Source organism: Apodemus sylvaticus, chromosome 15 (assembly GCF_947179515.1).
Source record: "Apodemus sylvaticus chromosome 15, mApoSyl1.1, whole genome shotgun sequence".
Lineage (NCBI taxonomy): Eukaryota > Metazoa > Chordata > Mammalia > Rodentia > Muridae > Apodemus > Apodemus sylvaticus.
The window spans coordinates 60813801-61102158 of NC_067486.1; positions in this window are offsets into that span (position 1 = coordinate 60813801).

Below are 288358 nucleotides of genomic sequence, written 5' to 3' on the forward strand. Positions count from 1 at the left end.
TGTAGCAAGGGGAATGTTCTTCCATTGATGGTTCAACTGTGTACAGCCACTCTAGAAATCAATCTCATGATTGCTCAGAACATTGGAAATTCTACCTCAAGACCCAACTATACCACTCTTGGGCATATGTCCAAAAACTGCTCCACCATACTACAAGGATAGTTGCTCAACTATGTTCATAGCAGATTTATTCATAATAGCTAGAAACTAGAAATAACCCATAGGTCCCTCAATAGAAGAACGGGTAAATAAAATGTGGTTCATTTGCACAATGGAATACCACTTAGCTATTGAAAATAGCAATATCATGAAATTTTCACGTATATGTTTGAAACTAGAAATTATCATCCTGAGTGAGGTAATCCAAATCTTCTACTTATTCTTAATGAAGACAAATCTAGTAACTAACAAACCAAAATTAAATATCGTTCCCTACTTTTCATTACTGCTAATAGCTTCATCTGTTACTGTATTTTGATAACTTTTCATTCAAAGAATACCTATGCATAATAGAATCTGTTGAATTTATTTCACATAGACAGAAAGAACTTTTGGATAGCCATCACTGAAATTATACTCTGATCATACAGCTTTCCTTGGGTTTTAATGCTGGGTTTCTTTGTGTGGGCTGACTAGTATAAACTTATGTCATAGAATTTACTTTAATGTTGGTAGAGGCGTGAGAATTCATCAGCGCTATTTTGTTCTTCTTATGGCAATAATGGTCAATGCTGAACTTCTTGTTCTTTGCAGAGTCAGGACTTGTACCAATGAGGGCTGATCTAATGAAAAGTATTGGAATTGCCAGAGTCTAGAGATAAAGTGACTTAGCAAAGGTATGAATAGCAATCATGGGGGAACATTTGAACACATACACACACACACACACACCTAAATTCTACTTATGGAAAACAAATATGATATCCGGCAACTATACTTGTTCCTTAAAATCATGACTGTAGCCAGGCCGTGGTGGCTCACAGCTTTAATCCCAGTACTTGGGAGGCAGAGGCAGGTGGATTTATGAGTTTGAGGCCAGCCTGGTCTACAGAGTGAGTTCCAGGACAGTCAGGGCTATACAGAGAAACCCTATCTTGAAAAAACAAAAAATAAAGAGAAAAAAAGAAAGAAAGAAAGAAAGAAAGAAAGAAAGAAAAGAAAGAAAGAAAGAAAGAAAGAAAGAAAGAAAGAAAGAAAGAAAGAAAGAAAGAAAGAAAGAAAGAAAGAAAGAAAGAAAGAAAGAAAGAAAGAAAGAAAGGAGGGAGGGAGGGAGGGAGGGAGGGAGGGAGGGAGGGAGGGAGGGAGGGAGGAAGGAAGGAAGGAAGGAAGGAAGGAAGGAAGGAAGGAAGGAAGGAAGGAAGGAAGGAAAGAAAGAAAAAGAAGAAAGAAAGAAAGAAAGAAAGAAAGAAAGAAAGAAAGAAAGAAAGAAAGAAAGAAAGAAAGAAAGAAAGAAAGAAAGAAAGAAAGAAAGAAAGAAAGATGGCTGTAATAGATTTCTATTAATAAAGTATAGGAGACTTTGGTGTACATGTAATTATTTTATGCACAGTCACACATACATAAGATCACAGATTTGTATGATTACTAAAATAAACATAGATTAAAACTTCCAGGATTCTGAAAAATTTGGCAGGATTTTGATCCTTCTCAGGCAGTAACTTTTCTCCTTCAAAGACCACACTCACTACTGATGTTTCTTGTTGTCAAGTCTCCTATAGGCTCCACTGATCTGTATTGTATCTGAAGTCCTTTATTTAGTATTATGTTTTTGAAATCTGTAAATGTCTAGGAATCATAGCTTCTCTGTATTTATGTATAGTATTCTACTCTAAGAATATCTATTTCTTTTTATTGCTGCTGAACATTTAGTTTATGAATGTTTTCATCTCTGGGTGTAGCTGTTATGCATATTCTCATATTGCTAATGATACAGATCAATACCTATTGGATATTACTGCATCATTAGTGTGTCTTTCAATATTACTGAAAATATTTTTTCAAAGCAGTTTTAGCATTTCATCAACCAGCAAATGAAGAAATCCCAGCTTAGCTACAGTAATACTAGTCTTTGCTTAGTATTGACTTTAACTAATTATGCATATTGTGAGTAGAGTGGAATGTTTAGTGGCATGCGTACACTTTATAATGATTTAAACAAGATATGTTCATGCCTTACCTCTGGCTATTATGTTTCTGTCTCTTGTAAACATGCAAAAATGTTCTTTTCTTACAAATTTGAAGTACACAATTAATAGCTGTCACTCAACCACACAAAAGGCCTCTGAAATATTTTTCAGTTTTGATTCATGTTTACATGAGAGGTATTCATGTTATCCTGTATGCAGGAATATAAAATGGCTATACAAGTCAAACAATGATTACTAATAATTAATCAAAAAGAAATTCATTTCACAATTCTTTGGTATACTTATAATTTTACTGTTAGTTAAAAGATAAATACAAATTTTCACACTAATGAGCTGCATGTGCTTGTATATTTTCATATATAATTTAAATCAAAAATACTTTTTTCAATAATATTTGTATTCATTTTTCATCCCAACTATAGCCCATTTCTCTTTTTCTCCCAGTCCTGCCCTTACGAATCGCCCTCCAACTACCCACTCCATATCCTCACCAACATATGCTGTCACTTGAATTTTTTATCTTAAATATTCTGAGGGGTATAGGATGGAACCTCAGAGTTGTTTGGATTTGTATCTCCCTGATGACTAAATGTTGAATATTTCTGTCACTGCTTCTCAGCCATTTGAGATTCCTCTGTTGAGAATCCTCTGTTTAGCTTTGTATCCCAATTTTTTAAATGGGTTTATTTGGTTTGTTGGTGTCTAATTTCTTGAGTTCCTTATATGTTTTGGATATTAGCCCTGTCAGATGAAGGGTTGGTGAAGATATTTTCCCATTTTCTAGGCTGATGTTTTGTCCTGTTACTGCTGTCCTTTGCCTTACAGAGGTGTTTCAGTTTCATGAGGTCTCATTTAATAATTGTTGTTCTTAGTACCTGAGTGTTTGGTGTCCTGTTCAGGAATTGGTCTCCTATACCAATGTGTTCAAAGCAATCCCCACTTTCTCTTCTATTAGATTTAGTGTTTTCAGGTTTATGCTGAGTTTTCTGATCCAGTTGGACTTGAGATTTGTGTAAGTGGTAAATACGGATTTATTTTCATTCTTCAACATGTAGACATCCAGTTTAGATCAGCACCATTTGCTGAAGATGCTTTCAGTTTTCCATTGTTTGGCTATGGGGCAAGTGGACAGAAAAACTGGTAATGTTGAGTGAAACCAAACCCTTTGAGACTCAGAAATGAGAAAGGTAGGCATGGAACCAGCTCACTGACAAACTCTACCTGTTCTAATACATGTAACCCTGACACCCCACTGAGAAGTGGGGCATAAAAACCTGGAGTTATCCATTTTAATGGGGTATCTAAATAAGTCCCGACTATTCAGCGAATGAACTTCCCTTCCTGGGCATTCCTTCCCACAAAAGGCATTTGATCTCTCATTCACACTGAGAAATGTGTATGCATTTGTATTCATCAAATAAAGCAGTTTGGACAAGGACTGTCTCTTCATCAAGGATCACCTGTCTTAAAGAGGCTTGCCTGAATCTCCCTGAGAAGGCCCTCCCTCTCCGAGCCCTTCTGTACTATATAGGCACTCACTTGGAACAAAACTTGGTTCCATGCTCGCCTGCCCTGGACAACCTGAGGGGAAGCATGGACTAGGGAACCCTGTTGCCAACTCCAAGCAGCATCCGGGCACCGCCTGGATAAACAGGAGAGCAGGATACCAGCAACCATTGCAAACTCGGCTTCTGTTTTACACCAGGGCAAAGGCAGGCTGAGAACCCCTTTACTGACTGCATGCTGCCTCCCCTGAGCAACATGCTGTTTGTCACTCCAGGCACACCAGCAGTGAGACAGACATACCCACGCTACAACCCACTAACTTAAAGTAGCTAAATAACAAGAGGGGCGAGGAGGATGCTTGAATCTTGCTCAGAGTGGAAATAAAATAGTCACTGGAGGTGGGTGGCGGAAAAGAACTGGGTAGGCAAAGAGATAGGAGAACAGGGTGGGGGAGGGAGGATGGAGGGAATCAGGGGTAGAGAGAGCAAGGGAGAGAGGGCTGGGAGAGTGAATGGATATCAGCAGCAGGCAGGGAAGTGGGACAATCTCTAGGACTAGCTAGAGACCTGGGATGTTGGGGCTCCAGAGGAGGCAACTCCAGCTGCCTCCAACTCTTAGTAGTGGGGATATGGAGCCTGAAGGTGGCCACCTCCTGTAGCCAGGTAGGACTCGTAGAGGGATAAAGACACCAAGCCACCCACAAAAACCTTCGACCCATAATTTGTCCTGCTTACAAGAAGTGCAGGGACAAAGAGAGCAGAGACTGAGAGAATTGGCCAACCAGGGGAAGGCTCAACTTGAGACCCATCCGATGGGCAAGAATCAATCTCTGACACTATTAATGGTGCTCTGTTATGCTTGCAGACAGGAGCCTAGCATTATTGCCCTCAGAGAGGCTCCACCCAGCAACTGATGAATACAGATTAAAAGCCCTACAGGGGTATGTTAGACAGAGCTCAGGAGTCTTTCGGAAAAGTTGAGTAATCGATAGAGGGACTAGAAGGATTTAAGGATGCCTCAAGAAGACCAATAGAGTCAGCTCACCTGGACTCTTGGGGCCTCTTAGAGACTGAAAACAACCAAAGAGCTCGCATGAGCTGGTCCTGGGCTCCCGCACTTATGTAGCAGAAGTACAGCCTGGTCTTCATGTGGATTCCCCAACAACTGGAGCAGGGGCTTTCCTTGACTCTGTTGCCTGCCTATGAATCCTGTTCCCCTAACTAAACTGCCATGTCTGGCAACAGTGAGAGAAGATGTACCTAATCCTGCAGTGTCTTGATGTGCCAGGGTGGGTTAGTACTCAGAGGAATCACCCACTTCTCAGAGAAGGGGAGTGGGGGGACTGGGATATGTGAGGAGGGGACTGAGCATAGGGGGATGAGATTAGAATATAAAATAAATAAATATATTAGCAGGAAAGAATAAAAATAGAACAAACTAGATAGATGTCTCAGTGGTTCAGATCACCTCCTGCTCTCCCAAGAGACATGAATTCAGTTCCCAGAGTAAGTCACATGGTCCACAAGTGTCTATAACTCCAATTTGTTGGAATAAGATGATTTCCCTCTCTGTTCTGGTCCCCACTGTCACACACACACACACACACACACACACACACACACACACAGAGAGAGAGAGAGAGAGAGAGAGAGCATACACAAGATACAAATGCACATATAAATAACAAAATAGAAATAAGTACTTTAAATTATTTTTTAAAAATATTGAAACTTAACTTGCTTTTTGAAAATAGTAGAAAAGCATAGAACTGAAAAAGAATTTGTTTTTTGCTTATAGCTCAATTGCTAATTGTATTTTAATTAGTTAGCTCCCTTGTCTATTCTTGAGAAAATAATGGGATTAGAATAGATAATGTTTTCATGGTTGTGAGAGCTATGTATCCCATGAATCATTTTAGAGACTGATTTGGAATGGTCAATTATAATATGCATTTTTTGGTAGAAACTTGGTTTCTTGTAACCAAAGTAGATAGTCACAAAGATTGTAGGAAAGAAGCTGATATAAAAACAGAGGACAAGCTAGTTTGCTCCCCTGCGGTTTGTTGTGTTTTTGTTTGTCTCTCTTGTATTGGGGTAGAGGTCAAACTCTCTTGTATTGGGGTAGAGGTCAAGAATGATTGTTAAGTACTTAATACATTTGCATATACATATAGCACATATATAGCATATATGTATACATACAAACACATACACATATATATGCATACACATATACATGCACATACACACATACATACACATACACATACATATATGTTGCTCAAAGCCTCCTCATAGCCAGCTCCTACTAATTGCCCAGGAAGACGAGAACTATGTCTCTTCCATTCTTTATGACAAGTTACATGGGGTACATTATGAACCATTATAAAAATGTAGAGAGTAGTATCAGCTGACCAATTTCTATAAGTACTATGTCTAGTTGAATGAATTTTTCTTCTTCCCTGGTACCCATAAGCTGCACCACACACCCCTCCCTCTATAGAGCAGAGTGAAGGCAGTTACTTCTCATAGTCAAGAGAAGAGGCATGGTCCTGGGTACAAACTTTTATGAACTCAGGTGTGAGACAGGAGCTCAAGGAGGGAAGTCAAATAACTATGTGCATGTAGTATTAGAGTAGAGATGAAATGGAAGACAGAGTAATAGGAATCATAAATGCCCTTCACATGAGAAAGAAATGGACCCAGTCACATGCAAGCCATTTGCTTTAACACAAATGCTTCACAAACCTTGCCAATTCCCTCCTGAGGCTGCAACAATGGACAATATTCTATAAAAAGAAACACATTCCAAATTAAGGGATGAATGTATTTAGGTACCTTACTCCACGAAGACATGGGTGAGGTTTCGAGTTTGGAGAGCTAAAGGTGTTATGGAAAACATGGGAATGTGGTGTATCTTCTAGTCTCTCCAAGCTACTACTTCATTTCCCATGGTCTCTTCCAGAAGCAAATGCTACTAACCCAAGAATCAATGGGACTGTTAACACAATTTTATGATCCCAGGCTGCATAAGAAGTGAATAGCAGTCCACAATTTCAAGTAGGCCAGAAAATAGCCACATAGCCAACAAATGTTACCAGGTGTCACCTGTCTCAGTACAACTGGAGCTCGTGAAAACTAAGTGGGGACTCTCCCTACCCCTCTGATAGCCTAATGTATGCTGCCTCTTCTGTGTTCATTGTCTCAATAGTCTTCTCTCTCTCTCTCTCTCTCTCTCTCTCTCTCTCTCTCTCTCTCTCTCTCTCTCTCTCTCTCTCTCTCCCTGCTTTTTCTTTTTCAAGCTCTAGTTTCTTCCCACTTCCCTTAAAGAAATACTTAGCTTATATTTCTAATGAGCCTCAGGAAACTCACTAGGGCTGTGCCTGAACATTGCCTGTAATTTACGGTGAGTTATGTTTCAATTACCTCCGTATTATGGTATACTGGTAAGGGCAGGCATTATGTCATGTCAGGAATACAGGCAAGAGAAAATATGGAAGCCCCCATTACAGCCAGTGATGGAGCAGTTTTAATAATATTGGGGGAAAAATGGAACATAAATGCTTTTCATCTGCACCATTACCACACATTAGCAACACCCTGCACCAGAGTGCGCAGAAAAGGCAGAAGGACTGGAGAGGTTGCAGGGATGCTGGCTACTCGCTTTGGCTCTCAGCATTTGGAGACAGGGAGAGGGAACCCGGGAAATGTTTACTTCTTCTCTAAATAATAACCTTACCAAAGATATAAAGCACAAACTTTTAAGAGAAAAACAAAATCTAATTCTGCTCCTTTCCTGTGAGAAGGAAAAGTCTTGGTTGTTTTTTTTTCCTTCTGTTTTCTTCCCTCTCCCTCTCCCTCTTCCTCTCTCTTTCCCGCTCTCCCTCCCCTCCCTCTCCCTCTCCCTCATGTGCCCTGCCTCTTTATTTTCTTGACACAAATAGCAGTCATTGCTCAAAGAATGTGCGAATTAGGCTGCTTTGTAATTCAAACCTTTTATTCAGGTTACTTGCTATGTACTAAGGAGGAAAATACCATTGACTAAAGGGCTGTATTATGGATGCTTCCAACTGCATATAGGAGGGTGAGTTCTCCCCACACAAACCTCCCCAAGCCCTGATTCCATTTACCACTTAGGATAGAATTTGGCTAATGCTAATTCCCACCTCTTTCTTTCAAATACCAGGGGGAGAGCATATATAGATGTTTTCCTTGGGTATGATTGGTGCTTTTAAAGAGAGGAAGTGGCACACAGGAGCAGCCTCAGCCAGGCGGTGACCTGGATGATGTGTGCTTTGAGGATTGGAGGAGTGCAAGTGGTGTATAGCTCCTGCAGAACAGTAAGAAGGATGAGGACGCCCGGTCTTGAGGCATTCAACAGCTGCTTCGCTTTGTTCAGTTAGAACAAATACAGTCAGGGGTGCCTTGTATTATATGAAAGAGGTACAGGCTCAGCCACTGAAGGAATACATGGATGGTCTAACTTTTCTCTAATCGTAATGATAGTGTAAGCCTAAACTAAACGGAGACTACATGAAACACAGCAACATGCTCAGAAAACACTCTGAATTACAGAGAATCCGAAGCCAACTTTGAAGATGATATGGATGAAAGAAAGATGATTTGCTGTGGATTTATGATTTCTTTTGTTGCTTCTAGATATAATCAGGATGTACCAGGAAAGGTCAACATTTTTCACATAATGTAAAAGACGTCTCTATTATTAGTTATTTCATTAAACATCCTACTATGCAGTGATAACCAGAATCATTTTACTCCATATGAAATGAAGGTAGCTAGTGAACAAGTTGGAAGTGCTCAATACTCTCCTGAATAGTACATCTTTTGGGAGAAGCACACAGTATACAATGCGAGTGCCTTCATGTGGTGATGCATGCTGGGAAAAAAAATATGAGAGTGTTAGAAGATTAAGACCAGATTGGAAAGACTTGAGAGAAATCAGGATTAAGCTGAGTGAGTCAATACTTCTGCCTTGTTCACTTAATAGAGCAGTTTGAACAGTTTTGTTGTTGTCGATGTCGTTGTCGTTGTCATTTTTGTCAAATATTCTTGGGAAATAATTTTAATCATTGCCAGGTGTGTCTTTTAAATAAAACTAGATGTTTGTTTATGATTTCTATAACATGTTTCCGGCTCTTCATTTTGGGTTGTTGGAATTGTCTCTATTAATATTCACAAATAATATCTAGAAGCCTATTTGATGCAAAATGCATTTGCTGCCATTTCTGATTAAATTATTATTATATTATAAATAATTATATAGTTGTTTATTATTATATTATTATCTGGTCTATTACTAAAGTGTGTTCTAAGAAGTCAAATTACTAGTTTAAAAGGCATGTACCTTAGAAAGGAATTGTATAAAATTGTGCTTTATACAATTGAATAAATTTGCTTCCCCAAATGTTCCAATATAAAGGAGAAATAAGTTTCCCTTCATCTCTGAAAGTCAAAATTTGCTAATATAAATTAACAACTGAAAAGATAGATTTACTAATGTGCACAGACAGAAGTCTTGCTATATATGAAACTCAATGAAAGACCACATGATGAATTGTAAATAACCTAGTCATGGAGAAGGGAAAATGGGAGCTAGGCAACGTTAACAGGGTAGTGATTTTTAGGAAAAATTAATGTTAAGAACAGACAATATCTTGGAATTATCCAAAACCTTCTGAATTTGAGGAGTGATGGGGTCAAGTGGTGAGAAGATACAGTGTAGAAACACACTAGGAGCATAGACAGTCTTATGCTAATACATCCCTCAGACTGTAGTAATCAGAAAAATCAGATATTTTTAGGGAGAAAATACAATGAATGTATAAGAATTTTGTAAGAATTTTGATCAGAAGCCAGGGAAGAATCTTTAGACTGCCGCTCTCTATACTTGAGAAAGGGCAGACAGGTGCAGAAACAACAGATCACAGATGTGTGAACCACAGAGGTCTTCCATTTCCTTTTCATTGAAAATGCTCAGCGTTTGCATGGAGCAGAGGCGCAGAGATTACAAGCACTTGCTGCTCTTACAGACACTCCATTCAGTTCACGTGATCTACATGGCTTCTTTCGGTTATTCGGTGGTTATTCGGTTCCTCGTAACTCTAGTTTCAGGGGTTCAGATACCCTCTTGTGACCTTCTTAGGCACCAGGTATACATGAGGTATCCATACATATATGGAAAAAACCCTCATACACATAAAATAAACCAGACCCCCCCCCCAAAGCTCTCAGAGATTAAACCAAAAAACAAAGGATACAGCAGGAAGAACCCCTGGGTCCAGCTGCATACGTAGCAGAGGATAGCCTTACCTGGCGTCAATCGGAGAGAAGGCCATTGGATCTGTGAAGGCTGAATGACTCACCATAGGGGAATGCTAGGGTCACTGAGGGAGGAGTGGGTGGGTGGGGAGGAGCACAATCATAGAAGCAGAGGAGGGGAAGGGGATAGGGGTATGTGGAAAGGGAGAAACTGGGAAGGACGATAACATCTGAAATGTAACCAAATAAAATAACCAATAAAATGCTTAAAAATGAATAAATCTAAAAATTTTACAAAGTTCTCAACATGCCGGATCATTACACTTTGGGGTGTCACTTCTGAACCCCAGTACATGTTCCCATCTGAGTACAAAAGCCTCATTCTGCGGCTCATAGCCGACATTTGGTGAGTCTGACTGTGCTTCAGGATGCTCTCCATGTGCTTCCTTAGACTGTCCCCTATAGCGTATGAATAGAACCAGTCTTGTTAACTGATGATTCTGAGCCACAGTGAGGGTTCGCAGTTTGCATAAGTTTATGAAACTGGAGAAAAAAAGAACTATCAGGCTTGAATCCAGGTTTACAACTGCACAGCCCTGTCTGTAATGCTGCCGCCTGGGTCCACGTTCTCACCAGTCCTTCCCTTTACTGTCCTTCTCATCTCTACTTTGTGAAAGCTGGCGATGCCATACTTTGTCCAGATTTGTATGTGTGCTTAACCATAGAGTCCAATGCTTCCACTTCTCCATTTCTGCTGCCGCATGTGTCCCACCCCTCTTGATGCCCAGTTCCACTGAGTGCCAGTCTGTAGCTTACTTCTGAAAGGCGTTTTTCAAATTAAGAGTATAAAACTGCCTATTGAAATAACTTTTTTTCTCATCTTGATATTTGTCTCTTAATTACATTTTTGCATAAACAAAAGAATTCTTTTTATTTGCCTTTTGATCTGCTTATCAAAAACTATTGTTTTTTTCTTGTTGCATTTCTCTTTCATTACTTTTATCTGAGAAAATACTTTGTCTGAACATCCACGAAGTGTTCGCCAGTGTTTTCTACTCTTTTTGTTGTTTTTATTTTTTCTGCTTTTTATTTTTATAATTCATCTGAAATTCATTTCAATGTAAATGAGGGGAAAATAAATTAGTGTTCCTCATAAAATTAAAACAATTCCTGAATGTCCCATAGCTCCTCCATTGTTTTATTATATGCTATTTGTCAAATACCAAGTATCTAAATATACTAGAATTTATTTCAAGGTTACAAGTTCTATTGATCTGTCTGTAAATATTTATAACAAAGGATTCAAAATTGCTTTAGTGGTATAATCAATTTTAATATCCAGTAGGGGGAAAATCCTCCTCTCATCTTCCAATTTCTCTTTGCTTTATCCTACCAGACTGGAGATGAATTTTAGAATTATTTTGTCAAATCTCTACAAAAGAAAAATTAATAGACAGAGAAGATCCCAATTGCCTGACATTTCAAACTTGCAAATTTGGCCAAATTGATGCTAAATGTTCCTTATAAAATGTACTCAGAACTCCCCAATCCAATGTTTTCTTTCTTGGTCAGTATTAAACATAGGCAGAACAGTGAAAATGTAAATTTTCTGAGCCGAAGCCCAGAGATAGCCACCTGCTACAGGTCTTCTGATCTCAACTTTGCTACTCTAAGGTGCCCTATCTGTGGCTTATTCATGTCAAACCTTGTTACAAGTGTGTGGCTTCTACTTTCTTGTGTGCTCAAGGGGTCTTTAATGTTCTCTTGGTCATTATTGTCGAGATATGACCTGTGGGGGAAATGCGTGCACCAGATAAATTTGGTTTAAGCATGAATTGTGGTTCTACTAGCTGCATATTCAATGTTCACAGATTACACATATATACACATATTCATACACACATTCACATATTCCTGCACACATTCATACACATACATGCATATATACAAACACACACACACACAGGTAAAAATAACCTAAAATGACTAAAAGCCATTGGGAACTTCATTTATGTATCTTGTAGAGCAATGATTTGGTATTGACTACTAACTTTGTAAATCATAGCATCTGCAAATAATTAAAACTGGCCACATTTTATAAATATTTCTTTAAAGCTGTATCTTGGCTTGAGAAAGATACAGACCAACAAATAACCAAATGTTGCTCAGAAGTATCTTGTGTTTTTACTTATAAATAAATTTTATTATTCCCAGGCTCAGGCTTTATGTTATCACGGTGTCAGCAGCAGGAGCAGTAGCATCTCCATCATCTTGCAGCTAACGCTAGTGCCCACTGCCTATAGTTTATGTTTTATATTTCTGTGGTAAATACAATCTTTTACTTATGTCTTAGAATGATGTTGCTGGTTTTCAAAGGTTATCCTGAGTCTACTCTCTTTGCTCATTAATTTTCGTAAAATCTTATCTTTCCATCTTCTTCAGAATTTAGAGGAATCACTCTGGGACTGGCCTAGAAGCATCCTCCCTGGCTCTAGCACTCATGGAACCGAAAGATGTTAGGCAACCTGCCGAAGGAGGAAAGCTATCAGTAGTCCAACCCAAATCTAAGGTGTTTAAACCACAAAATGACCAAGGAAGACCATCCTCAAGTGCACACTAGTAGCATTTATATTTTGGGCTTTGCTGTTGTCACTTAATCCTGCTCAAATCGACCTGGTGGCAGGGTATTCCTCGCTACCTGCCCTGATGTTCCCAGTTCCCAAATGAAACACACACATACACACACACACACACATGCACATACACACACATATAACACACACACACAGACATGCACACAAGCACATGCACATGCACTCCACACATGATTCCTTATATTTTAATATGCTTCAAACAGCTCAATGACTGGACCACTCCTACCCGCCTCCACGTGGCTAATACCTCCCCTCTGATACTTGTAAGTTATTACTTACTAGAATCTATATTCTACTTTTGTTGCCCTAGACCCAATAAGGGGGAGGGGCGTGGTTCTGTGGCCGCTCTTCCCTGGTTCTTCATGATTGCCATGCTCTCTCTTCCACACCTCTCAGGCCTGGGCCTTTTCCCCTTCCAGACATGGTGGTTACTGTTCTTTTCCTTCCTCCCCTTGTCCACAAATCCTAAAGTCTCACCTCTGTCTCCCTGCCCAGACACGGGCCACTGACAACTTTAATTGCCAATCAAAAACAACTGGGTGTAGAGGCACTCAGCGTGTTACTGTAGAGTCTCAAAATTTTTGGGACCCCAATTAACATAATATAGACATTAGGCCAAATTCAATAGCCATGTAATGGGTTTTAAGGCCTGTTCAATAGATGGGAATCTGTGTCTGGTATTTCAGGTCTTGCACACAAGCCCAGAGAAGAAAGACCCCACCGCTGCCACTTTACTAAGTCGGTTTCTTTTCTAACTCTTTCTAGATGTTCATTCCTGTGCACATGGGTAAGTATAGCTCTTCCTGTTATCACAGGAGCTTCTTTTTATATTACATGGAAACCAGTACAAAAACCAAGAGCGGATTGAGGGCCACTGAGAGGGAGAACCAGTCTTCTCACAGGAAACTCCTGGTAAGTTAGTCAATACCAAGTGGTTAGCCCTGAACAAGGTAAACATCGGGCAAAAAACTAAGAGGACACACAACACTGTACGATATATACATATGTGTACATATATGGTCATATATATAACAATAGCACTTAAAGAACTCACGAATTTGAGAGGGAGTAAGGCACGTGGAGGTACCAGAGGGAAGAAAGGGAACAGTGAAAATGATATAAATATAGTACTCATATATGAAATTCTTTTAAAAAATATTTTCATGAATAACTTTAAATATTACTTACAATTTCTCTCCTAAGTTTTACTAATTTTTCCTAGGTTTTCATCTTCAACTACTGAAAAAAGAACTTTTAAAATAAACAACCTTACATTTTCTTGGATAAAGGGTTAATTTCTAAAGCTTTGTCATTAAATACAATGCAGGATTATGAGACTCTGCTTTAGAAATGTTCTCTAAGAACTGCGATGGAATGGGTATTGAATACAATCAAAACCTGCTTAATATTTCATGAGATAATTATTTTCACTTGCTTAATCCAATTAATAAATTTCTTGATATTAATTTACTATTATAGCCTAATATTAAATATTGCATTTTGATTATATTTTAGTTATATAGGAATTAAACTTGCTCATGGCTTATTCTTAAAATTGTTTTTCTATGTAAATGAGATTAGTTAGATAAAGCCAAACAGAAATAGCTACTCGGTTTTCACATATGAAATATGCATTTATATATTATTCTATTGCTCAGTCTTTCTTTCTGAAATTAATAATTTTAACACTTTTACATATTTTTAATTTCCTAAATCTTTGAAAACCATTCTACATAAAGAAGTTAAACCCATAATCTAAAATATGCACTTCTATAACAAAATTTCACTTTTTAATAAAAAATTTTAATCTTCCTAAGGTTTCTCATGAGAAATTTTGATAATTAGCATTTTTTGATTATTACTCATGAAAGTTATAATTTTTACCTTATTTGTACTGTATTAGACATAGTATTATTTTGCTAAATTTTCTCTATACTTTTACTGTTCTCATATTAATTTTACATTTCTTTTTTGTTTTTATTTATTAGACTTTCCAGGTGCTTTCTTCTTTTGCTTGTTGCTTATTTTGCTTATTTTCATGTGACCATATTTATTTGAGGCAAGAGATTTAAGAACTGTTTTGAGGGCGAAAACTGTTTTTGAGGAAAAAAAATAGTGAAAACTTAAGTGTCTTTGGGAAAACAAAAGTTCTTGAACGAACCAACCAACCTTATGAGACTAAAGATAGTATTCGGAGTGAAAGTTGGTAACTTGGCCTCTTTGAAAGAACAGAAGAGGGTTACAGGATAGCGCTCAGTGTTTTGCAAGGGGAACATGACTTGGCATTTGCCAGAATGATAACCCGGAATTGGTAGGAATAAAGCTAAATTAAAATACTCCAGGAAATGTTACAACTGAAATGCAACTTCAAAGATAAACAAAAAGGGGTGATTTAGAGATGTGACAGAGGGACTTTCCAGGAAGCAATTAAAATTTGCAGCAAAGACGTGCTCAAAACCCTGACAGCTCAAGATTTTATGGCTCTGATGAAGACACAGCTTAAGTGAAAAGGAGATCTTCCTGTTGACAAGGATGAGAGTATCTGTGAGGAGGTGCAGGTGAGATATTTGAAGATGCTCCTGTCTCAACAATCTAGAAAAAGTTTTCTTCTTTGCAGCCCTGATGTGTGAGAGCCCAGCATTAAACAGCATAATTCACTCAATAGAAAACATGTAGTCCTTGAAGGGAAACAAATAGAAAAATCTCCAGGGGAAATCTATGGGGAAATAGTGAAAGAGAAATCTTTAGGGGAAGATTGAAAATATGGGAGAAAATAAAAAACTTTACTGATTTATTGTTTCAAAATACACATGGAAAGATAGGAATGAGTCAGGCATAAGCTTGAGAAATTAGACTGGAAATTGGGTTGGTCAAAATTAAGTGCATGTGTAGGTGCTATTTAACAAAACAGGTAGGGAAGTTTAGTACTAAAGTAATTTGTTATCAACTTGTTACAGTCATCTGGAAAAAGTTTGGACAACCTTAAATAAATACATCAGAACCTAGTCTTCAATTTCGTTCATTTCCTAAAGTACTATGTGAAAGTCTCTTGATATGGAGACATGGTAGTTTCATGTTCCACTAAGAACCGAAGGAAACTTAGAATGCTTCTAGCACATGCTTTTCAAAGCCCATTTCAGCTTAAAAATCACATCTGTGTGTGTGTGTGTGTGTGTGTGTGTGTGTGTGTGTGTGTGTGTGTGTGTACGGAAGCACGCGCACATGCATGCCTGTGTACACTTCATGTCTGAACAGTATTTCCCTTTCCCCCATAGATATCTCACCCAAAACTCTGTATTCCTTGGGGCAGCCCTGTGGGGGACTTTGAAGCCTTTCTTTTTTTTTTATTCGATATAATTTATTTACATTTCAAATGATTTCCCCTTTTCTAGCCCCCCCAATCCCCGAAAGTCCCGTAAGCCCCCTTCTCTTCCCCTGTCCTCCCTCCCACCCCTTCCCAGTTCCCCGTTCTGGTTTTGCTGAATACTGTTTCACTGAGTCTTTCCAGAACCAGGGACCGCTCCTCCTTTCTTCTTGTATCTCATTTGATGTGTGGATTATGTTTTGGGTATTCCAGTTTTCTAGGTTAATAACCACTTATTAGTGAGTGCATACCATGATTCACCTTTTGAGTCTGGGTTACCTCACTTAGTATGATGTTCTCTAGCTCCATCCATTTGCCTAAGAATTTCATGAATTCATTGTTTCTAATGGCTGAATAGTACTCCATTGTGTAGATATACCACATTTTTTGCATCCACTCTTCTGTTGAGGATACCTGGGTTCTTTCCAGCATCTGGCAATTATAAATAGGGCTGCTATGAACATAGTAGAGCATGTATCCTTATTACATGGTGGGGAATCCTCTGGGTATATGCCCAGGAGTGGAATAGCAGGATCTTCTGGAAGCGAGGTGCCCAGTTTTCGGAGGAACCGCCAGACTGATTTCCAGAGTGGTTGTACCAATTTGCAACCCCACCAGCAGTGGAGGAGTGTTCCTCTTTCTCCACACCCTCTCCAGCACCTGCTGTCTCCTGAATTTTTAATCTTAGCCATTCTGACTGGTGTAAGATGAAATCTTAGTGTTGTTTTGATTTGCATTTCCCTAATGACTAATGAAGTTGAGCATTTTTTAAGATGCTTCTCCGCCATCCAAAGTTCTTCAGGTGAGAATTCTTTGTTTAACTCTGTACCCCATTTTTTAATAGGGTTGTTTGGTTTTCTGGAGTCTAACTTCTTGAGTTCTTTATATATATTGGATATTAGTCCTCTATCTGATGTAGGATTGGTGAAGATCTTTTCCCAATTTGTTGGTTGCCGATCTGTCCTCTCAATGGTGTCCTTTGCCTTACAGAAACTTCTGAACAGAACACCAATAGCGTATGCTCTAAGAGCAAGAATTGACAAATGGGACCTCATAAGGTTGAAGCCTTTCTTATTGCTTCCACAATTACCCCCTGAAAGGAATGGAGGCAGAGCTTTCTCCTCCATGTTCTACCCCTCACAGAGTGAAACCAAACTTCCTGTACAACACACTCCTCCCTGATCTGAGACAGTGAGTGACAAGGCAATAATCTATTTTCATCAAATTTCAAACACAACCATGCTCTAGAGAATTTATGCTTAATTTAATTTGTGGAAAGCCACTGCCCGGGGTAGATCATGGTTGTACTGTCTTTACTCAGAAGATGTGGCAGGCTCAGGACCTATCAGTGTGTGAGAAGATAGAGGTCCGTGAAGACAAAAAGAAATATCATGTTTTTTATTCTGCACACTTTTCCACTAGGACTTTTTCCTGTGGTTTACACTATGATTACAAGCTCCTCCTTATCTTTTCTAACCTACATAGAGATTCTTTCTAAAGTATGCATTTATGCGACTTGCAATCTCAAGAGAAAATGTGATCAATTCCCTTTCCAACCTAAACCTCTCTGGTATTTCTCTCACAAGTCCCAATGTAATTAGACAGGTAGTCAAGAACTTAGTGGTACGATGTATCCTCATTGTTGGAAGCACAGACTTATCTGTATCTGTAGCATCAATTCCCTATCTTAGCAGATGCTCCTTAAATACTGACCATGTACTAGGCAATAAGGATATGTCAGTCAGTAAGACAGATCATATTCCAGCCAGGAAATAAATAAAAGTAAAAACTTAATATATAGTATGATATTTAATAATGAGCTGTTTGTTAAAACATACAGCAAAAAATAAAGTCAAGAATGATTAAATAGAAAGGTCAATTTTAAATACTGTGGGAACGAATGTCTCATTGAGAAGGTATTATTTGTCGAAAGGTCTTGAGTGGGTGAGAGAATGAATCAGCAGCTATGAAGGAGGAGAGTGCGCCAGGTAAAGGAACTAACTTCTACAACGATTCTGAGGCAAGAAAATATCCAGTGTTCAAAAAATAAAGGGCTGCATATGGGTGGGTTGAACAGTCAGTGAGACATTCATCATGAGGTGTGTGACGTGGGACCAGGGCACAGACTCCTGCTTTTACTATGACTGAGCTGCAAACCATTGCATGTTTTGAGGACAGAAGGCACACAATTTGACATACGCCTGAAGAGTTAGTATAAAGGAAGGCTACCCTTTAAGGAAAATAATTAGATTTATTTATGCTGAAGAATATTTAGAATCTTCTTCGTGCAATAGAATGTGTGGGAGGCAAAACTCAGAAAGTTCTTGCTTTTCAAAGTACATTGCAGTCCCTGGAAGAAACAGGCTAAGCATTTGAAAGTCACAGAGCAGTGATTAAATATTACAATCCCAGATTCTTCGTAGAATTATGAAGGAGAGTATTGGGAATCTCAGAATGGTGTCAGAAGAAGAAAAGTGATATAAAGCAAAAGTTTAAAAACATGACAGACTGTGGGCAACAAGCAACACTCACAGCTTCTTTAACACCCATTTCCTCTTCATCTCTTGCCCCTTTAATGTGGAGTGAAATTAGGGAATCTCCTTGATGAATATGATTATGAGTAAACCAGTAAGAGATCAAATGTAAAACCGTGTTATTAAAAAAAAACAACTATAATCTCTCTGCACATCCTCCATCTCTAAACATGGCCATTACTTGATCCACCATTGAGACCCACGTGGGAAAAAAATGAAATTTGGTTCATAGCAGAAACTCCAGCCCTTCAGGAAACATTATCTTGCCAGATAGCCTTACAACAAGGAAAACTAAGAATCTCTTTTGAAGTTCTTGGACTCAAATATGAAACTGATTTTAAAATGGACTCAAAAGGAAGCTTTGGGCAATTGTATTGTGAGAAGGCAAGTTATAAATCTCTGTAGCTGCTGGGAAGTTGCACCTGGATGAGAAAGAAAAAAAGCCATGCTCTTTTGAACTAAGGGTCATGGAAGCCAGTGTGTTCAGCAATGGAGGTTGACAAGTAGCTGCATGGCAGAAGGTAGAAGAGGAATCAAGAGAAAGGCTACAGGGTCAGGAAAAGCATGCTTATATATCTGGCTAATGTCTGAAAAAGTCATAAAGATGTTATACTGTTTGAGTTAGAATTTAGAATCAGGCAGGTTACTACTGCTGTATCAAGCTCTATAAGCAACTGCATTAGAAAAGGGACTTCTAAGAAGTATAAATACATTACCTCATAAAAGGGGTAACTATTCCTCTCATTCCTTTAGCATATTCCCAGGTAAATCCACTTTCTAGAGGGATGAACTTTTCATCAGATAATTGACAGGCACAGCCGTATAAACTCTTTTTTTTTTTTTTTTTTATTATTCGATATAATTTATTTACATTTCAAATGATTTCCCCTTTTCTAGCCCCCCCACTCCCCGAAAGTCCCGCAAGCCCCCTTCTCTTCCCCTGTCCTCCCACCCACCCCTTCCCACTTCCCCGTTCTGGTTTTGCTGAATACTGTTTCACTGAGTCTTTCCAGAACCAGGGGCCACTCCTCCTTTCTTCTTGTACCTCATTTGATGTGTGGATTATGTTTTGGGTATTCCAGTTTTCTAGGTTAATATCCACTTATTAGTGAGTGCATACCATGATTCACCTTTTGAGTCTGGGTTACCTCACTTAGTATGATATTCTCTAGCTCCATCCATTTGCCTAAGAATTTCATGAATTCATTGTTTCTAATGGCTGAATAGTACTCCATTGTGTAGATATACCACATTTTTTGCATCCACTCTTCTGTTGAGGGATACCTGGGTTCTTTCCAGCATCTGGCAATTACAAATAGGGCTGCTCTGAACATAGTAGAACATGTATCCTTATTACATGGTGGGGAGTCTTCTGGGTATATGCCCAGGAGTGGTATAGCAGGATCTTCTGGAAGTAAGGTGCCCAGTTTTCGGAGGAACCGCCAGACTGATTTCCAGAGTGGTTGTACCAATTTGCAACCCCACCAGCAGTGGAGGAGTGTTCCTAAAAGCGTGAATATTTTAATCTTTGGAGTAATTAGTATATCCTGCCTCTACTCAGGGGCATAGATAGAAACTAAATTATATGGTTTTTACAAGAGTATCTTTCTCTTATTGGGCCTCAAGAAAGTATTGATAACACTTCCTTTTTCAAATGATATTTTAGGTCAAAAGGACAGGCAATTGTGGTGTTTACCTTTTTATTGCTATTTGAGGAAGATGAAGTAGTCGCCAAATAAAATCATGAGAAGGACATCCCCCAAATCTTCTTTCTATTCACGGTAATGCTGCTCCTCAAGAGGGAAGACTTAGTTGATGAACTGAAATTGGAGCAGAGAATGGCTCAGTATCTCCATCATCATTAACTTTGGGGCTTTAGAGCTCAATAAGGGGACTCAAATACATGTAGTTAGACTGTAGCCGGACTATCCGACTATCAAACAACAGTAAGTAAGATGGTAATTGAATGTAGCAGGTCCAAAGATCAGTATGGTCACTGATAAATTTTCATAGCTAAGATCCATTTCTACCATGAAAATCTGGAGATTTAATTCCAAAACTGTTCATCAAAAAATATTATGGTGCCTGGTTGAGAGTTAAAAATCATACCCTCATGCTGAGCCCAGGCAACTGTATAAAAGATGGCAAATCAGACTAGAAACTAGAGTCCCAGAACACTTCAAGAATTTCTGTCCTCCAGGCAGTGTATTCCCAAGGACATTTTCAGCTTCTGGGTAAGGATGAAAATAGAGTGGCTTATTTTTAAGTTTCTACCCTATAACTTCCCACATTTCTGTTTCCTATTTTCATTAGCCAGAATGCATGCTCAGAGAGATGTTGGAACATGGCTAAGAGGCTAAGCAATTCTCAGATTCATGACCCTGAGAAAACACATATAATCATAAAGCTTTCTTATATTAAGATGCTAAGTGTAAGTGTAATTTGTTACTCAGCAGTAGATATTATGCAAGATATATTAATGAATAGTCTAGAACTGTGAGAAAACAGGGAGAATATAACGGAAGAATTGACAAGATATATTTGCATATTTAAATGTGAGGTTTAAATTTAATTTAAACCTTAGCCTAGTCATTAGTTCAGCTCAATTACAAGGAACAAATATATTTGAGGTACACCAAGCATCCCATGCACTGCTGCCAATGAGTTACAAAGTCTGCCAGAGCTCTCAATAGGTGACTCTCTATCTCTGTGCAGTGAAGTATCTTACAAGCATCTACCATAAAAGCAGAGAGTGGTAAATTCTGGCTAGAGAGATAACGTTTGCACTATAGATTTTCCCTTCAGAGACAAACTAAGTCTCTCTTTTTGGAAATGTAAGGAATTGTATTTATTTTCCCACCACTTAAAGAATAACAGCTGAAGTGTCAAGGAATATAGATCAATGGTAAAATTCTCACCTAGCATGTGTGAAGCTGTGGATTCAATTCCCAAGACTGTAAAACACCACACACACACACACACACACACACACATACATACACACACACACTAACACATACACACACACTACCACCACCACCACCACCTCCACCACAACTACCACCACAACAACAATAAGAACAACAACAGTATCACAATCATTCATTAGACTGTATTAACCACCATTCATTGCAAAGAGACATTTTGTAAAGCAAGTCTGAGGTCAGAACTAGTCTATGGCTAAAACCATTAATACTTAGGAGTTAGTCTGACAATGTATCTAACTAAGGAAACACAAGTAGTAGGCTTACCTCTAGAGTGTCTGTGGTCCCTTAAGTCATGGAACTTTGACTAGGTCCATGGTACAAGGCAACAACTTCCTCCTACAATTTTGGCCTCAGATACAATCAAATCATTCAGTTAGTCCCATAACATTTAAGTCACTATTGCAAGAGTAAGCACCTCTTGACTGGTAAGTTGACATGCATGATCTAATCCTGGGCAGCCATTGCTGGCTGTTGTCCCTCAACTGCCTGCATAATACACACTTGCACTATGAAAGCTACCGAGGATGGAAGAGACTTCTACCTCAGGCCCAGCATAGGTCTTCTATGTATATTCCTCTATAATCAAATGTATGGTACCTTTAGCCACAGGGTCTTATATTGCCCTTCCGACAGGCAGTTAGGGTCAATGTAGGATCTGTGTGCTTTTTCATGGCGAACAACTCCTAGAATGCTATTCTACTTCTGACAGTAAAATAGTTATCTATAACTCATAAATTCTAGGATCTGCTTTATCTACCTTTACATGATACACCATTCCAAGTCTTTCTTAAGTTATGTTTTTAGTTACCTTATAAGGCAGTGGGATTCCATGTAACTTCTTTACACACTTAGTTTTGGTTAACCTTCCATGTGAACCACATCTCTCCCATATACTACCATCATCCTTATTTATACCTTGTCACTTTCACTGTTTTCCCCCTATATTTTTGTAGCCCATGTGTTCTACCATTTTTATGTCTCCTTCCTCCTGTGTTTCTTTCAGGTCACTACAATATTTTCAAGTTAAGCAAATATACCTAAAATGTTTTCTTGTGTTATCTCACTCAGCATAATATTTTCTAGTTGCATCAAATAGCTCTACAAATTTTACTTTTTATTTTTACAGTGTAATGAAGTTTCATTGTGTATATGCACATATTTTATGGTCCATTCATCACTTGATATACAGTTATGTTGATTTAGTTTCCCAGAAGTTCTGGATACAGAAACAATGAAGACAGATTAGTAAGCAGCCCTGTAATAGGACATTGGATAATGTGCATGGATGGTATAGATGGGCCATATGGTGTTTCTAACCTCTTGAAAACTCCACACTGATATTCAAGATGGCTGTGTTAATTTATACTTTCATCAGTATATCAAAATCCACTTCTGTCTATATCCACACTAGCATATGTTGTCATTTATATTTTTGATGATAACCATTCTGATTGAAGAATGGAGGAAGCTTATAGTAGTTTTAATCTGGAATACCATGACAGCTACTCATTTATATTTATTTTGAGAGCTCTTTGTTTATTTTTAAACTGGATAGTTTTCTTAATGTTTAGTATTTTTAAGATGTGTGTGTATGTTTGTGAGTTCTCATTTATATTTCTTTCGAGAGCTCTTTGTTCATTTTTAAACTGGATAGTTTTCTTAATATTTAGTATTTTAAAGATGTGTGTGTGTGTGTGTGTGTGTGTGTGTGTGTGTGTGTGTGGTGTGTGTTCTAAACACTAATCTTCTGTCAGTTGAATATCTGAGAAAGGCTTTTCTCCCACCCTGTGGTCTACATCTTCACTCTATTGACATAAGGATTTAGTTTCATGAGACACCATTTGTCAATAGCTGCTCTTATTTCTCAAGCTACTGAATTCTTATTCGGCAAGTCCTTACCTGTGTCTGTAATTTGAAGTTAACCTCACTATTTCCTATAGCAGTTTCAGATAACTGACTTATGTTCAGGTCAGTGATGCATTTGGAGTTAAGTTTTATACATGGTTGGTGGTAAGGATCTAATTGTAGTTCTTTTACATGTTAATATCTAGTTTAGTTTACCGGCACCATTTGTTGAAGAAGTGGTCTTTTTTCAATGTTTGTTTTTGAATTTGTTTTAAATAATGTAAATTTAGTTGGACTTTTGGGTCCAATATCACACTGTTTTTATTACCATAGTAATTGAGTATAGTGATACCCTTTCGATCTCCTGCAGTATATATTCTTTAAGATTTTGGTATTATTTAGTATGTGTGTGTGTATGTGTGTGTGTATGTGTGTGTGTGTGTGTGTTTACACGTACAGATAGGTGCAGTTTTTTACCCCTCCTCAAGGAAAATGCTTATTGCAAAGGTGGAGAATACTACAGAAAACTACAACCAATCTAATGCAGAGCTGTGGAGCTTAGTGCCACTGGATATGTCTACAAAACACAGTCACACCTAAGCTTCAGGAACATTGTAGAATAAGACACAGAAAGATTATTGGAGCCAGAAGAATTTTTCTATGAGATTGTGCCTCCTGGAGATATCAGAAATTATATTCATGAACAGGATGACACCAGTGAACATGACAAGCTCAACTGGGGAAAGCCATGAGGCCTCAACTCTGCACCAAGAACCACGGGCAACAGGAAACCTGGAAGCTGGGGAGATGGTCGTCACCAGGAAAGAGCATGGCAACTGCTGTGGCCAACTGAAGCACACTGGTCGTCCAGGGGCCAACAGCGCTGCAGCCATACAGACAAGTGGCATTAACGGGACTGAGCAGGTTATATTTAGAGGTATTTATGTATACAAATACACATATGTGATAACAGTACAAAGAGAGGCCAAGAATTTGAGGAAGAGAAGCGAGAAGTGCATGGGAGGGCTTGGAGGAAGAAAGGGAGAGAAAGATTTTTAGCTAATTATCTCAAAAGTAAAAATTAAGGAAATTATTTTTACTTACCATTTTGTGAGTGTGTGGCTTTCGTGTGTGTGTGTGTGTGTGTGTGTGTGTGTATGTGTGTGTTTGTGCATGTGCACGCATGTGCAATAGAATGCATGGGGAACTCAGAGGACAACTCTTTGGAGTCCTTTCTTTTTGGGTTAGGGTTAGGGTTAGGGTTAGGGTTAGGGTTAGGGTTAGGGTTAGGGTTAGGGTTAGGGTTAGGGTTAGGGTTAAGGCAAAGGACACTGTCAATAGGACAAAATGGCAACCAACAAATTAGGAAAAGATCTTTACCCAGAGGGCTAATCTCCAAGAAAGACAAAGAACCCAAGAAGTTAGACTCCAGAGAACCAAACAACCCTATGAAAAACTAGGGTACAGAGCTAAACAAAGAATTTTCACCTGAGGAATATTGAATGGCTAAGAAGCACCTAAAGAAATGTTCAACATCCTTAGTCATCAGGGAAATGCAAATCAAAACAACCCTGAGATTTTACCTCACACCAGTCAGAATGGCTAAGATGAAAACCTCAGGAGACAGCAGGTGCTGGAGAGGTTGTGGAGAAAGAGGAACACTCCTCCACTGCTGGTGGGATTGCAAGCTGGTATAGCCACTCTGGAAATCAGTTTAATGGTTCCTCAGAAAACTAGGCATGATACTACCGGAGGAGTCCTTCTTTCTTTCCACTTGCATCTGGGGCTCAAAATCAGGACACTCTTTCCTGCTGAGATATCTGGCAGCATCACTTTCTTCAGAATGCTTTTGTTCTTCCTTATCATTTTGAGCATCCATGTACATTTTAAGGCTAATACTTCTATGACTATGAAGAATGGCCCAAAAATTTTTACTGATATCGCACTGAACTTATAAATTGCTTTTATGTAGTATGGTTAATTTTATTCTGATCCATGAATAAGGGAGAGGTTTCTAACCTCCACCGCCTCCCTCAGTTTCTTTTCACAGTGCCTGTTTTCATTAAAAAGATCTTTCTTGTCTTGGTTAGGTTTATTACCAAGTATTTTTATCTTTTGTGGTTGTTGTCAACAGGAGTATTCTTTGATTCCTTTCTCTATATGTTATTCATTGTTATATAAGAAGGCTACTGATTTGGGGGTAATAATTTTGGCAACATGTCACTTTGCTGAAAGTGCTTAAACCTTTAAGAGATTTTGGTAGAGGTTTTAGGGTTTGTTGTGTATTAAATTATATTATATTGGTTTCATTTTCATGGGTCACATACATTTAAATTAGATTTTTCTATTTAGTAGAATACAAGTTTTGGGGGAATGTCCTTAGGATTTTCCGATTGCATTTGTATATGTTGTTAACTCTTTACATCCCAAATTTTATTAATGTGAGTCCCTTTTGGTTAAGTTGGCTAAAGTTTGATTCATCTTGTTTATCTTTTCAAAAACATAGCTTTTTGTTGTATTACTTTGGGTGTTTTGTGATCACTTTTTGTATTTGGTTAATTTTTCCATGTTCTCAATTATTTTGCCCTGTGTACTGCTATTGAATTTGCATGTTTGTTTTGTTTGTTTGTTTGTTTGTTTTGTCAGGTATATTATTCATGATCCAAATATGCATCATTAAGTTATTTGTTTGTGTTCTTCAATTTTTGAGGCAGGCATTTAGGGATATAAACTTCTGTAATAGAATGGCCATCATCATGATTATATAGACTGTGGCATGTTGTACTTTCACTTTTATTCCATTCTAGAAATATTTTTCAAATTCTTTCTGGATTTCTTCATTCAATGGTGTCACTTTCTCTACATCACTTTGCCTGGTGTGGTGATGTAGTTTCTCCTGCTGTTCATCTCTACCTTTGTTTCATTTTATTCAGATAGAAGAAAATGCTTTTTTTTTCTATTTTAATATATACCTTAAAACTTGCTTTGTCGTAATATATGGTCTATTTTGAAGAACGTTTTATTGGTTCTTGAGAATTTTTATTTTTAGTATTAAGGTAGAACAGCTTTTAAACATGTTAGATATGCATGATGTATGTTATTGCCTGTCTCCAGTGTTTCTCTGTTTGTTTGTTTGTTTGTTCATTTATTTATTTCTTTATTCATTCATTTATTTTCATCTGGAGAACCTGTAGAGTGGAGAAAGAGAATTTGAAGTCACCCACTATAATAGTATTCAGATTAATCTATATATTAATAATAATTTTTAATTTCTGCAATTAGATATAACTTTGTTTGCCAGAATGATGATACCTTCTTAATGGAGTTGCTCTTGAATTTTAATACAACCTTTGTTTTCATTAGCTTTAGCTTGAAGCCTATTTTGCTAGATACTTTTTTTTGAATTTTTTTTATTCGATATAATTTATTTACATTTCAAATGATTTCCCCTTTTCTAGCCCCCCCTCCCTGAAAGTCCAGTAAGCCCCCTTCTCTTCCCCTGTCCTCCCTCCCACCCCTTCCCAGTTCCCCGTTCTGGTTTTGCAAAATACTGTTTCACTGAGTCTTTCCAGAACCAGGGACCACTCCTGCTTTCTTCTCGTATCTCATTTGATGTGTGGATTATGTTCTAGGTATTCCAGTTTTCTAGGTTAATAACCACTTATTAGTGAGTGCATACCATGATTCACCTTTTGAGTCTGGGTTACCTCACTTAGTATGATGTTCTCTAGCTCCATCCATTTGCCTAAGAATTTCATGAATTCATTGTTTCTAATGGCTGAATAGTACTCCATTGTGTAGATATACCACATTTTTTGTATCCACTCTTCTGTTGAGGGATACCTGGGTTCTTTCCAGCATCTGGCAATGATAAATAGGGCTGCTATGAACATAGTAGAGCATGTATCCTTATTACATGGTGGGGAATCCTCTGGGTATATGCCCAGGAGTGGTATAGCAGGATCTTCTGGAAGTGAGGTGCCTAGTTTTCGGAGGAACCGCCAGACTGCTTTCCAGAGTGGTTGTACCAATTTGCAACCCCACCAGCAGTGGAGGAGTGTTCCTCTTTCTCCGCACCCTCTCCAACACCTGCTGTCTCCTGAATTTTTAATCTTAGCCATTCTGACTGGTGTAAGATGAAATCTTAGGGTTGTTTTGATTTGCATTTCCCTAATGACTAATGAAGTTGAGCATTTTTTAAGATGCTTCTCTGCCATCCGAAGTTCTTCAGGTGAGAATTCTTTGTTTAACTCTGTACCCCATTTTTTAATAGGGTTGTTCGGTTTTCTGGAGTCTAACTTCTTGAGTTCTTTATATATATTGGATATTAGCCCTCTATCTGATGTAGGATTGGTGAAGATCTTTTCCCAATTTGTTGGTTGCCGATCTGTCCTCTTGATGGTGTCCTTTGCCTTACAGAAACTCTGTAACCTTATGAGGTCCCATTTGTCAATTCTTGCTCTTAGAGCATACGCTATTGGTGTTCTGTTCAGAAACTTTCTCCCTGTACCGATGTCCTCAAGGGTCTTCCCCAGTTTTTTTTCTATTAGCTTCAGAGTGTCTGGCTTTATGTGGAGGTCCTTGATCCATTTGGATTTGAGCTTAGTACAAGGAGACAAGGATGGATCAATTCGCATTCTTCTGCATGCTGACCTCCAGTTGAACCAGCACCATTTGTTGAAAAGGCTATCTTTTTTCCATTGGATGTTTTCAGCCTCTTTGTCGAGGATCAAGTGGCCATAGGTGTGTGGGTTCATTTCTGGATCTTCAATCCTGTTCCATTGATCTTCCTGCCTGTCACTGTGCCAATACCATGCAGTTTTTAACACTATTGCTCTGTACTATTGCTTGAGGTCAGGGATACTGATTCCCCCAGATTTTCTTTTGTTGCTGAGAATAGTTTTAGCTATCCTGGGTTTTTTGTTGTTCCAGATGAATTTGATAATTGCTCTTGCTAACTCTGTGAAGAATTGAGTTGGGATTTTGATGGGTATTGCATTGAATCTGTATAGTGCTTTAGGCAAAATGGCCATTTTAACTATATTGATTCTACCGATCCATGAGCATGGGAGGTTTTCCCATTTTTTGAGGTCTTCTTCCATTTCCTTCTTCAGAGTCTTGAAGTTCTTGTCATACAGATCTTTCGCATGTTTGGTAAGAGTCACCCCAAGATACTTTATACTGTTTGTGGCTATTGTGAAGGGGGTCATTTCCCTAATTTCTTTCTCAGCCTGCTTATCCTTTGAGTATAGGAAGGCCACTGATTTGCTTGAGTTGATTTTATAACCTGCCACTTTGCTGAAGTTGTTTATCAGCTGTAGGAGCTCTCTAGTGGAGTTTTTTGGGTCACTTAGGTAGACTATCATGTCGTCTGCAAATAATGATAGTTTGACTTCCTCCTTTCCAATTTGTATCCCTTTGACCTCCTTATGTTGTCGAATTGCCCGAGCTAGTACCTCAAGTACAATATTGAAAAGATAAGGAGAAAGGGGGCAGCCTTGTCTGGTCCCTGATTTCAGTGGGATTGCTTCAAGTTTCTCTCCATTTAGTTTGATGCTGGCTACCGGTTTGCTGTATATTGCTTTTACTATGTTTAGGTATGGGCCTTGAATTCCTGTTCTCTCCAAGACTTTAAGCATGAAAGGATGCTGAATTTTGTCAAATGCTTTTTCAGCATCCAATGAAATGACCATGTGGTTTTGTTCTTTGAGTTTGTTTATGTAGTGGATTGTATTGATGGATTTCCGTATATTGAACCAACCCTGCATTCCCGGGATAAAGCCTACTTGATCATGGTGGATGATCGTTTTGATGTGTTCTTGGATTCGGTTGGCAAGAATTTTATTGAGTATTTTTGCATCGATGTTCATAAGGGAAATTGGTCTGAAGTTCTCTTTCTTTGTTGGATCTTTGTGTGGCTTTGGTATCAGCGTAATTGTGGCTTCGTAGAAGGAATTGGGTAGTGTTCCTTCTGTTTCTATTTTGTGGAATAGTTTGAAGAGTATTGGTGTTAACTCTTCTTTGAAGGTCTGGTAGAATTCTGCACTGAAACCATCTGGTCCTGTGCTTTTTTTGGTTGGAAGACTTTCTATGACTCCTTCTATTTCTTTAGGCTTTATGGGACTGTTCAGATGGTCTAGTTGGTCCTGATTTAATTTTGGTATTTGGTATCTGTCAAGGAAATTGTCCATTTCCTCCAGATTCTCCAGTTGTGTTGAGTACAGGCTCTTATAGTAGGATCTGATGATTTTTTGGATTTCCTCAGTTTCCTTTGTTATGTCTCCCTTTTCATTTCTAAGTTTGTTAATTTGGATACTTTCTCTGTGCCCTTTGGTCAGTCTGGCTAAGGGTTTATCTATCTTGTTGATTTTCTCAAAGAACCAGCTCCTGGTTTTGTTGATTTTTTGTATGGTTCTCTTTGTTTCTACTTGATTGATTTCGGCCCTGAGTTTGATGATTTCCTGCCTTCTACTCCTCCTGGGTGAAATAGCTTCTTTTTGTTCTAGGGCTTTCAGGTGTGTCATTAAGTTGGTAATGTATGCTCTCTCCATTTTCTTTTTGGAGGCACTCAGGGCTATGAGTTTTCCTCTTAGCACTGCTTTCATTGTGTCCCATAGATTTGGGTATGTTGTGTTTTCATTTTCATTGTGTTCTAAAAAGTCTTTAATTTCTTTCTTTATTTCTTCCTTGACCAAGGTATCATTGAGTAGAGTATTGTTCAATTTCCACGTGTATGTGGGTTTTCTGTTGTTTCTGTTGCTATTGAAGACCACTTTTATTCCATAGTGATCAGATAGGAGGCATGGGATTAGTTCTATCTTCTTATATTTTTTGAGGTCTGTCTTGTGACCAATTATATGGTCGATTTTGGAGAAGGTACCATGAGGTGCTGAAAAAAAGGTATATTCTTTTGTTTTAGGATAGAATGTTCTATATATATATCAGTTAAATCTAATTGGTCCAATGCTTCAATTAGTTTCATTGTGTCCTTGTTTAGTTTCTGTTTTCCTGATCGGTCCATTGAGGAAAGTGCAGTGTTGAAGTCACCCACAATTATTGTGTTAGGTGCAAAGTGTGCTTTGAGTTTTAATAAAGTTTCTTTTATGAAAGAGGGTGCCCTTGCATTTGGAGCATAGATGTTCAGGATTGAGAGTTCTTCTTGTTGTATTTTTCCTTTGACCAGCAAGAAGTGTCCCTCAGAGTCTCTTTTGATGACTTTGGGTTGAAAGTCAATTTTATCTGATATTAAAATGGCTACTCCAGCTTGTTTCCTGAGACCATTTGCTTGTAAAATTGTCTTCCAGCCTTTTACTCTAAGGTAGTGTTTGTCTTTGACCCTGAGGTGTGTTTCCTGTAAGCAGCAAAATGTAGGGTCCTGTTTACGTACCCAGTCAGTTAGTCTGTGTCTTTTTATTGGGGCATTGAGTCCATTGATGTTAAGAGATATTAAGGAATAGTGATTGTTACTTCCTATCATTTTTGACGTTATTTTTTAAATTTGATTGCTTAACTTCTTTTGGGTTTGATGAAAGGTTACTATCTTGCTTTTTTCAGGGTGAAGTTTCCCTCCTTGTATTGGTGTTGTCCTCCTATTATCCTTTTTAGGGCTGGGTTTGTGGATAGATATTGGGTGAACTTGGTTTTGTCGTGAAATATCTTAGTTTCTCCATCTATGGTGATTGAGAGTTTTGCTGGATATAGTAGTTTTGGTTGGCATTTGTGTTCTCTTAGAGTCTGCATGAGATCTGCCCAGGACCTTCTAGCCTTCATAGTCTCAGGTGAAAAGTCTGCTGTGATTCTGATAGGTCTTCCTTTATATGTTACTTGGCCTTTTTCTCTTACTGCCTTTAATATTCTTTCTTTGTTTAGAACATTTGGTGTTTTGATTATTATGTGACGGGAAGTATTTCTGTTCTGGTCCAGTCTGTTTGGAGTTCTGTAGGCTTCTTGTATATTCATGGGCATCTCTCTCTTTAGGTTAGGGAAGTTTTCTTCCATAATTTTATTGAAGATATTTGCTGGCCCTTTAAGTTGTAAATCTTCACTCTCATCTATGCCTATAATCCTTAGCTTTGGTCTTCTCATTGTGTCCTGGATTTCCTGCATATTTTGGGTTACAAGCTTTTTGCATTTTGCATTTTCTTTAACTGTTGAGTCCATGGTTTCTATGGAATCTTCAGCATCTGAGATTCTTTCTTCTATTTCTTGTATTCTGTTGTTGATATTTGCATCTCTGTCCCCTGATTTCTTCCCAAGGCTTTCTATCTCCAAAGTTGTCTCCTTTTGAGTTTTCTTAGTTGTTTCTACTTCTGATTTTAGATCCTGGATGGTTTTGCTTAGCTCCTTCACTTGCTTGTTTGTGCTTTCCTGTAATTCTTTAAGAGATTTTTGTGTTTTTTCTTTCATGACCTCAGCCTGTTGACCAAAGTTCTCCTGTATTTCTTTAAGAGATTTTTGTGTTTCGTCTTTCATGACCTCAGCCTGTTGACCAAAGTTCTCCTGTATTTCTTTAAGTGTTTTTTGCATTTCCTCCTTGTTGGCTTTTGTATTCTCCTGGATTTCTTTCAATGATTTTTGTGCTTCCCTTGCAAGGGCTTCTAACTTTTGATCCATTTTCTCCTGAATGTCCTTCATGTGTTCCTGTACCAGCATCATGACCAGTGATTTTAAATCCAAATCTTGTTTTACTGGTGTGATGGGGTATCCAGGACTTGCTGGTAGAGGAGAATTGGGTTCAGATGTTGCCATATTGCCTTGATTTCTGTTAGTGACGTTCCTGCGTTTGCCTTTTGCCATTTAGCTCTCACTGGTGTTACTTGGTCTTGTCAGTGCTGGACTCACCAGTGCAAGCTGCTCCTTCCCCGTTGGCCTCTGGTGCACAGCTTACACTCTGCACTGCCTGTAGACAGGGTGCTGTTGTCCAGGCTGTTCAGATCCCGAAGCAGGCACCTGAAGGCTCCCGCTGGGGCCTGCAGGATTTATTGGAGCACACCGACTTCTCCCAGCTGGCCGCCCGGAAGCCCCCACTAGCCTCTTGAGGGACCTGGAGATGTGGTGTGGCCACCCAGGCTGATCTGAAGCGGAGAGAGTTGACCTGAGGGCTTCTGCCTGAGGCCTTGCCCCAGATTGTGTCTGCGGGCCAGATGGAACCTGTGTGCACCCCCAGGGAGCTCCGAAGGTGTATGTTGCTGTGACCTCCCCTGTGTTCCGCTCACTCCGCTGGGCAGCCGATTTCCCCAACCGGGCTGGCGCACACTAGGTTAGCCTTGTCGCCCAGGCCCTGAGTCCAAACAAAAGCCTGGGAGGCCAAGGTCCGAGCAAAGTTCCCCTAGGGCTATGACTGTTATTTGGGTCCGCCAGGTGACCCGGATGGCGGGCGTGCGCGTCCGCGCTCCCCGAAAGCACCGGGAGAGTCTGTTGTGCTAATAACCTCCTGGGTGGGTTGACACACAGATGGCCCACCAAGCCACCCAGTTCTTGGGGTCAGTCCTGTGCCTTTTGGGGCCTAGACCCCCGTTTTGTTAGCCTCAGGCTACGCTTGTTAGCAGTCTCTGCCCTCCCGAGCACTCTGGGTCCTGTAGGCAAAATGGTGGCGTGTGCGCCGGCCAGGGCAAAAAAAAACTCCTGGCTGGGTTGGCGCCCCGATGGCCACTCGAACAGCCCAGGGCCTGGGTGCAGGCCAACGCCTGTCAGGCTCAGACCCCTGCGGTGTTGGGCCTAGGATTATGTTTGTGTACCTCAGTCTGACCGATCTCTGGAGCCCGGAATCAAGATGGAGGTGAGTCTCTCCTGACTGGCGGGAAGCTGAGTTCTGAAGTGGCTTCCGTGCAGCGAAAGGCTCCGCAGAACCGCAGCTGCTTGCCGCCCGGCTGGTCAGCGAAGGTCAGTGGTCGTGGGCGCAGGGCCTAACTGGACCCTGTGTCGCCTTGGTTCCACCGCTGATGGCCCTTCAGCTGGACCAGCTACTGCTACCGCCGCCGCAGCCGCCGCCGCCGCCGCCGCCCTTGCTAGATACTTGAATAGTTATGCCAGCTTCATTCCTGGTTGCAATTGCTTGGAATACATTCTTCCACCCCATCATTCTAAGATGGCATCATTGATGGTAAGTTGTGCTTCCTGAAGACAACAAAAACTTTGATTTCATCTTCTAATCCAATCTAGTTGTCTGTCTTGTTTTATTGGATAATTGAGATTATTACGATTTAGAGTTATTAATTCTGTCTTGATATTATTTTCGCCTTTGGCCTCTTAGTGTTTTTCCTTCTCTTCAGTGAAATACCCCTGCAGTATCCTCTCCAGTAGAACCTTAATGGGCATAAATTCATTTTATCCTGTGAATTCATATTTATCCTTCCATCAAGATGAACAGTACTGTTGTGTGTTGCGTTTGTGTTGGCAGTTGTGATGTTCAGAACTTGGAATGCAGCTTCCCAAGCCCTCTTTATTTAAAAGTTTCTACCAAAGGTTCATCTGCTATTGTGAGGTGACAGCTTTTGCACATGTGACTTTGCATCAACATTTCCCTGACTGAACCCTGATTCTGATGACATCATTTGTACTCGACCATTTCCAATTTGCACAAACATCTGCTGCCATATTCTATGAACTGGACAATTCAGGGGGCCCTGCGGTCACGTGACTCCTGCCCTAGGCTTTCACAAGCTGTAGCACATGTTGTAGTTCCCCATTCATTGAAGCAACCTACTCTGAGCCAGCTTCCTCCTGACCCTATTAGGTAGTATATGTGTGTATACACACACACACACACACACACACACACATATATATAGATATAGATATAGATATATAGAGATAGAGATAGAGATAGAGATAGAGATAGATAGAGATAGAGATAGAGATAGATAGATAGATATAGATATAGATAAATTTAAAAATTATTCATGTTATATTTCCACTGATCACTTTTAATATTAGGTGAGCATCATTTCAGACACAATCAAGAATGGAAATGGAAAATAGATGAAATAGAGATAGACGAAAAGAGAAGTACTGTTGCATAGAAATAATATCACACTACAACTTACTAGTTTTATTTTTTCATTAAGTAAGAAATATAAAAATTGAAATGCTGAAATTTACACAAACATATAGCTTTAGAATAAGCAAGATTTTTCCGAAAAGACAAAAATTAATTTCAGAAAGTATGAAGAATACTAAGAAATCAAAGTCATTATGGTTTTAACTAAATGTATCAAATATAGTCAATATTATTTGTTGCAAAAAAATGAGGACTTAGATTACTACTCCCACCCACCTCCATTTTTCATTTCCCATCAATATTTTTATTATGCAGTTTTAATAACGTCAAGTTCTGTGTCATCCACCTTCAATTCTAAAACATATTAGCAAATTTATCTTTTTATATATTATTATTGTCACACCAATATCTTTACTTAATTCTCCCATTTCTGTGTTGAATTTTTTTAAAGTTGTGCTGTTGAAAAGTTGAGTAAGTAGTAGCTATAGTGAAGATTTTTATTAAAGTAAACAGAATTGCAGTTCCTGAATTCTTATACTTTAGGCCCTAAAGTTTAAGAACTTGAGTCTATTCCTCTCACACCCAAACAACTTGAATGATTTTCAATGTATTGAAAGGTTTCCCCATCACAGTCCTTCAGAGACTCTCTCTCCCTCTTTTGCTTCCTTCCCCCTCCCCCTCTCCATCCCCCTCTCCCTCTTTTCTTCCCCTCCCCGACTCTCTCAGTCTCTCTGCACTCTTTATCTATGTGTCTGGAGTTTATAATTTACCTTTTCATAACCTAATTTCTAAAGAAATTTGTCTTCCTCATCAAAGACCCATATGAATTGATCTATACTGTATGAGACCAATATATAAACAGAGCTTTTGGTGTTAAACATGAACAAAATGGAGATAATTTACCAAGATGATAATTTAATATGACACAGTACTAAAGAAAGAACATTCAAAGCAAAATGTCTTTATCCACTTTAGAAACACAACTTATGAAACAAGTGAATGAATTGGCTGTGAGTAAAAATCAGTTTTATTCCCCATATCCTTCTGTTTTACATACTATTGCTACATTTCATTCACATGACCCTAAAACCAGTACACAGCTTTAAACATTAGTTTAATCTAACAACTTGACCCTATGTTTATATGTAGAACAAAGCAAAAATATGCATATAATAAGATGAATAGGTTGGGAAAATCTATATCTATCTATAACCTTCCTAGGGTCTTTTATCACAGATAAAATTCATTCTAATAGTAATCACCAACATATAAAGACATTTTAGCCCATTAAATATGTATACTAAGAAACCAGAATCCTTTCCAAGACTATGCAAGAAAATGGAAAGACCACTTCTGAGCTGAGAGAACCACCAATGGACCAGGAGCATCTATAAGCAACATTAATGCAACATGTTGGTAGATAAACTGTCCAAGACTCCACTCTGGCAAGCTGTCTGCTGAGGGAAGAACTTTTGGTCCAGGGATAACAGCCAGCTACTCTCAAAGGTACACCATCATTATTCATGTTCAGCATCTCCTATAACTTGCCAGAGACAAGTTATTGCCAAATTATTCCAATTACTAGTTACTAAGTACTTTGGATAGCTTCCTGTATTAATTTTCTATTGATGTGTAATAGATTGCAACAAATTTAACAGTTTGAAATAACACTGTTTATTAACATTACTTCAGGTAAAGAAGGACGCATGAGTTTATGTGAGTTCTATCTGCTCAAGAACTTACATGTAAATTACAGTATTAGCGTGATTTAGCTCTCACCAGCAGTGCAGGGTTCTCTGTTGACCTCATTAAGGTTTTTGCTTCCTTATGCTTTGGGACTACACTTCCTGGTTGTTTACTGACTTCCTGAAAGGAGTTGTTCCCAGCTTTTATAATGCGCATTCTGGTCATAGGCACATGACCCTCTTACAAGCTGATAGCTTACTTCTTCAATGTCAGCCAAGAACATTAGGGTAGGAGATGTATGTCCCTGAGCTCTCTCTATCTCTTGCCTTTTTCTGTCTCTCTCTCTCTCTATCTCTCTGTCTCTGCCTCTCTGTCTCTCTGTGTGTCTCTCTGTGTGTCTCTCTGTCTCTCTCTGTTTCTCTGGCTCTGTCCCTGTCTCTCTCTCCCCCTCTCTTCCTCTCACTCCACGAGGAGTGCTCTATAAAGCATCTCCAGACATTCTTACATAAGAAAACATAATCGGAGAAGCATTTGGCTATAATATTTGGAGGGTAGCCAGTACACATAGGAAAGCACGTATCAGAGGCGCATACAACAGTGAGAGAGAGTCTTGAAGAATGCCCTAGAATTCTCTTTCCTCCCTCCACTACAGGGTTTGCTTCGATTATTTGCCTGACCAGCTTTGAAGAATCTTCCAAACAATTCATGCCTAGCTGGATTCTGCTTCCCAACCGCTTTCTAACCAGCTCTGCTCTGCAGGCTGGCTAAACACAGGCATGTGTAACATTAACTTGGCATGTATTTTGAGGAAACTTTAATTGTGATTTCAAATGGTACAGAACATTCTGGGAAAAGACAAAAGAAGAAAATTGAAAGTCATTTCATACCCATTATCGTAGCTCTGATTGGGAAGGGGAGAAAGAGCAAATGTTAGTGAGGCTGAGCAAAAGTCGGAGTCCTCAGATACTGCGGGTGGGGGACTAAAAGTGTTTCTGGCATTGTGGAAAAGGAAGCAGTTTGGCAACTGCTTAAAAAGTGCAAGGTGGAATTATTATATTGTCCAGCAACACCTTGGATTAAGAAAACAGATACTGAAACAATCTCTATCTATCTTCACCACAGGACTGTGTATGGGAGCCAAACAGTGAGAGCAACTACAATGTTAAACAGTTGAAAGAATAAACAAATGGTTACACACACACACACACACACACACACACACACAGACTTTACAGTGACCTCTTTTTCAAACCTTGGTAAATGATCTAAAATCAGTTTAAGTGAATGAAGACCTTGGCATTTGACCATGTATTGCAAGACACCATTTAGAAGAACTATTTAGCAGAGAATGGCCTTGTCAGGCATAAATAGGAGGAGAGGTCCTTAGTCCTGTGAAGGCTCAATGGCCTAGTGTAGGGGAATGCCAGAGCAGGGAGGCAGGAGTGGGTGGTTGGGGGTTGGGGAAACCCTCATAGAAGCATGGGGAAAGGGGATGGGATAGGGAAATTCTGGGGAAGAACCAGGAAAGGGGATAACATTTGAAATGTAAATAAAGAAAATATCTAGTAGAAAAAAAGAAATATCTAATATAGTCAGATCCACAGAATCAGAAAGTGGAAATCAGCAATTTCCAGGAGCTGAAGAAAACAGGTGTGTGTGTGTGGGGGGGGAGGCTATGTAGGTTAGCTATTTTTGTCAACATGACACTGGCTAAGATCATCAAGGGACAGAGGTGCCTTCAAAAAATGCATCCATCAAACTGGCCTGTAGGCAAGTCTGTGGGACCATTTTTATGATGAATGTTTGATGTGGGATGTCTCAGCCCACTGTGGGTGGCGCCATCCCTAGGCAATGGTGCTGAGTAATAGAGGAAGGCAGGCTCTCTCTGAAAACCACAGGGAACAAGCCAGTAAGCAGTGTCCTTTCATAGTGCCTGCCTCTGTTCCTGCTTCCAAGTTCTTGTCTTGAGTTCCTGCCTTGGCTTTCCTTCATGACAGATGGTTAGCTATAAAATAAAGCAAACCCTTTCCCCTCCTAGTTGCTTTTGATCATGATATCTTTATCAAAGCAATAGAAAGAAAAATATGACAGTGAACATCGGCTTAATGGATTGAAGATTTCTCTCTGAGCTGTTGAAAATATTTTGAAACTGGGTACTCATGATTAACTCACAGAGTTGTAAGCATACTAAATGGCATTGAATTATTCGCTTGAAAATTATTTGATTTTAATTAGGTGACTTTCACCTCAACTGAAAAACAAAAGCCACAATAAAAACAAAAAAACAAAACAAAACAAAAACTCAAAAAAACCTTTGAAGGGAAAACAAGCCAGTGAAGAGCTTGTTACAATTTAGACTATTAATTTGAAAAGGATTCTAACACTGCTGTATAGATAGAAAAAGTAACAATGGTACTTTAGAAGAATGTACAGCCAGGATCATTTTTCTGATGCTCAGAAAAGCACAGCGGTCATGAGGGAGCAGCAGTGAGCGAGGGCACTGCTTTTCTTCTGGAGTGTCTAGTTCTACGTGAGCAGAACACAGAGCGGAGCCACGTAAGGGCCTGGCAGGTAGGTGAGGGCAGGGAGGAGGTGATATGTTAGCTAGTGCATTGCCTTTCTTCTCTGGGATGGACAGTAAGAGAAAATCTGGTAGGCACTTGAGCCTTTAGCGTTATAGTTGATACAAGCAGCAAAATTTTGTGGCTCTTCTTCCTAACGTAAACATGATTCGTTGCATGCGCAATCCAAGAAGAGTCAAGATTAAGTGATGAATAAAAGAGCCACGGTGCACCTAAAATCTACATTCAAAAGTCTAGTAAAGATGGAAATAAAGAGCAGTTGAAATCACAAGAGAGAGAGAGAGAGAGAGAGACCTGAGCCCACATGTGACATTTCTATTGCTCATATGACAGGTTCTACCTTCTCCAACAGTGATATGCAAATGCAGATGGTCTCTTCTAACTAAAATTTACATTTCTATTTGATAGTGAAAATGAGAGCATGCTGATAAGATGCACTGTGTGTTGACACCTTTATTCTGTTTTTATATACTAAATATGGGCTTTCCTGAATTAGTTTAAAAAAATGACTATTTCAAAGCCCTTTCTCTGCTGCCATTCCAATTTGGCAATGTAACATTTGTGGCTAACAATTAAGTGTGAAGACAAACTTGCTGACATATTCTAAAAATTGCATTCCTGCCCAACACAGGCCTGGGGCCCCTGTATAGCCACCTGAGAACATCGTGAGGTGAAGAACAGAGAAGGCATCTAGTGTCAGAGGTTAGGACCTTAGCCAAGCCCTCCCAACACTGCAGCAGCTCAATACCGCTTCTGTCATACACATTGTGTTTCCTTGTGTTAGACGAAGTAGACTTTAATTGTCATGCACTTTACAAGAACGAGAAGAAAGGGTTAAATCCAGCACAAGGAAAAATCTTTACTCTCATAAAGTTAATTATAATGATAAGACAAATATAGAAATCATGAGATTTAAAATCAATGACTCTTGAGTTTCAACTGGATACTCATTAACTTAATCAGCTGGGAATAAATGTAAAGATGGTATAAGCATGCATACTTACACATACATACATAAAATATAGAATTTTTATACGAAAATTATAACTAGGAGACAGATAAAATTACTGTCAGGTTCAGCATGGCTCTAGGGACTTGGGCCTGACTAGTGGTGGGAAGGGAATGACAAAAAGACAGACAGACAGACAGACAGACAGACAGAAAAATGGAATTGAGTGGACTGTGCTCTCTGATGAAGAAATAGCATTATCTGGGAAGCTAGGGATATTTATGGTATATACTTGAACCAAGAGGTGGGGTTATTACACACAACTAAAGAAGGAAGCAGAGTTTATGGTAAATCACTAGATCAAGGAGACAGGTTTAGCTAATCTCAGTAAAAGTACTCTCCCTAGAGAGCAGTCTTCTGGCCGTAAATATCTAGGGGAAGGTATCTATGGTAAATAGTTTCTTCATACACTGTTCACATCCACACATGAACCAGAAGGATAAACTTTGGAATTCCCTTTTGAGGCTTACCCCGGGGAGAAGGATTTGCCACTTTCCCATTGGTCTAAGGCTTGGATCCTTGATACAGTTCTGTCTATGTCAAAACAACATTCACTCAGGACCTCACACACATCTTTCTTTGCTCCCTAAAAATCACAAATTGTATAATATATTTTAGTTTTGAGAGCCAAATCAATCATCACTAATGCAAGTGTGTGATATCTAAGTTCAGCTCAGTTCAGCTCTAACCTGCTCTCAGTAATGGCTTAAAAACCAAAGGATTGGCTTTTTATTTCTCATCCATTAAAAGGGAGAGTATAATCACCTGATCCTGCCTCAGTTTACCAACTTACCACACTGACTCTGCAGACTTTCTGAGTTTGCAGACAGGTTAAAAAGATAAGCCTGGTCCTGAGGATGGTGCTGTGGTATACATGATATTGCAAACTCTGGTCCAGCATACCTGCTATATCATAGGCTGGTTCTGAACCTTAATGTTTATTTGTATATTTTCTCAACTGAGTATCCATGTCTTTCAAGGCAGGAACTGGAGCCTGTGCATCTTGGTCTCCTGGGCAGTGTGAGCAAGTGCCTGGCTCTCAGTGAGAGACTGGGAAAGAGCAGCAGACAGTGTGCTGATGTCAGTGATGTTGATCACAATGGCCATCACAATGGAAACCCCTAGGACTCTTCCTACCGAGTCCAGTCAGGACAAAGTGCTGAATATGTATGAATGCTCGACCTGACATCAGCAAGAAATCTCACAAACTTTAGCAGAAAAATAAATCTCTCGCAAAGAACAAGCATGTGATGTTACGAGGATTAAAAATGTTATCCCCTATAGTCCCAAAGCAGTCACAAAAACAGAATGGACCAAGTACTGAAAGGGCAGTCTGCTGCTGGGAGCAAAAGATTTAGAAGTAGAAAAGGGCTCTGGTCAGATTAGAATAATGGCAGGAGGATCCAAAATAAGTCAAGATAAAGAATCAATTGATTGGCCAGTGTGATGATTCTGTTAGCAGAGCAAGGAAAGGGGCAAGAGCTAAATCTGAGTCTAGTTACTTTTTAAAGCACATTCTGTTCATGGTTTCACGTTTTCAAAACAAAACAGATAAGTATGAATTTTGTTTTCAGGCATGCAGCTTTAAGTATATGGATTAAAGAATCCCTAGATACTGGAGAACAGGGTCTTCAAGAATAAGTGATTGGGTTCAGACATGAAGCCATTACACACCGCCTTGTGTCTGTTCACCCTTTACAAGGAAGAAATATGCTCATATGTATTTTTTAAGTTAGAAAATAAATCAGATTTAATTTCTAGTGGAGAAATGTAAGTCTAGAAAAGACAGTATATTAGGCAAAGTTTACAGCACATTCTTTGAGTCAGAACATAAAATGCCTAAATACCTAAAGTATGGTCTTTACGAATAGAAATCACACTAGCTGATTCTCCCAAGTGAATTATGATATACCCCTCACACTAATGCTGTGATGTAATAATATATCATTAAATGTAACATAATCTATATGTCATGGAATGACGTGTGTAACTGAAATGGGGCTAACTTGCCAGTCTTAAGATAATTAGAAGGGAAATCTGAATTTGGACTCAAGTCTTTCTTGTTTCAGAGCCCATGACCCTCAACCCTGTGCCACCCTGGAAGGTGGAGAGAAATACATTCACTGATTTCAGAACTCACATCTGCCTAGGATTTAGCACTAAAAAAAAAAATTGAAATGCTTTTCTTGATTTTATAACACTAAGGACCTGCTATATTAAGTTTGGTTTACTGATAATTTGAAATCTTCCAAAGCCCAGTCATTTGCTAGGTATTTACTGGCATTTATACCCTCAAAGTGTGAAACAACATTATTCCACACATCTTGTATTTCATATAAATATATATATGAATATATATCAGTATGTATAGTGTGTATATAATTCTAATATACATTAACTATATAATATATAATATATAATATATAATATATAATATATATATTATTATATTATTATATAATATTATATATATATATTCAAGGCTATATTAAGAACTTAACTGCTGAGGGTTTTTTGCCTTTCCAAAGCCTCTAGGAGTCTGGCCTTAAACCTACACCTTGATAATCTTGTGTATCTTGGGTTCTGCTTGCAGCAATACTGCCATGGGTACCCGATTTGGCCCCTCCCACCTCTGCAGCTCCTGCTTCCCTCCTTATCTCTTCCCAAGAGTCATTTTCATTCTTTTCCTTATAAGTCTTTTAAAAAATCACCTCCAGAAAGATTATGCCAGCCTCCACCCCCACATCCCGTACGTAGTGTGGACTGTCTCAGACTGTGTTTTTCCGTAGCTTTAGATAATGCTCTACTCTATAGCCCTGGCTGACGTGGAACCAGCTCTGTAGGCAGCCTCTCACTCACATCCCAGTGGAACAGGAAGTAGAGAGAGAGACAATATAAACCTTACGGACCACCCTCCCAGTGACACTTTCTTCAAGTAAGCCCTAACTCCTAAAGTTTCCATTATTTCTCCAAACAACTCCACCTGGTGGGTATCCAATGTGCAAAAGCAGGAGCTTGGGGAAGGCATATCATATAGCATCCTCCTGAGGGGGCGCAGTTTGAGCTAATGAGCCCACTCAGATCATGTAAATCATCACTGTCTGTACAGACATTTTGTCCAGGGGTTTAAAATTAATCCACAGAATCATGTCCAGAGGCAGCACCATTCAGCAGCCTAGCTCCCTATTAGTTTGGGTTCTCTAGAGTCACAGAACATATGGATAGTCTTTATATAGTTAGGCAATTTGCCAATGACTTACAGTCTATAGTCCAACTCCCCAACAATGGTCAGCAGCAGCTGTGGATGGAAGTCCAAAAATCTAGCAGTTTCTCAGTCCCATGAGGCAAGCAGGCAAGGAAGAGTGAAAGAGAGAATCTTCCTTCTTCCAATGTCCTTATATATCTCCAGCTGAGGGTGTAGCCCAGATTAAAGGTGTGTACATCCATGCCTTTAAATCCCAAATCTTGAACTCGGGGATCTCCTTGTCTTAGCCACTATGCGTCAAGGTCTCCATGCCAAGATCCAGGTCAGAAACTTATATCTCTGAGCCTCTAAATTAGGATCATAGGTGAGCCTTCCAATTCTAGACTGCAGTTCATTCCAGATATAGTCAACTTGACAACCAGGAATAGCTACTATACTCCCTGTCCGGCTTCTCCCACTTTCTAGCCCTGTACTATGAACAGATTATTCAGCATCTCTCAAACGCAGTTTCGTCATGAACTGCATGACATCCTATAAACAGTGTGTGATCCACAGTACGCTCTCAAAGCCTTGCAATGTTGTACATATGATTAAGAAGATTTCCAAATTGTCATTTTATGTTTGGAGAGATCTTGTTCTAAACAATCTAGAAACCTAAAAACAAAAACAAAAACAAAAAAACAAAAACTAGCTTTTTTGGCAACTCAGCAATGTAGTTCTGGAAAAGATAGCAAGGGAACATAGAAGAAAAAAATATGCCTTTGCACTATTGATTTGCCTGTCTCAGGGTAAAGGAAGCCTGTAGGCAAATTCTACAATCAGCACCCTGACTGCATGAGCACAATGAGAAATTGTGCTTTCAGGAATCGTGGGTCCGAGACAGCCAGCACATCAAGACCACTGCAAGACTCTGGTTACCATGAGAGGCAGGCAGATTTCTGAGTTCAAGGCCTGGTCTACACAGTCAGTTCCAGGACAGCTAGGGCTACACAGAGAAACCCTGTCTCAGAGAGAGAGAGAGAGAGAGAGAGAGAGAGAGAGAGAGAGAGAGAGAGAAAGTCTGGCTACCATGTCAGTGAAGCCTAGGCAGGCATTCTAGGCATTCTTCTGGATGTGGCAAATGCTTTTTCCTTCCATCCTCCCTGGAGCTCTCTGTCCCACATATCAACCCTGCTGTGTCTTTAGCAACCTTATTAACTCATTTACTTTCTGATCTGATTGTCTCCTGCTATGTGGTTGCAGCCCCTGAGCTCAAACAAACATGTTCGTTTATTGTCCTTTCCCTGAAGTTCTTTATCTTGTTGTTCCTTACAAGTATAAGAAGAAAGAGGGGGGATCATTTAAGATTATATTTTAGACAGGCTCTCATATGTTTTAGAATAGTTTTGAAGTTGCTAGGTAACAGAGGAGGACATTGAACTTCTAACATTCCTGCCTCTGCTCTTGAGTACTGGGATTATGGGCCTGCCTCTATCATGACCTAACATATAGAGCACAGGATTTTGTGTGTGCATAAGCTAGCACTATGCCAACAGAGGTAAACTGCTATTCTGCACAGGGAAGTGTATGCAAGGAAGGGCATGCTGTGTGTGTATTAGGGTGTACCTACATATGTGTTTGCATTTGTAGGCAGGCTAGAGGTCAACACTGGCCGTTTTTCAATCACTTTCCCTCATTTTAGATAAGGTCCTTCATTGAACCTGAAGATTCCCAATTTGGCTACACAGACTGACCAGTAAGCCAGGGGAATCCTCCCGTCTCTGCCTCCCTAAAGCTGGGATTACAGGCACATGCTACTCTAGCTGTAAATTTGTCAGTTGAAGGATATTGAGTGGATGCACTATGATGGTTGACAAAGAATACAAAAAGCTGCTGTACATGTTCTGGGGATCAGAACTCAGGTCTACCCTTTCACACTTTGCCTTCAGTAGCATCTTCCCATCGCCAGTAGCCTGTGTTCTAACGGTTCAGCTTTGCTATCCTCTTGTCTGTCTGTCTTCTCCCCTTCCCCTTGCCTGCCCTGTGTCTGTCTCCTTATCTGCTCATCTTTTCAGGAACTTCTCATCTCTTCTCCCACTTCTTTCCTTGAATTCTCCATTCTTTTTCTATAAAAGAGTCACCCCTTTCCCATTTGCTTCCAATTCTACTCTGCTGATCTCTCTCTCTCTCTCTCTCTCTCTCTCTCTCTCTCTCTCTTCTGATTTTCTGCTAAATGCCTCCATTCAAGACATTGATATTGACTAAATCTTTGATACCTAGTTCTAATTTGGAAAAAAAGACCAATGCAAAATAATAAGCCTGAAAAACAGAATATTTTAGGGCAAATTTGCCAGTTGAAGGATATTAAGTGGATGCAATATGATTGTTGACAGAGAATAAAGAAAGCTATTCACAGAACTACCAATAACAATTTACTGAGTTCTGCAGGCTGTAGTGATTCAGAGATGAACAAGGCTTGAGTCTTGCCCTCAAGGAAAATAAAATGTAGTTCAGGGAAAAAAAAACAGCTTGCTTTTCTGTGACCTTAACAAAGGCAGAGTGTGTGGGGCAACAATTCACCGGACAGACATTAATCCTCACACTGTGATTAGAGTTGTGGAAAACTCAGAAGTGACTCTGGCACAGAGTTCACCCTTAGGGCACATAGACTGTGAAGAGGACCAATTGAGATATAAATAATCAACATGAAAAGCAAAAGACAACAACAAACACAGAATCAAAACCCATAAGGTGAGGGTCAGTAACAGGTTCAGAGCGGACAGTGGTTAGCTCAAATATGAAGATGGGAGCAGAATATGGTGCTGATGCCATTGACCTTGGGACTTGGGGATAATTGGAATCGATAGCTGTTAAGGGGATATCATCCTGTAGGGATCCAAACAGTAAACAGAGCCCATCTAAAAGTCTACTTTAGTTCTTCGTGAAAGGGTCTAAAAGCTTCTGCTTGAGGATTTTTAAGTCCAGGAATGTTTGCTATGACTGATTTACAGCTTCTCCTTTATATTTAAGCAAAGGAAGTGAAGTCACATAGTCTCCACCTGTGACTTCCTCTATAAGGAGGAAATTGCTGTACAAGCAACAGTCAAATGGTAGGAAAGAAATTGGAATATAAAGATATTAAGTACCTGTGTGTCAGTGCATGTGTGTGATCAGACTTCAGAATCACTGTGGTCCTGGAAAAGCTTGATGCAGCAATGTAGGGGATGACCAGGACAGAGAAGTAAGAGGGAGTTGATTGGGAAAAGGGCAGAGGGAAGAGGGCTTATGGGACTTATGGGGAGGGGGAACCAGGAAAGGGAAAATCATTTGGAATGTAAACAAAGAATATAGAAAATAAATAAAAAATAAAATAAAATAAAAAGAATCACTGTGGCAACATACAGAACATAAAAATAGATAACAGAGGATTTAATTGCATATAAACTGTAAGGACCAGCCCAAGTGGCTTGCTTCCTCTAGATGGGACCTACCAAGTAAGATTTTTAGCAGTTCATGAAATGACTGCCATCTGGGAACCAAACACTAAACACACAAAGATGTAGGGGAACATTCTATATTGGTAGGAATTAATACACAGGAAGCCCTTGCACATGATGAGAGCTATTATTATAGAGGTTAGAAGGGATTTGATTCATTTATTTTATCTATGGCAGATTCTCCTGAAGAAGAGAAGAAGAAAAGAGAAATTAAATGGATTGTCCATCATAATGCTAAAATCAAGAAGGGAAGACATAAGGAAGACATTTTAGGAAAGAATCTAGTAGTCTTGATTTTTTTAGATATAGATGGGAGTTTGAGATTTATATAAAAGTAGATACAATGTTTGAGAGTCCTGGGGCTGAAGGGATAGCTCAAGAACTAAGCACACTTGCTACTCTTCCAGAAGACCTAAATAATTCAATTCTGAGAACTCACATGACAGCTCATACTCTTATTCACAAACCAAATTTAGGGAATCCAATGTCTTCTCTCTGTCTCTGCCCAGACATACATGCAGCCAAAAACCCATACACATAAATTTAAAAAAAAAAAACAATATTTGGGAGAAAGAATTGAAGACTACTAAAATATATTTTGGTGGGCAAAATTTATAAATTGATGTTAAAACTACATGTCTTCAGTGGAAGTTTGAGTAACAATGCCTTCTATAGGCTCATATATTTGGATGTTTATTAAATTTGAGGGACTAGGAAGTATGGTGTTGCTGGAAGTGCTTTGAGGTTCAAAGCCCATGCCAAACCCAGAGTGCCCCTACCTTTCTCAACCTGAAAATCAGGATGTACATTTCAGGTATTGCTCCAGCACAATGTGTGCTGCCTTGCTCACCACCATGATAAAAAAGAAATGGACTAAACCTGTGAAACCATAAATAAGCAATTAAATGATTCCTTTAGTACAAATTGCTGAGAGCAAAAGTATAGTTACTAAAACAGATTTTGGTAGCAGGAAATAGGTATTGATACCAGGGCATCGGTATTGTTGTGACAGCCTGACATTCTGCTTGTTGGTAGAATGTAAACTTTGGATCTTTGAAATAGGAATGCAGTTGAATTCTTTAAGTGGAGATTAATGGGTCATACTAGTAGGAGTATGTAAGGTAGTAGTGCTGAGAGTAGTAATTAAGATGGCCTAGTTTAAAAGGTTTAAGAGGGGAAACATATTAGTAAACAGTCAAGTGATCATTCTTGTGATATTTTGACAAAGAATATCCTTTTAATCCTTGTACTAAACTCTGCCTGAGGATAAGTTGGAGAGTTTTTGATTAATGGCTTTGGGAAAGGAGACTTCAAGACAGCCTAGTATTGACTCTCTCACATGGTTAATAGTGGTCAATCTTATTCATATCTAAAAACAAAAGGAGCAAGCCAATCAAAACTAAATACAAAATATACAGTTTGAGGAGAAAAAGAACATTAAGAAGTATAATGGAGCTAAGTCCAGTGCTCAAAGAGATAAAAAGTTTAAAGAAAATGCTAACACTAAATGGGATAAAGGAAATGGTGACTTAAGCTTATGACATCTGCAAAGTAATTAAGGAATATCTTCATCAGTGAAGGAAGTCATCAAAATCAGAGAGCTGAGGCATATGTAATTGAAAAAGGGAGCCAAATTCCAGTTTCAGCAAGCAGCAGAACTTGGTAGCTTTAGCCATGTAGGACTGGTTTTAGAGTCAGGGATACACTAAAGGAGTTGTAGAATCTCCCTCTGTAGCTATGGAAAACCACCAATGGACAGATATGTCAGAAATGTCCCTGCATGGAGGTACAGAGAAGCCTTTATGGGAAGCTGTGAAGGTGAAGCCTGGACTGTGTCAGAGACCAAGACTTTGAAGATACAGACATTTTGGAGACTTTTGAAGAAAAGCTACAGACTGGGTATGTAACCTGCCCCAAAGTGAAAATATGTTCCAGCCAACCAAGCTTTAAAGGAGTTAGAGAACTGAAAATCTCTTTGACATCAGACAGGAGAAGAATTTAGAATTTTCTCTGCTGGTTTTTAGTCTTGCTTTGGCCTAATATTTTATCACTATACTCTTTTTTCCCCTTTGGAATGTTAATGTATATTCAGGGTCAATATATGTTGGAAGCATATGGCCTGCTTTTTTTATTTTGATTTTGCAGGAGGTTACAGATAAGAGATTGCCTTGAGTCTCAGAAGAGAGTTTGATCTTTGGACTTTTATACAACATTGTGACTCTGATAGACCATGGGAACTTTTGAAGTTGAACTGAATGCATTTTTTACATTGTGAAATAGCTATAGCACTATGGGGGGCACAGAGTGGAATGTGGCATTTTTAAGTAAGAATGGCCTACTATGCCAGGTAATAAATTTGAATACTAAGTCATTAGGGAGTAACACTATTTGAAAGGATTAGAAGGATTAAGAGCTATGGCCTTGAGAGAGAGAGACAGAAAGAGACAGAGACAGACAGGGAGAGACAGAGAGAGAGACAGAGAGAGACAGAGAGACAGAGAGAGACAGAGAGACCGAGAGTCACTGAGGAGGGTGGACATTGAGATTTCAAAAGCTCATGCCAAGGTCAGAGTTTCTCTCCTGGCCTGAGGATCAGCATGTAACTCTCAGCTACTGCTCCATATGTGCCAACCATGCTCCCTGCCATGATGAAAAATGACTAAAGAACTGAAATTGCTACCCCATAAAAGGAACAACAATATGAACCAACCAGTTCCCACCCCCCACCCCCCAGAGCTCCCAGGGACTAAATCACCAGCCAAAGAGTATACGTGAAGAGACCCATGGCTCCAGCTGCAAATGTAGCAGAGGATGGCCTTGTTGGACATCAAAGGGAGGAGAGACCCTTGGTCCTGAAAAGGCTGGATGCCCCATTATAGTGAAATGCCAGGACAGGAAAGCTGGAGTAGGTAGGTTGGTAATCAGGGGGAGGGGGCATGGGATAGGGTGTTTTTGGAGGGAAAACCAGGAAAGGGGATAACATTTGAAATGTAAATAAAGAAGATATCTAATAAAAAAGAAAAAAAAGAACTGAAACTGTAAGCAAGCACCAATTAAATATTTTCATTTATAAGAGATACTTTGCCCATGGTTTCTCTTCATAGCAATAGAACACTAAGACACTTTCCCTTTCATTTAGCAGACATTTTATTGAACATCTACTGTATAAACATTGAATTGAAACTTAATCTTAGAAGATATTGATAACATTTCAGTAGGCAAAATGTCAAGAGCTATAAACTTGAATTGAATAGAAAAAGTTAACAAACCTCTACCATGGACAGATTGATTATATCAAAATTGAAACCACATCAATGTGTCCCAGAATCTGTGAGAGACAAACAAATGAGACTGTGAAGTTGGAAAGACTCCAGCAGACACAAAGGTTGTATAAAACCTAGCAATTCATTAACAAATAGATAAGAATCAGTTGTGCTTAGCAAATGTATTATTTAAATGCAAATGATGCTACTAATTGCCTTCACTCTTAAGTAGGCTAAAGAGGAGCCATTTTCTGCTGGAAAGAGCTTGGGACCAGGGGAATCTAGTTTTGTAATTACTCTGCCACTTAGTAGTGATAGTCCTTAGGCAAGTTACTTACTATTTCTAAGTCCCACTCTCTTCTATATATAAAATGAGGGAAATAATATTTACTGTGCTGTTTTGAAGATTAAATGAAACTAATATGCATAAACAGTCTGCAACAATGCAGCTATTTATTATTGTTATTATTATTATTGTTATTATTATTATATTAAAATATCTTTTAGTCTAACACTTTTCACTGAGCTTAATCAAGTTTTACTGCTAGATTTCTCAATGAGTGTACTATCTAAACACCCTAGCAAATTGTTGTTTTAGTTTTAGTTTTTGTTGTTTTAACAACAAAACTATGTTGGTTTGATAATAATGCATTTTCTATGCTATCCTCTAGGCAATCTTCCCTTGACATTATAAACTATTATGGCATTCTGCCATTTGCTAACTAGGGTTATCTTTCCATTGTCTACAAGATAGACTATACATTTTCAGTTGCATACTGTGGGTCTTAATATTTCCCATACAAATACTCAGCTAGTCCTCTGATCCAGTTCTCTGGATATATAATATCATTGACTAAATCAAAAGATTGAATTTATCATTTCCTTCATCTTTTAGGGGTATTTTTGTTAATTTTCTTGTTTCTATGAAAAACATGGCAAGATGCAAGTTAAAGAAGGAAAGGTATTTGGGCTCATGACTTATGAATGAATACAGTCTTATCATGATGGGGATGGCTAGCAACATTCTTCTTGCTTTGTTTTCTGAATGTGGATTGTCAGATGACTTTTTCCTTAATCTACTACCACATCCTATGTGTCGGTACTACCCATACTCATGGTGGATCTTCCCTCTTCAACCTCACCTCTCTGAAATCACCATCAGAAGTATTTTTCCATGGTAATTAAAAGGCTAATCAAATCAGTGGTAAAGTTTAATATCACAAGATCCCTTCCAATTCATTTGTCAGATTCCTATTCGTCTAAGTCTCAGATAAAAGTTAACTGTTGTTCTGAATCCTAGGATTGTGTTCTTACCTAGCGACTGGGTTTAAAAAAAAAAAAAAAAAAAAAAAAAAAAAAAAAAAAAAAAAAAAAAACAAGTTTGGTAAGGAAACCATTACCGTGTAAGTTAAAGCCAAGCCAAAGTTTATAGCTTGTCTTTGATCTCAAATCCAGAGTGAAGCCCTTGAGCTATAGTCCCTTGAACTCAATTATTTCTCTTGGACAGAGTGACTGACCTTTTTAGTGAGACTTCATTCCAGTCTCTAGATGCCTCTCTGATAGTTTGTGAGAAAAGGAAGGATTGAAATTGGGGTGAAAGGCCTCTTCTCAAGGAGGAATGTCATGGGTCCTGACAACCCCAAGACCTTCTAGAAAAAAAGAAACAGCTATTTACCCAACTGTAGGCTTAAGTTTGTGCTCCCACTAATGTTCCATCCTCAGCAAACCTGGTACAAAAGGAATCCTCTAACAGGGCACATCTATAGAAGCATGCCTTATAAGGAAGAGATAGACCAAAAGGATTTCTATAGTAAATTGCCCTAAGAGTTCTTTCATGATTCTCATCATCTGACCCCAAAGGAAGAAGTATTCCTTCATCCTTGTTCATTTACTAATTTGTTATCCATCTCTGACAGCTTTGGGCAGCACTCTGTATAATACTCATTTCCCACTTAACAGGCATTTTCAAGAAGGCGTGGATTGTGTTTATCCTGGCACCCCGTATATCTAGTACAGGAACATGACTAATGATTATCATATTTTAATGCAGCGTTCTACATATGCAATTGTTTGTACCTGGTAAGAGAATAGTCCTCTTGTGCAAGCCACAATTTAGACAATGTATACAGCAGTCCAATAGGACTCTATAAGATAAACTGTAAATATTTTTGACTAAGTAAATGAACCATGAAGGAATTTCTTTTAGGATCTGAAGAATATAGTGACATTGTAAAAAAAAATAAACTAGAGAAATGTGAAGTATAAAATTAATAGTTTTGTGCCCAGGATCATTAATGACTCATAAATTGTAAAAAGTTCATAAATGTGCAAAGCAATAACAAGGCCTTGAATTTCAAAGAATTTTATAACTAGAGATACAGCACTCACATGGTCCAGATTGTCTGGGATAATCCATATTTCATTTCTCTCATCTCTTGTCCCTTAAGTGTAATTGCACTTGTCAGAGCATATGTTCTAATTTGGGGCTCAGAAAATACGATCACTAACTAGAAGACGCATTTCATTTATTTTTGCTTGTCTTTCTCATTGTACAGATGAGGAAACTGAGCTCCACAGTGGTTTGCCAAGAAACCCAAATTAATGCAGCAATTTAATTGCAAGCCTCAGAATTATTAACAAGACTTAGGTCTCCTGACTATAAAACAGTGTTATTTTTTTAATTCCTTTATGTTGTAATTGAACATAGATTCCCCAAAAGCTTTTGGTTTGAAAGTGATTAGATACATTGTTCATAGCATTCCTTGGGCTAGGGCAATGTGTCCTCATGCCATGGCTCAGCAGTTTTGTTTTCATTCTCAAGCTGTGTAGAGTGTCTACTGTCCTATATTGCATGGTGCCTGAAAAAAAAAAGCCACCCCATATGTTTGGACTGGGGTTTTCAGGGCAAGAAGAAGGAAGACACAGTGAATGCCTTCCCTGAGGCTGATGGTGCAGAAAGGGACATAATCATGGGACGATGTTTCTTAATCACTAGATTCTGAACTCTAACATCAGCCAAGGTGACTTTCTGGGATAAGAAGGACTGTGAGAACATCTGGAAGGGGATGGCTCAATAATGAAGAAGTTCAGGGAATACCCATCAACCAATCAAAACCTGCCATTCATAAAGCACTCATCACAAAGGGAAAAGGCATATGGAGTTATTAAGGAAAGGCTGGAAAGAGTGAGTAAGTTGAGAATAATTAATATGAGCACATTATGGATTCCGCGGTGCAGTAACAATAATGAAGAGCTTTAAAACTTGGAGCGTGCCAACACTGAGGGCTGAAGGACTCACGCAGGTTAAAAACTTGAAAATGAAGGGAAGGGAGCTGTAAAAGGAAAGTGCATAGGCAGGGACTGTGGAGTTGCTTCAAGCACTGAGCAGAGGAGTGAGAACAGCAGCAAGCCCTTAACTACCTGATGTGTGACTCTGAGCAAGGCCTTTAGCTCACACATAAACACAAGAGCGGAGCTCTTCCACGTCTAAGCCCTCTTTCTAGCTTTAATTATTACGATCTCCACTGAGATGTTGCCACTCAGTTTACATGTAAACATTTTCACTTTTAATTAGTAATTAATAAGATAAAGGTTTGTGTTGATCAGTTCAGTAGAAAAATTCTAAGTAGTGTAGGGTCTGATCTGGAACAGAAGGGTTTGCTTTTTGATCTGTTTTCTGGCTTCTGATCGGTTTGGGGATTTATTTGACTTTTGAAAATGGTCCTGGAGTAATTTTCTAAGCATTGTGGGTCATGCCATATTGATTCTCTCATAATCATACCCTATGCCATGACAGTGTGGGGGGTCATAAAATAAGCCCAGAGAAGCCTCCGAGTTTCCACTCCCTTCAGAGAAGCCATTGGAAATGATGGCTGCTGAGGGAGAAAAGAATCTCTCCTTTAGCAACCTAAGTTTCTTATGCATTAGTAGATGGTCACACATGCATGGGCACATGGGCAGCACTAACTGTATTCAGAAGATTGTTAGTAGCAATTTTTAAAAAGACAACCTGGAGCTTGGAGGAGGGTGTGATGAGACCATTAGGGAAAACTGGAGGGAGGGAGGGATGAATGGTTGTGGTCAATGTATATTAAATAAATGTATGAGATCTTGAAAGAATAAAAACAATATTACAAAATCGTAAAGAAAGAAATAAAAGCTACTGTGATTTACAAATGAATGAAATAAACTATATTGATAAAGGAGAATTGGCTCTTCTATAACAATAATCAGACACTATTTCCATTTTTGTGGTTTCACTTCTAGAATCTAAGGAAACTTTCTGTTTCCTCCTCTGTTATTTGTCTGTAGTTGAGGATTTTAGTCAATGTCATTTTATAGCTTTTGATAGTATAGATAAGACCCCCATGCTAATTCTTCTGCAATTTTAAAACTATTGGACTTAAATTATCTTTATCTTCATGCAAAAAAAGAAGATGGAAAGAAAAAAGGAAGGGAAGTAATATATGATAGAAAGGAAGAAGGAATGAATGAAGGAAGGAAGGAAGGAAGCAAGGAAGGAAGGAAAGTAGGAAGGAAGGAAACAAGAAGTGTAGGCTTCAGAACAAAAGCTTACCCTCTGTATCTTCATTTTTATTCTCCACAATGTGGGTCACAAAGCAGAACTCCTCTCCTCCATGGAGGGTCAAGAAATAAAATCCTTTCTAGTAGGAAACCAACTCTCCAGAAATCTGCTTGTATCACTCTAATCTGTGACACCTTTCTCTGTGAGAGAACTGGCCATAAGAGGTTCTTGGTTTGGCTGCAGAGATGACTTGGTGGTTAAAAGCATTTGTTGTTCTTGTAGAAAAGCAAGGTTCGATTCTGAGTACCTACATGGAAACTCCAGACTCAGGGGATCAGATACCCTCCTCTGAACTCTGAGGACACCAGGCACACACATGCAGAACATAAATATACAACAGGTAAAAAACCTCATGAATAAAATAAAATTACCAAATCTTTTAAAAAATGTTAAAAGAAAGTTCTTGTTTAATCATAAACAATAAAGAGGCCCATTTTAGAAGGGTTCTAGTAACTACCCAGTAGTACACCACAGAGAAGGATATGGAAAGAGAAGAGTGTGTTTGTTTGTTTGTTTGTTTGTTTGTTTTTTGTTTTGCTAGATAGGGTTTCTCTGTATGGCTCTAGCTGTCCTGGAACTCACACTGTAGACCAGGCTGGCCTGAAACTCAGAAATCCACCTGCCTCTGCCTGCCAAGTGCTGGGATTAAAGGTGTGTGCCACCAGGTTTCCTCTTCAGTATATTACTGAAGGTCCAGCCATTTCTTACAATCAAATCTCTTTATGCTTGTACATAGTTCATCAGATATAAACATGAAAAATAGATGCATCCTCCCAAGTCTTCAGAAGCTTCAAACTGAAGGGCCACGCAGCGTAAGAGCGTGTCACCAAATGAATCCAGTGGTTTGTTTCTTTCCACAGGAATATTGGCCATGGCTCTTCTGATGGACAATGAAAGGATCACCCCATTTCCTAAACTTATAATGCATAAAAGTGGCCACAGAAAAGAGATAAATAAGTATGTACAGATGTATTTTATTAAAATTTCCTCCATGAAATCATGTATCAGATTTAGTCCAAGAACCTTAGTTTGCCAACTCTGGTATGGAAAATTTGTTGGAATGGAAATTTTGTTGTATGGAAATTTTTGGCATTTTAAGTAATGTTTTTATTTTTCTTTGTAAGACAAATCCCCATGTCTGTGTGTATATGTATATATGTACGAAAGTGTGTGTGTGTGTGTGTGTGTGTGTATCTGTTTGTTTGTACTATACAAGTCAAACATGTAATGATTTTTTTGGAAACAAACAAGCATGTACCCTTGATCATTGGCTCAGATTAGATGGCAACACTACAAGACTCCAGGGACCATTATTTGCAATTCCTTTGTCAAACACTGGAACTCCATGCAATCAAAGGTGAATGACAGAGATGTACAATTCATACAGCACTGGTGCTGATGTCATTACCTGATCAACAGGCTACAAAACAGAAATGCGATAATGGCCTAAAACAAAATGAAAAGAAACAACAGTCAGATGAGTACAATTCCTGTAACCTACCTACTTCATGAACTCGGAAGTTTGCCCTCAACCTCAGGCTTGGCCCTCCCTGATTTGTGGTTTTCCCTAGAGCAGTGGTTCTCCATCTTCTTGTGCTGAGACCCTTTAATGTGGTTCCTCACATTGTGGTGACCACCACTCCCCCCAACCGTGCCATTGTTTTCATTGCTACTTTATAACTGTGATTTTGTTACTGGTAAGAATCGTAATGTAAATGTCTGTATTTTCAGATGGCCTTTGGGAGTCCTGACCCCCAGGTTGAGAACCACTGCCCTGCAGCAATGAGAACCAACATCTATACTGTTCAATAGGACACTGACAACAGACCAAAGTATTCCATCCAAGTCTAGCTTGTTAAGCCAAAGAAATGTTGGGGTTGCCTCCAGGAGCAAGAGTCATTCAAGGCAGGTGCATCACTAAAACCTCACTCTGCTTGGGAGTAACAACTCCTTCATGAAGCTGTATCTCTGAAGCTGTCTAGCTTGCAGACAGCTCTACAGAGGAGGCTCCTCCTCCCTGGGATGCTTTACTGTTTAATGACGCTCAGGAAGGAATCTCAAGAATATTGTAATTTTCACGCTTTCTGGTCTTTATAAGTATCATTATCTTCCTGAGTCTTAAGAGCCTCCCTCATCCCTTCATAAGGAAATGTTTCTGTTGTGAGGATATAGCTTCATGATCCTCCCCAAGCAAAAGGTTCTGGTCTCAGGAAAAAGATGCTGGATCACTCAGTGATGTTTAAATGGAATTTAATGAGTCGCTCCTCTCAGATATGTCTTTATTAAAGATATTGCATTGTTGAGTGTAGTCTAAGAAACTCTGAGGAGATTGGAGGGTACAGCTGAACTCAAAACCTTATCTACATTCTTTTCTTATTGTGTTCTTATCATTGCAACAATCAGAAAGTCCTATGAAAAGCTCAGAGAAATGCATACCTATAGCCTCAGTATAGCTGACCCATTCAAAGACAGACATTTGACCCGGACACACCAATAATTATTTTTCTCTGGAATACTTCAAGACAGGGCTGAAGTGTGTTTATCTCTCTAGAGGGGAACCTGAGAAACAGGCCATTACTGGCCATGTTTGCTAGCATGCACATAAACAAGTACCAGAGAATAAAGCCGGAGTGTAGTGAATGTTGCAGGAAGAGATCCTTTGAGATGACATTCTTAACAAAATTATGCCTCAGGCTCCTACAACCCCATCTTTCTCTGTGTCTGAGGACGGTCCTTGGCATTTTTCTGTTAACATTCTCTAGATTAAGCAAAGATTTTACTACTTGGAACCAAATACATGAGAAAAGCACACCCCTGTGACTCGTTATTATTCCCCCTGTATCGAGCCACTGCTACTGTAGGACCCCCATTTTGGGGAGACCCCACTCGAGTCTCGGGTTAGTACACACCCAAAGAAACACGAGACACCGGCTTGATGCAAACACATAAGGCAGTTTATTATCGGAGCTCCGGGCCTACACGAATCTCACGCAGGAGATAGAGGCGTCGACCCCAAGGCTCAGAAACCAGGTGTTTTTATAGGAAAAGTCAGGGGGGTTGGCGCAGTTACACATGATTGGCTGATTCAAACATTGGCGGGAGGAATTTGTGCGCTTATATCAGCAAACAGTATGTGCAGATGGGGCATTGTAGAGTTAAATATTGGGCCAGTCATTAGATGAGCTAGTTCCTGGGACAAGGTGAGCTATCTCTCAAGGCCAAAGGTCTCAAGCTGAGGGCAGAAAGGCAAGTTACTCAGTGACTCAGTGCTAAGCTAATTGTTGGGGTCTAAAAATACTGAGTTGGGGGGTAATGGCATTAGAAGTTTACAGAAGCAAGACAAGCTTAGCTCATTTCCAGTTATCTTGTGGGGCCACGATCACATATTCTTTTTTTTTTTTTTTGGCTGGAATTATGCTGTATTAATTTTTGTCCATTCACTACTACATACTTAGCTCATTTTATTCACTCAGATTCCTACCAGTTGATAACAATTGTTTGCATTGTGTGCATGTTATGTATGCTATCCACACCAATGTCTGCATGCTAAGTAGCCTTCTGCCCCATGGCCATCTTTGTAGTTACAAAAGTCCTGCTCTCTATATATTGGTTATTGGGAAGAAATTCAATATGAATGTCTATCTTAATCCAACCGGAAATGCAACAAAGCATCACTGAAACAGGGAGCAAGCAAGAATATTTCCAAACTTTCAATTGCCAGATCCTATTTGATGCAACTGCACACATTCCAGAAAACTATGTATTAAGCAAGCCACGCAAACGACACTTTATACAAATTTATAATGGAAACACAAATCTCCTCTCTCCTTGTGTTTGACTACATGCCCAAGACAATCAAGAAAAAGAAAGTTTTTTGAGCTTCTGGATCCAAATATTCCAGTCCTTCATTGGCATGCCCCACTGCTTCTAGATCTGTGGCAGGACAATACAAGACGACAAGATTGTGTTATAGAACACAGACAGGAACAAAGCAAGTGATGGCAGAATTAAGAGACAACACACGTGCACACTCACACATGCACACACACACACACCACTCATATGGATGCCACACAAACAACCCCACCTCAGGTGCATATGCACTACTACATACTCACAGACACATAAATACGCAAGCACACACACACTCATGCACACACATAACACAAATACACACATACACACAGAGTCACACATATTTCTCTTCCTCTTTCACAACTTATATTTTAATGTTGGTGTGGTGTGTATAGTAGCTTTGACTGAAAACTCAGTTTGGTCCTTGTGGTTTCTGCTTTCCAGTTCCAAATTTGACAACTTTCTCCTGGTTAGTCTTTATTCTATGACACATTTTCATACATACACCCAGCTGATCAAAGATCACATGAGTGTATATAAATCCACATGCTAGAAGGTTTCTGTAAGTCCAGTGGGAACCTTCGTCTCTTTTCACAGAAAAGTGTCTCAAACCTCAACACTCATCACAGACACAGAACCAGAACCCACTAAGACACCAAGACCTGCTGCTTACACTGGAAGAAAGTCTAATTTTGGCCTTCCTTTCAAAGATTGGACACATCCTACTAAGATAGCAAGATCTACTACTTTGCAAGCAGAAGTGCTGTCTCCATCCTTTGAGTCCTGACAGGGGTAGAACACTTACTGCTCTCTCCTTCCCTGATGAGCAGACTATCTCTCTGCAAGGAACCACCCTAATCTGGAATTGTAATGCTTAGAGACTCTCAACAAGTCAGGCAAGCTGCTGTGGATGTCACCTTCCAGCTGGAACACTACCAAGCTCTTTTCAATGTTTTGGCCTAGTTCTACTTTCTTATTCAAATTTCTACTCTCAACTTAACTATCTCATGTAATAAAGAAAAGTTCCCCTCTACTTTCTGCCCATCCCATTATTAAAAAGAGGGAATGGCAAAGACTTGAATAGAGAAGCAAGGGGGAAGACTGGTTTGGCATCCGCCATTGGCATATCCCCAGTGACCTAAGAAGTTTTACTAACCTTCACCTATTAAAGGTCTTGAAAGTGAGTCTTTAAGATACAAGCCTTAGGGCCAAGCATCCTCTCTACCGATGACTTTTGCCAGTTTTTCAACTATGTTTCCAAGGATATTCTGTTCCTTTATAAAGATAAGTAAGCATGCATAGCTTCATGAATACCTTCATATTGCCTTTCATTTCATACACATTAGTATAACATTTACATTATTTATAAACCACCAGAGCCATTCTAACCATGTAGAATGAAGCACATGAACTCTGAAGAAATTAAACTCCTATTCACACCTCTCTGTGAGCAAGACACATGTGAACAGGAAAATCTAATTTTATAGTTCCTATTAGACATATCCCCTGTTTTCTCATAATACCATGTGAGTGGGGAGGTGTATCTAAAGTGTGCAGTAATGTAACACTGAACTTTAAAGATAAAATAACTATTTAGCTGATCACCAAATACTAGATGTGAACTTTGATTTGCTAAATCAAGACCACAGAAATTATATATCCTCATACTGATGATCTGTGGGCTTCAGGACATGCTGTGTTTAAACAGGCTTTGGCTGCTAGTTTCCAAGAACTTCTTTATTAAATAAGCAAAGAGAAAATTCAATGATGGGTTGTTATATAAATAGAATTGCATTCCAAACTCTTCTGACTGATGTCAGTGGAGAATATTCTCTCTTGGTCATAACCAAATCCCAGAGTAGGGGACCATTAATTTGTTCTTCTGTGGGTCATTTGCAGTTTCTGCAAAGGGATACAACTTTCAGCTCAAGAGACTTAGGAGACAGTCTGAATGACCAATTTTAAGTGGTTTTTATCCTTTCTTTGGAAAAGACAGTTTGAAATCTTTTTCTTCTGGTAGGCAAATCACCCATAAAGAAGGACGGCTGTGACATTTATCATCATTTAAATGGACTGGAGTTTCAAAGCATGCTCTGTCTTGGATCTAAACCCATCATAAATTTTGCATAAGTTTCTTTGTCTGCTCTGAGGAGATAATCTGACCCTGGCCAATGCACTACCTTGGCTTTCCTCTGAAATCCTCTCTCCTTATCCTCCTCTCCACCTCATTTTAATAGGCTGGCCTTTGTTCTGATTGGTCTGATATGAACTATAGTACTGTAAAAGTTATATCACAGCAATGGTGAGGGAAAATGTTTCTATTCCCCCTTTCCTGTGCTAATCCTATGGAACTTTGGATAAAGTTCGATCATAGCAAAAAATTAAACTGTTTGGCCTTCTTTTTAAATTTCCCTCCCAATTCTCAATTCTCCAAAACCGTGGTTTCCTTTTGCATTGGATGGATCAGTGTCCCTGCATGTATTTTCAGAGTCATCCCTGTGATTCATACTAGGCTCTCCATTTTCCTTGATACTAAAATGTATTTGTTATAGAATGAAGTCAACATACTCTACCTCAACCTGGCTCTATTGGCAATTTTGGATCAGAGAAATATCGAAGTCCTAGTGTGCAAATTATTCCCCTGCAGACAATATCCACAGGAATCTCAGCTTCTTTCCTCTCCAGCGGTGTTCAGCAGTATAATCAATCAGCTCAGCGGCATAAATTGTGTTTATTGCATTGAGTTAGAATCTCTGTGTTAACAGCATCGAGTCTGTCTTAGGCAGTCTTAGGGTTTGATTTTGACATTCTTTTGAAAGAGATCGGTTCTCCATTCCAAAACAGTTTGTTCCAAGAGAAAGGGTCCTAGTGTGGGACTGTTGGCTGCTTTGTGTTTCACTTAGAGACAGGCTTCTGTCTTTAACTCTTGCTGTGACTCGAATGCTACACGTTGATAATATTATTAAGAGGATTTTTGAGGTGATATGGAGTCATGAGGGTGTGGTGCAAGAGGTGACCTTAATGGTTTAGTGACTTAGTAAACAAAAGAAGAGAGACATGAGCCATCACTCATATCTGATCTCACCATGTTTGTCCCATGGGGACTCTGTAGAAAGTGCTATCTACAGGAAGTCTCTCACCAGATGGGGGGACTTCAGAGTTGTGCCTGAATAAACATTTATTATTTATGAGTGATTCAGCCTGGCAATTCAGTTCTAGTGAAATAAAACAGATGAAGGGGGCTCCCTGGTTAACGATAAAACCAAGGCTGTTTCACCTCTGTCTTCCTAACTATTTTCTCAACTCTAGAGCAAAAGCAGTCAAAGGATCCCAGATTCTTTCATTTATCCATAACGTCTCAGAATACATCCAAACGATATTTCCATCGATCTTTCACTGTCCCTGAGATTTAGCATCCTGTACAGCACTTCTAAGTTCAGTCTCTGGTCTTTGACCCTCTTTTACCCTCTCTAGGGTGAGCTTTCCTCTACTGGCTTTTGTACTGAACAATCCCTCCAGGAGACTAGCTAACAAGATTCTTCCATCTTAATTGCCCTGTCAGAGGTTCCTTGTTTTCCTGAGCTATCCCCAGGAGTTCTTTCTCTCCACTGTTCTTTTAACCCACCTAGCTACAGTAGCCCATCTGGGTACCACTTAGCTCACAACTGCCACAAACACAAACATGTTAAAGCCCAATTATACCTGGGTATTTGCCTATAGTGTTGTCTTTCCCTAAATACATTTACCATTTAAAATTCCACAGTTATCTCAACTGCTCCAATTGTGGCAGGGATGGAGAGGATCAGGTGATCCTAGAAACCTTAGATATTTGCTTCCCTCATTAAGTCATTACAAGGGATATTTGTATAGCCAGCATTAAAAATCTGATAAACTATGCCATGTTATATGTCAAGTTAATATCTGGGGGGTAAGTAGGAAGAACTCTACATTGAGACATAGTTAAGTTTAATACTCTCCTTATCTTCAGCTTCATCTGTAAAATGGGCGTAATTATTTCTAACTTCTTTGGAGTGGTAACAATAACATTGATAATTTATCTAGTCACTCTTTTACAGATACTATATCCCATTTCATCTCTCTGGGGTTATTTTGAAGGTCTTCAGGATATTCTCAGAGGGTTTCCTCTCCAAAGGCTTAACAAGGGTACAATTTGGGAACTCATTTTGAAAAAGTTCTTGCCAAGAGTTTCTGACTTGCTTCCATTCTGATCACAGCTGTCTAGACAATAAACTCAGTAGGGTTGCTTCTAAGCACCTGGCTGGCTATTCTTTCTTATCATTCACACTCTTCCTTACCATTTATAAACAAATGCATTCCAGTCTTCCCTTTGCTGAAATCAGCTTCTGATTGCCTAAAATCTGAAATAACTATCTCAAAACTTAGTGTGAATCTTTATGTGAACCCACTATTAACTCATGTGACAATAAAGCAGACTCCCCAGATGTTGACGAGGCTGGGGCACTGCTCCATGGATTCCTGCGGCAATCTTTGTATTCCTGTGGCCAGAACTCCATTTCTTCCTGAGATCGACTCTGTGCTCTTGACTGTTGAAGTGGGCACATAAGCTGAGCTGGGACAACAGCAACTCCAGGATGCAGGACCCTTGGAAGATGACAACGACAACGTAGTGAAAACAGGAAAGCACACATCATATTACCCATATCTCCCTTGAGGGCCCTCACATGATAACTGCTCGTCTTGAATCTAAAAGAATGTTCGCATGTCTGCAGACACAGAAGCACCCCTCCAAAAATACAAATAAACAAGATACCAAGAAAAACCTGAACAAATAAGCAGTTTTGTCTCTTGCAAGCTACTATCCACACAACATACAAATTGTGGCTTGAATGTGGAATGGGTTCCATGGGCTCACTTGCCTGAACACTCAGTGTGAACATCGAATGACTCTGTTTAGAAAAGTTAAAGAACCCCTAGAAGACGTATCACAGAAGGAAGAAAGGCAATGGAGAAAGGCCCAGCCACATTTTTCATTTATTCTACACTTCTTGACTGTATACTCAAAGTGACTCATTCTGCCTCCACCGAGTTAGAACACACCCCATCTAACTGTTTATCCTTGCTAAGTGTTTAGTCACAGCAATACAGCAAGCTACAAATAACAATGTTCTTTCTTACACTAAAACCCAATTTTCCATCTTTCTTTGAATCTTCATTTCTGAAGGTCCCATGATACATAAATGCCACATCAAATAATTGTTTTTCTTCTCCTCTTTTGATCCACCTTTTCTTGTGAGGACCTCAGATATGAACTTCACAATGGATAAGAACTCTTTCCTCTCTTACACCACCCAATACACTGGCCACTGGACACGGGCTCATGTCATCAGCTCATGGATGATTCTGCTCCATGACATTTTGGGATTAAAGGAGCAGAAATCATATTTTTCCTCCATGACATAGACCTTCAAGGAAACAAATTCAAGGCTTAATATATTCCTTGTCGTGTCTATATTAGAAAAATTGAGGTCAAAACTGAGAGAAACTGAAAACAATGCACAAGTACCAACTCATCCCTGACACACCACAGTCTATTCATTAGATCCATGCTCCTTGAATAGGAAATTCTCCTCCACTTTGGAAGAGAATTTTGTCACTGTCAAATACAAGTTCTGCTTTATTTCTGTAATTTTTATTTTTATTTATTTTAAAAATGTTGACTTACTATTATTTTGTATATGGGGGATGATGTGCATATGTGAGTATGAAGGTATCCAGCTATACACACATGTGTATGTACAGGTGCATGTGTGTGTGGAGGCCAGAGGTCAACCTTGAGTGTCATTCTTCAGTTGTAATTCACCTTGATTTTGATGTAGGGTCTCCCACTGGGACATGCAGCTTCCCAGTTCAGCTTGCTAGATCCTGGAAAATATATTTCATCTTAAATATATAAACTATATAGTTATACTCCATCACTGAGGGAAGTCAGGGAAGGAACTCAAAGCCCCAGGAATCCTGGGGCCAGTGTACCCCAGGGATCCAGCTGTCTGCATTTCACTAATATTTTGATTAAAAGTGAGTATCACAATACCCATAGCTTTACATAGGCTCTGAGAGCTCAACTCACATCCTCGTACTCGCATGACAAGAACTTTAGCAAGTGAACCATCTGATATCTCCTTGTGTCTTGTTTTAGGGGGTCTAGGCAATAGACCCACATTAGGTGGGCCAATAGGTCTAGGTTCACATTCTTTATATTTGTTCAAAGCATGACATGTAGCCAAAGCCAATGAGTCTGGGAAGGTTGCTCCTCCCACTAGAGATCTCCCAGGACAGTAGGTGAGAACTCTACACAATAGATCTGAATAAGTATAAGTAGCAACACTGCTCACCTGGTACCCCACAGGCACTGCTTTCAGCTCTTCTAGAGTTCTACAGACACTGTCATGTAGAATTCTTGCCTTTACATGGTTTTACCTGTAACATCTATAAAATTACACATCGGCTATTTACTTCTCTCGAAATTTCATTAAAAATATAAAATAATTTTTGAGAAAGACAATATACAAGAGGCAACTCAAGAATTTTTCTTCAGTTAAGCATTCTTCATAACATTGGGGCCCAGCAGACGATATCCCAAACTATGGAGCCTCAGCATACTAACTGAATTGAAAGAGAGCTGACAAACCTCTGAAGGAACATCTCTCTGGCACTCTCTTGCCTCCTCCTCAAAGGCTTCTCATTCCTTTATTCAAGCTCATGAAATGAGAATGTACCGAACACTATTGCAGATGGTCCTGGTAGTTCAGTGAATAAAATGTGCAATTTCCCCTCCTCAGTAACTATATACTCTAGTGATAGAATAGGTTAACAGACAAGCAATAAACAAATACAGTATCTATCAAGCCCTAAGAAGAACTTGAAGCAAATACTGAGCAGCAAATGACCATCATATTCCATCTCTGAGGTAAGTCAGGGCAGGAGCTCAAAGCATGAAGCTGCAAGCAGGAACTGATACAGAGACCACGAATGCATGCTGTTTACTGGGTTGCTGCTCATGGCTGGCTCAGCAGACTTTTTATAGCACCCAGGACCACCTGTCTGAGAGTGGTACCATCCCTTGCAGTATGGGCCCTCCCACATCAATCATTATTCAAGAGAATACTGCACAGGCATTGTTGTCTGCAGGCCAATCTTATGGAGGCATTTCCTCAACTGGGGTTCACTCTTCAGACAACTTTAGCTGTGCCACGCTGATGTAAACCAGCCAGTGCTGCATTTCTTGAGATAGTAGCACAAGGGAAAAGACTGGAGAGCTTAAGCATATTCTAGTGTCTAGAAGAGCATTCTGGGTAAAGGGAATACACGCCTGACAATGCACTTCTGACAAATTCTAGAAAGAGCTGGGAAGCTACAGTGCTGAGTCAGAGTAAGAGGGGAGATTAAGACCAGTGGGCAATGGAGGCAAACAAAGGACTTAACAAAGGTGCATTGTATGTTGACTTTTGTTTTTAAAAGTAAACTATGCTTTTGAGAAGTGTTTGAAACTAGTCAAGTGTGAAAGCCAGAGAAAACTTAAAGAGCTATTAAAATAATCAAGGATGTTGGAATTGCCTTGACTAGAGCAACAGTAGCTATATTTAAGACAAATTTGGAAAACAGAGTCAGGGAACGGGCTGATGGGTTGGATGTGGTATGGAAAAGAAGAATAGTCTAAGGCTGTCACAGAGTTTGGGCCTGAGCTACAGGCAGAATAGAATGGCCACTCTCTGAACTCCAGATTTAGAAAGAGGAGCAGATTCTGTGACAGATCCGGAGTTTGGCTTCAGAATGCTAGGCAGATACTCCATAACATATTGATGAATACAAGCTCCCTACTTAACAAAGTAGCCTACAGCCAGCCCTGCAGCCTAGCAGTGCGCACAAGAAACTCCAATGCTAATGGCCAGCAATCTCCCCTCCCATCTACAGAGGCCGGCTTTGGCCTCTGTTGATGGGTCAGCTAGAGCATTAATTCAAATTGCTTCTCTAGCCAAACAGACACAGAATGGTGACAAGGGTCCTTTGTCCAGGCTTCATCTGATGAAGGGCAAATCGAGGAAACGAAGGAGAGGTTGTCTGCCTATCAAACTGCATATTCATTAAACTCTTTATCAACTCTCAGCCCCAGAGAGAGAATGACAGATTTTTAACAAGATAATTTGAAGAACATTCTCTAAACATATTGAACTAAATTGTCCCTCTTGTATCTGGGCTTGTGCCAGCAGTCACTGACCACATCTTACATTCTCCCCCAGGCCTCTTCGCTGGGTCAGCTGAGAAGTCCTTTTGCACTTTTTCAAAGCCAGTGTACAAAGCTCACTCAGAGTGGGTGAGGGTTGCTTGCTCTGAGAAAGAATCTCAGATCCACAGCTGCCCTTCCTCCAGTCCATGTCTTATTCCCCAGAGAAGAAAGCAGCCTTATTTGGCCTACCCTAATAGTTAGATTAGCTATTCCCTCCCTGTCTCCAGAAAAAAGCAAAGCTCTTGCTAGCATGTATAAACAAAAGGATGTATAACCAATCTCATCTTTTTGTGCAATTTCCAACATTTTCATACATCTCTCCATTTTTGGCATTTTTCTTTCTGGAAGAGTAGTAGCAACAGTAGTCAAGAATGTTCCTAAATTCAGAATCCTTTCCTCTCCTAGACCTTAATGCTAGAGGAATAAAGGCTGCTTAGTTCTTCATGCAAGGCTCACTTCAGGCAAAAGATGGGATGTCTGAAATATTTGACAAGAAATGGAGTATTCATCAGGGAGGGAAAAATAATATTTCAGTGACACACAAGGAAGACATTGCCAGGGTCTGGCAGAGGTGTAATGGTGCTTATCCCAGCAGAGATCTAAGTTGACAGTTTTAACACTGGATACAGATAAAGAACAAGCAGAGGAAGAAACAAAAAGGCTCCATGAGTGCTAAAGAAACAAAGGTAGACTCACTTCTGGAGCCTAGAAACCCCTCAGAGCTCTGACACAAGATGTCTGCCAAATGCGAAGCTGATTCTATCTGATAGAACCAGCTCTGCTTCAAGGACTAGGATTCCTGATTGAACATGACAGTAATAAGAATTTGTTATCTCAACAAACAAGAATCTCAGGGTTGGGGAAATTCAAGAGATTCTTCACGGGATGAAAATGAACCTCCATTACAGCTGATCTTCTGATCTGCACACATCTCTGGGTTGGTAACTTCTCTCCCTCATCACAACAGCTAATGTGGCTCATCGTCATAAAGCTACCACTTTATGTCACAAAAGGTAGAAAGTGATGACAGACATTGAACAGGAAGTACCGAATGTCACTCACTGTGGAGTCATAAACACAAAGATGGTCTCACGGACATTTCAGGGAGAATGCTGGTACCCATTGGCCTTCAGAGAGGCCAAGAAGAGCAGGAGAGGAGGGGGTGATGGGAAAGGGTGTTGTGTGTAGGTGCTAAATTAAAGTCAGGAGCACGCAAGTCCAGAATAAAAGAACAAGCCTGTGGGACTGTAGATTACATCAATACAATGCAGTTTCAAAAGGCTGGCAGTAAAAGTCTGAAAGCTGTTCTTATAAAAAAAACGTGAAAGAAGTTTGAGAAGATAGCCACTCTTATGTGTCTAAACATGTGCGCAGACTAGAACACTGCTGGTCACCCTAGTCACATGCATGACTTTTATGTTTCTATGCATCACTTGCTGCTTTAAAGGAAGTGACAGGGAACATAAAAGGGTCAGCACCATGGGCTCGATTAGTAGCACTAGTGTAGTAGGATGAATAACTTTAGTCCCCACAGAAGTTCTCTTGAGTACCATTGGCAAGTTATGAGTTATCAAGCAAGGGGAGAGGGCTAGCATTATTTGGCTTATTCAAAGTCTCCCCTGAGGAGCTGAGTCAGGGGTTGAGTACCATGCTTCAAGAATAAAAGAGGGGAATTATTAGTAAGGAGGAGGAGATGACTCTTGGTCAGTGTCTTAGTTAGGGCTTTATTTTTGTGAAGAGACACCCAAGATGACAACAACTCATAAAGAAAAATATTTCATTGGGACTAGCTTACAATGTAAGGGTTTAGTCCATTGTTACAATAGCAGGAAGCGTATCAGCATGCAGGCAGACATGGTGCTGGAGAAGTATCTGAGCGTTCTACATCTTGATCCGTAGGCAGCAGGACTAGAGAGAGAGACTGAACCTGGCATGAGCATCTGAAACCTACCACCAGTGATGAACTTCCTCTAACAAGACTACACCTACTCCAACAAGGCCACACCTCCTAATATCACCACACCCTAAAAGCCTATAGGGCCATTTTCATTCATACCACAACAGCACAGAAAGCCAAGAGTATCTGACATACATAGCATCTTATATTCCTCATAGAAATATCTTTAAAGTGCTTTAGCGGATAAGAACTTCTCTAGGTCAAAATAGCTGGGGATTTAAAACATCTACCCAGGAAAGTTGATCTAGGTAACTGGGTCAAAACATGCTCAGAAAAAATAGCAGGAAAGATAGTAAGCCAGAAAGACAGAAAGACAGACAGAGAAAAAAGTACAATCATCTATTTGAGTCTATCTATGAAGTAACAAGGTTATATGCAGATATGTGATAATTGACTAGAAGTTTATTAGTCTAGATTCTCCAGAGAGCTAGAACAAATAGCATATACAGAGCTGTTATAATAATCTACAGCTATATATAGTCAGTTCATTCGCTATGCCTGAGTAATATTCCATTACATAAATACAACACAATTCATTTGTGATTATGCCTATGGGAGGATATTTAGGTTGATTATTATAAGCTGCTATGAGCATTGGATCACAGAGCCTTATATAAATGTAGACTGTAGTTTCTCTGGGGTGTATATTTAAGAATGGGATGGCAGAGTCGTATGGTAAGTATATTTACCAGCCGTGTTCTTACTAATATGTGGCTACTTTTCATTTCTTTTATTTTTGCTATCTCCTAAGTGTACTGTGAACTAAATTTCTCTAATAATTAAGGAGGCTGAATATGTGTTTATGTTCTAAATTGCCATGTGGAATCTTCTTTGGTTTAATACTTTTAAACTCAGTATTTTTCCCTCTAGCATTTTTTACAGGCAGGGTCTCATGTAGTTCAGGTTGACCCCCCAACTCATTATAGCCAAGATATTTCTGTGTCTACTTGTAATGTACTGGGACTAAAGTTATGTGACCCTATATCTGGCTGCTTTTGTCATTTTGAAAGTGGTATAAATGCTGAATATTTGTGGTATATAGGTGCTATCATTCTTAAAAGTTTATTTTTATTGAACACTATGTATGTGGGTTGATGCATATGTTGCATATGTCAGCTATTAGAGAAATTTAGTTCACAACTAAATGTATGTGAAGATCAGAAGACAATGTTGTGGACTCTGTCCTCTCTTTACATTTCAGTATGTTACAGAAATCAAATGCAGCTCTCCAGGCTTGTGTGGTCAGGGTCTTTATCCACTTAGCTCCCTCAATAGCTTGGCGCACAATTAATTTTAAAAGATAAATGATGTACAGATATTTTACATGAAAATTATTCATTGACTTAGTACTATGTGCTAGGGAGTATGCCAACCTTTAGCTACATTTTTCCATTTGATTCTAACTACGATAAGTGTTAAAGGTACTATGACTCTTTTATGTTTAACAGCTGAGGATTAGACTCTGAAAGATGATGTAATTTGCCCAAGATCATACATCCGTAATTTGACTACATATCTGACTCATTGACCATAAAGCTGGACTACCTCTGGGACACTTTCGATTCATTTAAATAATTACATGAATGTCTTTTCTGCACTTTACTGTTATATAAAAACCCACAAAAGAAATAAACACTAGTGCCCCACAGCAATTTAAATGGAATTACACAGTACATATTTTAGACAGTTAATCTTCACTGTCAGCTTGACTGGATTTAGAGTCACTTAGGAGGTCCTGTCTCTGAAGGCCTTCCACAGATGTTTAACTGAGAAGAAAATATACATCATAAATGCACCATCCTATAGGTTAAGGTTCCAGACTAAATAAAAACATAAAAAGAAAAAAGCCAAGTCCTATCATATCCAGTGCTCTAATTCCCAATCTGTAAATAACCATTGTATGTTTCTGTCATTGCAGCTGAGAGCTTTGGGAATTGCCATGTCTTCGCCTCCACAAGGGACCTGTACTGGCTGGTTTTGTGGGTCAACTTGACACAGGCTGGAGTTTCAGTTGGGGAAGTGCCTCCAAGAGATCCAGCTGTGGGGCATTTTCTCAATCAGTGATCAAAAGGGGAGGGCCCCTGTGGGTGGGGCCATCCCTGGGCTGGTAGTTTTGGGTTCTATAAGATAGCAGGCTGGGCAAGCCAGTAAGGAACATCCCTCCATGGCCTCTATATCAGCTCCTGCTTCCTGACCTGCTCGAATTCCAGTCCTGACTTCCTTTAGTAATGGAAGTGTAAGCTCAATAAACCCTTTCCTCCCCAACTTGCTTCTTGGTCATGATTTTTGTGCAGAGATAGAAACCTCGACTAAGGCAGGACCAAAGGCCTTCTAACTGTGAGCCCAACAAAATGGAAATCTCTTCCATTAAGACACTTCATGACCATCATTTGCTTACAATGCGAAGAAAAAGTACCTAATATAGCATCCAATACATTTCCACACGCTATGGGAAGGATAAATAGTATTGATTTGGGTTTGGCAAACTGCAATGAACTAATCTGTAAAGCATCATGGTGACTTACCAGAAACTAGTTTAGACTTCCAAGAAGTTAGTCAGAGTTGTGCAAGTAGAAATAAAGTTTGTTAGTACCAATTAGAAAGTCTCACCATTTGTACCACCCAGTCATGACCCTACACAATTATTCTGGATTGAGCTTCTACGTAAGAAAACAATTAGGACTTAGATTTTTCTCCCCAAGTTATATGAATTTTTTAACTAATCATACTGCTTCAGTTGGAAGTCTTAGATATTAGTGATTCTGTTTCTTATTTTCAGTGGAAAGAAATTGAACCTCAGGAAGATGCCACTCCACCATCACAGAACTCTGAATAAACTAGAATCCCAGCTCATTAACCACTGCTCTGACAAAGCTCATGTCCACTCCTGGTCCAACCAATTTTGTAATATGAGGAGCAAAAAATAGATTTGTACAGGCAGCATCTCTTTCTAGAGAAAAATGGGAAAGATTTAATAGAAGAAAAGGTCCCGAGAACTTCGAAGGACAACTTAAGTTTGAAGGAAACTTCCAGAGAGTTTCACTGAAACCTAAATTTTTATAATATCTTTTAAGCTTTCACCTGGCTAGTTCCATCACCCCTGATGATAAGCCAGGGTGGTATTTACAGCTAGAGACCAGGATCAGGTATATAGATTCACCATTTTAATGCACCCTATGGTCTTGTAGCTTGGTGGTAAATGTGAACCCTTGGTTAATAAATGAAGTAACACACTGTATGACATCTGAGGTAAGAATACTAACAAAGACCAAAACTAGAAATCAATCTCATGCCCTGGCAATGCCAAAGGCTTTGTTATTTCAGTACAGTTTGGGAGAGGGTGGGAGAAAAAAGACAGACAGGTACAGAGGAGCCTCTCTCGTGCACAAAGCACATGAGTAGGACACTATGATCCACCATCTTCCTACTTGGCTGGAGAAGAACATAAATTTCCCAAAGCACTCATAGGTAAATGTGGCAGTGACGCAGCCGTGAATGAAAAGAAGATGAGACTTATAAATTCCGAACAACTTGTGCCATTTACTGTTGTACATACTTCACAAAATAATTCCTACTTAATTCCTAGAATTAGGACATATGGAGTATCTTATTGTAAATACCTATTAAGAAGTAGGAAACTTTTAGACATGATTGACTTACCCAATGCTGTAAGTCATGAAAACATCAAAAGTTAGGTTGGGTATATGGCTTACGTTGTAGTGTTTACTTAAAAAGCAGAAAGGTCTGGGTTTGATCCCCAAAACCTGATAAACCATGTGTGGTTGCACACTTCCATAATCCCAGAATTGGGGAGGTTCGGCAAAACCAGACCGGGGAAGTGGGAAGGGGTGGGTGGGAGGAGAGGGGGAGAGAAGGGGGCTTATGGGACTTTCGGAGAGTGGGGGGCTAGAAAAGGGGAAATCATTTGAAATGTAAATAAAAAATATATCGAATAAAAAAGTTAAGTTTAATTTTCTTGTAAAAAAATCTATTTTACAAGAAAAAAAAAAACCCAGAAAGATCAAACATTCAAAGCCATTCTAAGAGCCCTAATGGCCATCATGGACTGCAAGAGACCCCATGTCAAATCAAAACTTTTTCAAAATCTTCTTGTTGTAAGAACATGCACACACATTCATATATAAATAAGATATATAAATTTGCTATTTGTCTCAGTGCAGTACAGCTTGTTTAGCATGAAATTAAGCAATGCAATTGTATTTACTACTAATTATTAGAAAACCAACTGCTATTGGATTCACCATAAATGATAATGGGACATGCAAAATGCATGCTCATTATTCAGTCTCCAGATTCAAATCACATTATAAATAGGAGGAAGATTCGAGCCATAATGAGTTCATGCTCTGTCTTGCATAGGTACACAGGACTTTAATCAGCTAGCCTTCTCGTCCCTACCTCCCTCTTCTTCAGTTCATAAATATCCTAAAACCTATGGTCAAGAACACAATCTAAGTGCATTTACTAAGACTGGTCTCACATCTTAGTCTTTCTTCTCAGTTAAATGGGTCATTATGAAGAACCTAGGGCAGGTGACACTCAGTTGAGAGCGCAAACTGCTCCTTCATAAGACCTAAAGTCAGGCCACAGCACCCATGAAAGTTAAGTTCCAGCACCCACACTAAGTAGTTCACAACCAGCTATAACTTCAGCTCAAGAGTATGTGCCACCCTCTTTTGGCCTCTGGGGACACCTGGACTCATATGCACATATCCCACACAAACATGCCACATATAGCCCCAAACACACATACACAATTGAAACTAAAATAACTTCTATGTTAGTAATCTACATTCTTAGAAAACTCTTTAGACATCTGTTCTGAAAAGGGCAAGGTTTGATTCTAGTGCCACTACTTAGGGGCATTGGGCACTCAGATGGTATGGAGAGATGTCGAGCCATCTCACCATTTTCTGTTACGCAATGATACAAAATTTAGTTGGAAATAAATGCTCATAATATCAATTATATTCCCTAGACTTTCTAGACTAACTAACTCCCTGGGCATCCCACATGACAAACGATGTCCAATGTAAATGAACTGTACTGTGAGCAAGTCTGAGCACCTGAAGAAGTCCGAGGGTATTTGCCTCTTAGTAATCATTCTTTCTCTGATCTTTTTTTCTAAATCTAGATCACACCAATAATGAGGCCCAATGTCATCCCCTAATAATGGCAGAATGGTAAACTGGTAGGGTATCACAGGGCTGTGTGGAACTTGCAGGAACATCTTTACATACTTCTAAAGTGTGGAAAATCAACTTCTAACTTACTGATTGCTTTAAGGCTTTCTTACATTGGAATTCAAACCTAATCTGAACTAATACAGGTAGTTCAAGTTGTAGGAAATCAGAATAATAGCAGTGTGTATATACCTCTGAGGTTTATTTCAAGGATAATATGAGAAAAGCCCACACAAGCACAAGGCCTGCATAATAAGAGCTAAATATGAGTCATTATTATTAATACTATGGTAGTAGTTTTTGCCTATTGAAAACAATTTTCTTGTCAAGACCGGCCAGTAATTATGGTATTTCAGACGCTTCCTCAGACAGAGACATTATTAAAATAGATATAAGTAGTTCTGCAGGCTTGCTGTGGTCTTCACAGCTAAAGGCATTTCTTTCCTCCTTACTAAAATATAATTTCATGGAAGGACTTAAGAATTAAAGTGTGGATTGTCCAGAAAAAAATGAACTAACAGGTTTTTGGTTGTGTTTCTGTTTCTGGTTTTTTTTTTTTTTTTTTTTTTTTTTTTTTTTTTTTTGCCTAACATACTTTTCAGTTACCTCATGCCCTTGTCAATTAGAAGATTATGCCATGGCGTTGCTTAGGCTTCAAGAAGACAGTGTTTTAAACTATATTTAAGTTAATCCTCCCATATAATGGCCACTTTGTGAACCTTTAAATTTATTTGTAACATCTCCAAATTATAAAATGGATTACTTCTGAGAAGGCTCCTGATATTCATTTGCTTATTTTTGTGCAGTTTACACAAAGCAAGTCTCTGCTCACTCAGAGGAAATGTTGGTTAAGTATAAGAGTGGCTCGTCAGAGAGAAATACATAAGACATGGCTAGGTACTGTGAGAACTCTGTTTAATGTTTTTTCCCCATTTGAAATTCTTTTCTTTTTGAGATTATAATATAATTATATTTCTTCTTTCTTTATACTCCTTCCAAAGTCTTCTATATAAACTTTCTGCTCTCTTTCAAATTCATGAATGCTTTGTTCAATGTTGCACATATATACATACACATACACACACATATATAGATATCATATACATACATATATACATCATATGCATATACATCATATACATCATGTACATCATATACATCATATACATATACACATACACATACACATGTACATATATCCTGAAATATAACTGGCTAAGTCTACATAATGCTACTTCTGTGTGTGTTTTCTTTCAGGGATGACCATTTGGTATTGGGTAGCCATTTGGTGTTGGATAACCAGTTGGTGTGCTCTTCCCTGGAGATTATTCCTCCCATTCTCAGCATGCCTTCGATGCCTGTGACTCTTTGTGTAGAGTTGAGGCTTTGTGGTCTCCCCCACTCCAGTCCACATTAACATGCCCATTTTTGCAGTCTTTGTTCATTTTTAACATTTTAAGAAATTGTCGGGCTGTTTCCCAAAGTGACTGCAGCAGTGTTCATCCCTACGGGCAGTGTATGAGCAGGTTGACCTTTCCACATTCATGAAAACACTTGCAATTGTCCGTCTCTCTAATTATAGTCATTCTTGTAAGTAGGTAAAGTGGTTTCTCATTGCATTTCACTAATGACTATTAATCGAACATTCTTTCTTTTTTTTTTTTTTCTTTTTTTTTTTTTTTTTTTTTTTTTTTTTTGTCTTTTTTTTTTATTTGATATAATTTATTTACATTTCAAATGATTTCCCCTTTTCTAGCCCCCCCCACTCCCCGAAAGTCCCGTAAGCCCCCTTCTCTTCCCCTGTCCTCCCTCCCACCCCTTCCCAGTTCCCCGTTCTGGTTTTGCCAAATACTGTTTCACTGAGTCTTTCCAGAACCAGGGACCACTCCTGCTTTCTTCTTGTATCTCATTTGATGTGTGGATTATGTTTTGGGTATTCCAGTTTTCTAGGTTAATAACCACTTATTAGTGAGTGCATACCATGATTCACCTTTTGAGTCTGGGTTACCTCACTTAGTATGATGTTCTCTAGCTCCATCCATTTGCCTAAGAATTTCATGAATTCATTGTTTCTAATGGCTGAATAGTACTCCATTGTGTAGATATACCACATTTTTTGTATCCACTCTTCTGTTGAGGGATACCTGGGTTCTTTCCAGCATCTGGCAATTATAAATAGGGCTGCTATGAACATAGTAGAGCATGTATCCTTATTACATGGTGGGGAATCCTCTGGGTATATGCCCAGGAGTGGTATAGCAGGATCTTCTGGAAGTGAGGTGCCCAGTTTTCGGAGGAACCGCCAGACTGCTTTCCAGAGTGGTTGTACCAATTTGCAACCCCACCAGCAGTGGAGGAGTGTTCCTCTTTCTCCGCACCCTCTCCAACACCTGCTGTCTCCTGAATTTTTAATCTTAGCCATTCTGACTGGTGTAAGATGAAATCTTAGGGTTGTTTTGATTTGCATTTCCCTAATGACTAATGAAGTGGAGCATTTTTTAAGATGCTTCTCCGCCATCCGAAGTTCTTCAGGTGAGAATTCTTTGTTTAACTCTGTACCCCATTTTTTAATAGGGTCGAACATTCTTTCTTGAGAATTATTAGTCATTTGTATATCTTCTTGGGAGTGAAGTCTGCTTGAATCACTGTGTTGTCTTTTTTATTACCATCTTTAAAGCGATTTATAAATTTGGGAAACAAATTTCTTTTTCCATTATTTATTTATTTATTTATTCATTTTACATCCATATGGAAGCCTCCACTCCCAGCCCCCCACACATACATACACACACAAGCCACTGTCCCTATCCCCTTTCTCTGTCACAACTGAGAAAGGGGAGGTCCCCTCTGGGTACCAACCCACCCTGGCACATCAAGTCACTCCAGGACTAGGTACATCCCCTCCCACTGAGGCCAGACATAGCAGCCCAGTTAGGGGAATAGAATCCACAGTCAGGAAACCAAATCAGAATAAGCCCCCACTATAGTTGGTGGGGGATCTGCATGAAGACCAAGCTACTCTTTGGTTGGTGGTTCAGTCTCTGGGAGCCACAAAGGATCCAGTTTAGTTGACTCTGTTGGTCTTCCTGTGGAGTCCCTATCCCCTCTGGGCTCCCCAGTCCTTACCCCAACTCTTCCACAAGAGTTCCTGAGCTCTCCCTAATGTTTGACTCTGGATCTCTGGATCTGTTTAAGTAAAATTCTTGGTGGAGCCTCTCAGAAGACAGTTATGCTGGGCTCCTGTCTGTAAGCATAAGAGAGTATTATTAATAGTGTCAGGGATTGGTTCTGTTCATGGGTCTCAAGTTGGGCCAGTTATAGGTTGTCCATTCCCTCAGTCTCTGCTCCATCTTTGTCCCTGCACTTCTTGTAGGCAGGACAAATTTTGGATAGAAGGTTTGACTGCAAATACAAGTTTCATAAAAGATTTAAGATTATTGGCAAATATTTAAAAAATATTTGCAGATAGTTTTGTAACTTTTCTTTTTACTTCTCAATGATCTTCTTTGAAGTTTTTTTCAACATTTGATAAATCCAATTATTTTGATAAATCAAATTGCTTTGCTTTTTATTTGTACTTTAAGCATCTCTGTCTATCTGTGCTTTCCTAAAGAGTTTTGTGATTTTAGCTCTTCTACTTAGGTCTGATTTTGAGTACATTTTTGCTTCATGTATGGTATGAGGTGAATATTCAGCATCATTCTTTTGCATATGGTCATATAGCTATCCATGTTGAAAGAGAAAACCCCTTTCAGATGTTTGATAAGGTCCACAAAGAAGATCCATGGAGAAGGTATTCTAAAGAACCAAGGTCTGGATCTAATAAGTCTGAGATAATTGTGGCTATGTCCTCAGGAAGAATAAGGTTGCCATGGACATGAAAAGGAAAACCAGTAGAGAGGGTCTTAGACTAAGGTAAGCTGTACTCTCGTCATCTGAGCTTGCATTGTCCACATAAATGGTCCAGAGTGGTTGAACACTCATGCAACACCATAGTTGTTTCCATGGAGATGAAGATAAAGACTTTTCCATGGGACCAAAAACATGGGGGCAAAATAATTTGCAGAGAAGCAACTTCACTGAGAGATACAGGTGACAGAATGAAATGCATCATTTATTCATTTGTTATTTACTATTCTATTTTAGTGCTGATGATTGGATCCAGGACTTTATGCACACTAAGCAAGAAATCTACTAGGTAGCTCCATTCTAATCCTAAAACATATTTATAAAAAAAATTTATTTATTCTTTCAGGAAATAGTTGTGACATCTATAACATGCACCAAAGTTTTCACTGAGTGCCATGAGCCAGAGGAAGTGATCATTAACAAGTCTTTGCTTCCAGGAAGTCTCCTGCCCATAGTTAGGAGACAGACACGCAATAGACGCTGAATCAAATAGTGTTGCACGGCAACAAAAGCCTATAGAGAAACTATCCTGTCAGGCCACCTGTGCCAGGAAACGCCACTGAATAAATTTTTGTCTGCCCAAATATGAAATGTGATCAGAATAAAACAAAACAAAGGAAAACACAAGGGAGGCATCCTATGTGGACAAAGGAAAATGTGTAAAGAATGGGAGACTAGAAAATGATGCTGTTGGACGAATTACAGATGAGTAATGAGCTCATGAATCAAAAACAAAGCAACATAAAAGCACACAGTGAACCACCATGTGCTTTGGGTCTGGGAAATAGCAAGGGCCATGAAGTCAGCAGTAGAGTTACAATTGAAGTTGGAGCTGGTGAGATGTCTCAGTGGGTAACGGCATTTGTCTCTGAGCTCTGTAACCTGACTTTGAACCTTGAGCCAAAGAGAGTAGAGGGGGAGAACCAAGCCCAGCAGGCTGCTCCTCTGACCTCCATTCGTGATCTATGCTATCTGCACCCACACACATACACATTAAATAAATAAATAAATTTCTAAAAAAATAAAAATAAAAAACAAAAGTTGAAGTTGAAAAAGAAAGCATTGTGAGTTCACTGACGTGTATAGGAGTCCCCTGATTCCATCTTAAATGTATCTTTATATGAAATAACTGATGATAAATTATTGATTTTTAACCTTGGCTTCCTACTGTAGCAGTAGATTTGGTCTAGGACATATAAAAATAACCAGCTCATCACCACGTGCAGTGAATGCTGTGGGCTGCAAAAGGATGAGGTCCTCGCGTCCTCTGTGCTCTAAAAGAAGGGAAGCAGAATCTTGTGCCTTGTTTCATGCAAGTGGAAGGCAGAGGGGCACATGCAGGGAAAGGAGCCAGAAGGAGGCAGAATGTGGAGGAGCCAGATGGTACTGGGAGGATTCTGAGTGAGTGAACTGGAGGTAAACCGCTCTTGTCATATCCTGCTGAGCACGTAGGCAGTGCCTTCAGAATAAGTTATCATCGCCCTTCAAAATCCTCATTAGCTGAGCAATGTCAGGTGCAAGGCTTCTGAGGCCTTCCCACTGATGCCCAGGGGAGGACTTACTCTGAGCTAACACACTCAGGGGTCAAGGTACCAGACTGCAGGATCAGAAGTACTGACATTTAAATCTGAGTCAAAGCAGACAGGGCCAGCAGACAGTGAGATCAGAAAAGATTGTAAATCCAAAATCAGAAGGCCAGGCAGAGAAGTTTCTAAGCTGTTATCAGCCTCAGAAAGGGCTGTGACACTTGTGCAGAAAGGCAGTGGGCTTGAAGTAGGAAACACAGCTGAGTTCTAAATGCCTGGCCCTTGCACTAGAGCATGACATCCTTGACCAAGTTACTGTGTTTTAAAAATCAGTCTTCCAGTCCTCCCCTTCTTAGTTCTTAATTGCCCCAAACCACAGTATCTTCATTTAGAAAGTGAATAAATAACAAAATCCCTCTCTGTTTTTAAATTTCTTTAAACTTATATAAAAATTCCTAAGATTTCCTAGCATAAAATAAGTATTACCTTTAACTGTTATCGTTCCTATTTCTTTTCTTATCTCACAGGGATTCCATTCAGCCAATCAGATAACATGTGTCAGCCAGGACTTGACTAGAGTCCTATCTCATCTTTCTGGACCGTTAACTTTGCCACCTGATCTTTCCATCACTCCCGATTCTCACTGGATGTCTCCAGAAACATCAATCTGCAGTCGCCTAACAAGCTGATGGTGGCCCGACACTGATGTCACCAGCCGTGAATTGTCTGAAAAGAAACAGTTGCCCTCATCCAAGAGACGCAGATGTGACAGGAAGACATGGGGCCACGGGAGGCCACCATACCCAAGAGGCAGTGAAACAGTCTCACTCACCCAGGAGAGCAAATTGAAGATGTCTAGCCTCCAATGAGATAAAATATATTAATTTAGAGGCATGGAAAAGAGCAAAGAGAATTAGTATCCATGTCTGACAGAGTATACCTTAGGACGGTTTTATTTTGTTTTTATACTTTTCTGACCTCCAAATATTCTGCATTGTCTAGGTATTGGTAAGGTTAGCAGATATAAAACCAAAAAGGTTGAGTCATTCTCGGGGCTGTAAAGGCGGTTCAGTAATTAGCAGCACTACAAACTTTTGCAGAGGCCCCAGGTTTAGTTCCCAGGTGGCTCAAAACCACTTGTAAATCCAGGGATCTAATGCCTTCCTTTGACTCCCAAGGGTGCCTGCATGTACGTGTTATATATACAGGTAAACAGATACATACATGTACATAAGTAAACGTAATGGAAATTTAGATCTGAATCTTGCTTTTCAGGGCTCGCTGTGGTGGGAGAACTGGGCTCTGATGTTGCCAAATAGAATTGGTTTCTGTTGCTTATGTTTTTGCACTTGCCTCTTACCATCTGGTTATCTCTGGGGTTTAGGCAAAAGACACTGCCAATAGAACAAAAACGGCAACCCACATATTGGGAAAATATCTTTACCAATCCTACATCCAATAGAGGACTAATATCCAAAATATGCAAAGCATTCAAGAAGTTAGACGCCAGAGAACCAAATAACCCTATTAAAAACAGGGTACAGAGCTAAACAAAAAAATCTCAACTGAGGGATCTTCAATGGCTGAGAAACACTTAAAGAAACGTTCAACATCCTTAGTCATCAGGGAAATGCAAATCAACACAACCCTGAAATTCTCTCTCACACCAGTCAGAATGGCTAAGATCAAAATTGCAGGTGACAACAAATGCTGGTGAGGACATGGAGAAAGAGGAACACTCCTGCATTGCTGGTGGAACTGCAAACTGGTAATCAATCTGAAAATTGAAAATAGTTCTACCTGAAGACCTAGCTACACCACCCCTGGGCATATACCCAAAAGATTCTCCAACATATAACAAGGACTCATTCTCCACTATGTTCATAGCAGCCTTATTTATAATAGTAAGAAGCTGGAAACAACCCAGATGTCCCTCAACAAAAGGGTGGATACAGAAAATGTGGTACATTTACACATCTGTACTACTCAACTATTAAAAACAATGACTTTATGAAATTCACAGGCAAATGGATGGAACTAGAAAATACCATCCTGAGTGAGGTAACCCAGATACAAAAGAACATACAAGGTATGTACTTACTGATAAATGGATATTAGCCCAAAGCTCAGAATGCCCACAGACACTATGGAGCTTAGGAGGAAGGAAGACCAGGGTATGGATGTTTCAGTCCTGCATAGAAGGAGGAACAGGATGACTGAGGGAGGTGGAGAGAGGGGAACCTGGGAGAGAGAGAGAAGGGGGAGGGGAAAAGGTAGCAGAATCAGACTTTGAAGTGGACAGGGAGAGAAGTACAGAAGTTCAGGAAGTCATCAAATAAAAATATGTAGCAGTGGGGGAAAAGGAACGGAGTAGCCACTAGATGATTCCAGACACCAAGGAAGTAAGATGCTCCCAAGCCCCAGTGGGGATGACTTTAGCCAAAATATGAAATGTTGAAGTGAAGGGGAGAGAGAACCTGTAGAGACCACCTCCAACAAATAGGCAAAGCCCCCAGTTGAGGGATGGAGCCCCCACTCATCTCAAAGATTTTAACCCAGAGATGTTCCTGTCAAAAGGAAGACAGGTTTAAAAAGGAACAGAAACTGAAGGAATGGCCATCCAGGGACCTTTCCACCAGGGGATCAATCCAGTCTGCAGATACCAAATGCTGTCACTGTTGCTGGTGCCAAGGGAGCTTACTGACAAAACCCTGGGAGCTTCTGTCAGCACCCAACCAATGCAGATGCAGATGCTCTCAACCAACTACCAGTCTGTGCTCAGGGACCCCAGTGGGGGAGCTGACAGAGGACTGGGGGAACAGAAGGGGATTGCAGCCCCATAGGAAAAACAATGACAGCTGGTCAGACCACGCAGAGTTCCCAGGGACTAGACCCCCAACCAAGTGGTGTACATGGAGGGATCCACGTGCCTTGTCTGACATCAATGGGAGGGGAAGCCCTTGGTCCTGTGGAGGTTGATGCCCCAGCATAGGTAGATGCTGGAGCAGTAGGGTGGTAGTGGGTGGGTGGGTTGGTGGGTAAGCACCCTCAAAGAGACAAAGGGGAGGGGAAAGAGAGGGAAGGGATGGGAGTGTTGTAGAGTGTAAGAGATGTTATGGAGAATTTCATTTGAGATATAAACAAATAGAATGATTTTTTAAAGTTTAAAAGAACAACAAAATTTTAAAAGCAAAAAGAAACTATGTCACTCTTGATTGACTGATGAAATAGAGGCTTGAATCCATCTTGTATTGAGGGAAATGAATAGAGTAATTGATAGTATAATCATAGTGGGGTTTTCCTATATCTTAGTTCCCATAGTCACTTACTTTCCTATTAAGAATATAGATCATTAGATTGTAGTAAAAACTACCTTGGAACATAGATCCTCGCTTTGGGCTCATACTTGAGACAGTCTCCTACATAGCAGTTATACACCCTGCTGCAAACACAGTCTTTGCCTGTCAAGCTCCCGTTCAGTCATTTTAATGACATCCTGTCATTTCACATTTCACAATTCCAGAGCATTTCCCCAACTAGTCCTTTGCTGTATCTGCTTCTCTACTGTTTTTTTCTCACTAAAACCCACTGTGGTCTCTGAGTTTCAGATATAAAGTAGTGAATCTCAAACCATCCCAAAGTTCCCAGACCATCACCGAAGACGTAAGGACCCCATTTCTTTGGTTCTCACACCATTCTCCGCAAGTGGCCTGAGTAATTTATCTTTATATGTCTTTCCTAGACAAAATATACTGTTATATTGGAAAACAAGGGTTTAAAGCATGTAATTTAGCATCAATCACTCCAGAGAAAATACTTTAAGGATGGAATTGGAGGAATCTTACATGTGTCTCTTGAATTTGCAGCAGAACTTGGAAACCTGTTAGCGATGTTCATTCTATAGATCCATTCTTAGCTAAATATTAAGTCTTCTGATTTAGTAAGCCATTCATGTTCTGATCTATGTTGAGAAGCACTGAACTAAAGTGAACTGCTAGATTTCTTCAAACCCTGCTTGATCATTCCCATCTTGCTACCCCATATACAGTATGAGCCTCTAAGGTAGGATGAACTACATTCTTCAGAGTGCTCTGAGCTGGTAGCTTCTGGAGAATCAGGCCACAGGACACTCTAGGATACACATGTACACAAGAATGGTGGTGTGTATGTGGAGCTGAAGTTATTCTATCCTTCACAATTGTCACTTAACTACTTAGTCACATCATGGGCAGGAAGGGACAGAACATTGGTCTGACACTTCTGTACAGTCTCTTGAGCCCTAATTCACTTACCAGAATTATGGTCCCCAATAGCCCAATGTTTATGGATTTTAACTTTTTTTGACTCTCTCTGCTTTACACTTCTATTATCTTGCAATACATAGCCTATAGATTCCAGTCCCTACATGCAATGCAAAGGCAACAGCCTCAGAGCCTGAGCAGTGACTTTTGTGTATTTCTCTCTCTCCTCCGATGCCCTTCAGAACAGCGGAGTTCAGAGAGATTGCTTTACCCACACCATGCACTCTGCCCTCACATAGTCCCCAGATTCTCCATACTATTGCATGCTGGTAGAAACCCCACTCAGATCCAAACTCCAGGATATCTTCCAAATTGCTCCTATTCCCATTCTGTTCTTTGTTTTCTCATTCTGAAAACCATGTTGCTCTCTTCTGCATTCTGTTGGATAATTGTTCTCAAGCTGTTTCACATAACCCTGTTATGTCTCCACATTTAGATTATGAGCAACTTCTGGCCACTGGTTGTGTTCTTTTTTGTTTGCTGCCCCAGAATCCAGTAAAGAAAGTCTCATTGAAAATGTTTTGTGATGCACCACTGTTCTTCCTTTAGGAGTCATCTGTAGTCTAGACATCCTTCTTCCCTCTCAGTGTTTCTGATCTAGGCTGAGGACACTTACATGTTTATTTCATTCATAAAGCTCTTCTGTGATCTTTGAGACCATATCTCATTTCCTAGTGGCCATCTCTAGATGAATGTGCTGTAAGCATCAGACTTTCATTCAACATGTCCAAAGCTAAACTTGCTATGTGTTCAACTCATCATGATTGAGTATTGTGATGGTGGTGATGATGATAGCAAATTGAAAAATTCCATGTGAACTAATGGAATTTTATTTTCATCTCTTCACTTGGCCTAACCCAAATTTTGACCTAGGGTATATCTTAGAGGACTCAATTGTTGGTCATCTAGATCCTTCCTACTTGAGTACATTAATTTTCGGGGTTTTTACGTTTTGTTTTGTTTTTTTCTTTGATTTGTTTTCCTAAAAGATACAATATTGGGGCTGGAGAGATGGCTCAGAGGTTAAGACTACTGCCTGCTCTTCCAGAGGTCCTGAGTTCAATTCCCAGCAACCACATGGTGACTTACAGCCATCTGTAATGGGATCTGATGCCCTCTTCTGGTGTGTCTGAAAACAGCTACAGTGTACTCACATACATAAAATAAAAATCTTTTAAAAAAAGAGAAAAGAAAAAAAAGGTGCAATATGTATGTGGTTGATTCATGAATGACAGAGACATTCTTAGGTACTTAAATTCTAATTTTATCGATTATTTCTCCATCTCCTTATCTGAAAAATTGGGAATAATAGTTTCTACCTCTAATATTTATGTTTGTGTTTATTTAGATATTTTTCATAAAACTATGCAGAGCCCTTGTCACATTACAAGTATTCAAAAAAATGTTAGTTACTGTGATTCTTCCTTCTGATATTACTACAAGCCAAACTGCTAGATCTTTACTTAATTATAGCACAGCTTCTTAATTGGTTTCTTTCTTTTCTTTTTTTTTTTTTTTTTTTTTTTTTTTGCTAAATTTCTCTTTCTGCATTGTAAAGAATGTTATAAAATGTCACAAGCATTTTCTAAGGTACAATTAATTATTATGGTATTTAAAGTATATAAATGTTTCAAAGGGGATAAACTTAACAACTTATATTGTCTGAATGTGAAGAACTATAATGTGAAGAACAAAACTAAATTCTGTCTTTGAGAATTTTAAGGCAGATAAACACCAAAGCACAAAAGTTCCCGGTAGTATTCCCAGGGATACCCATAGTTCCATTGGATAAGTATGCAATACTGCCATAGAGTTAGAAAACAAGTAAGTTTTTCTGGGGCAGATTATGGATGACTATGACCTTCCAACTTTTCTGTCACTCAAATTGAAATATTCTAGGGTTACAGCAAGAACATTCACTCTGTCTTTGTGCCTTCCCATAGCAATAAATGACTGACTGAGACAGACAGACTCAACAGCTGCACAGCAGATGGTCCTCAGTCATGTTTTAGGTGACTGCTTCGATTGACTATTATAAAATTGGATGAAATTCTGCCAATTTCTTCTTGTAATTATAGAAGTATAGAGTGAGGAAGTAAAAAGATTTAGTATTCATACGATCGAGCCTCTTTAATAAAGTCTTCTTTTTCCGGTTTGAAAAGGGTACTTGTTGTTGTCGAGAAGCAAGGAATTTGATTTGTATTTCTAATGAGCTCTGTCCTATATCACAGTGATTTATATATAGGACTTACCTTCCCCACAAGACTGTGAGCAACTTGAAGGCAATTCCATGTCTAATCTATCTTTGTATTCCAGCAACTAGCATGCTCTCTTGCCTACAGTATGTGCTCAATGAATACTGAATTAATGAACAACCAGATGAATAAATATACCATTGAAGATTTCATAATTAAATCATACTTTATAATGAAGTAGAACAAGTGAGTATTTAAAAGTACTCTGTGGAATACTGTTCTCTGAAATGCCAAATCTTGTCATTGTTTATCGTATATTCCACATATTAAGTTTACTTAATTTGATACAATTCCAAAATGCACAGATTGGGCAGCTTCTGCCTTCTATTGACTGCTGAAGTGCTGGGATGCAAAGAATGAGACATGGTCCCTTTGACAATTGTTTTAGTCACTGTCCTTGTTGTGAAGAAGCAATAGACCAAGGACATTCTTATAAAAGAAGTCATTTAATTGGGGACTTGCTTGATGTTTTAGAGTGATCATCATGGGAGAAGTGGATAGGCATGGGACTGGTGCAGTAGCTGAGAGCTTAAATCCTGAGGAACAGGCAAAAGTTGAGGTAGCTGGCATGGGTTTTCACCCCCAATGACATAGCTTATGCAACAAGGTCATACCTCCAAATCCTTCCTAAATAGTTCACCAATTGGGCACTAAACATGCAAAAAACATGAGCCTATGGGGCCACTCTCATTTAAACCACCACAGCAAATTTCATTTTCTGCTTTTTTTTTCAACACATCATTTCCTGGAATGGTCTGTGCCACACTGCTTATCTATGGTAGGGTCTAAACATGCCCTCTGACTCTCTCCAACACTTTATGTGTCAAAAATTAGGACAGTTAAAAGATGACTGTCCTACAAAGGCTCCCACCTCATCAGGAGAATGATATGAGATCACTATGAGAGTAGATTAGTTGATTATCATGAACGTAGGTTTCTCATGGAGATGGAATCAGCTGTCATGCTCTCATGCATGCATTTCCCCTTCCATGTTGATCATGGGATGAAGCAGTAAGAAGGCCCTCATCAGAGACCAACACTTCATCTTTACCTTCCAGAAGCTGTGAGAAACATTTGTTTCCTGTGTTATTACCCAGTCGGTACGGGTCCTGCTATCATGGGAATGTGAGCAGAGGTCTCTGATTACCTACTCTATACAATAGATCATGGACTTGGATGCCCAAAGCATCTAATCATCATATATGATCCTATGTCATACAGGAGATTCAGCTTCTTCATAACATTCTCGTCAGGAATCCCTATTCTTGGAATTCAGACACTATTTTATAAGGAAGCCCAAACTACTTCCTCTAGCAAGACTACATTGGTGAAATGCACATGGAAGAAGACGGACACCACCAACAAATGAACAGAAATTTTCACCAGACTTCTGCGTGAACAAGCCTTTGTGGCAGAGTTTCATGCTTATACTGGCATTTAGCAGAAGGTAATTCCTTCCTGTATGTGTTAGGGGATGAGGCTTGTCCTGTGTATCATAGAACACTTCATCAATGATCTTAGCCACTACCTGTTAGACACTGGTGGCACTAGTCTCCTAAATTTTGACCATCCAAAACATATCTTAGACCTAGCTAAACACCCCCATAGAGGACCTCTGTTTAAGATGATTGTAACATCTGATCACTGATTTGCAAAAGGTGAGAGAAAATTGGGTGGGCTTTGTGCAAACTAGAGACGGGAGAGCAGAAGACAAGCTGTTACTACAATCTGTGCCAGTCAACTTTCTCAGCTTGACACGAACCCAGATAGGCTTCGGAAGAGGGAATCTTAATTTTAGAATTGTCGTCATCAAATTAGTCTATGAGTGGGTCTATGGAGCATTATCTTGATTGATATTTGATACCAAAAGTCCCAGCCCATGACAGGAAGCACTTCTCTGGGCAGGAGGAGTTGGGTTGTACAAGAAGGGTGACTGAGCAGGCCCGAGGAATCAAGCTAGTAAGCACTGTTCCTCCGTAGTCTCTACTTCAGCTCTTACCATGGTACCTCTCAATGATGGATTGAAACATATGGACTGAAATAAAGTCTTTTTCCCCTAATGTTTTTAGCCAAGTGTTTTAGTAGAGCAATAGAAATCAAAGTAGAGTACAAGCCTCTAGCTTTCTTAAGAACATTATAAAATGATGTGGGTAACATCCCAACAGCATGGGTCAGAAGTAAAATTATAATCAAATAGTCATGATTCTATGTCAGATATTTAGTATCTGCTCTAAACATTCATTGTTGACATATACCTTAAATATGCATATGTAACTGAGGGAAATAGTGTGTGTGTGTGTGTGTGTGTGTGTGTGTACACATAGGTCCATCATCTTGATATTGAACTCCCCTTCTGTGTCCACACAGAAGGAGTGTGTATGTTAACCTAATTTCAGTGTATATGATTACACTCTCTTCCTAGTTCACTTATGCACTTTCAACTGGAAGTGGTCAACAGCAGATTCTTAAGTAATTGCACATCATGAAGGTCACCAACAGTAACACAGTGCTTGTTTTCCTGTAAGCTGCATTAGATGACTCAGTCCCAGAGCATTTGGAACAATTGTGAGATAATAGGGCCATGGAAGGGTCATGTTTGGGCTAGGTGCCGATTATAATTCATTTTCAAATAACAAAGTGAAAGTCTGGATGTAAAATATGAATATGTAGTATCTTAATGCTGAATTAAAATTTTAGATTTTTTAAGAACCTGAAATAAAAATATGATCATGTGTACATCTAGATCCCATTTTTCTACATGATTACAATGAAGAACACAAGACGCTCAAGAAGGAAACCTAAGTCTTGATTTGGAAATATACAATGGGTATTCACTCAGTTCCCAGACTCTTAGACCCCATAAAGGAGGACTATATCATTAACCCTCACAACATCTGGACAACTAAAGGTCAAAGCCTCATCTCCCTGACTCCTATGCTTGTTTGTTACAAAGTACCTGGACTCTTTTACTTTGTCTTCTTTATAAACATAGTAGTAGTAGTTAAATGGATATACAAAGGAGTTGTAGTTAAGTATTTAAAATACTGTTGGATTATAAACACAGCAATTCTATATGGAAAAGCCAAATAGTTTATTGGAGTGACTATTAGGATGGTTAGTCCCTGTTGTTGATTGCAGCACACTTAGATGATATACCAATTAAGCAATGACCCTAAACATTGAGTCATCTGAATCAGTTTGACTTGACTCAGTTCAGTAAGATAAGTTGCTTAATTCTCAGTAACTGAATGGCAAACCTATCTTCTATGTGGACACATGCTTATGAAGGCCTACTCTTCTGCTTTTACATTCATTCTCCAAAGGCAATGTTGTTTTAGGAAGGGGACATAGAAGACAGCACACAGCACACAGTGTATGCTTTCCCTAATAAGGCTAATGATGCCCTGTTTGATGGATGCATGGTAGAGCTGATTAATCTATGCATAGAGTATGCAGGGTATATAAAACTAATTAAGAAAAATCCCACCTGAGTTATGGATTAACACATAAACTGTATCCTCAGAAGGATAAATGAGGGAATGAATATGTAAAACAAGTATCAAATAATAGCAGACTAAGCTGGATTCAGGCCTTATCAACTGAAGTTCAATAATGCAATTGCAAACTGAATTTGTCGGGACCATAGGTACACAGAGCCTACTTACTCACAGTGGCCATTAATATTTTAGAACAGCTGATGGTGACTGGTTGTTTGTACTGAGCCTTCTTTTTCCTCTAAAGTGCTCTTTTTTCACACAGAGGGCTGTAAGCTTAAGATTCAGGCTTAAGAATTAGTGTGTGTGTGTGTGTGTGTGTGTGTGTGTGTGTGTGTGTGTGTGTGTGTAGGACAGAAAGAGAGAGAGAGAGTTCTAGCCTGAAGAAATGTTTCTGCAGATAGATACACTCTCAATTTTTCATGACCTCAGACTTTTCCTGGTTCTTTATGGCCCTGATAACATAGGCTGAAGATACACAAACCAAAAATCTTTTCACACAGCGGGAAGCTGAAGCTGAAGCTGAACCCTCTTCCTGAAATGAAAAAGATGGAGAGGAGAGACGGGATCAATAACTCTCAGCAGGGGGTGTCAGAGCCCTCTAAGGATTATGAGGACATAGGTGGGGGGCTTTGGAGTCCCAACAATGACTGAAAACATCAATGGCATTTAATGAAAGGCAGCCAGAGAAAGAAAACTTTGTGCACCCAGATGTCACAACTTTCTGATGGGAAGCCAGTTCCTGTCAACAATGAGATAATCACCTAGAAACACTAGCCAATGCTCTTTTAGAACCTCTTAGGCTACTGGCTTAACATCAGAAGGGGCACCCAACGCCAGCCATAATTACATTTTGAGAACATGCCAGGATTTGAATGAAAAAAAAAAAACAACAACAACAAACTACCAACTTCCAGTTCTGAAATAGAGAGAAGTCCTATGGCAACTCCCAACAATAACTTCTAAACTCTTCTCAACTGTGGGGACTGCATCTCTGAATCCAGGCAAGCTTCAGATTTCTCAAATGAAACAAAGATCAAGATTGCACTTTATCCTAGACCCATATCCCTTGCTCAGACAATAAGCTTGGTTGAGCAGGCAGAAGATTCACAGAAGGACTCAGGTGGGTGGCTCAGTGCAAGGCACACCTTGAAGGCATTGTAAAAACGTCTCCTTCCTCCTGCTCTTGTCTTAAAGGAGACTGTTTCTTGCACGGATCTGGAAGACAATTAATGCTTTCCAGTATGCAGGTGGACTGAAGCTATAGCAGATGGCATCAGGATGGCTATAAAAGAGGAAAGAGTCTTACAGATGGTATATTTACTCTCCTCTGAGTTTTTTCTCTTGAGAGGGGAAGGGAGGGAGACAGTGGTAAGACAGTGCAATAATGTTGCCAGCTTCCAATGAACTTACTCTCTTACATTTTCTCAAGTCACCACATTATTATATTTCATCCAGTTATTACAGAGAAGAAATAAAGCAAGAAATTGGGAGAGGACAATGAAAAAAACAAGCTTGAACATCTATAAATGTCAATTCACCGTCCTCTGGAATTATCATTCATGGTCTTGCAGCCTGTTGGTACTGTGAATTTCCCTGTATTCCTCTTTTCTGGTATGTATATATACATGCACTCGAGTGCACACACAGTACTGTAGGCCAAACTTGGAGTGGCTACTAGTTAGATAGCAAGTGGACTAAGCTGTGCTGTTAGAGAAAAACCGAAAAGAAAATCAAGCATTACACTAAGTTAGTACAAATGGTCTCAGGGATGCGACAACGTACTCGGAGATCACACTACCATATTATAATCATGTACTTTTATCTGTCAATTAAAATCAATTTGTAGAACACCATCACAATAAAATTCGATGTGTATGTCATTTTTTGAATCTGTAAAGTCACCTGACCAAATGACTTCAGTTCACAGTCTTAGACACAATAAAGTTCAATGAGTAAAGGAGCTTTAGCTACAGTCAAGAAAAGTAACTAAGGTGGAGTTGATTGGGGCAGAGGGTAAAGTCTGGGAAGCCTTACAAAAGCTCTGTGTCTACACTGCTCTGTGTCTCACCTTGACACAATCTTGAGCCATTTATGAAGAGGCAACCTCAGCTGAAAAAATAAATGTCCCCACCAATATTGTCCTGTAGGCAAACTTGTGCGACACTTCTTGATTTAAAGAAATGGTCCTGTGCTGTTTAAGAAGGAAGGCTGAGTCAATCCTCTTTCATGCTTCTCTGCTTCTGTCTCTGCCTCTGAGATCCAGCCCTTGAGTTTCTGCCCTGACTTCCCTTCATTATGAAATGTGACCTGAGAGCCCTTTCCTCCCTGGATTTTTTTTTTTTTTTTTTTGGTTATGTCATACTAACAGAGCAACAGAAAGAAATCCTAAGACACCCTACAAAATATACATGCGCCTGTGTGTGTGTCTGTGTGTGTATGTGTAGAGAGAGAGGGGGGAGGGGAAGGAGGGATGGACAGAAAGAAAGGGAGGGAGGGAGAGAGAGAGAGAGAGAAGGCTAGAAAACCCTCATAGGTCCCAGCTCTATGGTATCAGAAGGTGACTTGTGGCTCATTATGGATACTTAAGATGCTAAAGAGGCTTGTGACACATGAATTTATAAGTGGAATGACAAGTAGCAGGGCATGCAAGAGAAAGCCTCTCCTATACAACTGGTCTAAAAAGCTCATGCTAAGGTATCAGAAAAATCCTGACTCTCTCTAAACTGTGGCCATATGTAGCACTGAACTCTATCACCCGCACTATCTCCCACACTATGATCCTTCCCCTGCATGTTGACTGTCTCTTAATGGACTGTTTACTTCTTCTGTGACTGTATGTCTCAGTTATTTATTTCGGGACAGAAGAACTTTGTCCCCGTCCAAATGTGCCTTTCAAAGACTGATCATCAGCCATTATCAACACTTCAGAGAGCCAAAGTTGTACAGAACATGGTCGAGAGATGATAGAGGTCATGGAAAGACACGAGAGTGTGTGAGAGGGCTCCGAGGAACCAAGCCAGAAAAAAGCCTGGGGATTTCTCATGTCTTACTGTGGGCACAAACCTAGATGGAGGAAAGAAAGGGCAGAGAGAGGGAGGGAGAGAGAGAGGGAGAGGAGGGGGGAGAGAAAGGGGGAGAGAGAGAGAGAGAGAGAGAGGAAAGAAAGAAAAAGAAAGAAGGAAAGAAAGGAAGGAAGGAAGGAAGGAAGGAAGGAAGGAAGAAAGAAAAAAAGAAAGAAAGAAAGAAAGAACGAAAGAAAGAAAGAAAGAAAGAAAGAAAGAAAGAAAGAAAGAAAGAAAGAAAGAAAGAAAGAAAGAAAGAAAGAAAGAAAGAAAGAAAGAAAGAAAGAAAGAAAGGAAGAAAGGAAGAAAGGAAGAAAAAGAAAAAGAGAGATGCAGCAGACTCAAAAGCTAAATATTGCCCAACACAATACACCAGTCCTAGCCGCTAAGTGGACTCAGCTTAGGGGACCAGGGTTTGGGGTGCAGAAGTATGGTGAAATAAAACACTATATCATCCTTAACTGTGTCTCTCTGTATCTAATAAGAGGGAGTGGGCAAGGGAATAGAGCTTAGTGAACAACAGGATTCATTTTCAATAGTGCTTCTACATCCTCAAGCAAGGACAGAATAAACCCAGACATCTGAGTGGCTCCTTATGAAACCCATGTTTCTTTGTTTATCCTGCATTCCCATTTTGTCTTTTTCAGACATTTCAACCCAACCTTTCTTTGGAGAGCTAGTCTTTAGTCTGCATGAAGTTTTCAGTTTGATTTTTTTGTTTGTTTGTTGTTTTGTTTTATTTTATGGTTGCTTTTAGTCCGTATGAAGTCCCATTCCTATTTCTGAGAATGAAGTCACACATCAGCAAACCACAGAGGCTGGTCACAAAGTCTTCCTGTAGATAGGTTCCTGAACCACACAGTTCAGGTAGGAGGAAGATAGATTCTCACTAGTCTGATGGTCTCAAAGGAGCTGAAGTGATTGCCAACTATGTTGTCACTTTGGGAAACTTGAAAATTAAATGAGCGTCAACAAAAGGAGATCCTGGGGACAAAGGGAATCCTCACCTCTGTTGGCATCCCAGATCATCCTAGATTTCCACATCAACATAGATCCCCTTTGTTAAAGTCATTTTATGCTGAATTTTCTGTTATTTGATGCTTAAAAAATCCTCACTGATATTTTCAAATTACTTTTCAAAATCTGCTTCTTTAGCAATACCAGGTCTTAAGGGACAGACTATACTGAATGCTAAACACATGAAAAGAAATGAATTAAGATCCACAGAACTATTCCAGGGTGAATGTGCAGTTAGCAGTCATATAACTCTGAGAAAATGATTGCATTTTTGAGCCTGAAATCCTCTACCTATAAGATAATGATAATTATTACATCCCCTCCACACACTCTGGATATTCCTTTAATAAAAATAAAATAAAGGTGTTAGAAAATGCTTGCCAAATACACAAAGCTAAGCCAATGAACCATCACTGAGGTCCTTAACCTCATAAGTTCTCAGAGAAGTTATTTTTCCAGTAGGAATAGGTTTCATTTTCAAGATGCATAAAGTAGGATTAATGATGTTGCTGTATGGCCAACATATTCTGCATGCATATGAGTCTTAGAAATTAAATGGGAGAGTGTGTGACCTCAGGTCGGGATCTACCTAAGCTTTCACACATGTTGTACCCATGATAGCATTGTTCATATGAACCAGCATTATGTCAACAGCCATGGGGATCAAGAATGGAATGCTAGAACCATCTAGTGAGCACTTTGACTCCAAATTAGTCTAAGAGAGTTAGCTATTAAACAAAGAACACGAACATGATTGAATTCACCGTCAAGTTCTAGCTACACGTTTGGTTTTTCTGCAGTCAATTGAATGGAATGGAAACCTGACTGCTCTATACTAAAGTGATGCACTTCTGAAGGAATAAAGACAACAAGGACTTCAAGAACATGGATTTGCACTTCCCCTTCCAAACTGCTTTCCCTTACAACAAGCATCAAGCCCTATCAGTTTAATTACTGAGGTTATCATAGAGTCCCTAACAAGCCATTCAAGCCATCTTTGAGGCTGACCACACCCGGCAATGAGTCCTGCCCATTCACCTCTATCCTCAGCCAAGGCAGTAGGTCAACATGCTAGCTATGTTGCAGTTCCAAGAATTAGCATGATACAAACACATTCTTCCCTAAACTTATTATCCATTTGTATAAGGAAAGCTGTACACATTTCTTCCAATTGGAATTTCCTTTTCATGAATCTACCTACCCATGACAATAAATCCTATTCCTGAGAATGAGAAAGATCTTGAAATCGGAAATATTTACTTGTTTGCAACAGATAACAATATACATAATACTGATTAATTACATAAAAATTCACCTTTTAATCACAGCGAACCTTTTATCTTTCCAGACTAAATAGTAGCATGGGACAAAGAAATCTTTCTTTAGAATTTAGAAATCTCAGATCCAAATTAACAGATGAGAGGGCAGGAGAGGTGGCTCAATGGCTAAGAGCACAGACTCCACTTCCATAGGCCCCAGGTTTGATGAGCATCACCCACATGCCACTGCACAGCCATCTGTAACTCCAGTTCTAGTGGATCTTGCCCACCCTCTGGCTGTTCTGGGCACCAGGGATACAAGCGGTACACAAACATACATGCAAGCAAAACACTCATACACATGAAGAAGAGATAAATATGTTTAAAAAAAAGATCAACAGTTGATAACAAGCAACTAGTTGTGTCTGCATGTTGGAACCACAGCAGGGACTAGTGCAGACTGCAGAAAACTGAACATTATACATTCTTTCTCAAGTGGGTAGAGAACTCCAGCATCTAGACTTCTGTTGCTCTGTCTCTCTGCAGACAGGCTTCCTGTTAGCAGAGCTTTCAAGTTTCAAGATAATAATTAAATCTTCATTGCTAAATAAAAATCTCTGGAGAAGACTAGATTGACATGTTTTGCTAGCTCCTGAAAGACATAAATTAGTAAATCTCTGCTTCCTGCCCTTACGTAAGTATTATTTGCTCTGAGCTGCTTTCTCTCACGCCCCCTCAACCCTGCTGGATATTAACTGAGTTCTCACTTGTGTGCTGATCAAGAGAGTGCAATCAAGCACCATCCTGAAGTATCAATGGGAAGGTGAACTTAATGTAATGTAGTCATATGTGGGTGGCATACGTAGAAAACTGAAGACTGTGCTTGCCTCTCCTCAAGCCAACTTATTTTAGCACAGCTCTAACAGGGGCTAGGATAATGGACATTACCAGCATCTCAACTGAAATAGACCCCATGCCATTTGACCATCTGCTTTTCTGTCTGTTAGCTTGCATGGAGAGAGCGATTCACTCCGTGCAGAAACTACCCTCATCCACTGTGCAATTAGATAAACGCCCCGCCTAACTCATCCTGTGGTTGAATAATTCTTTCTCTAATAATTTATATATCATACATACACACTGTTTACAAAGATGGGTATATAATGAATAATACTTTAAATGGATGGTAAAAAAGTTAACAACCTCGTTTATGTGAACCCAATGCTTCACACATGCTAGACTAGTGCTTTGCCAGTTAGCCCACAATTTGATTTCAAAGGGTAGATTTTAGTTCAAATATTTGAGGAGACTGACCCTTTCAATGCTGTGGTTATTGGGAAATGACAGTGCCATTAGCAACACCACTATAATAGCCACGATAAAATTCTTTTTTATGCAGGATTTTTTTTTAACCTACTCATTCCTACATTGGATAGCCTGGACCCAAAAGCTGCAAGCTTGTTGTGAAACCGTATTTTCTGGGACATCACAGTATTTTCACTGAGAGAGAAAAAGGCATGCATAGGCTATTTGTTTAATATTGATTGATTTTGTTTCCTCCCATCGGGTCTTCAACTAGGGTGAGGGAATCAAAATCTCTGGAGAAATATGGTCAGATGCCACAATTGGTCAGTAGGTCAAGGGTTAGTCAGAGACAGCCATAATGACAGAGTTCTAGTCCAATTCTGGTTGCTATAATGAAACTGACCAAAAGCAACTTAGCAGAATGCAGAGTTTATTCAACATACATTTCCAGAATCACAGACTATCAATGAAAAATGTCAGGGCAGAAGCTTGAAATATAAGCTACGGTGGGAGCTGCTTACTGGCTCACTCATACGCCTCATAGGCTCATGCTCAGGCAGACTGCTTATACAGTCCAGGTCCTGCTTCCTAGGCAGTGGTGCTGCCCACGGTGGGCTGAGTGTGCCTACATCAATTAACAATCAAGACAAATCCCCAGTAAACTACTGATAGCCTGTGTGTGTGTGTGTGTGTGTGTGTGTGTGTGTGTGTGTGTGTGTGTAATTCCTCAATTGAGACTCCTTTCTCAAGAAGACTCTAGGTTGTACCTAGTTAACAGGTAAAACTAAGCAAGCCATCCAGTAAATGTGTGTAAGTGGTCGGCTTAAAGAATCAATTTACTGAATATTCAGTTTCGAGTTTCCCTGCTCTGCATGGAACTTTACTTATGCTCTTCCCATTTAGTCAAGACTATTTAAATAATAGGCTTTTACTCTGAAATGACTGCATTCTGTTAGAGTATAAAGAAGGTTATCAGGAGACAGTTGGTCACAGAACCAGAAGCAAGGTGGCACAAGGAAAATGCACTCAGATTCAGCAAGAGATTCTTTATGAATTAAACCATGTGGCTCAACTCAATATGTAAATCCTAAGCTCTGATATCTGTGAATGTGGCCTCTTTGCATATAAGGGAATTGCCGATGATATACTTAAAATGAAGTCGTTAGTGTGTGCCTGCTTTAATATGAGTGTTGTGGTCAATTTGACTGCATTTAGATTCACCCTGGACACATACTTCTAGTTCCGTCAGTTCTTCCATTTTCAGGGATGAAACTGTAACGCGAATGGAAAACCCATCCTAAATGTGGGTGTAGCCAGACAGGGGCTGGATTCTAACTGAATAAAATGGAGAAAGCTGAAAACAAGCTGAGTTTCAACATTCCTCTCTCTGGTCTCTAGCTGATGGTGCCATGTGATCACCTGCCTAATTTCTGCCACCACAGCTAGAGCTGTGGTTTCCCCACAATGATGATGGAGTGTAGTCTCAAACTATACAACAAAATAAGCTCTGTCTCCTTTATGTTGCTTTGAAAGGCATTTAGTCACATCAATGAGAAAAGTAACATACAAGTGGTGTTCTCATGGTGAGGAAATAATCTGGACACGGACATACACAGCATAGAGGGAAAATTATGTGGAGACACAGGGAGAGAGTCATAAATAAGTTAAGGAGGCCCTAAGAACCTACCTAGCAGAGAAGAATGAACAGAAGATTGCCTCACAGCACTCAGAAGGAACCAACGTGGACAACATCTTGAATTTGGACATCCTGACTCCAGAATTGTAAAGCAATAAATCTATTGCTTTAAGCCACACAGTTTGTGGTCCCTTGCTATGACAGTCTCAGGAAACTAATCTACTATTCCTCCAGCAAGCCTCAGACATAACTGGGCACAGAATTGGATTCTTGCAGTCACACAGGAGGAATCCTCTGATTATTGTAATTTAGATATTAAAGCTAAGGATGGAAAACTTAGGAGCACTCAGGTAACAGCTTACTCTCTCCCTGTTGCTTTCAGAGTGGGGCATCCAGTTCCCTCACTGTATCATAGGAGTCAGATCAGAAACCCGCTGGAATTAAAATCTTTCAGAATACTCCAGTATGGTTTATTATAATTGATGATTATAACATAAATACTGAATATAATATGAACTCCTACTAAGCCAATTTCCCAATGTCCTTAGCACACTTCACTGGTTATTGACATTCAGTGAACTACACCTACCTACCTCTCCTATGAACGTCACCTATCTACTTCAACACATTTCTATATATAGGTATCACCCAAAATACCCAATCTCTTACAATCCAAGAGTGACCAAGGTTACCTCTCCTCAGGGTTTGGGGCAAGGAAAATGATTGATTAACAATCTAGAAAAGTATTGCTAAGACTTAAATAGCATTTTTCAGGGTGTTGAGTAGTTCGAGGATAATATTGACTGTATTTTGAAGTTTGCTATTTTGCCTTGAAAATATATTAGTCTTTCTCTGTGTCAATTAATATCTCTCTGCTATATAACTTTTAATATCTATAGATTTCTTTATTCAGGAACCATGATGCATAGTTCATGAATCATCCTTTTGTAGAACAAGTGTTAGAAAAATTGAGATGCTCATTGAGTCTATGATTATGAAGGCCTAGGCACCAATGATACCACCACATACTGTTGTTTCTTCCTTAATCTCAATGGATTTTTGTTTGTCAGTGAGAATGTGATTTTCAAATATCATTCATTCTAGTCCATGAACCTTCATCTAACAATGAGGGTGAAAAGTCTATCATCTTGCAAATGATGTATCATTAAAATATTTTATTTAGAATACTAGACACTATTTGGGACCTTGCATAATAAAAATGAACAAGACAGATAAGGTCTCTGCCTCCTTGCAGTTTAAAGACTAAGTAGAACACTATACTATTAGTTTTTGTGTCACCATGAAGAATATGTGACATAAAGAACTCAGGAGGAAAGGTTTGCCTTGAATGCTGTTTCAGAAATTCAGACCATCATGGGAAGGAAGTCATAACAAAAATAAATGGCTTTCTCTTTTCTCTTCCATTCAAACCATAATTAAAGAAATGATGCCACCCATATTTAGGGTGGTCTTCTCTGTTCATTTAACTCTTTCAGGAAATATCTTCAGAAGCATACACACTGATGTGCCGCACCGATTATTCTAAATATAGTGAAGATGGCAAGAAAAATTAGCCATCATGCCCACGTAGGAAAGTACTAACACTGAAGTAAATTACTTAAAAAAACTGAAAGAAAAGAAGTTGCTTTAGAAAGAAAGAAAGAAAGAAAGAAAGAAAGAAAGAAAGAAAGAAAGAAAGAAAGAAAGAAAGACAGACAGACAGACAGACAGACAGAAAGAAAGAAAGAAAGAAAGAAAGAAAGAAAGAAAGAAAGAAAGAAAGAAAGAAAGAAGCATGCTCACTGAAACCTGCAGAAAAGAACTTTGATCTTGAACAGTCCTTAAAGAGGATTCAGGCAGAAAAAGAAGATTCTGAAAACTTAAGTGTGTTTAGAAAATGTGTTAGCCAGAGTGTCTACATAGAGTGTCATAGTAAGTGACATTAGGGAACAATTCAAGAATCAGGCAAGTGTTGGATGCAGTAGTCCCTCTTAAGACGTGATAAGACAGCCAGACTAAACTTCAAAAACAATGGGCTATAGTTTAGCTGGGTTTAATCTGGGAACATTAGACACCAGCTCTGCTTAAAATGACTGCTTAAAAGGAAAGGTGTAAAAAGCATGAAAGAAGGAAGAGAGAACAAGAACAGGCTACCTCTGCTATGCTCTAGTTGAGAGAATTCTTGGCAATTTAGATGGGGGCTGATGGCTGTCAGAAGAAAAATGACTGAATTCAAAATATATTTGGATAACAGGCAGGAATGCTGATAAAGCTAAATCTGATGGGTGAATTAAAGGAAGCAGTAACGCATAACAACAATTTATTATGAAAAATTTCAAACTCACAGAAATGTTGAAAGAATTGAGTGCTGAATATCTATACCCTGTGGAAACTGCATAATTGACATTTCAGTGTATTTATTCCATTGCATTTTGTCATCCCACTATCAATAAATCAACTGATGTTATTCTTCAATGCTTTGTGGATAAAAGTTGGAAACATTTGCACACTCCTTATACATTCATCCAGTGCAGCATGCATGTGGTTAACTAGGACCGGTATTTAGTGACACATAGTGAGAGGCAAAACTCTACTTATTGCATGTAATGCAGTAAGATTTGGGACTTACCTGTGTCTGTATAACTTTGACTCAGAGTCTTTAATTTTGACTCGGTTATTATCTTGAATGTTGTTGTTGTTGTTGCTGCTGCTGCTGCTGCTGCTGCTACTGTCATTGTTGTGGTTTCTGTTCTTGTTGAGAGAAATGACCATGGGCATTGTAAATATTCAGCAGTGTCCATACCCTCTACCCACTAGATGTCAGTAGCACCACACATGCTTTCCTCATGTTTTAAGAACAACAACAAAAACAAACAAACAAACAATAAGTGGGAGGGATTATCCTCAGTCCATAGTCACTGTTTTAGATAGTATAAAGATACAAACATAACCATCTTCCAAAAATTTCCATAATATTCCTTACCAGATAAATTAAAAGACAAGCATATCTCTCCCTAGAAGCCACCTGAATTGTAGACTTAACATCTTCATAGATCAGTCTTACCTACTGTAGAATTTCATCTAAGTATAATTTTGGAGGCTCTCCTTTGTGGAAGATTCCACTTGTGTCTCACCATGTTGTGTACAGATGAGCTTTGATCTTATTCCATTGTTTCTTTACTTATTCAATTATAGGAGTAGTTAATGATCTCTGGCTTTGTGTGTTATTAATAAATTTGATGTGAATATTCTCATATAGTTTGGGCATTCCATATACCTCACTGTGCTCTTAATTTTTAATCAACTTCCCTGATAATGAAAACAGTGAGTCTCTCTTCACATCTTTATTAGTTATCTGACTACTTAGAATGCTCAGTTTTAAAGCAATCAGCAGTTTTGTTCAGTACTGTTATTTATGTACACAAGCTATGATTTGCCTGCCATACACATACACACACACATACACACACGTGTGTATATGTGTGTGTGTGTATGTGTGCAAGTGTGCGTGTGTGTGTATGTGTTTACTAACTTAGTAAAACTCTTTTAGCTTCTGTACTAGTTGATTTTCTAGTTGTTGGGGCAAATTCCCTACCAAGCAACTTCCATGTATAAAGGAGCTGTTTGAGCTCATGGTTTGAGAGGACACAGTCCATCCCAGAAGGTAAGGAATGGATGAATAGTGATGCTAATTTATTTTCTTTTTTGTATTTAGCCTGGGTTCTCAGCCCCTAGAATGGTACCACCCAAACCCATGGAGCGTATTCCCTCCTTGCTAAACCTATCTGAAAATACCCTTGCAGACAAACCCAGAGGTGTCTCTCCCAGGTGATTCCAAATGCAGGCAAGTTGAATTGCCATCACAATTTTCATACTAAAAAATAAAACTCAAGTCTGAGACAGTCCACATTGCAACATGACCTTATAATACCTTCAAGCATGCACACGGCACATGTAGGAAAGTCTAAAGACTTCTTGGAGTTGGTTATCTCCTTCTACTGTGTAGGTCCTGAGGATTAAACTCAAGTTACGAAGCTTGGCAGCCCTCACTCTCTGAGCCATCCCCCCACCACAGATTTTGCATATTTGGATTAAGGAACATAGGATTTAGAGTTTCATTCAATGAATAGAAGTCTTTAGTTCTCCTGATGTGAAGATTGTGCATTACTTATTGCCTGGGTACTATTTCCTGTGTCCTACAAATTTTGCATTTTATTCTCAGAGTCCCAAGACAATTCTTCCTGGATTTCTTCTTGAGGCATTTTAGAAGCAAAACTTTAATCTAAGGTTGATAGCATTTTTTTAATTGTTTGAGCTGTAATTCCTGTGGTTTTCTTTGCTTTAAAGTCTCCTAATAAAGCCAGCCACTAACTAGTCATCCTTATATCCTAAAATGTGTGGTAATTCTGTTTTATTGACTGTGTCTCATAATTGTTTGGCTTATTTGTATCATGTAAGTGCCTTTGAAATAGAAAGCCAGTGTGCCTGATTATGCTACAAAACACGCCATATGGAGAGGGAGAATTCTAGTTCTGTGAGAGTAAACTAGCAGGAGAAAACCAGGCCAACATAAGAAAGTATCATGGAAAGAGGAGATACAGAGGGGGGATGTCTACAATACAGGAATAAGCCTACAGTATCTTTTCAGTTCTCTTACAGCCTCCACAGTAAGCAACGAGTCTGCTAAGGGCACTTGAAGGTTAATGACAGCCATCCAATCATATCACAGAAGATGAAGAACATTTGATCAACTATAATAACTAGTCACTAAAATAACTAGACCACATCAAATTATCTTGTTTGTTAAGATAAATGTATTGGATTAGTCATTTTGCTAAATCCATGGATTGATATTTAACTAATTAAACTCATTTCTTCTATAAGAAGTGATTAATCCTTTTAAACTTGCAGTGTCAAGTAAACAGGATGAGTTGATTTGGAGAGGAACAGAAATTAAATAGAGTTTTCAACAAAGAATATGTACATTTAAATCTATTTAGCATTCAAGCCATTACTATGGCTTGTTTAATTTCTAAGATTCCCTAGACACTGGGAAGCAAACAAAGATATGTAGAAAAATTAAGTCTGTTCTCACTAGCTTTAGATACAACTGAAGATACAGAACACAGTGGTGAACACAATGCATACCAGAGCTCTAAGCCTTATTTGGGGAGTGACTAGAAAGTTTTTAGTGACTCGGAAAGAGTGTGGCTCTATGGAATGAAAGTAATCAGAGATACCTCAGGCAAAATGTGAATCTTAACACATTAGAAGAATAGAGAAACAGAACACAGTTACACATCATAAAATGCATTCTATACTAGGTAGAGCATACTTTGGAATTTGTACGAAATACAAATCATCCAACTAAGAGGGACAATCAAATGGGTGAGTGTACAGATAACTTCAGATTTTTGTTCCCATTGCCTTTTCTTATTCATTGACCTCTCTAAATCAGTTAGTTTGATGTACATCCAGTGACTGGTCAGAAAAGGAAATATTGAGATGATTGTTTGCAGGGGGTAGAAGCACAATACAACAAAGGCAAATTGGAGTGATGTCAATAGAATCATCACGAAAGGGCATACCAGAACAAGTGACATGTGTATAATATATGTAATGTGTGTGTGTGTGTGTGTGTGTGTGTGTGCAAGCACTTGTGTGCATGTGTATTTGTAGGTAGGCAGAAAAGGACAACATATTTTTCTGTGTATTTCAAATGTCATTCTATGGTAGAACCCCTTCTTCTACCATATAGCTATCAGAAAGAGAAGTGACAAGAAGGGTCTGCAGTTACATAGCATTAGAAGGAAATCACTAAATGCAACACAGAAGAAGCAATTAGTAAGACAGAAAAAAATACCAACTTTAATATATGCTTACAGTAGCCAAGGTCAGCAGGAAGATCAGCAAATATGAGTCAAGTTATCAGAGGCATCAAAAAAGAAAATAATACAAAAAAGTTCAAAAATGAAATAGTTTTTTTAAGTAGATTGGAGGCAATTAAAGTCAAATTGAAAAAGGATTTAGAAATAAGTGAATTAAGGAAAAAATGGAATTTCATCTTCCAGCTATTATGGAGAAATTAATACCTGACTTGTACTACCACTATTAACCAGTGGTGTGCTAAAGAATGTTTAATCATCAGATCTACAATATGAAAGAATAAAATCATTGATTTATAGAATTTGTGTGTTTTTATAGTATATGCTTCTTCTATACTTCTCCTGAAGACACTCAACTGTCAACTTAGCTGATTTCAAGAAACCAATAGTTTAGTACTTCTCTGATTTTACATATAATTTTTTCTTGATAATTTCATGCAATGTATTTTAATCATAATCATTTTTCCTCCTCCTTCCAGATCTTATGCCACTATCAATTCCCCCAAATATTGTGTTCTCTCTTTTGTAAGTCCATCAAGTATGACATGTCTACACATGGAGAGCATACCCTTAAAGGAAACTACCTTTTGCTCTCACAGTAGTAACAACTGCCAACAGCCCTTATCTAGGGCTGGGACTTCATGCATACTTCGTTTCTTCATAATCCAACTTTATCTATCTTGACTCTGTGCCACAGTCTGTGTATAATACAGTTATAACCTCTGTGTAACTGCCATGATGTTTCTTGAAAGCACTGCTTCCTTGTAGCCCCCCTCCCCAGTACCTAAAACTCTCACAATCTTTTTGTCTCATTTTCTTTGATTATATCTGGGTTTTGAGAGGTGATAAAGATGTTCCATTTAGGGCTGAGAATTCTTCTTCTTCTTCTTCTTCTTCTTCTTCTTCTTCTTCTTCTTCTTCTTCTTCTTTTCTTCTTTTTTTCTTCTTCTTTTTTTTTTCTTCTTCAGTGTAGCACCCCTCCCCAGTACCGCAAACTCTCACAATCTTTTTGTCTTATTTTCTTTGATTATATCTGGGCTTTGAGCGGTGATAAAGATGTCCCATTTAGGGCTGAGAATTCTTCTTCTTCTTCTTCTTCTTCTTCTTCTTCTTCTTCTTCTTCTTCTTCTTCTTCTTCTTCTTCTTCTTCTTCCTTCTTCTTCTTCTTCTTCTTCATCATCATCATCATCTTCTTCTTTTTTTTGACTTGTCCAAACTTTATTGTTATGATGAATGTGAACACATATATCTTACTCATGGTGAACCAGGGATTAATATTTTGCAGGTAGGGATGCTCAGGAAGGAAAGCTATTGGCTGAACACTCAGGACCTATCTAGATACTTCATTAGCATGGATAACTCTAGGTTTTTATGCTTTGTGACCTGACCAATTCTCATGGCCCTTTCAATGTGTTGTGGTTATGTGTTCCAAGACAGATAGACCCTGGTTGGGAGCCTACTAGTCTCAATTATGAAAATGGCTGAGAATTCTTAAGTCTCTCATTTTCTGCCCCTTTACCAGTTGTGGGTCTTCCTCTATGTTAATCACCATCTACTGCACAGGGAACATTCTCTGATGAGGGTTGGGAGGTAGTCTAATAGATACAGCAAGTAGACTTTAGGAGTCAGGTGAAAACAAAATAGTAGTAGGTTCTACTTTAAGGCATGGGTACTTATCCCCACTAACAGTGACAAGTAAGGAATCTGTCTTGTGCAGTAAGACTTAGGTCCAATGAGAAAGTAGTTCATTATTCCCATGATATTCATGTTATTATTGATTGGTGGGAATATCTTTCCAGGCAAGTTGTTACTGTGACTCACAGTGTTCACAGCTAGGAAAGAATGATGATTTACTTTCTATTCCAGTAGCATGCAAAGATGCTGGTGTTGATGTATGGAAAAAGAAAGACTTATTCACTGTTGATGTAAATGCAGATTGTTAAAGCCATTATGGAAATTAGTGTATGTGTTCCTTAAAAAGCTAGAAATAGAACAAACATTTTTCAGCTATAGTATTCCTGGCATATACTCAAATCATTCTTTATCCTACTCCAAAGATAATTGATTATCCACATTCATTGCTTCAATGTTCACAATAGCTAAAAATGGAGAGAGCTTATATGTCTGCCAACTGGTGAACAGATAATAAAAATGTGGTTTGTTTATATGATGAAATGTTATTCAGTTAAGACAAAATGAAAATTTTAGATAAATGGATGGATCTAAAAATGATCATTCTGAATGCGGCAACCTAGACCCAAAATATAAATTTCCTATAGTTTCTATCATATGTGGATGTTAAATTTTAAACTTTAGATATATATCTAAAAGTTGGACTACCCATAGAGGTCAGGAAGATAACAAGAAGACATGTTGCATGGGTGGCTTTCAAGGAAGTGGAGATAGAACACAAGTAGGAAAGAATAAAGAAGCAAGGATAAACTGGGCTCTCGGATGACAGATCAGGGTAGAGGAGGATGTCTGGGAAAGGATAATAAGCACTGAAAGTCTTTGAAATGCCATATGAAATTATATCACTGCAGAATATTCATAAATTGCAGAAAGACTTGGGTAAGGAGGATGTGAGGGATGAGAAAGAGAAAGAGAGAGAGTTATTAAAAGGAGTTACCTTGTCACAGAGGAATAGTGCTCCTTCTAGGCATCATAACCTAACAAAACAAAAGTCCAATGTGAGGAATAGGTTTTATCATTTGGATTTGGTCAGTAGGGTCTCATAGACCGCCATGAATATTACAATCTGTTGTCATTGCTCTTTGGTTCTCTCCAAAATTTGCAAGTAACACTCAAATGCTGAATACACCATGTACTTGATATTGAATGTTGACTAACCAAGCTACTGCCAACCTGGAAGTTTTATCTCTACTGAAGAACTTTCATCATTCTAGAAATGTTTTTAGAAATTAAAAATGGGGCTCTTGTGGACTATGACTCTAGAACACCATCATTAAAGTTGTCTACAGAAACATACAACTTTTCCTATAAGCTGCATTAGATAATTCTAGAATGCCAACAGTACACTGCTATAGAACTATGTAAATTTTTTTAAAAATCTATTTCTAAGCATTGAACAGTAGAGAAGCCCATAATATTAACACGATGGGTACTATCTTCCCTCTCACTTCCTTACCCCTGCAGACACAATAACCCAAACAGAATATAGCAGTCTGGGTTGAAGAACTATACATGAAATTGCAAATAGAGAAGGGTCTGGAATTTGAGAGTTAACATGGTAAATAGAAGTGACACTGAGTATTCCAGATGGGATGATCCCAAGAGTCCTTGCCAGGGGGTCAACTGGAAGGAGAAAATTTCCTTAACATGCTTTTGTACCAGTCATTCACCTTCCAGTTGAAACTTCTCTAAGCCTGTACATTGAAACATGATGTTCTTAACACACTACAAGAAAGGAGAGGGTCCAGAATTCTATACCCAACCACCAAGTGTTTCCTAAATGAGAAAGAAGAAATGGGTGTGAGAGGCATCTCAGTAGTAACTTGCAGTCATTAAGACCTGAACTATATCCCCAGAATCAACACAAAATAAAGATCCAATTATACATGCTTGAATCTCAATAATGGACAGGCAGAGGAAAGTGGAGCCCTGGGTTCACAGGACAGCTAGACTAGCCAATTTAATATGCTCCAAGCTAGTAAGAAATCTCTATACACAAAATGGTCAGATGTACAAAGAAGCAACAGCTGGCACCATCCTCTGACTTTAATGGGCATATATTTCCATATACATATATACCTGCTCACAAACAAAAATGCACTCATAGACATTCACATATATACATTTTCCTCTAAGAATGAAGATAAAGTGAAGGGTTTTTTTGACTTTCAATACTCTACAAAGTGCTAAGGAACCATCTTCAGATTGAAGGGAAGTGACACGAAATATGGAAAACAATGAAACAGGAATATTAATGTGAACAATCTGTTCCAATACTTTTGAAGACTGTTTATTTAATGAACCAAAATATCTATTTCTAGCCCACATAAATATGAAACATAGAGGAGAGGGTGGGTATCTAACTATTTCCCTCTAACATCTAGAGTCTGAGCCAACAAAATCCAAATAAAAGAAATAAAGACATAAGTGACTCAAAATGAGAAGTTAACCTGTTTTTATTTTGGGTAGCATAATTTTATACATAAAGAATAAAATGTAGAATTGCCTATACCTAGTGAAATTTACATAGCCACTTGATAAAAATTCAATATCCAAAAATTAACCACATGTCTATGATCTAGAAGAAGTTGTAAGTTGAAATATTTAAAATATATAATAGCAGCATAAAATATGAAGTCATGGAAAACAAAATTTAGTAAAAAATGTAAGACACTGATTCTGAACACAAAATATTTTTTAGAAAAATAAAAATTCAAATGGATATAAAATGCCATTGCATTCATAAACTACATAACTCAAGTTTTCTATTCTTTTCTATTTGATTTATACATCTAAATTCAATTTCGATCAACTTCCCATTGTTTATTTTGAGACAATAAGCAAACTGATTAGAAATTTTATTATATATGGAAATATAAAGACATAGAATAATCAAAACAATATTGCAAAAGAATAATATTACAGGCTATATGCCATGCAACTCACTCTTATATAGCATTACTGCCATCAGCCTACAGTAGTAGCAGCATAAACACATACCTGTACAGAGGGTAATAGGATATAGAGTCCACAATACATCATGCATGTTCATATCTACATCTTCAAATGATTTCAACAAAGTTTCCAGAAGAAAACTCTCACTTTTCATTAAATGATGTTGAAATAAATGGAAACAACTAGAACAAATATAGAAAAAACTTAATTCAATCCCTATCTTTGAGTAAACATAAAATCAATTGAAGTGGATTATATATATTAATATAAAATAAAGAACTAAGGAAATATATAAATTTATATAAAGTTCCTCTACATACACTCAGGCATACATATGCTCAGGCACACGCACATTCACACACATGCATACACACACACATCCTCACACATGTAGGCACATACACTCACAGATACATGCACACATATGTATAAACATACATGCACATACAGCACATGCATACACACACATGAGAAAACTGTTACAATATAAGATTTAAAGCAATAAATTCTTATGTAGACTATAAAAACTCAAAGTCAGACCAAAAATAACATTTTAAAAAGATAATATGAAAAAGACAATTTGGCACCAATGAGCTGCTTCATCAGATAAAGGTGTGTGCCACTAAGCCTGTCAATTTTAGCTTAATGCCCAGGATCCACACAGTAGAAGAAGAGAACTGGCATCCATGTTGTACTCTGACCTTCAAATAGATTATAGCTTATGCACAATGCGCAAACATAGACACACACACACACAGAGACAGATAGACAGACACACACACAGAGGGACAGAGTCACACAAAGAAATGTAATTTTAAAAGCTATCTTAAAGCTATTGTTTTTAAAAGCTAGCTTGAACTGCATCAAAATTTAAGGCCTCTGTTTTTGCAAGCACTATCAGAAAATGAAAAGGCAATACACAGTGTAGTGGCTGTAATTAACAATACCATAGAGAATACAGCGGGCAGCACTCCCTAATGGAAGCAGTGTAGTGGATATCTATAACTACGGATCTTACCAAACCTTATATAGAGAGCACAATATGACATGCTTTGGAGATTTTAACTAAATCTATGCTCCTTGGAATATCACAGCATTGCAACAGTCAGGCTGAAAACCTCAGAGGCTACAAAGGAAATAAGGGCTGGAAAGTGTGTGCAGAATAAAACACTGGAAAAAAGACAGTTTATAGCTCAGGCAGGCCAGGATAGGATGGCCAACATTCCACTCCATTGCTCAGCTGGTTAAATCATTTAAAACCAATCTGGTTTCTGTAGTTATCTAGTGATTCTAGATTACTCTGAATGTGGGTTGTGAACCCAGGAAAAATGATCCATAGGCAAGGCTACTCCTGTACCTGAAACATGCTAGGAGGGTGGCACGGGAGTCCCAGCACCACAGAAAGAAGAAAAGAAATACTGAAATGACTCAGTACAAAGGCGAGTTAGGCAAACATGAGGACCCAAGTTTTTCTCCCAGCAAAAATGCAAAAAGCTGAGTATGTTGGTATGCATTTGTAATCCTAGCACTGTGGGACAGAGACTTGTTGATCCCTAGGGTTCACTGGTCAGCCAGCCTTGACTACTTAGCAAGATCTAATTCGACTAAGAGATTCTGTCTCAACAAAAGAGAGAGGACAGATGCCAACAAATGACACTTGAGGTGGATCTCTGGTCTCCTCACACATGAGCACACACACACACACACAAAGTGTGTGTGCATATATCTTCATAAACTAAACACACATAAGCACACACGAATAAAAAGTAAGACTATATGAGGTAATGGATTTTTAAGTAGTGTAAAAAGCTAGCAGCCTTGTGCTTTACCACAGGACTAAGTGATACATCTAAATATATACAGTTTTTGCTTTTCAATTATGTCTTTGTAAAGCTGGAAGAATAAAAAATGAAAACAAGAGACACAGACTGGAAGAAAATATTTGTAATGAATGTAAATGTGTGTCTAACAAAATATTACACAAAGAATTATAAATAAAGAGTAAAGCAAGACAAACTAGAAAAAACAGAGGGAAATTATTAAGCATTGTTCACAGAAATACAGGTCAGCAATCCAGTGATGTCATAGAAACATCCGCAGCTGAAAACTCGGTAGTTAGTACACCTGAAGAACAAACAGAGCTTTCATGCATCACATGGGGAGATACAATGGAGCCCCCACATTACAAATTGCCTTGGCAGGTTCCTTAAAATGTAGGCATATATCAGCCAAATGATTTAAAACATTCTCTTATTAAGTTTATCTCCAAAGAATTAATACATAATATATATGCTCATGAAATTCATGTAGATGAGTAGAGATAACAGTCTCAGTGACAACTGCCAAAAAAATTTGAAGAATCCTAAATGTACATTAAGGATAAAGAGGGAAGTTGTGAATAATAATGCAATGGAGTATTACTCAGCAATAGAGACTGAAATGGATGGAAGGATGGATGGATGGATGGATGGATGGATGGATGGATGGATGGATGGATAGATGGATGGGCAGATGGATGGATTGATTAGATAGATAGATAGATAGATAGATAGATAGATAGATAGATAGATGATAGATAGATAGATAGATAGATAGATAGATAGATAGATAGATAGATAGATAGATAGATAGATGGATGGATGGATGGATGGATGGATGGATGGGTGGGTGGGTGGATGGATGGATGGATGGATGGGTGGGTGGGTGGGTGGATGGATGGATGGACACACACATACCAACAACATAGACATTTTCTTTTTCCTTCTTTTGGCACTGTGAATTGAACCTAGGGTTTCACATGTGGTTCACCACTTGTGAACCACATGGCATGCTGTTCACAACTGAACCATACACACTGCACTCTATTTTTTTGTGTGTTCTTGTTTTGTTTTGTTTTGTTTTGTTTTGTTTTAAGACAGAGTCTCACAAAGTCTCACAGGCTAGTTTTGAAGTCACTCTATAGCCCACATAGGTTTTGAATTTGTGGTCCTCTTGCTTCGACCTCCCAAATAATGAGGCCTATATCTCACACTTGGCTTTGAAACACATTTGTAAGTATTTTAAGCAAAAGGAATGAGACACAGAGTGCAGAGTAAATCATTACAGTTCTATGAAATTCTAGAGGATGCACAAGAAACCCCAAGCCATAGACAGTAGATCCACATTTCTGTAGAGCAGTGAATAGAGAGACGATCGCAAACAGGCATGAAAGAACTGTCTGGAGAGATACAAGTTTATGTTCCAGCTGAGGTATAGTTTAAACAGGGTACATGACTTATAAAATCTCATCACAGCTTATAGCTAAAATTTATATTTTTGTTATCTGTAAATTATATCCCAATAAAATCCATTTTGTTGTTAGATTATTATTATTATTATTATTATTAAGTAAAAGTAGTGGACATAAGAATAGTTACCATTTTTCAAATGTCTTTTCTATATTAGCCACTCTGTGGGGTTTTGATATGCATTACCTGGCAATATAGGTCAAGCATGAGTTGTGATTGAAATACACATTGAACATATAATAATCTGCTCAGGTGACAATGCAGCACAGGTAAAGGCTCCACAGCAAGTCAACTCCTGAAGTTACTATGTGAGGAAGTGAAGCTAGTATATTTGAAGGCAGAGACTGGGCCTATATGGGGGTTTTAGCTGAGTGACTGTCTTGTCAGTGGAGTAGAGTGGGTAGGACCACCTACATGGTTAGAACAGCAGCCTGTGGAGAAATCTGCAATGAGGCCAATAGAAGGAAGAGAAGAATAGCTAGAAAACCTTCTGCAAGGCAGAGAACGGACTAGCATGCATGGGGCAGACCATGCTGGACTCTGCCACTTTCTCTGTCATCTTATGAAAACTAAGATAAGTGATAGCAGAGACACAGTCAAGGTTTGAGTATATAAATCCACCCCAGGCAGGGATGACCCAGAGGCCTCCGGGAGTGGCCGATAAAAGCCATCTTAGTTGAAGTATAAAAAATATCTAATATCTGTCCCAGCTGAGGGGGAAACTGGCAATTCTCTCTTCCTTTTTTAATTATAATATTTGACTTACTATGGTTCTGTCAGACTACTAAATTGGAAATGGAATAAAATATAGTAGAGAGAAAATTTGGCTGAGCCAATTAAAATATTCCACAGAGGGACTTTCCTGTCCAAGCAACATTATGAACCTCTGAATAAATTGGGTCTGGGCCCTGGTTTGTTATTTTTAATTTGAACTAGTAGAGTAGATATTAAAAAGGCTGAAATTTGGAGCATATTCAGTCACTCACATGCTCATCAAAACTCTAATGTGTCAAAACTTGGCATCACTTTTGCGATCTCAACTTCCCCTCTCCCTGACAATATGTGTTCATTTCTTCCCTTCCCATGGAAGTGCTGTGACCTCGGGTAGCCTACCTTCCCCTGTGCATGTGTGTCCTTCTCCCCTGTGCCTCTAATGGCGGGTTGTCAATGGTACTCTTCCTGAAGACAGTTCTATAGGCAAACAGATTTGGGAAACATTGTGTTAAACAGTTGCAAGTGACTGCTAGAGAGAGAGAGAGAGAGAGAGAGAGAGAGAGAGAGAGAGAGAGAGATCTTAAAGCTCCTGTGGTTATAGCATTATCTAAATTCACCTTGGGAAGCATTGGCCTAAATTGCAGTAACTGTTCTCAATATTCCCTGTCTTTAGACACTTGTTTAATCCATGTCAAGTACAACTATGGGGAAATTACCTCCAGTCACAGTATTAGAGAACTAGGTCTGATGTGTTGACGATTTTATGCCATACATAGTACCTGTTTGCAATGCCAGAACCTGTGCCAGGGTGGCCAACAAGGTGTTTGCTGCCTGTCTTTTTTTTTTTCTTCTTCTTCATTTTTATTTTTTATTCGATAATTTTTTATTTACATTTCAACTTATTTCCCCTTTTCTGGCTCCCCACTCCATGCACATAAAGGTCTAGAGTGCTACCTCAAACACAGTGAGCAGCGCGCGTGTTGTCTCATGTACGGATGCTTTTTTTTTTATTCGATATATTTTTTATTTACATTTCAAATGATTTCCCCTTTCCTGGATTCCCCACTCCCCCAAAAGTCCCATAAGCCCTCTTCCCTCCCCCTGTTCCCCATCCACCCCTTCCCACTTCCCTGTTCTGGTATTGCCCTACATTGCTGCACTGAGTCTTTCCAGGACCAGGGGCCACTCCTCCATTCTTCTTTGACATCATTTGATGTGTGGATTGTGTCTTGGGTATTCCACGCTTCTAGGCTAAAATCCACTTATCAGTGAGTACATACCATGATTGATCTTTTGAGACTGGGTTACCTCACTTAATATGATGTTCTCCAGCTCCATCCATTTGTCTAAGAATTTCATGAATTCATTGTTTCTAATGGCTGAATAGTACTCCATTGTGTATATATACCACATTTTTTGCGTCCATTCCTCCGTTGAGGGACACCTGGGTTCTTTCCAGCTTCTGGCTATTATAAATAGGGCTGCTATGAACATAGTGGAGCACGTATCCTTATTACATGCTGGGGAATCTTCTGGGTATAAACCCAAGAGTGGTATAGCAGGGTCCTCCGGAAGTGATGTGCCCAGTTTTCTGAGGAACCGCCAGACTGATTTCCAGAGTGGTTGTACCAATTTGCAACCCCACAAGCAGGGGAGGAGTGTTCCTCTTTCTTCACATCCTTGCCAACACCTCCAGTCGCCTGAGTTTTTAACCTTAGCCATTCTGACTGGTGTGAGGTGAAATCTCAGGGCTGTGCAGTAGGCACAGCAACCTGTTTTTTTCTTTTCTTTTCTTTTCTTTTTTTTTGAATATAATCTTCATTTACATTTCAAATGCTAAAACTTTTCCTGGTTTCCCCCTTCCCAAAAGCCCCCAACCCCTCCCCCCCACTCCATCTCCAAGTATATGCCCCTCCACCTGACCAACTCCTACCTCCCCCACTTCAATTTCCCTTTGTTGGGGCAGCTATTGATCCTTCACAGGACCAAAGACCACTCCTCCCACTAATGCCCTCTGCCATATTTTTGGCTGGTACCATATGTACCGCTTGGTTGATGGTTTAGTCCCTGGGAGTCCTGGGGCGTCTGGGTGGCCAATATCATTGTTCTTCCCATGGGGCTGTAAACCCCTTCAGCTCCTCCGGACCACCCTCCAACTCCTTCATTGGGGACCCCACACCCAGTCCAATAGGTTGGCTGCTAGCATCTGCCTCTGGTTTCTACAGGCTGTCAGCAATAGGGAAATAGTTGTTTCCAGAACAACTGGAGCTTCAGAGGTTAATCTTCAAGAGTAGAAAGCATGGAAAAAATGAGGAGATAGCTGAAAATGCTTGAATTATTCTCAAAGTTTAGAGGTAGGGTGGACCATCATGTATATCCAGTGATCCCTGCTGTTCTAAATGCTAAGGTAGTTACATGGTGACCAGCAGGAACTCCCTGAGTCAGAACCTGGGCTGGTGGGAAAGGCTTGCCCAAGTCGCAGCAGAACTTAACATCAGAGAGAACTTTATAATTAACCATTCTGCTTTACCTGAGATAACCAAAGCCTAGCAGGTTCCACAGTTAGAATCTTGTAAACTCCCAGGAATCTACTTTTACTACTCAGAAGAATGGGCTTTAAAAATGTTTCTTAGGTTCCAATGAGTCTAGGGAATGCTGTATATGACATACACCGTATATGTATTATTTAAGTCATTTCCAAATAATTTGTGCCTAAAATTATTTGGGTTCCACTGGATCCCAATATTCTTTGACCCTAAAAGTAAAAACATAGACAGATTTCTGTTTGGTTTGGTTTCAGGAGCCTGTGACTAGAACAAAATGAAACTGTTTCTTTAAGAAATGTTTACAAAGGCATTCTAGAGTTCTCTTCTGTTTTGTTGATTTATTTTTTTAAAGAAAAGAAGATGTTGATGAATGAGTCCAACCTTCAGAGGATCCCAGGAGAGGAACAAGGGACTTCTGAGAGAAAGAGGGGCTAGGATTTGCTCTTCCATTCTATGTAGTTTCCCTGGTCTTTCTGTCCTTTGTGATACTCTCTAAAAAGCTACACTTACTGTAAGAGTGCATGCCAGGCTAGGAAAACCCCTGTTTCAAGCCTTAGAGGGTTCTAATATGTGGGATTAAAAAGTAAACAGGAACAGAGAAGGATAAAATGTAGGGAGGGGAAATAAGCAAGCTTCAAAAGAGAGTACATTCACTGACTGCTCTTTTGAAGGTCTCAAGTTCAAATCCCAGCAACCACATGGTGGCTCACAACCATCTGTAACAAGATCTGGCGCCCTCTTCTGGTGTGTCTGAAGACAGCTACAGTGTACTTAGATACAATAATAAATAAATATTTTTTTTAAAAAAAAAAAAGTACATTCACAGGCTGAGAGGTCTTGGCATCTCTGGAGTGCAAGGCTCCACCGTGACTTTTAAATAAAAAGACACAGCACTTGTTCAATATGTCCAGATCAGAAAGAAAGATCTGCTTGAGAATGGTATGTGTCTGAGCATTCACCATGTCTCTCGTCTGGAAAATTACAGGGAGGGTTCCCTGACTCTACAATAAGAGTCTACACAGGAGTGAATTTGTCCTAGATGTCACTAAGAAATGGGCCACCACAGCAGGGATCTCTCAAGTTGTGTGGGTCCATTAGGAACTGTTCTGATGGATGTGCAATTGGAGCTATTAAACCCCACATTCCTGACAAATAGTGGACGGAGAAACAATGTTAGATGACCCACCTACCATGTTTGAGGGATTAGCCATGTAACTCAGCACCTTTATTACATACAGCTAAACAAAGATGTGAGTGAGCTAATCAGGGTAGGCGTTGTCTGGACATAAGCTGACAGGACATAGGCTGTGGTCAAGTAGAAAGCACAATGTGCGATAGATACTTTCTGTATATACTGCCAATATCTCTGCTTGGGCCAGGGGAAGACTTTGCCCTGATCCTGATGAAAGAAGACTTTGCAACTCCCACGAGCCTGAGGCATTAAGGTCCTTGACATACCCATGTTCGTGTCACCAATACACATTCACATGGGACTCCATTTACTCCCCACAGTATCCACAGATGGTCAGATGGTTCCTAAGGAAGTTCTGCTTTGAGCTGCAGCTACGCTGCTTCATACTGCAAGACTGAGGGAGACACGGGTGACTCTGCCCCACTCCTTTCTCAGGCATGAGAGGCTATCCTAGTTATTTTCTACTCCAGTCATTAGACCTAAAATACAAGTTTTAAGTCTCTGAAAGTCTGCAGACATATCAGTTGAGCAGGTCAAAGGACCAAGGCCAAGTTCAGGAAGTAAAAACTCCACTCGCCTCCTGGGAAGCAAGTTAAAAAGTTACCTGGCAACATGTATAGATAAAGGAAGAGGTGTTAAATTGGTTCCTCTAATTCTGATGAATTGTTGTCTCTTCAGTTTTTAAGACCTCTAAATATCTTTACTATATTGCTAATTATTCACCACCTAGAGGCTGGAGAGCATTGCAGATGTGTTTATATCTCTGAGGCTTGGTTCTTCACATACAGTAGAAATCAGATCAAGGGTTAGATATTGTGCGGAACAGTGGAGAAGAAGAGTTCTTGGAAGCTTTACAGAGGAAAACAGCAGGACAGGAAAGGGAAGGAAAGTGTACTAATTGGTGTCCTTTGCCAGACTTATCTGCAGATAAGCAGAAGGCAATGTCAGTCTCAAAGATGCTCTAGCTTCTGGAAGCATCAGAGTGCACACCTCTAAGAACCAGGACCAAACACGCCTCATACACTTTCCTCTCAGAATGGAGTCAGTATATCTTTCCAGCTGACTCAAATGGAATGTTCTGCTGTAAGACAGCCCATGTAAATGCAGCAATCTAGACTTCCAGGAAACATAAATATCCAGAGTAAACTTTTCAGTCCTGGGAAATGGGGGATGGAAGATTTCCAGACTGAGAAATTCTGCCTTCTCTCTTTTCAATGAATTGACTCGTACCATTATTTCTCTCCAAGAGCGTATGTAGGGAGACATCCCAAGCAGCTGGAAGACACACCTGCTGTGCCTATGCAATTCTGGTCAACAAGCAGTGGGTAGCAAGGAAATGCATCACCAGAGATTGCTTCCCTCATTATGAGCCACATTTGCACTTTTCTACTCTGCTTGGTTTTAAATCTCCCCAATAAAAGATCAGTATTTAGCTGTTGATTTGGGCTCTGCTTTCTGGGTGACAAGGGAATAGCAGAAGAGTCATTAGACTTGGGCCATGAAGGACAAGCCACACTGTAATTTATTCTTCACATAGTCCATGTATCTGCATCTGCAAGTCCAGGTCTCCAATCATAAGGGACTGTCTCACTCTACTCTCTATGGTGTTGAGAAATAAGAACTGTCTAGGAGACTCACCCTGCAGTTCAAAACTCATTTTCTGGACTCTGCAAACCATATTACTGAGCAGCAAGCTAATGAAAACCAAAGAACTCAGCAATGCCCTCAAGAGGCCCAGATCCCAACCAGGACCTGTTAGAGCTACATCTCTTCCCTATGATGCTGTCTGGTATAGGTGCCAGGCTGGGCTCAGTCCTATACTAAACGATGGTCACAGTGAACTAACTCAGGTTTGACTTCTATACTCAAGAAATCACACTGAGATGAGAGTCATACATGTACGTGTAGTGGTCCAGGTGAAGAGAGATCCTGAAGAGAAAGGAGAGAAAGGTTTTCTGGAGAGTGTGGGTCCAATGAAAGTATGATATCTATTAATCATTCTAATACTGAAATGATCTGAGCAGATGAATAAAGGAAAATGAATATACCAAGAAGAAAGGACATTGGCCAAGGTCAGCCTGCATTATTCAATAGCAAAGAGCAAAATGTTTTGTGGACCATGGTAAGGAGCACAGAACCTGTGGCAGGGTATTCCAGAAAAGAATAGATGCCTGAGTTAGACCTGAAGGACTCCTGAATTAGCCATGCCTCCTACCTCCTGACATTTAGCATGATCGCGCCCTGTGCAGTACACTAAAGGAACAGAAGATGGGAAGACACCTTACCATTATTGTGTAACAAAAGGTCAAGTGCAAAATTCTGAATGTTCCCAGTGTTGCCAAGGAGAAAAGCCAGAACCCAGTGGGCTAAAATTAGTTTGAATATCTAGGAGAAGTCTTAAGAACCTTGTTGTGCTGGTTCCAGTCCCACACCCCTACTCTGACTCCATTCTTCATGGAGTCATGGCACATGATTGTGCCGTTAAATAGTCCAGGAATACCTGGGGTGAGCCTTTCCATGCACTGGACAGAAATTCAGATTGAACATTATAAAAAATACATGAGAAGCTCTCTTGTGACCCATCACTGACTCAGAGGACCTAAGTCTACAGTGTTACTGTCATTTCTATCTGTTCCCTTCCATGGAGCAGCCTTTGGGGTTAAATGGACCAGGACTGGTCTCCATCTTCTGCCCCATTGGTCTCACACAACTGAATGGATAGAACCAGCAGGCCAGAATGCTGTTGGAATGCAGGGTGAGAGTTCTGACTGGTGACCTGTCACTTACCAAGAAGTAAACTACAGTAGACAATTGACTCCAAATGGCCCTGACTTTACAGAGTCACAATCTGGTGGAGAAGGGATGTTATTAGGATTGTTATCAGCAATGGATTATATTAGCTGAGTGTCAGGCTTATTACTATAATCTTAGCAGTTAGAGATTGAAACCAGAAGATTTGTGAATTCAAAAAGAAATGGCTTATGTTATCATAGCTAATAAAAGAAAAAATAGATTTAATTTTCTGTTTATTGTCATGTCTTACACATATGCAAAAGGGACATTTATGATTTTAAGAATAGCATTTGTTCTTTAGGACACCCAAGGAAAAAGTATTTGATTGCACCAGTGAAACCTTTTGTCCTCCATAGACATAATCAGTTTCCTGATTTTTGTGAATTTTTCTATCGCTATTTATTGCTTTTATCGCATATGTATCTAATACTAAGCAATGATTGGTTTTCTATGTGGGTTTTTTTTTTTTTGCTGTGTTTATAGGGCTCATTGGACATCCTATTCTGAAGATCTATAGTTTTAATAAAATTTAGAATTTAAAAAAGGAATATTTTCTGTACCTATCATCCAGGGTTGGTATAAAGGTCAAATGAAATAAAAGGCATAAAAGGTTCTTGGAAAGCTATAAAGTTTTAGGCAGAGATGGAAATTTAGCTTAGCGGTAGAGTGTTAACAAAGTAAAAGGGGGATGGGAAGGGAAAAGAGGATAAAGAAAGAAAGGGAATCATTATACATTCCAAATTGCTGCTACAGATACAGACAGCCACACTCTCTCCATACATTGTGCTTGTGGCCTCTGCATCTGTCTTAGTTAGGGTTGCTATTGCTGTGATGAAACACCATGACCAAAGCAACTTGGAGAGGACAGATTTTCATTTCATTTATACTTCTATATCACTGCTCATCATCAAGAGAAGACTAGACAGGAACTCAAACAGGATGGACACCTGAGAGCAGGAGCTGATGCAGAGGCTATGGAGGGGTGCTGCTCACTGGCTTGCTCCCTCTGGCTTGCTCACGCTGCTTTCTTACAGAACCCAAGAGCCCTAGCCCAGGGGTGGCACCAGGCACGACAGGTTGTGCCCTCCTCCATCTATCACCAACTAAGAAAATGACTTATAGACTTGGCTACAGCCTCAGTTTGTGGAAACATTTTTTCCAGTGGAGGTTCTCTCCTGTCCGATGACTAGATTGTAAGATGTTGACATAAAACTATCTAGCATTTCTTTTTTTTTTTAACTTCTCCACTCTGCCATTGCAGCACAAGAGTAACTGTGGACAACATGAGAAGAACTGGGGTGGCTGGCTATGCTCCTGTAACAGCTTGGACCTCCTAAAGGCCCATGAGTTACATCTTTGTCAGCATAGTATTGTTAGGAGGTGGTGGAGACTTTCAAAGAAAGGATCTAGAAGTAGGTCCTCTGGTTACTGGGCTCATGGCCCTGAAGGAGTTAATGGAAACTCATCCCCTTTGGATTTCTCTGTCTTCAAATGCCAACATGAGTCAGCTGTAGGCCAAAGCCCAGAGTTTTCCAACCCTGGTTGTCTCCATGAGTTTTAGGAATTAAGTACAAGAATGGTTATGCATTGGTCTCAGACCCTTGGGTAAGACTCCTGGAGATTCCTCATAACATTGTTTAATTAGCTGAAGGGTCTAACAGCTTTTGTCATGAAAAGATTGGTCATATAACTGAAATTTTTCACACTCCACTCTGATCCCTTGATCTCTTGCCTGGAACCTGGATGGCTTATATTATATAGCAGGTACTTTGCACAATTTAAGTACTCTAAGAGAATAAGTTGAGGATGGCTAACATTTGAAAAAAGAATGACTCCAGATATTCCCCTAGAGCATTAGCAGCATGGATGTCTCCTCTCCCACTACAAGCTCCTATGCAAAACTTTTCTGCATTGCTAGCAAGAAAAGTAAAAATATGGGTCCTAGGATGGACTTCCCAGATGCAGCTGAGAAGGTGGTCTCTATTTTCCTGAGGAAATGGCTGCTGCCTCTGAGGGCTATCTCCGTCCCTTTTTGCTGTTTTCAGAATTGTCTCTGAGTTTCATCCCCTGTCAGCTGGCAGGGACAGTAGTGACAGCTGAAAGCTCTTCTTCGTTTCAATCAAGTATCAGACTATCTCTTGCCAACACTCAAGACACAAGTACAGAGGGAAAACTTTTCACATCTAAGCCCCAGGAGTCCAGTAGGCTTGAACTTGAAAGCAAAAAAATTAACAGAAAAATAAGATGGGGAGAAATTAATAATAGTCACTCAACCCGGTGATCTTTATATTGTCTCTTCATTATTAGGCTTTGAGTGACATACTTCAAAAGTGGAGACAACCAATGAGAGTGCAGGAAATACTGGTGTGGTGGTTTTCATGTACTTGAAACCAAACACCCAAAGTGCTCCATACGAAGCAGACTAACTCAGGATATCTGAAGCGGGCTATGGCAGAGACATCATAGTCCTGGCAGGGGCTTCCCACACTAACCTAGTAGGTTCAATGCAGGCAATGAGAATATTTGGGGTGATAAAATGTGTATCTTCCTCCTTGGTACATATTTTAGAAAGTGGGCTTGACCCTGAATTGATTTTTGTGCCATCTTGTCCACAACGCTGAAGAAGCTTTTGAGGTACGTGAAACTCAGTGCGGGCATCAGGAACACAGACTTGGGCATTTTAAGATTCAAACTCAGCAGTCTGAAGCAGTGCCTACAGGTCCTGCACCCCCACGGTGCACACTGCTTTCTGAGAGCTTGTGGGGAAAGTGGTAATTCCTTCTTCTTGTGCTTACCTGAGAGTAGAGACATGTCTGCATTCCGTCTACATTCTGTCTACCTGGAGTTCAACGCAGAATACTGCTGTCACCAAGACTGAAATCCTATCATCCTGCCATTCACAACACAAGCTTCCCAGATGACTGGAGCAGGCTAACACACATTCGTTCAAGCTTTGAGAGTTTTCCCCCCACCTCCCTTCTCTCTGTAATCCTCCCATTCAGGACTCTCAGACTGGATGCTGGTTCTCTCCCTACCACCAGCCTTCCTTTTCCTACAAATCCATGTCACATGCTGCATCCTCCCTCACTTTCCTATACCTTGATGCCAGTTACTCAATTTCCTGTGTTAACTACATTTACTAATCCTTAGGTACTCTGTGTTCCAGCAAATGGGGCTCCTCCCTGTACCTCAAACTCACTGAAGCCTCTCCTACTTCCCTCCTGTCTCAGGCTATTTTCTCAGCCTGGGATGTCTCAACTCATCTCTATTTCTTAAACCATTTGTAAGCCCAACGTACACAGTATTTGATCTAAAATGGCAATTAAAACTGATATTCTAGAGTTCCTTAAACTTTAGACTCTAATTACATTTCTCTGATGCTGACCACATTGTCGCTTGCATTATAACAACATGTCATTTCTACCTTGTTAGAGAAAGGACGCTTTCATATCTCTGTGTGCTCTTCCTTCCCCCAAAACACCATTCATAATAGATGCTCAGCTAATTCTGGCTGCTGATTTAGTGGTTCAAGTGCACAGTCTGAGGCCTTAAAAAGTTAATTTGCCTTTTTATGTATCTAAAATAAATCCAGAAAATAATATAAGTAGGAAAATGCTTAAAAATCTGTATCTTGCTCTGTCCCTTATAAAATGTCAGAGAGAGATTTCACAGCAGTTTTATTTCACTGATTACCTTGTTGTTTACAGAATCTGATCCTGTAAACCTAAGAGAAGTAACTTAAATCTTAGTTTCCCATAAAAGCAATCTTATAAAATTGGTTTCCACTCTTAACCAAGGCTTGGTGCCCAACTTCTTTATATGGATGGTCACAGCCGTGGTATTTCATCAATTATGAATGTTATACCTGTATACTGTGTTATATAAAACTCTCTACAGTGCATGTAAATCAATTAAACAAGGCAAGACAGCAGCCCATAAAATAAAATTTTATTTAATCCAGTCCATCATAAAGGTCTATAGAATGAAGTTTTTCTCATCTTTAAAGACCTTATTAAAATAAATCAGTAGGGCAAGCTTTGGGTCTCATAGGATCCGAATTTTAGAAAGATTTGTTTGATAAAAATATTTTAAGAGCTATCAAGGAAACTTTACAGGAAATTAAAGACTACATGTAATTTTGAGAAAATAACTCTGTAGTGCAAACTCAGTTGTTCCTATTTCTCCCTGACAACTTCCTTATAGTAACTGTAGCTCTCAGCCAGCAAGCCTAGATTTTTCTCCCAGTGTGAAGGCAGAAGACATGCTGTCGTCTGAGTGGCCTCCACACCAACACTAGCCATTACCCTCTGGTGCTTGATTATAACTTAGCTGTAAAGACACAACTAATCTGATAACAATCTTGGCCTAGGTGCTTTCCAGTTTAAAAGCCTACCAGTCTTTGGTGCCCACTGCCATAGCCCTGATATCTCTTCATGTTGCCCAGTGTGACAGTTGTACTTCATACCCGAAAGGGGTAAGTGGAACTGCAACTTCAATCCTACCTGTGGCTTCAAAGCACCCACAGCAGGTCTTGGTCAATAGATACCATAGCTAAGTCCAAGTGTCTAACCCTGGAACACATTGAAAACTGCATTTTTCTAGAGCCTCTGGCCACCACAAAATACCCCACCCTTATCATTTCCTTCTGCTTCTGTATCTCATGTGTCCTAGTGTCCTATTTCTCTCTGTTACTTTCTCAACACCTCTTCCCTCTCTTATAGATACGTTCTAGTTTTATAGCCTATACTAACTCTTAGAGGCATGATTTAATTCTGTGCTATAACCTTCCTAACTCCTTTAAATGAAATCTTGGCCTAAATAAAAATAAAAATAATAGACAAGACAGTTTCAGAGTTTGCCTAACTAAAAGTAAACTACATATAGTTGATAATATCTATATAACCATATAGACATTTGATCTTAAATTATCTTTAATTCAAATAGAATTACAAAACTGTTGAACAATACCTTTTGTGATTGAGGAGAAAGTTAGGCATAAAAAGTTTCCACTTAATATATTTTCTATGGAAGGAAATTGAATTTATTAAATTTTTTACTTTATAGACAAAGACAATCACTGTGGGTTGATATAGTAGACTTTCATGCAGGAAAATAAAATTTAAGAAAGCAGAGATTCCAAGAGGTGAATTGTTTTGCTCCAATAGACCTCACAAGGTAATCTTCTTCTTCTTCTTCTTCTTCTTCTTCTTCTTCTTCTTCTTCTTCTTCTTCTTCTTCTTCTTCTTCTTCTTTTCCTCCTCCTCCTCCTCCTCTTCCTCCTCTTGATAATGCATAGCAAAGAAGTGTGAGTTTGTAATAGTGAGACCATTAAAGTTGAGGCATTAAAAGCCTGGCCAAGGCTTTTCACCTTATTCTGGCTGTGGGCCTAATAATGGTCTCATTAGAACTAATATTCTTGGAGATTTAAACTCAGCATAAATTTTTCAATAGTATTATTTCTTCTCTCATTCATGAAAGGGCCTCAACCCCATTTGTGTCTGTTCCTCACAATGCCATGATGCTAGGCTCACAGTATTCACATAGATCTGAGATACTTTCCATGGATATGGATAGGTTATATGAGTCTTCAATTATATTATTTTCATACATAGGTTAAGGTCTTGTCTTTTTGGTGCCACATTCAAAATTCTTGTCCTCAACAATTTAGACATGGAAAATGCACAAGTCAACTTAATTTCAGAAATTAGCTTCTTCACACATAAAATATCTTAATTGAATAAAAATATTAAAAGTCATCTTAACTGAAGACGGGAAGTTCACATTAAGATCTGGCCTTAAACTTCAATTTATTCACATGTGTGCATTTAACAGACTGTATACAAGCCTCTAGGATGCTGAAACCAAGGACTGAGGGATCCTGAGTGACAGAAGCATCCTGAGTGGTTCCACAGTAGGTGGAAAGATTTCTGCTCAGATCACAGTGCTTGACTAGCCAGCAGCATGATTACAAGTTCCAAATGACTGCCTTTCTGCTTCCATTTTCTTCATTGACACTCTTTCCCTAGAGGTTGAGTTTATTTGTTCTCAAGAGAACAAGTTATTCCAACAGCCAGAGCCTAACCCCTAAATCACTCTCTGGCTCTCTGACTGGCTATGATTTCTTGTCCTCTGACAGGTACTGCTACACTGCATACATGCATCATAACATCCTTAACAGAGATGCCATCTGTGGTGATTTGAAATGGAACAGTCCACACAGACTCATAGGCACTGGCATTATTTGAAGTGTGGCATCGTTGATGTAGGTGTAGCCTTGTGGGAGGAAGTGCATCAAAGGTGGTTGGACTTTGAGTCTCTGATGTTCAAGCCAGGATCAGTGTCACCCTTTCTTTCTGCTGTCTGCCAGTTCTGATGTAGAACTCTCAGCTACCTCTCCGTCATTGTGCCTGCCTGTGTGCCACCATGGCCCCTGCCATCTTGACAATGGACAAAAATCTGAATTATACACCAGGCCCAATTAAAGGCTTTCCTTTGTAAGAGTTACCTTGGTCATGGTGTCTCTTCACAGCAATAGAAACTTAACTAACACGCCACCATTGTCTTGAACCTTCAAGAAAAATGAGCTCAATCAATCATAAGTTTCATCACAGAAACAGAAAATTGACTTAAATGGCCACTAAACATCTAGATAAAAAAGGCCTCACTTTGTAAACAGGGACTCAGACTGCCTGAAGATCACTGTGATGACTATTTTCTTTTAAAGATTTATTTATTATTATATGTAAGTACACTGTAGCTGTCTTCAGACACACCAGAAGAGGGCGTTAGATCTTTACGGATGGTTGTAAGCCACCATATGGTTGCTGGGATTTGAACTCAGGACCTTCAGAAGAGCAGTCAGTACTCTTAACCTCTGAGCCATCTCTCCAGCCCGACTATTTTCTATACACAACCTCATATAACAATAACTCTATGTCTGTGCCCACTACATGAATGATTCTATCTCTTATCTGTGCCATATTCATTTAAGCCTAGAGCATCCTCCCCTGTGTTCATCGATGTATGGAGCCTTGTATCCCAAGGGTGTGTGGACATCCTCCCCACCAACAAATCCTAACTCATTACTTTATACAAATATTCACCCTCAAAAGCATATACAGACATCAACAAATTCTAAATTCTTTTCTTAATTTTTATTCAACATATTCATTTTGTTCTGTAAAAAATAGTGGTCTAGCATCTTTGTGAAGAAGAGAAGGAAGAAGAAGAGGAGGAGGGGGAGGAGAAGGAAGAGGAGAAGGAGGAGGGGGAGGAAGAGAAGGAGGAGGGGGAGGAGAAAAAGGAGGAGGGAGACGGGGAGGAGGAGGGAGAGGGGGAGGAACAGGAGGAAAAAGAAGCCCCGAATTATGCCCAATCCTTGAATGTGAATCTCCTAGCTGAGAGCAGATGGACTGTGACTAAGGGAGAGTCTGGAGGAAAATCTAGTCATGTAGACACTTTAAAGCCAAGTGGAGTTACAGAAGAAGGCAGGGCAGTTTTAAAACATGACACAAACAGAACTCAACTCATGGCTGCTGGCTTGGAAGATGAGAAACCATGAACTGAGGAATGTAGGCAGCCCCTCGAATCTGAGGAAAGCCTTCTGGCAAGAGCCAGCAAGGAAATGAAATCTCAGTCTTAACAACCACAAGGAAGTAAATTCTGCCAAGAACTCAGAGGAGCAAGGAAGCGGATTCTCCCTGAGAGCATCCAAAAGGAACTCATTCTGTGACATCTTGATCGTATCCAAAGAATCCTCATGCCAGAGTGATGATTTACAGAACTGGCATAACATATTCTTTTCTTGAAACTACTAATAAGTTCATGATAATTTTGATGAAAACTGAAACATGCCCGTCTTTCTCAGATTTTTGCCTTGGCTTGGAATGATGTCTTGAGGATCTGTTCCTTCTTCCTGGGAGTCTTCTTAGCCTGTTTTCTCTCATTCTCCTCATGTATACATAACGCCTAAACTGTTGTTTTCCTCCTTGTTCTTCTCCTGGCACTCTAAGAAGCTTTTATTATAGAACGCTGTCCTCTGACCATGGCAGCATTATCATTTTTTTATCAAATGGCTGTGACTAGTCACAAGATGCTCTCAAGACTGCAACTATTGGCAATCTGTTATAAAAGGAAGGGTAGGGTGGGTCTTTAGACTCTCACTTGAGAATTCAGCTACTCCATGTGTACGTTCTTGTCAGTTGTTCGTAATTCTGCCCCAAGTACAAGGAGATGCTGGAGTATCCAGAAAATAGGTTAACTGCAGGGGACTGCATCTCTGCGGCTGTGAGGAAGGTGTCATCCAAGCTGGAGTGAGGCTGACTTTGCAGGGCTGAGGCTGCTTTTGGCCACTGGTGTTTCTGAGAGAAATCCTTCTCCATGTTCTTGTAAGTAAGTCTAATAAACCTTTTGGTTCATCAAAGTCAATTTTAGCGGAGTCATAGCTTTGCTGTGCTATCTAGGGGTAGCAGTGCCTCGCTCACATCTCCCCCAGAGAAGTTCATGAGCAGCGTCCCTAATCTCTACAGTTACTTCTATCTATATAAAACCTAAGGATAATCTCTTGCCTCTGATTGGTCTCTCGGCTGCCTGATTGTCATCATCATCTAATAACACACTCAGGATGTATCAAACTGAATTTGCATGTTTGTACAAGGCAAGGTTCTATACAGGGACAGGGCAGAGAAAGAAGTCACTCTCTCTCTCTCTCTCTCTCTCTCTCTCTCTCTCTCTGTGTGTGTGTGTGTGTGTGTGTGTGTGTGTGTGTGTGTAAATGTACTGTGTCTGTAAATGTACGAGTGTGGCTTACAATCTACATGGGTTGGGTATCCCAAAGATACTATATTAATACTTTGGAGGTTGAGAACTGATAGCTCAGTCTGTGAATCTCAATACTTTAGCAGTTCCAGTCTGTTGCTGAAGGCTGAAAATCATTCACATTAGAACCCAAAGAAGCAAGACTATGACAGCAAAGAAGAGCATCATCAATAGGCAGGCATACTGCAAGAACAAAGGCAGACAAGCAAGCAGCTTTGTCCTCAGACTTGCTTTTGTTTGTACAGTCTTTGTTTTGAGATAGAGTCTCATTATGTACCCCTGACTGTCCTGAAAGTCACTATGTAGAACAGGCTGGCCTTAAGATCCGCCTGCCTCTGCCTCCCAGGTACTAGGATTAAAGTACTAGGATGTGCTACTCTGCCTGGCTCTCAGACCTCTTTATGTCTGGGCTGCCCACTGTAAGTTTCTACTCCTTCCAGGGGAAGGTATTCTTTAACACATTCTTCCTAGGACTCTCTCCATAGAGCCACACAGAAGTAAATCTCTTGGTAATTTACAAATACACTAAGTTGCAAATCAAAATGAACTATCATGCTATCTATTCCATGAAGGTCACCTCCCTCCTGGGTGTTCAATTCTTTATTCAAACTCTCAGTCTCTCAGCTACACATACCAGAAAACAACAATCATCTGCAATATCCCTTGAGAGTAGCCACCTCCCTCCAGGATTATCTAGCTCTGAAAGGCTCTTTGGGTGTTTCACCTCTTCTATTCTTTCTAGCCTTCAGTATTAGGCAGGTTTAAGAAACAAAACTAATTATTTCAATTTAATTATTTAATTTTATTTACATTTAATTATTTAATTAGGTTTATTCATTTATGTTTAGAACGTTGAAGCTAATTATTGCAAAGAACGACTTACACACAGAAATTCTGCTAGCAGGATGAGAAAAACGCTGATGAACCAAACAAGGAAGGTGAAGCAATGCAGGAGAGCACTCCCCAAGTTGCTACAACTCTACCATAGAGAGAGAGGATGAGGTTACCAATGCTGGAGCCCCAGAGAAACTAAATCTGCTGCCAGACGGTTCACCTGAGGTAAAGAAAGTGAAGGATCAACACGAGCTCCTTCTACCTCACTGCCACCCTTCTGCCAGTGTTTCTCCATGGCCACATCAGCAGGAGGCCAGCTGACAGCTGATACAGAGGCTGGGAGACCCAGGCTGCAGTAATCAGCTCCCTTCTAATCAAGGGAAGAGAGAGCATGGATCCAAAAGCACATAGGAACTGGACTGACGCACAGACCCATCCCTCTTTTCTTTTGGCTGTGACTATCTGCAGTGATTTCCACTAATTAGTCTTCCTGCCTGGACTGTCTCTCCACATCATCTTACGCCATTACTGCCAAATTAGTCTTCATTAACTACCAATAGAATTATGACACTCGCTCCTCCGAATTCTCCATTTCTCTTTTATCTACCGATAAAAGCCTGCTCCTAAAGCACAGTATAGTAAACTGTCACCATGATGTCTCCAGGAGACATCCTTCTTAGTATCCAAGTGCTGTGCTCTCTCTTCTTGCAGTGGCTTCTAGGTTTGACAAAAAAAAGGATGTTAGAAAACATGATGCAAATAGAAGTTGGATAAACATTTGGACTGATCTGATTGGCTTGGTTGCTACTAAAGTTCAAGTTTTATGGAAACAGAAAAGGTGATGTTAAGAGACATAAAGAGATTTACAGAAACCTCTTAGCCCTCCCTGCTAAACATCAGGTATGTGAGTTAAGTTAATTCAAACATGTTTTTCTACTTTTAATATAACCACATCCCCATGAGAAATCCTAGCTATGTCCTACAAAGGAACCACACAGATGGACTCAGCAGTCTCAGAACCATGAGCACCGTAAATCGCTTGCCTTTTGAAGCCTCTAACTTGTAGGTTGATTTGTTAAACAATAATATAGAATCAAGATATTCCAGCTCCTGAAATAACTATGTAAGGTCTAACTCTTTTTATTGAAAATGGATTATTTTTATACAACATGTTCTAATTAAGGTTTCCCCTTCCCTAACTCTTCCCACATCTTCCCCAGCTCCCCCCCCCCAAACCACATCCACAATTTTGCTTTCTCTCATTGCAAAAAAAAAAAAAAAAAAAAAAAAAAAAAAAAAAAAAACGTATCTTAAGCAATGGTATTAAAAACATAATAAGATAAAATAAAAACAAATATAAATAGAACAAAACAGAAAAAAACAGTCAATAAAAAGTACAAGAAACACATACACACACACAGAGAAATCCCAGACACAGAAATCAGAAACTATAATGTATAAGCAAAAGACCTGTAGGAAAATAAATGCCCAGATAAAGCACTATGAGACAGAAACACCTTCAAAACTTGAGTTTGCTTTGTTTGATGTGCATGGGGCCTGCCCCCTTTTTAAAATTGGATATTTTATTTATTTATATTTCACATGTTATCCCCATCTGAATTTCCCACCACCACCAGAAACCCCCATCCCATTCCCCCTCCTCCTGCTTCTGTGAAGGTTGCCCCCACCTACTCAGCCACTCCTGCCTCCCTGCCCTCACATTCCCCTACACTGGGGCATCAAACCTTCACGGGACCAAGGGTCTATTCACCCACTGATGCCCTACAAGGCCATCCTCTGCTATATATACCACTGGAGTCATGGGTATTCCTTGGTTGGTGGTTTAGACTCTGAGAGCTCTGGTTGGTTGATATTGTTGTTCTTTCAATGGGGTTGTACACCCCTTCATCTCCTTCAGTCCTTTCTCTAACTCTTCCATTGGGGACTCTGTGCTCAGTCCAGTGGTTGGCTGTGAGCATCTGCCTCTGTATTTGTCAGGTACTGACAGAGACTCTCAGGAGACAGCCATATCAGGCTCCTGTCAGCAAGCACTTGTCAGTATCCACAATAGTGTCTGGGTTTGGTGACTGTATATTGGGATGAATCCCCAGGTAGGGCAGTCTCTGGATGTCCTTTCGTTCAGTCTCTGCTCCACACTTCATCTTAGTATTTGCTCCCATGAGTATTTTGTTACCCCTTCTAAGAAGAATGGAAGCATCCACACTTTAGTCTTCCTTCTTCTTGAGCTTCATGTGGTCTGTGAATTGTATCTTGGGTATTCTGAGCTTTTGGGCTAATTAAGTGTGGTTTGTATATCCAGTGAAAGTCCTTTGGCGAAAACTAATTTTTTTGTCTTTGTGAGCAATTATCAGTTGGTGATAGTTTCTAGGTTAGGGATGGAGGCCTGTGTCCACTTCCCTTCAAAGCGCTGGGGTCCCAACTGACATATGCAGGTCCTGAATATGTTGCCCAGATTCTGTGAGTTTATATGTATGCCAGTCCTCCTGTGTCTATACAGCCATGTTTTCTTGCTGTTTTCCATCCCCACTGGCTCCTATAATTTTTCCACTTCCTCTTCTGCATAGTTCTTTGATTCCTGAGGAGAGGGATTTGATATAGATGTCCCATTTAGGACTGAGTGTTCCAAGGTCTCTCACTCTCCATACTCTGTCCAATTTTGAGGCTCTATTTTTGTTCCCATCTACTGCAGAAAGAAGCTTCTCTGCTAATGGCTGAGCAAGTCACTAATCTATGGATATATCAGATTATTAAAAGTCATCTTAATGTCATGTTCTTTAGCAGGTTTGATTTTTCCACCCACTGGGTCCATGGCCCATCTAGTCTCAGGTTACTGGTCATCTGAGCAGTGTCAGGGATGGGTTCCATCTCATTGAGTGGGCATTAAATATACCGACATAGTGGTTAGTTACTTCTACAACTTTCTCGTACCACTGATGCAATACATAACTTGCAGGCAAGTCATCGTTGCAAACCAGAGGGTCTGTAGCTAGGTTACTGTTCACATTTCTTCTCTGGTAGTATACAAAGTAACTCCCAGTAGTAAGGTATGGTTATTATAATAAATTATTTTCCACCATATTTTCCTAGTCCTCCCTCTCTAAACAAGCCTTAAAAATATGCCTGACAATAAAAATATGTTTAAGCTGTGACCTAGCTGACATTTCTTTCTTATTTTTAACTACTGTCCTTAATAATCTTTGCTGTGGTCAATCAAATCATAGACTCTCACACATGGGCCCTCATTTCCTGGATCCATATCATTCTTACCTAAGGTGTTTTCTGCATTAATGTGCGTCCCTCCAGGCAGTATTAGGTACCCAAAGATGAAGACGTCTCTTCAAGAATATGCGGATTTTATGTTTCTATGTGCCAACATAGTATAACTTAATTAGAGACTTTTGGAGATAGTTGTGATTCTTAATGATCTTTTTCAAGGTGTTCAGTTCAGTGTGTGTGTGTGTGTGTGTGTGTGTGTGTGTGTGTGTGTGTGCAAAGTCCTTAGATGATTGATTAAGCCAATTAAATAACAGTTAATCTTGAGAGATCTGAAGGAGGAAAAATAGGTAATATATGTTTACCAGATGTGGTGGTTTGGATAGGAAATGTCTTCATTGTCTCAGGCATCTAGAGACATGGCCCTCAGTTGGTGGTACAGTTGTAATGTTTATAAGGTAGAGTTTGGTAGAGGAAGTATGTTACTAAGGTTGGGCTTTGAGAGCCTGTAGCTTCATTCCACTTTCTATTCATTCTCTGCTTTTTGTTTGTGGAAAATATGTGATCTCGTAGCTTCCTGCTCCAAGACTGTTAATCTAGAGACCAACCCACATTCCATCCCTTCACTTCTTAAAGATTCCATTGTCTCGGTACTAATGTACTAGGAGCTGAGATACCAGCATGTAACACCATCAGGGACACATATAATTTCCAAATCTTAACACTACGCAAATGTTTCCTCACCATAAACCCTTAGTCCAAATTACCTCAGTAATTCTGTAATGATTTAAACTTAGATTCATTATTAATTAATTTAAAAAGAATTCTTCACCAAGTTTCATTTATTAAGAATAAAATTAAAAGTGAAGGACTGATTGTGAAAAGAAGCTGTTCTTATCATCCAGAAAGACGACCAAAATGGATCAGAAAAGTCACAAACACACTGAGTAAACAGCTGTCAAGTTTTTCAGAAGGCCACTGCTTTCCTCACACAGAACCAACAGCCATGGAGAGATATAAACAAGAGCTTTTGCATCCATAGGGCTTTCTGTGTGGTTACCTGTACTTAGGTTCCATGTTGTCTATAATAGTAATTAAATTTTTGATCTCTTTAATTAAATATTTGATCTCTTTAATTAAAAGAGATCAAATATTTCACTATTATGGAGCCCCCAATTAGTTCAGAAACATTAAGTGCCTCAGAGTCCATGTGAACCCGGAAGTTTCCATTTCAGATATCATAACTCATTAGGACAGATGTGATCAATGTGAAATCATGTCTAGCCTGTCCTAAATGGTGTCCCCTCGAAATTCATGTCCAGCCAGAACCTCAGAATGAGACTTAATTTGGTAGTAGTTCTTGAAGATGTTGATAAAATTTAAAAGATGTCACAGTAAGTAACTAGTATGGGCCTTAAATGCAGTGACTTACAAGATCACCTTGCAAGCACAAAGACACCCAAAGGGAAAGCACCCTGTGACAACAGAAGCAAAACCTTTAATGACAGAGTGTCAAGCCTAGATGTACCAAACACTGGGAAGAAGGAAGAAGGAATTCTTGCAAGGCCTGTCAAATGGAGCATGGGCTTAATGGAATCTTATTTTTTAATAGCCAACCCCTGAACTGGGTGAGGAGAAATGTGTGTTGTTTTAAGCTATACTGTGTGCAGTATTTTGTTATGGTAGCTTTATAAACCAAGGAAGCATTGTGTTCAGTGGGTTAGACAATTATTTTATTTGGAAAGGCTGCTGAACACAGGATAAGAGACTTAGTTCCTGGGGCTAATTCCAATGCCACATTGCTGAAGCAAAAGACCCAAAGGAGCTGCTTTTCTGACTCTCACAGTTGGCTGCCAAGAAGAGGTCACCACGTCTGTCAGCTCTGCAATCTTACTACAATGTTCCTCTGCCTGCTTAATTCGGTTCTTAAATCCAGACCTCCACACCTGTCAGTTCTAGAATCGTGCTAGTATGATGCTTTTCTACCTGCTGAATTCTGTTCTTAAATACAAACCAGCTTGTCTGTCAGTTCTAGAATCCTGCTTCTATGATGCTTCTCTGCTTGCTTAATTCCGTTTTTCAGTCCAGCAGGAGGGGGCCCAGCAGCACATCGATAGTTCATTATGGGATAAGATATCAGCACACACACTCAAATCTCATGTCCAGCCAGAACCTCAGAATGAGACTTTATTTTTCGTAGTAGGTATTGACGATGTTAAAATTTAAAAGAAGTCACAGTAAGTGGCTAGCATGGGCCTTAAATGCAGTGACTTACAAGATCACCTTGTGAGCACAAAGACACCCAAAGAGAAAGCACCCAAAACACACCACTTAATTCTTTTACAATATTATCTGAATAATGGAACTGGATCCTAAATTCTGGCAGTAAAGGAGATAGAAACATAAGCCCCTGACCTGTGCATCTAGGAAGACATGTCAGAGTCCATTCCAATCACAGTAAACACCAAATGTCTACTTCTAACACTTCTTACAGAAACCAACACAATGAGTCATTAGGCAGTAAAGATCACATGTAGTAGAACCCTTTGATTCATCCCATTTTATTTTATACATATTGTGAATAACTATGTCTCCATCTGTATCTCTGTCTCTCTGTCTCTCTGTCTCTCTCTCTCTCTGTCTCTCTCTCTCTCTCTTTCTCTCTCTCCCCTCTCTCATAGACACACATTATGTCTTCCTTTAAACCTAAAAATTCTGAGCTTGTGATAAACTTGCCAGTCCTGTTAATTTATTTAACAACCAACGGGTATTTATTGGATGCCTGACCTGTAGCTGATTCCTGACTTGCCAGCAATAAGTAGGTTTACATCCTACTCATGAAAAGTCTAATGTGATTGTTTGAAATTTTGGAATACAAGCAAGTTACCTGATAAGCAAGAATTTAGGTCAATTTCCAAAGTCTGGAAAGAGACATGTAGCCTGAGGCTTGAATGTGTCAAATGATGATCTGAATCTTCTCTTGATCCCAGTCCCAGATGCTGTGCTTAAACCTGAGAAGTCCTCCAGGTACAAGCAGATAAAATAAATCAGTGAGGGCAGTAAGTATGCCAGTAAGAGTTAAGTCAATTATCTGTAGCTTAACCCTGCAGGACAGCCTCTTGGTGAACCCTAATCCACTCACATTCTTGGGGACCCTGGAGGATCTACACTATGAACCCTGCACACATCCTCACCTCCTTAACTTAGCACAAATGCAAAAGAAAAGAATCCTCTCCTACATCCAGCTCTTCTCAACGTGTCTCACACCAAACTGCAGTTCTCTTTGTTTGGCTATCTGTGAGTCCAACAAGAACGGTGTTTGGATTGCTTGTCTAAGCTGGACCAGGCAAAATGCTGAATTCTACTTCCCAAGGAGTATTCACAGAGTCAAGAAAGTAAAAGGAGGAAAGATTGTGAGTATGATCGGATTCTAGCTTTATGTGAAGGAAACAGCCTCAGGGACTCTGAGTAGTCTGCACAAGGCTCTTCTTCCTATCTTTGTCTTGAGGGTTCATGTGGTACTCTGACCTTGAAGATGCACAAGGACCACTACTCCAACTGTAGGGCACCCTAAAGAGTCTTCATTTCACACACTAAACAGCAGAGGCAAGGGAAAGCCAGCCTGAGTATCTTCAGCTGCTACTCCCAGCTTCTGTCCTAAGGTATCTGAAGTGTAGTGATAAATACATAAAAGAATGTCTAGTCACATACAAGCAAAAGGATGCCCAATCACTCATAAACATGATTGCTTTTGCCTCTTTTGCTTACAATACCTAAACCCACAAATCTTAAATTTTTTTTGGTTAGGTTACTATTGCTGTGATAAAACACAATAAACAAAAGCAACTTGGGGGAGCAAAGGGATTATTTCACTCACAGTTCCATGTAATGGTTCATCCTCAAAAGCAGTGAGGGCAGGAATTCATTCAGTGCATGAATTATCTTTGGACTTTTTGATGATGATGATGAGGTGATATGGAATTCACTGAGGTCTTAATATACACCTCTGTGATTATCAATCAGTGATGCCAAGCATTTCTCTGTTGGCATTTATATGTCTTCATTTAGCAAACATCCATCTATAACTAAAGTCTACTTTTAGTTAGACTAGTTGGTGTCCTGATACTGAGTATTTTTAGTTCCACTTATATCCTATTATAGATAGGAACCATCTCCTTGTCAGATCTATGGCTTCTGAATGTTTCCCTCTTTTTGTAAATTGTCTTTTGGTGGTGGCGGTAATGGTGATGGTAGTGGTGCTTTCAGCCAGCCATTGAACTGAGCACAGGGTCCCCAATGGAGGATCTAGGGAAAGGATCCAAGGTGGTGAAGGGGTTTGCAGCCCCATAGGAAGAACAACAATATAAACCAACCAATAGCCCAGAGCTCCCAGGGACTAAACCACCAACCAAAGAGTCGACATGGAGGGACCCATGGCTCCAGCTGCATGTGTAGCAGACCAACAAGTCTGTTGGTCATGAATGGGAGGAGAGGCCATTGGTCCTGTGAAAGCTCGATGCCCAAATGAAAAGGAACAACTCCAGGACAGGGAAGCAGGAGTGGGTGGGTTAGTGAGCAGGGGACAGAGGAATGGGATGGGGGGTAAAGGGGAAGCCAGGAAAGGGGATAACATTTGAAATATAAATAAAGAAAATATCCTATTAAAAAAAGAAAAAGAACGTATATTTAAAAAAAAAAAACAGTGTTTTTAGCTTTTTTAAAAAATCTTTTACTGGTTCTTTCTTTGTGAGTTTCACATCATGCAGCCGCAATCCACTCCTCTCCTCATCCCTTCGTATCATCCTCTCTTCTTATCCTCTTCTCAAAAAAGGAAATTTTAAAAAAATTAAAAATTAATAAACAAAACAAAGTATAGACAACATCTTCTCCCGGAAGCTGTAAACCCTCTTTTCCACACATCTTTACTTGCAGATGTTCATTGTAATGAATCATTGGTCTGCTCTGAGACTTCTGAAACAGAGTATTTCTATTTAGTCCAAGCTGACCTGAAAATCATGGCAAACCTTTTGTCTTAGCCTCCGGGGGTCTGGGATTACAGGCATGCACCTACATGGCCTGCTCTTCTTGATAAACTGGGGAGAGAAAAACAAGTTACTATATGGCCTCTTTTGTACATAGAATATCAAAAACAGTTGTTTGATAGACACTGAATAGACTTAGGAGAATAGAGTCTGAGGGAAATGGAGGAAGCATGCTCACAGGTTTAGCACCGAAGATGAACAGAAGCAGTGTGTCCTATGAAGGGCAGAGGGTGATTTTTTTTAACAGTACTGTGCTGTACATTTGGACATTGAAAAAGGAGGGAGGTGATTGGAGAGAAGAAGGTTTATGGGACATATGGGGAGGGGGGATCTGGGAAAGGGGAAATCATTTGGAATGTAAACAAAGAAATAGAAAATAAAAATATTACAAAAAAAAGTTAAATCAAGATAAAAAAAAATAATCAGAAAAAGAGCTAACAAAATAACATCAATGTCCTCAACCAAAGTAACAATACCATTAAGATATAGGTCAATGCCCTTAATTTGATCATCATAAAATTTATACATGAATCAACACATTACATTACTCTATGAAAACATATAACTATATGTTAATCAAATTCAATAACAAAATAAGAATGTTGAGACTTCACCACATTAAATCATCAAGATCTACTCATTCCTATTCCTTTTTTTTACACTAGCAAATATGCCATCAAATCTACACAGCATGACTTATTTTTGTTTCTCTATTCTCCATTTTTGTTCCCCACAGTAAACATTTAAGGTGTTTCCAAGATTTCTGACATGAGGACATGATGCTATAACTAGCACCACACCGAAGTGTTCTAGTACATGCCACATAGGTTCTTCATACAAGCGCATCATCTGTGTTTAAAAGCAAGTTTCTCTCATGTGCAACTTTTAAGACTTTACATTGTTTGCTTAGAAAAGCAAGATATTGGATACAGGCACACGCTCTACCCTTTGGAGCTAAGGAGTTGCTGCCCTGCTCAGGTGAAACACATCTTCTGCTTGTCAATGCCACCTTCCAGCTCTGCACGGTTGGCACTATGCGATGAAACCTCAACAGATGTAGTTCTTTTTGTTTTGTTTTGTTTCCCTATTCAAGATTTACTGTTATCAGAAACTGTTACCAGAGGGGACAGTAGCACTGGATTACTTTAAGTTAGCATTCAGTGGTTTGCCTCCTGACTCTACAGAAAGTTGTAATGATTTTTGTTTTCAAAGGATACAGTGCCTTTCATAAGAGCTGTTACTGAAGATCCTGTTTATTTTACTATCCAAAGTTTTTTTACTGTAAATTCTCAGTCTTTACATTTTTGCTTATCAGCACTAGAAAGATAGTTCAGCAATTTAAAGCACTGTTTTTTTTTTCTTTTAGAGGACATAGGTTCAATTCCTAGAACTCACATGACTCCTTCAAGCAGCTGTTATTGCAGTCTCAAAGGGATCTGACATTCTTTGCTGGCCTCTGAAAGTACTAGGCACACATGTGGTACACAGACATATATTCAGGCAAAACACTCAAATACTTACTCATACAAAATAAATTGTTTCTACTTGATTTTAGAATAAGAAAAGTATCTTGTTGGCTGAGTGCAGTATTCTTTGTCTTGTCAAAAAAAATTAAAATGAGACAATCCACAAATTCTAGTCTTCCATTAGGAAACAAAGAAATCTTTCAGTCAGACTCAGACTCTAGTCCCTGAGAGATCTGCAGACGCTTCCCTTCTCAAAGTTTGTTTCCTTCCAAGGCATGCTCCCCATCCTTCCCCACACCCAGCCCTGTATGTTCAAGTTCCCAGTCTTCAGCCACTTTTGGAATGAATTTATTCATGATCCCAAAGTAACATCTTGATGACTGGAGCTCAAGTGCCATTTATTTCATGGTCAATAATGAGGCAATTCTATTTACAAAAGTATGCATTTTCCTGGGGGACCCAATAAATCTATTTTCATTCTGAACAAAATTAAAATGTCATGTAAAAATGTATAGCTTTAGGGGAGGGGAAAGGAGAATGACTTCTCACTGAGTTCAAAGAATCCCCATTTTAATCTATAACGCTTTTGTTAGAATCTGCATCACAGAAATGGATAAATGTGATGATTGATCTTAGTTATTAGCAACTAGATTCAAGGATGTTTAAGACAGGTAGGTGACTGTGTCTCTGAGGGAGTGCTTAGAGTGTGAAATGGTGATGTGGGAAAGACTGGCCCAAAATGTGCTAAGCACCATCCCACAGGCAGAGCAGTGTGAAAGGAAGGTAGAGGGAGGCACCCTGAGGGCTCCAGAAACCACCCCCCCAGGCCCCACCCACTCCCCGAGTGAGCATGGACACGGCTGTCTTCAAAGTCTGCTGACATCAGAGCTCAGCATCCTTGGTTCCTTACAGAGGACTTAATACTAAGCACCTTTCATCTAAGGAACTCCTAGGCCTTCTGCACAGGATTTGATCTGTGGAGTCACCCAGCTTCTCAAACTGAACAACTCCCGTGTTCTCTGAGTCTCCAGCGTACAACCTGGCTATTGGGCAGGCACCATCCTGTTGTGTAAGCTAATTGAATATATCTCCTTTTATAATATATACATGAGTTCTTCTGGTTCTGTTTCTCTAGAGAACTGGCTAATGCCGTGGGATATACATACAAATTACATATATATATATATTACAATTTTTTTAAAAAGGATATTTGGCTTAGTGTTTAAAAAATCATATTATTCCTATCAGAAATACAACTTGGTCCAATAGTTCCTTGTATGTACATAGTGACTTAATAAAGTCTGGGTCCGTTCAAAGACTGATTTGTAATCTAACTTCTTCATTCCAGGCTTGGATGGAGAAGGACACCATGAAAGCGCCTGAGAAGAGCTGGCCACCTGCTGCAGGGCTGTCAGCCTTTCTTTGGCTGTTTGAACTTGAAGATGTGGCTGGAGCCAGTCATTTCCTTGCCCACAGACTGTGGCTGCTACAGCTCAAGGTTGTTATGATAATAAAGCATGTAATATGTAAGTGTCATTGGGAAAAGTTCAAATAAAAGACAAGCAACAAGAATATCTACTGCTATGTGCCAGGCAGCCTTCTAAGTGAGTTCCGTATGTGAACAAAACCTTAGATTCTATAAGAAACTAAAATTATCGAAATCCTCATATTTTACAGACAGAAAAAAAAACAAGATATGGAGTCATCTGAAGACCACAGAAGTGCCAAGATTTGATAATGACCAGTCTAAAGGAGCATGGTCTAAACCACTAACCTGCCTCTCAAATGTAAGGAGTTGAGATCAATAAACTCCCACAGAGTCCTAAAGTTAGACAAATTTCTTTGAAAAATGTCTTTCCTGTTGTCTTGGCTGACATCAGTTCAGGCTCAGAAAAGCAGAAAGACATGTTCCCTGCCTCCCTCCTACAGGTCTGGATCCTACTTAGCAAGAGTGGGTAGAAGGCAAACATTCTTCCTCTTGCTACACTGCATTTGTCGAGTGGGTTGTGATCCAGCATGGAAAGAGGGTAATGTGACCGAATTTTTTTTTTTTGTCTCTACATTTTTCCATGTGGGAGATCTGGGAACATGATGGAGCCTTAAGAATGCATGCTGTGGCTTCCCACTGATAGACTGTGTGTGCAGAGAACTGATCTTCCCAGAGGATGCTGAAAACCATATATGTGCCTTCCGGTCCTGTGTGTGTGTGTTGGAGCAGGTCTACTGTATCACTAAGGACCAGAGCCATTGCTCTGTGATGCCTAATTGTTTGTATTTAGATAAGAGTCCTTCCCTCTCCCCAGTCCTCAAGACCTGTGGTGGAAAATAGAAGGGGAAAGAATTCCATGTGCCTTCTGCTACCTTTCCAATCTTATTGGCACATAGTGTACTATTTTATTGCCTGTAGTAGCAAGCAATCTTTACCTACATGTCATTTCCCCCACTGTGGTAAGAGATGAACAAGTATCAAAGAATGAGCTAGAGGACAGCATAGGGCATTTGAAAATAGAAAATAGAGAAAGGGGGCATAATGCATGACCTTTGGAAGCAGCAGTGAAGAACTACCATCAATTCAAGATACTATGAAATAAATAAGAAAAGTCAGCAAATGTTTACAGATGGAAAAAAATAAAGACCCAGAAGAACTGTGACATCCTCTGCCAAGTTCTTCACAGACCCACAATGCTTTTCCAAGTCAGGTCCTTCAAATACAATTAAAGTTCTTCACACTGTGCATCTCAGTTGCTTTAAAGGAAGGCCAATTGCATTCTCTTAGCTTCAGATACAGAACTGAATCACTGGGTTGGGGGAAATTGAAAAAGCAAATACAAGTGTTCCAGCCATGGCCCAGAGCATGGAGCCATGATGGTCCAAGTGTGAAAATGGTAGGGAATTTTTTCCCAGAACTGCTTCTGTGTGCCCCACACACAAAAAAAATTGTCTTTTCAAGGACTCATAGATGCTTACAGGATTCATTAAGCCACTAGCAAGTGTATCTGATATGTATGACTCTTAAAATTGCCATTGTCCAGAACTTCTATATGATTACCTAGTTACTATTCTTAGGTTTTTTTTTTTTTACAACTAAATTCACAACATATTTTTAGTGTGAGTGCCTCCCCACAGGGTCACAGAATGCAAGTTTTCCAGTTTACATGACCTACTCTTTCAGTCTGTCTTAGTCAGGGTTTCTATTCCTGCACAAACATCATGACCAAGAAGCAAGTTGGGGAGGAAAGGGTTTATTCAGCTTATACTTCCACGTTGCAGTTCATCACTAAAGGAAGTCAGGACTGGAACTCAAGCAGGTCAGGAAGCAGGAGCTGATGCAGAGGCCATGGAGGGATGTTTTTTACTGGCTTGCTTCCCCTGGCTTGCTCACCCTGCTCTATTATAGAACCTAAGAGCACCAGCCCAGAGATGGCACCACCCACAAGGGGCCCTCCTCACTTGGTCACTAATTGAGAAAATGCCCCACAGCTGGATCTCATGGAGGCACTTCCCCAACTGAAACTCCTTTCTCTGTGATAACTCCAGCCTGTGTCAAGTTGACACACAAAACTAGACATTACAATTGACCCCTTGTCAACTTGACACACAAACACATCACTATTAAGCCTCAACCCTTACTTTCTTATTCATCCCCAAGATCTAAATTACTTTAAAAGTCTCACAGTCTTTACATATTAAAAGTTCAATCACCTTAAAATGTCCAATATCTTTAAAATTCAAAGTCTTTTAAAAATTCAAAGTCTCTCAACTGTGGGCTCCACTAAAATACTTTCTTCCTTCAAGAGGAAAACATATCAGGGCACAGTCACAACCAAAAGCAAAACTCAAACTCCAATGATTCAATGTCTGCGATCCAACTCATCTTCCAGGCTCCTCCAAGGGTGTGGGTCACTTCTCCAGCTCTGCCCTTTGTAGCACACAGCTTGTCTTCTAGGCTCCAGCTGCCTGTACTCCACTGCTGCTGCTGTTCTTGGTGGTCATCCCATGGTATTGGCATCTCCAAAACGCTGCTATCTTCCACTGTAGTTAGGCTTCACCAATAGCTTCTCATAGGCTCTCTTCATGGTGACAAGCCTCTGCTCCTATGCATGACACCTTCAAGTCCTGGGCCATCAATTGCAACTGAGGCTGCACCTTCACCAATGGCCTTCCGTGGCCTCTCACTGTGCCAAGGGCCTCAGCTGCCCTTCATGACCCCTTCATGCCATCAAAACCAGTACCATCTGGGTGACTCTTACACAGTACCAAGTCCAGCCACAGCACAAAATACACCTGAGGCTATCTCTGGAACACACTCTCTGTACTCTCAGAAAACACTTCCAAGAAGATTTCATCTCAGTGATGCTGGTCTCTTCTTAATCACCGCTAATTTCTTAGCTCCACCTAACCAGCATCAATAGTCCCAGTAACACAAAGGTTTGCTTTAGTGGTTCTGGTCTCTTGTTACTCACAGCTGATTCTTCAGCCTCAGCTAACCAAAACCACAGAATCTTCACAATCAAAACATGGTCACTGTAAGAGTCTTTGATCTTCCCTCTGAAATTTCACAAGCCAGGCCTCCATCTTTTGCAGTGTTCTTAACATTGTCTTCCAAGCTCCTACAGAACTTTTCACTGAGCTCTTAATATTCTAATGACTTTTCTAACTCAAAGTTCCAAAGTCCTTCCACAGTCCTCCTCAAAACATGGTCAGGTTGTCACAGGAATACCCCACTACGCTGGTACCAATTTGTCTTAGTCAGGATTTCTATTCCGGCACAAACATCATGACCAAGAAACAAGTTGGGGAGGAAAGGGTTTATTGAGCTTATACTTCCACGTTGCAGTTCATCACTAAAGGAAGTCAGGACTGGAAATCAAGCAGGTCAGGAAGCAGGAGCTGATGCAGAGGCCATGGAGGGATGTTTCTTACTGGCTTGCTTCCCCTGGCTTGCTCAGCCTGCTCTCTTATAGACCCCAAGAGCACCAGCCCAAAGGTGGAACCACCCACGAGGGGCCCTCCCCACTTGATCACTAATTGAGAAAATGCCCCACAGCTGGATCTCATAGAGGCACTTACCCAACTGAAGCTCCTTTCTTTGTGATAGCTTCAGCCTTTGTCAAGTTGACACACAAAACTAGCCAGTACACAGCCCAAAAAGGAGAGACCCTCCAGAAGATCCATGTACCCCATGCCTCATAATTCCATTTCATAGATTTTCAGTCTCTTTGCTAAAAGGTGGCGGATGGCATGTGATAAGGTAAAATCTACTTAGGATCCATCAGCCTACCAAAAAAAAAATCTACCTGGATGGCTTTGGACAGGTGCCTAACCACTCTTGCTGTTATCCTCCATAAAATGAATTTTTTAAAAAAGTTCTTCCAGAAGTTGTTCACAAGAATTGTATTGACACAGAGTCCTACATTCAGGAGTTCTATAGTTTGAAAGAAAATATCATCTGTTTTGTCTCATTTGCAAATCCAACATTGCATATGGATCCATAAAAATACTCTCAACTCTTTCTCTGTCTCTGTCTCTGTCTCTCTCTCTCTCTCTCTCAATCTGTGTGTGTGTGTTTATTTTCTCTCTATTTGTCTCTGTGTGTGTGTGTGTGGTTTATGAGTGTATGCATGTATGTGTGTTTATAGGTGGTGTGTGTATATGTGTGTCATTGTGTGTATGCATACATGTTGTATGAGTATATGTGTGTTTGTATTGTGATGTGTGTATATGTATGCATGTGTGTAAAATGTATTATGTATTGTGATGTGTGTGCATGTGTGCATGTGTGTAGGATGAATGTATGACTTGAAAGCAGAATGCTGGGAAAAAGAAGGAGAGTAGCAGAAGACAGAAGAAGCAGCAAGGGAGGGAATGCTGTTAAAATACATGTTGTGCTTGAAAGAAACTCTCTGTGTGAAGCCCATCACTATGCAGAATGAACAAACACTAGTAGCTTTTAAATTGATCTTTATATTTGTAATTTCATATGGACATACATTAAAATAAGACCATATTTTCAACTATCCTGTGTATCCTTCAACAAGCCCCACCCCACTTCTCTCTCTCTCTCTCTCTCTCTCTCTCTCTCTCTCTCTCTTTCTCTCTCTGTCTCTCTATCTCTGTCTGTCTCTCTGTCTCTGTCTCTCTCTCTCTCTCTCTCTCTCTCTCTCTCTCTTTCTTTATGACTCACTAAATCCAGTTACTACTTTCTATATGTGCATGAGTCATCTACTGGATCATGGTCTTCTACATAGCAAAAAAATAATAATAACAAATAATGTCTGTTGCCAATAGCATCTCCATAAAAGATGTGGCCTAGTGATTTTCTATCCCATCTATGCTGGAATTTTGACTGAGTGATCTCATATAGGACTTGCCAGTAACCAAAACCTCAAAACCACCTTAAGTTCACAAATATATTCACCATATTGTCCAGAAGACAGTGTCACATCTCTCCTCCCCAACTTCTGGCTGTGACATTCTCTCCTCCTCTGCTTCCACAATGGTCCTTGAGCCTTGCTGGTGTTAGGGTTACTGCAGATGTTCCTTGTGGGGCTAAGCATTCAGTCTCTGTTCTCATCCCTTTGGCAGTCATGTGACTTTCCACTGACTGAGCTCTACCACCAGAGAGAGCTTCTCTGACAAAGACTAAGTACAGCCCAGCTCTGTGGTATACACATATTTAGAAGACAAACTGATAAAATGACCACTTAGCAAAAATAACAATGGCAGGTTTTATCCTGGGCCCTAGGAGCTCCAGAGCTCTGTGCATTTGGCGGGGTTTATAGCACAAGACATGACCTTCCTTCCCTCCTATAGAGCAGGCCTCAGACACAATCAGAATGCTGTAAGTTACTCCATAGCAGTGTGGCACTGTTGTACCAGCCTTGCAGATCACTACTGCATCATGCAGGAACAAGAATTGAGTGATAATATTACCAGGAAACCAGATAGGAGCTCTTTTTGGATTGAGAGACATGTTGGAAGAGAGGGAATTGTAGATTATATATAGGTAAAATGAAGGTAGAATATTGGAGGGTCAAAACACTTGAGCAAGAAGGGGCATGTAACTATGGGGAGACAGTCAAGGTGAAGGGGAGGGTTAACCCAAAAGAAGGAAGCACAGAACTGATGCGGAAGCTTATAATCCCACAACCAAGCTTAAAAAACGGAAACTACAGTAGAACCAATAGAAAATGTAAAGGGATGAAAAAAGATTAAATTAGATAGCAAATATTAGTAGCTGAAGGATGATGCCATGACCTTGACCGGTGCTCATAAGGTTCTAGCTAACACCATTGATATTGTCACCATTGTTATTAAACTCAAAATATACAATAGGGGAAGCCACAGAAAAGCATGGATCACAGCAGACCTTCCCTAGCAAATGAAGTTTCAAGCACCCAACCCATTCCTGCATGCCCCAAACCACTTCTCTGTCTCTATTTGTGACTTACGACTGAAAATATTAGCTTCTGTCTCTGTCCTGAAGCAGAGTGTGAACTCTACCAAGCCAGAAAGAGACTGACTTATGTTTATAATTCCACTGCTTCGTTGGTGTCTAGCAAGAATAATAATACTGAATGACTGAGCTAAGAGGTGAATTAAGAAAGATCCGTCGGTACAAACACAGGCTTGCCCAGAAGAAATGTATTCTCCAGGTAAATTTGGAGATGTGCTATGAAATGAGTTTGTAATGCTTCCCTAAATGTCAGTAGGAGGTAGCCAACCTAAACTATAATTAATTAAAAGCAATCTGTAAACTTGTCAAGTCTAGTCTATTACAAAAGGATGCTAAAGGGATAAACTGGAGTCACCACAAAACTCAAGTGGCACAGGCCACAACCCAGCGGTGAGATGGTGGACAGGGTCTACCTCTCTGCTGATCCACACAGGCATGAGGGCTCTCAGACAGGGAACGTTCCGGATCTTCGGACAGAAGCATCTCTTGGGAAGAGAGAGACGATTCATCAAGCTGCCATGACTTGACAGAACCGTCCCTTGAGCATGCCCAGCTCTGATTCTATATTCACCAAGAAACTTTCTGAACTGTCAAGCATTTTTCTGCGTGAACTCACGGTCTCCAGCCAAGATTTTCTTCAGCTGTAAATTAATAAGCCTGTATCCTGCCTTGTGTAACAGAATCGGAGGCAGGGAGGGGGGAGTCTTTCATGAACCAATTATGCAGTGCCTAATCATGCCAGGAAAATAATGATAAAATCAAATTGGTAGTGTGATAAAAACTGTGGGCTGGATGCTGAGGGGAAGGAGGTAAACATTGGACAGTTCAGGCCCATTGGCCTTACCTGTCATAAGTACTTCAGTGAAAGAAAACTACAAAGACAAGCTAAGACTGAGAGCAGCCCCAGCCCTCATTCTCATAAACCTGCTTGCAGTACTTCAGAGCTCAAAGAAACAATTTGAAGACTACAACACCATAATAATTCCCTACTTCTCATTAGACACCAAACAGAAGATCAAAAGGCAGCAGAAGTATTCAGTGGTCAAAGAACTACTGGCTAACTAACAGGAAGAACTTTGGACAGGGCAGTTATAGTTGCTCCACAGAGTGGCTGTCCATTCTAAAGTCTTAAGCTGTTCCAATATGACACAGACATGGGTCCAACTTGGATTATTTTCAAACGTATCCTCTAGTCACATCTGGCTTCCTGACCCTTCCAATATATACTCATGATGTATTAGCTCTGACAACAACCTGAGATGGCATTGATTGATTAGTTATAGACAAACTGTTGTCTATGAACCAAGATAAAGTGTCAACTCATTTTCACCTTGACAATATGGAAAGTACTAAGGTGATAGTATCCACAGACACTCTTGCTTGCTGTTGCCAAAATATGGAAGGTCAGTAAAAATCTTTGTGTATAGAATCATAGAGCTCTATGCTTATATAAAAGCAATCTAAATATAGCAGAATTCATTGTGTATGTATCTGTCTGTCTGTCTCTCTTTGTCTGTCTATCTGTGTGTGTTCTCTCTATGTCTCTGCCTCTCTGTGTATGTCTCTGTCTCTCTGCATGTGTCTCTGCCTCTCTGTGTCTCTTTTTGTCTCTATCTCTCTCTCTGTCTCTTTTCTCTGTCTCTCTGTGGCTATCTCTGTGCATGTGTCTCTCTGTGTGTCTCTACCTCTCTGTATGTCTTGGTATCTCTGAGTGTGTCTCTGCTTCTCTGTGTTTCTCTGTGTCCCTCTCTTTCTGTCCCTCTGTGTATCTGTCTCTTTTTTCTGTCTCTCTGTGTCTCTCTCTGTGTCTCTGCCTCTCTGTGTGTTTCTGTCTCTCTGAGTTTGTCTCTGCTTCTCTGTGTGTCTCTGTGTCTCTCTGTCTTCCTCTGTCTCTGTATCTCTCTGCCACTGTCTATCTCTGTGTATCTGTCTCTTTTTTCTCTCTGTGTCTATCTCTTTGTGTGTGTCTGTCTGTCTCTGCCTCTGTGTGACTCTGTCTGAGTGTGTCTCTGCCTCTTTGTGTCTCTCTGTGTCTCTCTCTGTGTCTCTGCTTCTCTGTGTGTCTCTGTGTCTCTCTCTGTCTTCCTCTGTCTCTGTCTCTCTCTGTCTCTGTCTCTCTCTGTCACTGTCTCTCTCTGTGTATCTGTCTCTTTTTTCTCTCTGTGTCTATCTCTGTGTGTGTCTGTCTCTCTGTCTCTGCCTCTGTGTGTATGTCTCTGTCTCTCTGAGTGTGTCTCTGCCTCTTTGTGTCTCTCTGTGTCTCTGTGTATGTCTCTCTCTCTGCATAAACTCTGAGCCTTGTATATTCAACCTCTCCTCCTTTTCTTCTAATTCAGCATTTATGTCTAGATCCTCTGTGGCAGCAACCACAGCCCACAGCTCACCAACACAGCAACAAGGTAACATAAGTTACATGTAGCCCTTGAGCTTTTGAAATATGAAAGTATGAAAGTATTTTGAGGACTTTTAAATATTTATTTCCTAAATAATCATATATGATAGCAGTTACTATTTTGAACAGTAAAAGAGCTATTCCATAGAATTAAAAGGATGTTTTAATCATGATCTTTATCTTTCAAAATGATGAAATTTGTATAAATCTCCAAAAAAAAAAAAAACCCTCAACAAACTCATTAGTCTCTAATAATTGTTAAGTTCCTTAAACTGATCAACTTACTCTAGGAATTTCAGGGGAAAATTAAAGCAGAAGAAAGAACAATTTTCAAGCTATAAACTTGAGCGGCAGTTTAAATCCATGGACCCATCCCTCTGAGTGTGTTTTGGCTCTGCCTATCAATAGAACATTAATGGCTGATTAGCAGATACTGAGGATTTGTTGATTTGGCACAAGGGGAGCTGTGGCTGGCTCTTCGATTAGGTGTCCCTGAGTACAGATTTCACAGGACTGCACTCTGCCTTGCCCAGAGCGGACTGTCAGCCAGGGGCAGCAGGCAGGCAGCAGCGACTGCCTTCAGCCGGCAGGTGGTTCAATCTAGAGCTAAAGCGCCGCCTACAGGCCACGGGAGCATAGGGTCTCGCTAACAGGGTCTTCATTCATCCTGACAAGAAGCCTATACAGTAGAAAATCTCATCTCCAAAGCCTGCCACAAAATCACACGTTCATGGGGGTGTCAGGAGGTGGATAAAGTGAAGCATTTGTCAATTCCATCTCGCCAAAACACTACCTCCCCGACTCCACACAGAGAAGCACTTCATCTCAGAGCAAGCTGCAGTCCATCACCGGCCTCCTCCCTGGGTGCCCTTTAACCCAGAGGCAGAGCCGGAAGTCCTTCTGGCCCTTACGTGCTCTCACAAATGTAGGTGCAACTGTATATTCTTCCTTTTTATTTGGATTGAGCAGGGTAAGTGATTTTCCTGACAATGAGGTACTTATTAAGGAATCTGGAGATAGAATTAGATCCTCCTACCTTCCTTTCAGTTCATGACAATGGAGTAATCTATTGTTACATTAAATGCATTAGATTCGAGCATAATAACCCTGCTATTTTTACCACAGCACTGGCACCTTTACTGGATGTACACCTATGAGAGACAAAGCAGAAATGAGATTTTTTTTTTAAGTTTCTGTTTTTGACATGGATTCCTTTGGGATATTTTTATCCCCCAGAGTGCCCTGGACAAAATTCTAGCCCAGAGTCTACAGGAGGTGGTTTGGTCCAGAAAGCTGCCTGCCAGGAAGCTGAGATCCTGTGAAGGAGTACACTTGGAGTCTTCAGGGACTGGACAGTTGTGGGCTCGAGGACACTGTCACCAGACCCGGAACATACCCACAGAAGAACGCTTTGTAGGAACTCCACTTCCCATTCACTTGGGTGATCGGAACTGGGTAAGTCACCGAAGGCCGTTGGAAAGGATCAGAGGGCATCTTTCCCCAGAGAGCCATCAATGGTCAACATTAGTTCATGAATTCACTCAACAGTCATTAGGCCTGTTGCAAACAAAAATAAGCAAACATACTACAAAAAATACAGAGAGATATTCTTGCTACGTTAGCTAAGCATTTTTGCTTTGTTCTGCTTTCTCAGACAGGGTCTCTGGTAGCCCATGCTGGCCTCTGAGGCAAGCTCTGAACTTCTGATCTCCCCGCCTCTGCCTCACAAGAACTGACATTACAGGCATGTGCAACGGTGCTCAGCCCAAATAACTATTTTTGTAATAAAAATAAAGGAACAAGGAGCCTAGAGAGATGGCTCAGCACTTAAGAGCATGTGCTGCTCTTTCTATAGACCTGAGTTCAATTCCCAGCAGGCATAATTATAGGGAGGCACACAACTGCCTGCAACCCCAGCTGCAGAGGTTGCCAGTGCCTCTTGCCTCCATGGATATGCACACTCAAACACACACACACACACACACACACACACACACACACATTAGAGTGTGCAGACCCAGAGGGGGGGCAGGGGAAGAGCATTTATTTTGCTCATAAGCTTAGAATCTGGACAGGACTTAGAGGGAAAGACAACCTTCTTCTCCATGTAGAGTCAAGTGTATAGTGGATCTAGAGCTGGAGTACCCACTTCCAAAATGATCCCAACATGATTGGTGAGTGAGTACAGGCTGTGAGCTGTGAGCTGTGCTTGGATAAAGCCAACTAGAGCAGATTTGTAAAGCCAATCATATGTTGTGTGTTTCTCTTATGTACTCTGGTGGCATAACAGTTACCATCTGAAATCAAAGCACGAGGAATATTCACACTAAGGACATGAGTAACAGTTATACATAGGTCATAGGTCATTGTCTCCTCCCAACACATACATAAAATAGTTGACAGTCCAACATCAAACAGCGTGTCTCCACCCTGCGCCTCTGTGAAGGTGAAGATCTGGGCTTTAGAATCTCCCGTCATCCACCTTCCTGTGATGTCATAAGCTAGTAAGAGTTACAATGTTTGCCATAAAGCACAAAGTAACAGCAAGTTTAAAAGTAAGGAAATTAATGACTCCAAGATAGAAGAGAGGTTGCATGAAAGAGTGGGACCAGGGGTATTCACAGTTCATGATCTACAAATGGAACCGAAAAATTGGAAACAATTGTAAACTAAACAAATAAGGAGCACTTGATCTTGATATTGAAGCAGTCAACATGAAGATGTCACCAGGGTTCAGAAGAATCTCGTAATGGACATTTTCATTTTGAAAGAAACCGTTCATAGATTAAAGTAGTAATTCTCAGGTAATGCTAAAGTGTGGTAGTTTGATGCTAAACTCAAAAGGTGGTATTTGCTTTTATCTGAATTCAAAATGAAAAGGTATTGCTATAAACAAGATGTCCTTCGGTTTAAATTTCAATTAGTGAGAAAGTCAAAATAAGTCTTAAGTCTTTCAAAACCACTATCAGGGAGGAGTCCACACATGACAAGACAAACTATTAAGTATATTAATGTTAACAGAAAAATTTAAAGTCATCCTGAGATCCCTGCTCTGTGGCATTACAGACACAATTTCATATGCAGTATGTGAGGTGGTCATATTTTCTGCTGGTTAAGTGATCTAAGTTTGTAAATGGAATTAAATGTATCAATATTTTATGAGGTCCTTTTTCAGAACACTACTTCCTCCAGGTGTTTCGACAACTGAACAAGATTGAGAACCACTAACGTAAATGAATCTGTCATTAGCGGGATGCAGGAGGGGATGTGCTTTTCCCGGGTGGGAAACATTACTTTGCACCAACACTAGACTGAGCAGCTGCCAGGCCTTGACCAAAGGCAGAAAGACCAGCAATCAGCAAATTGGCTTCTTACTTTTGGAGGGCTTACTATCCTGGCCTCCCGGAAGCTAGAAGAAGCCAGAAGCTTTTTGAAGGCAAATTTAGACTGAAGACACTGAACCATATGGTGGTCCAAAGAGACACGGGATCATAAGATTAGATTGCATAAATATGAAGTGAAAATTATAATCAAAGTCTAGGGATGAAACCGGAGACGTTGAGAAGAGTTAAGGAAAGTGAGAAAGCCTGCTGTGTATTAGTAACCCTGTTTCTACCGTTCTGAAATGTAGTGTGAAAGTGTGTGTGTGTGTGCAAATGGGTACTGTTTTATCTCCTTAAAACACCCCCCTTAACATTAAACTTAGAAACAAAAGCTACACAATGGAAATAAAAGACATAACTCTCAATAACAGTAGACCTAAATGCTCTTATACAGGCACCAGAAGTGGTAATGTTGAATTTCCCAATATTTAGACCACATAAAAATGAAAGTTAGCCATGAGACTCCAGATTTATATGAAATTCAAAGAAAATTACTTCTCAATGTCTTTGTGTTTTCTATCTCATAGTTCTATCTCCAAATAGGTACAAGATAACTTTCCTTTTCCAGACCAAAGTTATTATATTCTCTATCTACCTATCTATCTATCTATCTATCTATCTAATTCTCTATCTGTCTATCTTTATCTCTACATATTTCTATCTCTATCTCACTCTCTCCTTTGTTCTTTCTCACTCAGCACCAACCTATTAATAATTGTTATTTTGATGTTTACTTGATTCTTTTGAATAGGTAAGGTATGACAAAGTCAAGTTTCTCTGTTTCATAAGGGACTTCTCTCCTACCCTATTCAAGTATATATTTTTACCTTAGCTAGCTCTTCTACCCACTCTGATTTTTCCTGAGGGCTCTTTTCTATTTTATCATGAGAAAAATTATTTTCCGTATCAGGCCTTGGGTAAAGATAGGCAGCATGGATGCAATAGGTAGCAGCACCTTCAAATAAAATGTTCATCAAAGATGGAAACAGAATAAAAATCCTCTGCAGGTAATGTGGGGTGAGGTATCCTATTATACTAGTGGTTTCAGTATGACCAGACTTTAAACGCCCATTTCTATTTTAACCCAGAATTATATTGCAGCAAGGAATATAATCTGAAGAAAATGGCCAAAAAGATTTTTTTAAAAATAGAAAAGCAACTTAACCTATAGCCCATAATGGCACAGGCCTCTAATTACAACATATAGAAGGAGATTGAAGAATCTCAGAATCCTGAGTTTTAGGCCATCCTAACAACATTCCCCTTTAAGGAAAGAAAGAGTGGAAGCAACACACACCTACACACCTACACACCTACACACCTAAACATGAGAGAGAGAGAGAGAGAGAGAGAGAGAGAGAGAGAGAGAGAGAGAGAGAGAGAGAGATTTTAGTGTATCTATGTGGTATAAATACCATAGACCTCAGCATATAGTTTTATTCCATTTGATGGTAGTGGTGGTGAGTGTGTGTGTGTGTGTGTGTGTGTGTGTGTGTGTGTGCTGCATCAGACCTTAAAGGAATCAGAATTCTTAATAACAGTGATTAATGGTACAAGGATTGCGATATTTCTATTTTCTTCGTTAATATTTTTCTCGATTTTCTAAATCAGCCTGCAAGTTTTATTCTTAAATCCAGAAAAATTAATGATGCTTTGAACAAGATGCCAATTAATATCCCTGCAATTAAAATCTTCAGTTCCCTGAACTGCTTCTGAGAACAGCCCCTGATTGATTCTCTTCCTTCAGGGTCGGGTGTGACTCATTCACTCTGTCTCTCCATGCTCTTCTCAGTGCTGCTTGCTCTGGAAAACAGGAGTCCTCTGGGAGACAGTGCAGGACAGCGGATGCACAAGGCCCTCTGTGTCCCATCAACATCGCCACCATCTGTTTCCTGCTCTCCCTTGAGCCCTAGAAGCCAGGGACACCTCCTGTCCTGTTCTTGCCCTTTCTCGGAGCCTGGGCATAGCAAACAGACTGAATGAAAAATGTCCTCTTATTTGTCGCTTTGAGGATTCTAAGAGCCAGTTTCCCTCCTTTGTTGTTATTTAGAAGCTGTGGGCCGCCACCATTGTTCAGCTAAAAAGAGACACTGCCACAGAGGGTTGCTGTTGATTGCATGTTCTGTGTTGGTCCTCTTTATTGAAAGATCTCAGCTAAATCAACAGCCTTTTGGTTTTTGTTGTTGTTTGGTTGTTTTGGGTTTGGGCGAGCTTTGTTCTCTTTTGTCCTTTTATCTCACATATACCAAGAGGCCATCAACAGCCACGGTCTTTGACCTAGTTATTTCCTTTCTGGGGCTATAGCCCCCTAAACAACTGCAAACTTAGGCAGTCAAATGCATACTATGAGGTATATACCAAGGAACAATTTATTATAGAAATATTAGAAGCTATTTGAGTGACCTGCAATTAGGAAATAAAATAAGATATATTCATAAAATAAGAATGTTAAGTTATATCCATTAAAACTAATGACTAAGACTGGTTACAGTACTTTGGTATCTTTAGGATAACATATGATAATTAAGTTAGCATTTCAAAAATGTCTAAGTCAAAAAACATAATAAAGCCTGAAAGAACAAATAGAAATTATAAACATAAAGCATCAGGTTTTTCTTTCCGTTAGTTACTGTTTTCAGCTTGCACTATGGTTAAACAATAGTCTAAAGATGTGTGATAGTATGTTAATACAAGCAGGTATAGAGGTATGTACAAAACACTGGGACATTAGATCTATAGGTTCAAAGCCAGCCTGGGCTCCATAAGGAAATGCTGTTTTAATGAAATAAAACCATGATGGTATGCATTAGTAGTTCTTAAACTTCTAATCTTGGAATGAAACCTGGCTTGTCTTGCTTCTTCCCAGCAGGACAGCAGTACTTTTCTGTGGAGAACAAAAGGGGGTCCCTGCATGGACCTGGGAGGACAAAGGTGCTCTATGCATGGACCTGGTGACACAGCTCTTCCCATCTGAAGACTTCTGTTTTGACCACTAAGAACCAAAAACTCTCACTGTACCATCAGCCATTTGTGAGCCAGTGGTTCCCCTGAATCTGCCGTCTCTTTGCCTCTATTCCTCCTCACCATCATTGCTCTGACTTGCACTTGCACTAGGTCTGTAAGGACCTCTGAGTTCCCATAATCCATCTCTGCAGAAGGTGTGGCCCAGTACCTTCCTGGGCACCGCTGGAAGCTGCATTGGAGAGACAGCTCAAGGGGAGGCTCCGAGACCTAACACTATTACTAAGGCTATGGAGTGCTCACAAAACGGGACCTATCATGAGAGCACTCCGGAAGACCCAGCAAGCAGCTGAAGGAGCCAGATGCAAATATTTGCACCCAACCAATGGACAGAAGCAGCTGACCCCTGTTGTTGAATTAGGGAAGGCTGAATGAAGCTGAGGGCGACCCTGTAGGAGGACCAGCAGTCTCAATTAATCTGGACCCCCGGGATCTCTCAAACACTGGACCACCAAACAGGCAGCAAACACCAGCTGATATGAGGCCCCCAACACACATACAGTAGAGGACTGCTGGGTCTGTGTTCATTCAGAGATGATTCACCTAACCCTCAAGAGACTAGAGGCCCCAGGGAGTTTAGAGGTCAGGTGGGGTGGGGGGTGGGGACATCCACATGGAGACAGGGGGAGGGGATGAGGTATGGATGTGGATCATTCGGAGGGTGGACATGGATTGGCAGGGTAGGGAATAAAATATGGAGTGTATAAAAATAATTAATTAATTAATTAATTAACTATTAGCCCAACCACAAAGAACTATGAGAAGAGGCATGTCAGCTCATAAGGGAATGCCTTAATGGTACCTTCTAAATGTACCCTGTCAGCTTTGAGCAAAGTGCCAGGAGGCTGTGCATGGGGATACTCAGGAATCTGGTTATTGTGTGGAGCTCTCCTTTATATTCAAGGAAAGAATTTGTTTTCTGGGGTTCATAGTGAGAGTATTTCTCTATTTTAATTGATTGTTCCATCTCCTTTTTCCTACAGCAAATGTCTCTTGCTATAATGTATCTGACTTTCATCATATATGTCATGTGCATTCTTATAAATATAATCATAGGGATACACATAAACAGAGGATTCTCCCTAAAAATTAACTTTGAAGCTGCATACATTTTGCCTTATCACACTTGTATTCCCACACAGTTCAGGCCAGATCATTCCTCCCCCTGCCAGACCCAGCTGTATTAGAAATATAAGTTTGGAATATAACGTGTTTGAATATAAGTTGTCTAAATTTGATGGTTAAGGCAAAGAAAACCTTATTCTATTACTTAGGAAAAACCATGTGTGTGCATTCCCATGCAGGTAGGGCTCCTGTGTTTCTATGCACATTGTTTGGAGGGCTTATGTGCCCAACCCAGGTAGCGTCCCAGGTTGCTATCCTGTTCCCTATGCTTCCCTCTTTTACTCTCATTAGAACCCTTTTTATTTCTCAAGCTCTCAGGAGCATACATGTGCTATATGCATTGGCACTGAACAAAAATACCTGACAGAACAATCTGAAGAAAGATTTCTTTTCCTCGTGATTTTAAATGCTTCAGTCAATTGTGGAAAAGGCATGATAGAACAAGTCTCACTGAGGTGGACATCAGGCAGAGCACCAAGAAATAACAAAACAGACCTTTGTAATAAATGGTCTTCAAGGACACTTCATTAGTGATTGGTTTCATCCACCTAAGCACCATCTTCCTCAGTTTATACTTATCCAACAATCTATTAAACTTTTAATTCATCAGTGGATTAAACTATTCCTTTGATCAAGTCCTCATGATGGACTCATATCTGGAATTCCCCTCAGACGTAAAGTGTACTTTCCAGTCCCATAGGTGATCCCCAAACCAGTGAAGTTGGAGAACAAGGTTAACATCAGAGTGTACCAGAGAAAACAAAAGTCTCTATTGGGGGCTCCCCAAAATGAATGGCTAAAGACAGACAGACTGACATGTGTTCTGGTAGAATTCAGGACATACTGGGTTTACACAGCTGGGGGGGAGAGTTGAGCTCCCCCCCCCATTCCCATGTGATAAATGTGTTCAGGGGACATGAAAGCCCCTGCATAAGAGTTGTATACTTGGACAAGAAGACCTAAGTATCTCATTGCAAACTCATTTATGTTGAAACTTTTCCATTTTATAGCAAGGAATACATGTCATTAATGAGTCATTAATTATCCAAAACTCCCAGGGCACAGTTACGAACTACCTCTAAGACATTCACCTATGAACTCACCTGCCTTCTCCCCAGAGCTCTTTGTGTCTGAGTGAATACTTTACCAAGACTATTACAAAGTCCCAAGTTCCATGTGCGCATTTCATTTTGAACTTTAAAAAGCTATACAGCCTTAAAGAATAGGCTAGAAAAATAATATATCCAAATGACCACCAGGCTGTTGGAGTGGTATTCATGTTAGAGTGAATTATAGATGGCTTATTTTTCTAAAGCTTTATTTTATGAATGTTTGTCTTTACCATTCAAGCTAAAATAATAGAAGTTTTTCTCAAAACACTCAGCACGAATCAAAAACCTCCCTAGAAGCCAGAATCGCTCCAGCTTGACTGTTGTTTCATTGTTTTCAATTCACCTCTTTCTGGGGCTTGATGAGGATATCTGATTGTGGTCTTGTCCATCTGCCCATCCATCCATCCATCCATCCATCCATCCCTCCATCCTCCCTCCCCATTCTATTCCTATCATAGGGGAACCTAGCAGAGAAACCACAAGCTGTCTTTGATGAAAAGGGGAGGGGGAGGCAAAGAAAGAAACACTCAGTGGCAGCCACAGGCACTAATGTGAGAAGCTGGGGAAGGTGTCGTTTTTTCACTCAAAGTGACATTTAAGCTGTTTCATAAATATGAAATCAAACTCAAGGGTCCAGATGGGCTGCCACCCCCTCCGCCTTTTGCTGGAATGACATGCTATTTACCAGCCTCAGAAAGTTGGAGGGGGGGGGGACAAGTAATGAAACTTTCTGATGATGAATCACTGAGGGAAATTATCGAGGGCTGGTGAATGAACTGGGAAGTTTCCCATGCAAGAATCTGGAGTTTCTGCATGACACACAGTGGCCAGCAGCACACGCTGCAGCCCCCATCAGCCCTTGGCAAGAAGTAGGCTAGTGAGAGGACAAAGAGTAAGTTGTAACTTATCGCTGGCCCACACGTCCATGAAGGCACTTCTAAGAGGGCCACTGTATAATGGGTGATCACAGCAGCAGTTGTTCAGTGCTGTATGCACATCAGAAGAAGAATACTGAATGAGGCTGAATGTAAAAAATTGAATTTGGAAGGTCTATGCATCTCCCCAGACCTTCAAGTCACGGGAATTTACACTAGGGCCATGAAGCCAGCTGTTGCCTAGGCACTATGGGGAAGGCGGGCACTGAAGAAGCTGTCTTGGTTTCCAGAGACCTGTGGAACTAGAAGTGAGTGAGACAGGGACTTTGGGCAGCACTCTTGTCACTCTGCCACCCCCTGGGAAGGGGCCTCCACTCTCCACTCGCTCTGCAGCGCACAGCATCCAAGTTAGTGAGCTGAAGTGGCTCTCCATCTCTCCGGCAGTCTCTCTGGAGTACTGTGGCACTGGTCTCCTGTTCCTCCTTGTAACTCAAGAGTTCTCAGCATCCAGGAAAACAAAGATACAGCCCTGGTCTGCTTTATAACCACTACTGAGAAGAGCCATGGAAATCATTTTTTAAATCACATTTCAATCCCAGAAGTGAGATTGTATGGACGATGCCCATAAGCTTATATTTTCTCCATTTGAGAAACAAGCAACCCGTGGCTATCCAGGGCATTTCCTTCCATGAAAATGTTATTTTCAGGCACTAGCAAAGGCACCAGCCTTGAACCACACATTCCCTTGAATCCGGTGAGCAGACCTTTTGCAGCAGGACAGATTCAGCTCTCTGGCTCCAATTCTTTGAAAGAACCACCTTTGTATGTATCTAAAGACCCAGAGAAGAAAAGGCTTGTTATATTTCAATAGAGTCAGATGTGTGGCCCGTGACAGCAGCAGCTGTTCTGTCTACTTCTTCCAAGCACTCGGTTGCAGATAGAGTTCTCCAGATAAAGCTTTGAGCTTTTCACTCTCTTAAAGGAAGAAATCCCTCCCTCAGCTCCTCCCAAACCAACAACATGGTAACTTTACCAAGACTAAAGTCATGGTTCCACTCTACATCAACGCTGATGGCCCCATCCATGCCATCATTGGAGACCTAGTCAAATGCAACATACAAACTGCATTCAAGCTAAAGTGTGCTTGCAGTCATAACCATGGCTACTTGGTCACAGGAGGAAGAATTAAAATTATCAGCCTAATGAGAATCTACTCCACCCAAATAAGGGACTCAGAGGCAGAGAGGAGGTTCAGAGGTAAGGCAAAGTGACAGGCATATCAAGTACAGTGTATGCTTGTGTTTCCCTTCCTTTGGGTCTTCAGTTATTAACCAGTTAGTGCATGGCACAGATATACCTTTCTGTGATTGCTTTGATTATGATTTATACACTTTCCAAATTGTCTAGATGGAAATTTTCCATATGAAGTAACTACATTCCTGCCTTTCCAAAACTATAAACGCTAGGAACACATTGTCTTATCCTGGCACTCAGAAACCCGTGGCAGTAAATGAAGGTGTCACCAAGGCTCCATTGCAAAGATAAGGTACACACCGCATCTGGAGACATTTATCAGTGGTTAAGAGCACTTGCTGCTTTTCCAGAGGATTTAGGCTCCATTTTTAAGACACGATAGGCAGCTTACAACCACCTATAACTCCTGCTGCAAGGACCTGATGCTCTCTTCTAACCTCTGTGTGTTCCCATACACATATGGCATACACACACGGCATATACTCCTGCAGATAGACACACAAACACATAAACAAAAATTAAAAACAGGAAGAGACACACAAATGTATTGCATGCCGAATCAAAATGCCGAACTGGTATGCAGTAAACAATGTACAGGTAAAGAGGAGGAGTCCCCTCTCCTTTTCAGGATCCTCATCACTATATTAGGATACTGGGCCAAATGCTGGCAATTTCCACACTGGAAGAAATTCAAAGGCTTAATGAGAAGAAGTCCCATCTCACAGGCAAAGATTAATTTAATTCAACTTAATTCAAAACGGATTTCTTAATTGGATACTATGAGCTTAGCCTTGCACTAGATATTGAGCAAGGTTTTTCAAATGTGTTTTCTTTTTATGTTTAATAGTATATATGTTTGCTGTGAAAAAAAATTAAAGAGCTTAGGCAGTAAATAATTAAGTTCTCAATTAGATCACTGCATTAGCTACATTTCTGTTACCGCGATAAAACACCATAGCCAAACGCTGCCTAGTGGGAGAGTTTATTTTGGCTTCCAGTTCCAGAGGGGCAGGAGGCCATGCTGGCAAAACAGGGACAGAGTGTGACAATAGCCACAAGCTTGTACAGGGACAGGAAGCTGAGGTCTCGTGTCCTAAACTACAAGCATGAAGCAAGGCTGTAAGCTCTCAAAGTCCACCCCACCCCTGTGACATATTTACTCCAGGAAGGCCACCTTCCTAAACAGTGCCACTACCTGGGCTGAAGCTTGTCAGGGATATTTCCTATCCCACCATCATCGCAGTACAGGAAAAAAGTTTTTGTTCTGTTCTTAGAGAGAGTGACGTTCACATCAAAGACTATATAAATGAAGTGTGAGTAAATGGGTAATTTAATACAACATTGAGAATGACTCTGGCCCTACCAGACTCTCCCCACAAATAGGAAGATCAGCTGCAGTAGTAAAGCGAGATTTAGAAGTAAGCTCTTCCCTAGGAGGATACTGTGAATCCTTAGAGTAACAGGGATGTGAGAAGCTTCTGGTCTGGTCTCACAGAGGTCCTGTGATACAATTGATTGTGTAGCCATAACCTTAATTGGTAAAAATCTTCATAATTGTTAAAAAGTTACAATGACTTACTTTGGTACAAAATTTATTTTGATACAGATTTATGGTTTTCATTGAAATAAATTACTTATACTGATACAAGCACAATGTAGCAGTGAAACAAACTGTGAATTACTTGTGACAAAGGAGATCCGGGAGCCATCAGCAGCAGAGGCTGAAGGCAGGAATTCAGACCCTGGCCTGAGCACTACAGAGTACTGGAGTTTAAACGGGGCCTCAAAATGCATAGTTTGGAAAGATAATCCTCAATGTGACAGCATTGGAAAGTAGACCCTGTTCACAGGTATTTATTTAGGTGAGGATTCTGCCTTCCTGAATGGATTAGTGTTGCTGTGCAAAGGTGGGATAAAGGGTAGGCCTGCCTACTCTTTTTCTGTAAGCCTGAGCAGGAAGGCCATTGACAGATGTTAATTTTGTAGTTCTTAGCCAGGAGTAGCTACACAGTATCAGCATCAGCATCAGTGTCAGCATCACATCAGTATCAGTGTCAGTATCAGTATCAGATACCTGGTATAGCAGTACAAAATAGAGGTAAGTCTCAAGACCCTTGGAAACTACAGGTGTTAAAAAAAAACAACACAGGATTTTCATCATAAGAAGTTTGACAGGGGGTGAAGGTGGTGGGGAAAACATCAGGGACATAGTTACCAGCACAGGGGGTCAGAGATAGAAAGCAACAAATCAGTCTAATCGATGAACTGGGAGATGGCTCAGCAGTTAAGGGCACGTCCTGTGTTAGCAGAGGACCCCGGTTGTTTCCCAGAGTCCACATGGGACAGCTCACAATAGCCTGTAGCAACAACTCCAGGGGAATGAGATATGTTCTTCTGGCCTACTTCAACACCACACATCACCACACATACATGGTGAACATACAGCCAAACACATACACACACACACACACACACACACACACAGAGAGAGAGAGAGAGAGAGAGAGAGAGAGAGACCTACGTGTGTGTACTTAACCCATAAAGTATATCATTTTAAAAAAAATGATAGTCTATTGGTGAAAGAGCACAAGCTTTGAGCTAGGCATGAAAAGACCAGTAGCTAGTACAAAGTATGTGTCTAGTTTCAAAGATTTTGACACTGTATGACTTCTCAGGCTATTCAAATGAATTCAACTATCATCCTCCAAAATCTATGGCAGGCGTGGAGAACTCAGAATGAAGAAGGAAAGGCTCCAGCACTGGAAGGGAAAACACTGAGGTTTTCAGGACCAGTGAACAAACAGAACAAAATGTATTCATCCTGGCCACGGCAGGGCGCGGTGGGAAAGGGGAAGCCATCCTGACCCACTCCCTTCCCTGCAGCCTTTGGAACTGCCTGAAAAGCTCACAAGTGACAGCCCTGGCCCTGGTGATAACGACTCAGCATCGTTTCACATACCAGAACACTGGGATTTAAAGTTCCACACAAGTGAACATTTAATTTCAGTCCCACGGGGATGCACGTGGAGCAAGGGATCATTTTTTAAAATTCCACAGAATAGGCCCTGTGAAGCACCAGCGAGCAGACTCAGAGGTGGATGGGCTCTAATGAGTCGCAATGTGACTAGGATAATATGGAGCTCTGAGGGAAAGCCTCATACAAATGTTGGGTGGTGAACTAAGGAAAAAAAGAAGAAAGCTTATTAAAAAAAATAAAGTCTTGGTGATTATAAGATTAAGAAAATGAACAGATGAGGTTCAGAGTAAGAGGTTCTCTAGGAACCTGAGAACTCTGAATATTTTGAACCCAGTTCCCCTCCTCCCCAGCCCTCCATCCAAATGTTCTGTTGCTAAGACAACAGGATGCTAGCAGGCATATGCATGCGTCTGCTCCCTACATGCTGTTGCCTAGCAACAGGACTCAGCAGAGCCTGGGCATTCACTCTTTACACACCTACCCTGCTCCATCTATTGCCTTGACTCTCTGGTTGCTTTCCCCTCCCCCAAGGCAAAGAAACCAGAAGCAGGAGAGTGCAAGAGGCTCAAGATCTGATCTTGTCAACAGCCTATTGTCAACACCCCTAAAAACCCCAGGCCTGACTTCCCCTGGCTTAACCCCTACACTATGAAGCTCCGACATGTAAACTGTCAATCACAGTTGGTGGGGACTGAGACGATGTCTGGGCATGCACAGTGTCTGGTATTCTCTCACAGAGAACTAATCTATAAAAACCAAAGGGGTGTGCTGCAAAGGAAGCCACTAAGCCCGACGGGGGTCAATTAACAGAAGCATTAGACATTGGGAATGAAACAACAGAAGACAGATACAACAGAAGACAGATTAGAACAGGGAAGAAAGAGAAGAGAAGGAAGAGAGAGAGGGAGGGAGCAGGCTTTTTACCTCATAATACATAACATTCCTGAAAATATGACAGTGTATAAAAGAAGGGGGAGGAATTGTAACACTGTGTAGAGGAGAGTCAGATCACTAATAACAGCAAACTTTCTCAAGCTTCTCAATCCCGAGTCATTACATTGCGTGTTTTATGTGAATGGCTTCCAAGTTCATGGTAACCATGTACAATAGATCTTCAGAAAATCATTTAATAGGTAGGACTCTGAACAGGTATGTGGCTTGACCCGGATGCACAGCTATCAAACATGTCAAGGCTCAAAAACAAAATACTGTTCAAACTATGGTTAGTCTCACCCACAGATCCACATGCTTTCCCAGCATGCAGCGCAATCGATAGTCCTCTGGTAAAGAGACATACACCAAGCGTGTGAATTCACACAAGTCTTTTACACTGGGGACCTTTTGAAGGAGCTGTAAGTATACCTTATGTAACAGTAAAGGAATGGCTTTGTCTTCAAAGCTTTAGTGCAATAATTTATGAAAAGAGAATCAGCCTGCGAAGTGGGAAGAAGGGGAGAGCGGATTCTTTAACAAAGTGCTCAATGAAAAGCCTGGCAGGTCCCTTTGAAGGAGCTAGAGAAAGAAACTCTGGGGTTACCACCTTTAGAAGGAAGGTTGGAATTTTGGAAATAGCCATCGTATTGTTAGGAAGCTGTGTGGGGCAACACATACATGCAGAAAGGAACTGCTCAAGAAAGGCCAAGTGTAAGCAGAAAGGGAAGGTGCCCAGAAGCCTTGGTGATTCTGAGCGCTGAACTCCTTCCAAGTGGCTCAGCGTAAACCTGAGCTGCAGACCGGTAATCAGCAGGACTGCACACACACAGATGCCATAATCCTTCTCGTCATATTTCCTTCCAAATACCAGGGCAGTCTGGCCCTGGGGGTCAGAGAGATAGACCTTTATTTGTCTAACCCATGGCAACCAGTAACCTTATTAAGGTAAACGTATTTATTAAAGTAAGGATGTTCTCTACCATTCTCTACATATTAATAGAAAGGGAGAGGGACATCAAAAGGGCCGAGAGGTCAACAGTTATATACCTATCTCAAAATGGAAAGTATCATCACCAGTATCATCGCCGTCATCATCGTTATTATCATCATTACATATAGTATATTTTTCCAGAAATACATTGGCTTAAGGATCAGGGTCAATTAATTTCCCTCTGGAGAGTATAAGCCAAAATAGGAACATAAAAATAGGTCTTCCAGCCTCTTTTCTTCCTAGAACTCTGTGATGCAGCTACATGTTCTAGAATTCTAAAATAATATGTAGAATAATACCTGTGATGCCCAATACTCCTTTGTGTAAAAGGAACATTATTATAGTCTTCCAACATCCCTTTCTTGCTTGATAATCACAGAACTTTAGCTACCCACAGAGCACCCCCAGAGTAAAGACTGACTAACACAGAGGGCTGGGAATGTGGGTCTGCTGGTAGAGAGAGCGCTTGCCTAGCATGCAGGAAGCCTAGGATTGATACCCAGTCATGCACAAACCAGGTGAGGGAGTGGATACCTACTGTCTTAGCACTTGGAGGTTGAGGTAGGAGGAACAGGAGGTCAAGGTCATCCTCAACTACACACCTAGTTCATGGCCAGCATGGGATACAGAAGTTCCTGTCTCAAAGTGTAGGAGAAGGGGGAGGGTTAGGGCAGGGGGAGGGGTAGTAGATAAAGTCCAAAGTGAATGTGTAAGGAGCAGATGAAGTCCATGTAGAATGTGTGTTATTGATGTAGGCACAGTCATGCCAAAGGAAAAACTTCCTCAGACCCAGGGAAGTGACAAAGCTCAGAGTGGCAAGGCTCAGAGGCATAGCAAAGCCTTTCTCTGATGCAAGCATGATTATTTACAAATGGCTAGCCATTGTATACAAATATCATCAGCCACAACTTCAGGATGACTACTGCCTAAGACTGATGTGAGGCAGAAACCTCCTTACCTGCCTCCTTATTCAGCTATACACAATAACCCAGCCTCCATTATTCAAATGTAAAAAATAAACACACTGAGTGTCCTTGTTATGTAACAGATGCATCTCCACCTGGACAAGAACACCCACCCAATCACAGCTTTGTTGTACATGTTTTCTAGTCATCCCTATCAGATCAATCCCAAAGCAGTGCCAAGTGATGCCTAAAGTATAGGTGTGTGTGTGTGTGTGTGTGTGTGTGTGTGTGTGTGTGATCATTGTGCAATCGTTTTAAAACAACTCTAAGGAATAGTTCTTGCATGGAAAATGGAAAGACTCAAGAACCACCATTCTGAAATGAGGAGCTATTGACAAATGATGACTTCTAAGAAGGCAGATTCAGTTTTTGTTATGAATATAACTCTGGTGGATCAACTGAGCTCTAGTGGTGGGGGGATAGGGGGCAGGCGAATAGCCATAAGTATATGAACAACACAAGTGAGACTCTCTGTCGTTGTTAAGAAAGAGACCAAATTGGAAAAGAAAGATAGTGGATTGAAGAGGAACGATAGTGGAGTGGTGCATCTGGGAGGAGTTAAGGGGGAAACTGGGGTTCGCTGCCATCAAAGTGTGTTGTGTGCATTGCAAAATTCATAGAGAATTAATAAAATATTTTATTAGAATGGAATAGAAAAGGAACAATTACTCATTGAGAATGGGGACTAGGAATTGAAAGGAGAAGAGAGGGAATCTAGGAAGTAGACAACTAGCAGGAGATAGACAGGACAGGAGAGGGCAATGGGGAAGATTATCCTGAAAATACATGATAGTCTTGAATTAGCACATCATTATGAAGCCATCACTCTGTATAATAAATATATGCTAATATAAGCGTTTAAAATGAAACAGCTATTGCATAGATATTTTGGGTACCATGTATATACCACTCTTCTCTGAGTATATGATGACTTAGGGCGTCTATTGCTGTTACAAAACACTATAAGGAAAGCAGCTGAAGGACAAAAAGGTTTATTTCAGTTTACATTCTTATAGTCTGTTATCCAGGGATGTCCATTATCCAGGGACTGAAGACAAGAACCAAGAGGCAGGAGCTGATGCAGAAGCCTACAGAAGGGAAGGAGTGTTGCTCACTGTGTTGCTCCTCATGGCCTACTCAGCCTGTTTCTCATAACATCCAAGAACACCAGCCCAGGGCGGAACACTTAGTGGGCATCCAACATTAATTAGAAAATGCTCAATGGACTTTCCTACGAGCTGGTCTTATGGGGGCATTTTCTCAGTTAAGAATCCCTCTTCTCAGATGTGTCTAGGTTTGTGTCAAGTTGGCAAAAAAATCAACCAACAGGCATGGAATAAGTGAAGCTACTCAGGCATAACTGCCAAGTCTAGCATTAGAACAAACTTGGCGTCATCTTGAAGTCTCCTTGAAGCTAGAGGCTTGGTAGTTGCACAAAGGATTAACAGAAGGATGCCGCCGGTCTCAAGGTCAAAGACAGGTCACAAAGCTACTTAGAGAAGTGGGTTCTCAGTGTGTTAGCACTGTATCTGATCATATTTTTTTCAGTGATTCTATCTCTGTTTCCAATTTATAGTGGTGACATAGCAAGGAGAGGGTGGGCAAAGAATCCAGTGTGTTACAAGAGTCACATTTGAGAATGCTAATATTCACCTCAAGGTGTATTCCTCCTTGGTAAATACACAGTCTGTTTGCATTTAATTCTTCCACACAACCCCACAAGAAAGTTAGACAAATTGATAATCGATTCACGTGATCTTTGCTCACTCAGTTATTAAAACACACCAAACAGTTAATTCCCTTCTCTGTTGGGAACTCTCACTGGTTGTGTGCAGACTGAATACTAAACAGCCACTTAAGGCTCCAGGAATACAACACCATTCTGTATTACTGTCTGAAACCATTCAAAATGAGTCTCACAAGTCAGAGATCTCCCTGTTACTTCACTGACATGCTTTGGTGAATCCTCATCGATTTGAGGAGCAACAGATGACAACAAGGGTCTAAGAAAGACCTTCTGGTTGATCTGATTGTCCAATCTATTTTGTCCCTCCTGCACCTGCTACTTGGATAAAAAGGAGGTGGCAGATTTTAAGTGACTTTCATTGCCCCAACTAGAATAAGAATGCTTTACGCAAACTATATGCATACAGACATATAAAGTATTGTGTAACAATATTCCTGAGAAAGATGTCTTGCTAACCCAAATAAGGAACAAATGACAGACCAAAGTAGGGATACCACTCAGAGTACAACTTGGTGAATCTCTGACTTCTATTAGAGTTACATATACAACTGTAGAGGCCAAGTTGCTTACAAGAGCAGAATAATGCAACAGAAGACAGCTGCATCTCCAAAGCATCCCCAGCACTGATGACAGCTCATGACAGCTGGAAAACCCACAGGCTGCTCAACAGGTTGGAGAGTGTCCTCTCTCTCTCCAGATGGTCCAGTTGGTCTAAGCTCTTCCAGGCATCTCTACTAGTCTCTGTCTCTTCCAGGAAGCTAGTCTGGTCTGAGAGCTTTCTGGGCAGAGCAGTTTGTCTATACTCATTCTGGGTGGCTCGGTTGCCCCTTAGCAGCTCAGAGTGTCTCTCAGCAGTCCTATAACTTACACGGGTTTGGAGAAGATGGGACCTGATGTGGCTGATCAGTTTCAGAGTTTTCCTAAAACATTTGAGTTGTTTATTTCCTGAGATGAATGAGCTTCTTGTTGGAAATTAAATAAGTGTGTGTGTGTGTGTGTGTGTGTGTGTGTGTGTGTGTGTGTGTATGTGGAGTAGTAGTAGTAGTAGTAGTAGTAGTATAGATGACTAATTCACTGGCCCTAAAACTTCCCTGAAAGCATGGAATAAATGTCATACCTTTCAGAATAATACAAATGTAATCTTGTCTCTGACAATAGCAAATCTATTCCATTTATTTCTTCTCACTTATTGGACAGTTATTTATAAAGATCCTGTTGTGCGTCCTGTACAGAGGTAAGAACTAAAGAATATCAAAAGAGAATCAAACATTGCAATATGGTAGATGATACAAATAGGTATGTGTTATATATTTTTCATACTTATATCTAGTTAATAATAATATAATTATAAAAATTAAATAAATGGTAACATTTACCACAATATCAACAATAAATAGATATAGTAACTAAACAGTGAAACACTAAAACACATGGTAAATGCTCGAAAAAGACAAGTCTCTAATCTCTAATTAGGGTTTATATTGCTGTCATAAAATGCTGTGACCAAAATCAACTCAGAGAAGAAAGGGTTTATCTCCTCTTACGTTGTGATATCACTATCAGTCAGTGAGGACAGTCAGGTCAAGAACGCAAGGCAGGAACCTTGAGGCAGGAACTGAAACAGAAGCCATGCAGGAATGAAGCGGACTCATGCCCTGCTCAGCTTGCTTTCTTTTTACAATCCAAGACCAACCACCAATCCAGGTGTGAACAGCTTATCCAGGTGTGGCACCACCCACAGTGGGCAAGGCCATCCTACATCAATCATTAATTAAGGAAATGTTCTAGGGGCTTGGCTCCAGGTCAGCCTTATAGAGGCAGTTTCTCCGCAGAATTGTCCTTGTCTCCGGTGACTTTAGCTAGTAGCAAGCTGACATAAACACTAAGCCAGGCCGTCATTAAGGAGTCTTACCTTGAGACTCAACTGCCTCAGGATTTTCTAAGGAGGCTTATTGCATACTATAGAGTTTCTGTTTAGTATTTCCTCTGAATGTCCTAACACATAATTTCAGGAGTGCAAGCTTATACCAACACAGGAAAAGAAATCGCTCTCCAGAGCCTCACAGAGGGAGAAATTTAAGCTAAGATTTTTACAGACAAACTGGAATGCCAAGTAGTGCTTTTTAGGACATAATACAGAAAAGAGCTACAATTTTCCTGTGGCTTTTCACGTGGAAGAAATAAGACCAGTATATTCAAGTTAGCATTTAATAAGAAGGTCGCAGGGAGCTGTCTTAAAATGCACGGCCACTCTGAGAACACAGAAGAGCCAGTGGCTGAAAACTTTCAAGGCCAGTTAGCTGAAGAAAGGCTCTGATTGCTTCTCATTGTCAGGTCTCCCCCTCCCCGCACCTCCCCCCACCATCTGCCAGGCCCCTTGGCACAGCCAAAGGATGTGTAACAGATACAATGCAGTCCATGAATAAACGGATGAATAGATGCCATCTTTTCTAATGTTGAGATCAGATTTTTAAACCTACCTGGATTATTCCTCATTGAAAACCTGAGATGGAGGGCTGGCTCTCACACATTTTTGCTAGCTCATTCTCCACTGATCTTTCCTATGGGAAGTGTTGCGAATGTTTGTAGCCTACTACTGAAACCCTTATCCAACACTGTCTTATTAGCTGTACCTGATATTTCGACAGCTTAAGACTCTTGTAGCTCATTTCTGATGTTCACAGAGGGAAAGTTCAGAGGAGTAGGACTCCAGCATGCCTCACCCTGACATCTGTTGAGGTTTGGTCTGTTGCTGTGTACTGCAATGCTAAATTCTAGATTCCAATGTCTAGTTGCCTCAAGACCAGGGAATTCTCATTTACATCAGTGTTTGTTGTGCAACCCTTGCTCCTTAATGTAAAACAAGTGGTTAAATAAAAATGCCTACTGCCTGTAGCTGAGCAGAACAGAGGTAGTCCAGGCTTTAGTCTCCTGCCTAGAGGTCTGGGGCTTTAGTTCTCTGGCTTGGGGTCTGAGGCAGAGGCCAAGAAGAGAGGGAAGAGAGAGGAGGAGGAAGGCACCATGGGGTAGGTAGATCATGAGCACATGGCCATGAGGGTCAGCCTGTTGGAGTAGAAGTGGCCCAGACAGAACATGGCAAGTGATATCTTGGGGTTATTGAGAGGGAAGTACTCAAAATAGCATAGGGGGTTGATATCTGCCCAGCTCTAGTGCTTTAAGGCTTATTATAAATATAAGGGTTTTGTGTCTTTTATTGGGGAACGAAATGATCTAAGGTTTTGTAGAAGCCCCCAAATAATATTTACCTCAACAGAGATTCATAATGATTTGAATTGGAGAATTTCTGAATATTTATATATGATCAAATCAGGCTTGCTGAATATATTAACAGCAGGCCACTTCCTGGTGTGGGGGAAGCTGTAGGGACTAAAGAGAAAGCTAACCTTTAGGAAGCAGGTGTTGAACACCTCTGTCCTGTGCCGAGGTGCGGAGTCATAGAGCAGAGAGGAGTAGTGTTGTCTGGCCTTGGAGTTTACTATTCAGCATCAATTATCATCCTTCTCCATTAGATGTCATTTTCCAGCCAAGCACGAGCTTTTACTCTTCCAAATGAAAGGAAAAATGTTTCCATTTTTAACATACTTTTCATGTGCTGAAAAAGAACATAGAATAAATTAAATTTAAAAAAAATAAATACTATAAATTGTACAGTGCTTTCCAGTTTCTTTAGTCAACCTGAGACTTACTCCCCAGACCAAGAAGAGGGTAACTGAAAGAGAGATGACTGGGTGGCCAGTTCTGAGTTTAAATGGTAGAAAGATTTCTTTTTAAAGTGGTAGGTAGGTCTCAGGGTTTGAAGCCAAGTGATAATGATGATTACTTTTCTCCTATAGCCCACAGAGTGCTTTCTAACACTGCGAATGCTAATTGGTAGGAGTGAGGCTTCTACTGGTCGCCTGCTTGATTTCTCCATGTTCAGTGACAAAAGTGGTCTCTTCAACAATGGGGCCTTATTGCCACGTTATGGAGGGCAACTAATAGCCTTGGCCACATCCTATGATGTTTTATGGGTCAGTCTAGGAACCTGTTTGGACAGAAGTACTCAATAGGGATGTAACACATTCCTGGCGATGGAGGTCTTATTTAGGTCTTGTCTGCTTGGAGCGCTATATATATGGTAACTTCATTGAAACTCCATATATGTGTGTGTGTGTGTGTGTGTGTGTGTATTTCATACATATTCCATATATATTTTAATATCTATTGACTATACTAAATGTACATAATTCCATATATATTAAATTTCATATATATGTAAATACATAGACATATGCATTCATATATATGATATATGTTTATGTGTGTATATATATATATATATATATATATATGGAGAGAAATAGAGGACTCCTACTGCAGTAGATTTCCATTTGGCTTTTCAAAAGGGTTTATTATTAGTTGTCCCTCCCATGTTACCTCCTTTATCTAATCTTTCCATCCCACCCCTCTAGAGGAAATCATCCTAGTTTCCTCTTTATCTCTTTATAATACTATTTTTTATTTTCACTTATTTAGAAGATCTTCTCCTCTTTCCTGGTCACTTATCACCTAACTTCAGTACTATTCTGCTCAAAAATACACATATCTATAGAAATCTGTAAAATCTAATACCTGAATATAAGAGAAACTATGCAATGTTTGTCTTTGGGGGTCTGGGCTAACTCACTAAGAATGATTCTTTCTCACTCCAACCATCTTCCTGCAAATTATATAGTTTCATACATTGTCACAGCTCAGAAATATTCCATTGTGTAAATGTACTACAGTTTCATTATCAGTGGATGGGCATCTAGGCTATTTTCAATCTCTAGCTATTATGAATAGAAGAAAAATGAATAAAATAAAAGTATCTCTATATTAAGACATAAGTCCCTTTCATTGGCTCTATCTGTAGGCAGCTGCCCTTAGACTACAAGAAAGGTGCAAATGTGAGTGAGAGCGAAGCCTCATTCTTACATGCTGTCTGCTTCAAACTCCTGCCTACAGTTCCTACTTTAGCTTCCGTGGATGGTCTGCTCTAACCTGAAAGCCAAAAAAACCCTTTCCTCCCTGAGTTGCTTTATCATAGCAATAGAAAACCAAATTAGAACATCTCTAATAAGTTGCTAAAATGAATTTTGCATTATTTTATAGTCTAGCTCATGTATATTTGTACTTGACTTACCACATTACAGATGTACTGTGAATGACAGAGCTGTATGCCCTACGAATGTGATAGTCACCAAGTCTCTTGTGATCAGTCAGTCATGCTAAATAACATGTCAGGTAGGTGAAAACTATGCACTGTGTAGAGATCAATATGTAAATCACTCACATACATATACATATTACATACACATATTAAACGTTCTTGTGTTACTTAAGAAAACATGATTTAAAAAAAAAGAAAAAGAAAAGAGGAAAGGCTGGGGAGGAAGAGCCCTGCACTTCTGGCCTGGAAGCAGCCGGCTGTAGACACTCATCTCTCACCCACTGAAGCAGCAGTCATTTACCACCCTCCATGGCACTCCCCTCCCTGTGGTACAGCTACCACACTGGCACCAGACATCTGCACCATTAAGTAGCCTGGGAGCCAGTATGTATTCTCTTCCCTGTAAATGGATAAAAGAGCATTAGGCCTTTTCTTCCACCGGTATCTGCATCCATCTGAGCACAAAGATGTGTAACCTAAAAGGAGACTATTTGTTTTGGTACAAAACAGAGAAAACCAAGGAAGAGTGTCAAAGGATGACGTTTTCTGTTCAACGGTGAAGAATGACTGCTTTATAAACCAAAATTAAATGTTTTCCAAGCTTTTATCTTTTCCCCTTGAACCCCTTTCAAGTTAAAAATCTATTCTTTTAAGAACCACCAAATTGATTCTAAGAGAATAATTGCTTAGGCGTGAAGGTACTACCGTATCCTGGAAACGAGCTGTACTATGGGTGGTTTCTCAATTTTCACCCTTTTAGGGTAATTTCCTGCCACTGTGGGTTTTGTCCCTGCTGGCAGTTCCTGCATGCTGGTGTCCTGGCTCCAGCACAGCTGCTCTCTAAAGCAGAAGGGAAGGAGATCATTAGCATCATTCTGGAAGTAGATACAACAATGTCACTGTTCTATTAGCCTGCGACCCAGGAAAGGACACAAACCATAGCGTGAAAGGCCAGGTCGCCCCAAGACCACAGTTTACAAACCCAACGCACTAATTCACATGCAGGCTGATAACACACCATGCAAACATTCCCAGCCTTGCCCAGTGAAACTACAAGATGCAGCTTGATAAACACTGAGTAGAACACAATGCTTTTCCTCCCTGTAGCCTTTTCCTTTAGTTTTGGTTTCTGGCTTCTGAAGTAGAGCTTTACTATGTAGACTATACTGGCCTGGAACTTGCTCTGTATCCCTGACTGAGCTTGGAAATCCCTCTTGAATCTGCCTCCCAGGGGTTAGGAGATTACAGATGTGTGCCACAATGCTGTCCTTATACTTTTCCTGAATGGTAAAAAAAAAAAAAATGAAATTAATAGTTTCATAAAGCATCCATAGAGGTGTTCATTTATAGAAACATTCTAAAAATCAATGTGACAATATATACTAACAACCATAAGTGTATTTATGCTCTTTGACCCAGCAATTCTACTGCTGAAATATAACAAAATGTAGAAAAGGACATATTAATTGCCTTTTTATTTATAAAAATGGAAAGGCTGTGAGAAATGCATATATATATATATGAAATTAGAAGTAAGACACATTCCACCATCTAACACGACCATTGAAAAAGCCAGCATCGCTACTCAACATGCAGTAGGTGCTCTGTATTGACTACGGAAAAAAATAAAAATACTTATGAACTAAAATAACATTTCATATATGTGATTATCAATCCTGGCAATGTATATAAGCTAAGAGACAACTGGGGTGTGTGTGTGTGTGTGTGTGTGGGTGGGTGTGTGTGTGTGTGTGATTCATATATATATATATATATACACACACACACGTGTATGAAAGAGAGGCAGAAACAATACACAGAGTTTAGGGACAGGATGGTAGTCAGTACAGAGAGCCAGCATTATAGGTACAGAGTCAGATGTAGTAAGTGGGCTGCCCTTGTTTGCTTCTCTGTTACTGTGATCAAACAATGACCAAAAGTGACTTGGTGAGGAAGAGGCTTACGTAATCTTAACCTTTTAAGTAATGGTACAATACTCAGTGGGAGTCAGAGCAGGCACCTGGAGGCAGAAAATTAAGCAGAGGTCATGAAAGACTGTTGCTTTGTGGCCTGCCTTTCATAGCTTTCTCAAGTCTGCTTATGCAACCCAGGGCCATCTGACCAGGAGAGTTAGCTACTATCTGCAGTGAACTGAACCTTCCCACATCAATGATTAACAAGAAAATTCCCCATAGGCATGTTCATAGGCCTATCTAATGGAGGCAATTTCTCAATTGAGGTTTGTTTTTCGCAGTGACTCTACTTCATGACAAAAACTAGCCAGCACATGGTCCTTCTCTGGGGCCTCCTGGTGAATTGTCTAGCTGATAAAATTCCAATTCAGAAGTGGAGATCCTATTGTAGATGTAGACAGAACTAGGCGTGCTGCCATCGGGACTGGTAATAGAGACCTTCTATTATGATCCCAAGCCTTGGGAGACACCCAACCTTGATGCTAATACAGGATCAGTAAAGTCCCCATCAAGGAAAACCTATTTCCTTCTAGACAAAAGGATAAAATCTCTGGTCTACTTTTCTTTTCCAGAATGCCTCAGTGATCTTCCCCTTCATAGTGCTTAATTACAGCATCAAAGAAACAGATAATATTCCAGTTGGGCTGAGTTAGTGGCCTGTCTAAGAGACCACCTTTCAGGAATTCGAGAATACCCCTAGGAAGGTGGCTTCACCTCAAGCCATGTTAAAGATAGGTGGACTAATTGTCTCCTTAATGAGATAATGGACTTCTCCTTCCCAGAATTCCTGTCTTCTTGTGCAGTAGCTTATAGAGCCAGCAACAGGATGAGTCAGCCTGCTTTTCTGTCTGAGAAACATGTAATATTTTTTCCTCTTTCCATCTCTTTTATAAGCATGCTTTCTCTGGTGCTTTGGGCTAGCTTGCCTTTGTCTGGTTCCCCTCCACAGCGTGTCTTTGTTTGTCTACTCTGTGACTGGCCTACCTCCAAGGCTGGCTTAACTCAAATGGCATGGCCTCTCCTCTGTCTCTTCTTCATTCTCCTCCTCCAGGCAGCTGCTGATACAGCTTGTCTGCCTTGGAGATTTTCTCTTAAATGCTAGAAAAATTGTCCTTGACCTTCCGTTGATCCAGTCTTAAATTCTTCTAATAATGAGGACAAGAACCCAAAAGAAAAGACCCCGACTTTCCCAGTATCATTTGGCAACCCAACTGTAAACCAGTGACTCAGATTTTCTGGTCACAATATTATGGAAGGGTTCCTACACTGGGATTGCAGAAGTATTATTTGGGTCCATTTTGTTTATCATTAATTCTGGGGTTTTAATAAAGCATTGAACTTCTCTGGGGTTTCATTTTCATGGGGAGACCCCGCAAATGTCTAGGCAGGAAAGCAAACTGCGGAAGACATGAAAATAAAAACTCTGTTGAGATTGACTCCAGCAATCTGGATCAGACTTGAGCAGTCTGATCTCGGGCAGCTTCTTCTCCACAGGTTTAAACACAGTATAATTGGGGGGAGGGGGTATTTCCTGGTGTTATACAATTCCCCCATGCACAAAGAACCATAATTACATTAAAACTCAACTCAGGAGTTTTCCAAGAAAGAAGGATTCTAAGAAAGGAGGGTTTTTTTCCAAGAAAGAAGGGTTCTAGAGACAGGCTACCTGTACTAGCTTAAAGGACTAAAGAAGGGTCTGACCTCATGGTCTAGATTATACAGACAGTACAGAGGTAATGCGGGATAATAGCTACCTCTGTCCTGGTTGTGGGAAGTTGGGGGAGCCTCTGGCTATGCAGATAATGTAGGGTCACTTAGACTATTAAGTAACTCCAGTCCTGGTTGTAGAAGCCTGGGAAGCCCCTGGCTGTAAGGGTCATTTAGATTACTAGCCACCTGTGGTCCTGGTTGTAGGAATTTGATATGTCCTGGCCCAACAGATAACACAGATCACTAGGCAATTAATCACCTCCAGTTCCCAACTTTATGGGTGGAAGAACAGGTTTTCCTCTTTCCTATTAGAAAGAGAATCTAGCAAGCCTAACATTCTTGGTTTGTCTGGAACTCTGTGGATGCTGGCACTTTGTGCTGGGTTCCCAATGGCTTTCCTCATTAGGTTTAACACATGTGACCATCTCTGTTACTTTATAGCGTTATTAATAACAATTAATTAGGGACAAGCACACTGGTGCCTGAGTACCAGGTGATCCAGGGTGTGCTGTGAGCAGGTGAAAGCACCAGTCACCAAGAAGGTAGGGCCAAGCATAGTCTCACACACTATAAAATACCACTATGGAACCCCGAATTTTGTACTCTAAGTTACAAACCTACTATTGCAACTACCTCCAGTAATAATAATAATAATAATAATAATAATAATAACAACTACAGTAAGCCGCAGAGTGGAGGGGTGCCTCATCTAGCAGATTTCAAAAGAAAAAGAAAGAAGAATAGGAGGATGAAAAGAAAGAGGAGAGATCCTTACATTAGAAACAAATAAACCACAGGCTTTCAATTACTCCCGAGGCTGATGCCAGACATTGGAGTGTTCTAAACCATCCTGGCCTTCATAGAAAACCTTACTAAAAAAAAAAAAAAAAAAAGACAGGACTGGGGAAATAAATTCAGTTGATAAAGTGTCCATCGAACAAGTTTGATATCTAAGTTCGATCCCCAGCATCCATATAAAAAAATGAGCACTTTGAATCATTTCTGCACCCTCCACATCTGGAGAAGGAGAGACAAGAGAACTGTGGTGAGCATAGGGAGAGGCTGGCAAGCCAATCTGACTAGACCAGCAAGGTCCAGGTTTAATAAGACTGTCTCAAAAGAAGTAAAGTGGACAATGATAGAGACAGACTTTCAAAATCACCTTCTGGCCTCCATGTGAACACAAACACATAAACATGTTCACATATAAACACAACAAAAAGAAAATGAAAATACAAAAGAGAAACAAAAGTAAGAGTATTAAAAAGGAAAAGAAGAGAAGAGGACAGGAGAGGAGATGAGAGGGAAGGGGAGGGGAGGGGAGAGGAGGGGAGGAGAGGGGAGGGAAGATGGGAGGGGAGGGGAGGAGAGAGGAGATGGGGAGGGGAGGGCAGGAGAAGGGAGGGGAGGGGAGGGGAAGGGAGAGAAGGAGAAGGGAAGGGAGGGGAGGGGAGAGGAGGGGAAGGGAGGGGAAGAGAAGGGAAGAGAAGAGAAGAGAAGAGAAGAGAAGAGAAGAGAAGAGAAGAGAAGAGAAGAGAAGAGAAGAGAAGAGAAAAGAAAAGAAAAGAAAAGAAAAGAAAGGAAAGGAAAGGAAAAAAGAAAAGAAAAGAAAAAAAGAAAAGAAAAAGAAAAAGAAAAGAAAGACCAGAGCTGGCTGCTTCGTGACTCATTCTGGAGTTTCCAATCAGGAGGTCTACACGATGAAAATTCAAGGAAACATAATTTATTTCTAGCCTTTGGATAAAACCCACTAGCTTCTTTCTGCAGTCTTTTATTGCTTTCTGATTGTTACATGGAAAGAAAATGATATTAAACAGTAAAATTGGCACACAATATATAAATGGTGGTGTTTACAGACGTAGGTTCAGAAGTGCAAAGTCTCACTTTCTTCCTGCCCTCGAGTCTGGAAAAGCTATCAGTGTCACTACAGAGCCATTCTTTCAGGCAATGGACATGAAAGTCGGCTGATAGTAGCTCACAGTTAATGGGTGTGAGCAAGTTAAATAGGAAATTCCCAGAGGAGCTGCCAGAAAGAGAAACATCTATTGTCTGCGACACAGGAATAACACAGAGTCGATGACCTCCACTTAAAGTACAAGCTTTTTAAAGTAGGTCTCCCTCAAAGATGAAGGCTCTGTAGAAAACTGACCCTTTCCCCACATCCAGAAGCCTTCCAGAGATGATGCTACGGTGGCACAATTCCAAGGTGGCAAGAGGCACGGCCTTTACTGGAATACCCCAAGAGAAGCCACCCCTGTGTGAACACATGCTGAGTACTATATAGTATATGGAGCAGAGTTCTCCAGGAGGAACTGAACCGATGGAGTGTTTCTATATTATAAAGGGGATTTACTAGAATGGCTTGCCTCTGATAGGTAGTCCAAGAATGGCTGTCTGCATGCTGCAGATGCCCAGAACCTGCTAGACCCTCAGTCCACAAAGCTGGATGCCTCGGCTGTCACAATACATTGCTGAAGGTCTGAAAGCTTCCTGGAGAGGCACTGAATGCAGCCAGTCCATTTTGGAGGACACGAAATGGGATTCTGATGTCAGTGGAGAAAGGCAGCATGAGCAACAGAGATAGAGACCCTCACCAGGAATAAGCTAAAACAAACAGACAGTGATACTGATTTTCCTCGGACCTATGAATAACCAGGATGTCTGTGGGAAGGTGGTCCCCAATGGAGGAAACTGTCCTCTCGCCCTCAGTTGACACTTTCTGAAAATGCCTTCACAGACCCACCCAGAGGTGAATCTACTAGGTGTTTCACTTGTTCACAGTGAAGACTAACCATCACAGGATTCAAAGCAGAGAGGTAGACAGACAAGGTCTGCCTACACAGCTTGTATTCTAACTCCCTCATGTCGAATGGTGTGCAAGGTGCATTAACATCAAATTGAGAACACAGAAGCATAGTTTACTCCGCGTTACACTTAGAGTCTAAATTTCAAGTGGTCATAAGTCACTTACAATTTTCTACAGTGAGAGAGAAAGTACCAACCCAAACAATCGTCCATTTTCAGACAGAACAGAAGTGGAATAAAATCATGAGTCAGGAGCTTAAAGATTGGCAGCGTGTGTGCCTTCTAAATGGCAATAACTAAAAATTCCCTTTATTTGAACATACACATTTCCAATCCTAGTAGTACTTTCTGTGACTCCGCCTACAGTCCCACCTAGGAATGGACCATGGCACCAAGCGGAGGCAGTGGCAATCAGCATACTTCATCCTCAATCAACTGGACATCCTCAATCAACTGGACACTGGGATCAGACCAGGATGCTTGCCAGGCCTGTATCATATTCATCAATTAATGGATCAATTCTTCAATGGCCATCATTCAGAAACATGTAAGGAATTCTTCTAAGCTCATTCCCTTTGAAGATGACCTAGAGAACTACTGTAATAACTTCAGCGTGATAGGTAGTCTTAGATATACACTAGGCTTGGGAAACAAAGACCAGAACAGAAGATGGGCATTCCAGGGTCTCTGGAATCCATATGAGTTCTTAGCCAAGCTGTGTGTAAAGAGGGACCCTGGAAAATGTTCAATGACAAGAAGCAGATGGGTTTGAATCAGGTGACTGGTACTTGTGGTGAAGGGTATCCTAACTAAAACAGCGACAACTCTGAACCAAGGCACAAGAAGGCAAAGATCCAGACCAAGGCAACTTCCTCACCCATGACCATAGGTTCCTTCAGTTCAGAGAAGAGAAATCGGACGTAGTAAAGCAGCTGGACATACTAGTAGAGTTTATGGAGAGCTTTGTGCTCAAATTAATATTTTAGGAAACTTTGTGAGCCTATACTCATGTAAGTAACCATTTCCAACCTACTATTGATATTGTCATTATTTCAGATATTGTTCGGAAATAGGTGGCCTCCCCTGTCAGATGTCATTACAGTTCTGATACTCATAACAGGTAAACCCCCAAGAGCATTTCCTTCTGAAATACTGCATTTATTTCTATGAGCCATTTAATATATCGACAGAGCATCTGCCCATCTTTGTTTTGACTATGACATTTGAAATTTTTGTTAATGTGATACATTTAAAAAATTAATAAATAAATCTAGCCTAAATACCTTGCATAAGCATCAGATGTGAAGATAAAGCAATTTGTAAAGCAAACGTTCTCAGTTTTATCATTGATTTAAAAGTCTTTCTTTCATTTGCTTTCATATTTTGAAAAGCCCACACTCCTTGTAATCTCTCAAGAAATGCTTGGCTTTTAGAAGCCCTCCAACGACACTCCCCGTCACTGTCTGAATTCCAGCCTGTGCCTCTGAGTCATGTAAAATCCAATTGTAAAGAAAAGGCTCCCAAGAAACAATGGTGAAATTGAGTCCTAAAAACAGAGACAGGAGACCCTAAATTTTATTAATAGCCAAGAAACAAGACAAATTGAGTGTAGTTACGTGCAGTGTTCAGAGACAAGGAGAATAGATGCAAGCCTTAAAGTAGAAAATTAAAATCAAGAGAAAGACATTCAGAAGGAAGGAAATGAATGAACACTAGGAAGGACTGACTGGCTGTGTAGAAAGGAAGCTGTAGATCAGCTCTAAGACCCAGCTAAGCAGTGCACGGTTTGTGAATTGCTGCCAAGATTCCAAATAAACTTAAAACAAATCTGAATTGTATCAGATCATGGAATGACTCAACCAAAAAGATTTGAGGCAGGGTTCAGAAGAAGCAGGACTACTTACTTTTGACATTTGGACCCAAATAACTGGACAACTGGATAGGATGAAATAAAGTGCAATGGTCTTCCAACCTTGAAATCAACAGAAAAAAAAAAACACAATCATAATTAATGATGAACACTAAGTTAACTTGTCAGGGACATTTTGGTGCAGAAGTTCACAAGAACATCTGCAGAATCCCACAAGGTTAACCGCTTATTCTTCCTCTTACAATTGGACACTGAGGATTCCAATAAAGTCCCCATGCTCCACAACTGATGGAGTAGCCTGTGGGGAGAATAGAGAAAGGTGCGGTTAAATAACGTCAACAGCTATTATTTTGACTATTCTTCTAATCCATACAGGGTTAGATTCAGTTCACATAAGAGAAACAAAGAAAGTATAAATGTGTTTTGTTTTGTTTTGTGTTTAATCACAGAATAAATTCCAAAGCCCATACCTGTGTCAGGAATCAATCACACTGGCAATGGGGAAGGATATTTGGGTTGCATCAAGCTGAGGTACAAGAAGCCAGGATGGTAGATGGAGAAAGAAGTCATTGTCTGTTATGGAGTTCTAAGCAGTAGCTATTTTTCAACCAGCACAAAAAATACTTCAGTATTTTAGCCATTTACACTGACTGCTAAATGAGTGAACTGACCTAAAGGAAAAAACACGGCAGAATCAGTTGCCAGCATCACCACCACAAAGTTCTTCATCACCTCCACGGCAAGGAAAATGCTAAAGCACAGGCTAGACAAGGAAAGCACCAGCTGCGTTAAGGGGCCCTGGTTTATCTGATACCATGTGGCTGTCTGCTTCACACCAGGCAAGGGAAAGGTAGGAAGAGAAAGGAAGGGGAAGGAAAGCTGGGAAAACCAGAGCAATTGATTTCTCTATGTTAGCGCAAAACTAGTCAAGCAGCTGTGCACCTGCCTCCTCCCGTTCCTAGTGGGTTGCAGTCCCGTATAAGAATGAGCACAGCGAGACGGTGATAATGTCACCAGAGGAGCTGCTTAAGCAGAAAAGGTTATGCTACAAGCAAGTTAAAGGCGAGATGTGCCGTGCGTAAATCTTGGTGCCAATAATTAGCTCTTGCAAGATTAAGCTGAAATCTATTATATTAGTGATATTTCAAAGGCAATGCGTAAATGATAAATTCAGACACTGAAAAGGGTAGAATTAAGTTCAAACCTTCAGACTAAAGCACCATCCCTTCTGAAATTTTGGAAATTTTGGACTACATTTGTATTGTAATTAGTCTTAATTTTAACAATCCTTCCTAGAACAAGCAAGCCCTTTAGGCAGTAGCATTCTAACAGCACAATAAAAATCGGCCCTCTTGAGATTTAAAGTTCAATATGCAGGGTAAGAAATTTTTCCAAATGCATTGATCATTTGAACTCTAGGGCTGCTGCTCCTGAGGGTACATTTTGCTCCTCATTATCCAGGAAAGAAAACAGTGAGTGTTGCATGGCACTTATTTTAAAAGCTATTTTTCAAAGATTGAATATTTTAAAAAAAACTGGTCATTTTCCTCAATTTAGACATGATTTCTTCTATTTGCATGTAATTTCATCAATGATTATTTCAGATGGCTCTGCTTTTAGTCATAACCTTGTAAACGGGCTACAGCAATATGGGAGGGATTTTGAAATGGTAAATATTTGTGTTGAACTGTACTTCTGACCAATGGGAGCATCTGGATGTTGGGAATGGCATCGTAATCCTTCTGATGCTGGTGTGGGTCCATGCAGATCTCCTTGGTCCTGTATGATTTTGTTTATAGAGTGGTTCCCAGCCTTCTGTTTTCTCAGAATGATAAGCTATTTTTTTTAAATTTGTGATAGATATCCGTTCCCACAAGAGGCAACCTGTTTCTCTCAGCTCTTTTTTTTTTTTGTGGGGAGGGGATGGAGATGAATGTTCACGTGCCTATAAAGCTCAAAAGCCAAACCTGATGTGTTCAGTTACTGTCCACCTTGGACTAGAGACAGAGTCTCTCACTAGCCTGGAGCTGTCCAATCAGTCTAGGCTAGCTCACTGCTGAGCCCCAGACATGTGTCTGTCTGCCTTTCCAGTCCTGGTACTCCAAGATCACTCTGCTATTCTGTTTGTTTTGTTTTGTTTTGTTTTGTTTTGTTTTGTTTTGTTTTGTTTTGTTTGGGGGGGAGTGTCCTGTGGATACTGAAGATCAAACTCAGATCCTTCTGCTTGGATGGCAAGCACTTAACTGACTGACCTATTTTCCCTAGCCTCTTCTTTGAGCTCTTACTGAACTCCAAACAGAGGACGACGTACCAAATATTTGAACGTGAACAGAAGCTAGATTATGTCTTCAAAGCCAGCCTTTCATCCTTATTTTGTAGCCTTCCTCTCCCAAGTCAATGCACTAAGGCGAGGTTCATTTTGACCGACTTCTTACAGAGAACCCCTCTTCATCATTCTTATCATGAGATGCTCTTTCAGCAACCCCCATGTTGATTTGATAACTGACCCATCTGATACTGACAGATGTTTCTCTTCTGGAACTGACAAATGAGAGCCCCAAGCACTGTGCCCAGTGATGCTTGCTTAGGATAAGAATACTGATAACTCAGGGTGTTGACGTCACATTCAAACAGGAAAGGGCCAGTCTACAAACAGAAAACATGCTTGGGATTGATCTCTAGTATGCTTTCCCCTTCCCCAGGACACACTTCGTGCTATAGAATGGGCAGATACACTCAGTACTCTATGTCCTCCTTCTTGTTTATACAGGATGACTAGGTTACTATTGCTAACACAAATGTCCTCATCTAAGTGATAGCTGGTAGTCTGAAGATTACACTAAAGGCTAAATGGCAGCAGGGATGTGAAATCCTAAGCTGGGGTGTGGGGACTCTAATCCAGTCTAGCTTTCCTGTGGTGGCTAAATGGTAAAGACTTTCTAGGAAACCCATGGCATTGAAAAATATCTGGCTTGGTAGAGTGCTCATCTACCATTCACAAAAGTGTATGCACAATCCTCAGCACTGCATAAGTCTGGCATGGTGATACATACTTGTAATCCCAGCACTTAGGAGGTAGAGGTGGAAGCAGGAACATCAGAAGTTCAAAGTCATTCTTGACACACAGAAAGTTCAAGGATAGCCTAGGACACAGAAGACTCGATAGATAGATAGATAGATAGATAGATAGATAGATAGATAGATAGATAGAAAGATGAAGATAGATAGATAGATAGATAGATAGATAGATAGATAGATAGAAAGATGAAGATAGATAGATAGATAGATAGATAGATAGATAGATAGATAGATAGAAAGATAGATAGATAGATAGATAGATAGATAGATAGATAGATAGATAGATAGACAGATAGATAGATAGTTGGACATGTCAATGTGGTGATAAATGCTTAACAAATGAGCTTGCTGGTGATGAAAACCAAGCCTTGACATGCAGCCTTTGCAAATTTCTATGAGGTAAATGCTCCTGCCTTAGCTGATTTCACATAAATAACTTGCTATCACTAAACACTAAGTTGACAAGGGACAATAATTTATAAATTGCTCTCATTAGCTGCTACAAGATGGTCCTAGTATAACATATTTTGAACTGAAGAGTTTCATTAAAGCTTGTCTTACTCCATCATTATATATGGGGATGATATATTTCTAAGCCTCTCTTATCTCTAAAATTGGATCAACAAATAAGAGACCACCCACACAGGGATAGTGGGAAAATCAGGTAAAAAGTGTCACACCTTGCACAAGGCCTAACAGTGTGGGTATTCCCTTATTGTCAGTGATTATTACTACCGTTGGCATTGCTGTTGCTGTGATTAACCTTGTTGGATTAAGTGTCTAAATTTTGAATGAGAACATAAGGCCCTTATGGTTGTTTTGAATTTCTTCAATGACCCTAAGTTTACATTCTGTAACATTCTCAGCAGCAAATTCTTTATTCAGTATCTTCCTCATTGAAATGAAATTCTAAATGCTCTATTTTCAGACCTCAATAAGGACTTCAAATTCTATAGAGTGAAAATATGTGTATATAAGACAGTGGTGAGCAGGGAGGAAAGAAAGTGGTCTTTCTTTCCATAGAAATGGATCACCTCTAAAAAGGAGGTAAGCCATTAACTGTAATGTCTAAGGATGGCCTTCTCTTGGGCTATCTGACACTAGCATCGTCAAAAGCAAAAGTTCCAGTTTCTGCTCTTAAGTAAAACATATCAGTACCTTGCTTAGAAAAAAGCAGATGAAAATCAAAAGCACTGGACATACAGAGAGGAGACTGTGTGCTTTCTCTTCACCATTTAGTCCAAGAAGAAAATAAATACATTAATTAGACAAGGGTCACTTATATCCCCCAAGGACTTGCTTCTCTATACTACTCTGCAGGTGGTATGAACCTCTTGTTGCTTTCCTTGCCTCCTTCCTGTCCCTTCAATATTTATAAACACACAATCATGCAAACACAAACAGACACACTTGAACACACACACCTGAGTTCACCTGTAATAGCACTAGGTTTATTTGCATATCAAAGAGGACACGAGAGCTGATTTTCAGTGAAATCTCAAATCTGTCCAGTTTACTCTGGACCAAAGAACTAAATCCACCTCTCCCTCTCTCTCTCTTTTTTTTTTAAGAGGAAAGGTGACTGAAATTTTGGCTACGAGCTGGGGACCACAGAAACTTATTAACCTAAAACAGATAAGACATGCATTCTTAAAAAGCATCTGATTTTTTTTTCAAATGAAAGAACACAAAAGAGAGGAAGAACTAAGAAAGGTCAGGGTGGGGATGAGGAAGAGACTAAGGGTCAGGAGAGAGGGGAGACACATCGTGCCATTTTCTCATGCCATCAGTAGGCAGAGTCCAGCAGAGCCTAGGAGCCTATTGGTGGATGCAATGCAACTCTCAGCAGCTCTCTTTGTCTTCAACAAAGCCTGAGATGGCAAATGCACACCCAAGCACATACACCCTTAAATAAGATTTGTATTCAAATAAACCTAGAAGGTAGGAAAACAAGATGCCTGCTTGCTGTATCCCATTTACAGTCCTGAAACGACAGAGCCAAGTGCCCAGAATATTCTGGACAGATTAATCTTTGCCAAGGTCTATATAAAGATGAAAACATTCAAAATTAAAATGATTCTGTCACTGAAATAAAGAGTAATTACTTATAGGAGGAAAGAAACCTAGCAAAGTTGCAGGGGGAATTCTTGGGCTTCGTGACATGCGTAAAAGCAAGGAGATGTTCTCTAAGATCTACCAGACACGAGCAGTGACTCTAAGACCACAGACTCGGTATCTGATCAGGACCTTTGATCACCTCTTGCTCCAGCTGCTCCTTATCACTGCTAGCACAAGATAACATGCCCCTAATACACACACATGCTCACAGAATCCCCATAAAGAAACACTTACAATGGCTTGGAAAATGGGCTCCAGACTCAGCCCCAAATGATTTGTGTCTCACTTAACTCATCTTGGGGTCTGGAAATTAATATTTGTTTACTGCTTAAAATACACCATTTTCGTATGAAACCACCATCCTTGAATCGCCTCGCCAGAGAGCCGTTCTTGCAGGGTAAAATCAAATGGAGAATTCGGTTTTGTTGCCACTCGCCCAGGACTACCCTTCCACTCAATTTAACTACTTGGATGGAATGGGAAGACACACACTCAAGCACAGTTAAAATTAAAGACTTTATTTTCCTGCCTGAGTTATCCCCAAACAGCCTCTGGAGTTTAGTTCCCACTTCCTACACTACAGTAACGACAGGAGCCTGCAAGGCAGGCTGTCCTAAACTCACACCGGAGAAGAAATGAGTTATAGCCAGTGACCAAAATCAGAATTAAAGAAATTGACATTAGGAATGCAGGGGCATGAGGAAAAGAGAAGACAGAGGGTTTGTCTTTCTTGATAGTCAATAAACTCGTTGGATCAAATCCACACCCAAGCTGTGCATTCAGAAAAAGATGAAAATGAGGGCATTTCTCCCCCACTGTCTTTCAAAGCAGATTACAATGTGCATACGACAGGACCTGCAAACAGAAAAATGAAAATCCCATTAATGTGATAATGATATCCTGAATGACCTGAGCAAACAAAGGAGATTGGAAGCTTGGATGCAATTTGTCCATAGATAGCTTCCTGCCTGTGATTTCTTGAGCACCTCCCTTGCAGGGTTTTACAAAAAGCAGCAGCTTCCTGTCTGTCAGAGAATCCCCACAGGAAGACTGCATTCAAGAGAACACCATCTGAATTGTGCTCCTGGATTGCCTCCACTTTCCATTAATATGCATTTTAATGTATGTGTATGCATATACTCACATTAACATATAGGTATATTAATATGTACATATATAAATATGTGTATATTAATATGCTGTGCATATATATCATGGGTTGTATGTATTGGTCCATAAGCCTTGGATCAGGGTTTGATATACATAAGGATTTAGGATGAAGAATTTAGGAATCTACCAGAAGGAATGATGTAAGACAAAGGGAAAAGTCAGGTAAGAGAGATACCTTGGGGAGATGTTATGCACGAACATTATTGGACATAACCCTGTGGCCATCAGTCACGTAGAGCCACGCCCCAGGCCCCTTGTGTTCTGGCTGGACTCCACGCCCATAGTCACCTGGCTACAGCTAGGTTTGCCCCACCCCACAGTTACTTGGCAACAGCCAGATAGCCGGCCCACTATAAAAGGGGCAGTGTGACCCCGCCCCCATCTTTCTTGTCCTCTCTCTTGCCCACACTCTCTTCCTTTTCATAGGTGGGAAGTACAGTGGGAAAGATCTGGTCTGAGCCAGGCTTCAGAAAACAGATTCAGCTGGAGGGGTCCTGACTCACTACGAGGAGATTTCCTACCAAGCCAAGTCACAGAGAGACTCACCCTGGACTCCAGAAGAGTAACTACGCTCTCAAGAAGGAAGCCTAGCTCAGTAGCTCACCACCAGCTCTGAAAAAGTAACCTACCACAGTGAACTGCCTCATGGGTAGTACTTGAACCTGCAGAGACCAAGTCTCCTGGTAATTAGATGGATTATGCTCACAAATAGTAGGAAAGATGCAAATTATGCCGACTACAGTGTAGTCATATTTCAAAGCATGTTACGTGACCTAAACAGTTACCATTTTTGGTCAATTAAAAATAACAAATAAAGCAAAGCAAACAAAAATAAGTAAATAAATTAGTATTTATTTAGGGAAGTGCTTAGATTAATTCCCAGATCGAGGTAAGCACCTGGTGAGCGTGAACAATTGCAAAGCCTTTCTGCGCATGTGCTATTCCATTGTCCTAAGAGGTAGAAAAAGATGAGCAGGTAGAATCCCAGCCACGGAGGTAAACTGCTTATATTATAAGGCCTAAAAATTCTGGTAATTTTAATACATTAGATTCTCTTGATCAAAATATTTATTTTAATAGTAAAAACCAGGTCAACTAACTTGGATTCTTGGGGCTCTCAGAGAAGGAACCATCGACCAAAGAACATATCCCTGCACATGTGTAGCAGATGTGCAGCTTGGTCTACAATGGGTATTGAACAACTGGAGCAGGTGGAGGGGGTACTATCCCAAAAGCTGTGGCCTGTATGTGAAATATGTTCTTCTAGCGAGGCTGCCTTGTCTGGCCTCAGTGGGAGAGGATGTGCCCAGACTTCCATAGACTTGATGTGCCAGGGTGGGAGGATACCCAGGGGGTTCCCAACATGCTCAGAGGAGAAGGGGAGGGGGATGAGGGTGGGATTGTGCGAGGGGATGACTAGGAGGGAGCAGAATGTAAATAAGTAAAAAGAATAGTGAAAACCAGAAAGGAGGGGTGTAATCTATGTGCAGACCTTGGGAAGAGTTACAAAGAGATCCAGTAATAGCCAAGCCCCATCCCAACTTCAAGTCCGCCTTGAGGGTCCTGACAGGAAGCAGTCATCCCAGGGCAGACTTTTCCATCAAAGGCTCAGCTCCAGCCCTCTCTTCCAAAGTCATTTGACAAGTTGTAAGTCTTCCTTCAGGAGACAAGCTCCCCCTTTGACAGTTCCCAAGGCTTCAGTTTTAGATTTATTTATTTTTATGTCTATGAGCACTCTGTCTGCATGTATACCTGCATGCCAGAAGGGGGCATCAGATCACATTATAGATGGTTGTGAGCCACCATGTGGTCGCTGGATGTTGAACTCTCTAGATATCTAGAAGAGCAGTCAGTGTCCTTAACCACTGAGTCATTTCTCCTTCCCCGATCCCCAAGGCTTCAGACTTTTCCCTCCCATGAGGACATTCCTGGACAGATTCTAATTCATTCTTTCAACCCTCTGATAGCCAAATAGCAGGGCACAAATGTCTCCTTAGGAAATATTCCTGCCAGGTGGCAGCATTATTCTCAGCCCCCTTTCTTCTGCCCTTTAGCATCTCAATCCTGAGGAGTAACCTGGAGTCTATAAGAACCACCACAACTAGAACTCAAGCCGGAATCGAGGTTAGACCACAGTCACTTACTTTCGTGTTACTGTGCGTGGGAAACATTCTCTCTAATCAGTCAGCTTTTGCATATATTTGGAGGAGTTAATATACACAATTCTATCTTGGTTTGAAACAGGTTCTTGCCTTAAGTCTAGGCTGTTTCAGATCTTCCTGCTTCAGCTTCCAAGTGCTAGAAAGTATTCATTATGTAGTATTTATTTGTTGAACAACTGCATACCTGTTTTAAGAGCGCATGTCTTTTACTTTGTAATACTGTTAGAAAATCTACTGTGTTCATGCATTTTGTTGATGGAAAACAACGTATTCCAATGGACCTCTTCCCAAGACTGCATGTCCTTCTACAGAAAGATGGCATGCCCTCTTTCTTGGCCTAAGGGTTGTCTTGGTAAGTTGCTTCTTTTTTTTTATTGGATATAGTCTTTATTTACACTTCAAATGTTATCACCTTTCCCAGCTCCCCCCTCCTCCCTACTTCTATGAAGGTGTTCCTCCACCCACTCACTCCCACCTCCCTGCCCTCTATTCCCATACAATGGGGCATCTATTGAGCCTTCATAAGACCAAGGGCCTCTTCTCTCCTTGATGGCTGGCAAGGCAATCCTCTGCTACATATGCAACTAGAGCCATGAGTACTTCTTGGTTGATGGCTTAGTCCCTGGGAGCTCTGAGGGATCTGGCTGGTTGATATTGTTGTTCTTCCTATGAGGTTGAAAACCCCCTCGGATCTTTTAGCCCTTTCTCTAGCTCCTCCATTGGGGACGCAGTCCAATGGTTGGCTGTGAGCATCTGCCTATTCATAAGGCTCTGGCAGGGCCTCTCAGGAGACAGCCACATCAAGCTCCTTTCAGCAAGCATTTCTTGGCATCTATGATAGTATCAGGGTTTGGTGACTGACTGTATATGGAATGACTCTCCAGGTGGTGCAGACTCTTGCTTCTTAAACCATTTTGTAGCTTAGCTTTCCTGCTGTGTTCCCATAGGCACACCACAAACCACAGCAACAAGCCCATTTTCTCTACTAAAACTGCCCATAAGCTAAAACTGTGGCTCCATCAAAACAAGCTGCATCTCTGCTCAGGCCCACTGCAGGAAGGTTGTGTTTCAACTAGCTTTCCAAGAGCTTTTCATGCCTGCCTTTAGCATGGTGACCACAAAACCTTGTGCTTAATCTGCAACAGAGAGTATCTTCCCGAAGGTCACAGAGTTGGTGAGTGAGGCAACCCAAGGTCCGCCATGTCCTAATAGTGCCCTCCCTTCCTGGCACCATCCTCAAAGTGGGGGAGAGGGGGAGGCCTTTGAAATTAAATTATAAAAAAAGTATTAAATTCTATTTTTAAAGCATTTATTGTAAAATGGCAATTTTCTCAGTTACCAGCACCTAGAATATTTGACTCCCATATCAGCTGATCAAATACTTCAGGAGCATTTCCAATGCATAAAACCACCAGATACAATCTGCTTCCCCCTAAGAAAATTCAATACATAAAATTCTGCTTACAAAACAGATAAATCAGAGTTTCCCCTTTACAAAAGAATCTGCCACCTAATTTTTTTCCTTTAAAAGACCCAGTTTCCTTTAAGAGAAAAAAACCAAAGGATCCTTCAGATACTTTTGCATGGTGGTTTATTTTATAAAACTTTCGATATACATGCAAAATTTAGGTGTCATTTCAGCTGTGATAACATTTGAATCACCTGGAGCTGGATTATTCATAATCCCTCATCAATTCTGTACAGTTATTTCATCATTTTCTCAAACTGAAAATTCAACCTTGAAATTCCAGAAGGCACCAAGAGTCACCCTAGTCTCTTGGGGGCAGCAGGTCTCATACCTTGGAACAGCTTCCTGGGTCCTGATTTCTAATGTAGGAGTTCTAGGGTGGAGTCTCAAGATTTGATATATTGAATAAGTTCTAAGAAACACAATTTGAAAATCATTACTTGGGGAATTTCCTGGGTAGAAAGTGAAGAAAAAAATCTCCTGAAATATTCTTCCTCAGTTGTCAAAATAGTCTACTGATAATTGCCAAATGTGAGGATCGAGAAACAATGTTTCTTTTTTTTTCAACTACCCACTCTTTTGGTTTTTTGAGACAGGGTTTCTCTGTATAACCCTGGCTGTCCTGGATCTCACTCTGTAGACCAAGCTGACCTCGAACTCAGAAATCTGCCTGCCTCTGCTTCCCAAGTGCTGGGATTAAAGGCCTGCGCCACCACTGCCTGGCTCAACTACCCACTCTTATCACCACTAATCAGGACACTAATTGAGACATAAGTACAGAAACAGTAGCCTGAACCACCACAACCAGTACCAGGTCAACATGGAGATTAAATGGTTGGGAGAAATATCTGGAAACTAGAAGAAGACTCACCTATTCTATGAGAAAATATTTGAAAGACTATCTTGGGGCTCATGTTTCAAGTCACACTGAGAAAATTAAGACACCAGCTTCTCCATTTTAGTTGTCTAGGGTTGTGAGACTTTCAAAATACAGCATCTCTCCTTTATTGCATGTTGAGTAACACATAAAATCAAGGTTCAATTATCCTGTTCATTAAAGAATAAATAGTTTCCAAGTTCAGAGAAGGAAAGTCTCTTCTTTCATACTTTTGAGGGCTCCAGTGTGTTTTCTTTGCAGTAAATCAGACTCAAAGTATTAGCTAGCGTGGGTTTTTATCTGGACATCTAGGAAAATCTGTCTCATGATCTGCTTATGTTGCTGTGATTCAGATAAGAGCACTACAAAGGACCATCCATCATGATTGCCCTGTTGTGCATGACACTATTGGTGGAGCATGTTAGGGGTGATAGCTAATGGGTCTTTTAGATCTTTACCGTCATACCGTTCAAGTAGATTCTGAAACCATGGTCCATTCTCGTTTTCTTCTTTGTTTCTTTGTTTCTTTCTTCATTCCTTCCTTCCTTCCTGTCTGTCTGTCTGCCTGTCTGTTGTTTTTGTTCTTTATCTTCCATGTCCACAAGTGATTCTGCATACTCCTGTCCAGTGTGCTTTGTCCTACAATCTTGAAAAGCAATGTGTCTGCCTGATCATAGAGTAAAACTTGTAATAACACTGTAAGCCAAAATCAACATTTTCTTTATACAAGTTGATATCTCAGTATCTGTTTCAGTAACAGAAAATGAGCATATTGATGGTAGAATCCATGTCCACAGAAATATCATACTAAGCACATATTTCTTTCATGGTTGTCAGTGGAAGCCATTCATTCTAGAACCATCTCTACTTCTTAATGGTGTGGTTTCCTCCAACTTCAGCCCATCAAAAATGCTTCTAATCTTTATTCCACTTATTTCTCTCTTCTTTCCTTTCTAACCAAAATAAACATTCTGCTGTCAAAAGTCCCACATCTGTGGGCTGTAAAGACACAGGTAATCCTCACCTCAAGGTTTACTGACTTGAGACTTTAATCACCTCTGAAGAGTCCCTATGTCTTGATTAATATTATATTGATCAACTAGTAAACCAAAATCTTGGAGAGAAGGACATCTATGTAAACAGCCATATCCTTCTGTCACAACAGAGATCTTATAGACCATTTTTTGACACTAGAGAACACTTCAAGATTCTCTCAAACATTAGGCCATCATTGCCATTGGCAAACACTGTCCCTGAGGAGAAAACTTACCTGAAAAAAAAGGACAAAAATTTGTCCCTCATGGAAATTTCTCCAGATGCTAACTTGAGATTCAGCTGGGAAGGAAATGTCTAATGTTTAAAAGAAAATGAGTTCCCTATGAGACATGTCACGGAATGGTCATTTACCCTTTGTGTTATGTATGTGTGTGATCATATTACCATCCTAGAAAGGATATCCTTCAGAAGAACTGTGTTTAGACATTTTCGTGTGTGTGAACATTCCTATCAGAGTACCAACATTCAGAAGACACTTGGAACAAGATGATGGATTGAGTTAGTTATGTGGCATTAATGAGATGGTAGGCAACATTGCTATGACTCGTTATGGGGTCAATACATTTCACATCCCTTTCCCTTCCTTTTGGGTAAAAACCAAAGAAAACTTTCTTCCTTTTGGAAAAAAATTAAAACCTACAGCTATTAGAAATCTAATCACTCATGATTTATGATGACTGCCCTATGATTACAAACTAGAGAGATGAACATACAATGGGGTTTCCTTTGCAGTTAATCAATAACTATCTTTAGGACTGCAGACTCAAAGCTTTGCAAAGACAGCTCAATTATTTGTTTCAAATGTAGGAAAAATAATGCATGGTGATTTTGTTGTTAAGAAACTATTAAAATTTGTATTTAAAAAGAGGATTACATGCAGTAAGACCATCAAAGAAGCCTCTGAATGGCTAGAGAGACACTCACCTGGAGGGGTGGCATGACTCACAATAAAAACAATATATAAACAAAAATGAAGGCTGAGAAGCCTGCATTCAGTTTTCTGCCTCCAAAAATGCACTATGTATATAGGAAAATATACTTAACTGCTCTGCAGGGAGCAGTACAGTGGCATGGTGACCTTCCACCAGCTAAACCAGCTGTTATGAAAAGCCAGACTCTGCTGATTGCTAGCCAACTGTCTTTAGCCTGGAGACTTAACATTTCCAGATGCTGTTTTCTTCATCCATAACAGCTCATGAGCCTACCCTTTTAAGACACCTGCCATTTTAGGTGGACAGAATGCAGTGAAGAAACCAGACCATATCTTGCTCCCACCACCAACATCCCTGCAGCTCTCTCTGGGACAGAGAGTGGTTTTGACTTCTCGTCCATAGACTATACCATACCCAGTCATGTAGTGACAAATGTCCCATCACCCCATGAAAATCAATTATGTTCCTTTCTTCAAATGATTTTTCAAAAGATCTTCTCTGGGCCTACCCATCATCTTTCCCATGTAGCTATCTGTTGAGTGAAGCCTTTCCAAGTTTTAAAGGGAGGCCCCTCTTTCTCTTTAAGAATCCATCATATTCCTCCTTAATATTTTTCACCTCAGGTCTCCACAGTCTCCAAGTCTTCATTCCTAATAAAAATCACTTCTGGTATTCGTTCATTTTCCAAAACAATCATTACCATACTCCTTTGTCTAAAAAGACAGATATATTTAATGCCTTTAAGTTGTAAACATCGGAATATTGTAAATATTCTGTAAACATAGATAAATAAGCCATGTGATTCAGCTATCCCCTCATCAGCTCTTTCTTCTTTTTTAAGATTCTTGACCTTTCAATAAACATCTCTTTCAATATGAGATTGATAGACAGACAGACAGATAGATAGATAGATAGATAGATATGTATATATGCATATATAGTATATAGATAAATAAATCTGTAAGTATATATACAGAATTAGAGGTGTTATCCCTTTTCCAAAGATATATTTCAACATCATTTTTTGTATATTTGTGCATACTCTCTCAGACATCCAAATTCTATAAAGGAATGCATGGCACTAACCTGTATGTGGTGAAGACTCTGTCTCTGTGTGTGTGTGTGTGTGTGTGTGTGTGTGTGTATGTGTGTGTGAGTGTGTGTGTGTGTGTTTGTGAGTGTGAGTGTGTGTGTGTGTGTGTGTGATATTCCTGCAGCAATGTGTCGCTATTACTCTATGTTATGTGCATTGGAAATGTAGCAACTAAAGCACACTTGTCTTGGGGTCTTTCTGCCTCTTCTTGGTATGCAACACTTGTAAAAGAATAATAATGGTGATCAGGACCACTGCATACACATTCTACATAAAATCCAATTGGCATCACAGAGCTGCTGGTCCTAGATTCTCTTTCTGCTTCAGCTGATATATAGTGTAAATCTAAAACTTATTTTAAAACCTGTCTGGGTAAGACAGCTTTTAATTAATCTTCTCTTAGTTTTTATACTATATGGTACCTGGAAGATGCAAGATCAATCATCACTGCCTTGTAATGTGGAGTTGTGAGACAGAAAGATAAATGAGCTATCAAGCTTAGCATTTTGATAGCTAAGTTAATTTAACCAGCTCCAGAACATACTCTAGATTGGTGGATAAAGTTGTGACTGGGGCACTGCATGTTATAATAATGAATGTGGTTTGTTATTAAGAAAACAGGAACTTGCAAGTTGCTGTCTGTCCTCTATGGAAATTTAACCCCAAGATCAGAGAGATCAGATGAGATGAGGTCACAATGCTCCTTCTGTAAAACCAATTAAGGCAGCTATATTAATTCAAACTTTTTTAATTGAGGGCTGGTGACAAAGCTCTGGGCTGTTCTGCAGTCTTCCTCTGCAGGGCTTGTAGGAAGAGCTTGGCCATACCAAAGCAATTTTAACTCAATTGATGCAGAAGAGGAGATCTCAGTACTCTGTCTCCTAATGGGACTATCAGGATTTTTTTTAGATCATAAATTGTATTTCAAATTGTATTTTCTTAGTGATAGGAATTTGAAATTGATTCTTATCCTTGGGGGAGACTATACTCCTATCCTTGGAATATCCATTTATGAAAAGATGTTTCAATCAGCAAGAATAAGAATAAAACTATCACCCTGGCTTCTCAAAACTACCAGTCTAAATTAGAATAGAACTTCAAAGGAGAGAAAGAGGCTTCAGAAGTCACTGGAGAAGTATTTAGATATGTTAATCACAGCTATTAGGGAATATCAACTTTGGAATGTCACATCTATTCAAGTAAGCAACAGTAAATGGAACAGTTTTGATAGGTTTTTTTCTCCCTTATGATAATGAAACCCAATTACTAGGAAAGAAAAAAATCTACCTTTACCCACTCCCTTACTTCCCCATCCCAAAGTAGCCCATGTCAGACATCGTCTTGAATTTTGCTTATTCATTTGTTCGTTCACTCTTAAATAAACATGTATTAATCACTGGTAACATACAAGCCAGGTCATTTGCTCTAGATTAGAATCATACTTTTTACTAAGTCATAGGTTATTTCTTCACAAAGTCACAAAGAAATGTTAGTTATTTCAAAATGGCATATATGTGGTAGGGTTTTTTTTTATGTCAATTTGATGAGGTTGTAGACTGACCAGATATTGCATTGGACATTCTGAGTTCATCCTAGAAGGCTCATCAGGATGAATCAAACAGTTGGCCTCGTGGAGAGAAGAAAATAAATTGTAGTTGCCAGTATGGGATGTTTCATCAAATTCATGGATGCCTCCCACCCTCAAATGGCAAAGACAGAATCCTTTGTTGCTTTAAGCAGAGCAATCAATGTTCTCTAGTCTTTGGACTTACACTATGATGAGAACATGTGTTCTTAATCTCAAAGATGTGTAGAGAAAGACCATCCATCATGGCCTAATTAATTGAAGCACGCAATTAATTGAAGATTGTTTTTAGTCATGTACATGGGATGTCTCCCCCTAAGACAGGGTTCAAGATGCCATTGTGTAGCTCAGGGGTAGAGGGTTTCCAAAGGGGGATTTGGCAGACGAATAGGCCAGGCTACAGAAAGAAGCAGAGCATAGCAAGGTGGTCATAAAAGCAGGTGGTCATAATAACCTTTTGAAACAAAGGTAGAGTTGCAATTTCCTGGGACAGACAGTACAGAACCATTTGTAAAGTTACAGGTGGGGCAAAGCCCATTCTTTGAGAAATGGAGATTTGATCATAAAAATAAATAAGCCTAGTTTGTCTTTATTATAAGATGACTTTCCAGCCCAAGGAAGGTGGGCTTAATTCAACAGTATTATCTATATAACATGGTATAAATTTTTGTTCCCATGTCTGTCTATGCGTACCCACATGTGCCTGTGTGCAATATCCAATAGGTCTGTTCTGAAACTCAAAATATAATCTTGCAGGTGAAAATGAAAATAACTGTACTAATTCATGGCTTTTCTAATTACAGCCACAAGCCATCTTAAAATCCACGTACTATGTCTCTCTTCTTCCACTACCTCTCCTTACTCACATAGACCATTGCCTTTAGAAATCACGCAGTTCAAAGACTCCCCCTAAGAACCTCTGAGCCCAACCATAAGAAACAAAAACACATTACTTCCTTCACACGCAGACATTTCAAAGTTGTCTGTGTGGTGTACTCCTTTGTTGCGGCATCTCTAACCCTCAGTATGCTCCTATTGTGATGGGCTCCTTTAAAGAAAGAACTATCTTTATATAATGGAGGTAATTATTTTCACAAATCTATGGATGCTTAGAGATCAAAGTCACCTTCAAGGCATTGTAATACTACTCTCAAAGATAAAATAATTCCGCTAAAATCACCTAGCTAGTTAGCAGCATAGCCAGATGAAAACCCAAATCTAGGGATTTCACAAAGACAGATTCTTTTCCTTTATATCAAGTATAGTTAGGAGAATGCTAGAAAAATTGTGTTGATTTTGAACAAATCTCTGGTTTATTAAACAAACTCTTCTTACTGTATTTTAATATGAAAAAAATTGTGTGAAGTTCTTCAAATCAGAGTTTACTAATTAATTAATGCACATGAACACATACATACACATGTGCACACACATACATACACACACACACACACACACATGAGAGAAAGAGAGAAAGAGAGAGAGAGAGAAATATCTTGACAAGGAGCAAAGGAACAGAAACTTTCTGCATTCAACTAGATGCATGTGGACATACATACAAATATGGTTATACATTTTTATAAGTATAGGCATTCATGTAATTTTTTATTCGATATATATTTATTTACATTTCAAATGATTTCCCCTTTTCTAGACCCCCACTCCCCGAAAGTCCCATCAGCCCCCTTCCCTCCCCATTTTCCCATCCAACCCTTCCCACTTCCCTGTTCTGCAATTCATGTTATTTTTAATGTTTGTTTCTAGTTCTATGCAGTAAGTAAAATCTCAGTTTTAAAATCTAAAATCTTAGGAAATCTACAGAACAGAGATCACACTGGGAGGCAGCGGAGGATAATGGCTAAGAACATGGTCTTTGACATTAGCTGTACCCAAGTACAAAGAGCTCTGCTGCTTAAAAGAGAATGCATCCAGATCTTTTTGTTACTATAACCACTTAATAAGGGCAAAATGAAGAAAAATAGCAACACAGGTGCTCCTGTATTTGGAAAATTTTGTCCAAATCATCTCCCTATGTCTACAGACAGGACAATAGGAAATAAAATTACAGTGGCCATATTGATAGTTAATAGTTGATGCTCACATACTTTAAACTAAAAAATAATCTTATTTAAAATAATTTTATGACTACAAAATTCAAAAAATATCAAAAAAATCCTATCAACAAAAAAAATGAAACAGTTTTCTACAGAAGAGAGAGAGAGAGAGAGAGAGAGAGAGAGAGAGAGAGAGAGAGAGAGAGAGAGAGAAGAGATCTGTTTCAGTCTGTTTCTGTGCCTCTTTCCAACACTTTCAGAAGATGGCCCAATGAGGGCCTACCCTGGTGGATGGATGAACAGAGCAGGTGATGAAGTATACAGTTAGCTACTGTTGCTGGCCTGGGTATGATCATACACATGGACTACAGAGCTGTGGGAAGCAGGCTCACTGTAGACTGGTTACCAGCTTGCCTAGAGTCTAATGAGACACCACCATCCTCAAGGATTAATTCCAAGAAATAGACTGCTGTGTATTTCTTTAAAATACTCATGAAAGAAGCAACTCATGTTTAAAATACTCATGAAAGGAGCTCAGGATTCAAGATCTGTTAGTGCCCCAAGGGTAAGGAAAACGATGCATGACGGTCTTGACTGTGCATGTCCTCTGCATTGCAACTGATAGATCCCAGAAATCCATCCTGGGCTTCATCCCTAGGGAAGACATGATTTTCTGGGTGAAAGCATTCAGTGACATCGTGTTTCTAGGGAGGATGGAGCAGGGTATGGCCTCTTGTCTCCAGTCCCTCCCATCTCAGATTATTGGTCCCAACACATTCCACAGTTACTCATGTAGTTCAATGCCAGCAGAGGGGACAGTGAGAATTTGGAAGATCACCTGGAGAACTGTCCTCAAAAATTATTCTCACAAAGTTTCAGTTTAGTCAACTTCTAAGACCAGACAGCTCCCAACTTCCCTCAAAATAGTGGCACTAAAATGACCATACCATATTCAAAACATTTGAAAATATCATATCTGCTATAAGCTATCTCTGCCCTCAAGGAAAAAGAATAAATTAGACATTGAAAGCATCTGGTTCCCAGAAGGCTCTCAAGAATCACTGTCAAGGTGGTCCTCAGCATTCAGCAAGGAGGCCCTCTCAGTTTTTCTTAGAGTGTTTGCACAATTGACTGTAACAGTTGATTCCTAATTTGGGGACAGAGGGGATGTTGGGGGCCCTCTCTAAGCCTCATTTTTCATGACCTTTAATGAAAAAGCTAAAGATTACATTTTATTTTTTCATGATGGGTATAATAATAAAACACATGTAACACAGGATCCCATATAAAGAAACTTTTTAACAAATTGTAGTCATTATGACTTGTTTTACTTTCCCTAATGTTAATAATTTTTAGATTTGTTTAGTGTATGAGTTTTTGGCTTACATAGGCATGTTCACCCAACATGAATGCCTGGTGCACACAGACGTCAGGAGGTGTCAGATCCTCTGGAACTGCAGTTGTGAACGGTTGTGAGCCACCATACACATGCTGTGATCAGAACTCAGGTCTTAAATGTTCCTAACCATAGAGGCATCTCTCTAGTCTCCAGTGTTTATTTTCAGTGAACAAAATGCCTGTCTTATACATTATATAGCATTGAAGTCATAATACACATTTAGACAAAGCTTAAAAAAGATGAACATTAGAAATATAGAGAACACTACTTCCTCACCTCCTCCGTTACCAACTATGGAGTCCAAAAAGCTAAGTCTTTTGTTTTTCCATTATCTGTAAGTAATTAGATATTGTTAATTTAATTAAAAGTGACTCTTACTCATTTAGGTAGTTTGGTTTCCTGCCTGCTTTTGTTAGTGGGTAATTAATTTTATTGCATTGGGGGAATCACCTATACTCAAATCTGATTGATTCATGTCCCTAAAATCCTTATGCTGAAAGTTATTGCCAAGGTGATGGTATTAGAAGGTGGGGGTCTATGAAGGGGTTATGTCCGGGGATTCTTCCTGAACTGAACTGGTGATCTTCCAGTAGAGGCTTCAGTCTAGGGATTAGCTCTGCCAGCATTTTGATCTCAGACTTCTGAACTTCTAGAACAAATAGTAGATTGCTTATTCACAATAGGACCCAGGTCCAGGTATTTTGTGATAGCAGCCAAATGGATGAACAGAATCTGTGAAATCTGTTGAGTTCATCCCAGGTTCCAATGTATTTTCTGTGTCTGATTTTCTACGGAGAGGTTAACAGATAAAATGAAGGAGTACCCAGTCTTCAGCCTTTGTCTTCCTATCAGCAAGCTAACACCATGGGTATCCTTCCAAACCCAGCAAAGTCAGTGAAGTGACTGATATGCCCCAGGATCCAATCACACCCTATATCCCTTACCTCATTAGGTTAATGACATTCTGCAGCTATCAGTGTCCAGAACCAAACAGGCCCAGCCTCCTTGGAAATACTTGACTCTTCATTCATCCAGGGCCAGCCTCTCCTGCTTGGTGATTGCACTCATTAGTGGCTCTGTGAGGCTTGGTCTCCCCGGATCCAGGTACCCCCAAGGGAGAAAATGTTCACAATCACATTGCCCAGACCATTGAGGAAAATGTCATTCAAATGTCTCATCAAAGGCACAATATGAACTGTGCCACACTAACTTTCATGCTATTGTAGAAAAAAAAGTTAGATTAGTTTGACAAGATTAGGTCTTTTAAGAGTCATTCTGATTTCTCCTCCCTACCCCATAATCCCTTGAAGACTTTGAAAATTAATCCTCCTATTATGCTTGTACTTCAAGAGCTGAACATTATGCTGCCTGGTTTATGGTATCTGGTATCATGGGCCCCTTAGCAAGCCTCTCGGAGTTTTCAGAGGGTTTTGTTTCCATTAATTCCTTAAGTATCCCAGGATTCAAGCCATTGTATCTTGTAATTTATTTTATTAATCCTAAGTGTATCTTAAAAAGAAAGAAATAGAAATTAATGAAAATAAATTAGCATGTTTGATTGTGAAAGATTCCTTCAAGGGTGTTCTCATTTCTTGGGAGGGATGTTGCACTTCACAACTGTACCAAAGAAGGGAGATGACGTTATAGCCTTGATTTCTTTACAGACAGAGAGCATCTTGCTTTAAATGGGACCATATTAACCAGAGAGTGGAGGAGTTCAAACCAGGGAGAGTCTAGCTGTTAGGAACTCATGTTAGCCACAAGAAAGGTAAGACAAGTACCTTGATAAGCCAAACCTTGACAGCACTTTAAATGTCTCATACCAACAGCAGTGCTTCCCACCCGTCTAAATCAGCACAGCCTCTAACCTGAGCATTACAGCCATCTTTCCACTACTACTGCTGTATCGGACTATGGCTTTAACTGTCAACCATATCACTACCAGGTCAGATCAAGTTAACTCCCCTGTTTAAAATGCTCTGAGGCCTCTCATTAGGGCTAGGAAATACATATGTATGTTTCTTTTACACAGTATATAAAATCATGTATAAAACCTGGTTCTTGCCTACTTAAACCTCCCCTGGTGCTGTTTTGCTTTAATATAGCATGTACCTTCCTAAAAATTCATCATCCTATGAAAAATCATGCAATAAAAATACCATGAGGCTTATGGGAAGAATGAGGCTAGAGGAGAGGCACTCAAAAGATTCATCAGTTCTACAGTTTAAAAAGATAGGAACCAAATAGGTCCTATGCATAGTTTTACATATCTTTAAAAAGTAAGAAATATAACAATACTTCACTAAGTAATGTGATAGCTTACCTTGGGAAAGAACGAAATTTGCTTGTGGCCGTGAGTGGCAGAATTGCTGTTTGTAGATTATTAAATAATGAAAAGATGGTTTCCTGGAGTCAGGAAGATAACTGAGTGGATAAGGGTGAGTGACTGATATACACAATAAACTGAGGCATGGAGGATTGTGAGCGTGAATGGGTCTATTTGGTATATTTTTCCACTTTTCACTTCCACAGGGCATGACTTTTTGTATGTAGTTCATATCCCTCTCAAAAATAACACATAGTCAAATGCAAACTCCACATGATATGATGCTCAAATTGTCGCTCTCAAGCGTGTGAGAACACGTTTTCATTCTGGAAGCCAACAGTCTTCAACCCCTCCCAGCACAGTATCCTTGTTATCCAATGTGCCAAGTTTGGCCCTTCCTCTAGCCAGACTGCCCTTAATCATGTTCTCAGTAGACTCAAGGCAGTTTCCCTGCTATCGCATCAGAAGGTCCAGCATCTTCTTTAATGTAGCCTCTACTTCCATGACCACACCCTCAGAAACCTGTGGCTGTTTAGGTTCTAGTAAATAAGTTGTGTTAGGGTTTTATGGGTGGGAAGAGACACCATGACTATAGCAACTCCTATAAAGGAAAACATTTAGTTGGGGTTGGCTTATAGTTTCAGAATCTACTATCATCATGGCGGGAGACATGGTGGTGTGCAGGCTGACATGGTTCTTGGATCAGAGAGCAGCAAAAGAAGACTGCCACATCAGGCCTAGCTTGAGCATAAGAGATATCAAAGGCCATCTCACAGTGCCACACTTCCTCCAACAAGGCCATACCTCCTAAGAGTGCCACTTCCAAAGGGCCAAACATTTAAACACATGAGTATATAGGGGCCATTGTTATTCAAGTCACCACAAAAGGTAAGTAATTAAGTTCATATTCTGTTTTGTCTCTCCCACTAGAATGTGGGCTCTTCACGATGGAGAACCATTCCTCCATTGACATATTAATTTACAGACCCTCTGGGTATTGTGTTCAGTTAAAAAAAACAAAAACACAAGAAGGCTTTCAAAACTCATCTCCTGAATAAGACAATGAATGAATGATCGTGTCTGAGCAAATATCAAATATATCCAGCAGGCTCTCACAGAATGGCCTTATTAATACTGTTACAGCCCTTACTCAGCTGAGCTCCATACAATTTAGCTCCTGGTTAGATTTAATGATCTCATTATAAAAAAAGCTTGAAGGAAAATAGTACAAAATTAAATTTAAAAACAGAATATAGGAGATGTCAAAGAATACATTATAAGAGTTATACAACACAAAAATAACAACGGAAAAAATTCAACTCTCAAAAATACCAAAAAGAGGAGGGTCATTCATGGCCTTAAAAAACTGGACTAAATTCCGAGGGATGATAATAGAATATTATCCCACTTGCAAGAATATTTAAAAGTCATTGGTGAGGCCGTTTTAGAATGATGAGCCTACTTTTGCTGTCTGTCCTTCAAGAAAAATAAATTACATAAATGCTGAAGAATCTACAAGGAATTAGAATAGCAAAGCTAAAAATGTCAAAGAACCTTACCATTCCCCCACTGTACCACAGAAAAGCAACTGAGGTGTCTGATTGTCTCTTGGTGTTCATTCTTTCCTTCATCTGTATCTATAGATCTGTGCTTAAGATGCACACGTGACCAGTGTAAAACTCTACTCTCCAGCTTCCTTTGCAGCTATGTGAGATCACATAATAGTGAGGTAAGTTTCTGATGAATAGGTTACAAAAACCGATTCCTACTTCCACAAAACTTCCTTTTGAGAAAGCTGATTCTCACTCATGGTCCATTTTATCTTGGAATGCAGCTGTCCATGTATTATACTGGATCACAGAATGGCCCTGAAGGTAAGGGTCACAGTCAATAAAGCAATGTTAAGGAAACAATCAAGGTTTGTGTAGGCTTCAAAAGAGGAACCATTATGACAGATATTAACTATAACGTTTTAATATGAGAGGGAAAATAGCTATCTGGCTAAAACCATCCCACATTATATTTTAATTTATAAGTTGTCCATGGAAATACAACAGTATAATTTGGGAAAACATTAACCAGAACTTAATATGTGCTTTTGGTAAAGAAAGTCAGAGTACCTAGGCATAGGCAGAAAGCAAAAGGGAGGGGGAAAAAGTTGAATTGCTCTGTTTAACCAAGTATTAAAGAATAAGTACCTGACAGTGGGAAAGATTGCTCAGACATTAAAGGTGCTTGCTGCTCTTCCAGGGGATCCCAGCTTAGTTCTCAGCACCCACATCTTATGGCCATGATAAGAGGGATAGGAGACATCAAAGAAAAGATTATTAGACCTGCTCAACACAAAATTAACAAGAAAAATTCAACCCTCAAAACAATAGAAACAGATGGCTATAACTTGCACTTAAAAAACTGAACTATAAACTTAAAAGGATAACAGAATAGTGTTCCACTTATAAAGGTATCTAATGGGACTTAGTGGGGTCTTTTAGAACCAAGGGCTAGCTCTAACTGAAGGGTATCCAATGCCTTCATCAAGCCTCTGCATTTGTCAGGTCTGTCTGTCTGTCTGTCTGTCTCTCTTTCTCTGGCTCCCTCACTCTCACACATACACATCATCATCATCATTATCATCATCATCACACATCATATCACATCACATCTGGCAGACAGACAGACAGACACACACACACACACACACACACACACACACACACACATAAAAATAAATCTTTTCTTTTAGGAAAAATAGAGGATACCCATGTAAGGGAGCGTCTAAGGAAGAAAGGGACACATGAGAGAAGATGAGAGGTTCCTATGAGCCAGAGCCCATAGAAAGCTCTCTGATCTGTATCCAAGAAGACAAATGACTCTAAAGAAGAAAGAGAAAAAGAAAGAGGGGTGGGAGACAAAGAGAGAAACTGTGACTGTTTCTGTGATGACTTGAAGGCTCTCTTCGGGGATTGAAGCTAGGGTTTCAGTACTATAGAGACCCAGGCATCAGGGTCTGGAAGACTAAGAAACAGGAGCACAACATGAAAAGTCTTCATCCATTAACACTGTGTTCCAGTGTCCCGTTTGTTGACAGATCTTCTCTAACCCTCATGGTTAGGACTAATCAGCTGCTCTTTCATAGTAACACAGTATCTGGGACATTTATCTCTTATTGTGCTTCTCCCACACATTTGAAACTATTTGAAATCATGATTATCTTGTATTTATCTTATCTCTGGTACCCGGCACACAGTTAATACCAACAAAATCTTTAGAGAATTGAATGGAATCATGAGTTTTGTAATAATATCACTGGTGTGGTTGAAACCTCCAATGGAAGCTTAGTAAAGTCCTGTCTTGCATATTTTTTTCAAAAAAAATAAATAAATTGGAGTGACTAAAGTACACAAGTAGGACCAGGCAGACTGGGAACTAGAACGCAAATCTGTAGAGCCCTGGCTACCTATGACCGCCATTGTCTTATTCCCAGTCACACTACACCCCAAAGCTTTCACACGTTTATACTTGAGCCCTCTTCCAAGTCAGGAGCTGCATCGTGGACGGGAGACAACACTGCTCCCGTTTGCTTCCAGCTTCAGAGAAGGAAAGCCTGGGATTTGAGTTCCCTGTTCTCCAGCTTCCTTGTGAGTGCCGAGTATGAATAATGAAGAGATAGCTTTAGACATGCACAGATAAGTGGGTAGATTCATCAGCCCTCCCGGGGTTCATAAATTGCAGAGAAAAGTACATTTTTCAAAGGAATGATCATTATACATCTCTGGATGAAAAAAAGAAAGTGGGGGAGGGAAGAAAAAAACAAGTGAATTTGAACAGCAACAACAACAACAAAAAAGTCAAACAACACTGCAAACCCGCCTGTAACATTGCAGCCCGCACACAGAAGCCAGTTTGCATTCTTCTCCAAGATCCTCACTGCCACCACAATGTCCTGCTTTATCTCCTTATTCCGTTCTGCTTCCCGAATCCACTCTGTCATTTGTTGGGTCCTCTGTGCCATCGCAAGCTGCTTCTTCACTGCGATATCTCTCACTTTCCAGAGATAAACACCTCACACCTGGGAAACAGATGCCTCTAATCAGTATTAAAACCTGAAGCTTACGCCTGCTATTGATGTGTTCCTGAGTACCGTTTTTTTTTTTCAGTGAATATTAATATTCTCAATGCAGCACATTTCAACACTTAATCAAAAGTCTGTTTTGTGAAGACTCTCTGGCTGTCACTCGTTGGACCCTAGTCCCCAACACAGTTGTGCAATGAAAGAAAAGAATTGGTTTCTGATCTTTGAAAATCCCTTCACGCATCGCCCCTCTCTGAGATGATATCTGAGCAGAAACGGTACATTCATTTTATACAATCTCAATTAATTTCAGACTTGGATGAAAGCCAAAACTGTGGCAAGAAAAATGTGGAAGTAACTGCTCTATATTTGCTAAGTGCTCGTGTTTCCTTTCAATGACTTGAGAAGTATTTCTATGCCATAAGTTGTTAATGTATGTAAGTGTAACTTCAAAGAGAGTGAGAGGGAAAAGGTTAAATAGTCAGCTGTCACCCCAGCCCTTGGGAGGCTGTAGGCAGGAGGATCAGGTGGGCCAGGTCAGCACTGGCCACACGGAGAGACCTTGTCTGTAAAACCAACAGATGGGTCTATAGTACTAGTGCTGACAGGATAAAGCTGAGTGAGGACACTAGTACCAGCCAGGGGCTCAGGCCTCAGACCAGTGAAAAGCCTCCTGCAGTCAAACTTAGAAATCTTTCTCCCAGTTCAAAAGAGAGGACAAATCTTCCGGCCCCAATACAGCTTTATGTGGCAAAAGACAGACAGATGAGGAAGGAAGCGACAATGCCACACGTATACAGTGGGATGCTATTTCTGTGGTGATAAAGATACTATTGAAGCCAGACAGTGCCTTTGGAGACAAGGAAACAAAACAAAAACCGATGAGGAGAAAGTCTGTAAGCCACAACTACCCATGCTATGGGGCGAAGTGGAAAGGGCTCTACTTAAAATATATAGTGGAAGTTGTCACAGAGCATGTGATATATTACTGTCCTGTGTGATCAATAGCAAGTCTCCTGATGTGACTATAAACCAAAAAAAAAAAAAAAAAATAGCTGAGAACCAAAAAGGACCAGGAAAGAGAAAAGAAGAGAGGAGAGAAAGAAAAAGAGAGACAGAGACACAGAGCGAGACAGAGAGATCTATTTTCTGCGAAGCTTTGGAAAATTCCTATTACCCTTGACCTGGTACCCTGTTTTCCTTGCTTTGTTTTATCTGCATTGAAAGCTAGGCTGAGCTGTGCCTAGCTTAACAAATTAACCCAAGTTTAGAGCAAGATTCCACACCGCATGTCCAACACAAGCCAACCACCATGTTGCTCCGCATAACAGGCTAAGAGGAAAACGTTCCATCTGGTCTCTGCTAAGAGTTATGTTGGAGGTTAAAAAATAAGAATCAGAGTCACCTACCATCTTCTTCTCTGAGGTGACATGTGTCACTCACTGGGATTGCTTCAGGAAGTCAAACCAACAGCCTGAGAGAGAGCTCAGTGCAAATGCATGACCTTGAAAATGAATCATCGCATCTATCACACTGTGCTTGCAATAGCTGTGGATATTGAATTGGATAATTCTGGCTTCGTAATGGCAAGCATCTCAGTAATAAACACAAAAGCTCCAGGTGTTGTGATAAACAGTTATCTAGACACGGTCGTTACTGGCCTTTGATGATTTATAGTGTACAGCTTTCCTCTTCTGTGCACATGTCTTAAATTTTAATGGCTTGGGTATGTTTATGATATTTAAGCCTAAGGTCTTTAATGAGGAGGAACAATAATCTAATTAATTGATTCTCTTCTTGGGTGCCTATGCTCAAAACCAACATCATGTTCAAGCAAGTGTGTGAATGAGGCATGAATTCTAAATAGTTCCTGTTTCCCACCAGAAGCTGCATCTCCCAGCACCTCTGTACAACACCTTTAATAAAGGATCGGCCTCCTAAACCCCCAGTGCTTCATTCACTTCAGAACAGAATGCATGGGCTTGATACCCGCCCGAAGCGTCAGTCTGGAATTTATAATTATTTTTCCTTGACGTGAGCTTTAATTGGCTTAGCAAAAATAATGAAGAGCACGCCCTATAAATTGTGCTGTATCTACTTGGAAACACATGTGTCATGAGCCTCCTCCTCTGACTGTGAAGGTGAAAATAAGTGGGTCTGTTTACCTACCACAGAGAGGAAGCATCAACCCTCAGACATGGTTTCCAGCAAACGACTTCAAGTTAAAATCCCCCCAAACAACATTTATCATGTCATTTCAGAAGATATTGCCTGGAGGCAAGAGAAAGATATAATAGATTTTTTTAATGTTCCTTTCCTTTGATTTTTTTAACCTTCCCTGCTAACCAGCAAAGCTTTCTCCTCAGCCACTGAAATCACTGTTAGAAAGATTCCTAGAAATTCCAGAGATCTCAGACCTGTTCTCGATTCTCAATGTCCCAGACAACAAACCCTGAGCACTAGACACTATGCAGTTTTAAGTTATTCTACGCTATGATAACAGATTGTATTTTTATAGGTGTTGTTTACATAAAATCTGAGTAAGAGAGTTGGCTGATTGGTAATTGAGCAGAGGGACCAATAACCTGCTGTGCGGTCTGAGGGCCACCGCATGCCGATGTCAGGGAGACAGAGGGGTGCACGTGGTCTCCACCTGTCTCCTTCTCCTTGCTGACTACTTCTTTCATTTATCCTTTTGTTCCATCCCAGTGTCACTCACTCTCTAATTTCTGCAAAAAACCACTGGCCCTGATCTTGGCCTAGTCATTTTAGTTACCTACTGATCTATTCACCTGGCTTTGTTTGCACCATTCCTAGAAGTTCTCATCAGAAAGGTCACCACTATGCATAGGAATAAACAGGCATATCTATGTCTGGAGCTGGGAAAAAAATACTTATTGTCTATCTCAATTACTTCTCTATTGCTAAGACAAGACAACTTATTTTAAAAAATAGTATTTAATTTGGGGTTCACCATTCCAGGGGATTAGAGTCCACAACCATTACAGCAGGGAGCACCACAGCAGGCAGTCGCTTATGGCTATGGAGCAGTACCTGAGGGCCCACATCTTGATCCACAAGTCCAGGGCAGAGAGCTAACTGGGAATAACATGGAATCTTTGACGCTTTAAAGCCCAGCCCCAGTGACACACCTCCTTTAACAAGGCCACACCTCCTAATCCCTCCCAAACAGTTCCACAACTGGGAACCATTCAGTCAAATATAATGAGCCTATAGGAGCAGACTGTCATACTGAGTGTCTGCCAGTGATGAGTTAAGATGTAAATTTGAGAGAGTCTCAGAGTCCAGAGTCAGATAGATTAAAATCTATACAAAGTGGTATAACTACCCATTATTGAATGCTCTCTCCCTTCATGTACCTATTATATATTGCTTTTAGGAGGGTGGTAAAAACAGAAGTTTAACTTATTCTAAGTCTAAATATTTACTCAAGGGTAATCTCTCCTGAAAGCCTTTCTTCTTTCCTGTTAGCAGGATTACTTCTTTTTCCATTACATTAAAAGAAAACTTGTTTTTTTAAAACTTATTGTGTCTTTATGTTGTGTTATGTCATTTAGTTATATTATAAAAATCTTTCATGGGCAGGAGTAAGTCTGAGTCATCTTTGCATCTATGATGCCTGTGCTGACTAATGTTATGTGAACTTGACACACAAGCTAGAGTTTTCTGAAAGGAGGGCCCAGCCAATTGTAGGTGGTGCCATCCCTAAGCTGGTAGTCCTGAATTCTATAAGACAGCAGGCTGGGTAAGCCATGGGGAACAAGCCAGTAAGCACTACCCCTCCGTGGTCTCTCCATCAGCTCCTGCCTCCAGATTGCTACTCTGTTGAAGTTCCTGTCCTGACATCCTATGATGGCAGACTACTTATATGGAAGTATAAGTCAAATAACCATCCCCCCCAACCAACTTGCTTTTAGGCCAATTTGTTTTGTCTCAGCAATAGAAACCATAAAACTAAGACAATTTCAAACCAAGTACTGGACACACAATAGGTGCTCGGGGTGATGTTGGTTGATCTGAAATGTAGTTGGTGTTTGGCACCATAATGTAGAGGGCAAAAAGTCCTTGTGCCTACAGAAAATCACTGGAGAAGCCAAGCAAGTTGAACACACAACTTACCTCTTCAACAGCATGGGGAGGAACACAGCTGTACATACTGGAATTCCAGGAATGATGTCATTTTACAGCCTGGTGACTCTTTGCTGTCTGATAAGACAGGCTCTACCTATATCTCCAAGAATTTATTTATCCCAGATATTTTCCCCCTTAATCTTAAGCATTTCTTTAAGACCATAAAACCATTATTATGAATGCTGTGACTTGTGCTTTACAACATGCTAGATGATTTCTATTTTATCTTAGAGCCAGGCCAACACTGACTCCCACAGGCATTGTGTTTACTTCAGTCTTTTCCAGAGACCCTTATTTTGAACATTATTTCTAAGCTAAAAAAAAATCTTACAGATGAAGCCATATATATACTTTGTAAAGGGTTTCAATGCAAATATATCTTAAATTGCTGTACACTTGGGACTAAGTTAATTGTTACCTGAATACCGTTTCCCAAAATTGTGCTGTGCTTAAATATGACTAATGTAAAATGATCTGAGACAGACTCTAGGAGTCCTAGTCTAGCTCCAGTCATAATAAAATTGGGCTGACCTCGAGTTTCATTTTTACCTCATCCTGACCTTTTCTTCCCTGCCTCTTGTAAATCCTGCATGAGAGTCACTACGCTGTATCTGCAGTGAAACTGCCTATAGAGAGAAACTGTGTAATGCATAGGATAGTGCATGGGGTTGGCATCAGAGAAACCCAAAGGCAAATTCTTAATCTGCCACTTACAAGTCTTGTAGGTTCACACAGTTACTTGTTCTCCCACCATCCCCCCCAAAATTATGCTTTCCCTTTCAAAATAGAGACATCAATTCCTTTTCCCTAAACTGGGCCCCAGTTGAGCTAAGGATCTGTCACATCAGTGATGTGCAATAAATGTCTGTGACTGCGGTCCCTGCACCTAAACCTTTACAATGACTCTTCTCTGCGCAGCCCATTGTCATTCTGATAGCCTGCACCCACAGTCTATCTTCAAGAAACCATCTTTTGGTTACTGCCAAAGTTGATTTGGTCTAAACCTGGAGGGCTAGAAATTCAAGTCTCCATGGAGGAGTTTCTAGGCAAAAACCCAGTCCTATCCATTTGCCCAGTTCATTTGTCTGTAAGACAGGCTCTGAAGCTAAATTGTGCCCCTGTGCTCCATGCTTTCCTCTCTTCTCCTCAGTATTCTGCTGGGATTGCTGGGATAATAAACTGTTTGACATGACTCTCATCTACAGATGTGTTTCTAGGAATCTGACCTAGAATGTGAACATCCCCAAACAGTAACTATTCCTAAAACCCAGAGTGACATAAACCATTTCCTTGTTGATGTCCTCTACTTCTCTTGCCCGCGCAACACTTTGTCAACATGTTCATTTTAGAGAGACAGAACAGCAGAACTTTTTTGAAAATGCAAACATATGTGTGTCCGTGTTCTTAACTGAGTATCTGCTTCCCTAGAGCTGGTTTGCTCAACACTTAGCATCTTGATGGTGATTAACAAATCTAAAAATTCTGTTCAGTGATGTCTCACAGGAATGAGAAGGGTGTCTTCCATAAAAATCTCATCCAGGGGACCCAGGACAACAGATGGGGTCTATTCTGAAACTGGCAGATTCTGGCACATCTTGAGGATATTTTCCCCCAGGGAAATGGGTGATTCTGTGGAGGTAAATTTACTTCATAATGTACAATTTTGGTTGAGATCACTTTTCAGTCATAGAATTTCAATGAACAACTACTGAGTCCTCTCATATTTTTTTTTCTTTTACCAAAGCAGGCCTTAGAAATTTTATACCCCTTAGTTACAATGTGGTGGGTTTTAAATTCAAATGCAGCTGCACCACCAACTAGCCGAATAATGATGATGGATAAGTGGCTCTTTGTTTGCCTCAGCTTCTGAATTTTATTTCATAAGGTAGTTGTGAGAACTCAATAAATACAAGGCAGGTATCACAATGCCTGTCATGAGACATACTATTAAGTTAGAATGTCGACTGAATTTTACTATTGTTTTCTTTGTTGTTTTAACCAACTCTTCTACAATTACAAATGAACAAATGAACTGGATCATATTTGATAAGCCCAGAATACCACCCTTGATAAAGAAGTTCTATCAAGGAGTGTCAGAAACGGATCAGCAATTAAAAGCACTCAGTGCTTGTATGGAAGCCCTAGCAGCCATGTGGAATAGCTCATAAGCACTGTGACTCCAGCTCCAGAAGTGTATCCAACACCTTCTGCAATCCATGAGTACCCATGCTTATGTGAATTTATCCATATGCAGACACACACCAAACAACTTAAAAACAAATATTTAAAAAGAACCTTAAAGAGTCAAAAGCTGAGGGGTTGCCAAGCAGCAAACAAGAGTGGCAATAAAAACCACCTGTGAAATCTACATGAAACTAATCCATCTCAACCCGAATAGAATCTTAGAATAGTCACTGTCTCCCAACACTGGAATAGAGTCTGTCAAGATGGCAATCTCCTACCACTGGAGACAGCTTCCTTTCTAGACATGCTGCCTAGAATGATTCTTTTTTTGGTTTTATTTGGATATAATGTTGTTCACAGGTACCAGGATTATGTAATCAATCCAATGGAGACTTTTACCTTTACTTGTGGGACGCCGAAATGATGCTCTAAATCAGTGGCTCTTAAGCTGTGGGTCACGACCTCCTTGAGGTTGAATATCAGATATCCTACATATCAGATATTTACATTATTCACTACAGTAGCAAAATTACATTTATGAAGTGGCAACAGAAAAATTTTATGGTTGAGGGTCACTACAATATGAGGAAGTGTATTAAAGGGTCAAAGCAATAGGAAGGCTGAGAACCAGTACTCTAAATGAAAGTCCTAGCACCAGCCTTTGAAGCAGTTTGTCTCTGACCCTCTGATGCCTTGCTGTCATCATTCAGCATCTGTGACAATACACAGACACTGGAATTGTTCTTCTCCAAGACTGGTAATAGAAACTAGAATCTACTCTCCTCAAGTTGAGCCTTAAATACTAAAAACTTGTTCACTAGTCTCCTATATTTCTATGTAGGATCTATCAATAAAGAAATTCTTCAACTTACCTAGCTTGATTATAAGAATCCAATTTCTAGAGGGGTCTTGTACCTTACACAGAAAAAAAAAAAGAATGCTAAACAGAAAAGGGCCGCAAAAAACAAACAAACAAAAACCTGAATAGACAGCCTCTGCCATACACCTCTACTTGTCTATTGTCTTTCTGTCCACCTCCTTTTTTAATGACTTCCTGAAGAACATATTCCTCATCACCCTATATAGAAAATGCACCGACAGACCCAAGACGAGATTCTAACCACATCTATCTTGGTGAACCAATGAGTTTACTGAGGTTACTTACAGAAGTAGAAGTGACTCGGTAAAACCTCTACCTCAGCATGGATGGCCATTTTATCCCAAAGCCTTATTATCACTGATGTTCCCTGCACAACTTGCTGTCAATTAAAACATCAAATGCTCGTTTCCTCCCAGGGATTGTTGACCATTTAAACAACCTCAGGAGAGGTCTCTAGAGTATTGTGGGTTTCATAAGCCTCCTGGCCCTCCACGTTCCCTCCATAAGGGAGTTAATGGGCTCAGTATTACCAGAATCTCATGGGGGTGATCACAGCTGCTCTGAGTCAATATGGCAATGATAATGCCCAATAGAGAGGAAACAGCTACACAGCAGTTGATACTTGGCTGCCCATGCTTCATCAAACACAAGCATAAAAAAGATATTTCACTGAGTCTTCACATCTTTGGTCTGAAAGCCCCTATACTGTGTAAACCTATGATCAAATACATTTTTATATTTTTCTCTTGTTAACCTTTGTTTTGTTGCTGATGTGTCAGTCATCACCCTTGCAATGTAAAACAAAGCAATTATTCTCCTTATTCTAGCCACAGAGTGCACAGGCAGAAACGCGGACAGGACCCCAGTGCCATCGTGTGTGCATCTCTTTCATCCCTTCAAGTGTACCTCTGTTCTGTTTAGCCATGGGGAATCTTGCTTCACTCCTCAGTTTCCATGGGAAGATGTGGACACCAAATTTACAATTTTTGTGCCTTAGAAGCCAGGCACTCAAAAAAGTTAACTAACGCATCACTACATGGCTGTCACAAAGCTAAATTCAGTAGAAAGAAACAAGCTTGATTCAAATACAATCAGAACCAATCAGTTGTTCTGGGAGCAGAATCCTACCATATGGATGTAATCCTTCCCAGAAACCACTGAGAAAAATGAACAGAGGGGAAACAGTGCCTCAGAGAAGAAGGCAGAAGTTCTCCACAGTGGAAAGAAGTATACGAGGTAATTCAGGACAGACAGAGCAACTGGTTTTCATCAAACTTGAAAATGGATAAAAAGTGGAGCTAGTTTTATAAAACTTTCTCCACTTTCATGAATCCTGTGTGAGATGTGCCAATAGTAACAAACCAAAACTTGAAAAATGAATGAATACTAAAAATTATAAAAATTGCCCATTTCATCAAACAATGAAGGCTTAAGTCACATGAAGATATCTACCACATTTCACTGACTATAACACACCATTTCTACATGACACACTATTGTTTTATACACAACTAAGAGAAAAAAACATGACAATTGTTATATGCTATTAACTCTAAAAATGTCAGACAGGAAGCTGTGAAAATGTCTGTATCTAGAAATCAATAAAAGATCAAAAAAAATATAACAGAGACTCTGACATGAGCTTTACTTTCCTTCATTTTAGCAAATGAGGTTTTGTTAGTTAAGCAAGGATTTAAAAAACACAGGATAGCTACTATGATAGGCACAGGGCATGCAGAAATGCTTGGAATCTATCTTCATATTTCTAAAAATATATAGGATTAAAAGACATAGTTACAATCACATTTTCACAATCTAATAAGAATCTTTTAACATAACTCAAAACCTTCCAACCTCAGGACATTTGCATGATTGCTTTCCTTTATCTTGCTAGTTGGTATCTATCTACAACTACCTGACTCTTCTTTTTTTTTTTAAAGACTTATTTATTATATGTAAATACACTGTAGCTATCTTCAGACACCCCAGAAGAGGGCATCAGACCTCATTACAGATGGTTGTGAGCCACCATGTGGTTGCTGGGATTTGAACTCAGGACCTTTGAAAGAACAGTCAGTGCTCTTAACCGCTGAGCCATCTCTCCAGCTCCTGACTCTTCTTTTAATAACAGACAAAGGAGCCTGGATACCATCTTATGGTAAACATTTTTTTCCTTCAAACACTATATCATGAGGGTGAAACATTGGTTCCGTAGGAAGTGTGCTTGATGTGCAACCATAAGAGCCGGTGTTTGAATTCCTGGCACCTATATAAAAAGATAGTCATGGACACATGTGCATATAACCCCAGCACCAGCATAGTAAAGACAAGGGACTCTCTGAAGCTCACTGGCCACCAGCCTAGCCAAAGGACAGTAGGAGATCATGTCCTAAGGTAATAAGATAGAGGGTAACAAAAGGGGTTAACCATAGTCCTCTTCTAGCCTACAGTGTGTTCATTGGTGTGCACATACACAGATATGAACATATATGTATTATATATACACACCCAAACAACACCTCAATAAAGCCTTTATTTCCACAGTAATTTTTAAAAAAGCTGTCATCCTAAAAGAATAGATAAAATAAGGATATCACTTTGGCTAGTTTATTACCCTTGCTCCAGTTTTCAGTTTTACTATCACAAGGATCACAAGGATATGTTGAATAAATGAATATATTAAAACGTGCAGGTTAAATGTTTTCACGTTTATTTTTCTATTTAGCTGACAAAATTTTCTCTAAATTTTTGTGAATATGTGCGAATAAAGACTAATGATATGCAAAGCAATTCCAGAAGCATGTCTATGAAAACTGAGGCCAACAGGTGTTGTTCTCTGGGTCCCACTCATCTGCTAAGTAAAAGTAGGAAAGATTTCTTTGAAATGGAATATATAAGGTCAGGTTTGAAGGGTAGAAACAGGTAAATATTGGGGAATGGCCTCCCTAGTAGAAGAAAACGCTGAGGTGATCTAGGGCCAGAAATGAATGGGAGAGATCATTACATGCTTGGAGAAAAGGTGAGAATAAAATTTGACAAGGCAGAATGCTAGATTGAGGTGTATAAGAGGAAGAGACTGCTACTGTTAAGCCAAGGGGCTTTAAGGGGTTTCTCTTTTTTGATTCCTTCCATTTCACTCCAGGGAAAAGAGAATGGAGGAGCTGTGTCAGTAGCTCTGTGCCAGCCTGCCTGTCACCCTCGTTGTCTCTTGAGGTATGTCATATCCACTGGACCTACCCACAAAGGTTGACCATGAATTGTCTTAAGGAACAACTGCACACCATCACTGACTACAAGGAAGATCCAAGGGAGATGTTTCTCTGAAACCTAGACAGGAAGTAGTGATGTAAAGCAAGGAGAAAGAACACTGAGGACCTGGTCAACAAAGCCAGGTGCTGCAGTGTAGCTTTGGAAGGGACATCAAGAGGGAGGTAGAGAGCTGCATTCTCCAAGTTTTTTCCTTGGGGAGTGACATGCCTTCCCAGAAACACCTTGTCACATCCAACACAAATATGGTCTTCCATGCAAGGCTCTTCATCAGCTCATTTGGACTGAAACACTTAGGCAAGTTTCTGTAAATTATGCTGAATGAAAACTTGAATTTTCTCTGGAAATTATATTGCCAAACAGTTGTCACAAGGTGATGATCAAAGAACATGCTATATCTAGGGGGAAAGCATCATAGTGTTAAGGCAGGCAAGGGATTAATAGCAACAATAACCCATCTTTTTAGGTTCTGTAATGGTTTTGATATTTATTATCTTTTAGAAAGATATAATTGACTTTAGTTCCCTTGAGAATAAGCCCCTTTTTTCTCCCTAAAATCTAAATTTGCATTTTCATCCTCTTATTAAAGGGGGATCTACAAATTAGCTTGGACTCCTGCCCTGAAAAACCCCCATCTGACCCTGGTTGAAAGTCTTGCCTGCCAGGTTCAAGAGCTGAGATCCTAGTTGTTCAAAAACAGAGGAGCCCAGAAGATGTGCACTAATCAGCTCCTTTGGTAATTTGTCTGAGGATGAAGATAAATCTTTACATATCACCACTGAGACTTTATCTTCCACAGGCAGTGTTGATAATTACTTGGGAATTAAATGTTGTCTTTATTTTTTTTTAAGATTATTTTTCTACTTTGCCATCTTGCTGAGGGAATTTATCGGCTGATTCTCCATTTTGAAATAGAAAAGACTTGTCTGTTAAAGTATCTCCATTTTGTGCAGATCGAAGATTCTTCCCCGGCATCATGACAGTATTAACACATCACAGCCATTCCCTGCACATCATTCTTCCTGGGCTTGGCTACGGGCACAGATTAATAGTCGTTTTTGCATTATGCAGTGGAACTTAATTTCTATTTGAATGTTTAACACCATTGTAATGATTTTATTGCAATTAAGAATGATAAATGTTTCCCTTCCAGTCTCAAAATCAATATGCACAAAGTGTAAAAGATAGGGGGAAAGGGAGCTATTAGTAGGACTGGGAATTGCCCAACAACAATGGGGAGACAAAGGAAAACTGACATGTCCCAGCATGGAGCAAGAGCCTACTATGTGATGCATGCTGGGATAGGTATTTTGACAATAGAAATATGGTAGCAGCCGGGCAGTGGTGGCGCACGCCTGTAATCCCAGCACTCTGGGAGGCAGAGGCAGGCGGATTTCTGAGTTCGAGGCCAGCCTGGTCTACAGAGTGAGTTCCAGGACAGTCAGGGCTACACAGAGAAACCCTGTCTCGAAAAAACCAAACCCAAAAAAAAGAAAAAAGAAATATGGTAGCAAATGCTACAACATTTAGTACACACTCATCTTCAGTATGTGCTTCCCACATATTCCTAGCTGATCTCCTCATTCCTTCTGTAAAGTGCATGTATTTCCATTTCTATTTCTGTCTACAAATGAAGAGATACAGAGAAGTTAAGAAACTTCCTGACAATCATAAAATTTTTAAGGGGAAAACTGAGACCCTGCCCCATGCCAATGCTCAAAAAAAAATCTAACATTGAAATGATTGCTTTGACTACTTTACTGGGTTCTTATTCCTTTCTAATCCCTTCCAACCCACCCATCCACAGCACTAGGTAGGAGAAAAAGACAGTTAGAAGGGAAGGGGGACTTCGATGTCTTTAGACTACTCCCTGCTGATAAGTGACATTGAGTTCCTTGGGTCAAGTCCAATCTTAGTCATCAAAATATCTACAACTTCCTCTCATTTCTTTGCTCACAACCACCTGACAAACCATGACAGCAGCAAACAGCAGCAGCCTCTTTGGAGCATCCCCACCCCTTTTGGGCCTCTGACATTGATACCTTCTGAAAAGTTCCCAGAATGCCAAACATAAGCTGTCTTCAGCTAGGCAAAAAATTGCATCCCTCCTAGAGCATAAGACAAATCATAATCACCTGATGAGAAGCAGCCTCTTATCCCACACCTGGGATTAAAACAAAACATATTCACATGGCATAACTGGGTTTTTAAAGAAACCAAATTTCTCACTACCATCTAATATTCATTTTATTAGTTTCTTATCACAGCAATACAAATTCCTACAAACTTTCATCCATTCATTATCACATTATGTAGGTCAGAAATGGGGGGGGGGGTCATAGGACTTAAATAAATGCTCAGGTTCTCACAATCTAACATCAAGATGGGATGCCAGGATGGGATGATGGGGAACTCCAAAGAACCCACTTATTCAGATTGTTGGCAGAATTCAGTTCCTGGATATTATAAGATGAGAATTTTCATCTCATTACTGGCTGACATCCAGGAGCTGTTCTCAGCTTCTCCAAACTTCCCACAAGTCCCTGAAACGAGGGAACCTCCATCCTCAGTGAGGCAGCAGAAGATTCCTTCCTTCACACACTTGCAATCCCTGACATCTCCCTTCACTACCAGCTGGGAAAGTTCTGCTTTTAAATTATTCATATAGTTATGCTGAGTCCATTTAGAAAATATTCCTTTTGACGAACACAATGATAAACTTGGCTGCATCTGAAAAAAATCCCTTTATGAAGAAATACACACAACCAGGCATATGACAACTGATCATATTTATGAAGGAGAATGCCATAAAAAATAATAATAATGTGAGGCCAAAGGAGAACAAAAAAGTTCTTGGAATTCTCTCTACCACTTGTCAGTACTATCCTCCATGGTATATAAATGTTCCTTTACTGTTGATGCTAATGTTGGTTGATTAATAAGCCCTTCTCTAAGCAGTAAGTTTGCTTACAATGAAGAGTTATGTAAATCTGAATACAGTGTACATTACAATTAGAAATCATCATAGCAAGAGAAAACCAGGGCCACCTGCTGCGACCTGTACATGAACAAGAGAGAACAGCAGGGGAAAGTAGCAATGGAGGTGGAGTGTGTCTGTTATCAAAAGAAAAATAACTCCTTGTGAATCTTAACAAGGAGAGGGATATTCTGTGCTGGGAGAAAAAATGGTAGGATATGAAATTGGAAGCATTTCAACTCTAGGACTGTCCCTAGTTCTCCAAAAGGCAAGTGAAAGGAAACAGTTGAAATAAACAATTAATTCTATAAAATTGTGTTTTGACTCTCTACAACCTTGATTAAAATATAAATTTGGTTTTGCTATAAAATTTTATATATACAGATAAATTGTAGTTACATAGTAAGCCTACCAGAAAATAACCTTGATACTTCCTGTTAATACAAATGTTCAAGTAGATCAGCTAGCTGATACTTCAGTATATAGATAGATGTGTGTGTCTTCTGAAGCTCAGGGCCCCAGTGAGTGAAAGCAACTCACATGTTCTGGTTAACCATCCAGAGCCTGCCCTGACAGAAAAGGAAACAGGGATCCCTTAAGTGGCGGTGAAAAACAAGACCTAAATTAACCAAATTTTCTGATGTTTCTTCCTATTCAAAATTGATCCTATTTCTTTTTTCTTTTACTGTGATGTCCTGCAGTTTTATCTCTCTTAGCTCTACCTATAAACAAAACACTTCAAATTTCTCAACAGCAAATATTTCTTTATATGCACAAAAGTATTTGGCCAGGAATGTACAATTTCACAAACTGAACACTGCAATAATTTTAAGCTATATCTGGAAATATGGTCTAAGATTTATAGTGAATTTCTAAAACCAGCCCCTACTGTATTATAGGAAATTAAGAGACACAAGGACAGCAGTGACAGGTTGAGCTCTTTGCAGACACTAGGAATACTGATACTTTGAAAGCAAATATGGTTAACTTTTACTTTTAAACCTTTTCATCATAAAGTTACTAAAGCAGCTTGGCCAATTTTGACTTTTATAAGCATGTGGTCTTCTATTGAAAACTCCTTACAGTCACTTTAGAGGGTGCTGTTTAAAAACCAAGTATGTGTTTCTGTTAGATTCTAACAGGAGGGAAGATGTGCAACAATGAACTGGGTGGGTGGGTGGGTGAGTGGGTGGGAACATTTCCCCCAGCAAGTCATTCACATCAAACGCTACTGTGGACAGTTCAAAGTAACTTGCAGAAATTTTCACTTGTTGCTGAACATTGTGCTGACTAGTATTATGTTAACTTGACACAGGCAAAATTGATCCTATTTCTAAACCAAAGGTTTCACCTCAAGTCTGGCACCAGTGACCAGGATGGCTTTTTATAGATAGGATAGATAGAAAGGATGGGATCAATAGATGATGATGATGATGATGATGATGATGATGATGATGATGATGAAGAAGAAGAAGAAGAAGAAGAAGAAGAAGAAGAAGAAGAAGAAGAAGAAGAAGATAGATAGATAGATAGATAGATAGATAGATAGATAGATAGATAGATAGATGAGATAGATGATAGATATAGACAGACAGACAGGCAGGCAGATAGATGGATAGATAGGGGTATATTTTGATTTGTGTATAAATGAAAGACCTTTTAAGGTGGGGCATCCATCAGTTGATGATCTGAGCTTTTTGTTCATGAATGGTATGTGGCCCCAAACAAAGTAGGCACACATTCCTCAACCCCTCCTCTTCTCCCTACTTCAACTTGTAACAGAAAGCTGAGTTTACTTTAAGAAATAAGAGCTTCCTGAGCAGGTGAGATGGCTCAGTGAGTGAAACATGTGGCCTTCTTCTGGAGCCTACATAAGGTGCAAACAGAGAATTGATCTCCACACATGAGCTGTGATACATGCATGGCCCACACATATACCATATACAAACACACGACTAATAAATAATTTTTAAAGAAATAAAGGAAACAACCAACCAAAGAGTACACATGGAGGGACCCATAGCTCCAGCTGCATATGTAGCAGAGGATGACTTTGTTGGATATCAAAGGGAGGAGAGGCCCTTGGTCCTGAGAAGGCTCGATGCCCCAGTATAGGAGAATGCCAGGACAGGGAAGCAGGAGTGTGTGGGTTAGTGAGCAGGGGGAGGGGGGCAGGAGATAGGGGGTATTTGGAGGGAAAACCAGGAAAGGGGATAACATTTGAAGTGTAAATAAAGAAAATATCTAATAAATAAAAAGAAATAAAGGAAGTTGGAAGGGGAGAGGGAGAGATAGAAATTATGCAAATACAGAACTTAAGTATAAAATTGCTTTTAAAATATTTTGAACTTTTGAATAAAATATAAGATATTAGAGGTTGATATCCTAAGCAAAGATGAGCTTCTTCCTTTCAACTACATTGGAAAATTCCTCTGTGACTTCACAGATGCACCTGTTGTGTGTACATACCTACACCTCCCTAGAAAGCTCAGTCAATGAGATGGAAGTAGAGGTCACCTTTGCCATTATGACTGATGCTTTAGAAAGCTTCAGAAATGGAGGGCATAGTGTTAGAGGCATTGAGATTAAGAAACTGAGCCCTCTACCTTGACCAGTGAAAGCAAGGTTTTCATGAAAAATGAAAATGGTCAGCTATTCCACCTTTTGGCAGCTCAGACAACTGTGAATGGTAGAGTTGAAGTGAGATGTAGAGCTATTGGGCTCTGGATCACTGAAGCCCAGTCTACTTTTTAAGTTGTGTATTAGAAAGGCTCATCACCAGTCTCCTAGAGCAGACTTTTTGGAAGATAGACTCTGGTATTACGATGGGGTTAAGATTGGTTCCAGGTAAACCTTTCTTCTCTCGATGACACTCCAGGGAATCTGATGCTAAAATTGTGGTCCCAATACCAGTAGAAAGGTCTCTGATGGTCATTGATAATAATTACTCCATGGAATCCAGTCTGACACCGGTACTGTCCTACCCCTTTGATATCATAGATTCAAATGTGACACTGGTACTGCTTGCTTAGCTATTCCATTCCATGTTTTTTTCCACATTCTTCAGACTATTCTCCTTCAATGGCCTTTGTGCTAAAGTTGGTGTGACAGTCTGCCCATTCCACTTCCCAGAGATAGCTTGGGTTCTTTTATGGGGTCCTGTTTGAACTTTCCACTGGGCAAGAATGACCTCAGATTCATTCCAGTAACAATGACTCCAGTGTTAAGGTTTGGTCTGTTGCTATGTATTGTATGCTGAATTCTATATCTGAAGGTCTAACAAGTGATTTATTGCATTGACAAGCTTTTGTTGGGCAAATGTTTAAATCCTTGATTTAAAACTATTGGTTAAATAAAATTAATTATAGCGAGTTACTGGAGGGGTTAGAGGTAGGTCGGGTTTGAGTTACCTGGCTGGGGGTGGAGAAGAGGAAGAAGAGAAAAGAGACCAGGTAGAGAAGAAGGAAGAACAAGAGAAGAAAGAGGAAGCCACCATGAGAGGAGGTCTATGAGCACATAGCCAGGAGAAATACTAAGTGTCTGGGGTACATCACTGGAGAGGTAGCCAGGCCAGCAGTTAGAAGAGAAGATTAGGGGTTACCCCCAGTGTAGGAGGAACAAATAGTAGGGACCACCACTGCATACATGGACCACAAAGGCAACTCCTACAGGAGGACCTAATTGAAGACTGACTGAGAGATCAAGGATTGCTGATGCAGACAATGCCAGCCAATCAGGAACTGTTGCTTGGAAGAGACACTTGCTTGGGGCCAGTGGGATATAGGTGGGAGGTATAAAGGGCTCTTCTGTAGATAATAATTACTCCATGGAATCCAGTCTGACACCGGTACTGTCCTACCCCTTTGATATCATAGATTCAAATGTGACACTGGTACTGCTTGCTTAGCTATTCCATTCCATGTTTTTTTCCACATTCTTCAGACTATTCTCCTTATTAAAGAAACTTGCAGCAGCATTCATAGGTGCTTGCTGTAGAGTTCTCACCTGCTCCCAGAGTCTGTGCCATTGATTCCAAACCACCTCATCTCCAACCCCCAAGAGCACATAGGGTTAGGCAGTGGGCAATCCAGGGCACAGGCAACACCCCAGTAATTGTTAAAGCCAAATAAAATAACCATTGTTTGAGTCTCATTTATCTGTTAAGCTAACCAGGGATGAGCTTAAATTGGGTTTTATTACGCTCCAGCATGTAAATGGGCCAAACAGCAACCCTCCGAGATCTCCCTGCCACAGGCTTTATCTCCTCCCACACCACAGCATTTCTGACTTTGGGGCCCAGAAAAGCCACTGCTCCATTCCAAAACTGAGGTCCAGCTCATCACCATGTCCATTATCATTTTACAGAGGTGCTTTACCTTGCTCTCTGCTGGCTTCCACTCTACTTGAAAACTTTGTAACACCAAATTTTGGGGTCCTGAAGGCAGGGGTAGGTAGCAGTATGCTTGCCGCTGTTGGAGCCTTCATAATTAAAATTACCAGAGCCATCACATTTCTCCTGAGCAGCTATTCTATACAGTTGGCCTATACAGTTGGCCTTACAGTTCAGGATGGGAATATGGCCGTGAAGACTTCTGCAATACCGTCAATCCAAATACACATGCTTGGAATTTTTCATCCTGAAACAGGAACGTGTGCATTTGTTGTATGCCTTTGCTTAAGTGAAGGCTTGTTAATGCAGCCATGATAGAAGGTATTCTAGGTGGTCAGCAGGAAGGGGTAGGGAGGGAAGGTATTAGGGCTGAATTGAGAAGAGGTAAAAGAAATCAGGTTATTGTACAACTTAGACACTACTTTTCTTCCATTCTTGGCTCTGCCCATGAACATTCTTTGTCCCACCATCCTGTAATTTTGCCAAGAGCATAGTTCTTAATGGAGAACACTAAGATGTCAATACTGGCATCCAGGAAGATCGACAGGGAAGAAATAGTGAGAAATTTACATTTCACTTGATGATGAAAGTCTTGGGGATGATAGACCATCATATGAAATGTAGATTTCTTACTGTTCCTTCTCTAGTGATCATCCTGTACATAAGTCCCATCATCAGCTCCTTCACAGTGGGACATGAGTTGTTGTCCTCAGGGATGAAAAGACAGGAACCCATAGTGATTGTAAACTACTCACATAACTCAAGAAGAAGAAAGGGAAGTGTCTGGATCAATAGCCTCCACAATTAGTAAAATGAGTTAAGATAGAATACACAAATGTGACTGTTCGCCTACATGCACAATAAGTTAAAGCTTGCCTCCCTTCTTGGGATAAAGGTCAAGCAAAGGCTCTGTGAGTCCCCCAGTGTCCAGCTGGAGTTGTGCTTAAAGAATGGTCATCCTCAGTCAAGTTAACACTGGAAGAGGATGCACCTAATCCTGTAGAGACTTGATGCTCCAGAGAAAGGGAGTGCCTGGGGGGTAGGGAAGCACTCTCTCAGAGGCAAAGGGGATTGGGAATGGGGTGAAGAACTCTGGCAAGGGGGACCAACAGAGGGACAACATATGGGATATAAATAAATAGTTTTTAAAAATTAATAAATAAATAAAATAAAGATAACTTCAGCCTCTGTTTAGTTCTTACCACAAAGAAAAAAAGAAAACACTAAACAAGACAGCATGTCCCTCTCTTGACACAACTCTTCCCACTTGGAAGCTTTTCTCATTCTTCCTTTAAAACAAAAATAATTATCTTCACTCTCTTTGACCACATCCTATACTCTTCATTGGTTTGACAACACCCTAGGAAGCAACTGGATCAAGGCAGCTTTAAGGGACCATTAATCATTCGGTACCTTAGCTCTCTGCATTAAGAAAGAACCATATCAGGAATGTTAATTAACTAATTAATTACTTAAAAAGTAAATATCTCTAGTATTACTTAAGCTAACAGTTCTAAACGTACTGTATATTTTTGCCTGCAGATTTTCTGCTTAGTAACTTATGCTGTGTTTCTACTTGACTAGGTGTTTATTCTACTTGAAGTCCCATTTACAACCACTTCCTTTGCAAATTATTCACTGTCCCAAGATGAGAACCTCCCCTATGCTAAAATTCTTTACTTAACCAGTTCTAATGTCACTTATGAAACTGTGTTGTAACCCCATTGCCATATCTATCTATCCCTACCCACTGATATAGTCTGCTTTCCTGCTGATCAAGATATCATTTCTGTCTTTAGAGTTTTGAACAAGTTCATCTCCTTTGGCTTAACAATAAATAAAGCATTCTACTCTAATAAGGAAGATGCTACAGGAGTATGAAATGACATGAAAGATCATACTTATTCTTAAATTATAGCAAAAATCTTCAATAATGCCATGACCTTCATGATGGGCCCACTCCCATGGATAATTATATATTCCTTGTTCTCTTGCCTCTTAGAATGAACTTAATAAAAAGCCACACAGTTTCTAGTGGAGAAGATTTTGAAACATAAAATATTTCACAGATCATTTTCTTTGTACAACATGGTCTATAGTTTTTGGCAACACATTAAAGGGAGAAATAAACAAGAGTATTGATGAAAATGTCAAATTAAAATACTCAAATTTTAAAAGTGCACTTAATACCAGGCATGGTGGTGTGCACATATAATCCCAGGAGTGAGGAGGCAGAGGTAGGAAGATCAAGATAATTTCTGCTGCATGTAGAGTTCAAGGCCAGACTGGGCTATTAGAAACCCTGTTTCAAAAGAACATCATCCCCTCCTCAAGAAGTACTTAAAAGTCTGCCTAAATGAGTAAATTTATTTTAAAATAGTCATGTTTTGAGATGTTTATTGTTGACTAAAAAAAAAATTTAAAAATTTGGAAAGAAATGTCTGATAAATTCCAAGAGAAAAATTAGGTATCTGGAGGCAGGAGAGGGGCAATAATTAATTCTGCACACTTAAATGGTGAGCATTTTGGCCACAGTAACAAAGCATTGTTCTGGCACCATCTGGACACGTTTTTTACAACAAATAAAAATAGATGAAAAATTGTTATAAACTTATAAGAAAACAGTGCTTGAGTCCTGACATCTAGAGAAGGAATAAAGCCGCCACCAGTCATTTAGAAATAGTACAGGGGAAAGGATACCTGACAGTTTCTCTTTCTAGCCCCTACACAGTCCCCTTTAGCTGGAGATCTCAAAATTCTCTCAAACACCCAGTGTAACAGTTGAGCTGTATTAGGTGAGACAAGCTCAGAGAAAGAGCCCCCCTCACCTGTGACAACTTGGATGAATGTCACAGGATTAAAAGCAAATGTTGACTGTTTACTACCTTGATCTCTAAATGCACCCAACATTGAAACTTAAGTTTTAAAATACATAAATTCTTGATTTAGTCTTTCTAATTTTACAGCAAAGACCAATAGTAACACAGACCAAAAAAGAAAAATGCTATGAAAGTGACAAGACCAGAATCTGGGACATTTTGCCTTTTGTCACTATGCGAGAGCTGTGGGACTCATCTGAGTAAAATCTACATGTTGACAAGCTTCCCTAGGCGTGAGTCGCCTGTCTGATAGAAAACCTTGTTTTCTTAACCCAAATGAATTTGTTAGAAGTAATTTTGAGGTCTGCAGAATCAATGAAAGGTTAGAAAGTCAGTCTCAAAACTAGACAGGAACCAAGAGGCCAAAAAGATGGCTGAGCGTAAGCTTGGCTACCAGTGTGCCTTGTGGACATGAAGGATCCAAGGCAGCTTGCTCCCTGCCCTCCTCTGCTCCACCCCTTAGACGAATAAGCTCAGGAAAAGCAGGCTTCTAAAGGCTCTTATCCAGTGACAGCCAATGACATCACACTAGAATGAAAATAAAGGCCCCAAACCATCTCCCAGCCTACAGAGAATAATTGAGTCCGTCCCAGCCGCCTCTGGCCCTCATTCTCCTCTCCCTCCCCCTCTCTTTGCTGTCTCTGTTGCCTTCACTGTGGACCCAGCACACACCCATCCTACAATCCAGCCTCAGAACCCATGTTCTTAATTTTTCCTCTGTCCAGAAAGATCTTTTCCTGTGACCTATGACTGTCTCTCTCCACTTAGGTCTCAGGTCACCTGACTTCCTTTGAGCAGTCTACATCAGTTTCATAAGGTGCAAACTCCAAGCTTCATGTTTTCCAGGTTTATAGTTATAGCCACCATCAATAGATAAAATGATGACTATTAACTCGACTATTGCGTTAATGTATTTGTTTCTCTTGGATCTTTCTATAATGCAGGTAGAGATCACACATGAGCAATATTGGCCATTTTTTTCTCCACTATGCCTTCCTCCCTGCCTGGTATGCTGGCTGCATTTCTCAAGACTTATGGGTCTCATTGTTAGCTATGAGATCCTGTCTTGTCGGGGAAGGCAGAACTTCAGAATGCTTTTGATCCTTCCCCATCTCTGTGCCCTAAAGCTCTGTCGTATCCCCTGCAAGGCAACGTCCTCAGCACATATTTACTGGCATGAATTCTCTTCAGCTGTGGGCTCTTCTTTAAGAACTGCTAGACAAGCGGGGCTGTACCTACAGGAAGCAACTTCCTGAAAGGATTCCAAATCAGATGTCATAAGATGATAATATCTAAATTTAAAAAAGCCTTCCTAAGAATGCTCTGAAAACTTGACAAGCATTAGGAAACATTTAGGACCTCGAAACTCCTTTAGCCAAGCATCTACCTCCAACAGCGTGAATTAGATGTGTCTGGGAAGTTCATGGAAGCCACCAGACTTGGCACTTGGATGCAGGCACATCCCCTGGACCGTCCATCTTGAGGTAGGGCAAGGCAATAAGAGACACTGCCAGGAAACGCCTTCGAGGAAATTGAGTGAATAGTTCCTCTGGTCATAAATAAAGAGTTCAGCTGAAGAATTTCAATTGTGTATGTAATGCAGCTCAGATATAGGCCATAATTACACTCTGGAACCTGCACAGTAATAAAAAGCTCCAGTGAGGGGAAAGAACGCTTGCTTGCCATGGTTTGACAGGCAAGCAACAAACAAGAACCACTTTTTCACCTTTTATTCAATAAAATCAGCATATTAAATATTCAGATTGAGTGTCTCCATTAAGCAATCCACTTCTGCCTCTCTCCCCCACCCCTACCTCTGCTTGTTTTGTTTTCATCAAGCCAGGAAAGGAAAAAAAAAAAAAAAAGAAAGAAGTGTGTGATTTGACTTTTAATGATGCTGTAGCTAAGAAGTTCCCAGCTGTATCAAGAGCAGCCTGCCCAGTCCACAGGGGTTCGGGCGATCCCAGAGCCTGGCAGGGGGACAGGTTGAAAGGGACCTGCGTCAACAGGGAGAAGCACCCCGCCCCTCATTTTCAATCAGAGATAATGAGGATAATGTTTTGGTGGAAGAGTTGAGTATATGGAGGAGAGAGGTGGACACCACCCCACTCCCCTTCTCCAGCACACACACACCACACACACACACACCACAGCCAATGCAAAGACACCTAGCCTGAAGAAAACATAACTAAATGCGTTGAGTTGTGAACTGTGGCTAATGAAGCGTCTGGGGAAAAAAGCATGGAATGAAAGAAGCAGGGCAAAGGGGGTTGGGGTGGACAGAGAGGGGAGAGAGAGAGAGAGAGAGAGAGAGAGAGAGAGAGAGAGAGAGAGAGAGAGAGAGAGAGAGAGAGAGAGAGGCTAAAAGGCAGCCTGGTTGGGGCTTATATTCGAGTAACTAAATAAGGAATGGACAAAAATCTCGAAGACAACTGACTAGTCTCTGAAAGACACAGAGAAGAGGTTCTAATTGCTGCCTGCCCGTGTCCTTCCCTCCTATTTGGAAGAGGATTTGGACCCCTCCGTTTTTATCTGACACCATAAGAAAAGGTGACAAATGGCCAGGAGAAAGGACGTTGGAAATGTCACTTTTCTCCAGAATGAAGAGGGTGGGCGTGGGGAGAAGGATATTGCCATGATCCTTTGTCAGCTCTGGTAGCAGCAACAGGCTTTATCATTGGCTCTGCCTGTGACATTGACTACAGAGGTAAAGGTCGCAGCACAGGCAGGAGTGGGGGTGGGCGGAGCTTCCTGAGGGAGGACCATCAAGTTGAAGGACCATCCTCTGAAGTATGGCAAGGATAAGGTCAACGTCAGAGTAACGAGCGAGCATTGCTAAGGCAGAATGCAAATTGCGAGAATTTATGAAGTTGTTTCTGCTCACTGAGTAGATTCCAGATAAGTGGAGTGTTAATAGGGCAGGCGAGGTTTTCAGCTGTGCCAGCTGTTAGGAAAACGGCGGCATGCTCTTAACCCGGTATTTATTGGATGCTATTCATTGCTGTGACAGCGCACATGCGTACACAAGTGTGTTTATTCACAACATGCATAATCACTCTGTCACAACACAGACGCTCATCAGTGGCCCATCTTACCAGCACAGGGGTACATCTAAAACCCAAGCCCTTACAGGAAACTTACCCAAAGACTTAACAGATTCCTTCAGCCCGCCCCCACCCCCACCCCCACCCCCACCCCTTCCCCATAAGGAACGATGAGTTTCATACAGGATGAAGATGCATAGAAAATGCTCCAGGCTCTGTCTCAAACAAGAGGAGTTTGTCCCAAACAGTCTGAGTGATCTGCCTGGGAAGACAGAACTGGCTGACTATTTCATGCAATTGTGGAGCTTTAAAGGGCAGCAGTGGACCCCCACCCAGCGCTCTGTGAAATATCTATCTTGTCGAATCAGTGGCAAGAGGAAAACCAGGAAGCCCAAAGATAAATGGAGATTCTCTGAGTGTCCTTGAATGTGAAATGAAGCACAGACTGGTTCTTCATATGCATTTAAGGCATCCTAGAAAAACTGGCTGAGGATTTGGTAGGCTGGAAAAGCCTTGGGAATGATGGAATGGCAAAGGAATTACTCAAGAAACGTATGCCTGATGAGGTCAGGAGGAAGGAAATATATGCCCTGGGTACCTAACAGGTGCCAACTGCATTGTAGACCCTCATTCATTCTGTCCCATAAGCCATCCGTCATCTCATCAGATACAGGAGGAAGCAGAGTTTCAGAGAATTTAGGATTAGAGGGGGCAGGGCTCAGTCTCATGAGATGGACTGGGGTTGAGTCTCAGCCACAGTTTTGGCTAACCGTCAACCAGCACTCTTCTGAGTGTCTAAGGTCAGGAAGCGATTTGTCGAATAGATTTTTTTTTTTTTTTAGTCTTAGTCCTACCATGGACTGGTTGAGAAACTAGACATAAATCTGGATTGCACAGGTGGCTGCGAAAAGCACTGACCCGTAGCTGAATTTATAGTGTGAATTCTGTGAGGTGTGACTACAAGCCCGAGTCCGGAGACTGATTCACAGCCCCCCACACACATACCCACAGCCAGTCTCAATGTTTTATAGCAGGGATGTCCGACATTTGACATTGCAATATGATGCTGTTATCTATAAAGGTGTTGGGCTGCATTCATAGCTCTTCTGGGAATCATGAGGTCCATGGGCCATAGATTGGACATGCCTCTTTTACAGTCACATGCCCTCCTAGCTGGATTATAGCACTTACGGAAGCTGCTTATGGCTGACTACAGCCACCAACCCCAGCATTGTCTGAGCCTCTTTCCCGGGTCATATTATCTAGTCAAGTCCCTCTAAACTCATTTTTCCCCAACCTGCCCCCATTTCTTTTCAACATGTCTTTATCCAGATAGAATAAAATTTCTAAACAACCACAGAGGCCATTCTTCCTAGAACTGATTGTCACTGGTGAATGTTGTTGGAAATTCAAAGCCCAATCTCAGAGGTTTGACTCGATCAGTGAAATGAAGGGAGTGATGGGCACAGGTCTGCACCAGGCCTGGAAGATGGTTCCACTGCTGGCTGCCAGACTCCTGCATGACATGGCCCTGGGCAAACCTCCTAACCACTAAGGTCATTAACCAGGTACAATGAGAATCCAGAGACATGCAGAAATGTAAAATGTGAAATGTGAAATGTGAAAACCAGGGTGCTAGGATTGTTATAGTTACCAGAGGAAAATTATTCTCCTTCAAAGGTCCAAGACCTCACTGGCCTGGATCCATTATGATTCCTTCTTTTTGGACAATCTATTGACCTGCTTGGAAGAAGACTGTTGGATAGCAACTCCCTTTTCATAGTGCTCCTTAGTCTTATCCGGCAGCATCCAAAAGGCAAGGCATTTTAAATTTGTCATGTTCTAAAACCAAGATAGTGATAAACGAGACTCTAGTCTAACATAGAACAGCTCTGAAATCCAGACAACAGCCCTGTCTTGGACACTGCTGCCGCTGATTGCAGGGCTTTACTGCTTTGCTCTGCAGCCACCTCTCCAACTGCCTGGTTCTTTGGTCTCTTTTCTGTGCACTGCACCGATTACAAACGGTGTTCTTCAAACATTTGGAATTGTTATAAATGGGAGATGATCTCCTGGGGTTTTCGGCGAGAGGCAGCCAAATGCTCACATCTCAGTGCCCGGCACACATTACATCCTTTGGAGCTCATACTGATGGCCACACCAAGGGGAGCCTACAGGAAGGAGAAAGAATGCTGCTGTAGAGTACTGCAGAGCGAGTCCACGCATTTCAGTCAACTACGTAGACGCACATTTATTCAGCAACTCCCCCCCACCCCAGTTTCTTCACTTACTGCCGCCAGAGAATCCAAATTAACGATCTAGCCAAAATCTTACACTCTTGGAATCATAATTATGTTAATCTTTTTCTCAAAGCCGTCTTTTTATTCTCTGTATTTACATAAATTTCCAACTCCCCCCCCCACCCCACACCCCACTCAATCCTTTAATTTCTCGAGCCTCCTGGTGTTGGCATTCCTGATCGTCTACGTTTCTAACCAGCTGGTTCTGACTTCTTCTCTCTTCCCTGGGTATCTCCCTTCGACTGTTGTGTGTCCTGAGCCCAGAATAATAAGTTTGCAAATCCCTTTCTGTCTCCCATTTTAAGAAGGCTCTGAGGAGCAGGCATTTGCTTCAGGAGCTGAAACCATGTTCAGACCAGCATATGACTCACCTGGGCCTGTCTGGAAGGCCGGGAGCAGGTCCTGCCTTCAGGAATCTGTGGGAAAGGTTTTCCCAATAAAAGAATGAGAACAAGCATGGATCACAGTGTCAGAGTAGCACCGCCCAGTTTGCATAATGTTGTTTTTCTTCTTTCCAAGATGAAAAAAATAAATAAATAGAGTAAGTAAGCAAAAGCTATAAAATCTCTGAGGTAGGGATTAGACCGTTGGCCCAGTAGGTAAGAACACTGGTTGCTCTTCCAGAGGTCTTAGATTGCATTCCCAGCACCCCAATTGTGACTTACAACTATCTCTAACTCCAGTACTAGGGTTCCAGTGCCCTCTTCTGGCCTCTGAGGGCCCCCACCATGTACATGGTGCACAGACATACATGCAAACAAAATACCTATACATGTAAATAAAAATAAATATTGAAAAATGACAGCAATTTGTTTAAAGAATATGAGATAAGGACCCCAGTATCCCTGCCAGTGCCCAGAACATGAAAGAAATTAGCAGATAAATGACAACTTAGACAACCTCCAACAGGTCCAGAAAATAAAATGGTGAAATACATGGTCCAATAGCACAGCAGGATTGGGGTACATAAGGGATTCTATCAGTAACTTCACAGACAATACCACAAGTATAGTCAGAAATAGGAATGGTGACATACATCTGCAATCCCAGTACTTGAAAGACTGAGACAAGATTACTGTGACTATTTAGTCCAATTTAGGCAGCAGAGTGAGACTCTGTTGAAAAAAGAAAAATCCAAAACCCAATCATAATAACACTAATAAGGTAAGAGCAGTCCATATCTTGGACTTGGCCTTTTAGTCAAAACTCTAAACAGGGGGGCTGAGAAATGGCCCAATAGTGAAGTGCTTGTCACCCTAGTATGAGCACTGGCGCTTGGATTCCCCAGAACCCGGGTAAAATGGCTACTCCTGGTTGTCAGTTTGATGACATCTGGAATGAACTACAATCCAGAACTGAAGGGCTCACCTGTGATCCAGATCTTGAGGCTGGAACACACAGGTTTCTGACCTGGATCTTGGCTTGGAGATCTTGAGGGATAGTGGCCATGAAAAGCTTAGGCCCAGGCAAGGTAGTACACCAGGCAATGTGGTCCACCAGCTGAGTTCACCTTTATAGTTAGATTCTGTAGACATTTTGATCTTGTCTCTACTGTCTGAACTGGAATTGCAGATGGGCCACTATGCCCTTGTGACATTTACCTGGTGTATTAGTCAGGGTTCTCCAGAGTCACGGAACTTATGGAATGTCTCTGTATACAGTATGCCTTTAATTCCAGGAGACTGAGGCAAGGAGAATGCTGAGTTTAAAGTCAGCCTGGGACAAATCAAGTCCCAGACCCAGGTGTGGTGGGATACACCTTTAATCTTAGCCTCACCTTTTGCTGTAGGCCAGACCTACATAAGGACATTGGAAGAAGGAAGATTCATTCTTCTTCACCTGATTCCATTTACATGCCAACACATCTGTTGGAATCTACTTCTACAGAAGACCTGCTGAAAAAAAAAAAACAGCCTCATGGCTGCTGCAACTGCACTGGGCAACTGCTAGAGTCTTGGACTTCCCATTCACAGCTGTTCACTGTTGGGTTACTTGGATTACAGACTGTAAGTCATCACAACAAATTCCCTTAATATACAGAGACATTCCATAAGTTCTGTGACTCTGGAGAAACCTGACTAATACACCAGGTAAATGTCACAAGGGCATAGTGGCCCATCTGCAATTCCAGTTCAGACAGTAAAGGCAAGATCACTGGAACTCGCTGTCTACAGAGTCTAGCTGTAAAGGTGAACTCAGCTGGTGGACTACATCTCTATGACTAGTGAAAAATAATGGAGGAAGATTCTCAGTGTCAACCTTGGGCCTCCAAATAGAATAGCACATGTCAGCACACATGTGGACTCACATGCATGTAGACACACACATGCACATATACTACACACAGACATAAAATGTGGCCACCTAAGAAGAAGCATCTGCAAGTATTAGAACCAAACGAAATACAAATAGTAAAACTATGCAAAATGTTGGTGGGGCTTTTGGCGCCTCAAGCAAAGAGTGGGTTTCCAGAGAATAGCGGCAAAGCCTTCACTTGCACATACCATCAGCCTCTTTCTAAAGATCTGAAAATATTCTCCAATTTCTATTAACATTCATGAAGGGCCTTTGGAATCTATCAGAAAACTCTCCTACTAACTAAAATTATTCATGCTGTACCCCAAATCCATTTATGAAGTGCCTTTAGTTCCTCAAAAGCAACTCTATTCCAATCTGCTTAATGATATAACATTCCCTAAAGGGTTTTCTATCTACCATTTATCTCCTGGGCTTCATATCCCTTGGTAGAAAAGATAAAATGCTATCACTGTGTACATATATTATCCAACTCCAGGAATCCTAGGACCCCAGCAGAGCGCCTCTTGGAGCTGAAGGGGTGTGGGAAGAGCTTCAGATGCCCTTATGCAAATCCAATGTCAGTTCAGAGTTGGGAGCCTCACTTTGGTTTAGGCAAGTTAGCCTTATTTGTTTGGCTGAAGAATTTTAGAAATTTTAGAAAGATTAAAGGCGGACTCACTGCTATGCCAAGTGTTGTCGTAACTGAGCAACCAAGGGGATGAGCACTGGATGACTAACTTGTGGGTTTCCCAGGACTTGGTCCTGTGAGTCGTCTTCTATATATAGAAGTGCAGAAGTGCGAGCTGGATTAGAAGCTGGATCCTCCCAGACTACCTTCCTAATATACAATCCTGCAGAGATCAGCCTGAGGGCATCAGAAACCGACAAGCATTTCCATACCAGAAAAGATATAATTGTTAAAAATTAAGTCTCCCTGGCTTTGGGTTCAAGTATTCGTCATTGAAACTTCTAGTAGTAGCCTTGGCTTCCCTGGAATAATACACACACAGAGACACCCTCTGCCTGCTGTGAGCTTGTCAATGTGTTTTTAAATATCTGTCACATCCCTCCTCAGACACTTCTGAAGAAATATTCTGTATTGCCACAATTATTGTTCATATGTAGTGAGTTCCAGACCTTTTAGCCTTTGAATTAGCATTCGCTGAATGGATATCTAAAGCCAAGGACGGCAATCTAGCACTGAGCCTGTCTCCATCAGCTTGACCAGGTACTGCAGCTTTCAGTGATTGGTACAAGAAATGTTATCACAGAGAGTTAGCTGGTTACAAGAAAGACATGTTCAAAAAAGGGAATGAGAATGACCAAGAATTAGATAGAAAGATGTTCAGCCTCATTACTAAGCAGAAAAATGCAAATTAAAACAAAAATGAAATATCACTTCACACTCGTCAGATTGGCAAATTTTAAAAAATGTCTGATGATAGAAGTGTTAGCAAGGATGTGGGGGAATGGGAAATCATACTCTGCTCGTGGGAGTACAAATGGGTTTAACCGTTTTGGAAAGAACTTTGGCAACGAAGAATAATGTTGAAGCTGCATACGCCTGCTACACAGACGTTCCTTCCCACCCAGTTTAGTATAGAAGCACACACATGCTCGCAAGAAGTTTCCCCTGTGACATCATCGAAAGATTGTTTATAGTAGCAAAGGGGGAGTAAAAGGGAAAAGATTCAAGTCCATCTCTTGCAATAGAAAAAGTGGAATGCGTGTGTTATGGTGCACAGAACTGAACATGAGCAGAACACAGATGTAACTCTGGAACCATGATGCTTAATTTTGAAAAATGTAGAATGATTTTACTATCGTTTCTATATTTTTGAAAACAAGGTAAGCAATTTAAAGCTCTGAATACAGAGAAGTACATGTTTATGTATGCATATATGTATATACCATGTTTGTATGACAGATAGATATACTGAAAGTGTCAAAATATGAGTACAAAGTACATCAGACTTCTCTAAAAGAGAGACACAGGAATTTGACAAGATCATGGTGAGAAAGAAAGTCTAGTGTCTGAATAACATTTTACAGTAAAAGGAAACCACTGAAGAAATTATGACAAAAATGTTTTTGAACAGGATTAAATTGGAATGGCATGCTGTCTGTGTGGTTTCTACTTTTTGGTGTATTTAAAAATATTCATGCTTCTTAACAATAAATTGTAATGCTCAAAATAAAGTTTGGAAGACCTAAATACTTTAACAAAGCCCATATTTAATAGCTTTACCCAAGGAATAATTTGTTTTTAATCTGATATTCTTTTTATACATCTTATCTTGCAATACCTTGTGCTTAAAGAAAGGAGGTAAAATAGTAGAAAGTTACTTTCCCTCAACTGAGATCCAAGTATTCAAACATATGAATCCTGATTCAAAACACCACATTTCACACCCTTTTCACCCCTTATAAAAAAAGTAACTAAGGCACCGGCTCTTTTATCACTAGCACTGCATAATCATCAGAGGGAGGTGTGCGTAGAAGTAATATTGTAGCATGTTCTGGCACCATGGTCTAGGGTATGTGGTATTGATGGCTCTTGTGAATGATGAAGTCAATCTTGAGTACTTTAAGCCCTATCTGCTGAATTTCTTCCTATCCCCACCTTCATAACTGGAAGGCACCCTAGTGAGATTTAGATTTAAATCTTCAGATTTAGCCTAATGCCACCTGCTCTGATGGCAGAATCCCTCAGTAGATTCCTATGACATTTGTATAATGGTCATTTTATTTTCAACGTATCCCAGCCTTTACCAGAATTCCTTTGGGTCAGCACCTATGCCTTCAGGACATGTCTACCACACTGGACTAGGATTCTACTAGGTTCTTCTGGAGTTTTCCCTGCCCTTCAGGCTCCCTACTGAACTCCAGTCTCTTACGTGGAAAAGCTAAGATGATATTGATGAGCTTAGGCATGTCTGAGAGGGTTTTCAAGACATGGGTTGGCTATTCTTAGATTCTCACAGTGGACACTATTTGGAATACATGTATACACAATATCTATGCAAACACATGAATATATATACACCTTTCTATCCCCATTTATACACAACCACAAAAAACACTTACTAAAGTATTTGGCTTTGTTGTTGTTGTCGTTGTTGTTGTTTTTAGTCTAGTAATATCCATTCAAACAATTCTTTCTCAGCTTGCTTACCTCCCCCCCCCATCCCATTCATCATGGTTAAGATGTCCGTTGGTGATACAACTGGTCTTGTTGGTGTTTGTTTTTGAAATATCATCCACTTTTCAGTTGGCCTTCCTTGTATAGGGGAAGGAGAATCAGAATTGTGAGATATTAAAGCAGTGCACCAAAGCAATACAAAAAGCACACTCGGGAAAATGTCACACCATCGACATCCCTGCTTCCTCCCTCCTCTGGGGGAGGGCGCTCTTTTGGACCCCTTTAACCAGTAGGCCCCTTCTCTAATCAGTTTCTACCTCCTTCCTGTTTTGTCAGGATGTTTAAATTTTATTTGTGCATCTGTGTCTCCTTGTTCTCTTCCTCCTTAAGTAAAGAGTATTAAGTAGGTTATGCATGATGGCACGTGCCTTTAGTCCCAGCACTGGAGAGGCTGAAGAGATGCAAAGGGAAGAATAGTAAACTGACTTATTTGTTGCTGTTTCTCTGTGTATCTCAAGTTTCATTCTGGTATCTTGTTTTATGCACTTTCTTACGTTCACTTAGCAGTAGATTTTGGAGATTGCCCCAGATCAATTAATAAAGGGTGTCCTTTTCCAACAGCTGCATAATATTCCACTATGTGCGTATTCCTAGAACTCTTCATAGCTTTTTAGAAATGAACCACATGCCCTTTGGTCCAGACTATCTGTGTAAGTATGATTTTACAGGCTGCAGCCTTGGTAACAAGAAGGGTGTTTTCCTCACTTCCAAGGCGGGCATGACTATGATCTGATATCAAGCATCTAAGCTCTGTACTCTCAGGGTCCTGCCTTGGTAGCATTACCCATCATCCTTTGACTTGCACTCTAGAAACAGAAATTCAAAAAGATGATAACAAACTTTATACAACTGCACTAAGTAATAAACTGTTGTTGTTCTTACCCAAGTCTCTTATCTTCTGCTGGCCTCCACAGAATTGTGGTAGGCTAACTTGTCAAACTTGTAAATAAGTAAAGATCCCGCACACCTGACCATTCCTGATAGATGCATCATGATCTATTTAATCATGAAACATACTGGGCCTGCAGATATTGCAATTTTATGGTGGTAAAGGACCAAGACTCCTAGATCAGGAAAAGATAGCTTTATACTCACAGCACAGCTCCCTGATTACATTTGCCCTCCAAGATGAAATAGGTGATAGATTGAGGCCCAACCGCGTCTTGCACACAAAGGTTTTTTTGTCGCATTGGAAGTTAAAACAAAGAAAGCTCAGGCAAGAACACAAAGCTAAACCGTGCAGCATGCATCCCACCACGCGGTGTTTGAAGATGCCTGTTGCTCAGTCTTGCCAAAACAACGTGTCATCTCATACTTCCTAAGGTGCACTAGCCGGTTGTGTAAAGGATGGTGTTCACCACTGTTGTTCTGCATCTCTCCAGCAGTTAGTTTCAGCATTTGTACGTGTCTGAGAGGCACGTAGATGTTGCTAGTGGCTTGTCAGTTCATGTCATTTCCTCCTTTTGCTGTCACTTTCCCCCTTCATTTTTCAAGTCTCAAAAGATTTTATATATTGGGAACATCAGCTTTCATCCATGTCGTGAATTCTGAAGGCCTCCCCCGGTGTAACAGCTCTCTTTCTGCCTCCTCTGCGGTGCCTTGTGACGTAGTCTCACAGATCTCTACATAACAAAGTGTAGTAATCTTTTGCTTTCTTGCCTTTATATTTTTGAAACAGGTGGAAAATTTTCTTTCCCCAAGATTGAAAAGAGAGTTGACCACATTTTATTCTAATAGCTCTATATTTTGAATTTCTAAAACGTGAATGTTTTGGTTACATAAAAGAGATTGATAGAAAGACAGGGGGAGAAGGTGAGGGAACAAGAGAGCTAGAAATGGAAAGAGAGAAGATATTTACTAGCTAGAGATAGAAAGAAGGAGATGGAAAGCGGAAGAGGAGAGAGGAAAGGAGAGAAAGACAGAGACAGAGACAGAGACAGAGAGAGATTTACTATTAGAATCTATTACTTTGATTATAGAAAGCTGATCAGGCCTAAAACATAACACCTGGTGACTGGAGGCTCAAGGAGCCTGGTGCTGCCCAAAGACCTCAGAAGGCAGAGAAGGTTTGAGGACCTGCCCTTGGCTCTATGAATAGTCCTGGCATTCAGAAGCCAGAGAAACTGGGGTCCTAATATTGAAGGGAGGAAGAGGAAAGGATGCTCTGGTTCCAGGCTAGGGAGGAGCTCGTCTTTCCTCTGCCTGTCATTCTGTCCAGGTGTCCAGCAGATTGAACAGGGTCCAACAACGCTGAGGACAGATCTTGCCCATTCAGCTCACCACATGAAATTAATCAAGCCCCTGGAGTTGTCCAGCTAGACATTCAGGCAATCTCGCCCTTCAATCAATTCTAATTCTTCCCATGCACCTGGATTTCCTTTTAAGTAAAAGATGGGATGGGCCCAGCATCACATGACGACTAGGATTAATTACCCAAGTCAGCCATACTCACCTTTAATCCATCTGAAGTCTATCTGTAGTGTGTGTGTGTGTGTGTGTGTGTGTGTGTGTGTCTGTGTGTGTAGTGTGTGTGTGCATGTGTATGGATAGATAGAGAAAGATCTACACACCCCTAAATATAATCTATTGAGTTGATGTTAAATATCATATTAAGTATGTTTTCATGGTTAATGTGTGTGTGTGTGTGCACGTGTGCGTGTGTGTGTGTGTGTGTGTGTGCATATGTGTGGATAGAGATCTACACACTCCTAAATATAATCTACTGAGTTGATGTTAAATATTATGTTAAGTATGTTTTTATGGTTAACGTGTGTATGAGTGTGTGTGTGTGTGTGTGTGTGTGTGTGTGTAGATATATGCATACAATAACAGTTAATGAAAAAGAGGCCATGAATTTGAAGGAGGAGGTTGTTCATAGAAGGGTTTGGAGGGAGAAAAAGGAAAGGAGAAATGTTGTGGTTAAAATGCAATCTCAAATCTAAGCAAACAACAAAAAAGAACATTTAAAAAAAAACACAACATTAAGTCCAATCTGCACTGCCTGTGCATTCTTGGATTCACTGGAGTATGGTTGACCTGCCAGGGGCCAGCCACGTCCTTAAAGAAAAGTGATTCCGTCTCTCAGCATCTTTCAGCTGCCAGCAGCTCTTCAGCCAGGGACAGGACTTTGTGTTACCGCACCTCTCCATGCTAGGGCTTTGTCTGAGCCCAGCTTGTGCAGGTCTGTATGTATGCTCTCATAATAAGTTAAGTGGTCTGAATGTAATTTATCTGCTTTCAAAGTACCGGGCGCACGTACTTAGCCGTGTATCCTTGACCTTCCTCCCCGGCATCCTTGTGCAGGGGATTGCCTCTGTGTACCCTGCTCTATTACACTGCTCTGATTTTCTGTTCACACAGTAGTAATATAGCTTCTAATTTTGTTACTGTAATTTTTAAACATAATTGAGATCATAATGTATAAAGAACTTTGTAAACTGTTTTCTTCAATTTATTGCAGGAATATTCTGCAATATTGCTTAAAACATTTAGTTAAAATTATTTTAAAAGTTTTATAATGTTCTGTTATGAACATAATTTAATTTATTTGAACATCTCTCATTTCTGGACATTTAGATTGCTTCAAGTTTTTCTTTCATAAGTAGTACACTAATGAAAGGAGAATATTTGCTTTTTTATTAAAAACTTTATTAAGTGATAATTATCGATTTACAAGCAGGAGTAGGAACTGACACAAAGACCCTGTGTGCTTTGCTCAGTGGCCCCAGTCACAAGAGCTTGCAGAATTGTAAGCTGTATTGCAGTATTTCAGACAGGATTTTGATGCTAAGAGCTGAAATAGTGAGCCTCTCCGTCACCACAAGGATCCTCCGCGTTGTATATTGATAGTCTCACCCACTTCCCTTCCCTTACTACCCCCATGCACTTTCTTATTAACCCCCCAAAACATTACTTTTCTCTCTATTTCTCTAAAGTTGTCACTACAGAAATATATGAATCATTCATCATAGAATATTTTGAGATGGGCTTTTCAAGCTCTTGGAGATGCACCTAAGAGTTGAATGCATTAATAGTTGTTTTCTGTTTGCTGCTCAATAATATTGTACAACAACAATGCAGCATAATGTATACACACACACACACAGAGAGAGAGAGAGAGAGAGAGAGAGAGAGAGACATGTGTTGCTAGGTTTGTTGTTGTTGTTGTTTACGAGTGTGAGTATTTTTGTCACCTTGAAACAAGCCAGGATCACACTGGGAAAGGGAACCTCAGCTGAAAAGATGCCTCCACCAGATTGACTGGTAGACAAGTCTGTGAGACATTTAGTTTATTAATAATTGATACGGAAGGGCCCAGACCACTGTGGGCTGGGCCAACCCACCCCTGGGAAGGTGGTCCTTGGTTGTATGAAAAAGCAAACTGAGCTCGCCACAGGGTGAAAAGCCAGTGGGCAGCTCTCCACAGCACTTCTGCTCAGGCTCCTGCTTTCCCTCAGAGATGGACTAGGACCCGAGAGTCTGAAGATGAAATAAAGTTAGTTTTTCATCGTGGTATTTATCACAGAAATAAAAAGCAAACTAAGACAACACTATCACCAATACATATCTAGATTTTTGTTTCCAAGTTGCCATTCCTGTCAATGTACAGATTCTTGTGAACATAATTCTTTTTCTTTTATTTTGTTTTTTTTTACATTTTTTTCTTTTTTTATTCGATATATTTTTTATTTATATTTCAAATGATTTTCCCTTTTCTGCCCCCCACTCCCCGAAAGTCCCATCAACCCCCTTCCCTCCCCCTGTTTTCCCACCCAACCCTTCCCACTTCCCTGTTCCTATTTTGCTCTATACTGCTTCACTGAGTCTTTCCAGAACAAGGGGCCACTCCTCCGTTCTTCTTGTACCTCATTTGATGTGTGGATTATGTTTTGGGTATTCCAGTTTTCCAGGCTAATATCCACTTATTAGTGAGTGCATACCATGGTTAATCTTTTGAGTCTGGGTTACCTCACATAGTATGATATTCTCCAGCTCCATCCATTTGCCTAAGAATTTCATGAATTCATTGTTTCTAATGGCTGAATAGTACTTCATTGTGTATATATACCACATTTTTTGCATCCACTCATCTGTTGAGGAATACATGGGTTCTTTCCAGCTTCTGGCAATTATAAATAGTGCTGCTATGAACATAGTGGAATATGTATCCATATTACATGCTGGGGAATCTTCTGGGTATATGCCCAGGAGTGGTATAGCAGGATCTTGTGGAAGTGAGGTGCCCAGTTTTCTGAGGAACTGCCAGACTGATTTCCAGAGTGGTTGTACCAATTTGCAACCCCACCAGCAGTGGAGGAGTGTTCCTCTTTCTCCACACCCTCTCCAACACCTGCTGTCTCCTGAATTTTTAATCTTAGCCATTCTGACTGGTGTAAGGTGAAATCTCAGGGTTGTTTTGATTTGTATTTCCCTAATGATTAATGAAGTTGAGCATTTTTTAAGATGCTTCTCCGCCATCTGAAGTTCTTCAGGTGAAAATTCTTTGTTTAACTCTGTACTCCATTTTTTAATAGGGTTATTTGGTTTTCTGGAGTCTAACTTCTTGAGTTCTTTATATATATTGGATATTAGCCCTCTATCTGATGCAGGGTTGGAGAAGATCTTTTCCCAATTTGTTGGTTGCCGGTTTGTCCTTTTGATGGTGTCCTTTGCCTTACAGAAACTTTGTAATTTTATGAGGTCCCATTTGTCAATTCTTGATCTTAGAGCATAAGCTATTGGTGATCTGTTCAGAAACTTTCCCCCTGTACCGATGTCCTCAAGGGTCTTCCCCAGTTTCTTTTCTATTAGCTTCAGAGTGTCTGGCTTTATGTGGAGGTCCATGATCCATTTGGAGTTGAGCTTAGTACAAGGAGACAAGGATGGATCAATTCCCATTCTTCTGCATGCTGACCTCCAGTTGAACCAGCACCATTTGTTGAAAAGGCTATCTTTTTTCCATTGGATGTTTTCAGCCCCTTTGTCAAGGATCAAGTGGCCGTAGGTGTGTGGGTTCATTTCTGGATCTCCAGTCCTGTTCCATTGATCCGCCTGCCTGTCACTGTACCAATACCATGCAGTTTTTAACACTATTGCTCTGTAGTATTGCTTGAGGTCAGGGATACTGATTCCCCCAGAATTTCTTTTGTTGTTGAGAATAGTTTTAGATATCCTGGGTTTTTTGTTATTCCAGATGAATTTGAGAATTGCTCTTTCTAACTCTGTGAAAAATTGAGTTGGGATTTTGATGGGTATTGCGTTGAATCTGTATATTGCTTTTGGCAAAATGGCCATTTTAACTATATTGATTCTACTGATCCATGAGCTTTCGCTTAAAGTCTTGGAAAGAACAGGATTTTTTTTTTTTACATTTTTATAAGATATTTTATTTATTTACATTTCAAATGCTATCCTCTTTCCTCATTTCCCCTCCAAAAACCCCCTATCCCATCCCCCTTCTCCCTACTCAATAACCTACCTACTCCTGTTTCCCTGACCTGGCCTTTCACTGCCCTGGGGCAATGAACCTTCATAGATCCAAGTGTCTCTCCTCTCATTGATGTTTGACCAGGCCATCCTCTGCTACCCATGTGGCTGGAGCCATGGGTCCATCCAAGTGTATTCTTTGATTTTGATTGGTGGTTAAGTCCCTGGGAGCTTTGCGGGTACTGGTTGGTTCATATTGCTGTTCCTCCTACGGGGCTGTAAACCCCTTCAGCTCCCTGGGTCTTTTCTCTAGATCCTCCATTGGGGACCCTGTGGTCAGTTCAATGGTTGGCTGAGATCATCCCTCTCTGTAATTGTCAGGTACTGGCAGGGCCTCTCTGGAAACAGCTACATCAGGCCCCTGTCAGTAAGCACTTGTTGGCAACCAAAATAGTGTCTGGATTTCAGATAGATCTCCAGATGGGCAAGTTTCTGGATGGTCTTTCCTTCAGTCTCTGATCCACACTTTGTCTCTGTATTTCCTCCCCTGGGTATTTTGTACCCTATTTAAGAAGGACCAAAGTATCCACATTTTGGTCTTCTTTCTTGAGCTTCATGTGGTCTGTGAATTATATCTTGGATATTCTAAGCTTATGGGCTAATATCCACTTTATCTGGAAGAACATAACATGTGTGTTCTTTGATGATTGGGTTACCTCACTGAGGATGATACTTTCTAGTTCCATCCACTTGCCTATGAATTTCATGAATTCATTGTTTTGAAGAGCTGAGTAATACTCCATTGTATGAATGTACCACATTTTCTGTATCTGTTCCTCTGTTGAGGGACATCTGGGTTCTTTCCAGCTTCTGGCTATTATAAACAAGGCTTCTATGAACATAGTGGAGCATGTGTCCTTATTACATGTAGGAGAATCTTCTGGGTATGTGCCCAGGAGTCATATCTGGGTACTCTGGCAATACTATGTCCAATTTTCTGATGTACCACCAAACTGATTTCCAGAGTGGTTTTACCAGTTTGCAATCCCACCAGCAATGGAGAAGTTTTCCTCTTTCTCCACATCCTCGCCAGCACCTGCTGTCACCTGAGTTTTTGATCTTAGCCATTCTGACTGGTGTAAGGTGGAATCTCGGGGGTTTTTTTGATTTGCATTTCCCTAATGACTAAGGATGATGAACATTTCTTTAGGTGCTTCTCAGGCATTCGATATTCCTCAGCTGAGAACTCTTTGTTTAGCTCTGTTCCCCATTTTGTAATAGAGTTATTTGGTTCTCTGGAGTCTAACTTCTTGAGTTCTTTAGATATATTGTATATTAGTCCTCTATTGGATGTAGAGTTGGTAAAGATCTTTTCCCAATCTGTTCATTGACATTTTGTCCTATTGACAGTGTCCTTTGCTTTACAGAAGCTTTGCAATTTTATGAGATCCCATTTGTCAATTCCTCATCTTAAAGCATAAGCTATTAGTGTTCTGTTCAGGAAATTTTCCCCTGTGCCCATGTGCTCAAGGCTCTTCCCCACTTTCTTTTCTATTAATTTCAGTGTATCTGGTTTTATGTGAAGGTCCTTGATCCACTTAGACTTGAGCTTTCTACACAGGAATAAGAATGGATCTATTTGCATTCTTCTACATGCTAACCACCACTTGAACCAACACCATTTGTTGAAAATGCTATCTTTTTGGGAGCACACAGCTTGCTCCGGTGGCACAGAGCTTAGGTTCCAGTCCTGAGGCCTCTGGCAGGAGCCTTCAGGTGTCTGCTTCTGGATCTGAACAGCCTGGGCCACAGCACTCGGTCTCCAGGAAGTGCAGGAGACCTGGTGTGCACCCAGAAGCAGACTGGGAGCGCAAAGCTTGCTCCTGCAGCACAGAGCTTAGGTTCCAGTCCTGAGGCCTCTGGCAGGAGCCCTCATATCGCCGCTTCAGGATGCAGAACAGCCTAGGCTTCAACACCACATCTCCAGGTCCTGCAAGAGGCAAGAGGGGCATCTGGAGGCCGGCTGGGAGCAGTCAGTGTGCTCTGGTGAATCCAGCAGGTCCCAGCGGGAGCCTTCAGGTGTCTGCTTCGGGATCTGAACAGCCTGGGCTACAGCACTCAGTCTCCAGGAAGTGCAGGAGACATGGTGTGCACCCGGAAGCAGACTGGGAGCACACAGCTTGCTCCGGCGGCTGCGGTGACACAAAGCTTAGGTTCCAGTCCTGAGGCCTCTGGCATGAGCCCTCAGATCCCTGCTTCTGGATCCAGAACAGCCTGGGCTGCAATGCCACATCTCCAGGTCCTGCAAGAGGCAAGAGGGGCATCCAGAGGCCGGCTGGGAGCAGTCAGTGTGCTCTGGTGAGTCCAGCAGGCCCTGGCAGGAGCCTTCAGATGTCTGCTTCCAGATCTGAACACCCTGGGCCACAGCACCCTGTCTCCAGGCAGTGCAGGAAGTCAGCTGTGCACCAGAGGCCACCTGGGAAGAGACAGCTTGCACTGGTGAGTCCAGCATTGACAAGACCAACCAACACCAGTGAGAACTAGATGGCAAAAGGCAAACGCAGGAACGTCACTAACAGAAATCAAGGCAATATGGCAGCATCTGAACCCAATTCTCCTTTAGCAGCATGTCCTGGATACCCCATCACACCAGTGAAACAAGATTTAGATTTAAAATCACTGGTCATGATGCTGGTACAAGAACACATGAAGGACATACTTAAAGAAATTCAGGAGAAAATGGATCAAAAGTTAGAAGCCCTTACAAGGGAAACACAAAAATCATTGAAAGAAATTCAGGAAAATACAAAAGCCAATAAGGAAGAAACACAAAAATCACTTAAAGAAATACAGGAGAACTTTGGTCAACAGGCTGAGGTCATGAAAGAGGAAACACAAAAAGCTCTTAAAGAACTACAGGAAAGCACAAACAAGCAAGTGAAGGAGCTAAGCAAAACCATCCAGGATCTAAAATCAGAAGTAGAAACTACTAAGAAAACTCAAAGGGAGACAACTTTGGAGATAGAAAACCTTGGGAAGAAATCAGGGGCCATAGATGCAAATATCAACAACAGAATACAAGAGATAGAAGAAAGAACCTCAGATGCTGAAGATACCATAGAAACCATGGACTCAACAGTTAAAGAAAATGCAAAAATGCAAAAAGCTTGTAACCCAAAATATCCAGGAAATCCAGGACACAATGAGAAGACCAAACCTAAGGATTATAGGCATAGATGAGAGTGAAGATTTACAACTAAAAGGGCCAGCAAATATCTTCAATAAAATTATGGAAGAAAACTTCCCTAACCTAAAGAGAGAGATGCCCATGAATATACAAGAAACCTACAGAACTCCAAGCAGACTGGACAAGAACAGAAATACCTCCCGTCACATAATAATCAAAACACCAAATGTTCTAAACAAAGAAAGAATATTAAAGGCAGTAAGAGAAAAAGGACAAGTAACATATAAAGGAAAACCTATCAGAATCACAGCAGACTTTTCACCTGAGACGATGAAAGCTAGAAGATCCTGGGCAGATCTCATGCACTCTAAGAGAACACAAATGCCAGACAAAACTACTATACCCAGCAAAACTCTCAATAGCCATAGATGGAAAAACTAAGATATTTCATGACAAAAACAATTTACCCAATATCTATCCATAAACCCAGCCCTACAAAGGATAATAGGAAAACACCAATACAAGGAGGGAAACTTCACTCTGGAAAGAGCAAGATAGTAACCTTCTCTCATCAAACCCAAAAGAAGTTAACCAATCAAATTTTAAAAAATAACATCAAAAATGACAGGAAGTAACAATCACTATTCCTTAATATCTCTTAATATAAATGGACTCGATACCCCAATAAAAAGACATAGACTAACTGACTAGATACGTAAACAAGACCCTACATTTTGCTGCATACTGGAAACACACCTCAGGGTCAAAGACACACACTACCTTAGAATAAAAGGCTGGAAGACAATTTTACAAGCAAATGGTCTCAGGAAACAAGCTGGAGTAGCCATTCTAATATCAGATAGAATTGACTTTCAACCCAAAGTCATCAAAAGAGACTCTGAGTGACAATTCTTGCTGGTCAAAGGAAAAATACAACAAGAAGAACTCTCAATCCTGAACATCTATGCGCCAAATGCAAGGGCACCCTCATTCATAAAAGAAACTTTACTAAAGCTCAAAGCACACATTGCACCTAACACAATAATTGTGGGTGACTTCAACAGTGCACTCTCACGAATGGACCGATCAGGAAAACAGAAACTAAACATCGTGACAGTGAAACTAATTGAAGCTTTGGACCAATTAGATTTAACAGATATATATAGAACATTCTATCCTAAAGCAAAAGAATATACCTTTTTCTCAGCACCTCATGGTACCTTCTCCAAAATCGACCATATAATTGGTCACAAGACAGACCTCAACAAATATAAGATGATCGAACTAATCCCATGCCTCCTATCAGATCACTATGGAGTAAAAGTGGTCTTCAATAGCAACAAAAACAACAGAAAACCCACATACACGTGGAAACTGAAGAATATTCTACTCAATGATAACTTGGCCAAGGAAGAAATAAAGAAAGAAATTAAAGACTTTTTAGAACTTAATGAAAATAAAGACACAACATACCCAAATCTATGGGACACAATGAAAGCAGTGCTAAGAGGAAAACTCATAGCCCTGAGTGCCTCCAAAAAGAAAATGAATTCATGAAATTCTTAGACAAATGGATGGAGCTAGAGAATATCATACTAAGTGAGGTAACCCAGACTCAAAAGGTGAATCATGGTATGCACTCACTAATAAGTGGATATTAACCTAGAAAACTGGAATACCCAAAACATAATCCACACATCAAATGAGGTACAAGAAGAAAGGAGGAGTGGCCCCTGGTTCTGGAAAGACTCAGTGAAACAGTATTCAGCAAAACTAGAACGGGGAAGTGGGAAGGGGTGGGTGGGAGGACAGGGGAAGAGAAAGGGGCTTACGGGACTTTCAGGGAGTGGGGGGGCTAGAAAAGGGAAATCATTTGAAATGTAAATAAATTATATCGAATAAAAAAAAAGAAAAAAAGAAAATGGAGAGAGCATACACTAACAGCTTAATGACACACCTGAAAGCCCTGGAACAAAAAGAGGCTATTTCACCCAGGAGGAGTAGAAGGCAGGAAATCATCAAACTCAGGGCCAAAATCAATCAAGTAGAAACAAAGAGAACCATACAAAGAATCAACAGAACCAGGAGCTGGTTCTTTGAGAAAATCGACAAGATAGATAAACCCTTAGCCAGACTAACCAAAGGGCACAGAGACAGTATCCAGATTAACAAACGTAGAAATGAAAAGGGAGATATAACAACAGAAACTGAGGAAATTCAAAAAATCATTAGATCCTACTACAAAAGCCTATACTCAACACAACTGGAGAATCTGGAGGAAATGGACAGTTTCCTAGACAGATATCTGGCACCAAAACTAAATCAGGATCAAATAGATCATCTAAACAGTCCCGTAACACCAGAAGAAATAAAAAGGGTCATAGAAAGTCTCCCAACCAAAAAAAGCACAGGACCAGATGGCTTCAGTGAAGAATTCTATCAGACCTTCATAGAAGACTTAACACCAATACTCTTCAAACTATTCCACAAAATAGAAACAGAAGGAACTCTAACCAACTCGTTCTATGAAGCCACAATTACACTGATACCAAAACCACACGAAGATCCAACAAAGAAAGAGAACTTCAGGCCAATTTCTCTTATGAATATTGATGCAAAAATACTTAATAAAATTCTTGCCAACCGAATCCAAGAACACATCAAAACGATCATCCACCATGATCAAGTAGGCTTCATCCCAGGGATGCAGGGATGGTTCAATATAAGAAAAATCCATCAATGTTATCCACTACATAAACAAACTCATAGAAAAAACCATATGATCATCTCATTAGATGCAGAAAAAGCATTTGACAAAATTCAGCATCCTTTCATGCTAAAAGTCTTGGAAAGAACAGGAATTCAAGGCACATACCCAAACATCGTTAAAGCAATATACAGCAAGTCGGTAGCCAACATCAAACTAAACGGAGAGAAACTTGAAGCAATCCCACTAAAATCAGGGACTAGACAAGGCTGTCTTCTCTCTCCATATCTTTTCACTATAGTGCTTGAAGTTCTAGCTAGAGCAATTAGACAACATAAGGAGGTCAAGGGGATACAAATTGGAAAGGAAGAAGTGAAATTATCTCTATTTGCAGATGACATGATAGTCTACTTAAGTGACCCGAAAACCTCCACCAGAGAACTCCTACAGCTGATAAACAACTTCAGCAAAGTGGCTGGTTATAAAATCAACTCAAGCAAATCAGTTGCCTTCCTATACTCAAAGGATAAGCAGGCTGAGAAAGAAGTTAGGGAAATGACACCCTTCACAATAGCCGCAAACAATATAAAGTATCTTGGTGTGACTCTAACCAAACAAGTGAAAGACCTATATGACAAGAACTTCAGGTCTCTGAAGAAGGAAATCAAAGAAGACCTCAGAAAATGGAAAAATCTGCCATGCTCGTGGATCGGCAGGATTAATATAGTTAAAATGGCCATATTGCCAAAAGCAATCTACAGATTCAATGCAATCCCCATCAAAATCCCAACTCAGTTCTTTACAGAGTTAGAAAAAGCAATCTCAAATTCAACTGGAATAATAAAAAACCCAGGATAGCTAAAACTATTCTCAACAACAAAAGAAAATTCTGGGGGAATCAGTATCCCTGACTTCAAGCATGGTATTGGCACAGTGACTTCAAAAACTGCATGGTATTGGCACAGTGACAGACAAGTGGACCAATGGAATAGAATTGAAGATCCAGAAATGAACCCACACACCTATGGTCACTTGATCTTCGACAAAGGAGCCAAAAACATCCAGTGTTTCAGCCATTAGAAACAATGAATTCATGAAATTCTTAGATAAATGGATGGAGCTGGAGAACATCATACTAAGTGAGGTAATCCAGTCTCAAAAGATCAATCATGGTATGCACTCACTGATAAGTGGATTTTAGCCTAGAAACTTGGAATACCCAAGACATAATCCTCATATCAAATGATGTCCAAGTAGAACAGAGGAGTGGCTCCTGGTTCTGGAAAGGCTCAGTGCAGCAGTGTAGGGCAATACCAGAACAGGGAAGTGGGAAGGGGTGGATGGGGGAACAGGGAGAAGGAAGAGGGCTTATGGGACTTTCAGGGAGTGGGGAGCCAAGAAAGGAAATAATTTGAAATGTAAATAAAGATATATCGAATATTAAAAAAAAAGGAATTCAAGGCCCATACATAAATATAGTAAAAACAAGATACAGCAAACAAGTAGCCAACATCAAACAAAAAGATGTCAAAGGGATGCAAATTGGAAAGGAAGAAGTCAAAATATCATTATTTGCAGATGATATGATAGTATACTTAAGTTACCCCCAAAATTCCACCAGAGATCTCTTAAACCTGATAAACTACTTTAGCAATGTGGCTGGATATAAACTCAAACAAGTCAGTGGCCTTCCTATACTCAAAGGATAAGCAGGCTGAGAAAGAAATTAGAGAAACAACTCCCTTCACAATAGTCACAAATAATATAAAATACCTTGGTGTGACTCTAACTAAACAAGTGAAAGATCTGTATGACAAGAACTTCAAGTCTCTGAAGACAGAAATCGAAGATCTCAGAAGATGGAAAGATCTCCCATGCTCATGGATTGGCAGGATTAATATAGTAAAAATGGCCATCTTGCCGAAAGCAATCTACAGATTCAGTGCAATCCCCATTAAAATTCCAACTCAATTCTACATAGAGTTAGAAAGAGCAATTTGCAAATTCATCTGGAATAACAAAAAACCCAGGATAAAGAAAACTGTTCTCAACAATAAAAACTTCTGGCAGAATCACCATCCCTGACCTCAAGCTGTACTACAGAGCAATTGTGATAAAAACTGCATGGTATTGGTACAGTGACAGGCAGGTAGATCAATGGAATAGAATTGAAGACTCAGAAATTAACCCATACACCTATGGTCACTTGATCTTTGACAAAGGAGCTAAAACGCTTAGGCAGAAAAAAGATAGCATTTTCTTTCTTTTTTAAATATTTTTATTTTCTATATTCTTTGTTTACATTCTAAATGATTTCCCCTTTCCCGGATCCCCGCTCCCCATATGTCCCATAAACCTTTTCTCCAATGACCTCCCTCCTTTTTTTCTCTGTCTTTATATTCCCCTCCAATGCTAGATCAATCCTTTCCAGGATCAGGACCTTCTCCATACTTCTTCATGGGAGTCATTTGTTATGCGATTTGTGCCTTGGGTATTCAGGGCTTCTGGGCTAATTAATATCCACTTATCAGAGGTTGCATTCCATGTATATTCTTTTGTGACTGGGTGATATTTTCCAGATCAAATCATTTGCCTAAAAATGTTGTGAATTCATTGTTTCTAATTGCTGAGTATTGTAAATATACCACATTTTCTGTATCCATTCCTCCTTTGAGGGGCGTCTGGGTTCTTTCCAGCTTCTGGCTATTATAAATAAGGCTGCTATGAACATAATGGAGCATGTGTCTTTATTGCATGCCGGGGAATCCTCTGGGTATATGCCCAGGAGAGGTATAGCAGGGTCCTCCGGAAGTGATGTGCCCAGTTTTCTGAGGAACCTCCAGAGTGATTTCCAAAGTGGTTGTACCATCTTACAGCCCCACCAGCAGTGGAGGAGTGTTCCTCTTTCTCCACATCTTTGCCAACACCTGCCTTCTCCTGAGATTTTAATCTTAGCCATTCTGACTGGTGTGAGGTGAAATCTCAGGGTTGTTTTGATTTGCATTTCCCTAATGACTAATGATGTTGAACATTTTTTAAGATGCTTCTCAGCCATCCGAAGTTCTTCAGGTGAAAATTCTTTGTTTAACTCTGTACCCCATTTTTAATAGAGTTATTTGGTTTTCTGGGGTCTAACTTCTTGAGTTCTTTGTATATATTGGATATTAGCCCTCTGTCAGATGTAGGGTTGGTGAAGATCTTTTCCCAATTTGTTGGTTGCAGATTTCTCCTTTTGATGGTGTCCTTTGCCTCAGAGAAACTTTGTAATTTTATGAGGTCCCATTTGTCAATTATTGATCTTAGAGCATAAGCTATTGGTATTCTGTTCAGGAACTTTTCTCCTGTACCTATGTCCTCAAGGGTCTTCCCCAGTTTCCTTTCTATTAGTTTCAATGTGTCTGGCTTTACATGGAGGTCCTTGATCCACTTGGAGTTGAGCTTAGTACAAGGAGATAAGGATGGATCAACTCAAATTCTTCTGCATGCTGACCTCCAATTGAACCAGCACCATTTGTTGAAAAGGCTATCTTTGGGCCTTGAATTCTTAAGCTTTCCAAGACTTTTATCATGAAGGGGTGTTGGATTTTGTCAAGTGCTTTTTCAGGATCTAAAGAGATGATCTTGTGGGGTTATTTTAGTTTATTTAGTGGATTATGTTTATGGATTTCCTTATATTGAACCATTTCTGCATACCTGGGATGAAGCCTACATGATCATGATGGATGATTGTTTCGATGTGTTCTCGGATTTGGTTTGCAAGAATTTTCTTGAGCATTTTTGCATCAATATTCATGAAGGAAATTGGTCTGAATTTCTCCTTCTTTGTAAGGCCTTTGTGTGATTTAGGTATCAGAGTAATTGTGGCTTCATAGAAGGAATTGGGTAGTGTTCCTTCTGTTTCTATTTTGTGGAATAGTTAGGAGAGTACTGGTATTATGTCTTCTTTGAAGGTCTGATAGAACTCTGCACTAAACTGGGTCCTGGGCTTTATTTGGCTGAGACACTATTGATGACTGCTTCTAATTCATTATGGGTTATAGGGCTGTTTAGATCATTTATCTGATCCTGATTTAACTTTGGTACCTGGTATCTGTCTAGGAACTTGTCCATTTCATCTAGAGTTTCCAGTTTTGTTGAATAAAGGTTTTTCTTTTTCTTTTTTTGTTTGTTTGTTTGTTTTTTTCAAGACAGGATTTCTCTGTGTAGCCCTGGCTGTCCTGGAACTCATTCTGTAGACTAGTCTGGCCTTGAACACAGAAATCCACCTGCCTCTGCCTCCCAAGTGCTGGGATAAAAGGCGTGTGCCACTACCGCCCAGCTGAATAAAGGTTTTTGTAGCAGGATCGGATGAGTTTTTGGATTTCCTCCGTTTCTGTTGTTATATCTCCCTTTTCATTTCTGATTTTGTTAATTTGGATATCATCTCTGTGCCCCCTGGTTAGTCTGGCTAAGGATTTATCTATCCTGTTGATTTTCTCAAAGAACCAGTTCCTGGTTTGGTTGATTCTTTGTATAGCTCTTTTTGTTTCTACTTGGTTGATTTCAGCCCTAAGTTTGATTTTTCCTGCCATCTACTCCTCTTGGGTATATTTGCGTCTTTTTGTTCTAGAGTTTCAAATGTACTTTCAAGCTGCTAGTATAAACTCTCTCCAGTTTCTTTTTGGAGGCACTCAGAGCTATGAGTTTTCCTCTTAGCACTGCTTTCAATGTGTCCCATAGGTTTGGGTATGTTGTGGCTTCATTTTCATTAAATTCTAAAAAGTCTTCAATTTCTTTCTTAATTTCTTCCTTGACCAAGTTATCATTGAGTGTTGTTCAGTTTCCACATGTATGTGGGCTTCCTATTGCTTTTGATGTTATTGAAAATTAGCCTTAATCTGTAATGATCTGATAGGATGCATGGGATTATTTCAATCTTCTTATATCAGTTGAGGCCTCTTTTGTGACTTATTATATGGTCAGTTTTGGAGAAGGTACCATGAGGTATTGAGAACATAGTATATTCTTTTGTTTTAGTATAAAATGTTCTATAGATATCTGTTAAATCCATTTGGTTCACAGTTTGTTAGTTTTACTGTTTCTCTGTTTAGTTTCTGTTTCCATGATCTGTCCATTGATGAGAATGGGGTGTTGAAGTCTCCCACTATTATCGTAGGAGGTGCAATGTGTGCTTTGACCTTTAATAAAGTTTCTTTTATGAATATGGTTGCCCTTGCATTTGGAGCATAGATATTCAGGATTGAGAGTTCTTCTTGGTATATTTTTCCTTTGATGAGTATGAAGTTTCCTTTCTTATCTTTTTTGATTACTTTAGGTTGAAAGTCGATTTTATCCAATATAAGAATGGCCATTCCAGCTTGTTTCTTGGAACCATTTGCTTGGAAAATTGTTTTCCAGCCTTTTACTTTGAGGTAGTTTCTGTCTTTGTCACTTTGGTGGGTTTTTTGTATGCAGCAAAATGTTGGGCCCTGTTTATGTACCCAGTCTGTTAGCCTATTTCTTTTTTCTATATTCTTTGTTTACATTCTGAATGCTTTCTCCTTTCCCAGTTCCCCCCTCCACATCGGTCTCATAGGCCTTCTTCCCTCTGCCCTTTTCCCAATCACCCCCTCCCATTTCCCTGTTCTGGTATGGCCCCTATAATGCTGGATCAACTCTTTTCAGAACCAGGCCCTCTCTTTCCCTCATTTTGGTTATCCTTTGATATGCTAACTGTGTCTTGAGAATTCAGAGCTTCTGGGCTAATTAATATCCACTTATCAGTGATTGCATTCCATGTGTATTCTTTTGTGATTGGGTTACCTCACTTAGGATGATATTTTTCAGTTCCAACCATTTGCCTAAGAATTTCATGAATTCATTGGTTTTAATTGCTGAGTAGTACTGCATTGTGTAAATATAGCACATTTTCTGTATCCATTCCTTCATTGAGGGACATCTGGGTTCTTTCCAGCTTCTGGCTATTATAAATAAGGCTGCTATGAACATAGTGGAGCATGTGTCCTTATTGCATGCCGGGGAATCCTCTGGGTATATGCCCAGGAGAGGTATAGCAGGATCCTCCGGAAGTGACATGTCCAGTTTTCTGAGGAACCGCCAGACTGATTTCCAAAGTGGTCTATGACTTTTTATTGGGGAATTGAGTCCATTGATATTAAGAGATATTAAGGAAAAGTGATTGTTGCTTCCTGGTATTATTGATGTTAAGGGTGGAGCTATGTTTTTGTGGCTGTCTTCTTATTGATTTGTTAATTGAAAATTACTTTCTCGTTCTTTCTAGGGTGTAGTTTTCCTCCTTGTATTGAAGTTTTCCATTTATTATCCTTTGAAGGGCTGAATTTGTGGAAAGATAGTGTGTAAATTTGATTTTGTCATGGAATATCTTGTTTTCTCCATCTATGATAATTGAGAGTTTGCTGTGTATAGTAGCCTGGACTGGCATTTGTGTTCTCTTAGGGTCTGCATGACACCTGCCCAGTATCTTCTAGTTTTCATAGACTCTGGTGAGAAGCCTGCTGTAATTCTGATAGGTCTGCCTTTATCTGTTACTTGATCTTTTTCCCTTACTACTTTCAGTATTTTTTCTTTGTTTTATGCATTTGGTGTTTTGATTATTATGGGACGGGAGGAATTTCTTTTCTGGTCCAATCTGTTTGGAGTTCTGTAGGCTTCTTGTATGACCATGGTTATCTCTTTCTTTGGGGAAGTTTTTTTCTATAATTTTGTTGAAGATATGTACTGGCCCTTTAAGTTGGGGGTCTTCACTCTCTTCTATCCCTGTTATCCTTAGGTTTGGTCTTTTCATTGTGTCCTGAATTTCCAGAATGTTTTGGGTCCGAAGTTTTTTTTGTATTTTGCATTTTCTTTGACTGCTATGTCCATGTTTTCTATGGTATCTTCTGCACCTGAGATTCTCTCTTCTCTCTCTTGTATTCTGTTGTTAATGCTTGCATCTATGACTTCTTATTTCTTTCCTAGGTTTTCTATCTCCAGTGTTGTCTCCCTTTGTGATTTCTTTATTGTCTCAACTTCCATTTTTTAGATCCTGGATGGTTTTGTTCAGTTCCTTCACCTGTTTGGCTTTGTTTTCCTGTAATTCTTTAAGGGCTTCTACCTATTTACCTGTGTTCGCCTGTATTTCTTTAAGGGAGTTACTTATGATCCTCTTAAAATCCTCTATCAACATCATGAGATGCGATTTTAAATCCAAATCTTGCTTTTCCGGTGTGTTGAGGTATCCAGGAATTACTGTGGTGGGAGAACTGGGTTCTGATGTTGCCAAGTAGCTTTGGTTTCTGTTAGTAGGGTTCTTGTGCTTGCCTTTCCTCATCTGGTTATCTCTGGTATTAGTTGGTCATACAGTCTGTGGCTGCAGCTTGCCCCTCCTGTGGGTCTGTAAGCCTGCATTAGCACTCCTGGGAGACCAACTCTCTTCATTTGCATTTGTATGCAAATGGTTGTGGAGCTGCTCAGTTCCTGGGTACAGATGGCAGCCTGAAGACTCCTGTCCCAGCTGTTCTACTGTATGCCATGTTTGCGCCTAGCCATTCCCCTCTGGACAGTTATTGGAGAGAAATTGGGGATCTCACCTTGGTGCCCAGAAGTAAAAGTGCTGCTGGAAGATCACTCTCTCCTGGCAGGCTTTGCACAGGGGGCTGAGATGGCTGTGGAGCCGCCTCGCTCCCTGGTGCAGATGAGGACTGGAAACAGCTATAAACGGTGAACATAATTCTTAAGTAAATACCTGTAACTCCAGTGGAGAAGTTATATGGTGGTTCCTTGTTTTATAGGAGATTGTTAAATGGTTTTGTCCAGAATGGCTGACTGTTTAATTTCACACCAACAATTTTCTCAGATATCAGTTTCTTTAAATCCTTTCAAACATTTAGGGTTGCCACTTCTTAAAGCAATGTTGTATATATGTACAGAGATACCATTGTGGTTTGATTTTAATTTCCATGGTGACTAATAAAGTTGAACATCTTTCGCTATGCACTTATTTACTGTATACAATCTTCAGAAGAATATCTGAAGTTGTCTACTTTTTAAGTTCCTTTTAATGTTGAGATTTAAAAGGCCTTTATATACTCCAGATAATATTCCTTTATTTGACTTGATATTTGCAAGTATTTTCAAATCAGTGCCTTGTCTTTTTATTCTCCAATTATTTCCTTTGGTTGCTATTTGACAGATTTTGAAATATTATTAATAAGCCTTGAATTTTGTTCGTATTTTTCTGCAGTGGTTGATAAGGTCATATAGATTTTTCTTTTTACCTGTAAGAGATTATATTGATTGAATTTTGATTATTAAATAACGCTTGCATCTCTGGAATGAATCCAACCATGGTTGCTACTTGTACTTATCAGGAAATTCTGCATGCTTATTTTGTTTCAATGTCTTTGCATCTTTATTTATCAGAGGTATCAGTCTACAGTTTGGGGAGTTTTTTTTTTTAAGTGTTTTTCTTCTAGTTGGGTACCAGAGTAACGCACAATCATAAAATAATTAAGGATTGTTTCTTCTCATTTTGTTTTCTGGTTGAGTTAGGGTCTTACAGCATTAGCGTTAGTTCAGAGTTGGAGTATTCTCTAGTAAAACCACATAGTCTTTTAAGAATTCTTAAATTGGGTACTCAACTCTGTTGATAGTTGGGAGATCATCCACCTTCTATAGTTTTTATTGACTGGGCTATATCCTGCATTTGTCAAAGACCTGGCCAACTGAATCTGAGTTGTCAAACTCAGCTGTGTGTGAGCAGCCCATCGTCCTCTTGATGTCTCTGGCACCTGTGCTGATGGTTTTCTGTTTCTTTCCTGGTGTTGCTAATGTATTTGTACCTTTCTCTTTTTCACTTTTCATCATTTTAGAAGTTTGCCAATTGTGATAGTTTAAATAGCAATGGTCCCCATAGGCTCAAAGATTTGAACGCTTGCTTATTAGGCAGTGGCATGACTTGGTGGGGATCAGGAGGTGTGGCCTTGCTGGAGGAAGTGTGTCTCTGGGCTTTGGAATATTGAATGTTCAAGCCAGGTTCATCCAGGTGATCTCTCTCTCTCTCTCTCTCTCTCTCTCTCTCTCTCTCTCTCTCTCTCTCTCTCTCTCTCTCTCTCCTCCTGAACAGCTTGTAGAACTCCAGCAGCTACCTCTCCAGCACCATGCCTGCCTGCATGCTGCCATGCTTCCTGCCATAAAGATAATGGACTAAACTTCTGAACGTAAGCCAGTGCCAATTAAATGTTTTCTTTCATAAGATTTGCCGTGGCATCTCTTCAAAGCAATAGAACAGCAACTAAGACACCAATGTTGTTCTTAACAACAAGAAGAAGAAATTTAGCTTTTTGTTTGCATCTAATTGCTTTTGCCTTCTCAGTTTCGCTGATTTCTTTATATTTCCTTCTTTCTCCTTAATTCGTTTTTCTTTGTCTAGGTTCTTGAAGCGGGAGCTTGGGTACCAATTTAAGATGTTTCTTTCTAATCTAAGAATGTAAGAGTAAAATTTCTCTCTCCACACTGCCTTAGCTGTGTTTAAATTTTAGATCTAATGCTCTTGATTTCCAGGCAGTTCTCACATGTCTTTTGAATTCTCATTGGCCTTGTTGCTTGCCAAGTATTGGTTTACTTAGAAGTGTTGTGCCAGGTCTCTAACTCTTTAGGCAATTTCAGTTCCTTTCCACTTACTGGTATCTATTTTGATACCATTATATCAAATCATCATGACTCAAGTTCCTGAAGTTATACTGAGATTCATTTTATGATGCAGGATAATGTGATCTCTCTTGGTTTGCTTCCATAGGCAGCAAGGAAAAGCGCACCCTGTTGTAGGACAATGTGTTCTAGAACTATCAACTAGATCTCTCAGTTCATGGTCCAGCTGAGTTAGTACATATCTTTTCTGATTTTTCCATCTAATTATCTACCTTCTGTTGTCGGCACAGTGAGCAATTTTCAGCCATATTAATCCACTTGTCTGCATTTCAGGCCTCATTCGTCTGAACAGACCTTTCAGCTCTGTGCTTGATGCAGACACATTTTGTGGTGTTGTCTCTTCTTGCTAGATGGAATGCTATGTAAATGCTGCTCTCTGTCCTTGATAATTTTATGTTCTTTAAAACTTGATATTAAATAGAGAGATTGATGATTGATTGATTGATGTGAAGAGAGATTTTTCTAAATATATAAATACAATCTGTTCAGTTCAGTCACTCTAAAGTTTCTTGTTTGTATGTAATTTCAGCTTTGACCACTTAGTATTGGATAACTGATTGGGTGACCCATATATATATATATAAAACAACTAAAGAAAAAGCTGCCAGACAGTATTAATTTGAGAGAGAGCAGGGGGTATAGCATGGGAAGTGTTAAAGGAAAAATAGGGAAAGGGGAAGTGATGTAATTATAGCTTAGTTTCAAAGGAGTCAAGAAGATGGAGGACATAAGGAGAACATGGACCACTGAGTCAACAAATCAGGGCTCATACGGGCTCTCAGAGTCTGAAGCAGCAAGCAGGGGGCCAGCATGGGTCTACACCACATCCTCTACAAAATATGTTATGGCTGTTAGCTTGGGGTTTCCGTGGAACTTCTAATAGTGGGATTGGGTGTGTCTCTGGCTTTTTTCCCTGTTCCTTGGATTTTGTTTCTCCTATTGGGTTGTCTTTTCTGAACTTGAAATGAAGGCTTTTGCCTGATCTTCTTGTATCTTGTTTGTCCTATTTCACTGTTGTTTCTTGGGAGATCTGCTCTTTTCTGAAAATGAAATGCAGAGGGAATGGATCTGGAAGAGAAGAGGTAAGGGATTGCTGGGAGAAATGGAAGGGATATATTTTATAAGAAGAATCTATTTTCAATTAAAAAATAAATAAAATGAAATACACGGGAAATTTATCTGGATTGTAGAGTTAATGCAAATAAGGAAGCATAAAATTTAAAAATAAATAATTTCTTAAAAACCTTTCTTTGGGGCTGGAGAGATGGCTCAGCAGTTAAGAGCACCAGCTGTCCTGAGTTCAAATCCCAGCAACCACATGGTGGCTTGCAACTATCTGGAACAAGATCTGACACCTTCTTCTGGAGTGTCTGAAGATAGCTACAGTGTACTTACATATAATAAATAAATAAATCTTTAAAAAAAATTCTTTGTCTGATGTGATATGTCACTCCTGTGATAAAATGTGTTCAATATATATTTCTATACTTTTTTTTAATCTGTTTATATCATAGTATTTGAAGTATTTTTTTTTAACAAAAGGCTTGTGCTTGAGCCAGGTTTTTTAATCCACTCAGTCAGCCTCTTTCAACTGACACATTTGCCCAAAGGCAACTTAAGGAAGACTTCCATTGCCTTACAATTCAGAGAAATGGAAAGTGCATCACTGAGGAAGGCACAGCTTCGAGGCAGGATAAGGAAGAAGAGGTATGATCAGTAGATCCACCACAACCGCACAGAGGAAACTGAGTGAGAACAGGAAGTGGGGTGAGGATACCATCTCTCAAGGTCAACATCAAATGACATACTTTGTTGAAAAAAAGTCCACCTGCTAGAGGTTCCATAACTTCCATAACGTCCCCAAACAGTGCCATCAACTGGAGTCAAATACTGAGTCTATGTGGGGCATTTCTCATTCAAATTACAATACATATTTGTATACACATGGACTTTTAAAATATAACATAGTAGATTTCCATATGGGTTGTTCAGTCATTCTTACTATTAGTTAGCCCTCTCTTCACCTGCTCCTCCATCCCACCCCACCCCCCATCTTCTCCTCACTTAAAATTCCCTCCCCATTATTCCTCCCTTCCTTCCACATCAACACAACTTCTCCTGACAAAACTTGCCAACTCCAAACTTATGACTCTGGCCAAAATGGCTTAAATAAGATTACAAATGCAAAACTCAAAAGAATGATTATGAATATAAGAAAGTGACCCTTTATTGCTCTTTATCATGCATTCCGTATGTGATATTTTTTTCCTTTGTGCCTAGTTAAATTTATTATGTGTGGAAGTCTGGAAGTTGTTTGGTTGGGGTTTGTGTTTGTATGTGCATATGTGTGTGTTCCTGAGAGTTCAGGACAGATGACATCTTCAGGTGTCAGCCATCCCCTTCAGCCTTGTTTTGAAACAGAATCTGTCTTTTCTTGTTGCCTCAGTGTATCAGGATATCTGGCCCAGGAACTTCAGAGACTTATCCTGTCTCTGCCCTGTCCCCCACGTCACCATACAAGTGCTGGGATTACAAGCTGTAGCAATAGCCTTGTATAGATTCTTGGGATTCAGACTCAGGCCTTCCCACTAGTATAGCAAGCACTACACCCACTAAGCCATTTTATCTTACTAATCATTATTTTATATTCTTGAGATAAAGTCTTGCTACACATCCTGTTGTACCTTGCTACTAAGGATGTAGTCTACCATGTGCAGACAGCCTTCCTGAGCTTGGCACAAAATGAAAGACTCCCTTTTCTTAGTGGGGTTTCCTCTTCTCCATTTAATCTGGACAGCCTGGCCCCCCAATCTTCTACCTGAGGAATGTCACATAGTCCTTGGTGAAATTACAAATTCAACTTCCTAGAATGCCTCCTCATGCAAATGAGGTACCTCGAGAACCTTAAGCTTCAGCCAATGAAACTCCCTAAGAAGAATCCCTTCCCACTCTCTAAGGTTCATATATATAGTCCTTGATTCACCCTGAATAAAGTGTATGCGCACAAACTGTTTCATTGAATATCATCTAAGAAAACTGTTTCATTGAATGATATCTAAAAGAACTGTAACTCTGAAACCTTCAGAGAACACACACACACACACACACACACACAAGATCATTCACTGGTGGAATAAGATCTTGCTGCCCAACACATTGACTCCATCCTTGCCCACAGCAGTGCCTGAACACCCTGAGGGAAGAATCAGAAAATACAATGACAGTATCCCAGACTGGCCTCAGTCTCTTTAGGTAGGCTAGGGTGGTCATGAACTTGGAATCCTCCTCTCTACCTCCTAACTATAATTCTAAAGATGTTTTGTAGTACAGATGTTAAGTGTTTCCTCTACTCATTTTAAGCTTCTCTTTTGTTTGTTTTACATAAAAAGTTGCTGATGTAACTCATTTTAGTGCAAGCTATGACCTGAGATACAAAGGAATGGTTCCTGAACTTATAAGTATAGCTCAGTAGTTTTTCTAAAAATGTCTACTATTTTTTCCAAAGTTTTGAGAAATGCCCATGTGAGACTCATATGGTAGTACATGTCTATAATTCCAGCTACTTGGGACCCTGAGACTGAAGCACTATGAGTTAGTAACAAGCCTGGGATGGGGATGAGAATATGGAGAGGGAAGAAACAGGAAAATTAGTTCTTATGTGATCGCAATCATGTAATTATTATACGGATTAAAACCTAGCTGTCATCAAAATCCTCAAATCTAAGGGATAGTGGGAAGGTTTGGCATCATTTGACTAGTGGTATAAAGCAAAAACTGTCCGACTTTGTGCACATGAAGAGGATGTAACAAGGACTACAGCAAAGATGAAGTAAATCTCTGAGAGGCCTCCAGGATCCTACAGTGTCAGCAGTGACCAAGGTCTTCCTGGGAATACTGGGGAGCAAGCCATTCGCCCTTCCTTTTTTTCTTCAGATCTAGCATAATTCTGGAGACACCAACCAGATCCCTCAAAGCCCCCAGGGACTAAACTACCAACCAAAGAGTACACGGGAGGTACCCATGGCCCCAGCTGGATATGTAGCAGAGGATGGCCTTCTCTGGCTCACTGGGAGGAGAGCCCCTTGGTCCTGTGGAGATATGATGATCAAGGATAGGGGAATGCTAGGCCACTGAGGCACGAGTGGGTGGGTGGGTGGGGAGCACCCTCATAGAGGCAGGGGGAAGGGAGGAGAGGATAGGGGGCTTATGGAGGGGAAACTGGAAAGGGGGATAACATTTGAAATGTAAATAAATAAAATAACCAATTTTAAAAAATTGAAAATAAAAGACATAGAAGAATTCTGTGGTTACGTACAGAAAAGAATGGCTTTACATTTATATCCCAACCTTACCAAAAACTACTTGGAGCTGTTTTAGGCAATGTCCCTTTTCAGCAATATACACGTTGTATGGCAAAAAATGTAAATCTATTTGATGTCTGCACCACCAGGTCTCTGCCGCATGACCAGAAGAACACTTAACCTACTTTATGCTGGATGATTTCAACTACCCAGGGCAGGCAGAAAGATGCATCTTAGATGCCAGAAACCAAGCTCTATAAAATAGCAGATGATATAGAAGTTTAGCAGATGATATAGAAGAGCAACCAGGAGAATAGTTGTAATTTCCAGCACAGTTGCAAGCACAAAAGGAGGAGAGGTGGCATTGAATTGAATAAGCAAGGTGTCTTGGTAAGGGGTGGGGTGGAGAGAGGACATGGACTACAAAAGAATAAAGAAACCGAAATTGGAGATTTTGATAACAAGATAGAACAAGAGATACTAACAGAACTGTGCATCACGTTTGAAAGAGATATTGAATAAATATCACAGTGTACCTCCAGGTCTTGATTTTCAAAAGGCAAAACTACTCTGCACTAGGGAAGATCACAACTTTATAAATATTGCAAACTCATTAAACTGCCACGCCTCCGGGTACATGGAGAGCAAAGGAGCAGGGGTGGGGTGGGGTGTGGAGGAGGATAGCATGTTATCTCTCTTTGAACACCAAGCACTAGGGAGACCTACATGCCACTACTATTAAACCAGCTACTTCCAGAGGTCAGGAATGTGTATTTCATAATTACATTTTGGGTCTCTATCAGAGAGTCTCGGGCTCTGACACACAGAGGATATTGTGTTTGGTAAATGAATGACTTATGAATATCACAGGCTTGCTAGCTCTAGGCTAAATTCATACGAATGATTTTTGAAAGATTGATCTGCCCACATTTCTGGATGAGAAAAAGCTCAACTCTACCAAGACACCATTTCTAAGAACAACCTATAATAACCACATGGCTTTTAAAAAATAATTTGATAACTGCTGTCCAGACTAGACTAACTCTTATGATCACTCCACCACCCTGATCCTCAAAAGAGAAAAAGTTCCTCACATCGGAGTCAATTTAGAGATTTGAGAATAAAACGAGATTTTTTTAAACAGCAGGTTTATAATAATCCCACGAAAACAGACTTCAGAAATGCTTAAGAAACTTTGGAATATCCAAAGATTAGATAGATGAAAGGCAGGCCCACAGGAGTGAGTCCAAACACAATCAGAGAGCTTACGGATAAGGCAGGCTTCACTTAGACAGTTTGCATTCTTATAAATGTGATTTATTTTATAAATACCCAGAAGGGAAGTTTGTATATTTTAGCTTATGATAATTCCCCAGTTCACAGTAGATGTAATAATGAATACGGAGCTGCAGCTTGCTATGAGGAGCCACAGTATTATTTACGTGATTCAATAAATAAAAAGGCTGGTCCTAGAATGAGTAAATCCCACACCTCCTTAGAAGACCTTTATTCTGCCTACCTCCTCTTTCTGGGAAGACACTGGCTTTGCTGGAGCATTACAAGCAAACCAAGAGAAGAAGGGAGGGAGGGGGAGGGAAGAAAGGAAATGAGAAGAGTGGGGTGGTGAAGTGGGCATACGGATATGAGAAAGAATGGAAGATTATCCATGTTAGTCAAAAATACAACCTGACTAACATGAATAATACTTCTGATAGAAGCAACTAAGAATCATCTGAAAATACACAAAAACGAGCTTCAGATCCAAGGCTGAACTGGCATGAAAGGCAACTACACAGTGCAAAGCTGAACTGAAATGAAGAATTGTGGGGAAAGAGTATACAATGTGGGTCACACACACACACACACACACACACAGGCACAGGCTTTCCTTGGACTTTAAAACCCAAAGCCCATTAAACGTGGGTTGCATGAGTTCTGAGTATGGAAAGCAAGAGAAATCTCTGCCTCTGCTCATCAGAATTCCCCCTCCAAGACAAAAGGGACAAATAAGAAATGACCCTGCCCCACAAGCTAAGGAGGTAGTAAGAATCACCACCAACTAGGCTCTAGGTGGTAGCACTAAATAGAGACCCAAGACTTGAAGATAAATAATAAGACAGCCTTCAAGGGTCTGGGGTAAATATGTATGCTGACTTAGCACACATTTCTCTGCTATAGCAACATTTGACACCACATAATTTCATAGATAGATAGATAGATAGATAGATAGATAGATAGATAGATAGATAGAATATGTATCTGACTCGACTCTGCTGGCTGAAAAGTCCATAAGGTGTGGTTCTAATGACCTAGGACCCATGGTTCCCAGGGGGATGGAGTTATAATGTGACAGAAAATTCTAAGGAGAGCAGGTTACATGTAGAAAGGACCATGGGTGGGAAAAAAAGTCACATACAGAGCCAAGATAGTTGTCATAAGTCAATGGAACCTATTCCCCTCATAGGACACTTAACATACTTTCTGCAAAAGGCAGTAGACACTGCTGAGGTGAGCACACTATAATCTAATCTCCTTCTCCCAGCCTTGACCCCTTGGAGGACCATGCCTCCTGCAAAGAAACTTCTGGAAAAGAAAACATATCTTACTCATAACAGGTGTTTTCTACAAAACTATTCATAAACAGTATGTTGACCAGAAAGTCCTTGGTCAGTAGACACCTATTCTATCTAGAGGAATGTAATTTGACCCATGCCTAAATAGTTTAGCACCAAGAAAGTTACAAGGAAAAACTTAAAATCTCTGTTAAAACCAATACAAGAAGATTAACAGGAAGAAAAAAAAATGTTCCTTGTCTAAAGAGCAACAAAATCAAGCAAGGTTCTCCCTACAAACATACAAGCACTTGAGATACAATTTAAATATGGAACATACATCATTTACATTTGTTGTGTATTAAAAACAGAATAGAAACTTCAAATTGTAAGTAGGAAAATCTACTTTAAAAAACAGTCAAAAAAAGACTTTTAAAACTACTAAGTAGAACAAGTTAACTAGCAAATTAGAAGCTGTTGGAGAGCGAATCATAGCTTCAGGGTAAGGAAGGATTCCTTAACCAAGACAGCAACATATAAGGCATAAAGAACACAGCAATTAAACAGTGCCCTTAGCACTTCCTGTATGCCAGCTACCTACTCGATTTTATATACATTATCTTACTTAGTCTCCTGATAAGCCATTGGGCTAGGTACTACTTACTGTCTTCTCCATTTCACAGAAGAGAACAAAGCTTCTGGACAGTAACTAGCTTTCTGAAAGTCTGACAACCAGAAGTGGGGATGGTAGGATTTGAATGGGGTGTGGGGGGAGGTTATAAATCATGTATTCTGGTCGCAAACCTTTGTCCTTGGAAAAACTCTATTCTCAAATTCTCTATAGAACTGAGACCAAAACAAAACAAAACAAAAAAACCTTCCACAGGGAAGAAATTTCTCAGACCCTGGAAATGCTAATTACTCTGTGAATAAGGACAAGTTACTTAAACCATACCTGAGATTTCTTGTGTATAAAGTGAAACTACCCAGAGTTACTTCATGAGAGCATCAGAATCAACTCAGAAGACGCCGAGACATCGCATTCTAAAGGTTCTTCAAAAAGCTCAAAAATGTGGGGCTACATTGTGATTGGTGACTGTGGGTACAAATATTTCAGAAGAGACGAAAACTATTCCTGTAATGTTTATACAAACACAGTCACAATAGCACTGTGTGTAATAACCAAAAAGTGGGAAGAGCTCCTGACAACTAAGGGTTTCACTTAACTCTGCAGTTCTCAGTCATACATTGCTATAATATCAGTGAAGCCTAGAGCATTGCGCTAAATGGAAAAAAATAAAACCAGTCAAAAAAGGCTACAGATTCCATGAGTTCATTTATACAAAGTATTCAGAAAGGACAAGTCCAAGTGAACAGGAAACAGATTAGGTACTATCAGGGGCTTGGAAACCGGATGCAGGGATACTAAATTTCAATGGTTACAGAATTTCCTTCAGAGTGATATGATATTTTAAAATTTAATACAGATATATTCATACCATTCTCTGAATATATTAAAACGTAATACTCATTAAAAGATGACTAATTTACTAGAAAAGAAGCTCAGGAGTAGAGTATTTGCCTAACCACCCAAGACCACAAAAATAATAATGTGGTTTACATAATATAATTTATATCAATGAAGTTGTTGCCTAAGAAAGACTATATCTACAGTAAGAGTCCAGGAGCTATGGCTATTCAGAGTCTGCTTAAAAAATGACCCAGATAATCTTTGGTGCTCCTAATTTGTTTAGGTTTTGTTTTCCTATTTAAAAAAAAAAAAGTGAAACAAGGGTCCCAAATGCCATATACCAAAAACAGCAGGAAGGGTGAAGGAGGAAGATTGGAAAAACTCCCATTGTGGGAACTAAAGAGACAGTCAGGCTCTGGCATTTGCAGCTGGGAGGAGCCTTCAGTGTTGTTAGAAGACTCTGGACAGCCATGGTGCTATCCAAAACAGGTGCCTGCCTCCAAATCATCCTAACAGCAATCCAGGAAACCATCAGGCACTGGTTTCCAGGTGCTGCTCCTCCATGCATCGTCCCCACTTCTCCCTCACCTCTTCCTTGTTACCAGAGCTCTAGCCGCACTCCCCACTCTGTAGATAAGGAGACCAAGACGTCGAAGTCGACGAAGAGTCTTCTCCACACCAGTGCTCCTTACCTCATCCATGCCACCTGCTGCCTGCTGCTGGGAACAGAAGTGCTTCCTGCATTTGTTTAATAAGCATCCGTACAGCTAAACAAAGAATTTTCCCATGAAGAACTTCAGATGGCTGAAAAGCACCTTAAGAAATGTTCAACATCATTAGTCATTAGGGAAATGCAAATCAAAACAACCCTGAGATTTCACCTCACACCAGTCAGAATGGCTAAGGTTAAAAACTCAGGAGACAGCAGGTGTTGGCAGGGATGTGGAAAAAGAGGAACACTCCTCCACTGCTGGTGGGATTGCAAGCTGGTACAACCACTTTGGAAATCCGTCTGGCGGTTCCTCAGAAATCTGGGCATGACACTTCCGGAGGACCCTGCTATACCACTCCTGGGCATATACCCAGAGGATTCCCCGGCATGCAATAAGGACATATGCTCCACTATGTTCACAGCAGTCCTGTTTATAATAGTCAGAAGCTGGAAAGAACCCAGGTGTCCCTCAATGGAGGAATGGATACAAAAAATGTGGTATATTTACACAATGGAGTAAGCCATTAGAAACAATGAATTCATGAAATTCTTCGACAAATGGATGGATCTGGAGAACATCATACTAAATGAGGCAACCCAGTCTCAAGAGATCAATCATGGTATGCACTCACTGATAAGTGGATATTAGCTTAGAAATGTGGAATACCCAAGACATAATCCACATATTAATTGATGTCCAAGAGGAACCAAGGAGTGGTCCCTGGTTCTGGAAAGACTCAGTGCAGCAGTATAGGGGAATACCAGAACAGGGAAGTGGGAAGGGTTGGATGGGGGAAAAGGGGGAGGGAAGAGAGCTTATGGGACTTTCGGGTAGTGGGGAGCCAGAAAAGGGGAAATCATTTGAAATGTAAATAAAAATATATCAAATAAAAAAATAAGCATCCGTACATGAGACAACACGCGCTGCTCACTGTGTTTGAGGTAGCACTCTAGACCTTTATGTGCATGGATGATTTAATTCATGTAGCATACAGGGGAAGCCACAGTCATTATCTCTACTTTCAGATGATGCAAATGTGATACAGAGGTTAGGAAGCAAGTGCATAGCCACACACGGCAGGGCAGTAGAGGAACTGTGCTTGGAATCAATATGATCTAACTGCTAGAATGACCCGTAGTTACACTGACATGTTGCTTTTCCAGGTAGAACATGCAGCACTGACTGCGCACGAAGAGCTTGTCTCAACTTTCCTGTATATTGGAAATCTTGAGCAAATAGGAGTTATGAAAATATTAGAAGAGTAAAAATGGAAGCAAACGCTGAGTCCTCTGCCTGCATTTCTTCTCTGAGTGGGGAAGGGCTCGTGATGATTTCTCCATCCTCCCTTGGGAATGGATAACGGCCTTCAGATTGGAAACAGTGTCTTACGTTCTCCATTACAGATAGAGATAAGGCTAAGATTGAAATGCTAAGCACGCTTTCAATGAAACAAAATACAGGAACAACAAGCTTTCCTGGCTTGGCTACAAGAGGATATCTGAGCATCTGAGAAAACAGCCCACTGCCCAGAGAAACTTGCTCAAAGCCAACAGGGACGTAGGGCCCTCTCCCCTGCCCCAGCACTCAGGAGCAGCCATGTTCTCTTTTAAGAAACTGGGAAAACAATCCACCTGCAGCCATTGCTCAGCAGACCAGCAATCCAGCTTGAGAGGTAGGCAAGACCAGGCCCCCTTCCTCTACCTTACCTCTTCTCAATGCATGTCATGGGGTCTACTTCTTGTCCCTGCACTCCCAGACTAGCTTTTGATGAGGAAAGACTTTAAATGGAAGGTAGTGGGCTGTTTTTAGTGCTATCATTATAAGCTTGGTTGGGAAGAAGACTGACTAGTGGTTAACATGAAGTCATTGGATTGTTTATGAATATAACACGGGCTTTGAAGAAAACCACCATTTTGTAACTTGCCGGTTTGCATCCATCCAAAATAATACATATGGCACATTTGTCCTTATGAGTCATCATTTAGGCTCCCATGCATATGCATCCTAAAAATAAACATATAGTCTCGGAACTGCATGAACAACAGCTAGTCACACATCACTGTGATGCCCACATCAGCATCTTCGTAAAGAAACCTTATCTTTCTCATCACCACCACCGCCCCTCGGTGCCAGCAGAGATTCACAAGTAGCAGACAGCAGTGGTACTATCAAAATGTATTTTTAAGCCCATTGTGATGTTTTGACAAATTAAACGATTAATTAACAGCAATCTAGCAAACAGATCTCTGCTTACAGCTTAAAGTGGGAGAAACACACAGATCGCCATAAATGTTCTATCGCCACCATTACTGGGGAAGAATACAGCCTAATTAATTATAATTGATCACAAAGATTAGATTCAAATTCCACCAGCAGGGCAGAAGAAGCCCAGACAAGAGGAAATAAATCAGAAAACTATTCTCAGAATCCATAATGAACCAACAAGCTTTGGAGATAAACAGATTTGTTTTAATTGTAGTTTTTAAAAAATAATTTAAGAACATTTGGAAGTCTTTGGAGAGAAAATGCAAAGTAATGAAGGAGAAGGAGTTCAAAATCAAGAAGTACTTATTCCAGGGAACATGATCTTCTGGTATCTACATCCTCTCCACACAAAAAGTAATCTCTAAAATGTCCACTCAAGCACATGTTGGGCACACAATGTATGTACTTTAGGGCTACACAAGTGGCCTTGTGGATGGTTCCTGTCTTCATATGCTACATGTATTTCACAGGGCTTTCTCTCAGCTTTTATACTGAAAGGCTGCCTGAATTTCCCAGCATTCATTTCTTCCCTCCTCAGATTATAAAGTCCCCCTGCCTCTAGGCACAGTCATGGACACAGGATACAGATGGTGACTTCTAAAACAGTACACAAGTTAAAGGTAAGAGATTGGATCACAACAAAAACAAAAACAAAACACCCAAAACAAACAAAAAACAAACAAGCAAACCTTCTAAAAGTCCTAAAAAATCAAAATTAATCTGAGTAAGCCCATCCCATAATCAAGTCTCTAATTCCCTGGGTTATGTATACGCAAAGGGATAAACTTCATGGGGGACAGAGAGAAGAGATGGAGGACATAGGCCCAATTCTAATTCATGGGTCCTCAGCTTGTAGTTTCCAGGTAGTTCAATGTAGGTTCTAAGCAAACTTCAGCATCCACTGTGTAAATTAGTTAATTCTCCAACAAAGGGAAGAACAGCCCAGGAATAATGAGCTACGCAATAGGAACAACTCTGTATGGGAAGGGAGCACTTCACAGTCCTGATTGGGATGCCAGAACTTCATTTATCAACACCTCATCATATATCCTGGATCTAGAATTGGGCAGAGGGGAGAGCAGGAGCTTTGTGGGGGGAAAAGAGTTGGGTACAGGCTATGGCCTCTTGACAATGAGACAGCATCACAGCCTTTCGGAAGCACAGTTTCTTCATCTGAAGAATGAGAGCCGTGGTTTTTCATTGGAGACAGTGAGGGGCCATTGAGATCATCTGTGAGGCATCCATAAAGAACAGCGTGGGCGGTCCATGTATGCAGCTGGATTACACGTGGCCCTCCGGCCCGCTGTTACTCTTACTTCTCTCTCTGCTCTTCACAGCTCAGCACTACTACAAGAACCAAAGCCATCTTTATGCTGGAACAAGAGCTTGGCAAATGAGTAATTAGCAGCTAAAATCCTGTCCCACCTATAAAATATTAAAATCTGATTTTAGCTTAGAGCCTGTTGGATGTGATAGATAGATAGGAAGTGATCATGCATTTATTAATAGAGTTGGTTGTATTAATAGTGACCTCACTAATTTAAACTAACTGGGGAAAAGGCCCAACCCAATTACGGGACACCCTTTTAAAGCACAGTTTAATTAGTTTCAAACATAGTTAGTAACTGAAATCATTTGGAGAAGGATTGCCTGGGAGAACCTACGGTGTGATTATAGCAATTGAAATGATTTATAATTAGTATATCAGAAGTTAATACATAAAATATCAGACTTATTCCTGTCATCTATGGTGACATGGAAAGGGTCCTGGTCTTGTGCCAGAAAATCTGATCTCTCTGCCTCCTTACAAAATGGAAATGAAAATACCTGTGACATGAAATGACTGGGAGGTTTAATTAAACAAGAGAAAAGGGAACCACAAGCCTCGTGAGGCAAGGTTTATATACATCCATTTCACAATGGTACACCATGTCCAGGACAGCCTCCAGCAAATCTATAAATTAGTGGATGAAGATACAAAATTATAAGACAGACTTTGGCACATCCAACATCAGGAATCGGAACCATGGAAATGTGGTACCCAAAGCCTGATCTGGTCCTTCCGGGAGTTCCTATAGACCCAGAGGCCTGGCCTTTGGTCAGTCCAGCTTCCTTTACTGCTAGGCACACACTTAAGGAAGTCTCTACATATTTAACCCAGGAATTCAAGACAGGTTTTTCTATGTCAGAATCTGGACATGGGGTTAGAGTCAGAGGCTCAGGTTAGTTAAACTTACTAGGGTAGTTTCTAGAATAGTAACCTATAGACTGCAAAACTGTAATAAGCCATGTAGACTACGTGGCTTGGGAAAGCAAGTCTCAATAGAGGCTTCCAGAGAAGCAAAATGTCCCATTCCTATTTCAAAGCCCGAGTTAAAATCTTAGCTGCCTCTCTGCCTTTGGTTTTATTGACATGGTTTCCTTGTTCTTAGGATAAAATATCCCTCTACCCTCGCTAGGGATAACAGTAAAATAACCTTGGCACAATGGGGAATGGATGTGAAATTGGGAGCCTGAAGGAGATGGCTCAGGTAACTCCAGGGAATCTGACGCCCTCTTCTGGCTTCTGAGGGCACTGCATACCCATCATATGCAGACATAGATGCAGTCAAAATACCCATACTTATAAAATAAAAACAAGTTTATAAAAAGTAAAGAATAATCCTGCCAGAGAAAAGTGAGCTTTCCTCGGGATATTTTCTTACTTTATGACATTGTGGTAAAACTAAGCTTACGGTGGGGAAAGAAAATATATTATTTGTGCAAGTCAGAATTCTTTCTGGGATTAGCCACTCACATGCTCCCCGATGTTTATATATTTTATTTCACGTTAACATTGCTAAGAACTATTTTATTATTACTGTACAGAAATTTGGGCTGATGATGAAAACAGAGGCGGAATATTTGCCTAATATAAATGAGGCCCTGGGTTTGATTCCTAGTTACAAAAGGAAAAAATAAAAATAACAGGAGTGACTGTGTCTTCAAAGAAAAAAGAAATGACTTATTGGAGAGTTTATAGTCAGCAAGAATCGAGAAAATGCAATACAGCCCTAGCCTCCCAGTCTGGTTTTACATCACAGTCTCCCTGTCACATTCGGGGATGGATGGAGGGAAAACAGCAAGATATTCTCTACAAGAAGGCAGGGGATATTGACCATTTAAGATGATAAAAAAACCTTTTAAGTTAAGTGATCTTACATATAAGCTCTTTAGAGTAGGCACTTATGCACAGAAAAAATATAATGAGAAAATTATATATATATTAAGATTACTTTTAAAATAAATTTGTGTGTTATTAATGGGTAAAAAGGTATTGATGTGTATCGAGAGGGAGGGGTTAAAAAACACACACAATTGAACCGCTTCACATTTCATCCATGCTCACTAATGGTGGGTGTTCTTAAACAATCAGGATTCCTCTCCTGAAACAAGATGGCTGACAGAGCCATGGACCTGAAAATGGACAACACTCCAAAACTCAGCTACCTCAAATTTCAGACATTACTTAATGTCTAATTTATTATAATCATGTATGTGAGGAAGAGTGCGGGCATGCAGAAATCAGAGGACAACCTTCTAGAGTCCTTTTTCTCCTCCCACAGCAGGATCTGAGACCAAACTTGTCTCCACGTTGGTGCAGCAATCGGTTTTACTCACTGAGTTTCTTTGCATCTTCACTTTTGTCCATTGCTAAAAGGTTTCTTTAAGACTCCCTAAGAACGCTATCATTTAGCGAAACTAGTCTGAAAATAGCCTTGTTTTGCCTAATTTCTTCTTTGTTTTGGGGAGTTTTCTTGCAGGGAGAGGAGGGGTAGCCTTGGACTGGAGACAGCAGTGTCTGGGCAATGAAACAGAGGCCACTTGCAGTGCTATAAACAGGGAGGGCTCTCATATCACACACGTGAGTTAGAAGCAATTCTCATCAGGGTTGGGAGGGTGGAGGTGAAGGAGGCCGTTGCTGTGTTTTGGAAAATCAGACTCAAGCTCTCCTGCTGCCTCAATGTTGCCATGACCACCATTTCCAGTAGGATGCCTGAGCCCAGGGATAAACCTTATATGCCTACCATTCGCTGCAGCCAAAGAACGTGGCTTAAGTTTTCTTCCCTTACTAGAATTTCATGGAGTAAAGAATAGAAGCAGGTATCACCCTAGCACAGGTCCAGGGAATGAAAGTTCTGCGCCATTTCCTTGTGCAGATTCCCACTCCATTCTACCACTGAATACATGGTGCTCAGCAGGGGAGCACAGTTCCAGACACGCCCCACCTTGCCTCTCTTACCCGTTATCAACTGCATTTCCACTTCCTGACAATCGCTGGTCAGTAATGATTTAGTAAACCTCTAGTGTGTCTCCTGGATTAGCAGTACTAGATACCCCTAAATTGCCATATTATTGTGTCAACTTAAAGTAACAATATAACAGGCCCCAGAACTTAGTAGGCCTTCACACATTAGCACAACTGACTCCATGTTGGAACTGTCTTTCAAGCCTTAAAACCCATCACATAAGCAGCAACCACTGCCAAAAGGAGAACAAAAACCTAATCCATCAAAGACCATAGTTCTGGGAAAGTCTCTAAATGTACTAACCTTGCTCTTGGCCTTCTGCAGTTCCACTTCTAGCTAAGGGTTCTTGCTAACTGAGGCGCATCAACCCAAGATGTGTTCTTTGTGCTTAAAAGCTCACCCTCAGAAAGGCCCAGGACTGCACTTAGGATCCTGAACCCATGTTCAAGCAGTCATCTCCGGCAGATACCTAACGAAAAGAACTAATGTGGGATCCTTCAGTGAGAAAAGGGCTCTTTAATCGGAAACGGAGACCTCTAAACTAAGAGACTCCTAATCACGGGTTGGTAAGGTAAGTAGAAAAAAGCTTCTTCCTACACTCTTCTATTCTTGTAGAAATAATATCATATACGGACTGCTGGTTTTGCATCTTTACTGTATCTCCCTTGTGCATAAGTGGGGCACAAAATAATACCAGCGACTACTGGGGGGGGCACATCTTCCTTCACTGTTTTTTTCTCTTTTCATCTTTCCTTTTTATATAAAAAAAAATATAAAATTCTTTGGTCAGAACAAAAGTATTTTATGTGATATCAAGAGAGTGAATAATACATTGAATAAGGCCACAGATGGTGGTGCTGGAAAAGGCTCTCCTGACAGGGAAGGCAGACCCACGTCTATGGTTCACATCTATTCCAGGAGAAAGCGTGCTGCCCCCTCAGTGATGGAAAGACTCCAATGCAATCAACTTGCCACCAGGTGGCTGGCTGGTCCTCCTGGGCAATGTGGCCATATTGGGAGCTCTGCTTTGGTCTCTGCTGTTGACATGCTGACACGTTGGGCACTTCACACAGTAGCGGCCAGATGAGTCTTGGTGAGGGAGACATGCCGTTGAGCGTGTGAATATCATCGACCCCTGTTCATATGGCCACATGTAGTGAGATGATTCTGGAAGAAAGCCGAAAGCCATTCACAGAAAGGTTGTCTAGTCCAGTGCTTCTCAACCCTCCTGATGTTGCAACCCTTTAATACAGTTCCTCACGTTGTGATGATCTTCAACCATAACATTTTTTGTTGCTACTTCATAACTGTGATTTCGCTGCCTTTATGAATCATAAATCCCAGCACTTGGGAGGCAGAGGCAGGCAGATTTCTGAGTTCAAGGCCAGCCTGGTCTACAGAGTGAGTTCCAGGACAGCCAGGGCTGCACAGAAAAGTCTCGAAAAAAATAAAATAAAATAAATCATAATATAAATATCTATGGTTTTTTTTTGGTGGTCTCAGGCAACTCCTGTGAAAGGGCCATTCAATCCCCCATAAAAGGGTCGTGATCCATGGGTTGAGAATCACTGATCTTGTCTATGTAGTCACTGGCAGACCACTCTAAAGATGATAATACCATGTGATGAGCAGTCCCATGGCCTCCAGCTATCCTTAGGTCTACACTTACGCCTAAAGATCTATGTACAAAATTCTCCCTGTCCTTAAGCCTTAACCTTAACCAGATTATTGCCATCCAGGGAAGGATTTTGTCGCCCTCCAGTGCCAAGCTCTACCTTTCCTTATCGCTTGAGTTCTTCCTATGGGTGATTTCTACTTTCCTACCATAACCTAGAGCCACCCCAGCAGTCCATTCCTGTCCAATTCCAAAACACTATGCATAATTATTTGTAACTCAAAGGACCCAGTTTAGCTTCGTTAGTCAAATGACCATAAGAAACTTCCAATGATCTCATAGGTATCGCATTAGAAAGAAATGCCCATGCAGAAGTCACAAAGGCTGGGAATTGCTGTCAGAAAATCAGTCTGTGCAGAAGTCACAAGAAAGCTATGCCTAATGATTACAGGTGTTCACAGCATCCAAGAAGGTGGTTTGCAGGGAGACATCCAGAAACTGAAGAGTCCTTGTGTCTATCATAAGCAAAGTGCCCATCATAAACAGCTGCTCACCACAGCGTCAGAAATTCATGACTTCTGTTTCCTTTATGGCTTCAAGATCTCATACCTCTCATTGGCCAAACCTAGAACAAAACCTGCTGAAGAAAGAACCTAGTTCTAAAAAGTAAAGATGATTCAGTCAAGAGTAAGCAGAGACTGGCGAGATGGCTCTGTGGTTAAGAGCACTGACTGGTCTTCCAGAGGAACCGGGTTCAATTCTCAGCATCCATATGGCAGTCCCCAACTGTCTGTAACTCCAATAGCTGACATCTTCACACAGGCATACATGCAGGCAAAACACCAATCCCCATAAAATTAAGAATAAGATTATTTTAAAATGAAACAGTAGATGAGCAAAGAGTTGCTTTGGTTCTGAGAAAGCCTGTTCATAAACTGAGTTAACAAAGTTTCATCAAAGATAGATTCACAAGGTGGGCAGCATCTAGAACCAAAAAGAGATTCAGACAGCTGAGCAATACGATGTAAACAAAGGATGTTGGTAAACTGCGTGGAAATAAAGAACAAAAAAATGAGTGTGGTACCGTTACAGCTTGAGATCTCCCTCATTTGGACAGGATCTGATGCGCTGGCTGTGATTGGCTAATGCTTGACTGCGTCTGACTGGGGCTGAGAGATGTTGCCCTCCTAAACTGGGGTTTTGGTTGGTTTAAATAATGAGCTTAGGTTGTAATTACTATGCTTTAGGTTGAGATTACTATGGCTTAGAGGACCATAGTAATGTGGAGGGACCTTAGAGCCAGTGGCCTGGGGCATGTTTACATTAACTTGCTCAGCATTTAGAAGGGGCACAGATGCTGGTAAGTTGACAATAAACACAAGAGACTATGTAGGAGTCCTATGACAAAGACAACTAAGTAAAGCTTCTAGCTAAAATTGGGGGAGTACAGAAAGCCCAAAGTAAAGTACCGATGCAGTCATGTGACTAGCTCTTCATTTGGATCTGATGCCCAAAAGGGCACAAGGCGCACCTAAGGTATTAGTGAATATTGGTGCAGTCGCAGTTCAAACCCATGAATGGTTGGAATGTTCTTTCCGCCATTTGGAGTTGCAATATCACCAAACGTTTTCCCTAACAAGCACCATGAACTTGAGTTCACTCTCCCAAATCCAGGAAGCTGATCTATAGTCTTAGACATACATGCACACCCCACTGTACATGTTAACAATTTTTTTTATGTTAACAATTTTTACTTTAGAGGAAGAGTGTTTTCATTTTGATGACAGAGGATCTTGGCTTAAGAAATAGTCTCCCAAATATCTCTCCTCCAGTTTTTCTGCTTTGTTTGTTCTTTCTTCTGGTTTCTGATTTAGGGCTCAAATCCTTTGGTCACGAGAAAGGAATATTCTCTCATCTAAGATAAAATCCACCTTCCATTTATCTGTACAAATAGATTACGAGTCTACAATAAACCCTCCCTAAGCCTGGCTTACCTTTGTCATGGTCTACAGCCACCCCAGTAAGCACTGCAAGCCTTCCTTTGAATCTCAAATCCCTTTTTGTTCCCCACAGCTTTACCATTCTGGCTGATTGTGACTACCCAGATAAACATGAGCACAGTATATTACCATATCTAAAACCCAAATCATTCTTCAATTTCCCTGGTTGCAGATTAGGCCAACTTAATCCTTTGGAGAGAAAAATTTTGGCAGCATTGCTGTCCTTTGGTGGTAAGAGTAGGATTGTCAATTTTTGCCAGGCATCCATGAAGAATAGGAAGGCTGTGCTACACACTGCCTTGCCAAGCACCTGTACCCAACAGCCCCTGGGAGGACTGAGAGGAGCCCAGGGAGCAGGGAGAAGCGTAGGTGTTGCCAGAGCCCAGTGAGGGGCTTCACAGTCTTCTGAACAACACAAAACTGTTTCTTGTGGCATACCCAATTAAATCTCCTACTCTGACCCTCTCTGTAAAGCTAAACTTTTCTTTTTTTACTTCAAGAGATAGATTATCTTGTCTCAGTGGCCCATGTTCACAGACAGAGACATGGAAGGGCCTCAAAAAAAGCCAATCGACTTCAGGACCAGAGGAAGGAAAAACCTGTTGTGCTGCTTTGTAGATTGTGCCTGAGCTCTGCCTACAGTGGCTTAGAAGTGTGACCATTGCCACCAGCTGCTCTCCTTCCTTAAGACGGCTGTGGTCACACTGGAGAGCAACTGGAGGAAAAGAGGTCAGAGAGGAGCCAGACTGAGCATTAGGCTTTCTCTACCCTCAGCCATCTCTCAAGTGGATCAAGAATCTACACATAAAACCAGACACACTGAAGCTTATAGGGGAGAACGTGGAGACGAATCTTGAATACGTGGGCACAGGGGAAAGGTTCCTGAGTAGAATGGCTTATGATTTAAGAACAAGAATCGGCAAATGGGACCTCATAAAACTGCAAAGCTTCTGTAAAGCAAAGGACACAGTCAATAGTACAAAATGGCAACCAACAAATTGGGAAAAGATCTTTACCAACCCTACATCTGATAGAGGGCTAATATCCAATGTATAAAAAGAACTCAAGAAGTTAGTCTCCATAGAGTCAAATAACCTTATTAAAAATGGAGTACAGAGCTAAACAGGGAATTCTCAACTGAGGAAACTCAAATGGCTCTAAAGCATCTAAAGAAATGTTCAGCATCCTTAGTTATCAGGGAAATGCAAATCAAAACAACACTGAGATTCCACCTTACACCAGTCAGAATGGCTAAGATGAAAAACTCAGGGGACAGCAGATGCTGGAGAGGATGTGGGGGAAAAGGAACACTTCTCCATTGTTGGTGGGATTGCAAACTGGTAAAATCACTCTGGAAATCAGTTTGGCGATTCCTCAGAAAATTAAACATAGTACTACCAGCGGGCCCAGCTATACCACTCCTGAGCATATAGCCAGAAGATGTTCCTACATGTAATAAGGACACATGCTCCACTATGTTCATAGCTGCCTTATTTATAATAACCAGAAGATGGAAAGAACCCAGATGTCCCTCAACAGAGGAATGGATACAGAAACTATGGTATATATACACAATGGAGTACTATTCAGCTATTAAAATCAATGAATTCATGAAATTCTTAGGCAAACAGATGGAACTCGAAAAGTGTCATCCTGAGTGAGGCAACCCAATCATAAAAGAACACACATGCTATGCACTCACTAATAAGTGGATATTAGCCCAAAAGCTCAAAATAAACAAGTTACAATTCACCCATCTCAAGAAGAGATGAGGGTGCTTCGGTTCCTCTAAGAAAGGGAACAAAATAGTGACAGGAGCAATAAGGGAGACAATGTGTGGAGCAGAGTCTGAATTAAAGGACACCTAGAGACTGCCCTACCTGGGGATTCATCCTATAAACAGTCAACAAACCCTGACACTACTATGGACAACAAGAAGTGCATACCAAAAGGAGTATGTCATGGTTGTCTCTGGAGGGGCCCTGCCAGAGCCTTACAAATACAGAGGCAGATGCTAACAACCAACTATTGAACTGGGCATGGGGTCCCCAATGGAGGATCTGGAGGATGGTCCAGAGGAGCTGAAGGGGTTTACAGCCCCCCCCCATGGAAAGAACAATGATTTTGGCCACCCAGATGCCCCAAGACTCCCAGGGACTGAACCATCAACCAAGGGGCACACATGGTTCCAGCCAAAAATGTGGCAGAGGAAGGCTTTGTTGGGCATCAGTGGGAGGAATGGTCCTTGGTCAGGTAAAGGCTCAACAGAGGCCTGAACAAAGGGAAACTGAGGGGTTGGGGGAGGGAGTGTGTTGGGTGGAGAGGCATATACATGGAGGCAGGGGGAAGGAGGAGGGGGAGAGGTTGGGGGGGGGTCTTAGGGGAAGGGTGATTTTGGGAAAGGTTTTACCATTGGCAATGTAAATGAAGACGATATTCAATTAAAAAAAAGAAAAAAGTTTTTTAAAAAAAGAATTACTTAAAAGAATATGATTACTAAAAAAAAAAAAAAAAAATGAAACTTTTTCTCAACCCGATAGGCCAAGGTCGGGAAACAGAGTGAGCTGGATGGCTTGCAGTTGGTCTTTGTTAGGCACCGTTTCTGTATTCCCACTAAATCTCCACACCCTCTCTCCGACCAGGCAATTGCTAGAATAAGGTAGCTCGGCCAAACCCTGGGTGAGAATGGTTTGCTTGCTTGCTTGCCAAGCCTTATTCCTGATTCATCTCCAGAACTTGCCCATTTCCCAATAGAACAAACACCAAAATAGATAGGTTTTCACAAGTCTCTGACAGGAAGAGAGAGAGAAAAAAAGGCCCTGTTCAGCTTAAAATGGTTCCGCAGCGAGAGGCTCCGGAGAATTCTTGAAGAGATTGGCATTGGCCACGCGTAGGCCAGAAAGTATGCTTTCCAATTATCTGACATCCTCTTCCAACACATCCAGGGCACTTCATGCATCTCATTTGCATCAAATTCATTTTAGCACATTTTTGATTACTCTTTTATTATTCCCTTTCAGTCCCAAACTTTCAATAGTGGAGGGAGGTTTATTATCTTAAGTAATTCCTAGTCTTATAAGCAACCTTTACTCTCTAGTACGCCTGTACTTCCACTCTTATTCACACCCACCCCAGCCATGCATATAAATCTTTCCCATGACCACTCCTATTAATGATACAAACAGCTCATATAAAAATCATCAAAACCTAGAAAGAAATTGTCAGTCATAGAAAGGTGATACTAAAACTCACATAGGAAATATGCTTTTTACCCCCCACACCTTATTCCTTATGTTAAGACACAGAACTTTTCAATGTAGTCCTCGATAACATAGTTCTTGGTTTTCTACTAGTTATATCAGTCACAGTAGTGAAACCTGACCTGAGATTTTGATGGTTGAGTCAAAGATAATCCAATTTGAGAGCCATCCTTATGGGCATGCACCAATCGCTGACACTGCTAATGATGCTCTGTTATGCTTGCTGACAGGAGTCTAGCACGGCTGTCCTCTGAGAGGCTCCACTCAGAAGCTGACTTAGACAGCTACAGACTCAGACAGCCAAACAGTAGATAGAGCTCAGGGACTGTAGTGAGCCACCCTTTGTTCTTCTCTGTTACAAGATGGCGCTGGCCACATGTAGCTCCCTGGTAGTAAATCACTTGAGTACATGCGCAGAGTGCTGTATTCCTTATCACACTTACATGCTAATGAAGTGCTCACTTAGTTGACCTATGAGAAAACGGCTGGCTATCTCCCTGGGCAGTCGGAGCTGAGTAAGTTTAGGAAATATGCTTTTTACCCCCCACACTCCCCTGTATAAGGGGAGGCTGGGAGAGAGCCCGGGGCCGCCAAAAGAAGAAATAAGCTTAATTCAAGGTTTCCCGAATAAACCATTTAAGGAAGAAACTCCTTGGTGTTGCGTACTCTTTGCTGGCGAAGGTGGACGCGACAAGGGACTCTTATGGAAGGATAGGAGTTAGGACTGCAGCCCCCAATGGGATAGGAACTCCACAGAAAGACCAACAGAATCAACTAACTTGGACCTTTGGGGCTGTCAGAGGCTGAACCACCAACCAAAAGAACACGCATGGGCTGGACGTAGGTCTCCCTGCACACATGTAGCAGATATGCAGCTTGGTCTCCATGTGGTTACCAAACAACTAGAGTTGGGGCTATCCCAGAAGCTGTAACCTGAATATGGGCTATGTTCTTCTAGCCAGGCTGCCTTGTCTGGCCCAGTGGAAGAGGATGCACCTAGCCTTGCAGAGATTTGATGTGCCAGAGTAGAAGGATAACCAGGGGCCACGCCCTGTCTCAGGAGAAGGGAAGGGAGCATTTGGGGAAGGATTATATGAGAGGGTGACCAGGAGGGGGCAGTAAACAAGATGTAAAGTGAATAAGTAAAAACAAATTTAAAAATAAGTAGATAAATAAATGTGGTGTAAAACACAGGGGGTGGGAAACAAAGTATTTGTGACTATAAATGAGCCTAATTGTTTACTGTGGAGTAACTTAGATTTGACACTGAGTTTAAACGTAAAATAAATTTGTTTTGAATTATTAAAACAAAAGAATAAAGAGACAGAGAAGCGGACAGAGTGAGACAGGAGAGAAAGAACATTGAGAGGGATCATATCAGAGAACAATTGGAAAGAGTTACCTGTCCTTGCTGATTTGGGGGCTGTGTCTTCATTTGTCTGTTTTTTTAGATTGCTGCAGACTAAATTTATATGGGCAGAGAAACTTCACTTGAGTAAGCAAGCCTGTTGGGCTTTCTGTTGTTGTTGTTGTTGTTGTTGTTGTTGTTGTTGTTGTTGTTGCTGTTGCTGTTGCTGCTGCTGCTGCTGCTGAGGCTGTTGTTAGTAATTAACATAGGAGGGCCCATCTCACTGTGTGTGGTGCCTCCCCTGGGGTGAATTATGAGAAGGAAGCCAATAAGAACAATTTCTCCACGGCCTCTGCTTCGGTTCCTGTCTTGAGTTCCTGCCCTGATTTTCTCTTGTTATGGAGTATGACTTGAGAGTCGTGAGCTGAAATCAGACCTTTCCTCCTTACGCTGCTCACAGTGCTTTATCACAGTTGGAGAACCCTAAGACACTTCCTCTTCTCTTCTCAGTGTCATGATCCAGCATCAGCATGTCTACCCCATCTTTCTGAGTAAAGGGCCAACTAATATGTCCAGGAAGCTCACAGTGCTGCACTGTGGGAAGGAAATAAGGTGACAGTAACAGAGGTGCAAACAGGCTGATCCACATCCCCTGAGTGAGTCAAAGTCCTTTAAATTCTAATTTCTGAATTGTTTGTCCATGACCTGTGTTGTTCCTATCTGCAGACCACCCCTAGAGTTTTAAAGTTTTGTAACAGCCCCACTTCGCCATGCTCATTGACCCACAAGGAATCTTTCACCACACAGGGGAAAGCTCCCCATGGAGAGGGAATTACCAGCTTCACACAGAGAGGTTAACAACCACAGGCCAAGGTTAATGGTTCCTGCTGTATCTTTCATGCCGAGACTCTAGAACTGAGAGTGGAGACATGAGCAAATGTTGAGCAATACCAGACAGGTGAAAAATGAGCTATGGATTCCCCCGCACGCTCACACTACTGGAAGAGGCGGGTCCTCTGGTTAAATCATAGTGGCATAGTTTATGCAAGCACAGGAGGATGCCTGCCCCACTCATCCCCCAAGAGAAAGCAGTCTGTGTACAACATCCCCACCTCATTAGAACTTCAGTTCCTTTATTAAATATTGAGCACATCAGATGGTTCTCTTTGGTGTGGAAGAGCAGAGTCCTTGTTCTTAGAAGAGGGATGCCATGTATCCTCCTGAGAAAGTCCAGTTGGCCGTGCTAATTGCGAACAGATTTCTCATACACTGTTATTTCTTCATCTGCCCAGGAAGTACACACTGCACCGCAGGAGATGTGGGACAGAACTTCTTCGTTGCTAGGAGTCGTAATGATCCTGGCAATTAATTATTCACACCAGTAAAAGGAAGAACTTTAATGGGCAACCCAGCAATGGAACCAACCCTAGGAAGCTGAACAAGATGGGAAAGAAACATCAAGACCACTGTTCACTAATTCCATCCACTGATCATTGGCTTGAACTAGAAAGGGCCTAGACTGAGACCTTTATTGACAGATAATAGAAAACATGTCTTAAGAAAGAAAAAAGCAGCTGTCCCAACGCAATATGAAAGTGGTTATATGTGTTAGAGTATGACTTTTTAAAAAAAATCTGTTTTGTTATTGAGAATTTTATATAAGAGTACTTTATTTGTATCATTTCCTCCTCGTACTTCTTTCTTTAACATTCTGGGATACTTTTCTCCATCTCAAATCCATGGTTTCTTTGTCTTGAGTTATTACTGATTATATATATTATATATCATATATCATATATATTATATATCGTATATCATATATCATATATCGTATTATGTATTATGTATTATATTACATATTACATGTTACATGTTACATATTATGTATATAATCAGTAATAACTCAATATATTTATATATATAAAACATTCAGTGTTTTATGTGTGAGTGTGTGTGTGTGTGTGTGTGTCTAATAGATTGGGACTGGAGAATCTATGAGGTGTCTCATCCCTGGAGAGGACTGATTCTTCGTCTCTCAGCATCCAGGAATTGCTTTGCATCGATTCATGTAGGGCTAGGGCCCTAGGAGATTTCTGCCATCTACATTGGTATGTCAGCTGCTATTATTTTTCAGGTCTTGCTTAAGCAACTGTATTGTTGAGAATTTTATCCCAATGTCTTTCTTTAATCTGAACAGCTGTGTAAAGTGAATGCTTGACACACAGCAGATTACCACTGACAGCAGCCATGCCAGTAATGCCCAGCTCATATGGAAACTCACTTCAGGGCACATTCCCTACTTAAAACTGCAGACTGCTTGCCATTCCCCAGACACAGTTTCTTGAACTACCAAGTGCCAGACTCAAGAAGTACCCCAGAGTGACTCCTAGCACATAGATTTCAACCTCTCTATGGAATATCGAAACTACAAGACGGCAAGGGTCCAGGTTATATAAGAGACTGGGTTTGTAGCCTCAGTGAGACATTACACACAGTCCAGATGCAGAGTTCTTGCACCCTGTTTTCTATCCACAAATGCTTGTTCTGTCAAATTCAAAGTAAATATCTTTTTCTCAGGCAAGCTTGAAGGAGTTTCTGTTTTTGAAATAAATGTGTCTTTGTCGAACACACTAAAGTATTATTCAAGCTTGACAAGCAAAGAAATGCTGACATATGGTGCACCATGGATGAACCTTGAGGACATTCTGCTAACTGAAATAAGCCAGCCACCAAAATGACAAATTCTGCACAACTCCACTTTACGGGAAATAAGGAAGAGAGCCAAAACCATGGAGACAAGAGGGCTAACTGTGATGTGTTGGGGCCAAGAGAACGAAGAGTAAAGCTTCTGCATACTCAGTTTTGTGGAATATGAAGTGGTGGAGGCTCACGGTGGTGATGATCACACAACATGAACCATTTAATTCTGCTGAACGAGAGCCTTAAAATTGTTAGGGTGGCCATAGGTTTGAGGTCATTAATACATAAAACAGTATGTGTATTTGTTTTTATTGATTGAAAATAAAAATAAATGGTTAACATAACAAATTTCATGTTGAACATATTTTGACCAAAAAGTGGGAATAAGAGTATGTTTTTATATTTGTCCTTTTCAAATTAGTATATATGTGCATGCACGTGCGTGCTCGCGCGCGCGCGCACACACACACACACACACACACACACCAATCTAAATGCCAAATGGAAGCAAGAGTTTTGAAATGAGAAAAGAATTAGAAAATAGAATTCGGCCTAACATAAGTGAGGACTTAGAAAGTGTATCTCCTAATTGGAGAACAGGGTATCTTCTGATACAGAACCAATAGGAATAATCACAACTAATAGCAATTAAAAGTAAGCTAACATCTGAGTTCCTGCTGTATCCAGGCTTCTAAACACTTTATATGTATGTATTCATTGAACCCTAACAATTCTGCAAAAGAGGTGGTGTTCTCACCCTGTTAGCTCATTCACCATAACCCAGAGAAGACGAATATTCAGGAACTGAACTCAGAAGGTACTGTTTCCTAGTCTGTTATTGGGTGTTAGGTGGAGAATAATGAGTCTCTCCAGCCAATGCACTCTTTAAGTGGCCCAATATGAATAAGAGGTTTTCCAAATTCCACAGAGAAAAAAAAAAGAACTAGGTAGGTTATATTGACATTTGAAGATTCAACCCATAAAAAGGAGAGAACATGTGGAATTTGTCTTGCCGGGACTGGGTGACCTCACTCAGTATATTTTCTAGTTCCATCTGTTTACCTGCAAATGTCATGGTTTTATTTTTCTTTATAACTGAACAGTATTCCATTGTCTGTATGAGCAGCCTTTTCATTATTCATTCAGCAGTTGAAGGTCATTTAGGTTGTTTACATTTCCAAATAGAGCAGCAACAAACATGGCTGAGCAAATATTTCTATAGTTACTCTATACTAAATATATATATACTCATATATAATACTATATATTCACAAATGTTTATAAACATATATTATATACTCACACTTATATATATGTGTGATATATATATAAGATATCGAATCCTTTAGGTATATGCCTAGGACTGGCAGAGATGAGCCACTTTTAGATTTACTTTTGGCTTTTTGAGGATTGTCCACACTGCTTTCCACGGTGCCAGTACCAGTTTGCATTGCCACCAACAGTGAACGAATGCTCCCCTTTCCCACACCTTCACCAGCATTTGCCATCAGTTGTTTTGTTGATCTTAGCCATTGTGACCCAGGGAAAAATAAAATCTCAGAGGAGTTTTAATTTTCATTTCTCTAATTGCTAAGGATGTTGAACACACTTTAAAATATTTCTCAGCCTTTTTTTTTTTTTTTTAATGTCTTCTGGAGAAAACTCTCTGTTCAGCTCCGTAGCCCATTTGTTAATTGGGTCATTTGTTTTCTTGACTCCTTGTATTTGAGTTCCTTCTAAATGTTGAATATTTATCCTCTAACAGATGTACAGCTGCCAAGGATTTGCTCTTACTCCGTGGGTTTCCTCTCCACTCAGTTAATTGTTTCTCTTGCTGTATAGAAGCTTTTTTAAGCTTTTATGAGGTCCTGTTTATCAAATCTTGGCCTTAATTCCTGAGAGAACAGAGCCTTTCCAGGCAGTCCTTTCCTAGACCCATGGCATGGACCATGGACGGTGCTGCTTGTGTTGCCTCCTAGCAGTTTCCCTGTGTCACATTAAATTCTTTGATTTACTTGGAGTTGTTTTTTGTGTAAACAGAGAATCCAGGAAAGCAAAGGGGGACAACAGCTAAGGATGGGGAAAGGAGCTCTAGGGAGGGGGATAGTAGGATAGCAGGGCAGAGAGGCTATGAAGGGGCAAGGGAGAAACAGGAATTTTAATTGGGAGGGACCAGCAATACAAAAGGAGGAGGGAAGGAGAAGGAAAGGAGGGATAAAACACTAAAGACTGTTGAAAATCATAGGGAAATATTAATTTGTGTTTACTTACATATAGATACAGTCAGAGAGGAGAGAGAGAGAAGACGGTCAGGCAGACAGACAGATAGACAGACAGACAGAGACTCTGAGTTTTAGCACCTATCTATGGCTGGTGAGGTAACGGTGCCCAATGTCAGCTGATACATATGCAAGACAACCTAAGGCTCAGGGAACACTGAGAAGAGAGCATCTAAAATGAGTAAAAGGTAGGGGGCAGGACATCTGGGAAATTGTGTCTTCTGTATATGACATGGAAGCGTTTCCCAAGAAATCTCCATAAGATGGCTACCTAAACAAGTCCAACACAATGACAGCATCAGTTGAGGATGCAGGAAATCTTACAAGACACCACCCCTTTTTTAAGAGCTCAAGGCAATTAATGGCTTCTCAGAGAGGGAGAGTCTTCTCCTGGGAGTTGATTTTCCCAGGTTATCCAATTCCAAGCTGTCAAATATAAACTTGTTCTCTCTCCCTCTCTCTCTCTCTCTCTCTCTCTCTCTCTCTCTCTCTCTCTCTCTCTCTCTCTCTCTCCGTGTGTGTGTGTGTGTGTGTGTGTGTGTGTGTGTGTCTAAAACAGTGATTAAAGAAGGGGTGTCAGGAATTTGAGAGGGAGTTGGAGGTCACAGGAGAAGCCAGAGGGGAGAGAGGGAGGGCTGGAAATAATTAAATAATCTGGTAGACAGGATATTGGAGAAGTATTTCAAAAGTTAAGTAGGTTTAGTGTTCAATTCCCAGCACCAGCATGGTGGCCCACAACTATCTATAACTCCAGTTCTAGGGGCTTATATGTCTTCTTTGCTGCAAACACCAGGCATGCATTTGGTAAACACCTATATACATTCAGGCAAAATCCCCATACACATAAAATAAAATGAATAAATCTAAAAGATTTTATTTTTTTTTAATCTAGTAGGCATTGGCACACAGGAACGCTTCCTAGATACTAGACAAAAAGAAAGTGTTAGAACAAAGATTTTATAAATGAATCTCATAATTTTCTTTCAAATTGTCAGTCCATGTGATTTAAACCATAGTCTCAGCAGTGAGGAAACTTATTGCATTTTGATCCTCACCTCAATATTAAGACCCATAGATCAATACTGCTGTCTTTTAAAATATTTCCTTTAGCTACACCAGCTGTGAGTGAGAGGACACGTCCATCAGT